Source organism: Bos indicus x Bos taurus, chromosome 10 (assembly GCF_003369695.1).
Source record: "Bos indicus x Bos taurus breed Angus x Brahman F1 hybrid chromosome 10, Bos_hybrid_MaternalHap_v2.0, whole genome shotgun sequence".
Taxonomy (NCBI): domain Eukaryota; kingdom Metazoa; phylum Chordata; class Mammalia; order Artiodactyla; family Bovidae; genus Bos; species Bos indicus x Bos taurus.
Window position 1 is genome coordinate 99,721,728 of NC_040085.1, and position 249,752 is coordinate 99,971,479.

The 249,752-nt window shown below is 47.4% G+C and overlaps 1 protein-coding gene across 1 annotated transcript; it reads right to left on the reverse strand.

Moving 5' to 3' along the window:
• Nucleotides 1-86,178: 86,178 nt before the first annotated feature.
• On the reverse strand, nt 86,179-243,586 carry KCNK10 (potassium two pore domain channel subfamily K member 10). The gene is made up of 7 exons (XM_027552666.1): nt 243,061-243,586; nt 172,761-173,095; nt 142,382-142,499; nt 129,596-129,756; nt 95,180-95,366; nt 90,863-91,005; nt 86,179-88,596 (listed from the first exon to the last, which is right to left on the reverse strand). The coding sequence occupies exons 1-7, from the start codon at nt 243,110-243,112 to the stop codon at nt 87,979-87,981; spliced, it is 1,614 nt and encodes a 537-aa protein (XP_027408467.1). The 5' UTR covers nt 243,113-243,586; the 3' UTR covers nt 86,179-87,978.
• Between the last annotated feature and the right edge of the window lie 6,166 nt (nt 243,587-249,752).

The following is a 249,752-nucleotide window of genomic DNA, read 5'->3' on the forward strand; positions in this document are numbered from 1 at the left end:
ACATCCATACATGACTACTGGAAAAACCATAGTTTTGACTAATGGTTTACATGGGCCTTTGTTGGCAAAAGGTCTCTTCTTTTTAATATGCTGTCTAAGTTGGTCTTAACTTTTCTTCCAAGGAGTAACCATCTTTTAACTTCATGGCAGCAGAGATTTTGGAGCCCATTTCTGTACACCTGCAATAAAAATGGAAGAGGAGGAGGAAAGGAAAGAAAGGACAGGAGGTCCAGAACTTGCTCGCTTCCTTGGACAGGGAGCTCAGATTAGACTCTCCAGTCCAGTGCTTATTTCCACTCTTAATTCAAGTCCTAAACACCTGGAGTCCCTAAGAAGAGTTCAGAAGATAGCGGTTATGTTAAACTGTATGTAATCTATGAAATCTTGAATGGATCTACCCATTTTTTCATCATGCCAAACCTTCCTAGTCATGCCTTGTCTTCTGCTACTATTCTTAGAGAAGAGCCTGTGGTGCCTGGAGAGACAGCCAGGACTACAGTCCCCCTAATTCTTCATAACCAACTACTCTGATCATAGCAGATTAATCTAGGGTGGTCACTGATTCAAAGACGGCCATTGATGATAGTCTGGCCAATAATCAATAAAGAAGTCATAAGCATCAGTTGGACTAGATGGAGTAGTGAGACTTAGAAGATATCTTCGGTGCATGTCCAAAGCTAATTCCATGTTATTTTGATGTTCCTCTGGAAAAAGCAAGAGAGTTCCAGAAAAGCATCTATTTCTGCTTAATTGACTATGCCAAAGCCTTTGACTGTGTGGATCACAATAAACTGTGGAAAATTCTTCAAGAGATGGGAATACCAGACCACCTGATCTGCCTCTTGAGAAATCTGTATGCAGGTCAGGAAGCAACAGTTAGAACTGGACATGGACCAACAGACTGGTTCCAAATAGGAAAAGGAGTTCGTCAAGGCTGTATATTGTCACGCTGCTTATTTAACTTCTATGCAGAGTACATCATGAGAAACGCTGGACTGGAAGAAACACAAGCTGGAATCAAGATTGCCGGGAGAAATATCAATAACCTCAGATATGCAGATGACACCACCCTTATGGCAGAAAGTGAAGAGGAACTCAAAAGCCTCTTGATGAAAGTGCAAGTGGAGAGTGAAAAAGTTGGCTTCAAGCTCAACATTCAGAAAACGAAGATCATGGCATCCGGTCCTACCACTTCATGGGAAATAGATGGGGAAACAGTGGAAACAGTGTCAGACTTTATTTTTCTGGGCTCCAAAATCACTACAGATGGTGACTGCAGCCATGAAATTAAAAGACGCTTACTCCTTGGAAGGAAAGTTATGACCAACCTAGATAGCACATTCAAAAGCAGAGACATTACTTTGCCAACAAAGGTCCGTCTAGTCAATGCTATGGGTTTTCCTGTGGTCATGTATGGATGTGAGAGTTGGACTGTGAAGAAGGCTGAGCACCAAAGAAGTGATGCTTTTGAACTGTGGTGTTGGAGAAGACTCTTGAGAGTTCCTTGGACTGCAAGGAGATCCAACCAGTCCATTCTGAAGGAGATCAGCCCTGGGATTTCTTTGGAAGGAATGATGCTAAAGCTGAAACTCCAGTACTTTGGCCACCTCATGCGAAGAGTTGACTCATTGGCAAAGACTCTGATGCTGGGAGGGATTGGGGGCAGGAGGAGAAGGGGACGACAGAGGATGAGATGGCTGGATGGCATCACTGACTCGATGGACGTGAGCCTGGGTGAACTCCGGGAGTTGGTGATGGACAGGGAGGCCAGGAGTGCTGCAATTCATGGGGTGGCAAAGAGTCGGACATGACTGAGCGACTGTTCTGATCTGATCTGTCCATTGAAGAAGGAAATGGCAACCCACTCTAGTGTTCTTGCCTGGAGAATCCCAGGGACAGGGGAGCCTGGTGGGCTGCCGTCTGTGGGGTCGCACAGAGTCGGACACAACTGAAGTGACTTAGCAGTAGCAGCATAGGGAGATCAGATCAGATCAGATCAGTCACTCAGTCGTGTCCGACTCTTTGCCACCCCATGAATCGCAGCACGCCTGGCCTTCCTGTCCATCACCAACTCCCGGAGTTCACCCAGACTCACGTCCATCGAGTCAGTGATGCCATCCAGCCATCTCATCCTCTGTCGTCCCCTTCTCCTCCTGCCCCCAATCCCTCCCAGTATCAGGGTCTTTTCCAATGAAACAACCCTTCACATGAGGTGGCCAAAGTACTGGAGTTTCAGCTTTAGCATCATTCCTTCCAAAGAAATCCCAGGGCTGATCTCCTTCAGAATGGACTGGTTGGATCTCCTTGCAGTCCAAGGGACTCTCAAGAGTCTTCTCCAACACCACAGTTCAAAAGCATCACTTCTTCGGCGCTCAGCCTTCTTCACAGTCCAACTCTCACATCCATACATGACCACAGGGAAAACCATAGCATTGACTAGACGGACCTTTGTTGGCAAAGTAATGTCTCTGCTTTTGAATATGCTATCTAGGTTGGTCATAACTTTCCTTCCAAGGAGTAAGCGTCTTTTAATTTCATGGCTGCAGTCACCATCTGTAGTGATTTTGGAGCCCAGAAAAATAAAGTCTGACACTGTTTCCACTGTTTCCCCATCTATTTCCCATGAAGTGGTAGGACCGGATGCCATGATCTTCGTTTTCTGAATGTTGAGCTTGAAGCCAACTTTTTCACTCTCCACTTGCACTTTCATCAAGAGGCTTTTGAGTTCCTCTTCACTTTCTGCCATAAGGGTGGTGTCATCTGCATATCTGAGGTTATTGATATTTCTCCCGGCAATCTTGATTCCAGCTTGTGTTTCTTCCAGTCCAGCGTTTCTCATGATGTACTCTGCATAGAAGTTAAATAAGCAGCGTGACAATATACAGCCTTGACGAACTCCTTTTCCTATTTGGAACCAGTCTGTTGGTCCATGTCCAGTTCTAACTGTTGCTTCCTGACCTGCATACAGATTTCTCAAGAGGCAGATCAGGTGGTCTGGTATTCCCATCTCTTGAAGAATTTTCCACAGTTTATTGTGATCCACACAGTCAAAGGCTTTGGCATAGTCAATTAAGCAGAAATAGATGCTTTTCTGGAACTCTCTTGCTTTTTCCATGATCCAGCAGATGTTGGCAATTTGATCTCTGGTTCCTCTGCCTTTTCTAAAACCAGCTTGAACATCAGGAAATTCACGGTTCACATATTGCTGAAGCCTGGCTTGGAGAATTTTGAGCATTACTTTACTAGCGTGTGAGATGAGTGCAATTGTGTGGTAGTTTGAGCATTCTTTGTCATTGCCTTTCTTTGGGACTGGAATGAAAACTGACCTTTTCCAGTCCTGTGGCCACTGCTGAGTTTTCCAAATTTGCTGGCATATTGAGTGCAGCACTTTCACAGCATCATCTTTTAGGATTTGAAATAGCTCAACTGGAATTCCATCACCTCCACTAGCTTTGTTCATAGTGATGCTTTCTAAGGCCCACTTGACTTCACATTCCAGGATGTCTGGCTCTAGGTCAGTGATCACACCATCGTGATTATCTGGGTTGTGAAGATCTTTTTTGTACAGTTCTTCTGTGTATTCTTGCCATCTCTTCTTAATATCTTCTGCTTCTGTTAGGTCCATACCATTTCTGTCCATTATCAAGCTCATCTTTGCATGAAATGTTCCTTTGGTATCTCTGATTTTCTTGAAAAGATCCCTAGTCTTTCCCATTCTGTTGTTTTCCTCTATTTCTTTGCATTGATCGCTGAAGAAGGCTTTCTTATCTCTTCTTGCTATTCTTTGGAACTCTGCATTCAGATGTTTATATCTTTCCTTAATGATCTCTGTTCGTTTCCAAGGCAAACCATTCAATATCACAGTAATCCAAGTCTATGCCCCAACCAGTAACGCTGAAGAAGCTGAATGGTTCTATGAAGACCTACAAGACCTTTTAGAACTAACACCCAAAAAAGATGTCCTTTTCATTATAGGGGACTGGAATGCAAAAGTAGGAAGTTAAGAAACACCTGGAATAACAGGCAAATTTGGCCTTGGAATACAGAATGAAGCAGGGCAAAGACTAATAGAGTTTTTCCAAGAAAATGCACTGGTCATAACAAACACCCTCTTCCAACAACACAAGAGAAGACTCTATACATGGACATCACCAGATGGTCAACACCGAAATCAGATTGATTATATTCTTTGCAGCCAAAGATGGAGAAGCTCTATACAGTCAGCAAAAACAAGACCAGGAGCTGACTGTGGCTCAGACCATGAACTCCTTATTGCCAAATTCAGATTTAAATTGAAGAAAGTAGGGAAAACCACTAGACCATTAAGTATGACCTAAATCAAATCCCTTATGATTATACAGTGGAAGTGAGAAATAGATTTAAGGGCCTAGATCTGATAGAGTGCCTGATGAACTATGGAATGAGGTTCATGACATTGTACAGGAGACAGGGATCAAGGTCATTCCCATAGAAAAGAAATGCAAAAAAAAAAGCAAAATGGCTGTCTGGGGAGACCTTACAAATAGCAGCATAGGAAAAGAAGGGGCAAACATTGAATTCTGTGTTTATGTTTTTGGCTTCGTTCATAGGATATAAAGAAAAACGGATAACAAAGAGAAAACATCAATGACAACATGCCCAAACTCCCTTGCTGGGCATGTGTCTTGCTCAAAGAAACTGACAGAGGAACTGTATGGCAGAGAGTTCTTGAAGGGTGTGGCGCAGCCTACAGCGCTCTTGGTGACCTGGGCTGGGGAGGAGGCATGGACTGGTGGGTTAGGAGGCTCTGACCATCCCGAGACAGGGACTGGTACAAAAGCTTAACCCAGCTGGTCATTCAGTCCTAGAGGATATTTTGGGGTTCCTGTCGCTTCAAGCTGAGCCCAGTTTTGACTGATACACTGTCCAGTCAGATGCGTCGTTCCATCTCCTCAGGCCCTGAGTGAGGGAAGGCGAGGTCAAGAGGCTGGGAGCAGCCCTGAGTGCTACACTGATTAATGTCCCTCTACACGGAAGCGAGCGTTAGCGGGGAGAGAAGAGTTCCCCTTCTGACAAGTTATTCACTCGGCAAACGATTACATACCTGTTGCTATAGGCCAAATCCTGCTTTAAGAGCGTCACAACTGACAGTGTATTTAATTCTTGTAACAGTCCGACAAGTAAGCAGGACTTACCCGTGGTGGGAACTGGCTGATCCCACCAATTGTTTGTATGGAGAAGACAATATTGTTGGCGGACAATAAGGCGGGCATGCTCAGTCACTTCAGTCGTGTCGGACTCTGCAACCCTATGGACGGTAGCCCACCAGGTTCCTCTGTCCACGGGATTCTCCAGGCAGGATTACTGGAGTAGGTTGCCATTTCCCTCTCTAGGGGCTGTTCCCAGTCCAGGGATCGAACCCGCGTCTCTTATTTCCTGCATTGGCAGGTAGGCTCTTTACCACTAGTGCCAGCTGGCAGAAATGTGTATACGTAGAGGGAAAAATGCAGAAGCCAAAGGCAGTAGAGGACATGCATAAGAAGATACCATGGGGCAGAAAGAAACTGAGTTGAAACCGCTGGTGGTTGAATGCGATAGGAGGGCAGAAGCAGGGCAGATACTGACAGGCAGTGATGGAATCCCCACAGTGATGGGGAAATAGTCTAGGAATGATGGATTCGACCCTGCTGAAGGGGTAAGCACAAGCCAGGGCATGTCAGGTGACCACTGAGATAGCCTTTATTTCTCCGGCCTCTCCAGCTATCCCAACATAAACATCCTTCACTTGAGGTAACACAGGAGGGTCTCTGTACTTGTTCCTTGTAGGAAACTGCCTGGTGTCGCGAGGGAATGCAGAAGAGCTAGCCTGCCTAGGGTTGCATCCATGCTCCATCACTCCTGAGCACTGTCATCTGGAGCAAGTTACCTGACCTCTCTGGGCCTCTGTTACATCATCTGTGGAGGAGTTTATCATGGGGATAGTACTACTACTTACATTGTAGGACTGTTATGAGAATTAAATAAACTGCCAGGGCCTGAGGAGATGGAATGACACATCTGATTGGAGAGTGTGTCAGGCAGAACTGGGTTCAGCCTGAAGTAACAGGAAACCCAACTATCTTCCAGGACTAAATAATAATTAAACAAGATACGGGTCATCTCTCTCCCATAAATAAAGTCTGAGGTAAGCCAGTCCAGCTCTGGCATGATGTCCCCGGGGTCCCATCCTCAGAATTCAGTTTCCATTTCTTGGTCCACATGGACACTCTTGCTGGAAGGGAAGAGGAAACCTAGTGGGAAGAATGCAGACCCTCATTCATCCTAGAATGAGGCACAAACCCGTCCTTTTACTCCCATGTCCTTGAGCAGAGTCAAATGGCCACACCTATTGCAAGAGAGCTTGGGGAATGGCATCTTTACTCTGAGGAGCCCCCAGGCCCCACTGAAAGATGGGGGCTGTATTATCGTCAGGGAAGGGAAGAAGAGCTTGAGTGGGTAACCAGCACCATAGTGAGTTTGTGTGGAGAAACCAAATGCTTCGTTCATCCCTTGTTGGGCAAAAGGCTTCTCTTCATCTAGCAGGGCTGGTGGATGTCTGTCTGACTCTAGGCTTCAGGATTAGAAAGTCGCCTTGACCACCAACAGAAACTGTGTTCTCCAGTATCACTGTTATCACCACAAAGGTGATATATTTATCTCCCCCGATGAAAAAATGGCCTTGTTTTTAGTTGTTTCTGTCCTTTATCGAGCCCATCTTTGCATCCCTTGGTATCTCTAATTTTCTTTAAGAGATCTCTAGTCTTTCCCATTCTGTTGTTTTCCTCTATTTCTTTGCATTGATCACTGAGGAAGGTTTTCTTATCTCTTCTTGCTGTTCTTTGGAACTCTGCATTCAGATGCTTATATCTTTCCTTTTCTCCTTTGCTTTTCTCTTCTCTTCTTTTCACAGCTATTTGTAAGGCCTCCCCAGACAGCCATTTTGCTTTTTTGCATTTTTTTCCACGGGGATGGTCTTGATCCGTGTCTCCTGTACATGTCACGAACCTCATTCCATAGCTCATCAGGCACTCTATCTATCAGATCTAGGCCCTTAAATCTATTTCTCACTTCCACTGTATAATCATAAGTGATTTGATTTAGGTCATAACTGAATGGTCTAGTGGTTTTCCCTACTTTCTTCAATTTAAGTCTGAATTTGGTAATAAGGAGTTCATGATCTGAGCCACAGTCAGCTCCTGGTCTTGTTTTTGTTGACTGTATAGAGCTTCTCCATCTTTGGCTGCAAAGAATATAATCAATCTGATTTCGGTGTTGACCATCTGGTGATATCCATGTGTAGAGTCTTCTCTTGTGTTGTTGGAAGAGGGTGTTTGCTATAACCAGTGCATTTTCTTGGCAAAACTCTATTAGTCTTTTCCCTGCTTCATTCCATAACAGTGTCAGACTTTATTTTTGGGGGGGCTCCAAAATCACTGCAGATGGTGACTGCAGCCATGAAATTAAAAGATGCTTACTCCTTGGAAGGAAAGTTATGACCAACCTAGATAGCATATTCAAAAGCAGAGACGTTACTTTGCCAACAAAGGTCCATCTAGTCAAGGCTGTGGTTTTTCCAGTGGTCATGTATGGATGTGAGAGTTGGACTGTGAAGAAGACTGAGTGCCAAAGAATTGATGCTTTTGAACTGTGGTGTTGGAGAAGACTCTTGAGAGTCCCTTGGACTGCAAGGAGATCCAACCAGTGCATTCTGAAGGAGATCAGCCCTGGGATTTCTTTGGAAGGACTGATGCTGAAGCTGACACTCCAATACTTTGGCCACCTCATGTGAAGAGTTGACTCATTGGAAAAGACTCTGATGCTGGGAAAGACTGAAGGCAGGAGGAGAAGGGGATGACAGAGGATGAGATGGCTGGATGGCATCACTGACTCGATGGACGTGAGTCTGAGTGAACTCCGGGAGTTGGTGATGGACAGGGAGGCCTGGCGTGCTGTGATTCATGGGGTCGCAAAAGGTCGGACATGACTGAGCGACTGAACTGAACTGAACTGAGTTGTTTCAGAACCCTGGTGCGGAAGAAGCGAGATTGTTTAACAGACTCTTCCAGTTTCCAGGATAGCTCAATGAGGGAAAAGACCTGCACAAACTTTGTCATCACACACAGAAGTCATATGTTGTGGACTCATGGCATAGAGAGAAACCAGGGTGCATTTCTGGCTATGTTTCAACTGCACTCCTCCTAGATCCAAAATGTGCTTGGTGACTAAATATGTCTGGATGCAGTCTAAAAAAAAAAAACCTCCAGTCAAAGCAATGCCATTATACATATTCCTTTCTGGGGAGATTTTCTGTTGAGTGGTATCCAGGGCTTTTGTGTTAATCCTTTAGCAGAGTTGGGGTTTTTTTTTTTATCTAAACTGACTATTCTCTACCATGTACTCTTTTAACATTTAGAAAGTGTCCATTTTTAGCAAAAGCACAGCTGTGTGAATGCAGCATATTGGTGTGGAGGAGGGTTATATTTCACTTTTCTGTATTAGAGAAGTAAGAAAATCACTGATTTTTAGATTTGGAAGGAAACTTAGGGATCTTCAAGCCAATCCTTCCTATTACAGATGAGAAAACTGAAGCCCAGAAAAGGAAAGAAAAGCTGATCACTCAAGCTAATAAATTATAGATTTAGACAAGGGCCCAATAACTACCACTTCCATATACCTACAGGATACCTACCACCTGAGGCAAAACTCCCCTCCACTCTTCCATGCAACACCTTCCCTACAATCAATACAATTAAGAGATGAGATGGGTTATTTAACCTAAGTCTCCATGCCTCGTTTTCCCACCTGTAGAATGAGAATCATGATGACTGTCTCACAGGGCTATCCATAAAGGTTAAGTCAGATAACTATGCTAATACGTGTGTGCGTGCTAAGTCACTTTGGTTGTGTCTGACTCTGCGACCTCATGGATTGTACCCCGCCAGGCTCCTCTGTCCATGGGATTCTCCAGGCAAGAATAGTGGAGTGGGTTGCTTTGCCTTCCTCCAGAAGCTCTTCCCAACCCAGGAACCAAACCAACGTCTCTTATGTCTCCTGCATTTGCAAGCGGGTTCTTTACCGTCAGTACCACCTGGGAAGCCCAACTAGGCTAATACTCTTACACAAACAAAGTAAATGTACCTCAAACAGAATACGGGCTCACAAGGAGTTTTTATTAAAAGAGAACACCATGTAAAAGGTTAAAAGCTCTAAGCGGGTACTGAGGTCATATCACTTCTGTCACTTGTTCATTCATTCATTCAATCAAGAGTAAATACATAGTTATTTATCTGCTCTGTGGCAAGCATTGAGCTGAATTCTGAGGATATAAAGGTGAATCTGAGCATGCTCGTGGTGTAGAAGAGGAAATAAGTGATTACATAATATATTAAAACCAAAAAATGGAATGGGTAAATACAGGTATGAGGTATAAAGAGTGTCCAATGAAGTCTCTTGATTAAGGCTGGGAGCAGAGAGAGTAACAGAAAATATTTCCTGAAAGAAGTGACTCCTGAGTTTGATTTTCAAAGAAATAGCAGGTGCAAAGGCACTGAGGCATGAGACACTATGTTACTCATGGAAAAATAACAGAGTTCAGTGTTGGAGAATAAGGTGCAAAGAGGACAGAAATAGGAGCTGAGGTGGATAGGAACCAGATCATGAAGACTGTTCAGTCCATGTTGAGAACTAAGAGTTTATGTCCAGGCAGTCAAGAGGTTGGTGCATGCTTTTTGAGCAGAAAGAGATGTGGCCAGATTGCTTCTGGTATGAGTTGAGTAAAAGGAGCAATTTGGGAGGCAGGAAGCAGGAAAGCAAGTTAGGCGACGAGGTCAAGACTGTAAGCTGTTCACCAATATCCATCCAATATCCATTCTCTCTTCTTACATAGGGGTTGAATTTTTACCTGGACATAGGCTGCCCAGAATGAAGACTACATTTCCTAGTTAACTCCTTGCAATGAAGTGGAGCCATGTAACTAATCCTGCTCAGTGGGATGGGATTCTAAATTACATGGGAAACTCTAGGTTCCTACTTAAAGGAAAGGTTAAAAATACCCTCTCATTTCTCATATCCCCCTTCTTTCTTCCTGGAATTCAGGGATGGCGGCAAGCCATCTTGGACCATGTAGATGAGAGCACCACCAGAAGGAGGAGGAATTCCCTAGCAGAAGGAATCTGAGCTTCTGAAGAAGAAGAGGCTGCAGACCAGCCTGGATTGTTACGTGACAGAGAAAAACCCTCCTGTCTTGTGTTTTAAGCCACTGGTACTTAGGTCTTTAGCCAACAAAGGTCCATCTAGTCAAAGCTATGGTTTTTCCAGTAGTCATGTATGGATGTGAGAGGTGGACTATAAAAAAAGCTGAGCACCAAAGAATTGATGCTTTTGAACTGTGGTGTTGGAGAAGACTCTTGAGAGTCCCTTGGACTGCAAGAAGGTCCAACCAGTCCATCCTAAAGGAGATCAGTCCTGGGTGTTCACTGGAAGGACTGATGCTGAAGCTGAAACTCCAATACTTTGGCCACCTCATGCGAAAAGTTGACTCATTGGAAAAGACCCTGATGCTGGGAGAGACTGAAGGCAGGAGGAGAAGGGGATGACAGAGGATGAGATGGTTGGATGGCATCACCGACTCAATAGACATGAGTTTGAGTAAACTCCAGGAGTTGGTGATGGACAGGGAGGCCTAGTGTGCTGCAGTCCATGGGGTCGCAAAGAGTCGGACACGACTGTGTGATTGAATTGAACTGAACTGAACTTTAGGTCTGGGTCACATGCAGTCAAACCAGTTTTGTCACAATTCCATGAGATGGTGAAGCGTAGATGAAGGGAGACCATCTAAGCTGAGGCAGAGGGAATGGAGCAGAGATAACATTTGAGAGAAGCTGTAGGACTTACTCACAGAAGACACGAGAGAAGAGGTGTCAACTGCAGCTCCCGAGTGCCTTTGCTTGAAGACTAAGTGTGTGATGACATCATCAAGGAAGAAAGACAGGAGAAATTAAATGGCTTCCAAACATTTTAAAGACTTGGAAGTTTTCTGGACAAGATCTCAGTTTTCAGTTCATTTATTCATCCATTCAGAAATCCTTTACTGAACTTGCACAAAATATAAGTAACACATAATTTTTTCAAGTTATACATTAGCAACAGTCAGTTAAAAAAAAAAAGGTGATCTCTAATGTAACAGCAATAAAGTACAGAAATTTCTAGACTGTGCAAAGATGTGTGAAATCCTCCATGACCTGAGCTATCAACAGAAAGGCATCTCTTAATGAGTGTGGTGTTGCTCCAGATTTGTACAGGCAGTGAGCCTGGAAAAGGGAAGTGTGAGAGGCACACTCTGAGCTGAAAGACTTCATTAAACCCTACTTGTTTGGAATCGAGGTGCTGTGAGAAAGAGAAAATCCTTTAATAGAGGAAGATTCCAGGTAACCAACTCACTGAGTTATGCCATAATCCCAACTATCCTTAGGGCATCCATTTTCAACTAAATTGTTGGCACAAAATAAAATAAGAGTATGTACATGCCTTATATCTTGAAACATAGCCCTGTTTAGATAATCTGTGCACATTTTCACAGCAGACTTTTTGAAGTGTTTATCCTCCTACACAAGCAGTTTAAATAATCACCCCCATGTGATATTCTGGACTTCCTCAGTAGAAAAGCTTTTCTCATATTGATTAAAAATTCAAAGGATATCTATAAATCAGGAAACTCATTTTACATTTGTGTTACCATCTAAAAATATTAGGCTGCCTCCAACATATCCTAAAATAGGTTTCTTAAATATAAAATACACAGGAAGGAAGATAAACAAGCTGATTTATCCTGTCGTAATGGACTGTTGAGATCCTCTCGTCTCTGTTGCCCTCAGAATCCTCTGTCAACTGTTAAATGAAGGTATTTCTCAACTAAGTCAGACGAAGGGAAAGTGTTGGTTTAATTAACTGGCATTCAGTGCAGTTCTCCAGGTTATTTCTAGAACACCTGCCAGAACCTGCCCTAAGCCTGTAGGATTATGTAAATTATGTATGTTATGCAGAATTATGTAAAATTGTTGCTCTGTTACAGATGCAAGCAGAGAGCCCTGGGATCTAGAGGCAAGGATGAATTCCTTATAATTAGAATCAAAACACTTCCTAAAGATTCCTACATTTGAGCTGAGCTTCAGGAAGGAAGGGCTGGACCTGTCAAGGAGGCAGGTCTGACATTCCAGACAGAGGGAATTAGTTTCTATGAGAGTTGGATGATCAGTACAGAGCCTGGTGGGAATGGGCTGTCAGCTGTGCAGGAGGTATGTTTATGGGCTGACTTGTGTCTCTCAAAATTCCTGTGTTGAGGTCCTAACCCGTAGTTCCTCAGACCATGACTGTATTTGGAGACAGAGTCTTTGAAGAGGTAATTAAGGCAAAATGAGGTTGTTAGTGGACCTCCCCGGAGAAGGCGATGGCACCCCACTCCAGTACTCTTGCCTGGAAAATCCCATGGGTGGAGGAGCCTGGTGGGCTGCAGTCCATGGGGTCTCGAAGAGTCGGACACGACTGAGTGACTTCACTTTCATTTTTCACTTTCATGCATTGGAGAAGGAAATGGCACCCCACTCCAGTTTTCTTACCTGGAGAATCCCGGGGGAGTCTGGTGGGCTTCCGTCTATGGGGTCGCACAGAGTCGGGCACGACTGGAGCGACTTAGCAGCAGCAGCAGCAGTGGACCTCCCAGGCGGCACCAGTGGTTAAAAAAAGAAAAATCTGCCTGCCAGTGCAGAAGGCAGAAGAGACTTGGCTTCAATCTCTGGGTCGGGAAGATCCCCTGGAGTAGGAAATGGCAGCCCACTCCAGTATCTTTGCCTGGAGAATCCCATGGACAGAGGAGCCTGGCGGGCTACAGTCCTTGGGGTCACAAAGAATCAGATGTGACTGAGCACATGTGCACACACAGGGCAGACCTAATCCAATAAATGACTGGTGTCCTTAGCAGAGGAAGTTGGGACACAGACACTCACAGAAAGAAGACCACGTGATGACACAGGGAAGCCAAGGAAACAGGCCTCGGGAGAGGCCAACTCTGCCAGCACCTTGATCACAAGCTTCTAGCCTCCAGGACTGTGAGGAGATAAATTTCTGTTATTTAAGCCACTCAGTCTGTGATACTTTGTGATGGAAGCTCTAGCAAATTAATATGAGGGTGACTTGTCAAAATTTGTAAAAGACCTTCAAGTGCATGACGGTTAGTCCTCACATCATCCTTGCCAGGTACACATTGTTGTGCACATTTAAGGAAACAGGCTCACAGAGGATAATCAACTTTCCCAACGTCACACCTCTACAAGTAGCAGGAAAAAAAAAAAAAATAGGTAGAGAACTGGAATCACACTGCACATATTATTTGCTCATTTTTACTTATTGGTATTATCCTAGACACTCTCCATGCTCAGTTGCTTCAGTCACATTCCACTCTTTGTAACCCCAGACAATAGCCCACCAGGCTCCTGTGTCCATGGGATTTCCCAGGCAAGAATACTGGAGTGGGTTGCCATGGCTTTCTCCAGGGCTCTTCCAACCCAGGGATTGAACCCACATCTCTCAAGTCTTCTGCTTTGGGGGATGCTCTTCAACACTAGTACCACCTGGGGACACTCCCCATATCAGTAAAAATCCAAGCCTGTCGATGTGGGTTTGCCTATCTCAACTTTGGATAAGCTGCCAAGGGATTCTATGTAAGACAAAAACAACCCTGAAAACTACACTGGGAAAAGCAGAAATGAATCATAATCTGTTAAAACTGGTAAGGAATTTCGTGATCACTCAGGAAAGTCAAACGTGTAATAGATGAGAAGAGGGCCATGGCACATCATGGAGCTGGAAAGGCAGTCCTGGAGTATGTGAATGCTCTGGGGAGGACTTTCTCATCTTCCTGGAGCTCAAGACCCATGAAAAGCTGAACAAGTGGCTGATTCCTCCCTCAGTCAGTCAGTCAGTCAGTTCAGTCACTCAGTCGTGTCTGACTCTTTGTCACCCCATGGACTGCAGCACACAAGGCTTCCCGGTCCATCACCAGCCTCCGGAGTTTGCTCAAACTCATGTCCATTGAGTCGGCGATGCCATCCAACCATGTCATCCTCTGTCATCCCCTTCTCCTCCCATCTTCAATCCTTCCCAGCATCAGGGTCTTTTGCATTGAGTTAGTTCTTCGCATCTGGTGGCCACTTCAGCATCAGTCCTTCCAATGAATATTCAGGGCTGATTTCCTTTAGAATTCCTCCCTAACCCTGGATCTGATAAAACAAAACTGATGGTGGTGTTAGTGCTCACCTCACAGTTTACAGAAGGAAAGAATGGTCCACAGAAACACTCAGGAAACATAAATTATGAACTCTACGATTTGCAAGATAAAAATCAAGAGTACTGTTCTTGCCTTTTGTCTCGAGATTATCCAATTCATTCTTTATAACCATCTTTCAGACTGATGGGGTGATTGTTGCAAGACCATGTCTATCTTCAGTGAAATCCATTGAAGAACTGGGATCACTTAAGGAGAAAGAAAACATTCATCACCTCGTGAATTTTACTATCCGGTTGAAGATAACATGACAAAATCTTTTAAAATTAGAAAGAAATAAGACAGGAATATGCTTAAAGCGGCCTTCAAATTATTTTCTCAATAACCTACGGAGAATCTATGTGGTAGCTCCATTTTTGGTTTTTGAGGAACCTCCACACTGTTCACCAAAGCAGCTGTGCCAGTCTACATTCCCACCAGCAGTGCAGGGAGCTCCCTTGTCACCAGCGCCTCTTCAGCATTTATTGTTTGTAGGTGCTGTGGTGATTGCCATTCTGACTGGTGTGAGGCCGAAGCTCACTGTTGTTTTGATTTGCATTTCTCTCACAATTAGAGAAGTGCACAGCTCCTGCATGGGCTATAAAGCATGGGATAATTGAAAGAAATCATGAACATTCATCTAGCATTATAGGCTTTGGGTGTCCATTTTAATCCTAGCAGCCAGGCCCCACAACTCCTGTGAATCACTGGATTCACTATAGTTTTTTTTTTTTTTTGGCTTGCCTTCAACAACCCCAAATAGGACATTTTATTACTTATTCATTCTTTTAACTCTAAGTGAACTAAGTTATGCTTGTAAATGATTGGGCCATGGCAATCAAGTTACCTGACAATTTCCATGGAAGTCACAGTGCTAACCTAATGCAATGTGACAGCACTTTCCTGTTCCACATTCTCAAAATTTGATTATTCAGAATAAAAAAAAAAATTCATCAGGAGCCTCACTCAGATTTCACAAGGCCTGTTCAATATCCGAATGCAGAGGTTAGGCTGCAGGAGTGACAGCCTAGAGCAGCGGCCTGCCTGTCAGTCATCTTTCTTGGGCTCCAAATGGAGCAGAATTTATGTGTACTGGTTCTGTTACCTTTTTCAGGATTCGGGGCTTCGCTAGTCCATGAATAATGAAATCCACCACTAGTCATAAATTGGAAGAGATAGTCTGTATTTTGACTCCACAAAAGCGATTTAAAAGGATTTCCCATAGTTATATACAGATGTGAAAGTTAGACTACGAAGGTTGAACACTGAAGAATCGATGCTTTCAAACTGTGGTGCCAGAGAAGACTCTTGAGAGTCCCTTGGACTACAAGGAAATTAAACCAGTCCATCCTAAAAGAAATCAATCCTGAACATTCATTGAAAGGACTGATGCTGAAGCTGAAGCTCCAATACTTTGGCCACCTGATTCGAAGAACTGACTTTGGAAAAGATCCTGATGCTGGGAAAGATTGAAGGCGGGAGGAGAAGGGGAAAACAGAGGATAAAATTGTTGGATGGTATTATCAACTCAATGGAGATGAGTTTGAGCCAATTCTGGAAGACAGTGAAGGACAGTGAAGTCTGGTGTGGTACAGTCCACCAAGTCTCAAAGAGTCAGACATGACTTAACAACTGAGCAACAACAAAGCCTCTGGCACATTCCTAGACCTGGCACATTAGAGCATCCAGAGTAGCTTCCACCCAGGTTCTTCATTCCACTGGTATTTGTTGCATATTTCCTCAGGTGTCTAATTAGTAAATGACATAAAAGTGTAGGCGTTTGCATTACCCTGGTTCAGTTCTGGACTGGAAAATGCAGCTTCTCTTTTCTCTATTTTCACTTGGTGCTTCTCATTCTAAGTGTCTACCACCCCTCCAAGGCCCCCAGCCACCAGCAGGGCACAGTGAACATTTAGTGCCATAAAGACTAAGCATGGGATTTTCACCAGACTGAAAGGGCAGCAATCCCAATGAGGTAGGAGGGTGAGGTAACCTCAGAGCCACCTACGACGTCATTCCAAGAAACCACTGACAGGGCAGGACGCTACTTCTCCCCAACTCTCCCTTCACCAGTGAAGAACTCTCAGGATGTCTGAAATTAACACAGGTTGTCCCATGTCTTGGCTGTTGTGAATACTTTTGCTATGAACATAGGGGTGCATGTGTCTCTCTAAATGATAGTTTTGACCATATATATATGTTCAGAAGTGGGACTGCTGGATCATAATGGCAACTCTAGCTTTTTGAGGAACCTTAATGCTGTTTTACATACTGGCTGCACCAATGTATGTTCCAACAGTATGCTGCTATTGCTGCTTAGTCGATAATACGTGTAGGACTGACCCCATGGACTGTAGCCCGCCAGATTGCACTGTCCATGGGATATGCCAGGCAAGAATACTGGAGTGGGTTGCCATTTCCTTCTCTGGGGATCTTCCTGACCCAGGGATCAAACCTGAATCTCCTGCTTGGCAGGTGGATTCTTTACCAATGAGCTGCCTGGGACGTAGAGACGGCTAAGAGGAATGTGAAAAGATGCTCAACATCGCTAATTATTAGAGAAATGCAAATCAAGACTACAATGAGCTATCTCCTCACACCAATCAGAATAGCCATTATTTAAAAATTCACAAATAACAACTGTCCAACAGTGTAGGAGGGTTCATTTTTCTCCACACTCTCTTTAGCATTTATTTGTGAACTTTTTGATGATGGCTATTCTCTCTGGTGTGAGGTAATACCTAATTGTAGTCTTGGTTTGCATTTCTCTAATAACTATCAACATTGAGCATCTTTTCATGTGTCTCTTGACTATCTCTACATCTTCCTTGGAGAAATATCTGTTTGGGTCTCCTGCCCATTTTCGACTGAGTCGTTTGTCTTTTTGTTAGAGTTAAATGCACTGGTTGCATATTTTGGAAATTAAGCCCTGTTGGTTGCATCATTTGCAAATATTTTCTCCTAGTCCTTATGTTGTCTCTTTGTTTTATGGTTTCCTTTGCTGTGCAAAAGCTTGTAATTTTGATTAAGTCCCATTTGTTTACTTTTGCTTTTATTTCTATTGTCTTGCTATTATTTCTATTGTCTAAGAAAATATTGGCACAATGTATGCTGAAGAATGTTTTGCTGGTGTTCTAGTTTTTTATTATATATATAAAATTTTGTTTCTATTTACTTGGCTGTGCTGGGCCTCTGTTGCTGTACAGGGTCTTCTCTAATTGCAGTGAGTGGGGGTGCTCTCTAACTGCTATGCAGGGCCTTTGTTGCTGTACAGGGTCTTCTCTAATTGCAGTGAGTGGGGGCTGCTCTCTAACTGCTGTGCACAGGTTTCTCATTGCAGTGGCTTCTCTTGTCATGGAGCACAGGCCCTAGGGAACCTGGCTTCAGGGTTTGTGGCACATAGTTCAGTAATTCTTGCTTGTGGGCTCTAGAGCACAAGCCCAATACTTGTGGTGCACAGGCTTATTAGTTGCTCTGAACCACATGGGATCTTCCCGGACCAAGGATCCATGTCTCCTGCTTTGGCAGGCAGATTCTTCACCAATGAGCCACCAGGGAAGCCCCTCGTATAGGAGTTCTATGGTGTCATCTTATATTTAAGCCTTTAAGCCATTTTGAGTTTATTGCATATAGTGTGAGGGTGTGCTCTGACTTTGCATGCAACTGTCCAACTTTCCCAACACCACTTGAAGAAACTGTCTTTTATCCCTTGTATATTCTTGCTTCCTGTGTCAAAGATTGACTGTAGGTGTGTGGGTTTATTTCTGGGCTTCCTAGTCTGTGCCATTGATCTATATGTCTGTTTCTGTGCTGATACCCTGTTGTTTTGATTACTGTAGCTTTGTAGTATCAACAATGAACCTTTTTGAAAAAAGAAATATGTATCTTATACACTGAATCTTTACTATAAACTACAAAAGTATATCATGTTTTACAAGTAATAATAAAGTGTGCAATATTTATAGAGCATTATATAGCTCTGTGAATACACTAAAACATCACTGGTTGCCTAGCTCTTAGGTAAAGTGAATGGGGAATGAGAATAACTACTAATATGTATGGAATTTCTTTTGGCAGCATTGAAAATGTTCTAAAATCATATCATGGTGATGACTGAACTGTGTGAACAAATCTAGAAACACCACTAAATGGAAAAGCTTTATACTTTCTGTCTCTATGAATTTGCCTATGCTCAACATTTCACAGAAATGGAATATAACAGTATATGTTTTTGTGACTACTTTTTTTTATCATGAATTCCACACAGCAGTTGATTCCCACAGAATGTTCTCCTTGAGTTTGACTGACCTCTTGTCTCCTTAGATAACCAATATTACGAATTATCAAATGTAGTTCCAACATGGAATAATATTTTCATTATATTCAAGAGTAAAGTGTGAAAGAATGAAGACATATCAGAATGCCAGTCATTCATCAAGGAAAAGCCATAAGCACAACACACTTTTAAGTTTAATCTTGATTATTAACATTTTTCTCCATCACTTTTAAAGTCTAGACTAAGGATCAGCAAACTTTTTCTTAACAGGACACATAGCACATACTTCAGGCTTGTGGGTCATAAAGTTTCTGTTGCAACTACTCAACATTCCCACTGTAGTATGAAAGCAGGCATAAGCAATATGCAAATAAGTGGATGTATTCTAGGAAGATCTAGTTTACAAAAACAGATCGCAGACCCACAGGCCATACAACAGAATAAACAATCAACAGAATTTATTTATAGTGTTTATCAATGTCTGATATGTAAATACTTCCACCACTCCCACCAGGATTTCAAGCTACCAGTATGACATCTCTGAATGCAAAGTCATGAACAGATGCATAGTAGGGGGTGGCATGGTGTTCTACTAATAAAAGGAGGTAGAATAATAGAGTGTCAAAAGCACAGTATGCAAAATATGAGATCCACTGACTGTGTGCAGTCTCTCAGTAGTGCCGGACTCTTTTCAAACCCATGGACTGTAGCCTGTCAGGCTTCTCTATCCATGGGGATTCTCCAGGCAAGAATACTGGACTGGGTTGCCACGCCCTCCTCCAGGGGATTTTCCCAACCAAGAGAATGAAACGAGGTCTGCCATACTGCAGGCACATTCTTTACTATCTGAGCCACCAGGGAAGCCATAAGGCATCTTCATGTTCTATTTTCTGTCATGATTACTAATGGTCTTTGGCCATTTTCTCAAAAGATAAGTTATAAGGAAAAAGAAAGCTTCATGTATTTTTCATCAAGCTCATAAGCAGTATTCTTCGTTGATAGAAAACCAATTAATACTGTAAGTGGCTGAAGATATTCTATTTTCTTATGAAGTAATAAACAGAATAGTCTACATAGATTTTAAAGATATAAGAAAGTAAGTTTCTAATAAACACATCAACAAACCTTACTCCAGCAATGGATTTTTTTTTTTTTTTTTTTTGTGACTTAAAAGGAACAACAAAGAAACATATGTATTTATGAGGTTATATTGGATTTCAATGACAACTGATATTCACTGTCTTCAATAATTCAACAATATAGTTTATTTTTAAATTGTAATAAAAACTCTAAAATAAGATGTTGATGACATGAATATAACATTACTTGACTTGAATTCTGTTGGGAAGCGCAGTGCAAAATAGCCTGGAAGGAGAAGGTCCTTGGGAAAATGGCAAAGGGCCAGAAGTACCCCAGCTTTACATACTGCAGGCTGAAAAACATCTCTTGCCTTTAGCTATGCTCGGTGCCAAGATTTAATAATAAATATTAAGGATGTTGCTTGGGAAAACGGGTCATGGGATAAACACCTGGGTCATTTAGAACGCACTGTCCTTGAAATATTTTTTACTGATTATGTCTTAACCCCGTACACGCTCTGCTGGCCATATACTCTAAGCTCTTTGTTCCTGCTTCTATAAAAAGGCTCGACTGCAGAAATAAATTTGTCAGTCCTTGCAAGAGACTGTCCAAGTGTTGTTCTTTCAGGTTCGTCGTTTCCTAGTCCCGGGGAGAGAATCCCCACAAATTCCTTATGTATTAACAAGAATTTGATGAGTGCCTACAAGATGATCAGTCTACTCTGCTAGGTAATATGAAGGATGAAGAGATGAATAAGACACTCCATTTCCATTTCTAACACTCTGACCCAGGTTCTTGTCACTCATGTCAGGATGACTGCAGTTGTCTTCCAACTCATATATCCAACTCATATATACTTCCTACTTTCTTTAATTCACCTTACACATTACCATGTCAAAATTTCTAAAATACTACTTTAGTAATACCACTTTCATGTTGAAAGCTTTTAGTCTCCTCGGGGCTTCCCAGGTGGCTCAGTGGTGAAGAATCTGCCTGCCAGTGCAGGAGACTCAAGAGACAGGGGTTCGATGCCTGAGTCAGAAAAATCCCCTGGAGGAGGAAAGGGCAACCCACTCAGTATTCTCACCCAGGAAATCCCATGGACAGAAGAGCCTGGCGGGCTATCGTCCAAAGGGTCACAAAGAATCAGACATGACTTAATGACTAAGCAACAATAATAGTTACAGTAAAGCACAAACTTCTTAGCTTGGTATTCAAAGTCCTCAACAGTGAAGTTCCTCTTCAACCCTATCTCCTCTTATACTCTCTCGTCTCCAACTACTCTTTGTCTCTCAACTATATCTTTGGAATCGGGACCATTGCCTTTTTACACATTCTATTATCCTGGCTTGGAATATTATGCAGCAAAAGGCTCCTCCCCATCCATCTAAGTCAAAGTTTTAGTCAATCGTCTCATCTTACCTGCCCTTTCCCTAAGGATCTCTCTAACTCCTGACTTCCTGTCACTTGATTCTGCCTGTCATCTGTACCACATATGGAACAATTACAGTTGTATGGACTATTGACTGTGTCAACTGTATTAGTCAGGACTCCTAGAAATCCAGCAAGATGTATTGAAAGAATACTGGGGTAACTTACATTATTAAGGGATTGAACAATCCAATGGCAAGGTCAGAGGTTCAGCTGGAATGCAAGAGCGATTGAAAATGAGCAATTCCTGGACTCTGGGTCTTGCCTTTGCTTCTCACAGTCTATTTCCTTCCAAGGTAGATGATTTCTTCTATATGACAGAAAATAGGACATCCAACAGTTCCTAAATATTTCATTTCATCATGCCTCCTTCCCCCATAAAAGAAAGCCTTTTTTTTCCTACTAAAGTCCAGTCAGAAAGATACTAGGGAAGGATTCAGGTTGATGTGACATTGATCAGGCACCCAATTCCTGACTTAGTCAGTTACAGCCAAAGGCACAGCATTATTTAGTATTTGTGTGGCTATTGAGAAATCAACTGCAAAATATCAAGGGCTGTTCCTAGAGTAAAAAGAATATTCACGAATAAGACACTAACTCTGAAAAATGTCTCACACATTCCCCATCTTGACTTCCCAACATTAAGTGCATGAGCACCCATGTGTGGGGGCATGTTCAACCCACATACACACACACACATCCTGTTTTCAGGGGACCTGAGTGTCATAGCCATAAATGAAGACAGAGTTCTCACTGAAGTTGTTCAGTTGCCCAGTCGTGTCCACTCTTTGCAACCCCATGGACTGCAGCATACCAGGCCTCCCTGTCCTTCACCATCTCCCAGAGTTTGCCCAAGTTCATGTCCATTGCATTGGTGCTGCCATCCAGCCATCTCATCCTCTGTTGCCCTCTTCTTCTGCCTTCAGTATTCCCCAGCATCAGGGTCTTTTCCAATGAGTCAGCATTTCGCATCAGGTAACCAAAGTATTGGAGCTTCAGCTTCAGCATCAGTCCTTTCAATGAGTATTCAGGGCTGATTTTCTTTAGGATGGACTGGTTTGATCTCCTTGCAGTCCAAGGGACTCTCAAGAGTCTTCTCCAATATTACAGTTCAAAAGTTTCAATTCTTCAGTACCCTGCCTTCTTTATGGTCCAGCTCTCACAACTGTATGTGACTACTAGAAAGACCATAGCCTTGACTCTATGGACCTTTGTTGGCAAAATGATGTCTTTGCTTTTTAACACGCTGTCTAGGTTTGTATAGCTTTCCTTCCAAGAACCAACTGTCTTCTAATTTCAAGGCTGCAGTCACCATCCACAGTGATTTTAGAGCCAAGGGAGAGGAAAACTGTCAGTGCTTCCACCTTTTCCCCTATTCGCCATGAAGTGATGGGCCGGAGGCCGTAATCTTCGCTTTTTTTTTTTTTTTTTTAATATTTAGTTAAAGCCAGCTTTTTCACTTTCTTCTTTCACCCTCATCAAGAGATTCTTTAGTTCCTCTTTGCTTTCTGCCATTAGAATGGTATCATCTAGGTTGTTGATGCTTCTCCCAGCAGTCTTGATTCCAGCTTGTCACTCATCCTGCCTGGCATTTCTCATGATGTGTTCTGCATACAAGTTAAATAAGCAGCATGACAATAAACAGTCTTGTCATACTCCTTTCTCAATCCTAAACCAGTTTTTCCATACAGGCTTCTAACTGTTGCTTCTTAACCAGTATACAGGTTTCTCAGGAGACAAAGAAGATGGTTTGGTATTTCCATCTCTTTAAGAGTTTTCCACAGTTTGTTATAATCCACACAGTCAAAGGCTTTAGTGTACTCAATGAAACAGATGTAGATGTTTTTCTGGAATTCTCTTGCTTTCTCTGTGATCCAGCAAATCTTGGCAATTTGATCTCTGGTTCAAATTTGATCTCTGGTTTTCTAAACTCTTCAGCTTCAGTGGTTGGGGCGTAAACTTGAATGACTGTGATGCTGAATGGTTTGCTTTGAAAATGAACCAAGATCATTCTCATTTTTAAGGTTGCACCCAAGTACTGCAATTCAGGGTCTTTTGTTGACTATGAGAGCTACTCCATTTCTTCTATGAGATTCTTGCCCACGGTAGTAGATATAATGGTCATCTGAATTAAATTCGCCCATTCCTGTCCATTTTAGTTCACTGATTCCTAAGATGTCAATGTTTACTCTTGCCATCTCTTGCTTGATCACATCCAATTTATCTTGATTCATGGACCTAACATTCCAGGTTTCTATGCAATATTGTTCTTTACGGCATCAGATTTTACTTTCATCACTAGACACATCCACAGCTAAAGCGTCACTTCCTCTTTGGCCCAGCCACTTCATTCTTTCTGGAGCTATTAGTAGTTCTCCTCCACTTCTCCCCAGTAGTATACTAGACACCTTCTAACTTAGGGCTCATCTTTCAGTGTCACATCGCCTTGCCTTTTTATACAGTTCATGGGGTTCTCACGGCAAATATACTGGAGTGGTTTGCCATTCACTCCTCCAGTGGATCACTTTTTGTCAGAACTCTCCACTATGACCTTGGGTGTCCCCACACAGCATGGCTCATGGCTTCACTGAGTTATGCAAGCCCCTTCACCAAGGGGCAGTGACCCATGAAGGGGCTCACTGAAGTGCCTGTAGATACATCCACTGGATCTGAGATGGTTATCACCATGTCCCTGAGTGCCCAAGAGCCATGACTTGTGAAGCCATTTGTCAGTTTCCTCAGCCTTTCTGCACTGGGGTAAGGTTTGTAGACCCCTAAGCACAGCTGCTACTGCAGCCCTGTTCTCTCAGTCTCTGAACCCCTACTCCTACAGGGCTCTAGGATCTTGTCCAGTAAGTCAAACGAGGGCCTGTCTCTAGTCCCACACTATTCAAGGCTACCGAAAACCTCCATTTGACCCCACGGACTGTAGCCCGCCAGGCTTCTCTGTCCATGGAATTTTCCAGGCAAGAATACTGGAGTGGGTGTCATTTCCTCCTCCAGGGGATCTTCTTGATCCAGCAATCAAACCCGCATCTCCTGCATCTCTTGCACTGGAGGCAGATTTTTTTAAATCACCGCACCACCTGGGAAGCCAAGGACAATACAGCTTTTGGCAATTCAGCTCAAGACAGCAGGGGAATAAAGATTCTCTGAGCATAATTCATTGCAATTATGAGGTTTGTGCTGGCAATATCAAAGGGCTGCTTGCCTCTGGGTTCTACCCAAAGGATCTGAAGTGATCACCCCTTGTTCCCCATGCATTCACCACCAACACTTCATTTTCTTACAGAAAAGAATCAGGGGTAACTGGATGACTATCCAGAAGTCGTGCTTAGAAGAATCCTGGAATCCTGATGCAGGATCCTAGGACCAGAAACTAAATGGAAGTTATTGGGAGGGGACATACAGTCTAAAACGCAGAAAGTCTAAGACAATATACAGCATGAGGACTGAACCTGGGAGACTTCCCACTAGACCCAGGATGTAGGAGTTGGTACCATAGAGAATCCTGGGAAGAGCTAGATAGAACAGGGACCACTCACAAATCCTCCATCCCATCATGAAGCAATGGATTCAAGAGGGAGAGCCAAACCTGAAGCAAAGACCTCTTGAAAATTCTTCTGAAATCTGGATATGTGTAACCTGCCAGGAGCTTAAGTTGCTTAATGTGGGGCTTCATTCTTCCCTTCGACCATGAAGAACCTAGTCCTCCTCCATTACATTGTTGAGTCCAGGGTCAGCAGAGTCATTTCCCACTGCTGGAGTCAGTCATCTAGACAGGCTGCCTCTCCATGATTCTCCCAGGAGTCACCTGGATCACCTAAATAGATGACAGGTAGGTAGGTAGATACATAAGTAGATAAAGGATTTTTAAACTAATCTCTTTGAATTGGGTTTTATTTCAAATGAACACTACCATAGTCAGCACAGACACACCTCTTTTTTGTGTTTCACTTTATTGAGCTTCATGGATACTGCATTTTTTTGCAAATTGAAGGTTTGTGACAACCCTGTCTCAAGCAAGTCTTTTGGTACTATTTTTCAACAGCATTTGTTCACTGCATGTCTCTGTCACATTTTGGTAATGCTTGCAATATTTCAAACTTTTTCAGTAATATATTTGTTACAGTGATCTCTGATCAGTGATCTTCGATGTTACTATTGTAATTGTTTGAAGGGCACCATGAACTGCACCCATGTAAGGCAAAGAACTTAATCAACAAATGTTGGATGTGTTCTGACTGTTCTACCAACCTGCCATTCCCCCATCTCACTCCCTCTCCTCTGATCTATTTCCTGAGAAACAACAATATTTAACTGTGTTAGTAAGCCTCACCTAGAGTCAGACTGCCTGGAATGTGAAGTCAAGTGGGCCTTAGGAAGCATCATGAAGAATTACGAAGAACAAAGCTAGTGGAGGTGATGGAATTCCAGTTGAGCTATTTCAAATCCTGAAAGACGATGCTGTGAAGTGCTGCACTCAATATGCCAGCAAATTTGGAAAACTCAGCAGTGGCCACAGGACTGGAAAAGGTTAGTTTTCATTCCAATCCCATTCCAATCCCTTTGGCGATGCCAAAGCATGTTCAAACTACCACACAATTGCACTCATCTCACATACTAGCAAAGTAATGCTCAAAATTCTCCAAGTCAAGCTTCAATAGTACATGAATTATGATCTTCCAGATGTTCAAGCTGGATTTAGAAAAGGCAGAGGAACCAGAGATCAAATTGCCAACATCTGTTGGATCATAGAAAAATCAAGAGAATTCCAGAAAAACATCTACTTCTGCTTTATTGACTATGCCAAAGCCTTTGACTGTGGGGATCACCAAAAACTGTGTAAAGTTCTGAAGGAGATGGGAATACCAGACCACCTGACTGGCCTCCTGAGAAATCTGTATGCAGGTCAGGAAGCAACAGTTAGAACCAGACATGGAACAACAGACTGGTTCCAAATCAGGAACAGAGTACATCAAGGCTGTATATTGTCACCCTGCTTACTTAACTTATAAGCAGAGCACATCATGAAAAATGCTGGGCTGGTTGAAGCACAAGCTGAAATCAAGATTGCCATGAGAAATATATCAATAACCTCAGATATGCATATGACACCACCCTTATGGCATAAAGCAAAGAGGAACTAAACAGACTCTTGATCAAAGTGAAAGAGGAGAGTGAAAAAGTTGGCTTACAACTCAACATTCAAAAAACAAAGAGCATAGCATTACTTCATGGCAAATAGATGGGGAAACAATGGAAACAGTGAGAAACTATTTTCCCGGGCTCCAAAATCACTGCAGATGGTGTCTGCAGCCATGAGGTTAAAAGATGCTTGCTCCTTGGAATAAAAGTTATGACCAACCTAGACAACTTATCAAAAAGCAGAAACATTACTTTGCTGACAAGGTCCATCTAGTCAAAGCTATGGTTTTTCCAGTAGTCATGTATGGATGTGAGAGCTGGACTATAAAGAAAGCTGAGCACCCAAGAATTGATGCTTTTGAACTGTGGTGCTGAAAAAGACTCTTGAGAGTCCCTTGGACTGCAAGGAGATCAAACCAGTCAATCCTAAAGGAAATCAATCCTGAATATTCATTGGAAGGACTGATGTTGAAGCTGAAGCTCCAATACTTTGGCCACCTGATGCCAAGAACTGACTCACTGGAAAAGGCCCTGATGCTGGGCGAGATTGAAGGCAGGAGGAGAAGGGGATGACAGAGGATGAGATGGCTGGACGGCATCACCGACTCGATGGACATGAGTTTGAGTAAACTCTGTGATGGACAGGGAAGCCTGGCGTCCTGCAGTCCATGGGGTCACAAAGAGTTGGACATAACTGAACTGAATCCAGAGCAAGGCCTTTAACTCTCTTCATTTGTCTTGAAGGATAGAAATGAGGAAGCTGCAGAAGGAGAACTTGAAGCTAGCAGAGGTTTAAGGAAAGACACTATTTCCATTAACATTAAAAAAAAAAAAAAAAGGTTTAGCAGTTTAGTGCTGATGTAGAAGCTGCAGCAACTTATCCAGAAGATTTAGCTAAGATAATGAAGTGTTCGTTGTTCAATCGTGTGCAACTCTTTGTGAACCCATGGACTACAGCCTGCCAGTCTCCTCTGTCCATGGAATTCTCCAGACAACAATTTTGGAGTGGGTTGTCATTTCCTTCTCAAGGGGATCTTCCCAACTCAGGGATTGAACCCAGGTCCTCTGCATGACAGGCAGATTCTTTACCATCTGAGTCACCAGGAAGATAATGAAGGTGGCTACACTAAGCAACAGATTTTCAGTGTAGATGAAACAGATTTGTAATGGAAGAAGATATCATCCAGCTGGAGAGGAGAATTCAACATCTAACTTCAAAGCTTGAAAGAACAGGCTGACACTGTTAGAGGCTAATGCAGCTGGCAATTTTCAGTTGAAGGTTGTATTTATTTACCATTCTGAAAATCCTATAGTCCTTAAAAATTGTGCTAAGTCCTCTCTACCTGTGTTCTATGAATGGAATGACAAAGCCCAGATGACAGCTCATCAGTTTACAACATGGTTTACTGAATAATTTAAGCCCATCGTTGAAACCAAATGCTCAGAAACAAATTTTTCATAATACTGCTACTCATTGACAATGCACCTGATCACCCAAGGGCTGTAATGAAGATGTATGAGATTAATGTTTTCGTGCCTACTAACACAATATCCATTCTGCAACTCAAAGAGATCTGCAACTTTCAAGTCTTATTTAGAAATACATTTTGTACAATTATAGCTGCCATGGAGAGTGATTCCTCTGATGGATCTGGGAAAAATAAATTGAAAACTTTCTAGAAAGGAGTCACCATTCAAGATAACATTAAAAACATTTGCAATTCACGGGAAGAGGTCAAAATATCAACATCAGTAGGAATTTGGAAGAAGTTGATTCCAACCCTCGTGAATGACTTTGCAGAGGAAGCAACTTCAGATACCGAGCAAATAGCAAGAATAGAAGTGGAACCTGAAGATGTGACTGAATTGCAGCAATCTCATGATAAATCTCCAGTGGATGAGGGCTTGCTTTACAGATGAGGAGAAAGCAGTTTCTTGAGACGGACTCTTTCCCTGGTAAAGATGGTGTGAAGATTGTTGAACAACAATCTTCTTTGTTGAGCAGCAATCTTTGTTGTAAAACAACAAAGCATTTAGAATATTACATAGATTTTGTTGACAAAGCAGCAGCAGAGTTTGAAAGGATTGACTCCAATTTTGAAAGAAGTTCTACTGTGGGTAAAACACTATCAAAGAGCATTGCACACCGCAGAGAAATCGTCTGAAAACAAGAGTCAATCAAGGTAGCAAACTTCATTAAGAAACTGCCACAGCCCACCCACCTTCAGCAACCACAACCCTGATCAGCCAGCAGTCAACATGGAGGCAAAACCCATCACCAGCAAAAGAACTGGGACTTGCTGAAGGCTCAGAGAGCGTTTTTTAGCGATATTTTTAAATTAAGGTTATGCACATTGTTTTCTTTAGACACAGTGCTATTGTATCCTTTATAGACTACTGCACAGTGTAAACATAACTTTTATATGCACTGGGAGACCAAAAGCTCCAGCTGACTCGCTTTATTGCAATATTTACTTTATTGCGGTGGTCTGGAGCCAAACCTGCAATATCTCTGAAGTATGCATGTATAAGCCAGTGTGACTGAAGCACACACAGTGGCCACACTTTTTGCTGTAAGGACTACTTTTCCAGAGGGAGGAAAATCAAAAGTCAACAAGAGCTGCAGGTGTAGCCCTGTCCTGGAAGCTAGGAGGGCACAGACTCCTTGTCTATTGTTGCCATGACAAATGACCACCCATTTAGTGACATGAAGCAACAAAAAGTTCATTCAGTCACAGTTCTGTCGGTACGGTGGGCTCACCTGGTTTCTCCGCTCCTCCTGGGTCTCAGGGCCAAAACCAAAGTGTTGGCCAGCCACAGCAATTCTGTGGAGATTCTGGAAAGAATGTGCTTCTGGGCCCATTCAGGTTGTCGGTAGAATTCAGTTCCTTTTCCTTGTAGTGCGACTGAGGTCCCTGCATCCTCCGGGGCTCTCAGCCAGAGGTTGTCTCAGCTTCGACAAACTTAATCAGCTCTCTTCGTTTTTAGAGTCACCAACGGGGAGTGAAATGCTTCCGGTGCTTAAAACCCCCCCGCCTTCTCCTCCTGCCGCCTTCCTCGGTCTCCAGCGAGAGAAAAGTCACTGCTTTTAAAGGCTTGTGTGATTAGATCTGGCCCACCTGGACAATCCAGGATACCCTCGCTCTCTCAAGGTCCGTTACCTTAATTACATCTGCAAAATGGCCTTTACCGTGTAATGTAACATATTCACAGATTCCAGGGATCGGGGCATAGACATCTTGGAGGACCATTCTGCCGACTGCCGGAGACACGGCCAAGTGCAGAGAAGAGGGCGTTTCTGGCCAGGACAGATGCCACTGTCACGTGGGATTTGTTCTTGAGTTATCTTGTTTCATTCAATACAAAGGAAAATGATACAAAAATAAATTTGTTGATTTCAATATATTTTTTCTGATTGCATATAAATATATGATATACATTTAGAATATATGTATATGTACATATGTAGTCAAAGGGCTTCCCAGGTGACCCTAGCGGTAAAGAACCCACCTGCCAACGCAGGAGACCTAAGAGACCAGGTTCAATTCCTGGGCCGGGAAGATCCCCAGGAGGAGGGCATGGCAATGCACTCCAGTATTCTTGTCTGGAGAATCCCATGGACAGAGGAGCCTGGCGGGCTACTGGACACGCCTGAAGCAACTCAGCATGCACGCATATAGTCAAAGCCTTGGAGCTTTATATTTAGCTAATTCAATTTATGAAAAATATCTAGCACATAACCTACTTAGCAGAGCTAGTCTTACCATCAGGAAAAAAAAAGACCTCTGACCTTTACCCAAAGTAATGAATTATAAAATCCACAAATCCACTGAAAAAAAAAGATACAAATAACAATGGTAAGTTTACAAGACTGTAAAATAAACTGTAAAATGTTGTCAATATTAAAATGACACAGATCTATTATCATAAAACTATAAATTTTTCTAAGTTACAAAATCAACCATAAATCTTTTTGTTGTATTCAACTAGTTAAGGTATACTGTTGTATTCAGCTAGTTAATGTATGGTTAAAATTGCACAGTTTTTGGAAAAGCAGGCTTAGGATGAAAGGCAGGGTGCCATTCAGTCAGCTGGGCGCAGGCGTGTGCGCACTAATGCCAGTGTTTAGCTTTGGGGGTGTGGAGGAGACAATTACCTTGATCCAATGGTAACTTCCACCTACGCTCTCAGGTAAGCTCTCTCAGAGGTCATAGAACACAAAGGTTCACCAACCAAATCAAAATATATGAATTACACAGGTTATCTAATCAATTTAAAGCACAGCAAGAAGCCAGGGAAAGAGAAGAAGTAGGCTTAACACATGTAGGATAGGACACAAGCAGATGGAACCAGCACAATTTTCCACCAGGAATTGTAGACTCAGTACCTAGGGTCCATGGCGCTTTTACAAGTCCACAAAACTGTTTAAACTTCTTTTACCAGAAAGAAAAAAACTGTCATCCAGCCTGGATTGTATTCATCTTTATACCAATGTAGAAGTACATGCAGTTTTTAATACTTCTCAATGGAAGAAAGGGTCCCAGAAGAAAAACCCAAATGCTCAGGGTACAGGGCAAGTATCTTACAGTACACAATGGGATGACCACACCACCCATGTTTCCCGCATCAACATTCTTCACTGACGACTGAGGTTTGAACACAGGGCTTTATTGACAAAGCGCCTGGAGCCAACACAAACACTAGCTTTATCCAAGAGACTCGGACCAAGGAAGCCTGGGCAAACAGCTTGGCAACTAGCCTGCTCCACAGCCCTGGGTCTTCACGAGCCTCTTAGACAGTGGGCATGTGGGCCCGAAATAGCACCACAGCAGGAGCCTCAATGGATGGCCGATATAAGGATGCTCAGAGGTGGCATCAGCCTACTTTAGGATGGCTTTTCCATGTCTTTGAACCTATAAGTAACCCTCTTATTTGTTTCATCACACATTTCATCTATCCCATCTTCAACCTGTCTCACAGGTTACTTACTATCTATATTCAACACATGTATTCTGCCTGTGTCTCATAGGCTACTGTTTGGCCATTGTTTATCCCAAGCACGTGCTGTCAATTTTGCCTACATTTCGTAAGTTACTAGCTTTCTTACTATGCTTACCACTTCTTATGAGTTTTATTTATCCCATTTGTTGTCTTGCTTTTTATAAAAGAACTGAATGTTCTCAAATAATATTGAAAACATGTTACAGGAAAAGTTTAATAAGAATCATGTAGAAGGGTAAGAAATAGCACCAATTATTTCATGAGAGGACTTTCCTTAGACTTTGTGATCAAACATGTTTTATGCAGATAAAGTTACAAATCGCAAAAGACTATGTGGGGTTCTAAATGTCCATTGAAAATCTCTAAATGGATAAAGAAGCTGTGGTACAAATATACAATGGAATACTACTCAGCCGTAAGGAAGAATGAAATAATGCCATTGGCAGCAACATGGAGGGGCCTAGAGATTATCATACGAAGTACAGTAAGTCAGAGAAAAGAAATACCACACATCACTTGTATGTGGAATCTAAAAAAGATGATACGAATGAACTTAGTTACAAAACAGAAACAGACTCACAAACATAGAAAACAAACTTACGGTTACCAAAGAGGAAGGGGCGGAGGAGTTATAAACTCCTAAATTAGGAGTTCAGGATTAATAGATTCACCCTACTACATACAAAGCAGATGAACAACAAGGACCTACTGTATAGCACACAGAACTATATTCGGGATCTTGTAACCTATAATAGAAAATAATATAAAAGTGTGTATATATATATATATACACACACAGCTGAATCGCTTTGCTGTACACCTGAAAGTAACACAGCGTTTGTAAATTAAATATGTGCTCTGCTTAGTCACTCATGTCCCACTCTTTGGACTGTAGCCCGCCAGGCTCCTCTGTCCATGGGATTCTCCAGGCAAGAATACTGGAGGGGGTTGCCGTGTTCTCCTCCAGGGAATGTTTCCCACCCAGGGATCGGACCCAGGTCTCCCACGTTGCAGGTGGATTCTTCTACCATCTGAACCACCAGGGAAGCCCAAGAAGACTGCAGTGGGTAGCCTATCCCTTTTCCAGGGGATCTTTAAGACCCAGGAATAGAACCGAGGGTCTCCTGCATCACAGGTTGATTCTTCACTAGCTGAGGTACCACAGAAGCCCTAAATCAACTATACTTCAATTTTTAAAAATGTTTTAATAAAACAATTTTAAACACTGTGGTTTATAAACTTTTCATCATGCTTTCATCATGATGTTGCTATTTTATATTAGGAAGTAGATAAAATTAAAACATAAGGTGAAGTAAGATGAAAATTTTCTGTAGTTTAAGTGTCTATTTACCATTATGATTATAATGTAGATTTACACTATACAGAATCACACAAAATTTTTTTCAAGGTAACTTGAAACTTCGACAGCTCCTGAAAATGATCCAGTTACACTTTTCATATTAACCATCTTTGTTTAACCTATCTACAGAGTTGGACACGACCTGGTGACTGAACAAAAACCTATTCTACTTGTGCACTTCACAGGTGTGTTTCTTTTTAGGTAAAGATGTCACAGGGACAAGCATTAGCAACAGGTAAAAAGGATCTGCTACTGCCGCTGCTAAGTCGCTTCAGTCGTGTCCGACTCTGTGCGACCCCAGAGACGGCAGCCCACCAGGCTCCACCATCCCTGGGATTCTCCAGGCAAGAACACTGGAGTGGGTTGCCATTTCCTTCTCCAATGCATGAAAGTGAAAAGGGAAAGTGAAGTCGCTCAGTCATGCCCGACTCCCAGCGACCCCAAGGACTGCAGCCCACCAGGCTCCTCCATCCATGGGATTTTCCAGGCAAGAGTACTGGAGTGGGGTGCCATTGCCTTCTCCAGTAAAAAGGATCACTTATGTGAAATATGCCGATGGTGAGGGTTCCAAGGGGGAGGCCCATTTTTAGTTTTCCTTATTTCTTATCAATACTTGTCTTAATTTCATCAAACTTGCAAGAGCTATGCATTTCTCAATAATAGTCAGGGATTGTCAGGGAACATTTAACAGGATTCCTGCATGCTGTTTTCTATTTCTCAAGGATTCTCTGTTCCTTATCAGTTCCTATTCCGAGAACGAGTAGAGCTGCACACAGCTCTCAGGACTGAGATCATAGGATGAGACATGCAGTGACTCTTTTCAGCATCAGCGTCCTTGTATGTATTAGACTATCCATGTTGTGGCTATTGATAAAATTTCATCCTGTGTAATAGCTGAGTAATCATCTTACTAAAGATATATAAGCCTGTATTTCTGCTAATAAAAGCACCCTTGCTGCATCAGAGCTTGGGTCCCCATGTCTTTCTGTCTTTCTTTCTGTCTCTCTCTCTCTCTCTGTCTCTTTCTATCCCTTTCTTATCATCGACTCCAGACCGCCAGGTTCTGGTCCATTAAAGGACCGCAACAAGGGATGAAAGAGAAGGTCATGAAATAAAAACTAGACCCATGGTCTACTGTCAGTGTATTTTAGGACAACCAGCAAGAGCCAAAATACTTTCCTTTCCAGTGCCATGCTTCATCTTCAACACAAATATATACAAGATAGGAAAGGAAAGAAAGATCGGGGTTGGGGGAGGTTCTTGACATCTCCAACTAAAAGACTCTTCCCTCAAGTCAGTATTTCAAATCGATTGTGCCCTGCAGCGAGGAGAGGGTGTTTAGAAGCCAGAGCCAAGGACCACAGTAAGAACTGGAAAATGTCAAGTGTATGCCTTTCTTAGACAAAGCAAGAGATGGGCTATAAAAGGGGGGAAATGGGAAAGGACAACTCTCTTGATGACAGGGAAGAGGACCCCAGGGCTCTGATAGCCCGGTTAGAAAGGTATTTATCTGTAATTCACAATTCAGCTGATAATTGTTTACTGACATTATCATCATAAAGTGTTAAGAGTTGAGGACCATCATTAAGAGTTGAGGACCATTTCTTCTACTCTATCCCCCATGGTTCTGCATATATAATAAGGAACCAGTAATAACTATTTCCTTGGAAGAAAAGCTATGACCAACCTAGACAGCATATTAAAAAGCAGAGGCATTACTTTGCTGACAAAGGTCCATATAGTCAAAGCTATGGTTTTTCCAGTAGTCATGTATGGATGTGAGAGTTGGACCATAAAGAAAACTGAGCACCAAAGAATTGATGCTTTTGAACTGTGGCATTGGAGAAGACTCTTGAGAGTCCCTTGGACTGCAAGGAGATCAAACCAGTCAATCCTAAAGGAAATAAATCCTGAATCTATCAATCCTGAAGTTCTAATACTTTGGCTACTTGATGCAAACAACTGATCATTGGAAATAACACTGAGGCTGGGAAAGATTGAAGGCAGGAGAAGAAGGGGACGATAGAGGATGAGATGGTTGGATGTCATCACAGACTCAATGGACATGAGTTTGAGCAAGCTTTGGTGCCAGGAGCTGGCATATTGCATATTGAATGCATATTGCATATTGCATATTGAGTGCAGCACTTTCCACAGCATCATCTTTCAGGATCTGGAATAGCTCAACTGGAATTCTATCACTGCTGGGAGCCAGCGTGAGGAACTCCGCCCATGGCAAAGGTCATGAGGAAGGAGGCTTGGCATACGCAAAGGCGGGATCAAGCCTCAGGAGTCCCCCTGGAAATTCTCAAGCATTTACACCCAAAACCAGAGTCTGCCTACTTTCTGCTTTGTGCTCTCACCTACACCTCTGACTTTACGGGGGGGGGCTGTCCCCCACTACCTCTCTCTGAAAAAAGAGTTAGCTTACAGCTCCAGTTAATAATTCCTGGGTGTGACAGTGTTTCAACCTACAAACTCCTTTGGAAATCCTCTAGCCTGCCTGAATAGGTTTTTCCGGCCACATGTGATTGCTCAGAGCCTCCCAACTGTGAGAGGCATGAGATGTTCTAAAGTGTCTGAATACAGATTCCTTTGAGCAGTTAAAAGATTGATTAGAAATTGTATTGGTGAAGGGTTTTTCACTTGTTGGGCCAATGTTTGCTGCTAAGTTTCCATATCCCTTACCTGCTGTGTCCCTGGCAGTGTACTGATTAATATAATTGGTGTAAGTAGTAGTATTAATGTTTGTAACCTGGGACCCTTGAGTTAATTCTTTTTCTTGTTATAGCCCACCACACCTTTGCCCTGTAGGAATGCAACTTTATCTAATGCTTTTGGAGGGTGGCGCTTGACTAATCACCTTTAGAGAAAAATAAGTTTTCTGAAGAAAGGGTCTTAAAATGTTAACAGGCCTCCGGGCCAGAAGATGATGCAAATCACCTAAACTTTTGCATATGATAAGTTTGCAGGAAGAAAGCCTGGCTTGCTGCATGACTCTACCTCTTCCCCCATTATCCTCTATGCATAACTTAAGGTATAAAGACTACTTCGGAAAATAAAGTGCGGGCCTTGTTCATCGAAGCTTGGTCTCCCCATGTCGTTCTTTCTCTCACCTTCTGGCTGAATTATTCAGCCTCTTTTCTCCACTGAATTTCCTCACTGAGCTATCCTTATTCTATTACTCTTTATATCCTTAATTAACGTTTAATTAAGCAGTTGTTTCCTGATCCTCGCTGATGCCGTCCCCGCTTCAAATTCCCTGGATCCACCGGGGCTGGACCCCGGCACTTTGGGAAGCAGTTGTTTCCTGATCCTCGCCGATGCCGTCCCCGCTTCCAATTCCCTGGATCCACCGGGGCTGGACCCCGGCACTTTGGGAGTTGGTGATGGACAGGGAAGCCTGGCATGCTGCAGTCCATGGGGTTGCAAAGAACTGGACTCGACTGACTGACTGAACTGAATAACTACTTGTTGTTCACCCCGTTATTTATTCATGCACACATTTGCCAAGAACCTGTTGCTGTATACCAGATGCTATATGACAATTAAGCCAATGAGCATTTACTGTCACTGACTCTGTGACAGGCACTGCACTAGACACTGGAGGGAAGTCGTGAACAAAACTGTGTCTTGGAGAAATTAATTGATTAGCACTTGGCTCTATACATTTATAGACTAAGTTCCTGGGTCCCTTTTATTTACGGTCTCTCTGATTCTGGCCTTACTGCCACTGTTTTTGCTTCATGTATGTATGAATTGAGGAGAGGTCAATATGAAACTATTCTCACCTTGCAGACCACACACCAGAAGAAGTGATGGGCCAGATTTTACCCATGCACCATAATATGTTCACCCAACTTAATAAGAGTAGAAAGAGAAAGAAAACCAGGGAGTGAGATTTCTACAGCAACAATTATTCATATGTGCTGAGACACCATGACTGGTTTTACATCATTGTCCAGAGAGCAAGCAAAGAATGATAGTTGTGATTTGGGGTTTATTTGAGAAGAAATGATTGAGAGGGACATCATTTTTTTGAGCCAGCTGCAAAGATCAGAGATTGTAGGAAGCAAAAAGGACAATGGAGATAAATAGGGTCATGAGTCATTTGATTGTCAGGACATTTTAAGGCCTCCACCACAACCAGGCTCATTTCTCTTAATAGCTTGGCTAAAGAACACCCACCATCAAGGCAACTATTACAAGAAATTCACCACTGAAACTGGTTGGGCTTAAAATTGTCAGAAATGGTTGTTTTGAGCTGAGTCTTTCAGTAGGAAAATGTGCATATCTATGAATAATGTGCTGTTATTATTATTTTTTTTTTTTTTTTTGCTTTGCTTTTAGGCAATGTATTGGCTTCCTAATACGATAACGAAGTCTCCTCCTCCCTTCCCCTTCCCCCACCAACACCTATACATTCTCCATCCCCATCTCCTCCTGCTCAACACGGTTACCACCCTGCTTATAAAAGTATGAGTCTATATGCTATTGATAAGTAAGACACGCAGCAAACTCAACTTGTTTTTTCTCTTTTCTGAAACCCATCTTGCTTTTTCCTGGAGCCAATTATTGCCTTCCTTCCACCCCTTTGTTTCCATGTTCGTATCAGTAACTCAACTTCAGATTTTCTAGCAGGACCTTATGGCATGTATCCACCACACTGGGTATTCCATCAGTTTCGTCTCACTGGGGGAGTCCTCCCAGAACCTTCAGACCTGTCCTGTCTAGACTGGAGACCGAGACACTCCATGGTCCACTCCATTCATCCTGGGGGTTTTGCATGCTTTGCTGTCATATTGCATCTCCTAGTTTTTATACTACGTTTTGTTACAGTAAGAATGCTTCTCACCGTCAGTCGTAGCCATGTGTCTTATGCTTGGTCTCCACTAAGTAGGCCATCCATAACAAGGGCCTCCAAAGTTGCCTATGAAGAAGAGACAGCTGGAGGATTGTTAAGGGCCAGGCCTGGAAATGGTTTACATTACCTCTACCCACCTCCCATTGGCCAGAACTCAAGTTATAAGACCTCAACCTATGGGGGATTGGGATACATAGTCTTCCGTGTGTCAGAAAAAGTGGTATATGGAACATCTAGCATTATGTCTGCCAAATATTATGTCTGCCAAATCTACCCAACTTATCACCAAGGCATTTTATTTTTCTTCCAATGTGTGTACTAAAGACAGTCTAAACCAATCAATAATCTCCATCGGTTCCAACCCCCTTGGTTTATTAATGAACTAAAATCAAAACTCATCAGTTATATAAACACAAACTAGAAATTTAGCTTACAGACAAAAAGTACTTCTAGCAAAAGTGTTGAATAGCAGACCTCAGATTGTCACCGCCCCGTACCAATTCTGAAATCCATTCCTACACTGCTGCTGCTGCTGCTAAGTCGCCTTAGTCGTGTCCAACTCTGTGCGACCCCATAGACGGCAGCCCACCAGGCTCCCCCATCCCTGGGATTCTCCAGGCAAGAACACTGGAGTGGGCCACCATTTCCTTCTCCAATACATGAAAGTGAAAAGTGAAAATGAAGTCGCTCAGTCGTGTCTGACTCTTAGTGACCCCATGGACTGCAGCCCACCAGGCTCCCCCATCCACGGGATTCTCCAGGCAAGAGTACTGGAGTGGGGTGCCAATGCCCTCTCCATTTCCTACACTGGGAGGGCCCAACCCTGGGGACAGGGAAGTTCCTGGCTGGAGCCCTGTGACTCCGCCTCTGGAAGGAACTCCTTTAGCAGTTATTCTCTGTGGCCCTTTTCTCTGCTCTTTGGGAGACTCTTGATTTTTAGTCTCCTTGGTCGTATCTGATGAGAGTGTTGTCAAGTGTGTCCCTTTGGGAGCCCTTGAATCCTTTTTTCTGGTTGTGAAGTTTGTGCTGCAGGGGTTTAGTTCACAAACTGAGGTGTTTTTTTTTTTTAGGGTTATTTTAGTTCACAAACTGAGGTTTTTTTTAAAAAAAAAACAAGTGAAAGTGAAAAGCGTTAGTGCTCAGTTGTGTCCAACTCTGTGACCCCATGGGCTGTAGCCCGCCAGTCTCCTCTGTCCATGGGATTCCCCAGGCAAGAAGACTGGAGTGGAATCAAACCCAGGTCTCCTGCATTGCAGGCAGATTCTTTACCGTCGGAGCCACCAACTCACTGCCAATATAATTCCTTCCGTCAAAAGCCAAAATTTTTAATGTACTTGTTTTTTGACCAAATTCATAGACACAAACCATATACAAAATTCTTTTCTAAGCATAGCCCTGCCTTCTAGATACAGACTTATTTCATTGCCTCCTCCTCCCCTCCACATCTTTCTCCCCATTTAATGACAACCACATGGCACCTATTAAGCTTGAATGGTACCATCACACCCACTTTCAACTTTGAACTTCTTTTCAAGCAGTTCTCCTTGGGCTGCTGGATTCCACATTACAGCAAGTGATACTTTTTCAAATGTTTGCCACTGCGTAACTTGGGTGCCCACCTTCTCAGTTTCTGTTAATCCCTTTGCTGCCCACCATGGGGCACTGAGCCGCTGAGCGAATGCCACACAGTTTGTGTTACATTAGCATTCACTTTCTCTGAGAGTGAGAAAGCTATACTAGTTGCTACAATAGACAAAATCCAAATCTCAATAGCTCAGCACAATTTTTTCTCACTCATGTCTGTCCAGTGCAGATCAAGTGGCTCTCCATCCCATAAAAACCCACCCAGAACTCAAAGTTTCAAAGTAATAACCACTGAAAGGAAAGAGACCAGAAGACCATTCTGGACATTCCCATACCCAGAGGGGTGACATCCCTTCTTCCCACCTTCCACTGTCTGGGATTCATTCACATGGCTCCAATACAACCTCAAGGGATGCTGGGATATGTAATCTTCCTGTGTGTTGGGAAGAAGAAATGGTACAGTGAGCACATAGCATTGACTGACACACCATGTCTTCTGATTAATTTTTTTTAATGGAACCCATTCTCCAATCAATTCTTGAGAAGCATTATAGAGAGGCAAGATTTGGGGGGAGCTCCAATGTCTGAAAATTGCTTTCTTATAGCCTCACATTAATAGCATATTTGGGTATAAAATTTTTGATCGAAAATTTTTGTTTCCTCCAGAATTTCATAGCCTTTGCTCTAGTATCTTACAATTTCCTATATTTGTGTGTCTTTGAGAAGAGTCTCATCATTCTGATTCTTTTGTATGGGACTGAAGACTGAAAAATCTTCTTTTTCACTATTAAGTTTTTATTTCCAGAAGCTCTTTTATAGTCTTAGTATATTAATTTATGGGAGACTGTTCTTCAGCCATGGATAGTACTATATCTTTTCTTTAAAAAATTTCCTCAAGAATGTTCTTTGCTTGAAGTTTTCATGCACAATTGGTTTCTTTTCCAGAAGGCTTCTTTTTGCTTTTACTATTGCAAGTCTTTTCCAGCATCTGCTAATTGTTGCTTGTCTGCTCCCATGCAGAGCTAAATGGCTACCTAGAAGGTTTGCCCCCATGAAGGAATCTATTGACTATGAAGACTCAATCATATTTTTCACACAAAATACTCTTTTTTTTTTTTTTGGCCTGGATTCCAGTATTCCTAAGCAGAATGGGGGTAGACACCCGGAGGTGGGACAGGGATCTACATCCCATAGACATATTTTGAATTTTTCAGTTTGGCATCCTGCCTTCAATGATGCCTGACTGTTCCTGGTCCACAGACCTACTTTTTTGCCGTTCTAGTTAAGAAGGGCGGTCTATTTCCTGAGTGATAGAAGGGTAGTTATCTCAGAAGTATGGAACAGAAGAAAGAATACAGGGGTCTCACCAGCGCTTAGACAACTCCTCTTTCTTATAGGAAATCATCACCTCTGGAAGTCCCTGAATCTTTCAATTTCAAACCTTTCGGGGGATTTCATAGTTAAACCAGGTTGATTCCTCCTTTTCCCTGCTGTTGGTTACAGAGTGAGCCTTCCTGTGTCTGCTAAATCTGTAGATGCTTATTCATCTTGTTTTCCAGTTTCAGAAATTTTGTTACTCTGGGCTCTTCTCTGCTTCATCCCCATCAGTACCGCCTCAGATCTGGGCAAGAGGGAGACCGACTCTGAGCATCTCCCAACCCAAAGAGGGAAGAGCAAGCAGTATGCTCACTCGGGGCCTTTACCATCCCCTTTGGGGTCACATTCTGGGTATACAAGACCCCCAGATTCCCTTTCCAAGTAGCCCCAGAACATGTCTAGGACCTGCCTGGGTTCCTTTCTGGGTCAGTCCAGCAGGTTGCACTGCTAATGTGTTCACCCTAGACATGAGGGATGCCAAGAAAAGGCTCTTTGCAAAGGCTGAGTATAGAGCCAAATGTGTTCACACGTGTGCACTACTGCCTCGTCTCAAAGCAAGCCACGGCTCTGACAAAAGTGAAATGAATTTTGACACTGCGCTTCGAGGCTATTTGGCATGAATATACAAATACATTTCAATTTTGTCACTATGAGGGTGTATTTGTCAAGGCAGAAGGATAAACTATAATAGTTAGCTTGATTTATAAACTTTTCAATATTTAAACATGTGACATGGCCCTCCACACTCTCGCTCTGGGGCTCCACAGACATCACAGGCGTTTCAGGAGGGAGCAAAGTCAGGCGTGTCTGTCCAATCCGCCAACTTGAGCCACAAGTGTGCTCCTGCCTCCTTCCCTACTTGAGGTGCTCCTGGGATACCTGATATTCTCACAACCACTGTGGCTCTTCCCTTCCTTTTGGATATTTCATTGACAGTCTCAGCGTCAAGTATAACCAGAGGAGTTTCATAAGGAATATTTATTCTTATGCTTTTATCCAAGAATTCTGCTGCAGTTTCCCCTCATATATATATATACATATATATATATATATGTATATATATATATACACATATATCCTTCTCAGGTTAATTCAGTTTTTGTTTTGTTTTGTTTTTTTTTATAGATAAAGCACACTAATCTTTTTTTAAGTTTTTGACGTCATTTCCTTTCACTGTATCTCATCATCCTGCTTCATTCATCCTTAAGTCTCACACAATGTTTAGCCTAATTCCCTGCTTGTAGTAGAAATTCAATAACTATTTCTTCAACTGCCCGCACTGAATTGTAAAATCTTAAAAATCTATGCCGACGGATGTTATCTTGAGCTGTCGCCGAATCTCCCCCTCCTCTTCGCTGACAGAAAACAAGTGACACTGTCCCTGGACTCCTTAAGGCAGGATTGTGTTTGTGTGCTTCCTGCTAAAAGAGTGCCTAATTGTACTGACCGGTTGCTTCAGAACTGTGTGAGACAGCCTCAAAGGCACATAATCAAAAGAGCCGAAATGCTGCTTTTGTGCGGACTTGTGATTCCTAGTGCTAAGGACCATCTGATAGAAAAGTTTCTGAGCTCTCAAAAATTACTGTTCACAAAATACTTCCATCTGGACATGTCCCCTGGCAGAGACCCCTAAAACAAGAGAAGAGGAGCCTCAGCCACCAGCCAAGCTACAGCCAGTAGAAGGGCACAATATGAATCCAGCAAAGTCATCAACCAGCACCAAATCCTCACGGCTGTCAGACCTGTTGTGAAGACGTTCCCAGAGAGCAGGACGATTGAAGTTCAGAGAGCCAGCAGAGCAGTGAATCTGCGTAGGGTATTGTTTGAAGTGGACCACTCTAGTGATCATTTAAAGACATGCCAAGCAGTCTGTACCCTCCTGGAAGAATAAAAGTATCTAAGAAAAGTTGTCCTCTGGCCAAGCAACTTTTAGGGTTGGGCAAGATTCTGATCCTGGTAAGGCGACCGAGGGAGCTTAAGCATGAATCCAGCTTGACGGCTGTCTCCAGGGACCTTTGCCCTGACTTTGTGGCCATTTGAGACATCTCTGTTCAAAAGACCTCACCACAGCCTTGCGTTTTGACTTCCCCTTCATTGTCAATTGCTTAAAATGGAAGTGATGCACCGAGGAAACCAGAATTGAAAGAGACACGTGTACCCCAATGTTCATCGCAGCACTGTTTATAATAGCCAGGACATGGAAGCAACCTAGATGCCCATCAGCAGATGAATGGATAAGAAAGCTGTGGTATATATACACAATGGAGTATTACTCAGCCATTAAAAAGAATACATTTGAATCAGTTCTAATGAGGTGGATGAAACTGGAGCTGATTATACAGAGTGAAGCCAGAAAGAAAAACACCAATACAGTATACTAATGCACATATGTGGAATTTAGAAAGATGGTAATGATAACCCTGTATGCGAGACAGCAAAAGAGACACAGATGTATAGAACAGTCTTTTGGACTCTGTGGGAGAGGGAGGAGGCGGGATGATTTGGGAGAATTGCATTGAAACATGTATATCATATAAGAAATGAATCGCCAGTCCAAGTTCCATGCCAGATACAGGAAGCTTGGGGTTGGTACACTGGGATGACCCAGAGGGATGGTATGTGGAGGGAGGTGGGAGAGGGGTCAGGATTGGGAACACGTGTATACCCGTGGCAGATTCATGTTGATGTATGGCAAAACCAATACAATATTGTAATTAGCCTCTAATTAAAATAAATAAATTTAAATTTTTAAAAAATGGAAGTAATGGTCCTGACTCCCTGCATTTAAAAGTAACGGTGATTTATTAATTTGGGGCAGTTGCTATGGAAATTTTGGGTATGAACTAGGTCAAAGCTAGGTATAAGTTTGGTTAACCTAGCCTCTTAGAACCATGTCTGAGTTTTCTCCAGGATGAGAGAAAAACAGAACTGAATCCTCAGTAGGAAATTCCAGTTACAAAAAAATAAAAAGCTTTTACAAGTTTTGTGCTACAGCTCCTACAAAACCAGGGACTTCCAAGATGCCCACTGGGTCTCCTCCACTGTCTTTACTGGACACACTGCTGTGCTCCCTCCACTTGCCACCTTTCTTACTCTTGGGAGCCCAGAGCATGTCTCCCATGCTTTTCTCATACCATCAAAACAGACCCCCAAAAAAGTTCAGTTCAGTCTAAAAGCAATTTAAAATATGAGATTAGTAATGAGACATCTGTCTCGCTATAGAGGAAAAAACAGTAAAATTAACAAAAGCCACATTTTAATGTTTGAGTTTGAAATTAAGGAAAAGGTCTTATGGACTAGAATTTGGATCTTAAGCCCTGTCTCCTTCTGAAACAAAAGGCAACATAAACATAGCTTCCAGAAAGGCTCTAATACCCTCCACGTAACAGGTCTCTCTGTTTAGGTTTTAAATTACCTAATAATAAATTCAGCTTTGAGCCTTCCAACTTTTGTTGGAAGTCCATGGCAGCATTGGAAAGAGAACCCAAGATCCCTGCTTCTGAAACCCTATTCACCTGTTTCTCCTGCCTCTGCCTCTGCAATGAGGAAGTATGACTCAAGCAATGCTTTGTCATCTACAAAGACAAGAATAAAGAAGAACAGCCCCACAAACAGTCCTTGAGGACCTTAGCAATGCCTTACTATTCTTTGGAAAACATTCCCTTGAGTCTTTAATATGGAGCTGCCAGCACACACCAAAGAGAATGGTCTTCAGGTTGGGATATGGTCAAGGAGAGCAGTATACAGAAGAGAAGTCAACCAGGACCATTAACATAAATGATTGATCTTTCACAGAGGAAGCTTCCATAATGTTGAGGTTTCCATATTTCTTGTTTGCATGTGCTTAAGTATGAGGTTCCTGAAGTGAACTCAGAGAAGAACATGCTCTTGGCGCTGATGAGAAAACACCTCACCTGCTTCTGATTCTTAATATGAATACAGATAATGAAATAGAGTTTCTGGATTCTTCTTGGGGGATTTTAAGTGGAAGGTGTCAGAAAAGTTCCCAAAGGCATCAATGGCTCTTGTCTGTCATAGGAGCTCAGTTTGATCCTTTTGACCCTTCAAAGTGAGTCCTTCCTGTAGAGAAAACAGACTTGGCAAGCACTGAATTTTTCATCCTAATGCCAGTGAGGGGGCCGGGGCAGGGGGATGGAGGGGAGGGAGGGAGGTGCCGCAAGTGAGTCCGTGGAGAAGGGCTGAAAATTACCTTGGAAAAAGTTCAGTCAATCCCAGAAAGCGTCTTCTCCTGGCTCTCGAGAGGGTAGTGTGGTCTGGAATGGGTCTTCCCTGTGATACTCTTGCCTTGGAAAGCACTGTGGTCTGTTCCCCTCGGGCAAATTCTTGCCTGCCCTTAAATACCAGGTGGAGAGAGACATTTCCCACCTGAAACTAACCATTCTCTTGGTAGGTCTTCAAAATAAAGCCAGTGTAGCTAACAGTAAGCTAATATAGCAAGCTCCATCTGTACATCTGGAATACAGGGATTTTTTGGTTTTTTGTTTTTGTTCTTTTTTTATACAGGGTTTAACTGGGTATATGATACAATCAAGAAATTGTTTTTTCCCCTACCAATGCCTGGGTCAGATTCCATCACTTTCAAGTCAGTTTCAGCCATTAAAATCTGATTCCATATTCAGAAATTTTAAACTCTAATCCAGACCATTCTAAGTCAAGGCTTTAAACTTGAGTTCAATTAAAACTTCTCCACTCAGCTCAGGCTTGAGTTCAGGCTCGGGGATCAGCCCCTGTGGAGAGGTCATTGCCTGGCCTTCTCTCACAACAATACCTCCTGCCCCAGCAGCTCAACACGCCCGGTGCCTGCTCTTTGGTTCTCCAGGTACAAAAGAGATGAGAAGGAAAAGATTAAAGGAATTTTACTTAATTGGTGCTGTTTCAGTGCCTTGATGTGCTTCCGTCACCTAAGCGCTGACTTTATTTTGCAGACAGCAAGCAGGTCGGGGTGTACTGAAGACCACAGCTAGGGCTCCTCCTTGGAGCAAGCTGTTCTCCCCCTGGCTGAGCCCCTAGAACCCCAGACCCATTAAGTCCTGCCCTGGCAGTATATCTCTGGGGTCTGCTTGCCCAGGAAAATAGGCTTCTTGGACAGGATCCCTTCAAGACAACTGGAGCCCAGATCTGCTTCCACGTCTGCCTGATGCCTTGGGAATACGTTCTTGCCCCTCAAAGCAATCAGTGCAAGTACAGCTTGCTCAGCCACTGAACTTACTCCTGTAAGCCACCCCCAGCCAGCCTCCTACCTCTAGACTCCTCCAGCGGACACCTGTCAATCTTTCTAGAGAGTTCTGTGCTCAGACAAGTAAGATAACAAGTTTCTGAACCCCAACCGACGTTCCGCAAGGAAATGTGACATGGTCACCCTTCCAGCAGGTAACACTGAAGTCTAGCAGAAGTTCTGGTGGTTTTATTGAGTCTTCTTCATTTGGCTCATGAATGAGAGCAAAAAAAAGTGACACTTTCTCCTCTTTTCCCTTCCCTGAGGAGAAGACTCAAAGCTGGCTTTACTCCTACAAATATCCCTTCAAAATAATTCACAATAAATGCCAATCTTCCAATAAGATGGATGGACCTGGTTTATGGGTGCAGGTGTTCAAAGATGAGTCCTCTTTGGTAAATTCTGAATGAATGTGAAGTTATTTATTTAGCCCACTGCCCTCAACTTTAAGGCTTTAGCTGAGATTCCAGTGCAGAGAGAGAAGTCTCTTTTCATAGGTCATTTCACAGATTCTGCCTCTTCATGAATGAGGTTGACTTCTACTAGGACAAAAATAAACACGAGGTGACAGTGAAGTGTTCACTTCAATTGTCTCCCCATCTCCCTGCCTCCACTGGACGTCTCTTTGGCTATGCCAAAGAGTCTTCAGCACTGACCCTCTGCTCAAAGTCACATGCTCAGCCCCAGTGTTATGAACTTGGACCCCTGTTCAGGAGGTTAGTTTTCCTTCCCCGCAAAGGCTCACTAACCAACTTTCAAGGAGCCTTCAGACACCTGGATGTGTCTTCAGCCTTTACTTCCCGCTAAGGCACTGAAGCGTCTTATTGGGAGAACTGGCTACTTACACGTGAAAAATTGAAAAGCCTTAACCAGCAGCATATGATAGCTCATTAAACATGAAGTGTTTCTTTTAACAAAGGATACCATCAGAAGTTGCCAACCCAAGGCACACCCAAAGATAAGTGATAACACGGAACTTTGCAATTAGCGTCCCCTTTCAGCTCCCCATTTGCAGTTGATGGACGGGAAAATGCTCATCTTAACCAAGCTCAACTTAAGCACTGTTCACCTTCCTCTTGTGTTGCTGTGACATCACAAAACAAAACATAGCAGAATATCACTCCCCCGAAGGCAAGGAGACAGTTCATTTTGCTCAGGGGGGGAAAAACCACATAGAACATCCTAAAGTCAAACGCAGATTGTTTATAGAAATTCTCTTAACATTGCCTGCAAGTGATGCAGTGAATGTGATAGGAAAAAGCAAAACATGCACAGGCTTGGATTTTTTTACACATCAAAGCGGATGGCAAGGAGAGTGAAAGACGTGAGGTATCACGGGTCCAACGCAGGTTCGCCCTTTCATCCTTCTGAGTTCCCAGCACTGACAAAGCAAAGTGCACAAAGTCATTTCCACTGGGGTCCACCCTGAACGCTCAGAGTAATGGGGGCCATGCAGAGGAGGTGATGAGCAGGAGGGGCGGGGCCGGGCCTCTCAGCCAGAGCACAGCCCTAGGACGCAGTCCAGTCTGGGCCAGCTCCCCAGTATTGGCGCTAGAAAGGAGTGGGGCGGGGTGGGGCGGGGGCGGGAGGGCAGCTGAGAGGGCTGGGCACTCGGGCCGCATCTGCCGCCCCACAGGGCCTCCAGGGCAGCTGGCCCCACGGGATCGCGGCAAGCCACTCACGCTCCAGCTCTGCTCCCTGTGTCCCCTCCAGCACCCTCCTAGCTTCACCGTCCCCGTGAACTCCAGAACCCTGGCCTCACCTCCCTATCCAGCCTAACAGTGTTCCCTACGTCTCACAGGTCAACGTGTCAGTGTGTCTTCCACCTTTGGACGCTTCCAGAAAGGCGCTTAAAGGTTCAACTCTCCTGACGCCTGCTTGGGGCAGTCCGGTCAATTCCCCCCTCACCATCCTATCCGCCTCCCACTGAGGGCTGTCACAACTGGGACTGTTCCCATCTGAGAGTGTCACCTCTGACCCATTCACATCCTTTAAACTGCTCTTCCTTCCTTTCCCAGTTCCCTTCTGAGCTGGGCCGAGCTGATGTTCAAAATATTTAACAACCGGTAGGGTACGGGCTCCAGGCAATCAGAACGGATTCCAACAGTAAACGATCATCCCAGGAGGGCTGGTGGGCACCTCTCGCAGGAGCCTGAAGCCGGGATGGAGAAACACGTAGGCCCGCATTGAAGGCCCATGGCTGTTCTTCCATCGTCAGTCCTTGTGTCCTTGGAGAGCCTCAACCCCGTCTACAGCTGGACCAACCCCTCCTCACTCACGGCGGGGAAAACCTGCCTGTGTGGGAGCAAGCGGGGTCGTGCCTATGTTGCGGGGCGGGGGGCGCTGTATGCAGCGCTGGGGGGCCGTTGAGGTTCTCTTTTACGCTTGGACAATGTCCTCCCCTCCCTCCTCGATAAATAAACATCTCCGCGCATAAATTTCAACATGTGTACCTTTCTGAAATCACGCCCCTTCCAAAGGAAAAGCCCTCCCCGTGTTGCCACGTGAACTACTAGGAAATCCCAGGGCAACCCGGCCCTCTAAAGGAGGGCTGCTTCCGCATCCAGCGGCCAGGAAGAAGTAAGCCGGCTCTCACGGACTGTCCTCGGCCGCCGCCCCGACGGGGCTGGGCCAGCTGTCCTCTTCCTTTCCAAATAAAGTAGACCCATCGGCATCTGAGAGAGAAGCCACCGATGAAGACGCCCAAATATCAATTCTATTTTCGTGGGCAAAGTCAGGCGTCATGATTAAGACACCAACCATTTCCTGGAAATAAAAGCCCACCCGGAGGTGTTCAGTAGCTGAAAGTACCATCAACAGAAGCTGGCAGTCATCTCAGGAAACAAACAGCTCCTCTCCTGTCTCTGTTACAGGCTAAATATACTCCAGATACATTTTAAATATAGATGTGCTATCTATTTCTGGCATTCCCTGGGGCTGCCAGCAAAAGACAAGGATCATCCCAACAGTCCAGGCCTCACAGGGTACTCACTGGGGAGATGCACACATCTGCACAATGGGGCTGGATTGAACATATTTAAGAAACGCTAACTTCTCTTCCCCGCAAAAAATATTTTTCATGAATCTCTTGAATTATCTTTTACTACTGAATTGGTACAGCACAATGTGTTTAAATCAGGGCAGTGGAATCAGTTGCAAACCTGCAGTTATAAACCTCTGCTTTCGCCATGGGTTTTTTAGGCTGAAATATATATATATACACATACACACATAAATATTCAGTCAAAGTAGTTGAATAACCCTAAAGGCCCATGACTGCCAAAGGAGAGAAATTTAATACTTGTACTACTGGATGAATGGCCTTATCAGAGAGTGAGGGCATTTCTCATGTAATTTAGCATTTCTGTGGGCTTTTCTGGGGTACCATAAGAGGAAAGCTGTTGCATCAAAGCATAAGGGTGAAAAGCAACCACGTGACAAGAGTATTGGACACAGTTTCCAATTTACTCAGAAAACCCTGAAGTCCGTAATCTGAGGCTAGCAGAGATGTGGCCCTGCAGGGCGGTAGACAAGAAAGAGGCCACTGGAGTCTCAGAGCACGAAGACAAATGCCAGCTCAGACCAGTTTCACTTGCCCCAGTGAGCCAGATTTTATGGAGACTTCAAGAACCTGATACCCTCTAACCCCTCTTTGTGCTTCTGCACATAGAAAACATATCCATGGTTTCATACGAACGTGCTCTGATCCCAAGCTGTAACTCTCACCTCGAGACACGGTTATCATCCTTAAACTCTGTTCCTCCTAAGTTCCTCACGGAGGCCAGCTACACAAGACTGTGCTCTGAACACGTTCACATGTTCCTCTGGCAGAGATTTAACGTTGGCTTTGAAACATGCCACTGATGAAGCTAGAGCCAAGAGCACAGTTGGATCGGAGACAGACTGGGTCAAGCTACGGTCCGTCCAGGACCAAGCGCCTTGTAGGGACAGGAATACAGAGGCAGATCAAAGGGCAGCCAGGGTGGGAAACTAAAATGCTTTGCATCAAGACTCTGGATCAGCTCCCAGGCTGCAAGGCGCACAAGGCACAGGCAGAAACATCCTCCCTGCATGGGCTGGGTTGGATTGAATCAAGATAGAGGGGCCAACGATCGTGGACCCAAAGTCTGTCAGCTCCCATCACCTCCTAGGCGCTGTGCTGAGCAGCCGGGTCACAGACAGCCTGGCGTCAGAAGGATGGAGGGTCCAGCCCGGTCCAGGTTGTGATCGGCTAACTCCCCTAACAAGTCAACTCTATCACCAGCCACCACAGGGCTAAGCGTCTGTCTGCAGGGGACGGTTTTCATACCATGCGACTCTCAACCCAGATGGCGCCCAGCTCTGCGCAGCATCCAGCTCTGCGCAGCATCGGCGTGGCGGGCCTCTGAGGCCCCCTGCACGCCCAGCCCCGCTCCCCTGTACCCCCGCCGCAGCTGGCCCCTGTGCACGCTGTTACCTCACCTTGGTCTGGGTCCAAGCCAAGCCAGGTGCCAGGAAGAAAATGGTGGAGTCGCTTCAGTTCTCCTCCCTCCCGACGCCCCTCCGACCCCTGCCCCGGCCTTGCCCTTCCTACCCCGCTGCCTATCTGGCCAGGCCTAGCTTCAGGGTCCCCTGCCTGCAGACTGACAGGGGAGGGGTGCCCACACTCGATGGCTAGGTCGCTGGGCCACACAGCTCCGTGCCTGGACCCACCCAGGCGGTTGTCTTGACCTCGAAGCCCCAGGACTGATCCCCAGGCTCCCACACATCCCCGAGGGCAGGTCACTCCCCACCCCCACCCCCCACCTGGTGACCACACAGTCAAGGCTTCGCATCCCACACAGAGCTCCCAAAGCGATTCCCTTGGGCCCCAGGTCACAGAGCCGGGCGTCTGCCTTGTATCCCGGGTGCTCAGGTCCTGCGTTGGATGCTCCAACCTGGTCCTCCAGGTCTGCTATCCCAATTTTCCAGATCGAAGCCCCCAGCCCTAATCACAACCAAGTCAGGCTTCTCCAGCCCAGTGGTGGGCACCCTCTGCTGGAAAGGTGACCTCCACTCAGGTTTTCCAGCCCTCGCTTGGGCAGGATCCAGACCGAAAGCAGAACCCCCCTTCTCTGGATGCCTGTCCCGACCCCCACCAGCCCAGCAGGGTGAAGGGCCTCACCCTGCGGTTTCAGAGCCCCTCCCCTGTCGCTTCTCTCCAGGATCCTGCTTTTGTGTTCTTTTGTAATTCCACTCCAACTTGACTGCCTGGTCTAGGAGCCATGACCTTAAAGGCAGAGATGAGGTTTTTACCATTTCCGTATAACCGGGGATGCCACATTAAAATGCAAATATGTTGCCTGACACAGAGAGAAAACAAAAGGTGTGCTAGTGAAAAGAATTTTGGATGGATGAATGAGGAAATGAGTTTTCTTGTGGACAGCAGCCAGCCCAGCTGACTTTCTCTGCACCCCCACGAATTTTCACAACCTGGGTCCAGCTTCGTGATGAGAGTTCGCTGGACCACCCAGGAGACTAAGCAGCCCTGCCCACCTGGACAGTCTCAGATGTGGGGGGCCGTGGCTGGGCTCAGCGCCCCAGAGGCCAACTCAGCCCAGCCATGATGTTGGGGGCAGCATGTCTAGAACCGCCCCCCAGCCCTCCTTACTTTGGTCATGTCCCACAGAAAGCCAATGGTCTGTCCACACTAAAATTCTGTAGCTCAGCACCCTTTTAAGTGGTGTCTGAAACTGTTACCATTTTTAGAACAGCATTAACTCCTGTCTATTCTTAAAGAATATTCCTGCAAGAAGCCAGCTAATGTTTCAGAAACCACAAAGTTCACAGGCTATGGAAGAGAAGAGAGGAAGAGCAAGGAGGGGCCATTTTTATAATTTACCAAAAGAACAACCTCTTGAAATTCACTGAATATCAACACGGAGAGAACCTGCATTCAACCACGACTGCTGGCAAGCTTCGGAATCTCGTGTGTTGTTTGTCCCAGCGCCTCATGAGAGTACACAGATAAATACTCAGGAGACTCAGGTCAAAAAGAGCCCATTCTACTGGGGGGATGAGATTTGGAGGGCCCCCGGGACCAAGGTGTGGGACCCTCCCCCCACCATGCTGGACTTTCCAGAACAGTCCTGATTTCAAATACACAGTCCTGTTGTACAGACGCTGCATGTTCTGGGCACTCGGTGTGTAGCCCTTTCACTGGATAGATCAGAAAGGAGCTTCTTAAGCCTCTGTGAGAATCGTCAAGAGAGTCTGCAGACCATGCCCACCCTCTGGCAAGGGTGGGGAGGGTATTAAAAACCAGAATATTCTAGAAAGCACCCCCACACACCTGCAGAAGGTGGGCAGAGGATTCTCTCCTGGGACAAGGCTTGTCCAATGAGGCAGGAAACCGGGAGAGACCCCAGGCATTGAGAACTGCAGTCCCTGACAACTCCTGTGGTGCTGCCTCCTGGGGCTGCTAAAAGCCTCTTTCAGATCAGTTGGGATCAAGTTCATCGCAAGTGTGAACCACTAGACTCTACAACAGAATGTACCCACAGAGTTTCCGAATTGGATCCCCCAGGCAGTCGGGAGGTCTAATAGTGCTTTGGAGAAGCCTGGGACCCCTCCTGTCTCTTCCTTTGTGGACTGCCTATCAAAGTCCTTATCAAAGTCCACAGTCCTTTGGCATTGTCTGTGTTATCACAGTGCATCTTTTCTAGTCATCAGTCTGACACTTTTCACATTTGCATATAAACCTCTAACTTTGCAGGCGCTCCCCTCAGCTGTGTCATCTTCCCCCCACATGTGCAGCTGCCTCACAGCTGGGAAGAGGCGATCCACCTTCCATCCATTTTGTCAGAGTGAGTTTGCTGCTAAGTTGGCACCAGCCACTGCCATTCACAGAGTCTCCAGTCTGCACTCACCACACAGCTAGCACATCCCCAAGCCTAGCATCCAATAGGTGGTAGAGTATTGGAGCAGCTATTAAAGACATGTATCCTTCTTTCTGTCTCAACTATCCATTGTCTTCCAGCCACAGTGCAGTGGAGAGATGAATGTAATCTGGGGAAAAAATAGAATCTTGCCACATGTCCTATGGAAAACAGTCTTCCCATGAAGGAGAGGCTCACAAAGCTCACTGTATCCCTCCAGCCAGAAAATCCCCTTTTGGCATAACTTCAGGTCACATCCCAATAGTCCCATCTTTACTTTGGTGCCTGGCCAATGCCTTACAGGATTCCTATACACTCTCTGGTGTGCAAAAAGAAGAACAGACAAAAACAGTGGTTTTTAAATCAGGGTCTGGGGTCAGAGGGAGAAGGGGGCTGGGGGCTGTTGCCAAGGGTCCATAAACACACTGGAATTATGTGTAATGTTTGTCTTTCTGCAAATATGACTTTTGTCAGCTCCCAGAGAAATCCATGACCCAAGTGACGTCAAGCTCCACTGCTCTAAGATATGTTCCAGGCAAGTAAGAGTCGCCATCTGGTACAAAATGGAAAACACGCCATTTTCCTGTGCCAAACCTAGAAAACCACTGGCAGGAACCATTTGACTTTTGACTTTTGAACCAGAGCCATAACCCCATTGCCTTCCTGTTCTGTCAACCTCTTTCCCCAGGCCTGTACCCCAAGTCTCCCTGGTTTCAACCATGACTGACCCCCCAAGTCTCTGCTCACAGCCCACACATTGAGGTGACTCAGTCTGGGGTCCCAGAGTTCATCACTAAGGAAGCACCTGTCGCCATGGGTACCATGGTGTGCCCTTGTGGAAGGGCACAAACCAGAAGAACAATTTCTGGGTGTTCCCTTTCCCCACCTTCAGCACACCATTCCATCAGGGGGTCCTGGAGACTGTCGTCATCTAGCAGTAGAAAGGGCATCCAAAGGTTTGGGATGGGGGGGTCTGCCTTGTCCCTGAACGCTTAAATGCAACCAAGCACACCTCTGCTCTCCTCTGTTGAGTACAGGTAGGTCATTACAAGCAAGGGTACCCCACGAGTGGTTCTCCCAGAACCACTGCTCTATCCTGCCAGGAACTACCTGACTATGCATTTCCCACTACTTCCTGTGGCTCTTGATTTCAGGAGAGACCGGGTTCAGTCAACTTCGTTGGCTCAATGACTTGTTCAGCTCTTGCTTTTTACCTGATGCCTTGGTTCTGGCCCTCGTCAAGAAAGAACACACTAACCCTTTGGCCATGGAGAGCTTCTCCTTCCCAGTCTGGCTACACTCCCTCACTTTCCACTTCTCATCTCCTCAGATCTGCCTATGGAGGTTCCCCAAAGAGTTTCTCATATTTACTAGTTTTTCAGAGCCTTGGAGGAAAGAAGGGCATTTCAACCACGGCTCCAGGCAGTCAATTTGTCCATGTTTTGTTCTTTGAAATTTCTAAAAGCGAAGAAACTGAGTACTGTGCTGAAGCATCATTTTTCCCTCTTCTCTGATAGAAGGTGGAGCCCTGGTCCTCACTGGGAAGATGTTCAGATGCTCCCTTGCCATCACAAATGAAGCCACAACAAGGAGAAAGCCTTCGTCTCCCCTGCATTCTCCACTGCCCAGCTGGCCGGACCTCACCGTAAAGGTTATTACTTACTTGCCAGGTGGGCTTGTTGGTTCAGGGGAGCTGGGAGGAAGTTTCTTGTGCAGCATTTTGTGGCCCTGCAGTGTGACCCCGTGCGACGTTGCCTGCCACATTCTGGGAAGCCAGGAGGGCGAGTGCCGCGGCTCCCGTGGCGCTGTCCATGGTCCTGACCTGCACACTCCCTGAAGGCAATCTCACAGTCTTTCCTTCCTGAGAATCATCCAAAAACAGATCCATCTGGACTCAAGCTCCTAGATAAACTACAGAGTATTGTTGGTATTTGGGTAGGGAAATGGGTCTTTTCGGCTGGGCACCCTCTGACCCTCCGTGGTAGGGTCTGCCCACCCCATGGAGTGATGAGATTGGCCCCAACGGCCCCATCTCCCCGGGAATCTGAGCAGAGGAGGGCAGCCCAACCCCGTGGGGCTCCTTCCAGCCCGGCTGCCCCTCTCCTGGACACCACTGCCCCTTGCCTCCTTCCCTCCTGCCCCTTGGGCTCAACCCTTCTCATTTCCTTCCCCCTCCCCTCCCCTTCAGACAACGTCCAAGGGCAGATCCATCCAGAGAAGTCTGGGCCGTTAAGGGGTGATGCACTGGGTAAGGGGAGGGAGAGGACGAGAGCAGAGCACCCTCTTTACTTTGTTGCTGGAAACGCTGGCCCTCTGCGATTTTACAGAATGAAGGCAGCAAAGATCTATGCCTCATAGATCGAGATTGCAGAGCTGATTATGTCTTCTTCACCTTTTGACCATGAGGACACTGCCCACCTTTCCCTCAGCAGGAAGAGTCATGCACAATCTGCTTTGCCCTCTGGTCAGAAAGGCAGAAGCGGGGCAAGGAGCCAGCACCCAGAGTCCCAGGACCCGAGGCTGGGGTCAGCCTGTGCAAGCCTGTTCACAGAACCTCGGGGCCTCAGTTACAACTTGTGCAAAATGAAGACAGATGGGCAGTGCCCTCTGGACCTTTCACATCCCCCGTGGGCACCCAAGTGTGTCAAAGCATGGATTCTGAAAATGTCATCTAAATCCAAAAGTACACAGATTTGAACAGACGCAGCTGTAGTCCATGCCTTAAGTGTTCCAGCATTTTCTGGGTGGGAAAGCTGGGCCACCAAAAAGCCAAGAGTCCCCTCAAAGGTGACAGAGCCCTTCTTCACCCAGAAATCATGAGAAGTCATAACGTCTTTCTGCCAATCCCTGATATGCAACGATTTTTCCTTGTATTTATTTCTCGAGGAAAGAAATATGATACAGTACAATGAACTAATACTAACAGCATGCGTGGTAATAGGCATAAAGACTGGAGGGAAGTTCTCTAACTTAATCCTTAATCTACTGATTTTTTTTTTTTAAGCCATTTGTACCACAGATGGAATTGGTTGGACTAAAATTCTGTCCCCTCTCAGAGACTCTGTTAAATTATGCATCACGAAAGGACAATCGCCCTCGACCTGAGCCCTTCCAGTCCAGCCACACTACACGGTCGTTTCCAGCAGGGAGTGATTGGCTCTCAAAACTGGACATCTTAATAGACTGGATTCTGCTTGGGTAGCTGGTGGGGAGCGTGGGTGGGGATGCAGGACCACCTGGCTTCCATTAAGGAGTTATGAATAGTGAGGGGAAAGCAAGGCCACAAAGAAGAAAAGCAAAACCCAAACTTGGAAGCAGCCCTGCATTCTGTCCTTTTGGCTCTCAGGAAGAGACTGCCCTGACGCCTCCTTCGCCCAGTGCACACTACGTGTCAGAGGCAGAGAGGTGGCCGGTCTGACTGTGCGTCCGAGGGCGAGGGCAACCCCCTGCAAACAGGGCAGTCATTATAAAGGGAAGGCTGCCATGCTTCTGTTTGTCCTGTTTGTCTAGGACTCGCCCAAGGTCACTGAGGGTTGGCGCTGAGATCTTGGATCACTAACTCCACTCAGCCACCCAAGTTTTCTCTTCAGTGAGGAGCACACCACCGCCAAGCCACTGGCCTCTCCCAGGACCAAGGTAAGGAGTAAATCCAGCAGCAAACCTGATGCAAGCCATTCACAGGCTCCTCTGCTGTCGGCAGAGCTGAGAGCAGGGTGTGCAGGTGTCTCCAGCCTCTATAACACCTTGACTCTGTCCTACATGCTCTCAACACTGGAGGAAGGGAAAAGGCTTGTGTTGAAAACACCCAGGAGTTACAACTTCTGCCTGCTAGGAAATGGCATGATCCACCTCCTTGCTGAGGTGGGTCGTCTTTCTGTTGAGATGACTGGGGAGTGAGGCCGCTGAGCTCCATTAAGTGTGTCCAGCCTGAGCCTGAGAGACCTAAATTGCTTTGCTTTAATAAAGCACCCAGAGAGTCTTGGAGCCCTCAGGTGCAGATACCACTAATGAGAGGCCTGGTGACTTGGAAGAAATGGAGACTAAGTAGGGTACTTAGCAGCGATTGCCGGGAAGGGGCGAATGATAGAGGAAGAGGAGTAGGGGGAGAGGGACCGGCAGGAAGGCCCCCAGAGCTGGGGAGAGCTAGTGAACGTTGTCTCCTCTACTAGGCAGTGCTAAAATCCCCACTAACCCCAGCCTTCAGATACACAAAGAAAAGGGGCTACGTTTCATTCCTCCTAAGGCAGAAAGAGCAGAGTTCCAAGGGGCTGGGAAGAGTGAAGGAGGGGAGTCAGTAGGCGCAGGAAAATGGAAAAAGGAAAGAACCCAAGAAACTCAAGACTCAGAGAGCGCCCTTGGATGTATCTGGGAGAACAGCAGACCCCTCAGAGCGCGGACTCTGACCTGGCGGCTATGCTGTGCTTAATGCCTCAGTCGTGTCCAACTCTGCGACCCCATGGACCGTAGCCCATGAGGCTCCTCTGTCCAGGGGGGCTAGCCAGGCCAGAATACCAGAGCGGGAGGCCGTGCCCTCCCCTCCAGTGATCGAACCCAGGTCTCCCGCGTTGCAGGGGGTGTCTTTACCGTCTGAGCCACCATGGAAGCCCCTGATCTGGCAGTGTGTGGTTACTAAACGAGAGCCCAGATCTGGGGAGACAGGAAGGACACAGGGCCTGCGTCCCCAGAAAAGAGGGGAGCTGCACTGTGGCTCTCTCACTGCCCGTCTCAGGCCAGACCCTCCCGGCCACCCTCCAGTCCCGTCAGAAGCCAGTCAGCCTCCAGCCCAGCCAGAAGCTGGCTCTGTTTATTGAGTTTTCCGGATGTGGTCTCTGTCACCGTCTCTAGCGCTCGCCCCGCTTCGCATGTCCAGAGGCCCTTGCTTCTGTGGAGTATCCACCTTAGGAGTCTGTGCTCGATGCTGTGGCTACCCTGGAGAAAACGCCCTCTTCTTCTCTTCATTCCCTCACTCTCCTCTCCTAACAAACTCACTGGAAACAGCGCAGAGAAGCTGACCTCTCCCAACGCCCTTTTACAGCTGCCCTGTTCAATGCAGTTCAGTCAGAAAGACTTTCATTGGCATGGACGTTGTATCTTCTCCCGGATCTGTTAAGTGGTGAAAGCACAGAAGATGATTCCTTATAAGATGTCCAATGCAGACTTTCTTTTAGAGTTTGTACAGGGGCGTGCCTGACACAGTCATCCATCTTTGTCCTTCTAAAGCTCTGTCCCTTAGACATTCAACAGTCAGGCAAGCCTAGTGCCTGCAGACTGGCTGATGCCGTGGGTCACCAACTCACCCTAACTTGTACTACTTTTTAATGCAAAGGATATACTACCTTTTATTTTCAAAGTCTTGTTGCATATATCTTACCAGCCGACCCCAGCTGTACCCTGAATTAGTTCCTAAGGCTGTCACCTCTAAATATTCTGATCCATCTATGCAGGACAGACCCCACAGGAGTCAGGCCAGAAAAACATGGTTAAATGTCAGGAAAAACTGGAAAGCCCCATATAGCCCTGCCTAAAGTCTGCTCTTGCAAAATGCCCATTTGCTTCCCTCAGCCCCACAACCCGGCATGCCATTTTTACCTCCCTAGTCAGGACACAGAAGCAGCGTAAGAGTGTGCAGAGCCCCCTCTGCTTTCTGGTGCCAGCTAGGCTGGAGCTCTGCCACTCACTAGTCGTGTTTACCTTGGGCAAGTCCATCTATTTTCTCTGAGCATCAGTTTCTGCATCTGTAAAGTGGAAATAATTACTCTACCTGGCAAAGTTCTTAGGAAAATTAAATTATGTCACGTAGGTCAAGTACTGAGCTGAGTATCAAGCAAAGAGTGGATCCTTCATGAAGGTGACTGCCTTTCCCTTCACCTCCCTCCCTCTCCTCAGCTGACCAGGTTGCACCCTTTATCCTTTGACATAAGGACCATCTCCTAATGTGGGCGAGAGAGTGACTGGGAATCAGCTTTGCCTTTTTCTCTTTGCCTTTTTTCTTGGCCATTTTCATCTCCAAAATGTCACATTCAACTCCATCCTTGGATACACAGGTAAGGAGAGGTCATTATACCTTCAAATGCCCACCAGTCAACATGTGAGCTTATCTTCTAGCATACGGAAGCTTATCCTCTACTGGCAACACTTCCTGGAGTGCCACCCGTGTTTCCAATGAGCTTCTAATATGTCATCTGAGCTGTCTGGCTTCAAGCCACCATGATGCTTTGTCTGTATCAGCTGAGGTGGGCCATTACCCCCTCCTGGAAAAGGAGCAGCTTAACCAAAACAACAAGTCCTTTTCAGGTAGGCAGAATGCAAATACAAGTTTAGACCTCTTTGGAGCCCTAGGAAATTTAAGCAGTCCACGAAAATTGGGAGAGTCAAGCTGTTCATAGAATCAATCATAATGAGGAATCCTGGACTAGGTTTTTCTTAAGCAAACATGTCACAAGTTAACATCAACCCAGCTGAAAGGAAATGCACCGTGCAGGGGAATCATGAGGGTCAGTTCAACAAGTGTTTATCAATCACCTGTTTTTCTTGGACCCTGGGGTGAGGGGCAGCAAGGGAAATGTGGGACACAAGCATGAATTAAACAAGTGGTCTCTATCCTCATGAAGTTCTACGCTCTTAAGGAAAACAAACATGTCCACAAATAAGGATAGCAACAGGACTAAATATTTCAAGTAGCAGAAAAAAAAACAAAGTTCAGAAAGGTTTCCCCAGAAGCAGAAACATTCACTCATATGAAAGGAAAAGGCAGGTTCTCTATGGGCTGAGAGTTGGGCAGGTCGTTTTAGGCAAAAAAAAAAAAAAAAGAAAGGAAAGCAAATGCAAGTTCCTAGCAGGTGAAACAGCAGGATTCATTTGGAAAGGGCAAGAACTTTGATAGGACTGGAGCCCGGGAGCCCTGGGGAGCAGCAGAAGCAGGGAAGGCTGCAGCCCCCGGGCACGGGGTAGATGATGGAGAGCCAGAGGGGAGAAGGGGTTGGCACCACTGCGGACTGCTTTAGCAGCGGCATGGGGGGCGAGCTGAGGGTCGCACGACTGGGTAAGCACTGCCCCATCCCATCCGTGAGGTTCACACTTCAGACAGGGAAAGACCGTGAAACAAACGAATGCCCAGAGCCGCTCTGCTGTGTAAAACCTATATGGGCATCCTCAGAAAGCAAGGGTAGGGGCAGGGTGGGGCGGGGGGTGAGGGGCATCTATTCCGTTGAACTGGAAGCGTTTTGAGACAAGACAGCGTAGGTATATGTAGATATGCCACATAAAGCTTTGCCTGGAGAGCATTCCAAATAACGTGGCAAAACTAACGGCTGTCTGGATAACTCAGGTGATGCCTGTATTGCCAAGGTAACACGCCACCCACCGGCCTGTGCTTTCAGCTCAGTATGAGTCCACAGGAATCTGCAGACAAGACTCCTTCCTCCGTGTGTTCCCGCCCAGGGCGGGGGGCAGCAGGGGCGGGGAATGCGGCGAGGAGGGGCCTGGCCGGACCTCTGGGGTGTGAGCCTCCAGGCAGTCACCAAACAAAACTGAGACCAGGCCAGGGGATCAGAGAAACAGGAAGCTCTTCTTCTCCGAGCTTATTCTCTTATCTACATCTGCGGAGGAGGGCGGACAGTGGAGCTGGGGAGTGACTTCGGGTTCACAGAAATAGTTCTTATTGGCTAGTACTTGCTGCTCAGAAATGGGTTTGCTGCGGGGGCCACTGGAGAGAGAGAGAAACCAAGTCCTCTGCTGGGGAGGGTGGGGGTTGAGGGCGGGCGGCCTGGAGGGGCCCGGGTAAGGAGGCAGACAGCATCTCAAATAGAGACATCAGTTTATTTGCACACACAGCCAGCGCTACCACAAGGCTGAGCTCAACAAGGTTGTCAAGGGGGCTTGGCCCTATGTTCCTGCTCCTATGACAGAGCCTTTGCCAGCAAGGGTCTCCCAATGACTGTCCCCTGTGCCCACCTTATTAAAGAAGGCAGAAACTCCATATGGAAACGTGTGATCGTACATAGGTTTGTGTCTGGCAGGCACATACATAGGCTCCCCTTGTGGCTCAGCTGGTAAAGAATCCACCTGCAATGTGAGAGACCTGGGTTCAATCCCTAGGTTGGGAAGATCCCCCAGAAGAGGGAAAGGCAACCCACTCCAGTATTCTGGCCTGGAGAATTCCATGCACTTTCCACACATAGGTATACATAATTACTATGCCTATACCACTGGAAGCATACTGGAAAAAGAGACACTCATGTAATATTGGTTCCTGATGCCTCAAAGGCATTGGGCAGCTTCCATGCAAAAGGACTTAGTCCCAGCCACTACTGGGGATAATCGGAAATAAACAGCAGGGTCCTATTTAGTAGGGTCTCACAATTTAGCTCTACAGATGGTCCCCAGGTTGTGAAACAGCCATGGGCAAATTTCCCCTTACACAAATGGTTCCTGAAGACACTGACTACAATTTAAGAGATGGGTAAAATTATGCCTTTCAAATAGAGTAGTCTTGAGCATAGAAGAAAACCAAGGAGAGAGAGGGAGGAGGGGAGGGCTTTCAGCCTCATGTTTCTGAATCATCTGGACTCTTCATCAGCTTATGTTACTTCTGAGGTTTGTGTGCTATTCTCTCCCCATCAATCCCTGTGCATCCTGTTATTGCATTTTCATTATGATTGGAGATTACAGTTCAAAGGAAGGTACAAGTCATTTTGAAGACATAAGAAAACAGAGATCCTAATTTTGTGGCCAGTCATGGCCGATTCAAAAGACTTAAAATCCATTCCCATCTGTGATTTGTGAGGTTTGGGTGTGGCTTTCTATAAAATGAAAGCAAAAGAAATACATCTTTTTTGTCAACTGATGGCAAATCTGATTTGTACATGGAAAAGGGTTATCGGTTTAAGCGGGGATGCGTTCACACACATAGGTGTATAACCATAGGTGTATGAGCTCATAGGTGTATGAGCACATAAACACGTTATCAAGTGACTGAAATGTATGAGAAACATCAACTGGGAGAAGCCCATCTGTGTCAGTAAGCGTCTTGAGCGAGGAAGCCCAGAGGGCTGCAACTCCACACAGAACTGAGACTTGAGTAAGGGTAGGGTGGGATTTCCAAGGGGAAGAAAACTCCAGGAGGCTGCTGTCGGAGAAGGAAGCATGTCACGCATTTCTACAGAGGCAGAGGAGCTAGTCTCTGGATGTGAACAGACCCGTTTGCATGTCAGATAAATACAGGCAAGCACCACGAATTTAAGAGTTGAGTGGCAGGGTGGGGCCATGACATGCCAGGCCAAGGATTTTGAAATTTCTCCAATGAGAAGCTGGTAGGAGTCACTCTGCAGGGGCAGATTCACAATAGCAGCTATGCTTCTGGAAGGTTCTTAAGGCAGATCCTAACAGCTATACAGTTCCAAACTTTCATCATCACCTACAGACCCTTTTCCAAAATGAATGCAGACAGGAGAAGGGCTGGTACATTTTTACCGAGAAGGAAGAACTACTTCTGTTTTCCTTGGTTAGCTTCTCTCCCTAACTCCATATTAGCTTATTTATCGAGGCTCTGGTCTGCACTCATAAAGTATTTCCAGAGGCAGATGGAGAGACATCTGAGGCTCTTGGAACAAGAAAACATCTGGGGCCCCAAATCATTTAAAAAATGAGAGCTTGAGTCAAGTGTGTGCAAGTCATAGAACACACAAAAATGAAATCAAATTGCCATTCAGTCACACAGTTCCCCCATGGAGATGGAATTCAACTTCAGTGCTCCTGGAACTAAGGCTTTTCTGTTATTGTTATTGTTCTTGTCCCCTATTTGATTAGACCAGTAACTACAGTTATGCCCATTTCTTAGAGGAGCTAAACCACACAGGATGCAGCCACTAAAAAAATCACATAGAAAAAGAGTATTAATGAGAGAAAATGTAATGCACTGTATTACATGTGACTTCCCTTTCACTTTTCACTTTCATGCATTGGAGAAGGAAATGGCAACCCACTCCAGTGTTCTTGCGTGGAGAATCCCAGGGACGGGGGAGTCTGGTGGGCTGCCGTCTATGGGGTTGCATAGAGTCGGACACGACTGAAGCAACTTAGCAGCAGCAGCAGCAGCATGTATTTTTAAGCTAATAAGAAACTGTGGGGTTTTTTTAATTGCATAGAAATTTGGGTTAAAACGAAGGATTACAGTTTCAATTAGAGGAGATTCCTGAGTCCTTTGCCTTTCTCTTTCTAAGCCATCTCATCATAGCAAGGGTCAAAAGAAGCCCATGGTTGATTTAAAGTGCTTACCAGTCCTCCACTACTTGCCAATGTAGGCAACTTTTTAGGGTGTCTCTCTGAGAGAGAAAGAATCCAGGCATTTCCACAAGTGATTCAACTCATCTAGCTCGAGTGGGATGGAAAGTGATGGATGCCCACATAAAATGACAAAAGATAAATGGTTCCAAAACATTTGATCCAAGCTTTGTGTGTGTTCTCACAGGCTTCCCCAACACTGAGTCACCTACAAGAACTATCTACGTTTATGGCTGCCAAAGAGATGTATATTTCATTTAGATGGTGAATCCCTATTTCCTCATCTTCCAAATCATATAAGCAGTTGCAACAAATGCATCTCACCACACTGCTATGCAGTGCAGAAGAGAAGAGCTTCCTGGTGAAAGGCAGCCCCTGTTTCTACACCAGGCATCACTTACCCAGGCCCTCAGCAGGAGACCACAGACAGGCAGTGCCCTGCCAGCAGCCAGAATGCCACAAAACAGTGATTTCTCTTAAAGGTTCCCCTTCCACTACTGTTCACAATGAAGCTGCCAAAACTTACAGGACTTACAAAACCACAGTAGGTAATGACCCAGTGGTAATGACCATTATCAGGCTTCATTTTGCCTCCAAGTCTTAGAACAGAAGATGGCTGTCATATTTTTTTCTTTTCTACCTACCACGTGGTTTTCTTGTCTTGGAATACAGTGCCGTCCTAAGCTCACAAGAGATTGGCAGCAGCATAACAGACTGGTGTGCCAAGCAGAGGGGACAAATTTCCATAATGTTAGTACCTCCAACAGGTATAAAACTTCCAGCATCCCTTGGGCCTTCAACAGACTCCTAAAGGGTCTCCATTTGTCTCCCTCTCTGGTAAAGAATCCTCCTGCAATGCGAGAGACCCAGGTTCAACCCCTGGGTCCAGAAGATTCCCTGGCGAGCGGAATGGCAACCCACTCCAGTACTCTTGCCTGAGGAATCCCATCAGAGGAGTCTGGCGGGCTACAGTTCATGGGGGTCGCAGAGTCAGACACAACTGAGCAACTAATACTTTCATTTTCTGAATGAAAAAACCTAAAAAACCAAGCAGCCTCTGAGATAGTCTAACCTTCAGAGTGAAAGGTAAAACAGCACTTGAGCCAGTCGGCTTCTCTTAACATGCCACCTCAACAAGTGCTTTGCAATCTTTACTGGTGTCTGAATCACCTGGAGATCTTGGTAAAGCACAGATCCTTAGGTCTGGTCTTGGGACCTAGAATTTCTAACAAGTTCTCACATGATGCTCATGATATGACTGGCTCACCACAGTCCATATTTTGGGACCCAGGCCTTTCCAATCCTGGCACCTTCTGCATTCCCCTGGCTGAGATAATTCACTGAAACCAACCTAGCCTGATGACCCAAGATAAGCAAAACTTCATCTGGAGTAAACGGCTTACCCCTGACCAGGGAATATCATGAAGGAAGTCCAGTGTCTGTGTGCTCTGAACATTCAGCCAAATGTGGGAGGCGGGCATGAGGGAGACAGGAAGCGGCACAGAGCACATACCCACGGTCCCTCCAGGAGCTAACGGGGCTTGAGAGAGGGGCACGGCACATTCTTTACTGACCCAAAAAGAAAAGAAGGCACCAAACCAGCTCCAGAAATGGAACCAGAACAGATCTGAAACAGAGCTACTGATTTTCTTAACTACCTCCTCTTGGAATCCAAAATGGGAAGGATTTTCAGCAAGAAAAGGGAGCCATGTTGCTGTTGCCTCTGTTAGTGGTTGATGCTTGTTGACAGCTTTTGGAAACCAGTGATGAGGCTCTTTCTTCATTCAACACTAGAAATGCAATTGGACAAACAAATGAACTACAAGACCGACTAACTGTATATGTTACAGTAAGGAGGCTCATTCAGTCCTAATTTCCAGTGTTTTGTGACATACAGGAAGTATACGAATTAAGTACTCTGGGAAGGATACACTGACTTCCTTCCTAACAAAGCATTTGCACCTGCTCTTTCTCTGAGTCTATCAAAGATGCCTATTCCTGCACCATTACCATTTACATAATAAAATGGATAAGAGTGTACAGGTGTCCTCAGATGTCCCCATACCCACAGTGCACCAAGGGCAGAAGAGACCCAGACATCCAAATCCACAGATGACCCTGAGGCTCGCAGTGACTTGTCCAAGTCCAACTTCAGTTGAAGGAATATTCTACCAGATGTGGAAAGGGGAAGTCACTCTTGGAGGAATCAGAGAAGCTCCATACAGTTTGGAGTGTGTGGATTCCGTTCGGCCCAAATTCAGAATTCATTTATAGTTCCTTGGCATTTCCAATTTGCAAGCTTTAAGAAAAGAGCAAAAGGCCGAAGAGGGAAATGTTCACAAGAATGTTATCCCACCTCCGCTGTGACTGCTCATGGTCATAGACAACAGAAGATTCCTGAAAGAGGTGCAGAAGCTGAAGATCCAGCTATGAACCACAGTCCTGGGGACGGGAGGTGGGGGGCAAGCAACAGGTCCCCATGGTGGGTGAGGGGCGGACCTCTGGCTCCCTGATTCTACTTGCCCAACCCTTTCCATTGCCCCAGTTACCATCATCAAAAGCAAAAACTTGGACCTGCCCAGTTGGGCAAGAAGCCAAGATTTAAGGTAGAGGGGAGTATTGTCAGATATGTAAGGTCCCTAAAACTCCTTGTAATTGTTAGGGCAATCTTTAAAAAAAAAAAAAAAAATTTACTCAATGTTGTAAAAGGAAGAGAAGAAAGACAAAGGGACTCAGAACCCTAAAAGTTAGGGGAAGAATGCGTGTCTGACTGTTCCACATGCCCCTTACCTCCACTGTCAAAAGGGCTCTGGGGGAGCTGATACCAGCTCTTCAGCCTCAAGGATAGGGCGGCTCCCTGCCTCCGCCTTCTCTCCCTGCCTCCTCCCAGCCAGTCCCTCTTCATAGCTTCTCTTCCTGTTCTGGAAGAACCCACCGTGAAGACGCACAGGGAAAAGCCTCTCCCGTCCCCTTCGGATGCCTCGAGTCCTTGCCCCTCAATCCCACCTTGCCCTATTCCCAACCTTGGATCGGTCCAAACATTCTCCCCCGCCACTGGGGCGCCTCCTACCTCTGTGCTGCTGAGCACTGCTTGACAGAGTCACACCCAGGCCCTGCCCCACCCTCTGCCGCAGCTGTTCCCAGCCTTCACCACTCCTCACCAAGGTCCTCTCTCACCCCCAACTCCCTGCGCTCCACAGATGGGCGCACCTCCTACTTCCCCTAGGAAAACAAAACCCTCCCAAAGAACCAGGCAAGCTCCTTGCTGCCTGTGAATGTATCTAAGTCTACAAACCCCCACACACCACCCATTCCCTCTCCTTCAGAGAACCTTCTCTGTTCTTCCATCAGGGGCCATCCCACCATCAATGACCTGCACGCACATCCCCACTCCCCTCCCAGACCCTCCCCTGGGCTTCCCCGCTCCCCTGCCTTCTCAACCTCTGTCGTAGGGTTCCTTGGGTACCGCTCTGTGCCCCCAGCCCACCAGAAGCAGCAAAAGTCCCCACTGGTCTTTTCTCTTGCAGCTGGTTGTCTTCCCTGCCAAGCTCATCAAATAAATCCACCATGCTTTCCCTTCATGCTTGTTCTCCTCTAGCTCTGCGGTCGCGCTTCCCACCGCTGCACCGTTGGAAAGGATCTGGCCGAAGTCTCAGGCTCCTTGTTAATACACAACGAGGCTCAGTGGACACCGTACAGGCCTTGTGATGTGTGAACGCCCGACTGCTTTCTCTCTTGCCCTGCCCCAGTCCAGGCCCTGGCTTCTGTGATCCCCACACCTCTTCTGCTTCTGTCCCCTGACCCCGGCTTGACCCCCGGGCTGTTGGTTTCCCTTCCTCCTTCAGCAAGCCCCAAGGCTTTTCACTCCACGAACTTAGTACTGAGAGGGCTCTTACCCGTCCTCATGGCCTTATCCCCTGCCTGGACAAGTGGACCCAGAGTCACCAAGTCCTTTCCTCACTGCCTCCTGGTCCCAGTTTTCCAAAGAACCCACAGGTACCTCATTTCCTGACTGAGTTTTCCTTTCCCATAACTTCCAAGTACAAAGAGAGACCCACTAAATCTGGGTGCCTCCATAAAAGAAAGGGTCTCACACAGTGAGAAAATTTGGAGATGCAAAAGACAGGAGGAAGGTCTCCACAAAATCAGGAAAGAAGGTGATTGTTGAGGGTACCAGTAGAGAGCTTAGCTTTAGAAATAGCACTTCTTCCTTTGAGGAGAACTCAGTATTATTGAGCGCCACCTGTAGGTGCCAACAAGGACCAAGCATTTGGCTCAGTTCATACTCATAATAATCTTATGAGATTAGGAATATCATTCCAGTTTTATTAGAAGAAGAATTAAATGCAAAACAAGGTTCATCAATTTGCCCAAGGTCACAAAGCTAGTAAGTGCCAAAGTCAAGACTTATATTCAAACCAGGTGTCTCTGAAGTCATTGTCCCTCAAGCATGAGAGAAATAAGGATCCCAGAGAGAAAGAAAATTGCAAAGTTTGACAAGTTTCTGAATATGAATAGAAAGAAAAAGATGTCACAAAATTGAATAAACTCAAAAACCTAGTAGACTACTTCCCTATGTTTTCCCATCACCTAATCTCCCTTTCTCCATAAAATGCTATAGTCATCAGGCTCAACAGATTTCCCTTCCAGCTGATGTTTTTTTAAATGTGTTAAATCTGATTTGTGGTCTACTTATATTGAGTCTTGAGTGGAAAACAGAGGAAACAGACGCTTTGTGCCTTATCTGCTGACTTCTAACTGTCTTTCCTCCTCCAATTTCATCTTTTCTCCCCCATCACCTATTGTGATGAGGAATTCTGTAGACTTGTTTGCTTTAGGTCTTGGCACCCTAGGCATTCAAACACTCACAACAGATATTCCCTGGGAGCTTGGATATATTTTCCTGAGGCTTAGTTGCTGCCTTTCACCCTCAATGACTTTTTAAAAATATTAACCATTTCTATAATTTGATTGGGCTCTTGTGGGAAGGTGGAAGGGGAAGATGGATAAGAAATCCATGTGTCTCCTTGGATTTTTTTTCTAACTTTATTAGGATTTCCTATCAGCCAAGACAATGATCCCTCCCTTCTTCTTAGCTTTGGAAACATTGTGTGCATCAGCAAGAACTACACTGGATGGCTGGTGGGGGCATGTGACGTGCATGCATGCATATTTGTATACTGAAGGTGGGCTGAAGGCATGACCACTGAATGAAAACCACCTGTCTTGCAAGGTTATCATCCCCCCAGGGAATTTTAAAAGCCAGCACTCTCTTTATCAGAGTGAGACAGGGGAAATGATCTTGATCAATGGTATCAAAATCCCAACATTAGTCCAAGTACTTAAGTTTGACTTCTAAATTTCGCTTCAGTTAGCTAGTTAATAAACATCTCTGCAGTGCAAGAGCCTTCCAAATGTTACTTAACTAAAGGGCACCGTGCTGATGTCCTAGTTTGTCTGATAGATGCGTCCAACTAGACTCAGAACCTGGGTGATCCACAGAGCAAGAACCATAGTCCTAGCACTACCTCTCCAGGCCCTACTCGACCAGAAATTGCCTAGAGAATTCATCCCCATTTGTGCCACCTCTTCAAAAAAAGCTTTCCTCTCAAGCTTGTATTATAGAGCAGGCTACCTGTTCCCCTGGAAAATCTTTGGCCCCCAAGTCATCGTGAAAATCATACTGAAGAATGGAGCAGACCCCATTAAAAACCATGTGGAGGAGAAAAACTGGTGGAAGTTGAAGAAACTGGATCTTAACCTTGAGACTCAAGGTGCAGTCAGACGACCACAGAGAGAAGACTGTGCTGGGTCTCTGCAGAGATCCAAGTGTGGGCAGGAGCAGCCCCCAGGGCAGTTTAACTGAACGGAACCTTGGTGAAGGTTCCGCAGCAGCCCTCCAGTCTCGGAGAGGGCCTTTGCAGGAGAGGGTTCAGGCTGTGCCTGCTCTTACACTCCAAGTGAGCTCATAACTCTTGCTCCTCTCCCACCTGACTATAAGCCACTCAATTTATCTCAGAGCCCCAGCCCAAACCTGGGACATACTGAGACGCCAATGACTATGGAAGAATGGAAGGAAAGAGAGGAAGGGGGGGAGGTGGGAGAGAAGGTAAGACAGCTGAGAAGCCTACATACAGACCCAAGTGAAACAAGAACTGAAAATGAGCAGCGGGACCAGGCTCAAGTGAACAGCTGAAAGACCCAGAAAATTTGGTGGAATCTCTGAAAAATTCAGTGTGCTCAGCTCAGTGAAGAAGAGGTCCAAATCTGCTCCAGTGGCCAAGACAGGAAAGCCTGAGGCTGAGGAAGGGGTACAGAGACAGGGGCCCCTACTCTTTGTTCCCCTGAGGGTCAGGCCCAGAAGTGAGCACAGAGCCTAGGAAACAGGTGTTACCTAAAAACTATGTTGAATAAATGTGAAGCTCATTTACAAGGCCCTTTCCAGCTCTGACATTCTGGGACCCTGCTTTTTCAGACCTCTCATTTCAGGCAGGTCCCTCTGACACCCCCATGGCTGGGCCTAGCGAAATAAGAGAAGGATAAAACTGCATTTTGAAGGACAGAAAGAGGCAGAAGCGAAAGTCTGACCTTGGGACATCACCTCACTTGACCCTGGGAAGTAACCTCAAGTTCCAGCTTGAGGAACTCCCCGGACTACTGACTGAACTATTTTTTTTTCCTGTTTTCTCCAAGGAGGAACACTGTGCCCACGGACGGCAGCAGATACTGTCTCGTGGGAAGAGTCAAGGTACAGAAACTGCCTCCTGATGACCCATTTGATTGATGGGCTTTGCTACAGAACTCCGTTCCACCTTCTCCCTGCCCTGGAGCCCTCCACACCCTATAACTTAGAGAAGGACTAGCTCCTGGCGTCAGGCGTATTCCCATTCTTCATTCCACTCCCTTTTATTCTTACTGACGAAGGAGCTGAGCCTGGCTGGCGCTTCCTAAGGCTGAATGATTTAGGGAAATTCTTCTGTGCCTTAACCTGCAGGCCACAGGAGGGAAGACTTCATGTGAGTTTTTGCCTGCATTCCTGAAGAGCAGTCAATCAGTATAGAAGGAAAGAGGGAAGCACAGAGGACAAGGGAGGAAGGAAGGAAGAAAGGTGGGAAGAACAGAGGGAAGGAAGGGCGAAATACAGATGCAGATGAAACAAAAACAAATTCGAAGCATCCCTGTCTTGAGTTCACAGCTAAAAATCTCAGATATTTTTGCTGAATTCGCTTCTGAGAAGGAAGCCAGTGGATCACATTTCTAAATGACGGGATTCAGGTTTCAGTGCTGCTGCTTTCTAGCTGGGTGAAGAAGTCCCTTTAGCCAGACTGTCCGATGTGTGAGCTCTCGCTTTTCCTGACCTCAGAGGGCTGGGAGCTTCCTGTCACTGCACAGAACTGCTCCTTCCCGTGGTTCTGGGTTTGTGTTCCTAGACCACACTTCCACTGGACCCTTCTCTCAGGCCTGGCTCTTGCTCACACACCCTCAGTGCTCCCCCCAAAGCCTGGAGGATAAAGTCCAAGTTCCTCAACATGGTATTTGAGGTCTTTCTGGGTCTGGCCCCCTCCCGCCCTCATGCAGTCTTTCCATTCTAGGACAGTGCGCATCATCCTTGAACCCCCCACCCACCGCATGACCTGCCCATCTCTGTGCTTTGGCTCATGGTTCTCCTCTGCCCTGAACACTCACCTGTCCCCACCCTCAAACCAACCACTACGCGGGCCTCTTCCTGAACGCTGCTGTGACCACACTGCCAGGTGGTGGCGAGTGGGACCCCTTCTTCTGGGTATGACTCTTTCATGGCACTGGCCACTTTCTATGACGTTTACTGGCCTCGTGGGTTTCACCCACCCTAGATGCTGAGGTCCTTTGTACAGAAACACTGTCTCCCCTCTGTCACTGGATCTCCACCTTAGAGCCCCAGGCCAGGCACACAGTAGGCATTCAATGTTTGTTGGGTGAAGGGGTGAATGAATGAATGATCACCTTCTCCCTGCACTTGAGACCCAGATGTCCTTGAGGAGATTGAAAAACTAAGTCTGAAACCACTCTGCTTGTCAGGCCCTCCCACTGTCCTCCCAGCAGGCGCATTATTTTTGCCCATTTTCTCCTCGTACCGTCTCTCGTTTCTCCCTTACTCCCCTTTGTCACTTTAATGGCATGCCAGCTCCCAGACGCCAAGCAGCACCCACGGCTGGAAGTCTGGCAGCAGTGACACAGCCAGAAAGCCACCCCAGAGGTGGCCCGGGTCAGCGAGAGGTGCTGGCAGGCAGAGACCTTCCTGAAATCTATTCCCAGAGACCCAAAGTGCATGGCCAGGAGACGGCGCTTTCTTCTTTTGAATGAACCTTTCTATTCTGAGTGAAGGCAAGCCTGTACTCATCCCGACTCGTGCTGGAAGTGGGCAAATAGCAGCCACAAGGGCCATCTGTCAGGGTGACCGCAGAAGGGACATGGGCTCTGCACAGTTGGAATACGTGACCTCAACATTCCCTGTACTGGCAGATCTCAATCTTTGAGTGCAGTTTGGGGAAACTGGAATTGGGGCATGATTCAGACCTGCTGTCTCACCCCCCCTACCACTTCCTCCCTCAGTAAGGGGACCAAGGGTGGCAGGTGGGGAGGGGTGTCTCCAAAGCCTGCATGGCCCTTGTCCTGGCCCCGTCCAAGAGAAGTCTGGTTCTTCTCCTCCCCAGGATTCTTTCAAGGTCTAACTTATGAAAAGGAAAGTGAAAGAGTCACAGAGAAAGACGGTTACCAAAATGCCACTGTTCCCTGGTTAGTCGGGGCAGTGTTGGCAGCATCGGGCTCCATGTTTCAATGCCTTTGGCCCAAGCACCTCCCTGGGCCTTGATTTGGATGTATGTGGTTCAGCACTAGCTCTAGAACCTTCTGGAACTTCCCAGAACTGACCTGCCAGTCTGAATATTGGCAGAAGCCCAGATCCCTCAGGTGAAGAGGACAAGGATGAGTACTGCGTGAGAGAGTCACTCTCAGGGACCATGAGAGGGATTTGAGAGCAACTTGAGGGACTGGAGCCCCACAGGGCAGTGGTGGGGAGTGGTCAGCGCCAGAGGGATGTTGTTTTGTGGCCACTGCTGCTAGTCTAACCCCCAGCAAAGTGGGTAGTCTCCCACAGTCTTGTTGCATTCAGAACTACTGGACTAAGATGACTCCTGAGGAGACATTTGGGAGTGAACAGAAATGATGACTCCAAGCCCAGAAGGCAGTCTGCATCGTGCTGTGGCAGCAGAAGCCTGCCTGGGGCTGGGCGAGGGGCGAGAAACCCACCGCCTGACAGCGGTGAAGGACAGAGGACAACGTCCATAGGGGCAAGAGAAGGCAAAGCTGCCTCTTCTCATAATTATCCAGAGACTGTCAGGACAGGTTTTCCAGACCCACATGGGTCCGGGTCCAGGATATGGGGCCTCTGAGCACTGTGCCAGGCCTGGGCGGGGGGGGATGGGGGGGGCATGGGGGGGTGGGCAGGAGAGTGGGGGGCAGATTCTGTGCATGGTAGGGCAACAGGATGCCACTGCTCTACACAGCCCTGCTGGGGTCTGCATCCTCTTCCATACTGCACCCATCTCTGCCCCAACATCACCAGCCAGCCTCCTAGACCTCACCTGGCTCATGGGACAAACCTTTTCATAAAGAAACAAAACAAAACTGGAACTGTCTGAGAGAGAGACTGAGCTCTACACCAACTCTGTTAACAGCCCCAAGCTCCCTCCCCTTCCCCACACCAGCCTTCCAGGCCTATGAAGCCTGGAGGGAAGAGGGTTCATCCAAGGTAAAATGAACTCTAAAGGCCAAGAGGTGTTTTTGATTACCTATTGGAGTTCACAGAAAAACAGAGGAAATGGAAAGATAGATACCGTGGTACCGCCAACAAGGAAGGAGAACCAGGCCACTCAGGCCAGGGAGGGGCAACAGAACTCAGGGCAACAGGAGAGGGAGACAGAAAAAGAGGAAGGTGAAGACACCCCCTGGTCTTTTCCATTCTGTACGTGTACCTATGCTGGACGGCCTGACACACTCTCTGACAACCAGAGAATTTTCTGACATTCCCCTGATGGGGTCACAGGTGGCCCCTCCCCCAAGCTCTCCCTCTGCTCCCTCCCCTAAGACAGAGGGGGCTGCCAATTCAGTGCTTTAGCTGAGACACAGAGAAATAAATGGGGGTGTGGGGAGGGGGGACCCTGGGGAGGAGGTCTTCATGGCAGACGGCAGCCCTGTGGTTTGTTGCTCAATCTTCCAACCCAGGGGTCTCAGTCCCCAAAGCCCCAGGGCCTTGCCTTAGGAAACTCACCCAGGTGACTGTGGGAAGAGATGAGGCGCCCGGGTCCATCCGATGCCTTTGACAAAGAAGTGGCATCTCCCAGGGCTCCAAGGCCTCTACTATGGTGTGGCTCTCAAGTTTGGATGAAAAGCTTCCCGCAGGGAGGAGCCAAGGAGGAACTGGGATCTGGAGCTAAGCTCTTCCTGATTTTATATGCCACCTGTCACCTGCCTGCCAGGGGTAGCTGTCACCTTGGGCAAGTCCACCCCGAGGCCAACAGGAACCACGTTTCTGTTACTACAGACCAGGGAGACTTGGGCTTGACTCGAAGGGCTTGACAAGCCAGCAACTACTGAAAGGCGCTCCAGTTTCTCTTAGGTCTAAAATGTAAATAAAAAGACAAAGACAAGTTGAAAAGGGAAAACAGACTCCTGAAAAAAAAAGACTGGCCAAGACCCAAACGCTGGTTCAGATGTTTTTTCCGCCAGATCGATAAGATTCTTTTGGACACAGTAGCCCTGGGAGGTTTAACTCAGAAAATTCTAACCTAATTTTTTTCTTTCCTAAATCTTTGTAAGAGGCCACCTCTGGCTTTGCTCTAAACGCATTTGGGACAACTTCTCGGTCTCTCATCAGATCCCCATGGCCAAGAGCACAGAACGCTGTTTTCGTTTAGAAGGGATCACGTGTGCACTTCTCTGCTCTGTGTGTCTGCTGGTTCTCCACTGTAAACCAGCCCCTGGCAAGGCACCACAGGGCACAAGACCTGCGTAGTAAAGTCCCCTGGTGCTTCCATATATGTGTTTACCTCTTCTGTAACCATGAACAAATCTGTTCGCCTCCCCTGTGACAGATGGAGCTGTTTGTGCAAAGGCACAAACCTGAACTCACGGTCTGGGCTTGATGTGCAAGTCAGTGCCCAACAACCCCCGAGTCCTCGCACCGACCTGAGACGAAGCCAAGCATTCTCAGTGTCTGGCCTCAGATCTCCTCCAAAGATCCCCTGGTCGCAGGCAGGTGCATTTGGCACATGTTTTCAGATGATGGTGGATGAATTGTTTTGTTTTAAACACATTGTCCAGGCCCCTAGAAACAGCCAGTCCCATGAAACCTCCTCAACTGTTGAGGAGGGATCACAGTACCGGGGCAGGGGCCGAGTTCCTGGGAGAAAACCGTCTCCAGGGCCAGGCCCCCCTGCCCAACTCGATCTCGAAGGCCCTCCCTCATCCCTTCTGCTCAGTTCCCTTTGGGTCCTTTTTTTATGGTCTCGGGTCACCTCTTCTGGCTCTAGATCTTTTCTGGGATTATTTTTCCAAAACTTGTCACCCGCTCAGTGTCTGGTCCCCTTCCAGCCCGAGGCTACCTTTAGCTTGTTGACCTGCCTCTGTGCTTCGGACAGGGTGGGGGTCCCCTCAGCCCCAGGAGGTTTGGTTCTCCCCTGTCACTCCGTCCCTAGACGCCCTGGAATATGACCCCCACGCCCCTACCGGGAAGCAGACCCTTGGTCCCACTGCGCAGATACACTTTTCAGGCAACCCCCTCCCGCTCTTGCCACGTCCCTCTCTGCTTTTTTCCTTCTTCTTTCCTCGGGTCAGAGGAGCCTTCCCCGCCCCCCCGCCCCCCCAGAATGAATAAAATTATTCTGTTTCCGGAAGACGTTTTTGACTGTATCCCCATATCTTTTCATCCTTAACAGTGTTCATTATTCTATTGGTCATCCCCTCCAAGGATTCAGAATTTTGAGAATATTAAAAAGTCGGGGGGAACGCAAGGTTCTTTCTGCTTCCGTCTCTGCCGAATCCTCCTCTTGCTCCAACTGGGGCGGTGGAGGAGGGGGGCGGTGCACAGGGGCCAGACTGAGGAGAGGAAAGAGGAAAATTTAAGAAGAGAGAAAAATGTTTATACTGAAGAAAAATCATGCAGCTTCGGTCATAACAGGCAGTCAGTTTGGGGCGATAAAGTTCTTCTAGGAGCTCCCTCTAAAGGTCTGGGAAGGGGGTGTGGGAGGGAGTGGGGGGGCATGGCCCCTTCCTCTCCTTGACATACACACACGCCCATTTTCTGGGGTAAGTCACACCTCAAGGTGGCTGGAAAATCGGCCCTGGATCCCGGATCCCACAGTGCTAAGTGACGGAGACACAGACAGCCCAGGGCCACTGTATTGACTGTCTGGGTGCGGGGGTCGTGTGTGGGCCTGGGGAGGTCTGGAGTTGAGTTCCGTGTCCTGGTTTGGCCACGGAGCTGTCTGGCTCCCGCTCTCCTCACAGGGGGACCCTCAATTCTGTCCCTGTCCCCCCTGGCCTCCTCTTTCCCTGAAGGAGGAGACAAACTCTGCTCAGCCCCACCCGGCCACCCACCGGGGCAGGCAGGGAGCGGAAAACCCGAGCTCGGCCGAGGACATTCCCCACCTCTCCTCAGAGGGAGCCACCCGCTTCGCCCCATCCAGCAAAGAGAGACGGTCCAGCCCGAGGCGCTGGCGCACGTACACACGCACGCACGAAGCGTTTCCAGCATCGGGGTCCCGCACAAACCCGCCGTCCTCGCCTGAGACGCCCTTCGCTCCCAGCAGCCCTTGCGGCAAAATGGCGGCGCGGCGCTGCAGGAAGAGGCAGCCTGTGGCGGGCGCGGCGCCCTCAGAGCCCAACCGAGGGCGTCTCAAAGACGGGTGCCCCGGGGCTGAGGCCTGAGTCACACACCAAGCAGGACCGAGGTCACCCTCCTGGCCGCGAAGAAACAGGATGTTCTCGGTGAGAAGGGCCGGTGGGGGCCTGTGGCTGCGAGCCGTGTGCGTGGTTCCGAAGAGACCTGGCTTCTCCGAGGGCAGTACAGAACGCTGTGCCGAGAAGAAGGCCAAAAGGGGTCTGTGCGCCCAGCCTGAGGGTCTGCGTTCCCTCCTGGAAGGCCTTGCTGTGCTGCGGGTCACCATGGAGAGCGGGGCCGGAGGCTGCAAGCTCGCCATGTCTGGGAGGACTCTGAGGACAGAGGGCTAAAGCCACCGTGAAGTCTGTGGATGGCCTGACGGTCCGTAGTGGGGGCCCCTCACTTCCTGTATTGACAGCGCCGGGCACCCCGCGCCCCTCAGACAGGGTGTGCTGGGCATGGAGGGAAGGGTCACGCCGGCCTTAGGGCCCGGCTGGTAAAACTGGCCCAGACAGCCCGTGCCCGGTCACAGGAGCACAGTGGAACCCAAAGGTGACTGGAAGCCACCATCACCCTCATCTTGGAACCAGAGGGGTGGGAAGGCAGAGAGCCGCCTGCCACACCCCAGCCGGGTACCCACACTAGCATAGGGTCTCCTTGGCCGCCGGATCTGGAGTCTGCATATTGCCTTATGAAGACCTTCAATAAAATCTTTTTAACAAGTCAAAAAGAGAGAGAGATGATGATGGTTCAAACTAAGAAGTTTCATTTAGAAGAAGGGGGGAAAAATGTGTACGTGTGCAAGAAAGAAAGACGCCTTTTATTTTCTCTAAAAATCAGTCACATTTCAGTTTCAAGATCCATCCTACCAGGAATGTGGAAAATGTCTCCTTGGGTTGCTGGTCTGGGCTAGGATCCTGGGCACCGCCCCCCACCACCCAAACCCCGCACCTGCGTGGCGCACCCCCGGCCCTTCTGGCAGGGCTGCCCCAGGGTGCCTCCGCTGAAGCCTGTCTCATCCCCTCTATGCGACTCCAAACTGTTCGGTCCCCAACCTAAGAAAATGTCTTTTGACTCGGGAAAACCTCATTCCCAAGCCTGCGCTGAATTAAAGTCCTCCCATGGGTGTGACTTTTGAAACAAAGAAGCCAGGAATCCTGTGGCCATTGTATTCCTCGGCTTGAGAAAAGGAGGCTAGAACCTGGGAGCCCCAGGAGATGAGACAGAGCGGGGGGAGACAGGGGAGAAGGCAGAGAAGCTGCTTTATCTACCGTGTGTTCCTCAGACACACTTGCTTTCAGAAGGAGTTACAATTCCTGTTGCAATTGGTGGTGACCTGTAGCGCTTACCTTCTGCTCATCTTTAACTTTATCTTCGAGTTTGTGGTTTATTTCAGAAAATGTAATAAAGCAGTCCCAAGTGAAGACTCATTTGTGGTGTCCTCAGGAGAAACGGATTCATATGCTTGGGAGTCATTCCTGTTCTCCTGTTCCCTAACCAGTCTACTAAGCCTTCTTAAAGATGCCACTTCTTACAGGAAGCCTGTTTTGACTGTCACCGTGTGTGTGCCAGTCCTCACACTGTCTGAATTCCTAGCACTTTGGGGGTAATTTCTTGTACTTTTGAACAGAGTCACAAAAGTCCTACTATGGTTCTCCCTCCAACCAGATGGCAGGATTTTGCCACCCCACAGCACAGTGGGCACAGGGCTACTAACTGCGATCTGAGATCGCTGAGGGCAGGGACCAAGGCTCCGCCACACCCTGCAGCTCTCCCAGCACCTCACACAGAGGTGGGCTCCAAAAATATTTATTAAATGGATGGGTGGGTGGAACAGATTGGTGGATTGCACAGTCTTAACCAGTTACTGTCACCATTGAAAAAGTGAAATCGCTCAGTCGTGGCCGACTTTGCAACCCAATGGACTGTAGCCTACCAGGCTCCTCCACCCATGGGATTTTCTAGGCAAGAATGCTGGAGTGGGTTGCCATTTCCTTCTCCAGGGGATCTTCCGACCCAGGGATCAAACCCAGGTCTCCCGCATTGCAGGCAGATGACTTTACTGTCTGAGCCACCATTAGCTATTCTTCGTCACCCCCTGCCCCCCGCACCAATTCAGTGGAAAAATTGTAATTGTTTCAAATTTGCATTCACTCATGGAAAGAAACAGCCCATTACTTCTCTTCTTTCTATGGAATCAGGCAACCACAGAATGTTCTTTAAGGCATAGATTACTGTTCTACTTAAAATGTTGAAACTGAGAGCCATAGATTATGCTTGCATCATGTGTATTTCTGTTTCATACATTTGCAACACATGCTTTTGATTCCCTAATGTTGGAGTCCTCCCAGTTTCTTTATTTTAAAACAAATTTCTGTCTCACTGAGGCCTTGCACTTGTTCTTTGCCTCAGGTGTCTGCAGATTCCCAAGAGTTGTTGATACAGGCAGCTTGTAGATAACAGATTACAATATTGGAAAACATTTTAAAGTTACTACTTTCCAACTGAGGGGAAAAAAAATCTTTTCTTATCCTGAATGATTCCAAGTGATGAGTCTCTAAACGACCTTTAAGATGCATTTAATAAACATAACTCTCTCAAATGGGTTGTGTGAGACATTAAAAAAAATTTTTTTTTTTTAGTTTTAGAGTCTTGCAATATATTTTTAAATGTATTCCTTAGAACAAGTCATCCATAAAGATACAACGTGTGTGTGTTGACCTGTGTGCTCTCTCAAATTCACACCGCCACGTATGCACTAGCATTTTAACTGAATAGTTTTGCACTGAGGGTGTGTGCCCCACTCTGGTTCCTGCCCATGATGTAAATTCACAGCAGTGACGAGGTAGAAGTCGCCACTGGGGTCAGTACTGTCTCTGGACATCTTCGTTTGCCTCGCCCACCGCCCTTTGCCCTGGCTCGCCGCACACGCTGCATCCTTCCAACTCCCCTCCAGCTCACCCCAGATTTGGGCTCTCTTGCTTTGCCCCTACTCTCTGCAGAGGCCCTTACTCAACTCCACATTCTTGGATTTGATATTTATTCAGCAAACATCTTTCCATCTTTTACCGTGCTCCAGGCTTGTGACAGGCCCATGAAAACAAGAAGGTAAGGAGATCTCCGTCGAGGGGCTCCCGGTATGGGGAAGAGAGACAGTTACCCAAACAGAGAGGCTGCTGCTACCAAGGGATCAACGGACAGCCGTGTCATCCATCCCCAGAGAGGCAAGGAGCTTTCGGTTAATAGAGAAGTGATCCCTGCAGCACAGTGGCCAAGAAATTGAGCACCCATGAGACTTCTGGGATTTGCAGGGCTAACTGGAAGGAATTTGAGGAGCTGGAGCCCACCGGGCAGCAAGGCCAGCCCACAGGGATATTGTTGTACGGATGTTGCCATGATCCATTCCTGTGAGGCCAGGCAGAAAGCCCTTTTCAATAAAATCACAGCTAGCTACTTGGGGTTCTCTAAGAAATGCAAGCTCATTTGCTAGCATTTTGAAAAATTCTTAGTCTTCAATGAAGGTTACTTGCTACCCTGCTGCCCCTGTTCTCTAAGTGACTGCATGCGGACAAGCATGCTAAGTTGATCCAGCTGTGTCCATCTCTTTGCGACGCTATGAACTATAGCCTACCAGGCTCCTCTGTGGATTTCTCCAGACAAGAACACCGGAGTGGATTGCCATGCCCTCCTCCAGGGGATCTTCCCCATCCAGGGATTGAACATCTCTCGTGTCTCCTCCATTGGCAGGCAGATTCTTTACCCCTAGCTCTACCTGGGAAACCCCTCTCTAAGTGACTAAGGCTACTCAATTCTAAGTGCTATGCACTCATGAGAGAATGTGGGCAAATGATGTTTTAGTATTATTCTGGGAAATAGTTCTAACCTTGTGGATACCATGAGAGAATCTCAGGGATGTAAGAAGGTCATTGGCGAATACTTTGAGAACTATGGGCCTTGAGTACAGTCTTACAGTGAATTCTGAGAATGTACCTGGATCAATAGGGAAGGTATTCTATGACTGATGACAATATCTGCCTTGGGCACAGGTGTAAGGAGTGTGGCCCATTTGTCATATGTTTGACATCCCCACAAAATATAATATTTCCTAGGTCATATACATTCAAACTATCAGTAGTATTAAGAATGGTTTTAAAATAAATATTCCATTATCTGTACCTCTAAATGAGAGCTTTCCATCAAAGTTGTCATCTTTAGAGTCTAGTTATTTTAACTATCACTGTGATCAAAATTTCGGAGCTCTCTGTAAACACGAAACACAGATCAAATTCTTTATTATTAGTACAAGGCAAACTTGATTTTAACCAAGAGGATACTCAGGAATTGGATAGCCTTGGGTTCCAAATGACTTTGAATTCACAAAAAGTTAAATCTCCCTTGAAGGATACAAATGTGCTGTCAAGAAGGGCACTAAAATCATTCCACCAGTAAGGTATCTATATTGTCTATCAGGTACAGTGCTCAGTCCTGAGAAGAGAAACGAGAGGCTGAGTTGCTGCACTGAGGAGCTTATGTCCTGCATCAGACAGACAAGGCAACCAGCCACTAAACCATATAGCCGTATAGCAGGCGTATAGCAGGCACTCGAGTTGAGGGAAGCCCGCTGTGTAGAAGGCAGCTAACTCACAGTCAGGGGAGGGGATGAGGGAGGGAAGGGTCCCCATAGGCCACTCTTCAGCTCAATACTGAGCTGAAGAGGGGCCAGGTGGTTGTGGGACGGGGGAGGTGGCTCCTAAGGCGGGGGAGGCCTCCCAAAAGGGACAGCACGTGCAGAGACCTGGAGATAGCAGAATAAAGCATGGACCACCGGTAGAGCCGGGGAGAAATCCAAAGTGGTGGCGGCCGAGGTTGGCGTGCGATGAGGCAGAAATCCACACGGGGCCTGACCAAGACTAGGGCTTTGGGGTTTTTATCCCAAAGGCCAGGGAGATCCAGAGGCCAATTTGCATTTTGGAAAAGTCGCTTTGAATTCCTGCCATGTGCCATGCACTCTGTCCCCGTGCATGCAAGTAAAACCAATAAAAATAGGAACCAGACCTGTCCCTGGCCAGCCCACGACCAGTAGTCGCACTGGGTTAGCCTGGGCGCGTTCTTGGCTTCAGCTAAGAATGGAAGTCACTTGGCCTTGCTCAGTCCTGCAGCCAGAAACTCACCCTTGACCTCACAGCACACCTCTCTGACAAACAGGGTGGGCGAGACAGTGCAGACAAGTCAGAACCAGATCACCTTTACTAGATGAGTGCTCAAAGCACACGCCCCATGCAGCTGTGTGATCTGGTGAAAGAGACTCGGGCTTGGAGCTGATTGACTTGGGTTGGAAGTTTCTCATCATCTCTGAGCCTCAAAGTCTTCATGGACAAAATGAAGAAACCCAACTTTAGAAGACCCAGTGGTATGTTTGCAAACTGCCTAGCAGAGTGCATGGTACGTAACCAGGTACCTTCCCTCATAGCTCAGTCAGTAAACAGTCTGCTTGCAATGCAGGAGACCTGGGTTCGATTCCTAGATCGGGAAGACCCCCTGGAGAAGGAAACGGCAACCCACTCCAATGTTCTTGCCTGGAGAATCCCATGGACAAGGTGGCTACGATCTGTGGGGTCGCAAAAGTAGGACACGACTTAGCAACTAAACTACTGCTACTACTAAGCTGGTGCTCAAAAGTGGTGGGCATTTTATCTCTACCCATTTTGACAAGCCCATGGTTGGTGAACACAAAGTGCAAAACCAAATGCAGCTTGAAATCTGGATACCCAAGCAGTTGTCCATTTCATATGGGCAGACATGGCACAATGCCCAAATTCAGTGTCTTACCTGGAAATGGTGACATGCTGTCCAATCCCCAGCAATGTGCAATCAGGATGAGATAAAAATAAGAAAGTGAAAGCAAATACGAAGTAACCATACTTGGTCAAGTTTCCTCCTCTTGGGTTGCTGTGGGCTCCCCCACCTGCCAGACAGTTAAGTTTGCATTGGCTATTTCCTGATGAATGCCAGCCAGGCCAGAAGCCTATCTCTGGATGACCTGTGGTCCTTAGCATACCTTCCAGCCCAGCCTCGATGAACCATGTTTGGCCCCACAAATAAAGGAAAACAGGAGAGACTTTGTATTAGATCTTCCAGAAGGTCTTTGTTGCAATTTTCTCCATCGTTGGAAAACAAAAAACAAAAAAACTTACATCACCAAAGACAGTAGCAGCACAGCTTATTGAAATGTTACAAGCAAAGTTGCTTTTGTACTTTTCCTAATAAGAACATTACAAAATTCCCTCCTCCCCCCACCCTGCTTCTTTTCTGTAAAACGCCTTTTTTTTTTTTTTTTTAAGCACCATGAAATCTTAGAGAGAAATAGGTGAAACACCTCCACACATGGGTTTATCATTGTCACGGGGTCCCCTGCCTATGACACTGGGGTGGGTAAGAAGCCAGAGGCTGACATGACGGTGGCTTTTTGCATAACACTTCTAGGCACCGCTGCGTGTTTCACTTCAAGCTCGGGGCCCTGATAGCAGAGGGAACACTTCGCCGTTGTCCCGGACAGCCGTGCAGATGGGGTGGAAGTGCTCGCAAGGAGTTTTGTCACTTTTTTTTTTTTTTTGGTTTTTCTGTAGTGCATACGGAACTATTTGAGATTTTTCACTTAAGAACCGAGAAGAGAAAGTTTCCAGATCTCCTAGGCACGTGTGACAAAAATCGCTTTTGGTAAAATCAGAGACACCCCTTATTTCTCCTCCTCGCCACGGCACTGACATCACGTGACGGGGACCGCCGGGTTTGCGGGGTGGGGGAGGCGGGGCGGGTGGACTGCGGTTTCCATGCACTGCGGGCGGGGGTTCGTCGCCCAACGACGGAGGACGGGACTTTATTTACAGCCCTGGAGTGAGCATGCTACTCCAGAGTTTCCATACGCAGCATTCACAGCATCCACAAAGCCCAATCAAAAAATCACCTTTGTTTCCGAGAGTTGCCATTTTTAAGGCCAGTTTACTAGCTACCTCTTACACTCCGCCGCCGAGAGCTCCCTTTGCTCCTGCAGTCCCTCTGCTCCTGCGGTTACTGCCTTTGCACACAACTGCATGGGAACCGCGAGGGACCACCCCCGTCCCTTTAAAACCTAAGGGGGATGTAGGAAGCACAGACATGAGATGCAGTACTGGCTTTAAAAAAAAATTTTTTTAAGAGAGTCTCTGCAGGTTGGTTTGCTTTCAAGGTTTGGACACCATGGTACTCATTGGAATGATCTACATTCTTACCCAATACAGTGGGCGAAAACCTGCCCTACCCAAATTCCGGCCACATTCTCACTAACCCCCGAAACTAAGCGTCCAAATATAGGAGCAGCATCGACTCAGCCAAGAAGCACCATCTCAGAGGGAGGGAAGGGGTGGTTTGCTAACATCTAGTCCAACTAGGACTTTCAACATGGAACCATCCCCACAGAACCCAAAGCAGCCATTGCCTCTGTATGTGTTCTGTGTGTGGGTGTAGGGATCTGAGTAAGAAATAACCTGTTTATAGTGTAAGAATTCATAACGTAATCAAATGAAACCTTTACTGCAATTGACTGCAGATAGTAATAGCTTAAAATTCTTTAGTCTAAACACCATGTAAAAAAGTGCCCATATGGGATGAGCCACCCCCAACGCAGGTGACAGTGTGAGGTTAGGTGATAGTGGGCCTACACGGGGCACGACCCGCATTTGGACACCAGGCTCCCAAATCTATCTGGTGTCCACCCATCACCCAGGAGACAAATCCCAAGAGGCAAGAGACTAAGCTCTCATCTTGCCTAAAGGAAGCAGGGCCCATCCATCAGTATTTACAAATCCAGCTAGTGAAGTTCTTAGCAGACTTAACTCATGGACCGCTGAGCATTTGGTCAGAGCACTGCAGAACCAAAAGGGACCTTCAAGATTGACTCTCCGGGCTCCACTCCCTTGATGTGCTGATGAGGTAACAGAAATGTAGGCACAGGGTCTGAGGGGCCCAAGATCACGGGCCGGGTCAGGGAAGCAGAGACAGTCCCAATCACCTTAGCTGTAGGTCAGGAACAGCCCTACCTACACACACATAAGGGCCTTGCCCCAAAGCAATGAAGTCCTAGGGTCGCTATTGGGTTCGAACTGGGCATTGAGCTGAAGTCTCTCCAAATTGTCCCTCGGTTCTCACCAGTAAAAACTTCCAGATCCTCTGTGGAGGAAACATTCAACACCCAGTTACCAGGAGAAACAATGGACACTGCCCACCGAAGTCACTGTCCCTGTGGTCTGTCCATGTGCAAAATCAAAACGTTTTCTCCGGGTTTATGGTGGGGTGGGAAGTGCAGGCAGGGCAGGGCTGTTCTGATGTGTGTGTAGGATTTGTAGCAAGTTTGCCTTATCCATGTGAATTCCCATGTTACTGGACCCCATTTTAAAAAGGTAGCTTTCAAACAACTCCAAAACAACTGGCCTCCTCTTCCCAAATCTCAGCTTGTACACATGAAGTGGAGCCCAACCCCTGGATGCCCTCCCAGCCTCTCCTCTGGAGAGTAGGTTGCATGCGTGCGTACATGCTAAGTCGATTCAGTCACCTCTTGACTCTTTGCGATTCTAGGGACTGTAGCCCATGGAATTCTCCAGGCAAGAATCCTGGAGTGGGTGGCCATGCCCTCCTCCAGGGGATCTTCCCAACCCAGGGATGGAACCTGCATCTCTTGTGTCTCCTGCACTGGCAGGCGGACTCTTTACCACTAGTGCCGCCTGGGAAGCCCGGAGAGTAGGCTACAGCTTGTCGGACTCTGTGCCCACATGTCTAATGGATCAATCTCCACGAAGAGAGGGCTATTCTTTGATTGTATTCGTCAGGGCCTCAGTCCCATCTGTACTCGGGAAACTCCCAGGCAAGGGCTATTCTCGCTCCCTCTGTGTGACTGGACCTGCCTTGTCTGGCCGAGGGTCTGGGCTTACCAGGGGGCTCAGTGGTAAAGAATCAGCACAACTGAGTGTCTACACACACATATACCAACATCTGGTGTGTGGTAGAGTGTGGTTCCATTTGGTAGAGTGTGCAGCTTAGAGTTTTGAACTGTTTTATTCCACCTGTATGCTGAGTTCCTGCAGGACAAGCAAGTAAAGTGCAAAAGGGTGTCTTCAAAGGGCATTTTTAACAGTACAGAAAGGGTGCCAGGAGGCGCATTCCCAAAACCAAAACCAAAATAATGTACAATGATCATCTGTAAGGACAACGTGTTAGGCCGTGTTCACAAAGACCTCATCCCATCGTGGCAATAAAGAGCTTTCTCCTACCTCTGTATGCCATGTCCAGGAAACTAGAAAGACACACGTGCACGCGCACACACAGACACACACTCACAAGGTGCGTGGCGTGGACACTGCCGCAAAGTCAAAAGCAGACTTTGGTCAAATAGACTGATGACTAGCTCTGCCGCCTTCTTGCTGTGTGCTCTTAGGTAAGTTACTCACTTGGCTTCCCTGAGCCTCTGTGTCATCACGTGTATAATGGGTTTGCAAACACTTCCCACAGAGCGTTGCTGGGGCGGTTCAGTGAGCCCACGCCCCTAAAGTGCCTCATCTAGTGCCTGGCCTATGGGCGTCACTGGATAAATAACAGGGAAGCCTCTTGGCCAGCTCTGCCTGTAGAGTCTAGAATTTTAACCCACTACTATAAAGAAGGTATCAAGTAACAGGGTAGAAACCCAAATGAATGAGATCCCTGGACAGTTTAATCAGGAAGCTTTCAACTTGTCAGAAGAATGAAGTCCCAGTTCCCCGTGCTGTGCTGTGCTTTACTTGGACTCTCTGCAACGCCATGGACTGTAGCCCACCAGGCTCCTCTGTCCGTGGGATTCTCTTGGCAAGAATAATAGAGTGGGTTGCCACGCCCTCCTCCAGGGGATCTTCCCAACCCAGGGATCGAATCCAGGTCTCCTGCAGTGCAAGTAGATTCTTTACTGTCTGAGCCACCAGGGAAGCCCAGTTACCTACTAATTCCTTAGCACACACTTTGTCAGGCTGGAATGACTCCCATAGTAAGAACCAAGGCCCACCCCTGCATATACATCGTTGCCCAAGAGTCTGTCTGTTACTCTGTGGACACAGGATGTCACCAGTGAGCCACAGCCCTGTGGCAGCATTAATCCAAACATACCTTGGATGGGGCAGGGGGGGCACTAATCAGACTTGATTCTTATTTGGTTCCTTCCCAAAAGTGATGCCAGTGCTTTAATCAGAGCTTACAATGAGGTGGGGGGGGGGGGTGCGGTGAGGCACACGGGGGCTGCGTGTGCTCTAGACAAAGGAGAGCTGTGCATTTGGGGGAAATAGCAGCAAGAGGTCTGCCTTGGCTGAAGCAGTCGAGGATGCGGTGGCTATCATTTTTCCCTGGAAGTCAGAAAAGCATTAGATGGTTTCTGGAAGTCTCTGCCAGTCCTGTGACGTTTTGACAAATCCACCCTGCGTGTTAGCTATGTGATATCCCCAAACAGTGGTACTGAGCCCAGGAGACCCATAAGCAGCAACTTCCGGGTGTTGCCAGGTCCAAACACTGAAGTGTGTGGCACAAATGGCTAGGTTTGAACCAGGATGACAGCCAGCCAACTCTGAAAAAGGCTGAGGCACACGTGGGATACTTGGCGTAGTACGTACTCTTTCCTTGCTGCTAAAAATCCACTTAGAGTCTTCCTCCTCAAACCTATGACCCGTCAGACCCCCACTTTCCTTCACCGGGTGTTCTAACCTCGTGAAAAAAAAAATCATAATTATCACCACGTGTTGGTTACTGTTCTCCTAGAAACAATCAATCACAGTAGCATTGTAACTTTAGTGGCTAGCAGGTACAAGTGAAGAAATGATCAAGGAAAAGCAGTGATACTTTCAGAATAAAGGAACACCCAAACATAAACGTGAAGTCTTTCAAATACTTCTTTTAAGTATTATTTTTTAAAAAATGGCAGTAATGGCACTTAAGCTGCAAGCAATGAAAACAATTCAATCTTCTCGTACAAGGGTTGGTTTGAGGGATTCCTTTTCCTTTTGTTTGCAAATAGCAGGATAGGACCTGGTGTCACTCTGTCTACCCTAAGACACCCAAAGGGACGAGAAGCCCTGAGAAGGAACGATGCCATGGTCCTCCTTGGTATGTCTTAGACATGCAGGATGTCTATGTTTACAAACATTTAGGATTAGCTAGACAGGACAGTAAGCCACTGGCATCATGCAAGGCAATAGTTTTGGTATTTTTCCCCTTTTTATCAAAACCAATTGTAACAAGTTCCACTAGAAAAGTGAACATGAACATTTCAAAACCAGTTTGTTTTCACCGTTGCACCCTTTTGGTGCCTTTTCAGCGCACCGTGCACTGAGGTTTGGTTTTTGCCTGTCACCACGCAGCGGCTGAGGTTGAGTGTTCACCAATGCTTGCGAGTCCGATTGGACTACCTGTGAGAAAGACAAAATTCAGCAGGCTTCTGTCATTGGTTAAGGTGATATCCACAGTGTGATGTGACTTTTTTCTCTTGTAATGAGGAAAGCAATTGCACCTTTTGATACGTGTGCTCTCATCTGCTTCCAACAAATTCTAGGTGCTCTCGGGTCCCAGGGACGTTCATCTGGAGCTTAGAAAAGACTAGGGATGCACTGAACGCTTTTGTCTCAAAATCGGAGCTCAGAGCAACATTCCAACATGTCCGCTCCGACCCCAAGTGACAAGGACCAGTCCACCTCCCAGTCCAGGCCCCTTGTGCGTGCGTGCACACATTCCTGACAGTGGGTTCAGGAGACGACTTCCTTTAAAAGACACACCTGTTCCTTTCAGACGGCTGGTCTACGAATAGCTGCCCTTTCGCGCCCTCCGGAGCGCGGCGGCGCTGCCCGGGGCCACCGCATCCATCGCCGGCACGTGCCCTGGACCTCGGCGGCCGTGACCTCCCGCGCCCACGAAGGCGCCCTGGGTGTCCTGCGGCTGTAATCAAAAGCCGAGTCCTTGTTCTTTTGATTCCCTTTTGGCAGAGCGAGCTTTTTCGGTCGTTTATGGCACAGTGAAATATCTTCTTCGATGCTATGTAATTTCGGACTAACGAGAAGTCTTGTTTTAAGGCACGTGTCTCAGGGTGAATATATTTAAAAACAAACAAACAAAAGACAAGGCTGGGTCACGTCCAGTGCGTCCTTCCCGCTTAGTTTCTGGCTTCTAGCAGCGCGCTGCTGTCGCGCTCCGCGTCTTTGGCGTCGGCGGGGCCCACGCCGTCCCCCGCGCCGGCCGGCGGCTGGGCGCAGTCGGTGAGCACGGCGGTGCTGGAGTGGTCCGAGTTGCACCCCTTCTCCGTGTCCTCCTTCTTCTCCTCGTCCAGGGAGTAGTGGCGGAGGGTCCTGTAGATCCTGTGCACGTCCTCGGGCAGGGCCTTGCGGAGGTCCCGGTTCTTCCTCTTGGTGAGCCTGGAAGCTGAGCCCAGCTTGTTGACGATGTTATCCTCGGAGGCGCCCTGCCCGCGCTTCTGCAGCGGCTCCGACGCCTGCAGCCGCAGGTTGTTGGGCCGGTGGTCGATGCTCTCCTGGGACGAGGCCTTGCAGCGGCCCGCGTCGAGCGCGGCGAACACCGAGCGCTTCTCCGGCGAGAGCATGTCGAGCGAGTGCGCCCGCTGGTCCAGGCCCAGGCGCCGGCGCTCCATGCTGCGGATGGTGGCGGCGCGCTGCAGCTTGTCGTGGATCTCCACGCTCAGCCGCCGCCGCGTCTCCCGGAACTCGGCCGTCACGTTGGCCTTCCACTCGGCCGCGTGCGCCTTGATCTCGCCCACCTGGCGGAGAGACGGGGCGACCACAGGGCGCTGAGACATCGCCCCCCGCCCCCACGCCCCGCGCCCAGGCGCCCGCCACTGCCCCCCCCATCGCCGCCACCCCCATCGCCCCCAGCGCCCGGGCACCTGCCTCCGCCCTCCATCGCACCCACCCCCCATCGCACCCACCGCTTCATCGCACGCACCCCTTCATTGCCCCCACCCCCCAGCGCCCCCACCCCCCATCGCACCCAGCCCCCCATCGCCACGACCCTCCATTGCCACTAGCCCCCCATTGCCACCACCCTCCCGTGCCCGCAGCCCTCGGGGGTCCTCGTGGGAATGAGGCCCGGAGGCGGTGGCTTTGCGTCCGCCCCACCAAGGGCAGGAAAGGCTACTTCCACCCTCGCCCTTCCCGCTCGGGACTAAGGTGCCTCCGAGAGGCGCACGTGCTGGGCAACCCTAACGCCGCCAGACACCTGGATTCGGGGGACAGAAGGGGAGGCGGACGGACCTGACTTAGCGTCTGTTGGGTTCACCCTTCCGTGGTCCGGCTTCATTCCTGCTGCATAACTCGGAGGCAGTTGTGTCTAGCTCAGAGCTTTTCCTGTTATGTGAGGTAGCCGGGCACCTAGCTCGGCCCTGGGCACAAAGCACGTATCCAGAGGGTCCTCTGCCCTGCCCTGTTCCTCCAAGATGTCTGTCTGGGTTAGAGTGCTCCACCCGTCCCCATTAGCCTGGAAATGACCTAGTTCTAAAAAGGAAAGTCCTGTGTCACCCCATATCTAGACAATGCTGTCTATGACCTTGTGCTATCCGGCTTGCGCTGGTTTAAGACCACCCCCCCCCCCCCGACCCCCACGCAAGGTACCTGATAACCAAGCTTCTCTGCTCAGGGTGCAGGAAGGGGGCATCTTCTGCCAAAGCCCACAGAACATGTGCTTTCTCAGAGCAAAGTCTTGCATGAGGGTCAAGACCAACTCTCTGGGCTTTATTTCAGCAGGACTATTAGTACAGGACTCATGCTGTCCTATGCAAAGGAGTAACTCGGATTTTTGCATTGAGAAATGTCAATATTTATGTTGTTGAGTGTTCTCTTTTGTTACGGCTGATTTTCAGCAGGTCAGTTAGCTCTCTGGGGAATCAGACTAGAGAGTGCATTGACACTGCTTCTGCAAGCCAGGAAAATTAAACCTCTGCTCCCAGGAATGGTGTGGGAGATGGTGCCATCTAAGGAGGCTCTCCCAGGACCCTCCGCTCAGAATGCCTGCACCCTGGGCAGGGAACAGTCGCCCTTAAACAGGCTGTCCCTCTGTTTCTTTAGGTTTTATCTCCTTTCCTTTCTTTACTGCTTTGCTTCTCTTTACCCTTCTTCTTTCTTATCTCTTTTCCTCTCTTTCCAAAAGAACTACATGGACACTTTTTTTTTAATCACAAAATCTACCTTTGCTCTGTAGCCATTCCTTTTCTTGCCTGTGTGTAGGCTTCCATGCACATTTATTTGAGGAAGGAAGGGCTGTTGTGTGTGTGCCCCTGGCCACAGACATATATTTGTTTCTACAGATCTGACAACCCAGAGGGGACATGAGTGAAAGGGACCTCATGAGTTCACCCTCCACGGCCGGCCACAGTTCAACAACTTCAGTCTCATATGGAATTGAGAAAAATGCACACATCTGCTGATTGGGGGCAATTGTACACCTCCCCCAACTGCGTCTACCTATGCTGACTATGTCTGGATATGTTTTTTTTCACTTCCTTTTTTAAAAATAAGTTGCCGTTTACTAGTTTTTCCAGGAGCTGTGGGCTGGTAAGTGAGTCACCAGATTTTTCTCACCTGCTAAAAAAGAATCCAGAAATAACTGCTATCCCATTTAACGTGGCATTTAAAATCATTCAAGGATTCAAAACAAGGACATCTAGGAGGCCTCCACTTAGTAGGAGATGGTCTAGCCCATAGAATGCTGCTGCTGCTGCTGCTGCTGCTAAGTCGCTTCAGTCGTGTCCGACTCTGTGCGACCCCATAGACGGCAGCCCACCAGGCTCCCCCGTCCCTGGGATTCTCCAGGCAAGAACACTGGAGTGGGTTGCCATTTCCTTCTCCAATGAATGCATGAAAGTGAAAAGTGAAAGTGAATTTGCTCAGTCGTGCCCAACTCTTAGCGACCCCATGGACTGCAGCCCACCAGGCTCCTCCATCCACGGGATTTTCCAGGCAAGAGTACTGGAGTGGGGTGCCAATGTTTCTGACCTCAGGAACATTCAGAGAATCTGGACGGAATCCTACCTCTTCTTTTGTCTTTTTGGATAAAACGCGTAGCCAATCTCCGATCATGCTGAGGACAGCGGCAAAGTAGGCAAGGCCAACGAGGATCCAAAACCACACCAGGGGCTTATACCACTCCCGGTAATTGATGCCAGCGTTTCCCCCTGCAAACAACCAAGCGTTACTTTAAGGAGGGTCTCGCAAACGGTCGTCGCAGAGCAAACGCATCCCAGTCCGTGTAGCAGAGCTGCGGTCGTATCACCATCCAACGCTCAGCTGCTCGGCCTGCTGTATACACGATGTGACAGGGTGGGAGGGCAAGGAAAAGTCGTGTCTCTTCCCCAAAGGAGCCTGGCCTGTGGCTTCACTTATTTTGAATCTTGACCAATAATCTCCATACATCATGTGCTGTGATTAGTTGCTCAATCTTGTTCGACTCTTTGCAACCCCGTGGACTGTAGCCCGCCAGGCTCCTCTGTCCATGGAGTGGGTAGCCTATCCCTTCTCCAGAGGATTTTCCCAACCCAGGAATTGAACTGGGGTCTCCTGCCTTGCAGGCCGATTCTTTACTAGCTGAGCTACCAGGAAAGCCCTTAATGCACAATATATAATAACAAAAAATATGTTAGTGACCAGCCTGATCCATCCAGTTTAAACTTGAGCTTGACAATGAATGGCTTGAATTAGAGGACAACAGAGCAGGCCCAGTTTCAAGTTTTGTGTTTTTGTTTTTGTTTTTTTCTTATTGGGGTATAGTTGACTTTGTCAAGTTTTTCTTAAACTGCCTTAAATTTAATAAAAACAAAATACCATTAAATAATCCCAAATGGTTTGGAACTCTTGACACCATTTTCTCCTTAAGCACATACGCATTTACCAAGAGAGAAGTATGTGTGTGGAAGTAAAATTAGACTTGATGGTATCCCTGAGACTTGGACCCAGCCAATAGTGATTTAAGGCTGACCAGAGGATGGTGTTTACATAATGCTGATCCATAGGGTCAATTAGACCGAGTCAATTAGAATCTCTGTGTGAGAACAAAAAGGGACCTTCAAGGCCAGCTAGTTCAATCCCTTTATTTTACAAATAGGGATTATAGTAAAAAATCCATCAAACCAAGTTGACTAGCTGCCTGACTGCATTGACTGGCTGTTCCATTGAAAAGATCAGTCGTTTATTCCAAGTAAATAGCCTATTTATTCCAGACCTTCTACAGGCCTGCCCAAGGTAACCAAGCAACAGAGATTCTAAGCCCAGCCCCTTCTCATAAAGAAGTGAAGACACTTCATGAAATACCTGTCTGTGAGATGTCATTTTCCAATGAAGCTGGCTCGTGGCCATTTCTAAGAAAATCGACATTAGCCATGGATTGGTAATTACTGTACCCTGGACTTTCCCACTGGGTTGTGGTTGTAACCTCATGTAGCACCTCTGAATCTGCACTGAGCTTTTACGGTATCAGTAATACCTCCCAAAGGTGGCTGGGCAGGTTCTGTGGCTTGTGGTACTTCTCAGTTTGCAACGGAGCCCACAAGGTCTCCACAGCTACCGCCACTTCTGAAAATGAGAATTCCAAACTCTGCTGGAGGGCTCTGTGGTAAACCCTGCTTGGTTTGGTGTAACTGCCTTGCTTTTCGCTTTCAGGCAATTCTTCCCCTCTCCCTAGCTTTCTCGAGGGTACTGGGGGACTTTCTGCAGCCTGAAGTGAGTTCTGAGGTTCATTTCATCTCCACACTAAGCGGAACTCTGCCACTCTTTCCTGGGAGCTCTCTGAAAATAAATGTTTACCAACCAGTCACCATCCTCCACAAAAGACTGTCACTAGGGTGCGCTAGCAAACAAGGCAGGAAACACCCTTCTGCCCGTTAGTTTACCAGCTGCTGGCCTGGAATTCAGGTGCTGCCAGTCAGGGTTGCAAAATGCTTGGTGGGTTGTTAGACTGTCCTAAAGTGTGTCACCTACAAAATAAACCACCACTTAATCCTGCATGGTGATTGATGTTCTGATTCTGTTTCCAAGCTGATGCCTTGTCAAATCACAGCAACCATCAGCTCTTGTTAATGTATCTTTTTAAAAGATGGACAGCCTTCCCTTTTGCTCTCAGAGCATTGCCAAAAAGGCTTTGACACACTTCCAGGGTTCCAAGGCAGCCGTGCTTCAGATTGGTCTCTGTAAGCTATGGAAACGGCAGCTTAGAAGGGCCTGGTCCAATTGCAGTCAGCGCCATGAATTATAACAGACCCAAGTCTGCAGAGACGATGGGGCAAAGGAAATATGGTTCTGTAATCAGCGGTAGGTAAGGGAATTAAAACAGTGCTCTGCAGCTCAATATTCTGTAATAACCTGAATGGGAAAAGAACAGACACATATATGTGTATGACTGAATCGCTTTGTTGTACACGGGACACTAACACAACATTGTAAATCAACTCTATTCCAATAGAAATGTTTAAAAAGAAAGGTACTCTGCAGGAGGCATATTTACATGTGCAGCGGTTACTGTTATCAGAACCCATGGGAAAGCATGTCCATTTTCTCTGACCCAGTTACAACCAAAATAGACTTTAAAACTTTCTAACAGTTCTTTGTATTTATCTATACACTTGGCCATTAGATTCATTAAAATCTTCCGTCGCTAAAGATCACTAAAAAACAAAAGAACAAAGCCATGCTATGTCTGTGACTGTGGAGGTCACGGCCTTTCCAGGTAAGTAAACATCAGGCCAAGTGCCGGTGTGTGCTAAGCGCTCACGGTCCATCGTAGCTCATCAGGATAAATAATAAACTTAAATCATAAGCAGTTTTTTTAATCTCCTGTTCCCCGGGCTGTGCTATTTGTGACCCAGATTAACAGATTGAACGGAGCAACCGGTTAGAGAGCAGGGTTTGCCCAACGTGTCCTCCAGAAGACAGTCCTCCAGACAGGCCAGAGTTAGCACAGAGCAGTACAGCAGAGTGCAGATGATGCTTTGGGGAACTTAAAGATGTTGATGAAATAGCTCTAAACAGCAGCTGGGATTGGAACCTCAATGAGTTTCCCCGCAGAGCAGCTACGGACAATGCTAAGGAGTTGACCGGACAGTCGCTCTTGGTACTGTCCTCCTGCCTCTGTGCGCTGTCTGTCCAGAGCTTCAGGCTTCTCATCAAGTGGCACCAAGCGACCTCCTGCCCAAGCTGGGGAGCTGCTCAGTAGCTGAGCATCGAGGATAAGCCAAGGCGGGCGGGGCCCCAGGCCTCGGGCTCTGTGTAAGCAATTCTCAGTCACTCTGACTTGGCAAGTTCTTAGTCCTTAAGATAGTCAAAAGGAAGAAAGCATTAAAACTGCTGTTTCTACAAAGGCAACTTCGGTCTTCACCTTCCTAGCTGGAATAGCTGCAAAACTACTCTTCGGGTTGTCTGTTTCCTTAGAATTACCATGGAGACAGCCAACCTTCAACATCCTTTCCAGAATTTACCCTTTTTCCAGATTCCAGAAGAGGGGATCCCTGGCCTCTTTAAATATATTGAGTTGCGACAGAGTTACTGGGTCAAGTGTTCACTTCTGGGAGTAGAAACTGAGCATTTGTCTGACCACCTAGAACTAATCCATCCAGAAAGAGATCGGTGGCCTCCTCCTCCTATCCCTACCTTCCCACCACCCTGGGAGAGCAATACCCATAAAACGTCAGGTTTCATTTCAGTTTTTAAGCTCCCTGTCCCTAGAAGAATTTGATGGTGATTTCTTTTTCTTCCTTAAGCATGGTTCATTGGCATTTATTTTTACAATGAAGGCTATTGTGTCTATCTAGATTCATGCAGGATCCATTATAATATTAAATTCTCTTGGGGCAGTTTTCAACTCCAGGTGGTTACCTGGGTCTTTAGTCCTGCATCCGGACATGCCTGGAGCAACTTTTCCAGGGATGGTGACTCTGCCCTCAGCATCAGGAAGCTTCATCTGCAGGTCCCTGCAGACTAAACTCGACGCTCATCTCTCCAGAGCTTCATTTTTGCCACTTGCTAATATAGCCTTTATCAGTTGATGCAAGGAGCCTTAATACAATTCAGAAGCCCGAAATCCAATGAGGAATTCATTTCAGTCATAATTCATATGATGATGAAGATAGCCTGCCTCCTGAGTGGGGGAGGCGAGAGGCTGGCTTCCTCCCAAGGCAGCAGCCGGCTGCTGTTTCCCTCACAGAGGACTGCAGGTTTGGAACAAGCCTGTGCCCAACAGTGGTGATGCTGAGCCTTTTCCATTTGTTCCTCCATCTTTTCTCGTGGTTTGGAAAAGCACTGACCACAGTAAATGTTTTCCCCACCAGGGCCCCGGTGGCTGGGATATTCCAGAGTGCTTACCTGCCACAAAATCACCAAAGCCCACCGTGGTGAGAGTGACCACCACAAAGTAAATGGACTCCAGGGCCGTCCACCCCTCAATGTATTTGAAGATGACGGCAGGGATTGTCACAAACACGACACAGCCGGCCAAGATGAACAGGATGGTTGAGATGACCCGGATCTTGGTCTGACTCACTTGCTTTTTCTAAAGAAGAGCAAAGGAGAAAGAAAGACAGGGAAGTCAGCTCCATCACCCTGGATTCGGAAGACAAGAGGTAGAAAAAAAAAAAAAATGTCAGTGGCTTTGGACATTTCTTTGTCCGTGAGCAGCTTGGGGAGCATCTGATGAAAGCTGTGGACCCTCTCCTAGAAAAACGTAAGGACCGAAGTTTTCAGCTGGTCTCGGTGGTCCTTGGGCAAGAGACTCCTTGAATGTCCTTTGCACGGTTCCCTGACTGCAGCCCAAATGCTGATTTTCTAACCCCCTCACTGGTGTAAAGGAGACTGCTTCCCAAGAAAGGACATTTTTGCCGCCGTTTCTCACGTGGCTTCACTGACCCTCTGTAGGAGGCACAGGTTTGGGGGTTCCTTCCACAGTGGTGGTGATGGATTTGCACCCGGCTTCCCTCGAGTCAAAGGGCACATGCTGGAAAAATGGCTCCTGAGACAGACCAGAAGGTTAGGATGAAAAGAAAAACACAGCTGACCTGACCCCACCCTCGTTTGGGACAAAACTCCAACCATCTGCCTGGGTGCTTCTTCGCCTTCCTGTCCCCCAGCCAAGGCGGTACATTTATATCACATTCTTCTTTTAAAATGCGTGTGTTTAAGTCAGTGCTGTGCTCGTCATGTTTGCTGGCTGTATAACCATCAAGGGACAGGGCAGGAGTCCATGTTGAATGGCAGGCTCCATGTCTACAACAACTAATAGAAGCTCCACCTCAAGTCAGCTTCTGAAGGATTCAGTAGGTAAGAGGTGAAGATGCACCTAGATCGGGAACGACCCTGATATTGGGGTGAAAGAATCACACCTACGGGGTACCAGAGGCAGACTGGAGGTGCTGGTGTCCCCGTGAATGACACTCAAGACAACGCTGGCATCGCCTCCAAACTGAACAGCCTGCTAAGGTCTTCTCACAGCTCCCAGTTTGCCATTGGAGACTGTCATCAGGGGACCCTGACACTATTACTTGACCAAAAACTCAGCGTCTCATAAATGTCTGTTTAACACCAGAGTGCCCGGACCTGTGTACACTGCCTGGATTGAAGCCCTGCAAAAGCACACATTCAAGGAATCGATATGGAAATCTCTACCATGGCATCTATTAATATTTTCTAGTCATCGCCTTCCAGTGAATTAAAGGGCAGAGCAGGTCCAGAGTACAAAGTGCATTTGGCATTCAGACACTGCATTTTATGGATGCAAAAGGAGCTTGCATAAGATGCTGCTAATCAGGCAGAGCTGAGAGGAGAATGCAGCTGTGATTAGCTCTCAGTCCAGCGCACAGGGATGGAAACCGCTTTTCAAGTTACTCAACAGTTCACCAGTTCAGAGTCGCCAGAGCTCTCCTGTAAGGAAAGAAACCGGGCTAACCTCCATGAAGAACAGGCCACCCTGTTTCCCCTTCGAGGAAGGAAGGCTGAGAATAAAACCTCGTCACTGGGCGATCCTGTCACCGTCCTGGAAATCCTAACCTTTCCTCACGGCAGGGACACCCCAGCCAGGTTTTCCAGGCCAAGAGATTCTCTTACGACCGACCACACAGCTCAGACAGGAAATGACCGTGTTCTCCAAGACAGGAAGGTTGGTTATGACCCTCTTTCTCTTCCTCCCACTCCTCTCTTCCTTCCTGACTTACGGAGATAAACCTCAGAACCACCTCTTCTTCTCTGGGAAACGCCAAGGGACACGAGAGCTGGGAAAGGGTGGTGGGAGGCTGCCATCCTCTGCAATCAAGCCTCACAAGCACCAGTCCCACCTGCCTAGGGCCCTGAGTCCCAGATGTGTTCAGTATGGTGGAACTGTGGGCAGGTAAATGCAAAGAAGAGCTATAGTGGAGAATATTTATCTGCACAAATCTCAATCCACAGTGAGATCAGTATAAGCGAAATGAAAGTGTTAGTCACCAAGTTGTGTCTGACTCTTTGTGACCACGTGGACTGTAGCCCCCCAGGCTCCTCTGTCCATGGGATTCTCCAGGCAAGAATCCTGCCGTGGGTTGCCATGCTCTCCTCCAGGGGATCTTCTTGACTTAGGGATCAAATGTGGGTCTCCCACATTGTAGGCAGATTCTTTAACCATCTGAGCCATCAGGAAAGCTAGTCCCTAAATATTCATAGGAAAAGCTAAAGAAATACAATCCTTCATAAAAAGGAGTCAAGTTCTCTGACTTCTAAGAGAGTACTCAGGATACAAAGTGGGAACAGGAAAAAATAAATTGATCCATGCTGTTATATAGTTCCCATCTCCTCAGAAAAGCCATCAAAAAAAAAGATAATTTATTGATATTTTTGCATACACATTTTTTCCCACAAATGAAAGTACTATGACAAGACAAATGACCTGAGAACCACAAAGAATGTTTTACCCATTTCATACATTTCCATATTAGATCTTGTAGAACTTGGAGGGGGCAGTTAAGACCCCTCTGAGAATCCAGGAACTTCGTTATTATTATTATTATTATTAGCCTACTTTTGTTTGTAAACACGGACAAAAGCCAAAGCCCAAAAGGAGATTTTTATCATAGATCATTAAGTTAATCTAATTGCTGGCAACGGAACATCATTTTCCCCCTCAATAAATCGTCCTCTTCAAATGCATAATGAAATTAAAGTGAATTAAATGTTTGCGAGACACTTGTTAAGTCAGAAATTAGGATGTGAACGCAAGTGCAATCCAAATGAGGCTGAGGCTGGCAGAGGAGAGCTGCAAGTACGTGGGAAGCTGGAGCCATTCCCAGGCTCCAGGAGGTGGGCAAAAGAGATGATGGCACTGGGCAGCATTTGTTTGGTAGCAAAGGGAGGTGTGCAACAGAGGCTAGAGCGTGGCGTCTTAATGGCATTATCTGTCAGAGAGTTTATCTGCAAGTTAGCATTTCACCACTGCTCACTGCCCAAGCCAACCAACGTGTCCCTGGACCACTTCCTCCAGACATCCTAGGGTGATGCTCAGCAAATCCCCGGAGGCTTAAATCATCAGGGTATTTTAGGGACTTACAAAATCAAGTGTCTTGCGTGTGTGTGTAGGCATATGAAATTGCGTGTACCCGTACTTCACTATAAAAGGAAGGGGTATGGGCATAAGGTTTTGATAGTATCTGTTATTCTGGAGACCCACATTTATGCTGTCCTCTAGACACTTAAGAAGAGTTGCCCTAACTGAACATTTTCAACTGCAGCTTCCACGATGGAACCACAAACGCGTCATCCAGTGATCTGTGGGTTTCTCATCCCCACTAGCTCTGCACCCATTCACCACTATTGTGCTTAAGAAGTTGGAGTCTCGGGGCAGCCTGCCAGACACACACTCCATCCCCACTGCTAAGTGACTGAGTGACCAAGTTTCTCAACTTCTCTGGGCATCAGTTTCTTCCTCTAAAAATGGAGATAAGAGAGTCCGCCTCACAGGAGTGTTTGGAAGATGAAATAAGCGTGTGAAAGCTCAGCTCAGTGCCCGCTAAATGCTTGGTGACTGTTACCAATCATGTCTGATGGAAAAGTTCGAGTCTTTCCTTAGATGTGGGCAGTCCCACATTGAACGCTGCCCTCTGCTATGGAGGAACGTTCCCTCACATCTGGTTTTAAGATAATCTCTGTCTAGCTTCCGGTGGTCACTGCTGGGTTTCCCTTCCTGGATACATTGTCTCATATGATGACCTCCTTTTTCAATAAGAAATAAGTCCTCATTTTCTCTTGGTTCTTCTGTGCTGGCCCAGGACTGAGCCCTCAGACAGTCTCAGCTCACAATCTTGGAAGCTTTTCTGTTTGCCTTTCAGTTAGTTTCCCCTCCCCAGCTTTTTTCATCATCCTGAAACTGACAAGAATTGCAGATAATGTTTGGGGTGTCAGGAACCAGCTGCAGAGAGTCCCTAAAAGGCACCGCCCTTGTGTTCCTTGCCCCTCCCAACTCCCCTGCCACTTAGCGAGTCAAGCTGTGTTTCCATGGCGGGGTTGCTAGGCAAAAATCCCATTGCTTATTTACCAGTAAGCAGAGCAGTTACCATAAAGCTTTGTGAGAGCCCAGATCTGACTGAGTTAATGTGTTCTTAGGCTAACAAAACTGTTATTTGGGAAGAGATGGTTTGATACAATATTTGGGCAGAAGTGATAGAATACTTGTATGTATCTGTCCAAATCTTGTTTTCTCACTGTGTGGATTAGATGCTGTGGTCCTTCTTTCTCCATATGCAAATGACACGAAGCACAACCACTTCCCACATCCCGCTGGCTGGCGCTAAGTGTAGGAATTTCTGAGGAACTCAAACCCCACCTCCTATAGAGTTCTTTTAGTTGTCAAAATTATGTGCAATTATTCCAAAAAGCAAAATAAGCTTCATACACAGGAGACTGGGGAGCCAGTTCTAAGAGCACTCCTTCAAGAGAGGATGTACATACTAGCAATTCTGACAGCGTTTACCTGTTTCAGACCTCAGACGGCGAAGCCACACACCCAATTCCCATTAAGTACGATGCCCTACCACGCTTGTTTATTTCCACAATCTTATTTTGGAGAACAAGTATATTTCCATTCATCTGTGGGCTATTCTTTTTTTATTTTTTTACCCTCTTCTAACATCTACTCTTCTTTTTGCTTTTATGCGATTTCTTACAATTCTGAGATTAGTGAGCCAGATTGTTGTATCTGACTGAGAAACTTTATTTGCTGTGATTTTTAGCCAGGGATGTTGGAGATGTCATTGAATAATAAAGATACTGCAATAAAAATCCTAGGACAGGAGCTAGACATGCAGAGCTCTAGTTTATGGTTCAGCTTTGTTTTGTTGAAATGCAAACACATCACCATGGTAATACACTTGAGCTGAAAATGACTTCTCGAAATGGAAAGATAATAGGAGCTGCCTCACAAAAGAGCCGACTTTATTTTCTGATATTATGTTTTCCACAAAGACTCCTTTTCTAAAAGTCCAGTTCTAGCTAATGGTTTCAACATCACAACAAATCACCATGTAGTACCAGCAATTGTATAAACTATGAGGAGAGCTTTTAAACACCATTTGCCTATAATCTCCATGGCAGAGAGACTATAAACACACATTAGTGAGAATCGCGCAGTAAAATCTCCATGGAGCCACCTGAAAATGTCCCACGCGAAAGCAGGAGAGTATCTACACCAAAAAAAAGCGGATACAGATTACACAAATGGATAGTATCTAACCCCCCAAAAAAGCTGTATCTAGCACCTGCCTCCGAGCCACACTGCAGCATACAACAGGTTTTTGGTCAGTTCAGTGCTTTGCTGGTATCCCCAGGCAAAGGTTTAGAAAAGCTTTGGGTATACGCAGTTAAATTGTTTTCATCACTGGATTTATCACTGGATTTTGTCACTGTTTTTTATCACATCCAGGTGCACCTGGGATGGAGACAAAATCTAGAAATAATAAAAAGAATTCTCAGCAGCTCCACTCCAGGATCACTTTTTTCAAAAATTCTGTGGCTTTTCACATTTGAAGAAAATACTCTATTGGAACACAAGATTTTGCACTCAAAACTCAACCAGGTAATTCATTCAGCACATAATTATTAACAACCTTCTACATATCAAAGGTTGTTCTAATTGCAAGGGATATAGCAGTTAAAAAGAGAGAGAGAAAGAAGTTCCCTTCCCCATGCACACAAAGTCTAGTTGGCTGGGGCAGGCTGGGAACAGCTGAGTCTTTGGCTGAAGTCTTTATGGCGCTGTCCGTGGTACCCAGCCCTGGTCTCACCATTGAAGGAAAGTTTTTACCTAATGACATCCCAGTGATTAAAAACATCACCTTGTAGAGAAGAAATGACTATTCTTGTAGCTATTATAAGTGAAATAAAAATAATTATGGCTGATTTGCATTGTTGTACGACAAAACCAAACACAGCATTGTAAAAATTTAAATAAAAAATAAATAACAACAAAAGACTTATTTAAAAGAACTATATCAGCAATCACTTCAAGCCAGATTTAATTTGAACCCACTAAGCTATAGGTCGTAGTGGTAAGAGTCAGAAAAGGCAATGGCAACCCACTCCAGTACTCTTGCTTGGAAAATCCCATGGATGGAGGAGCCTGGAAGGCTGTGGTCCATGGGGTCACTGAGGGTCGGACAGGACTGAGCAACTTCACTTTCACTTTTCGCTTTCATGCATTGGAGAAGGAAATGGCAACCCACTCCAGTGTTCTTGCCTGGAGAATCCCAGGGATGGGGGAGCCTGGTGGGCTGCCATCTGTGGGGTTGCATAGAGTCGGACACGACTGAGGTGACTTAGCAACAAGCTATAGGTCAAACTCTAGCATATTTACTCTAGCAGAGCATGTCGTCCCCTTCTCGGCAGGAGGGGAAGGGGATGACAGAGGATGAGATGGTTGGATGGCATCACCAACTCAAAGGACGTGAGTTTGAGCAAACTCAGGAAGATAGTGAAGGACAGGGAAGACTGGCCTGCTGCAGTCCATGGGGTCACAAAGAGTCAGACACGACTGAGCGACTGAACAACTCAACAACAACAATAGGAACTTTGATACCAAATCAAAAGCAAAACTTTGTACAAGTTGTGATTTGTCTTAAGTTCAAGGGAAATCAGTAAGGTTCATCTAAGGTTGGGGAAGAAAATCACAGATATGCTGCAGGTTGACTGTTGCTTGCAAATGATTCAGTGTCTATAAAACCTTACACATTGTCTAAATAATAAATCCTAGAATTAAAAAAAACAAACTGTACCTATAATAGAAGATATATGGATCTTTGTTAGCTAAGCCCTCAGAAGCTATGTTCTAGAAATCAGAACAACAAGTAAGTGACCACACCAGTGCAGATGTAACCCTGGCTGAAGAGCGGTCCTTCTCTTTAGCTGAGGTATGAAAGGCAGGCCCATGGAAAGGAGAGGACAGGGACACTTCCTGATGAGCCTCATCAACAGCATAATTCCTGGCAATCCCGACAGATGCCACACCCAGCTGCTCACCTAGCCAACTTCTGCATTTGCTTTACCCAGATATCAGCAGCAAAACAATGTTCCCACCCCAAAATGCCCTCTCCACCATCACATGCACAAGCATACAATAATAGTACTACAGTAACAACGCTACAGACAGCTGAAAGGCGGACTCGCTCTTCTCTTGCTAACACGGGTTCACGGTCACAGTGCATTGGCCAAGCAGTCCACAGCAGTCACGACAGAAGAGCGCCCGAACAGAATAAATGTTCCTTCCCATCCCTGATGCTTTTGCCCTTGTTCACGGGGCTCCACGTGCTCTAACACACGTGACCCCGCTCTAGCCCCTCACTCTGACACAGGACCTGAGAACTCAGCGTCTCCCTCTCTTCTTCCTTTTGGGAAACAGCTGCCCTCAAGGCACACCCACTTGTGATCTCCTAATTCTCAGATTGTATGAAGAAGCCCATTTTTCCTCAGACATAAACGAAATTCTCCAGTACTGAGGGGACGTAACAACACTGGGTTTCAATCTGTCATCTGGTTCGTCTTATTTCTCAGTTGGCTCATACCTTGGGTGGAAAAGAGGGGATGCCATTTACTTCTTTCAAAGGCCCCAATCATCTCAAGTCTCCCTGCTCCAGTCCCCCTGGTACGACGTGTTTGTTTGTTTTAATTTTGGTGATAGCTCAATAATGATGCCACTGTGAGGCAGAGAAAGAGGTCAGACCATGTAGTATGCAGCAAATTCTTTTCAATGGAAGGTGGAGTCCCTACTTTAGACTGTGGCCCCTCACCAGGAAGGAACACATGTAACAAAAAAGGAAAAGAAGGAGATTACTGTGAGCCTCTTGCTAAGAATGCTTTTCTGAAAGGAGATAAGGAATTGGGAAAGACCAGTCCTGGCTGGAGCTGTCAAGAAGAGACAAGAACCTTGCCCAGGGACTGGGGTGGGGGGCGGGTTTGGTGAGGGGGTAGCTGGGATCAGTGGCCAGAAGGCAGCCACTTAGCACAGGTCAGTCCAGTGGTCCTGTGCCCCACTGTGGCTCATGAAGGAGGTCTTCAGTCTTTCTCGTCTTTTCTGGCATTTCTCAGTCATGTCACTGTTGCCTGGAACCAGCATCCAAGGGCATCTAAAGGGGATGGGAGGGAAGAAAGCCATCAAATGCCCCCACCTTGGGTGTGTGTAGCCCAGGGAGAAGGCATTTGTGGGCTTCCTGAAATAACTGTCTACATGTCCAGGAATCAAGATAAGCAACAAACAAGCATGTGTTTTCTGTGGCCTCGTTTATCTTACCTGTTGGAAGATTTGAAGAAAGCCCCCAAGATTAACCAGATTTAGGCTAACACCTTAAAAAGCACCTGAGTATTACTGCGTCAATAACTGTAAAAATTCCTGGGTTTTATCGGGCAAGTAGTGAACAACCGCCTTCTCAATAGTTACACTCTTTCTTTCCTTCTTTCTTTTTAGACACTTTAATGAAAGCTCGTAGGAATGCCCACCCATATGCATCTACAAAAATAATGAAACAAGCATTAAAAAATCATATAAGAGGAAGATGTGTGAACTAGAAAGGAGGCAATGAGAAGCAAGAAAAATTAAGAAAGTCTTTGAGAAGGATGAGCATAGCTGAGAAAATGACTTAGGGGTTTTGAAAGCAAGACAGAATAATGGTTTTAGGGGTCTAGAATCTTCTTGGAGGTATAAGAAGGCTTTCAGCTGGGTTTGTACCTCTCTGTTTGAGAGACAGAAAGAAAACAGAGGAGAGAGAGATGCTTGATCTTTCTAGTTAGACTCGGAACAGAGAAGTTTAAATAAGAATGGAACAGAGCGTCATAGAAAGTCACACAGAAATAAATCTTAAACTGGGAAGCCCTGCACTGAGGGAATTTGACAGAAGCATCCAGAGCTGAGAATTTTTCTTTAGTAGAATATTTCTCAAGCTGTGAATGAAGTTGAATCCTATAACTTTTCTATTCTCTCATTCAATAAATATTTATCAGGCACTACTCTTCCATCTGTTATAGAGATAAATCCACGGGTGGGCACCAGCCTCACAGACCTAGTGGAGCCAAGACAGACGTTAAACAATCACACAAGCAAACAGATCATCGCAGCCTGAGAGAAGTGAACAGCACTCACCAAACGAGAGAGTGTAGAGACCAGGTGATGCTATATGCCTATCCCGTTCTTCCATATATACAGCCCAAGATCACCCAAGAGGGAAGTATGAGCGGAAGGGATAGTTAGGGAGCTTGGGATCGACATGCACACACTGGTTTATTTAAAATGGATAACAATTTTGCAAGTTTTGATAAAGTTTACCAAAAAACAGTTTATTTACCACAATCATGGTATAGAATATTTCCGTCACTTTTCCCCTTCCCAAATTTCCCACATCCCTGTATGGTCAATCACTCTTCTCTACCTCTTATTCTTGGTAACTACTGACCTATATTCTTTCCCCGTTTCAATTTTTAGCAGTGTCACATACCTGAATTGATACCATATGTAGCCTTTGAATCTGGTTTCTTTACTTAGCATGATGCCTTTGAGATGATCTGTTTTGCATGTATCAGTAATCTGTTCCTTTTTAATAACTATAAGCTTGTTTACAGCTGAGGGACATTGGTTGTTTTGGATAATTACAAATAAACCACTAAACATTCACATATAAAAAAAAATAAAATAAAATGGATAACAGTAGTAAGGACCTACTGTATAGCACAGGGAACTCTGCTCAATGTTATATGGCAACCTAGATGGGAGGGGAGATTGGGGGAGAATGGTTACATGCATATATATGGCTGAGTCTCTGCTGTCTACCGGAAACTATCACACTGTTAATTGTGTGTACTTCAATATAAAATGAAAAGTTTAAAAAAAAAGATCTACCCAAGAGAAAAAAATATTATATATTAACACCTATGTGTGGAACCTAGAATAGTGGTACAGATGAACCTATTTCCAGGGCAGGAATAGAAACACAGACATAGAGAGCAAATCTGTAGACATGGAGGGGGCGGTGATGAACTGGAGATCGGGACTGACGCACAGCTATGTATAAAAATGGATCACTGACTACTATCAGTTACGTGTACAGCACAGGGAACCCTAGTCAGCGATCCGTGGTGACCTAATGAGAAGGAAATCCAAGAAAGAGGGGATGGATGTATATGTATGGGTGATGCGCTTTGCTCTACGGCAGAAGCTAACACAGCATTGTAAAGCATCTATGCTTGGTGGTTTGGTCACTAAGTCGTGTCCAACTCTTGCGACCCCATGGACTATAGCCTGCCAGGCTCCTCTGTCCATGGGATTCTCCAGGCAAGAACACTGGAGTAGGTTGCCATTTCCTTCTATACTCTGATAAAAATTTAAAAAAACTATTCACCCATGGGAGTAATGGGGCTTCCCTTGTGACTTAGTCAGTAAAGAATCTGCCTGCAATGCAGGAGACTCGGGTTTGATCCTGGGTCAGGAAGTTCCCCTGGAAAAGGAAATGGCAACCCACTCCAGTATTCTTGCCTGGAGAATCCCATGGACAGAGGAGCCTGGCAGGCTCCTTGGGGAGGAGTCCATGGGGTTGCAAAGAATCGGACACGACTGAGTGACTAAAACCACCATGGTAGTAAAGGGGGTTATTGCAAATGATTCAAGGCGGCAGACTGGTGCTGGAGAGAAGCATCCCTGAAGGAGGCCAAGGAGGTGCTAATGAACTCGACTTGACATACTTTGGTTGGTTCCCGCTCCTAATGAAGTTTTCATTGATAACCTCATGCCAATCATCCAAGGTGGGTATCCTGACTCCCTGATAGATTTGTCCTCTTTGTATCAAAATTTACACAAATGCCTCAAGGACCTCCCAAGTGTGCATGCATTGTGGGCAAATAAATTCATGACTCATCTCTACTTACGCATAACCATTCTTCCACAATTATTAAAAAGTAGTATTGTTCTTTAATTTGATTAGAATGGATTCCATTAGAATGTGGATTGGATTAGACATGACCAGTCAGAATCCTATTTGTATTATAAATGAACACACACAATAAGTGTCCCTGTTGTTAGTTCATTCGCATAGCTTTTCCTTGTAAGAGAATTAAGTTATATACAAACCCTTTAATGGAGCTTACTGTAATGACAAAAGTATATTAATTCCTTCATCTTTCATGAAACGAGGCTGTTTAGCCATGCAGATGATAGCAGGAGTGAACATCACATGCTCCGTAAGAAAAAGTAATGCATGGTGGCCCACGCTTAGGCAGGGGCTGCGTCTCTGCAGACGACAATTTCTGTAGAAACGTATTCTCCTTCTCATACAGTTTTAGATGGCTTCAATCCTGCCAAGTGTTGAACAGAGATGTGCATGCTCTCACGTGAATAATTCTCCAGAGAGAACCAGAAATGGAGACCCCCAAAGACAATGTTAAAAAAAGGCCTGGATGTCTATCCAGGCCTTCTGATGTTCTCCTCATGTTGAGAAAAGACTAGAAAATGGAAGTGGACCCACCCTTGTGACACCCCGCTGGGAGTGTACTGTTCAAGACCATCGTGACACTGTTGAAGGCCGACTAACCACACTACTCTCACGTCGTGATGGAATCAGATCCTAGGGCATGACCACGTTAGAGGGTACCGGTCATTCCTTTTTGTCTGCCCACCATCTGAGCCCCCTTCTCTGGTCTAGTGAAAGACAGAGACCTCTTCCCAGCACAGAAGCTGAAGAATGCCAGTGACTCACTTCCCTGGTCTCCCTACTGCAAGGACAGAAGCACGTAACCCCAGCTCATCCAGCCAGAGAGACGGAAGCCAGACCCTGAACGAGGCAGTAGAGAGCAGGTGTGGCAGAGCGGGTCCTGAAGTGTTCATCTGAAGGTTGTTTCCTGTGCCCCCCTTTCTCTCTCTGGAATCCCAAAGGCCATTCTTAAATGAGGGGTGAAGATTCTCAGAGGCATGTAACCATTTCTTCATCTCCCAGAGACTGGATAAGACTTAGCTAGGGATGGACCCAGAGAGAGGGTGGAATGCCCACTCGGCCTGGAGAGGAAGGAAGCTGAGAGGGACTGAGTCTCCCTAGGTTCTGCCAGGCAGAACCCTCAGAGTGCAGAACCAGAGGCAGGGAGGCAGGGGTCTGATGCAGAGCCCTCCCCTGGGGCGGGACCACCTGCTTCACCACCTGTGCACAGCCCACCTCCCAAAAGTCCTGGATCCTCCTGAGTCTCTTCAAAGAAGACACTGAGCGGAATAGAGATAAGGAGCGAGAACCTTGCCACAGATCAAGGTGGAGTTGAATAGGACCAGACGGGCACTTCCACGGGGGCGAGGGGCAGGAGGGCAGCAGTCAGCACACCACTGGTGTTACAGAAAGAGGCATGGACCATTCGGACTCCGTCTGGGACTGGTGGCCCCAATGGTGGTATTATATCCCATTTCCAGGGATGGTCACAAAGGCAGTTGTAGCAGCATCGGGGGCCCAGAATCAGGGGGCAGCAGGGCTTGGTGCTGTCTGCCTGGCAGACACAGTCGTGGCATCTTACAGGTTTAATTCTATGGCATGACTGGGTCATGGCTCTTGCCTGGGTACCTCCCAAGTCGAGGTCTCCGTCCATCTTAAGAATTCGGAAGCTACACAATAGCTTTAAATTTGTTTTTATTTTTATTGTTTGTTTAAAGTAGCCATTTTTGGTGTCTCTTGATTCAGCTAAACTGCCACTCCTGGATGTCAGGGTAAACCGGCTTCAGCTGCTTGGAGGCAGGTCAGGGACGTGGCCTGGAATGGGTTCCCTGCTGGAATCCTAGACTCTTAAGATCAGGCAGAACTACAATCAGATGTGATTTAACTGCTTTAGGTAATATCCCTCTGACATTCCTAAATCTTCAAAAAAAAAAAAGAGTCTTGTTAAAAATTCCAGCTAGTTTCAACTGTGGTGTAGAAGAGGCTCTATCCTCTCCTGGGATGGATAGTTATAGGAAGTGTGGTGCCAGCCTCCAGGCCAGTGGGAAAGGAGCAAGTACCAACCAAGGCAGAGGGGTCTGCCACCTGCAGGAGGGGCCAGCAGCATTGCCAAGAGAGGTCCAGGGCGAGAGGAAAGACTGGTAGTCCAGAGGGGTTGACAGGGAGGATCAGGCTGTGGCCAGGACAGACACGGGCACGAGTGTGCTCAGTTGCTTCAGTCGTGTCTGATTCTTTGTGACCCTATCCACTGCAGCCCGCCAGGCTCCTTGGTCCATGGAATTCACCAGGCAAGAAGACTGGAGAGGGCTGCCATGCCCTCCTCCAGGGGACCTTCCCAACTCGGGGATGGAGGCTATGTCTCTTACCTCTGTCTGCACTGGCAGGCCGGTTCTTTACCACTAGCACCGCCTGGGAAACCCGACAGCGGCACACAAGGGTGAAGACGCCTGCGAGGACCAGAAGAGAGCTGGGGAGGGGCCTGCTGGGGCGCCAGGCTCGAGGCCACACAGAAATGCAGAGAGAAAAGACCGTCATCCGCGTGTGATGGTCTCTTTGGACAACAGATTTTCACGTGGTTTCTCCCTCCTTAGTACGCTTCTGTGTTTCCAACGTCTCTCCGGTGACCGTCTAATCTTTTGTAATCTTTGCAGTGAAAAGAAAGGAGGAGAGGTGGAGAGGAGGAGGAGGACAGGGAGAGGAGGAGCAAAGGGAGAGACAGGAAGTGACGACCGTGCTACCGACGACTGTGCTCTAGTCGTTCCCCAGAGACACAGCACGAAGCCCCTGGAAACCGTGCGCTGTGTCTTCCTCTCTTGCGGGAAGCGGATGAGGACCATGCCTTTCCGGGAACACCAGAAGGAGCAGGGACAGTAGCTTCGGCCCCAGGGAAAGTAAGAGAGACGGGCCATTCTCAGACGGCCTTCCGAATCCCGGGACCGCTGGCGGAGGCGGCGGCGGAACCTGCGAGGACGCGGCCCTGTTCCCGTTCAGTAACTGCATCCCGCAGCACCGCCTGCTCGTCCCGGATGCGGCAAGCCCTTCCTGAGCACAGCTGCTGGGGAGCCCCGCTCCTGGCACACACACGCCGCCCCCTGAGCGGGTCTACACTCGGCATCTCTGAGGCACACGCCGCCCCCTGAGCGGGTCTACACTCCCCGTCTCTCTGAGCACACGCAGCCCCCTCAGTCGGGTCTACACTCCCCGTCTCTCTGAGGCACACGCAGCCCCCTGAGCGGGTCTACACTCCGCATCTTCCTGTATCTTACCCTCCAAGGGGCTGATCATGTATCGGTGCCCAAACCCTGCACCTCCCCACTTCCTGTGTCTTTTTCCAGGCTGTCCCAGCCGCTGGGATCTTCTTCCCCTTTCACGCTGGGCAGAACTCTGTTTTACCCCTCTGAACGCCGTCCCGATATGACCTGTAGGCCACCTCCGCCCTCTCCGTTACCGAGCCCTGCTTCCTGCCATCCGTGTTCCTTGCACGTTCCCCAGTCTCCCCGAACTGCCGTCCTGCACGTTGTCCCCCTAACCCTGAATCCAGGGGGCCCTGCATGGTGTGTTTTTCTACACTCGCTCCCTCTTTCTTAGCACCTGGAGAAAAGGCAAAAGCAACTCTTTATATTCCTGAAAGTTATACAGGCGCTTCCTGAAATTTTTTTTATAACCCCATTTGGTTTATAATACCCTAGGAGGTGACTCGGAGAAGGCAATGGCACCCCACTCCAGTACTCTTGCCTGGAAAATCCCATGGATGGAGGAGCCTGGTAGGCTGTAGTCCATGGGGTCGCTAAGAGTCGGACACTACTGAGCGACTTCTTCCACTTTTCACTTTCCTGCATTGGAGAAGGCGATTGCAACCCACTCCAGTGTTCTTGCCTGGAGAATCCCAGGAACAGTGGAGCCTGGTGGGCTGCCATCTATAGGGTCGCACAGAGTCGGACACGACTGAAGTGACTTAGCAGCAGCAGTGGCAGCAGAAAGTGACTGGTAAATCTGTGAGGATGTTTGTGGTTGTCACCACTGGATGGGGCCCTCCTAGCACATAATGGGTGGGGAGTTAGTGTCATAAGTCAAAGGATTATCTCAAATTTAACATGAATAACCCACTGAGGAATATTCATGAGCTGAGAACATAACTCCCTTCTAGATAAACACACACACACACACAGTTCTTTTTGCACAGTTTTGATACAGGCTGAATTTCCTAAGACTATAACTCCAGTGTAAAATTCAGCAAGAAGGCTGAATTTTGACAAGTTTGGAACCTTGCCAACAACTGCTCTCTATCTTGGAAAACCACAGCCCTGGCAAGAAAGTCCCCGCGGCAGCTTAGTCACTGATGTAACACACCTGGCCCGGCCTCTGCATCTGACATGTATTAATAGATGCAAGGTCTAACCATGTCCATGTGTCTCCCAGGGATTCATGACCAAGCACCTATTACAAAAATACGATTCCTTTATTATAAATTACCTTGCTTTTATTTTTCCTTCATCTTGCAGTTAGAAAATGGTGTGTAGGTTAAGTTGTACTACCTATGAAATTCGTTTGCATGTAGTAAAGGAATAGTAATAAATCTTTGTTCTAAAAGGGGGTGTTGGGCAATTTCAGGTGAAACAAAGCAGTAAGAATATTGCCTAGCACTGTGAAGAAGGAGAGGTCTGATTCAGGACTGGGTTTACTGAACTGTGTAGGTTTCCCAGGTGACTCAGTGGTAAAGAATCCACCTGCCAATGCTGGAGACACAGGAGACGGGGTTCAACCCCTGGGTCGGGAAGATCCCTAGAGTAGGAAATGGCAACCCACTCCAGTATTCTTGCCTGGAAAATTCCTTGGACAGAGGAGCCTGGCGGGCTACAGTCTGTGGGGTCGCAGAGAGCCTGACGCCACTGAGCGACTGAGCGACTGAGCGCGCGCACAAACATGCAGAAATCTGGAGATGAAAGAGGGCTGCCCTTTGGGCCAAATACACAGGCCTTTAGAATTTCCCCTGCGGACGCAGAGATTTCTCCCCAAACAGTATCATCAAGGATCTTACTTTTAATTGTGAAAAGCTAATTTTTTTAATGAATTTTTGAAGCTAGTCGACCTACAACACTTAGATTAGTTCCGGGCGCACAGTCCAGCGGTTCGATATCTCTTATATTACAAAGGGATCACCGCGCCACATCTAGCTACCATCTGTCACCACATGGAGACGTGCCAGTATTCCTGACTGTATTCCCCCCGCTGTACACTTCATCTCCACGACTCTTAGTTTGGAACCAGAATTTCGTTCCTTAATCTCCCACACCTCTTCCACTCATTGTTTAAAACAATTTGACCAAGAGGAACTTTCCTCACAGTCTGGTTGGTGAGTTCTTTTCCTGTTGCTGTTTCCCTAATAATGGGAGAGAACCTGAATTCAAGATATTTCTCAAAATATTATTAAAGCTAAAGACATGATCACTTTTTTAAAACACTAGAAAAGAGACAGAAAGCAGCATGCCCATTTTTCAGGCAGAGAGCGGTCTCATCTAACCCTCCAACTACCCCCCGGAGAGGCTCCTAGAAGCAGGTGTCACATGTTTATCCGGCCATCTGGACAGGTCTTCTTCCCCTTCTTCCCTGGAGGAAAAGTTGACAGGCCTCCAAAGGGAAGGCAGGAGAGAAAGACACCCACCGGACATACAGAATCAAAGGGCTAAGGACAATTGAGACTTTTTTTAAAGAGCAACAGAGGCAAGAAGCAGACAGCGATGTCAGGAAAAGGATGAAAGCCAAAAAGAAAATGGTGCTAACATGGCCAGCACGCCATATGGCACTTAGATGGCATGCGTTTTGTTTCAAATGTTGATGTTTGCTTTCTTGTTAGTTTTGGTGCCAACTCTGTTACCGTCCTTGATAAAATTCATTTTGAAAAAAAAAAAAAAATCACACAGAAGCTTCTGTGCTATCCTGTGCTACCCTTAAAAATCACACATAAATTCCTTTGCTTTTTTTTCTTAACTTCAAGCTCTAGATTCCTGTTTCTACACGTTCAAACTAAAGTGTAAAGCGTTGATCGAATTGCAAGGGAAGACCCCGGTAACTGATACGAGATGCGGATCACGTTCATCTGTATTTAACCGTGAGACAGAAGAGAGGTGGGTGCGGAATGTGGATGTGGAGACAGCCAAATATGAATCATAACAATCTAACACAAGCCCTTCAACTATTCCCCAGGCGCAGGTAGAAATGGTGTTGATGTTGTTTACAGTAAAATTCACTTCTGCCAAGGACTGGAAAAAAACTAACCCAAGGGACATTGCTCAGTCTAAGTGGAGCCCTGGTGGCAAGAACGCAGTCTCTGAACAGCAGCATAGCAAAATCCATTTTCCAGGGGGGGTCCCAAGCTGACATTTGAGGAGCCAGGTATCTTTGGGGAGGAAAGTCTTGGAACTCCTTGCTGCTTTATAAAAATATGTACGGCCCTGTGTGTCTAGGTCTAGTAAGAGCACATGCAAGTGAAGAGGCAGCCAACGTGTAGCTAACATAGATTCATTTTCCTCCTTTGACTTTCTTTTCACCCTCGTGTCTCCGTGTTCTGTGGTGGAACACCACGGACACATCTGCCTGAGCAGCTGCAACTAATGAATGGCACAGCCTCCCCCCTCGCTCAGACGAACAGCGGGAGCTCACTCAGACCTTCCGGATTCTCCCTTTGCTGATTCATGCCCAGTGCATCTTTTCCTCCAAAGGTAATAACTGATGCTGGAGCTCCGTCCCAGGCCCAACTCCTCCTGTCCATCAGAGTCCCTTTGTCTGTTACTGCTCGTCTGCTTCATCTCCCCAGCCCCACCCACCTCCACGTCCATCCCTCAAAGGGTAGTGCCAAAGGCTGCCTTAGTAAGCATCCCTTCTTCAGTCAGGTTCACTGGGACCACTGCATAGCCTGCATATATTGGGTGTGTGGAAAGGAATCTGTTTGTTTCTCTTTCCAATTCACCATCAATATGTACTTATTGAATGCCTTGGAAGCACTTCCCAGGTGGCTCAGTGGTAAAGAATCCGCCTGCCAATGCAGAAGATGCAAGAGATGAAGGTTTGATCCCTGGCTTTGGAAAGATACCCTGGAGAAAGAAATGGCAACCCACTCCGAATCCACCTGCAATGCAGGAGACCCGGGCACAATCCCTGGGTCAGGAAGATGCCCTGGAGAAAGAAATAGCTACCTTCTTGTCTGGAGAATCCCATGGACAGAGGAGTCTGGCGGGCCATGGTCCACGGGCTCACAAAGAGCTGGAAACGACTGAGTGACTATGCGGGCAAAGCACTTGGTACTCAGCAGGTCCCAGAGGCAGACAGAGAAAGGAAGGCAGAGGAGAATTCTCTGGCAGTCCAGCAGTTAGAAATTTGCACTTCCACTGCAGGGCACCTGGGTTCAATCCCTGGTTAGGAAGCAAAGATCTCACAGAAAAAGAAGAAAAGTAAAAGAAAGGCAGAGTATCCCTTAGCTTCAAAGCCTTTATGTTTTAATTAAAGAGAATAATCCATTAGCTACATAAGACAGGTGCATCACTGAAGACGTGTGACATCAAATACACAAGCTGGAATTCACAAGGCCCCACCCTGAGCTCCCGAAGCTAAACAGTAAGTGACATCTACTAGGTGCTACGCGGGTGCCAGGCATTGCTCTCATGCATCAACCAAGTGCCCAAAGCAGTAGCTCCTGTTTTTAATCTCCATTTTTCAAACAAGGAACCTGAGGCACTGCCCGGGGTCACATGGCTGGGAAGTGACAGCTCAAGGCTTATGCCCTGAGGCTGAATGACTTCCAAGGCCATCTGCCCGGCCCTGGCCTCATGATGGACACTGGTCTTCATCACGCCTGTTTCCTCCTTGGGAGAAGGGACTGTCCGTCTTTACTGTCATATACCCCCACCATGCGGAGAACACAGGAGGCCTTATTTGATTACTGATTAGGCAGCTGACCTGGGGAGAGGTATGAAGGAGCGGGCACTGTGAGCAGCTGGAGACTGAATCCCTATGAGGCGAAGGCAAGGCTTTCAGAGCGGCAGGGCCAGGCGGAAACCAGGCGTCAGCGGCCCACAGAGGCCCAGGCAGGCAGCCAGGGCCAGGGGCGCAGGGTGGGGACACGCCCGGGGATGGAGACTTGGCCGGAGGGGAGGGTCGGGGGCAGGTGGAAAGGAGGTGGGCGGGGCCCAGCCTGTCCACTCTGTCCCCCACGACTGAAGGGGACAGCCAGCACGTCAGTCTCTGTGGCCTATAAAAGTTAAAGAAAAAGGAAAGAACAAGGGCTGGTGAAGACGTGCAGCAGCTGGAAGCCTTCGCTGGTGGGAAGGGGAAAGAATGCAGCTCCTCGAAAAATGAAACAGAATCCCCACATGGTCTGTCATCCCATCCCTGGCTGTACACCCAAAGGAATTAAAGACAGGGCCTCGAACAGACACTTGCGTATCCACGGTCAAAGTGGCATTATACCCAATTGCTGAAAGGCCGAGCAACCCGAGTCCACCGACAGACGGATGACTGGATAAGCAGTACGTGGTCCATATCTACCCGGGAACACATTCCGCCTTAAAAAGGAAGGTAAGGATGACAGCCGCCACAACATGCGCGAATCCTTACAGACATCGTGTTAAGGGAAATACACCGGTCAGGAAAGGACAGGTACTGTGCGAGTCCCTTGGGAGTTTCTAGAGCAGCCAAATTCATAGAGAAAGAAAGTGCAGTAGAGACTGCTGGGGGTTGGGGAGAAGGAGGAGCTACTGTTCAGTGGGCAGAGTTTCAGTTAAAGTGGAGACAGATGGTGACGACGACTGCACAACAGAGCCAGTGCACTTAATGCCACTGCAGTGTCCGTTAAAAATGGTTGAAATGGGAGACTTCCGCTGCGGCCCAGCAGTTAAGACTCTGAGCTTCCCCAGCACGGGGCACAGGTTCAATCCCTGGTCAGGGAACTAAGATCCCCCTAATGTCGTGTGGTGTGGCCAATAAATTTTTTTTAATTAATTTTAAAAAATGGTTAAAATGGCAAATTTTATGTTATGTATATTTTTACCACACTAGAACAAAACAGGCATAAAGAAAAAGTTAAAGGAGGCTCTAAAGAATCCAACATACTCTTGGGGTCACCTTAAATGAAAAAAAGACCTTCTCTGAAACAGTGACTATGGCCAGGACAAAACTGTTAATTCTACGGAAATATGCTGATCTGAAAAGACAGGCTTGCTCTCTACTTTTATAGTCAGCTTTTCTGATGATGGAAATCCCTTGCAAACATTAAAAAAAAAAAAATCCTCAATTCCCACACATGAATAGGACATTAGGTACCATTGATGAGATGGCTGGATGGCATCACCAACTCAATGGACATGAGTTTGGGTGAACTCCGGGAGTTGGTGATGGACAGGGAGGCCTGGCGTGCTGTGATTCATGGGGTCGCAAAGAGTCGGACAAGAATGAGTGACTGAACTGAACTGAACTGAGGTGCCACTGATTATGAAAACATATAAAGAAAAAAAGGAACTATGAATCCAGGAATCATATTTTTAAATGAACTTGAGTGGATTACTGATGATTACCCGATTTCCTGGTGATGGTAAAGAATCTGCCTGCTAAGCAGGAGACCAGGGCTCAGTCCTTGGGTCGGGAAGATCCCCTGGAGAAGGGATAGGCTACCCATTCCAGTATTCTTGGGCTTCCCGGGTGGCTCAGCTGGTAAAGAATCCGCCTGTAATGCCGGAGACCTGGGTTCGATCCCTGGCTTGGGAAGATCCCCTGGAGAAGGGCATGGCAAGCCACTCCAGCATTCTTGCCTGGAGAGTCTCCATGGACAGAGGAGCCTGGTGGGCTACAGCCCATGGATTCTCAAAGAGTTGGACACGACTGAGCTACTGAGCACAGCAGTATTCTGTCTACCAACAATGCTTGATGCAAGGAAAGATTCAGGGAACCGCATCCACAGGGTGAGAACCACAGCTCTGTTTTAACAAGAGACTAAACTCAGCAGCAAACTTTCAAGATACAGCACAAAATCATTAAGTTAAAATGCTACGATGCATAAACGCAGCTCTTCTCAGAAAATATCAATAAAATTCAAAGTATTTTCTCTCCCGAAATAAAGTGTACTTCCTCCAACAAGAATATACATTTCCTGGGCTCCATCAATTCAGGAGCCCTTTCTTACTCAAAGCCATCAGAGCCTGCTCAGTAGGGCGACCATACCATAGCTAGCATGCTGTCACCCCCAAGGGAGCAGCCTCTCTGGGGTTAAGGTTCAGAGCACCAGCACACCTGTCAATAATGACGTATCCTAAACACTCTCCCTCTCCTAAAACAAGAAGTTCAGAAGTGGCTTAGAATTTATCAACGACCACTGACATACCAGTCACAGACCACACACCCCGCTCTGCACTGCGCAGACTCAGGTCAACCATGGCATCCCTCAGTTTTTAGGAGCCTAATTTGTCAGAGACCCTGATGCTGTGAAAGATTGAAGGCAGAAGGAGAAGAGGGCAACAGAGGATGAGATGGTTGGATGGCATCACCGATTCAATGGACATGAACTTGGGCAAACTCCGGGAGGTAGCGAGGGACAGAGAAGCCTGGCGTGCTGCAGTCCACGGGGTTGCGAAGAGTCAGACGTGACTTGGTGATGGAACAGCAACTTGTCAGAAGCTACTCCAGAGTGCTTTATTACTTGCTTGGTTCCCAGAACTAGCATGAGGCTAAGTGTAAAAGAAAAAAAGGTGTCCTTTTTTTTAATATTGATAAATGTAATATCAAAAAAGAGGAGAATTCTATAAAAGGGTAAAGGGTTATTATTCTATTATATGAGTGTCCTCCAAAGACCCAAACCACCCTGTGAAAATTGGTGATGAAGGGTGAACATGGGAAATCATCCACCTCTTAGGCTGGTTTTATGATACTAATAAAACTATGAGTACTAATAAAATTCTTGGACTAAATTCATAACTCAGAAGTGCCTGGAAGTTTTAAAAACCAGTTACCATACACACTAAGGCATTACTGGATTGTCAGTACTTTCAAAATGCAAAGATATAAAATGTTTTTGTGGGACTTTCCTGGTGGCCCAGAGGTTAAGACTCCATGGGTCCGATGTGGGGGGGCCCAGGTTCGATGCCTGGTCAGGGAACTAGGATCCCACGTGCTGCGTGACTTGGCCAAGAAAACAAACAAATAATAAAATGTTTTCTTCCCCAAATCCCTGGGATTCTAGGAAGCAACCATCTCTTTCATGGGCATGACCCAGCGGGTAAGGAATATCCATACAAACATTCCAGAGACTTTCCTCGACTGGAGGGTGGTTTAGGAAGAGCTTCTCCCACCACTTTCTTGGAGTTTGTCCTTGGTATTTAGTCACTAAGTCATGTCTGACTCTTTAGCAACCGCATGGACGGTAGCCCACCAGGCTCCTCTGTCCATGGGATTCTCCAGGCAAGAATACTGGAGTGGGCTGCCATTTCCCTCTCCAGGGAGCTTTCCCAAACCAGGGATCGAATCCATGTCTCCTGCATCTCCTGCATTTGCAGGCAGATTCTTTACCACTGAGCCATCAGGGAAGCCCTTCCACGAGTTTAAGACTAGTTAAATCCTCAGTGGGAATTAAAATCTTGACATTAATGCCCTCAAAGCCCAGCTTCTCAAAACCACTGAGGCAATCTGATGAATCCAGAAAAAGGAGAGTTGCCTTAGGAAGACAAGACCATGTGCCAAGAAGCTGGGCTTAGAGCTGTGTGTTCCTCTTACTGTCAATATCGAGTGGGCTGCACACAGGACAGAAATGAATGGAAGAGTGGAGAACGCAGTCTGCCTGGCAACTCCACTTGCAGAGGTGGGCCCAGACCAGTCAGCCGCCAGGACAGTACAAGGCCCTCTTCTACAAGTTCACCTTCACATTAATCACACAGCAGACATGAGCAAGGGGGCTTCAGCCCTAGATTAATCTGCAGAAGAGAACATCAAGCAAGAGATGTCTGACAACAAAAAGCCAGATTCGGGAGCTAGAGCCAGTGCAGAGAGAAGAATCTGAGGCAACAGGCCAGTTCAAAGTGTCCACAGATGAGATAAAGCTGGAAAACCAAAACCCTTTGGTTGCAAATAAAGACAGGGCCAATATTAGGTTTTTTTCTCAACTAGCCATCTTTGTCTGTCCCCAGGTCTTACTAAAGCTTTCATGAGAGACTCTTCTGAACCATCGGACACTATCCCTGCCTTACAAGAGCAAGAGGGAAGGAAGGATGGTGGGAAAGCAAAGTCTACGTGTGCTCACTGGGATGGGAGATTTGGTTTGGAATCTCTGCTGTCACTTATGGACTGAGTGATCTTGGAGAGCTCACAGAACCAGTTCAAGCTTTCCAATCTCACAATTAAGAAGGTAAGAATTATCCCTTGAAAGCTTCAGTTCAGTTCAGTCACTCACTCATGTCTGACTCTTTGCAACCCCATGGACTGCAGCACGCCAGAATTCCCTGTCCATCATCAACTCCTGGAGCCTGCTCAAACTCATGTCCATCACGTCAGTGATGCCACTCAACCACCTCATCCTCTGTCGTCCCCTTCTCCTCCTGCGTTCAACCTTTCCCAGCATCAGGGTCTTTTCCAGTGAGTCAGTTCTTTGCATCAGGTGGCCAAAGTATTGGCGCTTCAGCGTCTATCCTTCCAATGAATATTGTGGACTGATTTCCTTTAGGATTGACTAGTTTGATATCCTTGGAGTCCAAGGGACTCTGAAGAGTCTTCTCCAACACCACAGTTCAAAAGCATCAATTCTTCAGCGCTCAGCTTTCCTTATGGTCCAACTCTCACATCCATACATGACCACTGGAGAAACCGAAGAGCTTACTTTGAGACCTTGAGAGCATACTCTAGGTAAAGCCCACAACCCAGTGTCCAGCACACAGTAAATCCTCAAAACACATGCGCACCTTATCTCCAGACTTCCATACTGAGTCCCACAATACTCAGCCTGCCTCAACCAAATCCCACTGGACAAATGACAAGTCTCCCTATAAAGATCCCTGCATACAGAAGTTTGTAAATGAATGCCCATCCCAAAGTAGCAGTCAGATTCCCAGAAGCTTCCTGTGATCAAAGTTTGCCAGAAAGACGAAAAGAGACTCTGTTAAAGCTACCTTAAAAATGTTTAAAAGGTAAACATTATCCAGGCAGTATTTTAAGTAGTTATATTTTAGGCAATTTGATAGTCTTGCTGTTTTAGGAAACTGTGAAGATGCATTTTAAGGGCCATTAAAATATTCATCTCAGATGGCAACAGGAGACACCTAAGGGACATTGGCCAGTTATAAAAGATTGACAAGAAAGAGGAAAAATCATACATTAGATTAATCCCCAATGGGCTAGCTAGAGATAGTGCTGAGATGGTTTGCCTGCTGAAGAATAGTGGAACCAACTATCTTTGGGTATATCATCAGAATCAAGACTCCAGGCATGTTCCCTTAATAGCTAGAATGATCTTATTCCTGGGCTTCCCAGGTGGCGCCAGTGGTAAAGAACCCACCTGCCAAGCAGGAGACCTGGGTTCCATCCCTGGGTCGAGAAGATCCCCTGGAGGAGGGCATGGCAGCCCACTCCAGTATTCTTGCCTGGAAAACTTGGGGTCTCGAAGAGTCAGACATGACTCGGCACACAGACAGCAGTCTCATTTCCGGAGTATAAGGTTTCTAAAGCCCTCTTTACGGACCCATCTGAGAGAAGAGAACTCTGAGCGGGAACAGCACTGGCCCTAAAGAGCTTGTGAGGAAGATTCATCCAGGGGGCCAGGATGCGCCCCTTGCGACCTGTGGCACAACTGATCCCTTAAATCCCAGCAGAGTCAAGTTTCTTAGCTGGGACAGTTTTCCCCTCGAGAAGACATGTAAAAATGTCTGGATATGTTATTGGCTCTCATACGGGAGACACTGATGATACTGGCATCTAGTGAGGCCAGGGGAGCTGCTAAACATCCCACAACGCACAGGACAGGTCTCAAGACAATCTCCAGCCCAAAACGTCCGCAGAGCCAAAGCCGGGCAAGACTGCGTCAGAGGAAGGGAGAAAAGAAGGACCATCCGATCATCATGGACAAGGGCTTCCCTGGTAGCTCAGCCGGTAGAGTATCCGCCTGCAATGCAGGAGACCTGGGTTCAATCCCTGGATTGGGAAGATCCCCTGGAGAAGGGAACGGCTACCCACTCCAGCATTCTGGCCTGGAGAAGTCCATAGGCTGTACAGTCCATGGGGTTGCAAAGAGTCGGACCCAACTGAGCAACTTTCACTTTCTTTCATCATGGACAGACTGGGTCACGGCTGGCATTAAGAGATGCTGTGTAGTCTGTTTGGTGGGCGTCACTTATATAGTTTGTGCCAAATGAACATTAGGGACAATATTCTTCAATGATTTCAGCTGTTCTGAACCTAATCAAGAAAGCTTTAAAAATATATGCCTTCTCTGCATTTAAAATCAGTTACCAGCGTTTCCCCAGGCTCAGTGGTAAAGAGTCCACCTGTCAATGCAGGAGACATTGGTTTGATCCCAAGCCCAGAAAGATCCTACATGCCGCAGAACAGCTAAGCCCGTGAGCCACACATGCTCTGGAGCCCCTGCTCTGCAGCAGGAGAAGCCACCGCAATGATGTCTGGGCACCGCAGCTGAGAGCAGCCCCGCCCGCCACAGCTAGAGAAAGGCAGCAACGGAGACCTAGGGCAGCCATAAATAAACAAATCTCAGAAACATTTACCTCCCATCCCCTTCCAGCCCCTTAGGAAAAGTAAGAAAGCAAACTGCTCACATTAAAACCAGGGTCTTCTCTCTGATCAAAATCCACGGAACAGGTGGCTCAGACGGTAAAGAATCTGCCTGCAATGTGGGAGACCTGGGTTCAATCCCTAAGTTGGGAAGATCTCCTGGAGGAGGGCATGGCAACCCGCTCCAGTACTCTGGCCTGGAGACTCCCATGGACAGAGGAGCCTGGTGGGCTGCAGTCCATGGGGTCGCAGAGTCGGACACGACTGAGCGACTCAGCACAGCACATCGTGGCATCCATGTAACGTTAGTCCCCCTGGGTTATTTCTCAGGACTGCACTGTGCACACGCTATGCACTAGTACAGGCATGTCACAGGCAGACACGCGTTCACACACACAAACACCACACACCGCCAGGCACTCTCAGCCACCACCTGGCCCTCCCCCGCTCCCCTGACTACTCAGGCAAGACGCTGGTGTGCATGACTAGTACCCCAGTGACCTTCACCAGTAATGCTAAGAGCTGGAAATCACAGTTGAAGCCACAGAGCTGAGAATAACATACAGTTCCCCAAACAAGAGCTTTTATCTTCTTGAAATAATAATTATTTTGCTCACCCCACTGCTGTGGGAACTAGCTCAAAGACACCCTGTGAGAAACAGAAGCCCCCCTGCCAAAGGTGCTCTTCAAAACCCTGCCTTGATTCATGCCAGGCACACGCAGAGGTCTCTGGAGCCCTTGGCTTTCACCACCAGCCCCTTTCTCCAACCCAAAGTGACTAATTCCCCCACGAATTGAACATCATTGCCAGATTGAGACTGTCATCACCCTGTCTTAAGCATTTGGCGGGTTCTAAAGTCCCCAAGTTATCACCGCATTGATAAGCCTAGGGTAACATGTTATTTGTCAGCTACAGCCAAGCTCCTTTGGTTCCAAAGGCAAATAAACATTTCTGCTGTTTCCTTGGGAGGGAAAGGCCAAAGAACAAAAGTGTCCCTTGGTTTTAGAGGCTCTATCGGAAAGCCTGTGGATCCGCCAGATGAAAAGAGGCTGCTGCTCTTTACCAGAGGCCAAAGTCCAACTCAGAGCAGGAAAATGAGATCCAGTCCAAAATCTGACCAAGTTTCCTACAGCGTCCAATCAAGCGACAGTCAGCCCAGCCCAGCAAGAGCCCGCCCACAGCTGGGAAGGGAGAGGCCGCCCACTTCCAAAAGCTCCTTTGGAACCAAGGTCAGCCCTGCTCAATCCCAAGCAATTATCCTTCCTTGCTAACTGCTCAGATTTCCTGCTGGACACCTGGGAAGAATTACTTTTGCTCTATATGATGTTGTTTAGTTGCTAAGTCGTGGCTGACTCTTGCAACTCCATGGACTGTAGCCCACCAGGCTCCTCTGTCTGTGGGATTCTCCAGGCTAGAATACTAGAGTGGGTTGCCATTTCCTTCTCCAAGGGATCTTTCCAACCCAGGGATGGAACCCATGTCTCCTGCATTGGCAGGCGGATTCTTTACCGCTGATCTGCCAGGCTTTCCTTATGTTATATAAATATTTACAAATTGTCCCAAGCCCAGGCTCATTCACTCCACTCTTTGTGGTTTTAGGCAAGTCACCTAACAAATCATGGGCTCCATCTTTGTTGGATGCAATACGAGCATCACTAGAGATGTGGTCCCCAAAGAGCAAGGCCGCCTGCATGTAAATCCCAGGGATGCCTGTCATCCTACGGAGCCAACAGGCAGTCTGAGGGCATCTGCACACGGCATGGCTCATCGACTTACCCACCCCCTCGCTGTCCTGGGGATCAAACAGTGCGTCCCAGGCCCTCTTCCAGGTGGGTGGGGCAGGGTGACTTGTTAGAGCCAGTGGGTTGTGACTGGAGGCCAAAGCTCTGAAGAGCAATGTCATGTCTGTTCCCCTTAAAAAACCCTCATGTCTGGAGAAATGCCCAGGCAGCCGCAGCCTTGGAGAGGGTAAGAATACACTACTGGTGTTGGTGACCATCGTATGTAAACTAACCTCCTCTGACAGAGTCAAGGGGCTTCCAAGATGGCTCAGTGGTAAAAAATCTGCCTGCTATGCAGGAGACATGCGTTCGATTCAGGACATGATTCGAGTCAGGAAGATTCCCTGGAGAGGGAAATGACAACCCACTCCAGTATTCTTGCCTGGAAAACCCCCTGGACAGAGGAGCCTGGCAGGCTACAGTCCACGGGGTCGCAAGAGTCAGACACAACTTAGCGACAAACGACAACAACAATACCGACTGTACCTCAAAAAATAAAATTTTTAATGTGATTGAGTAGAAACATGCTATCGGGTCCTGAGGCAGCCATCTTGCAAACCACGTGGTAGTAAGTCTGTGGATGGAAAGCCGATGTGCCAAGGAAACTAGAGCAGGAGGAGAGCAAGCCTGGGTACACGCGCGTGACATTGTGACTCAGAATAAGAAAGATGGGTACACGCGCGTGACAGTGTGACTCAGAATAAGAAAGATGTGTTTGGTCATGGTCTTACGGACTTCCCTGGTGGCTCAGATGGTAAGAGCATCTGCCTACAATGCGGGAGGCCCAGGTTCGATCCCTGGGTCGGGAAGATCCCCCTGGAGAAGGAAATGGCAACCCGCTCCAGTACTCTTGCCTGGAAAATCCCATGGACAGATGGAGAAGCCCAGTAGGCCACAGTCTATGGGGTCACAAAGAGTCGGACACAACTGAACGACTTCACTTTCACTTTCCTGGCACAGGGCTCCTAACACCCCTGGAATTTCCCGAGACCCATAAAGCTTCTTTTGTTATGTTATAGAAGTGGCTTTGGGGTCATCTAAGGATGGGAGTTGGTTACCAGGGAAACCAGAAAAAAACCAGGAACAGAGGGCCGAACTTTCAGCCACACCCTCACTGCACCCGCAACCCCTAATTTCCAGTGGGGCTGGGAGAGGGGCTGGAAATTGAATCAATCGCCAATGGCCAACGACTCAATGAGTCACACCAATGGGATGAAACCGCCATAAAAATTCAAAATGGAGGAGACACAGAAGGTTCCAGGCTGGTAAACCAGAACGCTCCACGTGCCCCCAGGCCAGGCCCCGGAGCCCTGGGGAGGCACCACTGGTTTGGGACCTTGTACCATGTAGCTCTGTGTCTCACTTTTGATCCACACCCTGAAATGCTCCTGGTGATACAGCAGTAGTCTAGTCAGTAAGCTGGCCTCCTGAGTTCTCTGAGCCACTGTAACAAACCTACTGAACCCAGGAAGGAAGGAGTCGGGGAGAACCTCTGATTCATGAACCTCCACTCATCAGAAGCGCAGAAACAAGCTGGACTTGCTCCATCGAACGCAGAGAGCAGGCCTGTGGGACGGAGCCCCTAGCCTGTGGGACCTGATGCCAATTCCAGGCAGACAGTGCCAGACTTGAGTTGAATTGTAAGACACCGAGCTGGTGTCAGAGAATTCCATGTGGGGAAAAAAATCCACACTCTGAAACTCGCACCAGAATCCTTTGCGTGTTGCTGGGAAAAGGATGCCTGACGCCTGAAGCAACCTCGCTCCAGGATTCTCCCTATGTAAGCTGTGTCGAATTCTTAACCCTCTGTAAATCAGCAGAGGGGCAAGGCCCATTTTCCTGGCCTCACATTCCTCATAGAAGAACACCAGCCAGAGTAACACTCCTGCGCCTCCCCACGCCAAGCACAGCTGGGCAGGAGCTCACCCAGTGGACTCTGCAGGGGGCACCAGGTCCCCTCGCCCTGCTGGCTTGGCAGAAGGGACCGAGTCCCCTCACCGGGCGGGCTTGTCAAGAAGCACCAGGTCCCCTCACCGGGCAGGCTCGGCAGGAGGCACCGGGTCCCTTCACCGGGCGGGCTCGGCAGAGGGCACCGGGTCCCCTCACTGGCAGGCTCGGTGGGCTCGGCAGGTGGGACTGAGTTCCCTCGCCCAGCGGACTCAGCAGAAGGGACTGAGTTCCCTTGGCTTGGCTCGGCCCCTTTTCTCTCTTGTTTGAAACCTTCTTCAAAGGTTTCTTTTGTTTGAAGACTTTCTTCAAGGGAACTGCACTCTGTTTCACTCTCTCTGGTGTAGCAAGTAGAGCAGACCCTGTCCTCACCAAGGAGGCCTGTGCTACCGAAGACCAAGATGGTGTCGGGGGGCAGGGTCTCTAAAATGGCCAAAGATACAGCACCCTGACCCCCAGAACTTGGACCACGATGAGCGACCACTCCCATGACTCTTACCTTACACGGCACAGTTGATCTTAAGAGATAAGGTGAGATATCTCATCTCTCATCTAACTGTGGGTTTCTCTGGTGGCTCAGATGGTAAAGAATCTGCCTGCAGTGCAGAAGAACCGGGGTTTGATCCCTGGGTTGAAAAGAGTCCCTGGAAAAGGGAATGGCAACCCACTCCAGTATTCTTGCCTGAAGAATTCCATGGACAGAGAAGCCTGGCAAGCCTGGCAGGTGCGTGGGGTTATAAAGAGGAGGACATAACTGAGCAACTAACACACACACACAAACATATAATCACATGAGCTCTTAATCCACAGTGCTTTCTCCAGCTGACAGGAGAGTGCAAAGGGGAAGTCATTGAGATAGAAGAGGGATCCCATGCTGTCTTCGAAGATGAGGGGCCCTGTGCCAAGGAATGTATGCCACCTCAGAGGTGAGAATGGCCCCCACCCTATGACCAGCAAGGAAACTGGAGTCTCAGTCCTACAACCACAGTGAACTTATTCTTTGCCAAGATTTGAATGAGTGTGTAAGCAAACTCTTCCCCAGATCCAGAACCCAGCCTGGTCGACACTCTGACTTTTTAGCCTTTGATATCCTGATCACGAACCTTTGCCAGGCCCTCCCGGATGTCTTACCTACACAACAATGATGTAATAAACCAATCCTGCCTTAAATGTCTGCAGCTGCTGCTGCTAAGTCGCCTCAGTCGTGTCCAACTCTGTGCAACCCCAGAGACGGCAGCCCACCAGGATCCCCCGTCCCTGGGATTCTCCAGGCAAGAACACTGGAGTGGGGTGCCATTGCCTTCTCCAATGCATGAAAGTGAAAAGTGAAAGTGAAGTCGCTCAGTCGTGTCCGACCCTCAGCGACCCCATGGACTACAGCCTTCCAGGCTCCTCCATCCACGGGATTTTCCAGGCAAGAGTACTGGAGTGGGGTGCCATTGCCTTCTCTGGCCTTAAGTGTCTACGTTTGCCCTAATCTGTTACACAGCAGTATAAAACTAACAGAGCATGGAAATCCTCCTAAATCAGGGTGAAAATGGTTAGTAAGTCCTTCTGGCATCAAAGCTAAAACTACATTCTCTGATGAGCTTATTAGCACGAAAGCTGGCCTTTTAATCTCCATCTGACTTCTGTATCTATTTCTCAATTAGTTCATAACTCCAGAGGGGGAAAAAAAGAGTTTTCATTTATTCACCCCATAAAACCCCCAACAGTCGGATATTTAAGAATACTTTTGGCATTTCTACATAATATTAATACAATAACTCTCAACAGTTCTTTAAAAGGAGGCTCAGACCTGGAATGGGATAGAAGAATCCAACTATGTCACCTCAGAATCTCGGCACCTAGATTCTGTATCTTACATTGACTCCACTGTTCCCACATACCAGGGCAAGGAGAAGACTGCGTCACTGAGAAGTGAAAATCACCCTCGTGGGAACCACAAATTCACACCCCCAAGCTTTGTTGCTTTATACAATTTCTAGTTCTCAAAATAAGGCTTCCCTGGTAGCTCAGATGGCAAAGAATCCACGTGCAGTGCAGGAGACCCAGGTTCAATCCCTGGGTAGGGAAGATCCCCTGGAGAAACAAATGGCTACCCACTCCAGTAGTACTGCCTGGGAAATCCCATGGACCGAGGAGCCTGGCGGTCTGCAATCCATGGGGTCGCAAAGAGTCAGACACGACTGAGCAACCAGCACTTCCACTTCTCGAGAGTAAATGGCCTTTTAGATGTAGTTCAAATGAATAGCCAGCTTTGAGACTTTCTACCAAAACTGCACACGGCAAGCGAACTGAGGCAGAATCACTTGTTTGTAGACTAAGTGTGCTCGTAATCCTCCTGGCACTCTGACACGCATCCACAGCACCTTCCAACGTTTTGCAAAGCACACCTCGTGTGCTGCCAATCCAGTGATACCTGCTGGCGCCTTCCTGAAAGGCTCGCGATCCTTGATGGCACCGCAAGGAAGTGAGCAGGCCATCATCGTAAAGTGAAATGTGAAATTCTGAAGGCCCTGTCCCAGAGTCCTGGTAATGATCCATTTGAGATGCAGCTTTAAGGGGAAGGAAAACCATCCTCTCTACTTGCAGTAAGAAATTCATTAGGGGAACTAAGTCCCCAAATTCAGGAGCAGATGCCGTCAAAATGATTGCAGCCTCTTCCTTCATTTAGAATACAGTTTCCAAATTTTATTTTTTGCTAAGGGGGAATTTCGAAAGCTTGTAGTCTGATCTTTCCTTTCCACAAATAAACTCAGATCTAGAGAAGCGATATAAAAATAAAAACACCAGATCAGACATTTCTCCACTTGAATTCTGTTCTTCTGAGTGTTCAAGCCACCAGATTCATTTTTCTCTAACTCAGAAACCATGAGGCCATGGCTAACAGGCTACCTCTGAGAAGTTCAAAACAGCCCTTGGAAACAAGGTTGCCATGTCTGGTGTAGGGAGACCGGAGCATCTGATGGTTTCCATGGTGACCACGGTGCCCAGGTGCACATTCTAATGAGGCTGGCGGGCCAGCCAGCAATTCAGACCAAAGGTTGTGGAAACTTCCAGGAAGACCCCCATGTCACCAAGCCACTCATGAAATTCTAATGATGGCCTACTTGCCAACAAGTGCCCCCTTCGGGAGACAGACACTCAGCGGCACTGAACTCTGTGTCCGGCCCTGTGCCGAGCTCTTTTCCGTACATTATTCCGTTTCACCATCACCAAGACCTTACAAAGTAAATTCGAATTCCACCCCATTTTGCAGATGAGTAAACTGAGGCAGGGGCTTCCGCGGTGGCTCAGTGGTAAAGAATCCGCCTGCAGTGCAGGAGACATGAGTTTGATCCCTGGGTCAGGAAGATCCCCTGGAGGAGGACATGGCAATCCACTCCAGTATTCTTGCCTGGAGAATCCACATGGACAGAGGAGCCTGGCGGGCTGCAGTCCATGGGGTGGCAAAGAGTCAGACACGACTGAAGTGAGTTAGCAAGCACACATGCAAACTGAAGCAGCTCATACAAAGTCCCCGAGCTTGCAGAAGACATCTCCAAACCAGCTCTAGAGCCTCATTCCTCCACTCAACTCAATAAGAACTTATGAAACTGCTCAAGGGGCGCACTCCCTTACAGTCTTCTAAAGAGAAGTTTATGTCATGATTTCCTGTCTCAGAGCGGAAAACAAGCGCAGCCTTAGAACTGATCACTGACCTATTTCTGCCCATCATTTCCAGATTCTGATAAAGAGCTCAAATTGTCATTTTTAAATACGGAGCCATCATAAGAAATAATTCCCTGAAGGAAGTTTGATAAATTTGAGAATTAGGTAAAGAGATGAGAAAGAGAGCAGAAATGATCTTACTCCTAAACAAAACAAGTGTTCTGTTAAATTTTATGATCAGGTATGAGCTAAACGGCATTGGAAATCCCAGTCCAATCACTCCACATGCCTGTCACTGATACCAGGAATGCCACCTCTAGTAAACAAATCCCTTGCACTCAGATTTTTGTCCCTTGTTTCAAGGTGAGTATTCTCAAAAAGAAAAACTCCCTAAGGCAATAGCAATCATCAACACCTTAGTATGAGTCAGTACGTGAGCGAACTACTGCTGAGGGAGCGCTCAGCTGTGGGAGGAGAGAGAGGAAGGGGCCATGAGGAGACAGATACAAAGCACAAAGCAACGTCTGGGACCTGCAGGCGTCTGGAAGAGGTCTTAGAAGCCAGGATCAGCCTAAGACGCTGGGCTTGGAAATAAAACAGAGAGAAGGAGCTCCAACAACAAAATGGAGGGTTTATAATTCTCTACTTTATTGCCAGGCTTCCCCGGTGGCGCAGCGGTGAAGAATCTGCCTGCCAATGCAAGAGGCGCAAGAGACACGGGTTTGACCCCTGGTTCAGGAAGATCCCCTGGAGGAGGAAATGGCAACCCACTCCAGTATTCTTGCCTGGAGAATCCCATGGACAGAGGAGCCTGGCGGGCTACAGTCCATGGGGTCGCAAAGAGTCAGACACAACTGAGCGCCTGAGCACCACTTTATTGCCAGTACACTAAAAAATGCATCTTCCTTCTTTAATAAGAAGCTGCGTATGCCACATGCCTCCAAAATATGTGTTGGAAAATCCACACTTAACCCTCTTGTGTTGTGATTCCAGGGAGACTGACAAGAGACAGGAATTAGGAACCGTACCTGTGAATACCATGGGTCGAAATAAAAAAATCTGACCACAACATTGAACTACCCGATTGAAAGTGAGGATGACAGCATGAGACCCTGGTAATTTCTTCTGGATCCTGTCAGGCTAAAGCCAACTGGATCACAGAGGTTAGGGTTTAAACAGACGCAGTACTCACTCGAAAGACCTTCTCCACTCTTGCAATGCTTTTCCCAAAGATGGTTCCAAGTTGGTCTCCAATTCCAGCCAATAAGAAACCAAAGAGTGGAATTCCAAAGATGGCATATAAAATACAAAAGATTTTGCCTCCTTCAGTGCTTGGAGCAATATTCCCATACCCTGGTGAGAAATATTAAAAAGAGAGAGGGAGAGTGGTGAAGCGGCAGAGAAATTAGAGCACGGAACCAAAGAACCTGACTTCCTAGAGGGCTTCTTCATCCCCACCCTGAACCTCAGGAGTTTTAGGAGCGCTCCATTCTAAAGGCCCTACAAAATTGAGAACATCGTTTCATTGCGTCTCTTCTTTCTCTCCCTGTATACAGTTTCAAGAGGGTCCAGGTTTCCAGGATCTGATAAGATGACATGTATTTCACTAGATGACATTTTAGGAGATCTGTGGTCATCTAGAATTGCGTTTCTGGTAGAAAATGGTACCACCCATTTCAGAAACATCAGACATCTTCGGCGTGTCTGGTTTAGGGACACTGGGCACCTGAGGAGGGTTGACCACTACTTTTTTAGATTTGGGAAGAGCTTCTCCTATCCAGCCTCGTCCTGTGGCCATCCCCTCTATGGGTCGGACTGTGGCTGTCTCCTGCATTTGCCTTCTTAGGGTGACGGGTGTTCCACATTCAGGAGGATGGGTGGTCTAGGACGAATTCAGAAAGGACCCCTGGATCATACAGCCCTGCCCTGAGAAGCCTGAAAAGAGTCAGGAGTGGAGGAGGAGAGGCCGAGCGCTCCTTCTCACGTGGGCCAGGATGCTGAGCTCTGCCTGGGTCTCTCTTTCTCTTTCCTGGGAACTCCACGCCACCTGAGTAGTGCCCACCCCGACCCGCCCACTTCTTGCACCAAGAATCCAGGGATCCTTGGATGCAGGTGTGAACTGAAGGTTTGGTGGTGGAATGGATGTGTAAACACAAAACAATTGTCCAACAGCCAGATCTATCGCTTGCTTCAAACAGCGCTTCGAAAACACCCACATCCACGTTCTCGAGAGTTCTGCAGCTAGGTACCTAACTAGTGGATATTTGGCTTACTCTCTCTGACAGGACTGAAGACGGTGGTGCTGGAAGAAAAAGGCATACAGCATTAACACACGTTTTACAGAGATGAGACTCTAAATCACTCGGTGGTCACGCCAGTGAGTGCTGCAATATTACACTAACCAGTGTCTAGCTAGTCACCTAGCTTAACATTCTCTCACAGCAGCTGACAGGGAGCCTGCCTCTAACCCACGCAGTAAGTGAGTTATTGGGCTCATGGCTATTAGCACGCTGGGGATTTGACACAGGAACGATAATGCTGACAGCCCGTCTGTCATTCAGCCTCCTGTGGGCCTGGAGGACTCACTCTTGCTTCCTGCCTCTGGGTGCTGAGTCACCCGGTTATTTTCCTGTTCAGTTTTCCAAATCAGAATCATTCAAACCTCTTATCACAAATCATCTAAATTATATAGCTTCTATTTTTTAAATGACTGTTCAGGCAAGCCTTCTAATCTTGCTTTTTTTTTTGACTCACCATGATTTTTATTTAATTGTGGAAAAAAAAAAAAGGCTCTCAGAACTTTTTTCAGGTGTTTTCAGGAACTTGGACAAAATCATTCTGTCAGCATTTCCCTCTAGAATAATCGATTTACATTAACACAGCCCTGTTAAAAAGGGATAAAGGTGCCTATACAGCTCCAATTCCTGCAGGATTATGGTGAAACCTGGAAATATTCTGGTAATTCATGGAAACATTTATGGCTCTGGCCATAAGTTTACTGTCTCCCAATTGCCTGATTACTGTCAAGGAAGCCGACTATCTTTTAGTTTGAATATCTCAGAAAGAAGCACATTGCAGGCACAGGGAGACACACTGAGGCCTTGAATCTGCAGAGCTAGCATCTTATAAGCTTTAACAAGTGCTGCACGCCTTCCACCAGCTTTTAGAGAGGATCTGCTCCACCGCTTGGGTCAGGACTGTGCTCAGGGGACATTCCCATCATCTAAAGAGCCTGAGAACAAAGCAGGAAGAGGAGGCTCCAATCCAATACCACCACCTTCACCTGGTTATCCTCAGACTCACTTAACATCACCATGCCTGGCTCTGGAGGGGTTCAAGGAAAATGTGGGGGAAATCAGTCGGCCCTATGCTTCTAATGCAAAGTGTAAGCAGTAGCCTGGATCTTATTACAGTGGGCTCCTTATTCTGGGTTTCGAAGGCTAGGACACTAAAATTAGAGCAAAGTTCTCAGGCACTCAAGAAGTAATATTCAAATGAGCCTTGAATAGAGGATACTTTGGCCACCTGATGCGAAGAACTGACTCATTGGAAAAGACCCTGATGCTGGAAAAGATTGAAGGCAGGAGGAGAAGGGATGAGATGGTTGGATGGCATCACCAACTCAGTGGACATGAATTTGAGTAAACTCCGGGAGTTAGTGGTGGACAGGGAGGTCTGGCGTGCTGCAGTCCATGGGGTCGCAAAGAGTCAGACACGACTGAGTGAACTGACTGAGGGACTTCCCTGATAGCTCAGTTGGTAAAGAATCTGCCTGCAATGCAGGAGACCCCAGTCTGATTCCTGGGTCGGGAAGACCTCCTAGAGAAGGGATAGGCTACCCACTTCAGTATTCTTTGGCTTCCCTGGTGGCTCAGCTGGTAAAGAATCCGCCTGCAATGAGGGACACCTGGATTCGATTCCCAGGTTGGGAAGATCTCCTTGAGAAGGGAACAGCTACCCACTCCAGTATTCTGACCTGGAGAGTTCCATGGACTTACATAGTCCATGGGGTTGCAAAGAGTCAGACACGACTGAGCGACTTTCACTTTCAAGCCTCGAATAAGCCTGTTTAAGACCATCACTTCACTTTGGATGTAAAGTAATTGCCATTTTTGAGTTATGCTGTATCTTGTGCGTGTCTGTCTGTCTGTCTGTCTGTGTTCCCTGCCTCTGATGAACTATATGGAGAGGCTGTTCTCCAGTTTGACACTCAACCCTGTTACTCTTAAGAAAATTGCATAAGGTACTTTTTGGAATTTTGCTCTGAGGCAACAGGAAGGACACATTCCTGGATTTTTGCCTCTGTTTGTACTGGGCCCTCGAGACTTCCCTGCCCGTTCTTCCTGAAGGCTTGATAGAACTTTGAAGTAAGGTGTCACGAGGCCTGAGAACTCAGGGAGTTAAACTTCTATTCTGATCCTTCCACTTGCTAACTCTCAGATCTTGGGCAATCTACCTTTCTGGTTCACTTTCCTTGTCTGAATGAGGGGGCTATTAATAGCACCTACCTTACAGCTTCAAGAGCTACATGTGAAGCCTGAGGACCCTTTGGAGATTAAATCCACAGTGAAACAGGAGGCCCAGAGTAAGCATTCAGTAAGGATCCGCAATTGTCACCTTGCCTGGGTTTTCTGCAGGAAGGAATCACTTTGTGTCTCCAGCAAAACTAAGTCCCAGGAGAAAAGAGATAGCTGCTTCTATTTTCTCCCCAGAAACCACCGTTCTCCCACAGCACCGAGGCAACTAACACAATGCCTGTGCCCCAGGCTGGACCGGCTGGATGGCACAGGGTTCCCACGACGGGACTTGGGGTGTAGGTCCTTGGGGCAGCGAAGGCTGGGGGGTGAGAAGCTGCAGGCCAGGCAGACGGAGCCCAGAGCATTACAAGTGGACTTCCTAAAGAGGAAGCCTCCGAGGATCTTCCACCAGCTGGGTTCCGGTGACGTTTGGCAGGAGGAGACCAGCCCAGCGAGAACACTCTGTTGTGAATGAGAAAGCCCACGGCAGCGCTCGGCGCCAGTCACCCCCAGGCTAGAAAAGAGCCCGAGCCCTTTCTGAAGACAAAGCTGGTGTTTACACAGGACACGGGCCTGAGCAGCACACACGGAACCCTCCCGTTTGCTATTTATGTGCCGAAGTCAAATCTTGGCCAAACCGTGTGCTGTTCAGCTCTGGGGTTTGGGTTAGAGCAAACTTTCTCAAGCCAGGCTGTGCGTTCATGGGTGTGTGGCAGTCATGCAGCGTTCCCCACTTAAAAGGGCCTCGCTCTTGGTTTAATGCTCTGCTGTTGTCATTTTGAGGCTTTTAATCATTTTTTTGTTTTTTTAACAAGAGACTGCATTTTCACTTGACACTGGGCTTTGTGCCTTATGCAGCTGGTCCTGGTGGATAAAGTGGGGCTCTGTGGCTTACTAACCTTGAGATATTGGACAAGCCATCTAACGTCTCTGGGTCTCACTCCTCTCGTTAGTAAAATGAGGCAAATGAGAGTTAATGTGAAACTACGTGAGATGATGTTTGTGGAGCACAGTTCCTGGCACCTACTGCTGCTGTTCAGTCACCAGGCTACGTCCGATTCCTTGCGACCCCATGGACCGCAGCACGCCAGGCCTCCCTGTCCATCACCAACTCCCGGACTTTAACCAAACTCATGTCCATTGAGTCTGTGATGCCATCCAACCATCTCAGCCTCTGTCATCCCCTTCTCCTCCTGCCTTCAATCTTTCCCAGCATCAGGGTCTTTTCAAATGAGTCAGTTCTTCCCATCAGGTGGCCAAAGTATTGCAGTTTCAGCTTCAGAATCAGTCCTTCCAATGAATATTCAGGACTGATCTCCTTTAGGATGGCCTTGTTGGATCTCCTTGCAGTCCAAGGGACTCTCAAGAGTCTTCTCCAACACCACAGTTCAAAAGCATCAGTTCTTCAGCACTCAGCTTTCTTTATAGTCCAACTCTCACATCCATACATGACCACTGGAAAAACCATAGCCTTGACTAGACGGACCTTTGTTGGCAAAGTAATGTCTCTGCTTTTTAATATGCTCTCTGGGTTGGTCATAACTTTTCTTCCAAGGAACAAGCGTCTTTTAATTTCATGGCTGCCGTCACACTGGCAGCTGGATTCTTATCCACTGTACCACTAGGGAAGTCCGATAACTCTTAACTGAGTTCCAGGAGAGGGACACGGTTACTGGTTACCATCTGGGACCTGAGGAGGGGCTCTCTAGGATGCGGGTAGAGTCAAGTGACCTAATCCAAAAATGCCTCAAATGGGGAATTTCCTGGTGGTCCAGTGGTTAGGACTGTGTGCTTTCCCTGCAAGGGGTATGGATTCCATCTACCGTCAAGGAAATAAGATTCCAAATGCTGAGTGGCAAGGACAAAAAAAAGCTTCAAAGAGGAAATCTAACTGGATTCTAGAGCTGTTGGTGAGAACTCAAATCATTGTCTGCCCTTCCACAAATGATGTTTTGTGGGAAGAATCTGCAGATAGCTTCCTCCAGCTGAGGAAAAGTATACTTCCTGGAGACCCACTCGCACAGTCAACAAATGAGAATTAGTTACTGAGAAAGCGGACAGGGTGCAGGGTGACCTCAAATAGGACAGCAGTCTAGTCTTCTCCTGGCATGACTCCTGGTTTGGAGAAATGCTTGAACGTGTTCCCCTTGTGCCGCACATTTGTAGATCTTCCTGTATAGCTGAGCACAAGAAAATCTTGTCAAAAAAAAAAAAAGTGCTTTGATATCTTCAGATAAAAGGGACCTCTGTTACTGAGTAGTATCACTGCTTTTCAGGAAAAGACTATTATTCCTAAGATCTCTGTATATGCATTCTCCATAATGAGCACATTTTTTGTGTCTGAATAGCACATAACCTCACGTGGCTCAGGAGAGTCTCTGGAGAGCGATTTGGCAAGCCTTTCAAAGGTTCAGGCCCTTTGACACAGCATCCCCTGGGGGATCTTGCCAAGAAAACAAGCAGAGATGAAGATCGCCCTTAGAGAACAAGGATTTTCATTGTGATATCACACTGTCACAGAAGTGAAAACCACTGAAGCCTGCAACATCATGTGATTACAGAATTGGTAGCAGATCCAAAAGACCCATCAAAGATGATGCTTTTCCAAAAAGCCTTAGTAATATGGGGCAGTGTTTACAGAATTACGCAGCACATTATGTGAACTCAAGCAAGCACGCTAATATGTGCGTATTTCACAAGTAATAAAAGAGCTCCTCGGCTCCAACTGCCCTACTGCCTGAGTTCTAAATGATGGAAAATGTCTCAGAAAGAAGAAGAAAAATTAGCAGGCTCTTAGTGTTTTATAAGCCTTGCTACCACTTGTAATGAAAGAATTTGCCACTAAATAATTATGAGAAATCATCATCTCCTCACCTTACTATTCTTTCTAACACCGTACTCCTGTTTTCTTTAGAAATTTCTAATGGTGTGACTTTCTAAAACTTTCCACCCGCAGTCAAAATTTAGCCAGCTAAATGGTGTTCAACTCACAACACATTATTTTTCAATTAAGACAGAGTGAAAGGGGAAAAAAAGGCATTTTTTCCATCCACTAGAAAAGAACGCAATCGCTGTGTGACCACGGAGCCATGCCCCTGACCTGGGGTTCGGGCTGCCCCTGACCTGGGGTTCGGGCTGCCCCTGACCTGGGGTTCGGGCTGCTCTTGTTTTGTTCATTTCTGTCCCCTGCCTGTTGTGCAGCAGTTTCCTGTTCGGGCTCCATCTTCCCTCAGACTTTGGGAAAGGTCCCTATCCTTTGCCCAGGTGTGACACAGCACCCGTCCTCCCACTATAGAGGCAACAGCATCCCAGGTTGCCAGGACACCAGCACGTGGAAACCTAGGGGCTTATCCACTAGGAAGCTCCATCTAAGCCTTGAAACCAAAAGCAAGGAGCCCACAGGAGGAGGCGGCGGCGGCCGCAGTGGCCAGCAGGGTCCAGCCCGGGCTCTGAGGGCAGAGGACACTTAGCAGCCCTCTGTGATCTCTGAGCCGTGAGTGTGCATTTGTTAGGGTTTTTCATTAGGTGAGAGAGAACCCAAAGCACGATGGAGCCGAGTGCAGGGTGTTTAACACGTGTTAACTCTCTACGGGCGGCTTCACCCCAGCTCAAAGGCGACAAGCGGGACCTCACTTACGGCTCCCCTCCTGTTACTCGGCTTCTTCACTATCAGCTGAACTCTAGGCAGAAAAACCCCTCGAGGGAAGGAAATGGACAGCAGGGTCCTCCTGGCTTACCTTTTTCCCGATTTACCTCCAGTAAGAAAAAGAAGTCATTTCCTCCAAAACTCACACAAAAGCCCCTGCAGGAATCCACTCGCTTACTGGCCTAATCCAGGAATCCTGTCTGTCTCTGAACTCAGGACTGTGACCATGCACATGCACATTACTGAATTTCTTTATTTTTTTATGCTTCTAATTTAATTTTAATTTTTAAATTTAAGTATAGTTAGTTACGAGTCTCCCCTGGTGGCTCAGACAGTAAAAATGTCTGCCTACAATGTGGGAGACCTGGGTTCCATTCCTGGGTTGGGGAGATCCCCTGGAGAAGCAAATGGCACCCCACTCCAGTACTCTTGCCTGGAGAATCCCATGGACGGAGGAGCCTGGTGGGCTGCAGTCCATGGGGTCACCAAGAGTCAGACATGACTGAGCAACTTCACTTTGCTTTGCTTGTGCTATAGTCACTTATAAGGTGCTAATTTCTGCTGTACAGCCAAGTGATTCAGTTATACACACATATATACACACATTTTTAAATATTCTTTTCCATTATGGTTTACCAGAGGATATTAAATAGAGCTCCCTGTGCTACACAGGACCTTGTTGCTCACCCATTCTGTATATAATAGCTTGAATCTACCAACCCCAAACTCCCCCCCATCCCCTCCCTCTTGGCAACCACAAGCCTTTCTCTACCTGAGTCTGTTTCTGTTTTGTAGGTTCATTTCCACCATATATTTGATTCTACGTGTAAGTGACATCATACGGTGTTTGTCTTTCTCCTTCTGACTTACTTCACCGTAAATCCCCCAGCGACACACGACCCCTTTCCCCATCTAATATCCAGACCGCTGCGCACAGTTGAACCTGACATTGGTCTTCTCTGGTCTGCTGCAGCGATGTCCTCAGGGGCTGCTGAGCTGGATGGCACTTTTTGCCCTTACATCAAATGGTGCCATGTCATCCTGCATCCTTTGTTGGATACTATGGGATTGAGGACAAGCATGATCTGATCCGGTCTGGAGTGTCTGAAAGGCTTCTAGGCCCCAGACTTCCTGGCATAATTTATGCCTCTACTACTTGGGATAGTTGATCTTAATACACTTGCAGATTTGTAAGCGCAAACCTAGTGTGCCAGAAATTATGTTACGAGACTTTCTAAAAGGAATGACAATTCTCGCTCACTCCAAGTTTCCTTACTGCACATAACTTTCTTGAATGCAACAAGGTAAAAGTCATACAGGTTCTGAAGATGAGGCCTATAACCATAGACAAAAACCCGTGCCTCTACAACAACCCAGAGCTTCTGAAACTGGCACCAATAGGAAGACAATCACCAAAGATGCATTCCCCCCAAAAGGCATACCCTCCAACACCCACCCAATGTGTGGCTATGAAAAGTAGGGGAAGGAAAAACCTCACAGAAGGCCTCAGAGAGTTATGGGATTTGAGAGATTTGAACTAGGAGAGAGATTTCCTCCCACAGAATATAAACAAATGTTAATGCAAGAATCTTCCCACTGAGTGCAGAAGAATCTCCCTCTGTTTGGCCATCGCTGCTATGAACTGGTGATAGCTGTGTGTCTCCCATTCTTCTGAATGAGAATTTTTATCGCAATGTGACTTCACTACTAAACAAGGGCCAATAACTCTCAAACTCTTTTTCAGCAGAGCTGGGAAAGGGATGCAACCTACAGATTCCACCATATAGGTCAGGGTTACCCAAAGAAGCTGAGATTGCAGAGGCAACATGGGAAAAAATATAGAGAAGTACAGAGAATGATTAAAGGGCCCATTGATGGCAAATCTCAGAAAATGACAGTAAAAATCCAATTATGAAAGTGAGGGTCTCACCTTGAACTTCAAAAGATACATCGCTGTTTGCACCAAGTGTGAAATACAGTGTGAACAGGAAGAGCCGCAGAAGCCTTCCTGAGCTTGACCTGGTCCAGAAAAACAGAAGAGGCAGAGCTATGCAGAGAGGAACACAGACAGGCCGGGTCTGCAGGAGGCGCTCCGCCTCACTGGCAGCAGGAAAGAGGGGCGTCTTGGCACGTGCGGCCAGAAAGGTTACTGACTTCTCCCTGCTCCCCTCTTCAAGCCCCCAGGAAAGTTCAGCAGAGAGCTAGTCCAGGGATATCCAGTGTGTTTGGCATCAAAAGAAATGCTCGGCGTGAAGATAAAGCTTCCATTAAAAAAAAAAAAAGTGAAAGAGCAGCAAAACTTACCAGTGAATGAAAGACACTCGGCAGAAAGATGCTGCCCCAACCAGACAAAACCGTAAACAAGCATGAAGTAATTGCCTCTCAGAATCATCAGAGAGAAACCACAAAGATGCAGGAAATCAGGGAGAAGATGATGAGGTAACAAGTGTAGATGAGATGCGAGCTAAGCTAATGGAATCCAGGGAAAAAATAGCAAAGAAAAAAGTCCCCTAATGATCACAGTAATGAAAATAAAATTGGAAGACGCGCATGGAGAAGGTAAGACTGTGAAAACACACACGCACACAAAGAAGAGAGGACGGAATCAAGCGAGTGACACGACCCAGCTCCCAGAGTAACGGAAATAAAAGTGAACAAAGGGGGCCTAATTAAACTTAAAAACTTTTGCACGATGAAGGACACCATAAGCAAGGTGAAAAGGCAGCCTTCAGAACGGGAGAAAAGAGTCGCAAATGAAACAACTGACAAAAATTAGTCTCCAAAATATACATGCAGCTCATGCAGCTCAATTCCAAGAAAAATAAACGACCCAATCAAAAAGTGGGCCAAAGAACTTAATGGACATTTCTCCAAAGAAGACATACAGATGGCTATCAAACACATGAAAAGATGCTCAACATCACTCATTGTCAGAGGAATACTAATCAAAACCGCTATGAGGTACCATCTCACCCCAGTCAGAATGGCTGTGATCCAAAAGTCTAGAAACAATAAATGCTGGAGAGGGTGTGCAGAACAGGGAACCCTCTTACACTGTTGGTGGGAATGCAAACTGGTACAGCCACTATGGAGAACAGTGTGGAGATTCCTTAAAAAACTGGAACTAGAACTGCCATACAACCCAGCAATCCCACTGCTGGGCACACACACTGAGGAAACCAGAATTGAAAGAGACATGTGTACCCCAATGTTCATCGCAGCACTGTTTACAATAGCCAGGAAGCAACCTAGATGTCCATCAACAGACGAATGGATAAGAAAGCTATGGTACATATTCACAATGGAGTATTACTCAGCCATTAAAAAGAATGCATTTGAGTCAATTCTAATGAGGTGGATGAAACTGGAGCCTATTATACAGAGTGAAGTAAGTCAGAAAAACGATATACTATATTGTATAATATACAGTACAGTATATTAACACATATATGTGGAATTTAGAAAGACAATAACCCTATATGCAGGACAGCGAAGGAGACACATGTATAGAACAGTCTATTGGACTCTGTGGGAGAAGGCGAGGGTGGGATGATTGGAGAGAATAGCATTGAAACTTGTATATTATCATATGTGAAATAGATGACCAGTGCAAGTTCAATGCATGAAGCTGGCCACTCAAAGCAGGTGCACTGGGATGACCCTGAGGGGCTCGTCCTGAGGGGGTGGGGACGGGGGTGGGAGGGGGGTTCAGGATGGGGGACACATGTGCACCCATGGCTGATTCATGTCGATAAATGGCAAAAACCATCACAATATTGTAATTAGCCTCCAATTAAAATAAATAATTTAAAATTTTAAAACAATTGAAAGCCAATTTTAAGGGTTAAAAAGGAGTTCAGGGAAGATACTAGTATAGAGGACATGGAAAGAAGTAATGACAGATGTACAATCGGAATCCCTAAAGAACAGAGCCCAGACCACACAGCGGAGAGAATGCTTCAAAAGGACAATCGAGACAGCTTTCCGGAAATAAAAGGGACAAAACCTCATAGCTTTATCAGACGAATGATAAAGAAATAATCTTTTGAGTAGCTGAGCAGAAAGATCAAGTCAGTTATACTGATAAAAGGAGGGAAATTGCCTGCCATTAGGTTTCTCCACCACTGCATAAGCAGAGGGGGAAACAGAGTAACCAACAAGATCCTTGAAAAACAATGTGAGTCACTGATTTCATTTCTAGCCAAACTGCCCTTCAAGTGTAAGGCTGCTGCTGCTAAATCGCTTCAGTCGTGTCCGACTCTGTGCGACCCCATAGATGGCAGCCCACCATGCTCCTCCATCCCTGGGATTCTCCAGGCAAGAACACTGGAGTGGGGTGCCATTTCCTTCTCCAATGCATGAAAGTGAAAAGTGAAAGTGAAGTTGCTCAGTCGTGTCCGACTCTTAGCGACCCCATGGACTGCCGCCTACCAGGCTCCTCCATCCATGGGATTTTCCAGGCAAGTGTAAGGCTACCATCCGACAATACAAACACCCAGGGAATATTGCTCCCAGGAGCCATTCTTAAGGTTCAGCCAAGCAAGTGAAGATTGACAAAAGCAATGGCAAAACCACGGTGTAAACCGTGGCTAGAGAGGAACACGGACAATATTCAACCGCAGAACTATGACTAACACAGTGGGAGTACCCAGGCAGCAGAACAGAATGTGAAATATACACCCTGATGTCACAGAATGATACAGAGAGTAATAATCGATAGCGGAAGAGGAAAAGGAGTTGAGATGCTGAGTCAGTTCCCTCACTGCATTATATATGACCGCTGAGAGCCAAGAGTTATTATTTAAAGTGGGCAAGTCGTCTGACAGAAGCTTAAGCATATTTAATGATGTAAAAGTAAACACTGATAAGATGGCCTCAACTGAAACTGTGTGGTGGAGAAAGAGATGTCACCACCCATAACAGAGGGCTAATAAATACTGCTTAAAGATTTGAACCCTAAGGTTATTATATGCGATTATAATTATGAAGTTAACCCCTATGACAAACCAATTAACACCTAGGACAAAAATACAAGACTCCCCGAGGATCAGATAAAAGACACACAGAAATACAATGAGAACAAAAATTGGTGCAGGAAGTTAGTAATCAGAGCTCACCTTATGATCAGCTGTGAAGAGCATTTACCCAGCAAAGTAATGCAAACATTCACTTTTGATCTAATTAAACCACAGGGAAGGAAGGAGGACGGAAAGAGAGCCCTTCTACGGTGGGCAGGGATGAGGAAAGGGAACTAATTCCTCATTTTCCTCAATGGGAAGTCAAGAAATCATCACTAAAATAAAATTCGGGAAGTGCAGCGCAAATGTGATATTTAAAGACATGGAGATGAATATCAAAATAATCAAGCAAAAGGGATGAAAGCAATGTATCCAGGGGAGGTTAAAAAAAGAGAGACGGGCAGAGACTGCTGTTTTTCATAACAAACTTTGTAGAACAGTTTGGTACCTTCATGAATAACTTTAATAAGTACACTTTTAAAAAAGGAATTTCAACTCAGCTGAGCAATCTGAGTTCAACTGACCAATTCAGAGATTGATTTTTTTCACTTTAACCTTCCCATGAGGTCCATTTAAACTAAAGGTCCCCTAGACTTTCATTTTGAAAACTGAAACAGTTCATTCTACTTTGGCTTTTACTGAAAGCCACCACACAAGTACTGTGATAACTTGACAGTGTTTGGGAAGCCTCCTCCGAACCCCCGGCAGTCGTGGATTCTATGCGGACGAACTGTTGATTTTAGTGCCATTCTTCAGGAGGGCCTGCCGGGAAAAGATACTTGCAAACACATGGATACCTATGGTGGTGATGACAGTTCCAGCAAAGAAAAAGGCACTTCCCAGGTCCCAGTGACTGCTGTTGTTGGAAGAGTTTCCTATTGGGCTTACTCCTGCGTTGTCCGCGTCAAGAGCGTGCTGCAAGGAAAGTGAGAAAGCATGAGACTCAGTTAAGAAGTTTATCAAGATTCCCTTGCTCAAGAACCTGCAGTGATCTCTAGACGAAAGGTTATGCGGACAAAAGTACAGTCACAAAGTGAAATACTGCAGTTAGAGAGGAAAGCGCAGCCCGAACCCCACCGCCTGTGCCGGACCTCACAGCACCAAACCCGCGCTGAACACCTGACTCCACTGCAGCTTCAACCTGCTCCAGAAATGTGATCTTTTTCATACTTGTTCTCTTTCGGTGAAGTGTCGTTGAGTCACAATACTATGTTAGTTTCAGGTGTACAGCAAGGTGATTCAGTCTCTTTTTTTTTATTGTATTCCATTATAGGTCCTTACAAGAATACAGCTCCATGTGCTAAATCCCTCTGCTCATCTATTTTATGCAAAGTAGTCTGCATCCGTTAACCTCATACTCCTCATGTGGCCCTTCGGTAACCACAGCTTTGCTTTCTGTGTCTGTGACTCTATTTCCGCCTTATATATAGACTCCTATGTATTATCTTTAGATGCCATATATATATGATATCGGGCTTTCCAGGTGGTGCTAGTGGTAAAGAACCCGCCTGCCAATGCAGGAGACACAGGAGACGCAAATTCAATTCCTGGTCGGGAAGACCTCCTGAAGAAAGAAAGAGCAACCCACTTCAGTCTTCTTGCCTGGAGAATCCCACGGACAGAGGAGCCTGCCAGGCTACAGTCCACAGGGTCACAAAGAGTCGGACATGACTGAAGCTACTTAGCACACACACATAAATGACATGTGCTATTTATCTTTCTCTGTCTGAGTTATTTCACTAAATATGACATTTTTTTCATAATAGTTCTCTGTCCTATAAAAACCATCCATTTTGTACAGACCCTGGGAGCATGCCTCCAGATGCTAGATGAGATCTGCCCAATTCATAAATCATTGAGTAAAGCCAATTAGATCTTCAAATCTACTTAGTATAATTTTTTATAACACTATACACTCACTTATTAAAAGTAAAAAATTAGTTTTAAATGGGAGGGGAACCTGATATATACTATATTGTCATTTATGTAAAATGTGCAGGTGTAGAATTTCCAGGAGGCTCAGTGGTAAAGAACCCATCTGCCAATGCAGGAGACGTGAGAGACACGGGTTCAGTCCCTAGTCGGGAAGATCCCCCGGAGAAGGGCGTGGCAACCCACTCCAGCATTCTCGCCTGGAGCATCCCACAGACAGAGGAGCCCGGTGGGCTGCAAAGGACACGAGTGAAGCGACTGAGCACGCACGCAGGGTTTACCCAGTCCTGGCACAGGTTACGCAGAACGCACAGGTCTTGAGTATCCACGGAGAGCGGTCTGTGAGGACTGGCCCCCAAAGCGGTCGCTCTTGGAAGACAGGATTTCAGTTCCTTTCCTCTCTCGCCTGTTTTGTTGGACTGGTTTCCCCTGAGATGGTTCCGGGAGTTGGGAGCTAGGACCTCAGAGCCTCGGGCACGTTATGTTCACCCCTCTCAGCCTAGATTTCCTCATCTGCAAACTGGAGGTGATAATTCCTCCCCCCACAGAGTTACTGTGAGGATGAAGTTAGATGATTGATGTAACCGGGTGCCCAGCACTGGAGCAAGGCTTAACAAAGAGCTGCCAACTGTGTGACTGTCATTTCACTGTCCCCCCAACACACACACACACGCACACACACATACCTCCTTTTTAAAATAAATGACAGTGACTCCTCACTGGCTACTGGATTTGGAATTTCATACACCTTAAAATTCCCAATGACTTGGCCACACTGACGCTCCAACCCCAGCTCACATGACTGGAAAAGCCTCCAGCCCTGGGCAGGACCCTCTAGGAGACATCCCCTCGTACACCTGAACCTCTGCTTTGCTCTCCCACAAAGGTGCCCCTCCTTCAGGGTCTAATCTGGGCCCCAATTCTTCCAGGAGGTTGTTTGTTCAGGTTCCGCCCCCATGGACGGCCTAGGCCCAGGACTTATACCTCTTCATCACATACACGTCACGGGTCTTTGATCACACATCCGCTGCTGAAGATCCTTCCAGAGTCTCAGCGTGCACAGAACAAGGTGGACAATCCCTCTGCAGCTCTTCCCGAGTAGGCCCTGCCAACCTCTTTCAAGCCAGGGGAGAGGGTAGGAGGAGATTTCAAGCAGGTGAGCGTGGTGGAGAAGGGACAGCTGGGGGCTTCACAGGGAGGTGACAGAAACATGAGCTACTTCTAGAAAGGAAGAGAGACTCCACTCTCTGCTAAAAACTGTAATAACCCCACGTGGATACTGCCAGACACAATTAACATTGAGATGTGATTATATTCATCCTAAATAATGGACATTAAGCTTTGTTAACGGAGAAGGCAGTGGCACCCCACTCCAGTCCTCTTGCCTGGAAAGTCCCATGGATGGAGGAGCCTGGTAGGCTGCAGTCCGTGGGGTCGCTAAGAGTTGGACACGACTGAGGGACTTCACTTTTCTTTTCTTCACTGAGCTTTTCACTTTCATGCGTTGGAGAAGGAAATGGCAACCCACTCCAGTGTTCTTGCCTGGAGAATCCCAGGGACGGAGGAGCCTGGTGGGCTGCCATCTATGGGGTCGCATAGCGTCGGACACGACTGAAGTGACTTAGCAGCAGCAAGCTTTGTTAAAACGAGCAGACAGTGGTTGCCACAAATTAGATGACAACTGAAAAAGTCAACCATTGTTAGTTACGTTTTGCCTTCATTGATCTGAGATATTTCCAACTCTTTAGACCAGGGATCAAACCCGTTTCCAGAAAAAGCCAGACAGTAAATATTTTAGGTTTTGCGGGCCACATATGGTTTTCGCTGTGTAGTTTTCCTTTCTTTTTATAGCCCTTTAAATATGCAAAACCATTCTTAGCTCACAGTTGTTCATAAACAGACTACTGACTGCATTTGGCAAATTGTTCGATCCCTGGGTTGGGAAGATCCCCACTCCAGTATTCTGGCCTGGAGAATCCCATGGACTATTCCATGGGATCACAAAGAGTCGGACACGACTGAGTGACTTTCACTTCACACTTCACTAGACAATTGACAAAAGGAAAAAACCTCTTTTGTTCAAGTCTTTACTCTTTCCTGCCTCTAAGAACATGAAATATTACACTAGCCACTGTTTCTAACATAAACCTGGCAGCCCAGAACTTAAAATCCAGCTGCATGGAACGTGTCTTTGCCCGTGGTTTAAATCAGCCTGATCTACAAAGGTCACTTCTTCACTGGTGGCTCTGCAATCCTCTGCTTCAGACAGAAGACAGAGGGTGAGTTCTTTCTGCTGGTAAAATACCCATTTTCACTCTCCTGTGAGTGCCATCAGACCAACCACAGGCCTTCAGCTTTGTTTATCTCTTCATCATTGATTCGGCTCTGATGGGCCCACCTCAGGGACAGCTCTAGAGCCCAGTCACTTGAGTGGCCTCAGATCACAGCATCAATACCTAATATTTACAACTTCTATGAAGCAGTGAAAAGAGTTTGGGTTCAATCCATCCTCCCTGTGCTAAGGACAGCACACTGACATCCAAAGCAGACCCAGTGCTGCATATAGACAGATGTGCAGCAAAGACAAGCAGGGGTAATTACTGGCTTCATCAAAAAAAAATCCAACATAAGATTCCTTTTCAAGTTTCTTTTCTCTGAATTATGCAATTGATAAATATTTAATGTTTACATATGTAACCCTCAAGGAGAGTATCTATCACTTGAAAGGAAAGGAAATTAACACTGGTTGAGTGTCTGCATTGAGGCAGGTGCTCTAGAAGCGTTCCTCCCTTTAATCCCTTCCACAACCTGTGTGTTATTCTATTCTATTCTTTCTACACTTGTGAGCACGTCATACTACCTCTCTCTTTCAAGATACGGAAACAGGCTCAGGAATGTCAAGTACCCCGTCTGCGGTCACACAGCCAGGAAGAGGAGGGTTCAGAATTCAAGCTCACACGGATCCAAAGCCCTGGTTTTGCCCTTTCTTCTGCATATGGTACCCCGAACACAGTCACACTCACCAACCCTGTCCTCACCTCCAGACACAGAGGAGGGAGAAGGCTTGTCACTGTCCAAGAATTTAGACAGAAGAGACCTCCCAAGTGGTCATTTCTTCTTTTTTGGCTACACTGCGTGGCTTGTGGGATCTTGGTTTACCGACCAAGGATAGAACCCACGACTCCCTGCGAGGAGTCCTAACCACTGGACCACCAACGAAGGCCCAAGCAGTCATTTCTAACTAGACTGCTTCCTTGAACATGTCGATAGAGCATCAGACTTCACTGGACTGCTGCAGCGGATGACAGCTCCACGGCTCAGCACTAAAAATTTAAAGAATACATAAAAACTGGGAAAAGTGGATTTTAGAGCCTGAGGGAGGGAAGAGAGAAAAGAGAGGGAAAGCACTGGGGGAATAAAAAAGGAAAAGAGGAGAGCAAAACAGACAAGTGTCAGCTGAGCTCAGTTACTGCAATGCCCAAGACTTCTAACAAGCAGGTCCAGGCTTTCCTGGCAGCTCAGTGGTAGAGCATCCGCCTGGCAACACAGGAGACACAGTTCAATCCCTGATCTGAAAGGGCCCCACATGCCAGCAAGAAGCTAAGCCTGTGCGCCACAGATACTGAGCCACAGGCTGCGACTGCTGAAGCCCCATTCGCCAAGAGCTTCTGTGCAATAAGAGAAGCCACCGCGGTGAGAAGCCCACGAACCGTAACAGAGTAGCCCTTGCTCTGCTAGAGAAAGCCCTCGCAGCAACAAGGACCCGGCACAGCCAGAAACAGGCAAATAATTGTTTAAATAAAGCAGGTCCATCTGGTACCCAAGTTTAACTTGCTTCAGATCTTGGATGTAAATCCCTCTCTTGTGCCCCCAAGTCTTCAATAAAGTGGGCTCTACAAGCAGATGTTTGGGGAAGTGAGTTTAAATATAAGGGCACAGGGGGCTGGAATATGATTTACAAGCAGAAACAAGCAGGAAAAAAGAAGGCCTCTCCCAAGTCACCAAGCTCTTGGTAAGACTAGAGGATCCCCCCAGCCCAGGAATGAGGTGTGATACTGTCTAGATCTTTTAGATCAGAAAGACTCCAGCAAACAACCAGGATTAAAAGGAATCCACAATCTGTAGGTTATATACCTACAGGGAAAACCAGTATAAATGGGCTGCTATCACTTGAATCAACGGCATCATTTTAAACTCCATATTACTGATTGAATTCATAATTCTAACTTTATTAAATTTCTAAAGTATTTTCTAATAATCTTAGTTGTTTGAACTCAAGTAAAGGCTATTAAAATGAAAAGCAGTTGCTTTTAAGTTTTTTTCCCTCTCCATGCAGGCTGCAAAAGCGAAGATAAGCCAGCTCATTAGAAATGGCCAAGCACGTTGCTAACGAAATGACGAAACTGAGCCACAGTCTGGCTTCAAAGACCAGTTATAGGTTCAAGGTTCAACTCCCATCAGCATCATCTAAAGCCACAATCTCAGGCTCAAGGAGCGTCATGTGTTCACAAGTTCACCCACAACCAAGTTCAGAAAGGTCTTCTGAAAATCACAAGGAGATAATTATACTAGATGGGATGTGAGAGTTTCAAGGAAAGCATACTACAAATTAGAAGGCATCACTTTAAAATTTAATTCTACCCCTTTTTGAATTTCCTTTATAGCCTGTAAGTTAGAATTTCCAATACCCACCCAGCAAGGGATTCATAAATGAATGCTTCAGTCAATAGGAAATGAGTGAACAAACTATAGTAATAAATGTAGGCACATGGTATTCCCAGCAGTGCGAAGGGAAAGCAACTTATTTCTTTGTAATACAAACATAAGAGAGCAACCCAGCACCAAGAAATATAAGGATTGTTCTATGTTTAAAAAGCAGGTGAATGAAAGGTGATGACAGCGGTTGGTGTGCTGACGTCAAAGAGGCCAAAACGGTGCAGCTGGTAAGGGATCCGTCTGCCAATCCGGAGATGCAAGAGACGCGGGTTCAGTCCCTGGGTCGGGAAGATCCCCTGGAGAAGGAAGTGGCAACCCACTCCAGTGTTCTTGCCTGGAGAATCCCGTGGACAGAGGAGCCTGGTGGGCAACAGTCCATGGGGTCACAAAGAGTCAGACCCGACTGAATGTGAACACGTACGAATCTAAAATAATCTGTTTCTAACTTATTTACAAAACAGAAACATACAGATTTGGGAATCAAACTTAAGGTTACCAAAGGGGAAACCTGGGGAGAGGTGATAAATTAGGAGCTTGGGATTAACATATACACACTACTGTATATATAAAATAATCAACAAGGACCTAGTGGACAGCACAGGATGCTACTCAATATTCTGTAATAACCTATATGGGGAAAGAATCTGAAAAAGAATGGAGATTCTTGATTCACAACAAAGTGAATCAGATATATGTATAGCATTGCGTGCAGACATGAGTGCTCAGTCATGCCCAACTCATGACTTCCCTGGTGGCTCAGATGGTAAAGCGTCTGCCAACGGTGCGGGAGACCCGGGTTCAATCCCTGAGTCTGAAAGATCCTCTGGAGAAGGAAATGGCAACCACTCCAGTACTCTTGCCTGGAAAATCCCATGGACGGAGGAGTGTAGCAGGCTACGGTCCATGGGGTCTCAAAGAGTCAGACACGACTGAGCCACTTCACTTCACTTCAAGCCCAACAGTCTCCTTTGTCCATGAGATTTTTCAGGCAAGAATACTGGAGTGGGTTGCCTTTCCTTCTCCAGGGGATCTTTCCGACAGGGATCGAACCCACCTCTCCTGGATCTCCTGCATCAACAGGCAGATTCTTTACCACTGAGCTACCTGGAGAGTCCATACACACACACACACTCACACACACACACACACACACCTCCATATCTCCATTCTTCTTCAGATTCTTTTCCCATAGAAGTTATTACAGAATATTCATATGTATAGTAGTGTATATATACACTACATAGTGTATATTACATAATAGTGTGTAATGGATTACACACATAATACAGTGTATTACACACATACATATAGTGTGTAACGGAGACGTTAGCTAATGCCATAGTCATCATTTTGCAATAAATTCGTGTATCAAATAAATACATGGTAAACCTTCAACTTCCACCAGGTTAAAATGTCAATTTAATCTCAGTGAAACTGGAAAACAAGTGAGTAAAGGACTCTCTTCCTTTCCTGCCCTCTCCACCCCCAACCTCTCCTGCATCAGGACCCCCAGAAAGGGGGAACAGGGAGACTACAGCCTCTCACAGACAAGGCAGGTCTGAGGCTGACGGGAAGGAAGGGGCGTGAGGAGCCCCCGGAGGTGCGCCACCAGGCTCCCCGCGCCAGCGTCCCTCGGGGCAAGGCCGGGCTGCGTAAATCAGAGTTTCAGGCAGTTCGCGATACCATCTTGAGCTTTAGTGCTGCTCCGGGATGAACCACGGCCCTCGGGGGACCACTAACTGTCTGTGGCTTTTCTCCTGTGATCTGTGCACCCCGTGAGATCATCTGTTTCTCTGTTTCCTCACGCGGCACCGGGAGGAAGACAGACAGAGGTGGAGCATTCATTACTCGGCTTGTCTGAGACCGAGGAAGGCGGCCGACCAGAGGCATCCGCACCAACGCCAACGACCGCGGGGACGGTTTGATCTAGCGTCCGCACTCGCAGGGCAGAGCGGCTCGGGTCGTGAGTCAGCCGGACTGCAGGACACGTGGTCTTCTTCCTGAGGCTTACAGCGCGGGGACAAAGGAAAGGACCTCGTCCGAGGGCACAGGGTGGCTCCAGGCCTTCCGCGTTCTTCATGTCAGGAGGGCACAGTCAGCAGAGGGATTTAGGAAGGAGATGTTCAGCCAGGGGTCGAGGCAAGGTGGGGGGAAGGGGAAGTGGTTTCATAAATGTCCTCAGAGCAGGCGCGCTTTCAGCCATTAGTGGAGAGAAGGAAAGCCACAGGCCCTGGGAGACCGAGAAAGGCGGTGGGTACCCGCAGTCATCACAGCTGAGAAGTGCCCCTAATGACTCCAAGCCCCACAACAGGGTACAGGTCACCTCGCACATCTGCGGCGGAGGGGCCCCAGGTGAGAAAGGGAAGTACGAAATTAATCTGTTTGCCACGGTGGCTTTTTATTTCTCCTGCTTCAGAAGCATTTCACATATCAATATTTCAGCAGCAGAAGTGAATGGAAAGGCTGCTTCACATCCCAGGGCAGAACCACACCATACACGTCCTTCAGACAACAGCGGGGAGCCACCTCCCAGCGAGGCACCTCTTGATTCCAAGAAGTCCTCAGCGCAGAAAAAGAGTATCAGCACTTCATATATTCCTCTTGCCACGGGGAAAGTTTACGGGGAAAGTGCACGCTCTAGCCTGTGCAAGGTATTCGGCTTCCCCGAGCCTCGGTTTTCTGGTCTTTAAAATGAAGGAGGGGCTTCCCTGGTGGGCCAGTGGCTAGGACTCTGTGCTCCCAGTGCTGGGGGGCCTGGGTTCAATTCCTGGTCAGGGAGCTAGCCCACAACCAAGACTTTGCATGTTGCAACAAAAGAGCCCGCATGCTGCGACTAAGACCCAGCGCGGCCACATACATCTATTAAAGGTTTTTAAATAAGGGACCCTGCCTCCAGGGCTGCTGTCAGAACTCTTTGATGGATATATGACTTCAGACAGCCTGCCCTGTCATCCCGTACCCAATGATATTAATAATAACAGGAATCTAAGTACTTGCCAGTGCATAGATTAATTCAGTGAACCCTCATAGTGACTTGTGACATAGGCATCCCCCAGGGACACAAGAGACAGAGGAACGAGGACCTTGCCCATGATCACACATCTCCTGCCTGGCCAAGCCAGCAAGCGGATGCTCGGCCTTGGCACCCGGAGGATTATCACCCTAAATGCCAGGAAGGCAGCTTCCCTCCATCCTCTGTGGGCCTCTTTCTCCCTATCGCAGATCCTCTTAGCCCAGTTCCCTGCCTCTAGAGAGCAGGCTGCCCCCGCCCTCCAGGAGGAGACACCCCAAAGGTCTACAAGAGGTCATGGGAGAGGGAGACTGAGGGACACGGTCCCCACCTCCCACCCGGGCAGACGGCCAGTGCAGCAGACGGACCTGTGCTGGCCGAGCAGACCAGCCATCCTAATAGACTCACCGCCTCAGAGTCTCCCATCAACAAACCTTCCCCAAGACCTGCATGTGCTGCACGCTCTGTCACTCAGTTGTGTCCGACTCTGTGCAACCCCACGGACTGAAGCCCACCAGGTTCCTCTGTCCATGGGATTCTCCAGGCAAGAATGCTGGAGTGGGTAGCCATGCCTCCTCCTGGGGATCTTCCCACCCAGGAACCAGGCATAAAAAGGCAGCACGAGCACCTTCAGTGCCATGGGGGATACGAGGGTGCTGTTTACTTTCCTGCTGCCCTGAGTATCCAGCTGTGTGCAAATATTAGCCTTTCCTCGAGTCCCCAGGGGATCCAGGCAGCAGGCTTTCATCAGAGCTTTACTTACAGCCTGGTGAAAAATGTACAGAGAGGGCTACCTGCAGACTGGACAGCAGGAGCAGAGAATCTGTTTGAAGAGCAAGAGAGAGAGACCCAACGTGAGCTGAACAGCCCATCCAGAGCTACGGTCTGAGCACGCAAGCTTTCCTCGCTACCAGTACTGGTCATTTCTCTTCGGGGGGGAAGTTCTATAACTCGGTTCCTTAGCACCTGGGAATATATTAATGACTGACCTAGTCAAACAGTCATGTGGGACCAAGATACATTGGGAGGAGCCCTTCTACCTTTCAAATTGTGCCTTACCACACAGAATTAGTTTTCTCTCTCTGACTACATGCAAGGACGAAATAAGAGAAATCTGAAAGCATCCAGTACTCTAAGGAGGCAGAGATACATGTGTCTGCTCTGAAAAGATCAATACACTTTCAGACGAACTAACTGTCACTCTTTCATCTCAGTTTGGACTCAGACTCTCCAGACTGAGAAACAAATTTGCCAAGTGATGTTGAAAAATCACTCTGGTCCTAAGGAGAATGTCTGAAGCATGCCCCACTCTCTCTGCATTTGAGATTATTCCTATCAAAGATGAGTCTACCCAATTTCTGGGGGAAAATATATATATATTTTTTTCCACTGGGCTAAAAAAGCAGCTCCCGGAATTCTGATTCAATGCTGTGTGAGCAAAATCCAAGAGGATTACTCCTTCCATCCGCACTGCACTGGAGAGAGCTTGAGATTTAACAGATGATTAATCACGTCACGAAAAAGGGATGTTTCTGCTATCTTGCACTCATTGTAGCTTTGTGAATGAATGTAGCGCTTCCTGCCATGTCAATGAACAAGGATGTCACAGTCATCCTCGATTCCAGCCCTCCACAGGTGACTTTCTGAACCCAGGGAGAACCATGGTTGCTATCAGGTAGCCATCGAGCTGCCACAAGCTGCCACCACTCCCTAAGATGAGTAAGGAACTAAAGGTGTGAACAATCAGATCCCAGGATGCTGGCCCCAGAGAGCTGAGATGCACATGAAAGGAATGATTTCAGGACCCCCAGACTCTTGTATCTTCCTATACATAGAAAAGCGCTAAATTCCTCAACTTGAGATATCTTGTTTTTGTTCAGTCACTCAGTCATGCCCAACTCTTTGTGACCCTGTGGACTGCAGCACACCAGGCCTCCTTGTCCATCACCAACTCCTGGAGTTTACTCAAACTCAAGTCCATTGAGTCCGTGATGCCATCCAACCATCTCATCCTCTGTCGTCCCCTTCTCCTCCCGCCTTCAATCTCGCCCAGCATCAGAGTCTTTCCCAGTGAATCAGCTCTTCACATCAGGTGGCCAAAGTATTGGAGCTTTAGCATCAAACCTTCCAATGAACATTCAGGGTTCATTTTCTTTAGGATGGACTGGTTGGATCTCCTTAAAGTCCAAGGGACTCTCAAGAGTCTTCTCCAACACCACAGTTCAAAAGCATCGATTCTTCAGCGCTCAGTCTTCTCTGTGAGATACCTGGTTTTCCTAAATTAGCAATAATCTTTCAGTGTTCAGACTACCTGCCCTTTGCTGCAAACTTCTATGTAACCTGACTCCTCTCCCACCTCTTTGGAACAGTTCTCTCGGAGTTACTTGAGACGCCGTCTCCTGGGCTTGAAGTCCTTAAAATTCCCACCAAATAAAACATAACTGTCAACTTCCAGGCTGTGACTACTTTTTAAGTTGACAGTTTTCTGCCTGGACTCTTTCTTACTCTTGAGTGCTCCATATTAATCCCCAATTAATATTTCATTTCCTGTGCCCCTTAGAAAATGAATCAGCGCTTACTGGCACCTGTCTCGGATGAGTGGCTTGATGTGTGGGCAGACCGGGAACAGAAACAGCCCCAGAGCCTCTGAAGAAAGCTCAAGAACGTTCATGAAAACATTCATAGGAGCCAGGATCTACAATATGCGTCCTTAGCTTGTTCAACCCGAACAAAAACCCTGTAATAACAAATCCTATTATCATTCCCATTGTTTATAAGTGAAGCGATGGAAATAAAGAAACGTGCCCACTCTGTAGTAGTTAGCAGGCAACAGAGCTGGGCCTGGTTGCAAGTCCGCCTTTGACTCTGGCCTTCTCCTGTCTCCCACAGACAACTCTCTGCCCACCTCTCAAAGCTCTTTGCTAAAGCTTATCTGAGACATCACCTTCTTCCACCTGAAAAAGGGCAGCATGGAGAAGTACAGAGAATTTGTACCTCTGATCCTCCTTTTTCACAAGACAAAAGGCTAAACCCTGCCTTCCTCAGTAAGGCTAGAGCTCATCAACCAGCTTTGCATCTCTTCTGCTCATTTCTACCGAGAAGGGAGGGAAAAGGCATGTTCTCCTTGAAGATGGATAAGCAACCCTCAACTTCAGACTTAAATGATACATTGTGTACTGTGGTTCTTAAATAGAATCTGTTGACTCAGCCCAACATCCTTATGTGTAAATGCAAGGCCATGCCCCTTGAGAGCATGACCAACAGATAATCATTCCTTTCCGTGGTCTTCTCACAGGAGAATGAGGTCCTTCTGGGGCTTCCGCAGGCTGAGTTGGAGACTCCTGCTCTGTGAATAGGGGCCTGAGCACTTCCTTACCTTCCAGCACCAATTACACTGGACTCTTAACGACCGGCCTCAAGCCACCGCAGTTTCCCCAACAGGGGCAGACCATCCTGGTGAAGAGGCAGGGGGTTTGGAGTCAGACTGCCTGTGTCCAGAGCCCAGTTCTACCTACCTCTTAAGCTTGGGCAAATTATCTAACTTGTCTGCTCCTCAGTTGCTTACCCCTACCTCAAACGATGACTGTAAAGACTAAATGACAAGAAAACTTTAGAGCAGTATGTGGGCACAGTGATACCGTATAAGCGAGCTAGTGAGACAATGAAGTCTGGGCTAGAAGCTTCTGAAGGACAGGGAGCAGGCATCTTGCATCATCTTTATTTTATTTTTCTAATCATCAGAGTCTAACACAGGACCTACAAATTCATGTCCTCTGAGTCAGTGATACCATCTAACCATGTGATCCTCTGACACCCTCTTCTCCTGCCTTCAGTCTTTCCCAGCATCAGGGTCTTTTCCAATGAGTCAGCTCTTCGCATCAGGTGGCCAAAGTATTGGAGTTTCAGCTTCAGCATCAGTCCTTCCAGTGAATATTCAGGACTGATTTCCTTTAGGATGGACTGGCTGGATCTCCTTGCAGTCCAAGGGACTCTCAAGAGTCTTCTTCAACACCACAGTTCAAAAGCATCAATTCTTCAGCGCTCATTGTCCTTAGGGTCCAACTCTCACATCCATTTCACACACTACTGGGAAAACCATAGCTTTGACTGTATGGATCTTTGCTGCAAAGATCTATGCCAGCAAAGTAATGTCTCTGCTTTCTAATATGTTGTCTAGGTTGGTCAGAGCTTTCCTTCCAAGAAGCAAGTGTCTTTGAACGTCATGGCTGCAGTCACTGCCTAAAGTGGTTCTGGAGCCCCAGAAAATAAAACCTGTCCCTGCCTCTGCTTTTCCCCTGTCTATCTGCCATGAAGTGATGGGACTGGAGGCCATGATTTGGGTTTTTTGAATGTTGAGTTTTAAGCCCGCTTTTCCACCCTCCTCTTTCTCCCTCATCAGGAAGCTCTTTCGTTCCTCCTCGCTTTCTGCCATTAGAGCGGAGTCACTGTGTGTATCACTTACACACTTACACTTACACACTTACACTTACGATGATGCATACAGCGCATCACTTATGCACCACTTCTCTGTTTAGCTGAGGTTGTTGATATTTCTCCCGGCAATCTTGATTCCAGCTCATGGTTCATCCAGCCCAGCATTTCGCATGATGTACTCTGCATAGAAGTTAAACAAGCAGGGTGACAATATACAGTCTTGTCGTGCTCCTTTCCCAAATTTGAACCTGTCAGTCATTCTGTGTAAGGTTCTAACCATTCCTCTTGACCTGCGTACAGGTTTCTTGGGAGACGAGTAAAGTGGTCTGGTATTCCCATCTCTTTCAGAATTTCCCACAGTTTGTTCTGATCCACACAGTCAAAGGCTTTAGCCTAGTCAGTGAAGCAGAAGTAGATGTTAAGTGTGAAGTCAGGTGGCCTTAGGAAGCATCACTACAAACAAAGCTAGTAGAGGTGATGGAATTCCAGCTGAGCTCTTTCAAATCCTAAAAGATGATGCGGTTAAAGTGCCACACTCAATATGCCAGCATATTTGGAAAACTCATCAGTGGCCACAGGACTAGAAAAGGTCAGTTTTCATTCCAATCCCAAAGGAGAACAATGCCAAAAAATGTTCAAACTACCGTAAAATTGCACTTATTTCACATGCTAGCAAAGTAATGCTCAAAATCCTTCAAGCCAAGCTTCAGCTGTACGTGAACCAAGAACTTCCAGATGTACAAGCTAGTTTAGAAAAGGCAGAGGAACTTAACTATATGCCACTAAAATTGTTTTAAATTACAAATTTTTTTAATCTTGTTAAGTGAGATTTTTGCTTCACTTTAAACAAGGAACAAACACATGCACATCTGTAGATAAATGTGGATACTACAGCAATCGTTTCTGGGTTTTGTTTTATTTTTATGAGAGTGTTTTTAGAACACTGACTTCACATTTGCAAATTCCTAGCGTCATGCCAATTGCCATTAGCTCTTTAATTTCTGGCTTAAAAGCTTTAGGTCTTCTTCACTAAACCGTGACAGAACCAACAACCCCAGGGATATAAACAATAATAGTAATAAAGTGGGAGCCTGCAGAGACAGGCCAGAGGCTGCAGGCCCTTCTTCCACACGGTGAACAATCTTCCGCACGGCCGCCTGGCTGGAGAAGGGGCAGTGCCTTCTGACTTCAGGGCAATGGCCGAGAGTGGCTTCAGCTCACCCGAGCTGCATCTTTGGGCACAAAGAACCGATCCTGCACTCACCAGAGGTCACCTGCTGCCTTGCCTGTGGTCCAGACTTCCTGCACAAAAGGCTGCTTGGGTAATGACCCGGAGGGGTGGGATGGTGTGGGAAGGAGGCTCAACAGGGAGGAGATGCACGGATGCACACAGCTGATTCACCCTGCTGGACAGCAGAAACAAACACAACACCGTAAAGTAATTACCCTCCAATTAAAAAAAAAAAAAATGGCCACTTGGAAGAAGGGAGGGCCCAGGTCACAGAAGGAAAAGGCTGATCCTGCTGTGAACTCGGCTCACAGCAAGGATTTCCACAGGCTGCTGAGTGCCTGTCTTAGGAGTCATTCTTTCTCTAAAATCGTCATGTTCCTAAGTATGTAAAACTCTGGGGCTTTCAACACCAAAGAGTCTGCTCATGCATAAAGAACACAGACATGTACTCTGGACGACCTGACTGGAAGGAAAGGTCTCCGAGCACACAGAAAGAAATTGGTTTTCCAATTCACTTCTGGGAAGGTCCTAAACGAAGGGCTCTTGGTCTCCAAAACAGATACATAAGCACCACTCATTCAACTGCGAGCATCTGCCACGGACCAGCCACTGTGCCAGGCATAAGGGATATATTGATAAAAGACATAGCCCCAGCCTCAAAAAGCTCACAAACCTGGAAAAGAGACTGGTGGGAAAATGATGAAGAGCCAATAGAGTCTATAAGTGTTGGTCACTCAGTTGTGTCCGACTCTTCATGATCCCAGGGACTCTAGCCTGCCAGGCTCTTCTGTCCGTGGGATTCTCCAGGCAAGGATACTGAAGTGGGTAGCCAGCCCCTTCTGCAGGATTTCTTCCTGACTCAGGGATTGAACCCAGGTCTCCTGCACTGCAGACAGATTCTTTACTGTCTGAGCCACCAGGGAAGACCCATAGTCTAGCACAGAGGCGAATGTGAGTATCTGATGCTTCCAGGCCAAGCAGGGGACTACCACCATGGACAGGGGCTGGGGGTTCGTGAAGGGTTCTTCCTGGACCTAAGTTTTGTCACCTCTGAGGATACAACAGTTCAGAAATCCAGAGCAGAACACTTAGCAAAGTGCCATAGGTGGCACTCCGTAAATGTTTAGCTGAGGAATGGATGACTGGATGACTAAAATCCAGCTCATTACTATGGCCGCTATGCTCCAGTTTTATGTGAGGGGCCAAAATGGCAGTGGGCTGATTGATTGGGTCGTGTCACCTGCTGCCTGAAACAGTCAGGGCTCTCACGATAAAATCCAACATCAGGCCCTGGTGGGGTTTCGCCGCTACCTGTCTCCAATGTCCGTCTCCCGTTGCCAACAGAACTCTGGCCACAACACTCCCCTCCTCCCGAGTTCCCAGACATCCTGGCCTCCTTCCACCACGGGGCCCAACCTTCAGCTCCCGCTTCCCGTCTGCTGAGTCAGTTCTGCTCACATGCCTCCCAGCTCCAGCTACTTTGCTTTTGCAGCCTACATCTGGTTTTTGTTGCTGTTGTTCAGTCACTCCATCCTGTCCGACTCTTTGCAACCTGATGGACTGCAGCACACCAGGCTTCCCGGTCCTCCACCATCTCTTGGAGTTTGCTCAAACTCTTGTCCATTGAGTCGGTGATGCCATCCAGCCATCTCATCCTCTGTCGTCCCCCTTCTCCTCCTGCCTTCAATCTTTCCCAGCATCAGGGTCTTTTCCAATGAGTCGGATCTTCACATCAGGTGGACAAAGTATTGGAGTTTTAGCTTCAGCATCAGTCCTTCCAGTGAATATTCAGAGTCGATTTCTATCTGTCTTTATTTATACCTATCTATGTGACGATTGGCATAAGGTTGGCCTCTCCCATTACCAATCAGCAGGGTGACCATGTAATTTATCTTTGAAACAGAGAAACTTTTGAAAGGAAAAGGGGTGCTATTCACAATTATTCCAGGGCTACAAAAGCTGAGATGTTTGACCATCCTAGTTATAAGCTCCAAGACGTTGGGGATCATGTCTGCCCTTTATTCACTATCATGTCCCCAGGACTTAGCATCGAGTCTGGCATACAGCAAGCAATCAAAAGATTTGTTGAATTAATGAATGAATGAGTGAGTGAGTGATTTGGGGCAGAAGAGAATGATAAATGTCACAGCCTTGGGGAGTGTTCATGGGTCATGCAGATTAACCAACAGCTCCTGCTTGTGGGGAGAAAGTTTGACAGCTCAAGATCTCTGGCCTTTTGTCTGCAGAATAGTAGCTTCGGTCACCATGACAACGTCAAAGGTCCATGCCCAGGACCACAGCATCCTGCCCAGTCTCTCCTGCAGCTGCTCACACCACAGATTAACTCCTCCTCGACTAGAGAAATGAGTCTCTAGACCAGAGCCCACAACCTAGCCCCTGGCCCTGGCACAGACGCTCTCTGTATGTTGGGAGGGAGCTCTGGGTCGGAAGGCAAGCCCTGACTCTCAGGAAGGAGCTCTCCGATCCTGTGGTTTAAGTGGGTTTTCCTTTAGTCAGGAGGAATTTCTCCTGATACAATTACACATTCTTCAACACCATTGTGTCAAGTCAAGGATAGAGCATGGGCTCACCTATGGGGACCTTATCTTTGACAAAGGAGGCAAGAATATACAGTGGAGAAAAGAGAGCCTCTCCAATCAGTGGTGCTGGGAAAACTAGACAGCTACATGTACTAGAATGAAATTAGAACCCTTCCTAACACCATACACAAAAAGGAACTCAAAATGTATTAAAGACCTAAATGTAAGAGCAGAAACTATAACACTCTTAGAGGAAAACACAGGCAGCTCACTCTTTGACATAAATTGCAGCTAGATTTTCTCTGGTCCACCTCCTAGATTAATGGAAATAAAAACAAAAATATACAAATGGGACCTAATAAAACTTAAAAGTTTTCAAACACCAAAGGAAGCCATAAAAAAGATAAAAAGACAACCCCTAGAACGGGAGAAAATAATTGCAAATGAAGCGACTGGCAAAGGGTTAATCTATATAATATATAAGCAGCTCCCATACTTCAATATCAGAAAAACAAACAACCCAGTCAAAAAATGGGCACTTCTTCAAAGAAGACATATAGATGGCCAATAAACCCATGCAAACATGCTCAACATCACTCACCATTAGAAAAGTGCAGATCAGAACCACAGTGAGGCATCACCTCACACTAGTCAGAATGGCCATCTTCAAAGAGTCAACAAACAATAAATGCTGGAGAGGACATGGAGAAAAGGGAACCTCCTGCACCGCCGGTAGGGATGTAAACTGGTACGGCCACTACGGAGAACAGCATGGAGATGACTTAAAAAAACTAGGAGTAAATCAACCATATGACCCAGCAATTCCATTACTGGGTATATAATGTAAGAAAACCACAGTTCTAAAAGATACGTGTACCCCAAGCATGAGCGGGAATCAAGATTGCCAGGAGAAACACCAATAACCTCAGATATACAGATGACACCACCTTTAGGGCAGAAAGCGAAGAAGAACTAAAGAGCCTCTTGATGAAAGAGAAAGAGGAGAGTTTAAAAGCTGGCTTAAAACTCAACATTCAGAAAACTAAGATCATGGTCCCATCACTTCATGGCAAATAGATGGGGAAACAGTGGAAACAGTAAGAGACTTTATTTTCTTGGGCTCCAAAATCACTGCAGATGGTGACTGCAGCCATGAAATTAAAAGACGCTTACTCCTTGGAAGAAAAGCTATGACCAACACAGACAGCATATTAAAAAGCAGAGACATTATTTTGCCAACAAAGGTCTGTCTAGTAAAAAAAAGCTACGGTTTTTCAGGTAGTCATGTATGGATGTGAGAGTTGCACTATAAAGAAAGCTGAGCACTGAAGAATTGATGCTTTTGAACTGTGGTGTTGGAGAAGACTCTTGAGAGTCCCTTGGACTGCAAGGATATCCAACCAGTCAATCCTAAAGGAAATCAGTCTTGGGTGTTCTTTGGAAGGACTGATGCTGAAGCTGAAACTCCAATACTTTGGCCACCTAATGCAAAGAACTGACTCACTGGAAAAGACCCTGATGCTGGGAAAGATTGAAGGCAGCAGGAGAAGGGGAAAACAGAGGATGAGATGGTTGGATGGCATCACCAACTCGATGGACATGAGTTTGAGTAAACTCCAGGAGTTGGTGATGGACAGGGAGGCCTGGCATGCTGCATGCAGTCCATGGGGTCGCAAAGAGTTGGACACAACTGAGCGACTGAACTGAACTGAATGTTCACTGCAACAATATTTACAACAGCCAGGATATGGCAGCTACCTAGATGTCCATCAACAGATGAATGGATAAAGAGGTTGTAGTGCATTTATACAAATGGAATATTATTACTCAGCCATTAAAAGGAACAAATTTGAGTCAGTTGTAGGGAGGTGGATGAACCTAGAGCCTCTTATACAGAGTGAAGTGAGTCAGTAAGAGAAAAACAAGCACCATATATTAGCACATGTATATGGAACCTAGAAAAATGGTGCTGATGAACCTAGCAGAGAATGGATCTGGAGACACAGTTGTTGGGGAAGGTGAGGGTGGGAGAAACTGAGAAATTAGCATCGACATCTGTACACTACCATGTATAAACCAGTTAGTGGGGGGTTGCTAAATAAGCCAGGGAGCCCAGCCTGGTGCTCAGCGACAACCCGGAGGGGCGGGATGGTGGGAGGCTCGGGAGGGAAGAGAGATGTGTGTGTATATAGTGATGACTGATTCTCATTGTTGTACAGCAGAAACCAAAACAACATTGTAAAGCAAGTTTCCGCCAATTAAAAAAATAAATAAAATTAGAGAGAGAAAGCGTAGGCTCTGGAGTCAGGAAATCTGGATTCCATACCCACTTTTGCCACCAGCTAGTTGAGAGGACTTACCCAGGGCCCGTAGCATCAGCAAATGTGGGCGGTAACAGTAGCTACCCCTCGGGATAATGAGGAATGAAAATACGAGGTTAGGAACAGCCTGGCCCCGAGCCTGTGCACAGTCAGGGCCCCACCAATGGTGTCAAACAATAGCCACCAAATCGAGCCTGAGGCCTCAGCACTGAGGAAACGAGCCAAGGCTCTAGGCATTTATTACCAAAGAATAAAAAACCCTCCGCAACCACAAAGTGAAACCCAGTGGCAAGGATCCTGCTCACCAACAGAAAAAGGCACTGAACCAGTCCAGGAGGGGGACCCCCAGCAGGACGAGGAGGGACCCCACCCCCAAGGTTCCCACCTCCCGGGAATTCCAGAGCCAGCCCACGGCAGGCCGTGGGAAGCTGCAGTCTTTCTCCAGAAAGAACCAGCATGCAGAGAAGGCCCTGAGGGTTCTGAGGGTGAAGCAACTCGACAAGACGGGGACTGAAGTGTGCCGGGGACAGAAGTCAACCCTCTGGACAGCGAGGTAACCTGCCCACTGGGGGTGGGATTCACACAAGTTGCCGTGAAGACACTCTCCAGAGAGAGAGGGATCTTTCTTGCTTGTGCCACGACCGGGAAAGTCCTAGGTCCTCCCTGTGAGCACCTCAGTTAGCCCCTCAGTCATGTCTGACTCTTTGTGACCCATAGACTGTAGCCCGCCAGGCTCCTCTGTCCATGGGATTCTCCAGGCAAGAATTCTGGAATGGGTTGTCATTTCCTTCTCCAGGAGATCTTCCCGACCCAGGGATCGAACCCATGTCTCTTGCACTGCAGGCAGATTCTTTACTGTCTTAGTTATCCAACGCTAAATCCACTCCCGTGAAACACCACTCCCTTCAGCAGGGCCATTTCCAGGAGAAACCACAGCCCCGTGACCATACCAGACACACTGAAGACACTCAAAGTCTTTAAATGTATTCATGGCCTGAAAAGTGACCACTGCAGACCCTCACCCATGCAGACCGGAGCTCCCTCCCCTGCCAGTCAGGGAAGTCGCCCCATGATTCTGTGTCTTGATGGCTCCAGAGGATGGATGTTCCACTGCTTCCTTCCCGACAAGTCACGAGGGGAAGCTTCCAAAACAACTCTGCCGGAGGCAGAGAAGTAAGCACTGGTGGTGTGTGAGAGCCCAGAGGGTAAGATGCTCCTGCAGTGAAGTGACTCTCCAACAGAGCTGGTGGGAACGATGACTTCAAAGACCTGCTCAGTGTGTCTTATTCACCTGCCAAAGCAAGGCAAGCCGTCCAGGTGCGCTTATCATCCACAGTTCCGTTCCCTGCACTTGGCCTTGGAGACGAAAGCTGGAACAGGGGGTAGGAAATACTGTTTCCTAAACACCAACTCTGTGCTGGGAGTTCTGCCGAGCACCTATGTGGGTTATCTCACCCCCTCCTCCCAATACTCCAAATGAGGAGGGGCGGCCCCAGCCCTGCAATAGGAAAAGTAGTTCTAGGTTTAATGGGGTAAGGGGCTCATGGTCTTTTCCTTCCTTGATACCTCCTTCTTTGAACACACAACAGGCCACATGTGGAGTGCTACAGTCCTGTGACTGACTGGTTCGAACTTGAGAAAGGTGTAGGAGAAGGCTGTATATTACCCTCCTTATTTAACTTCTATACAGAGCACATCATTCGAACTGCTGGGTTGGATGAAGCACAAGCTGGAATCAAGATTGCCAGGAGAAATATCAGCAACCTCAAACATACAGATGATACCACTCTAATGGCAGAAGAGGAATGAAGAGTCTCTTGATGAGGGTGAAAGAGGAGAGTGAAAAAGCTGGCCTGAAACTCAACATTCAAAAAACTAAGATCATGGCAACTGGTCCCATCACCTCATGGCAAATAAAAGGGCAAAAGTGGAAGCCAGTGACAGATATTCTTTTCTTGGGCTCCAGAGCCACTGTAGACAGTGACCACAGTCATGAAATTAAAAAATGCTTGCTGCTTGAAAGGAAAGTCAGGACAAACCCAGACAGTGTTTTAAAAAGCAAAGACGTCATTTTGCCAACAAAGGCCCATACAGTCAAAGCTATAGTTTTTCCAATAGTCGTGTACAGAGGTGAGAGTTGGACCATAAAGAAGGCTGAGTGCTGAAAAACTGAGGCTTCTGAACTGTGGTGTTGGAGAAGACTCTTGAGAGTCCCTTGGACTTGCAAGGAGATCCAACCAGTCCCTCCTAAAGGAAATCAGTCCTGGGTGTTCATTGGAAGGACTGATGCTGATGCTGAAGCTCCAATACTTTGGCCACCTGATGGGAAGAGCTGACTCATTGGAAAAGACCCTGATGCTGGGAAAGATTGAGGGCAGGAGGAGAAAGGGACGATGGAGGATGAGACGGTTGGATGGCATCACCGACTCGATAGACAAGAATAGAGCAAACTCTGGGAGGCAGCGCAGGACAGTGCTGCGGTTCATGGGGCTGCAAAGAGTCAACATGACTCAGAAACTGGACCACAGTACCACATCAGCTAAAAACGTCTCCTTCTCCCTCCAGTCTTTTCCTTGGAGCAAAAGGTTTAAGAAAAAGCACAGACACTGTATGGAGGATGCAGACCGTTGACACAAGTGAGCAGTCTAGCACAGTGGTTAGATGTCTGGTCTCTGGAGTCTGGCATTCCAAGGCTCAAATCCCAGTTTAACCACTTATTTGCTGGGTGGCCTCGGGCAAGTTGCTTAACTTCTCAGAATTTTGTTGCTCATCCAGGAAACTGAATGATGATGATAGATCCTACCTGAAGGTCTGTTGCAAGGGTTTAAGGATTAAAGTACTTAGAACAAGCCTAGAGGAAGGGAAACCACCAATAAACAGAGGCTATTTTTTATGGTGACCACAGCTCCACAGGAAACTTCCCAATGCTGTCGTCTGCAGAGTCTCTCACCGGGTCTCAGGGACAAGAGTCCACAGATAGACGGGTCTTGTGTGTGCTCTGCAGACTGAGCTGCTGAGGCCCAGCTTGGGTTAACGGCCTTGCCCCGGGGAACAAACGAGAAGGTGGACGTTTCTCCCTGAGGGATGAACAGCCGTCAGGCCCGGAGGACCGCAGCTCTCACTCAGGACCAGTGACTTTGTGGTCACCAGTCAGCCCACTGTCCCGGTGACCCGCTCCCCGGGGCTGCCTCCATCTCTGGTCCCTGAGGTTCTCCCACGCGTGTCCTGGGCCCTACAGGGGAACAGTCAAGGGGAATCAAGGCCACAAAGCCAGCTTGGTGTCTACTGAATCACCTGAGGCCAAGCGACCCCACCAAAGTTGCTGGTAAAAGTGATGATCTTGGGGGCGGGGTAAGTCCCTGAGAGGACACACAAAGCTGCCAGGCGGCTTCCCTGGGCTCCGGCCACAGCGACTCAGCAAATGGACTCAGCAGCCCAGCTCAGCGCTCGGGAGAGTCGTCTCTGCGACACAGACTTGACACGTGAACAGGCGAAGCAAATCGACATTGGTCAGTTAGGAAATTTAGGATCTGAAGCCCCACTGGGCGTTTCAAGAGCTTGCTTCTCTTTTCCTTGAACAGAAAACCCCCAGATGCACATGGTTGAGGGGCTTTCTAAACTTCTTTTTTTCCTGTCTTCCCTAAGAAACAAATAGTAGCAGTCACCGTAGCTCAGAGTGGCTGAGCTTTTCTGTTTAATCCTCAGAGCTCCCTAAAAGGCGGACTCTGTCTTCACCATCTTCATTCTACAGAAAGAAAAGCTGGGGCTGCGGTGATGCCACCTCTCACCCAGGTCACACAGCCCGTGAGCGGAAAGAGAGCCTTAGCACGGGACAGCGACTCGAGCGCGGGTGCCGCCGGCCGCGCCGCGCGACCCGCCTGGCCTCCGCTTGGAGGAGGGGTGCGGGCCCAGGGCAGGCCCTCTAGACCCTTGCTGGATGAGAAGTGAGTCGTTTTCAAGTCAGCCTTGTCAGACTCCCTTAAATGCAGCCTCATCCACTGTCATCTCGGCACGGCCCACCTGCGAGGGCCCAGTATTGTTCCAAACGACTCCTCCTTCCTCCAGCTTCTCCTTCCTCCAACCCGACATCATGGCTGCCTCTCCAACAGAAAACGTCCGTCATGTCACAACTTTCTTGAATCTTTCAGCGAGTCCCCACTGCCTGTAGCAGGAAGCCCAAACTCCTTGGCTAGCCTCTCCGACCACCTCTCACGTCCAGCCCCATCCCCCATCAGCTCTCCCACACCTCCCCACTCCGGGCACATGGACCACCTGCAGCCCCCTCCAGGGACCCCCAGGCTGGCGGGATGCCCTTGGAGCAAGTTCTGAACGGATCCTTCCCACATTCCAGGTCTCTGCTCCAACACACTGGGTATAAGGGAAGGGCACGCAGGTCAGACTGCCAGGAGTAAAGCCGGATCCTCCAGCTCACCTGAGCGTGCAGCTGCACCTCAGGCTGCCTCAGCGTTCTCCTCTGGAAGTGGCACGACAGACAATCCTCACACGATCGCCACAGGGACGCAAAGAGACAAATACCACCAAGTCCTTCCTGACCTCTGCTGGCCTCCGCGGGCTCCCACTGTGCACACGCTTCACGGAACGCCACGCCAGCCATCATCCAAAGCATAAGGGATGACAATGCCGGCAGGAATGTGGAGAAGAGGGATCTCGGGCACCGGTCACGGGCTCGGAAACTGGCACAGCCGCCACAGAAAGCAGTACGAGCTTCCTCAGAAATCAAAAATAGAATTACCATATGATCCAGCAATTCCACTTCTGGGAATACATCCAAAGGAAACATAAACAAGAACCAGAAGAGCCGTCTGCACCCCACGCTCCTAGCATCGCTTACAAGCGACGAGACGTGGAAGCAATCTAAGTGGCCGCTGACAGGTGAATGGACGCAGAAGTCCACACAGACAGAGGCAGGTATCATGGAATATTATTCAGCCATCAAAAGACGAGGAAATCCTGCCGTTTGCACAAACACAGATGGCCCTTAAGGACATTATGCTAAGTTAAATACATCAGATGGAGAAAGACAAATGTTTGCGTGATTTCACTTATGTGTGAAATGTTTTTTTTTTTAAAAAAAAACTCATAGAGAAAAATATTAGAGATGGGAGTGGGGGAAGGGGAGTTGGGGGAAGGTGCTGGAAAGCTGCAGACTTCCAGTTTTAAGTCCTCAGAAGGGAAGGTACAGTTTGATGGCTACAGTGAACACTGCAATTTGGTATAGATGAGAACTGTAAGATAGGAAATCTAAGAGGTCTCGCCACAAGGAATAAAGTTTCTCTCTGTGGACCTATATGAGATGATGGAGGCCTGCTCAACTTTTTACAGTAGTCGCTTCGCAATAAATACTCAAACCATTATGCTGCACACCTTAAAGTTATACAGGGATATACGTTAACTATATCTCAATAAAACTGGGGGGAAATGCCTCTACTCCAGTGAGCTCCAGTTACTGGCTGACACGCCTCTTCCTCCATGGTTGCCCAGTCTCCTGCCATGTGAGACTGGATGATTCCTTGTGATGAGTGGGCTGGGTCTTTAGCAGCATCCCTGGCCTCTCCCCACTAACCTCCCACACCATCTCTCCAGCGGTGACATAGAAAATGTCTCCAGACATTGAGAGATGCACCTCCCCGCCAGAGGCAACCTACTCCCCATTAGGAACCACTGCTTAAAATTCTGAGCTCCTTGAATAACACTATAAACAGCAGCAGCAGCAATATCTACCTTTTTTTTTTTTTTTTTTGAATACTCACCACATGCCAAGCACAGTTCAAAGCCCTTCTCATGAATCACAGAATTTAATCCTCTCAAGCCCTAAGGGTGAGGGGTTTGGGGCACACTTTATTGATAATGAAACAGAATCATGGAGAGGTTTGTAACTTGCTCGTGGCACATTTTATTCTCCTGTTTCCTATCCCCAGCATCTAGCCTGTGACCTGATATAACAGAAGTTCAGTAGCAATGTAAAGAATGCACAGATGAATCTATTAATCAGATAGTCTCCTCCATAACAGCATCGAGGTCAGGGATGGTGACCCATCTGTCTCCTCTGCAGTCCGCAGGTACCCCAAAAAAAACCCTCCCCAGCTATAGGTCTTTTAAGCTATCCAGGCATCTCATGGGGGTTAGGCTATTCCAGTGGCTCAGACAGTAAAGAATCTGCCTGAAATGCAGGAGACCTGGGTACGATCCCTGGGTTGGGAAGATCCCAATGACTGGCATCTTCACTCCAGGATTCTTGCCTGGAGAATCCCATGGAGACAGGGGCCTGAAGGGCTGCAGTCCATGGGGGAACATAGAGTCAGACAGGACGGAGCGACTACCACTCAAACTGTTCAGACTGCTCTGTGTTTGTTATTATTAATAATATGAATTACACCTTCCAAATTCGGAGAAGGCAGTGGCACCCCACTCCAGCACTCCTGCCTGGAAAATCCCATGGACAGCGGAGCCTGGTGAGCCGCAGTCCATGGGATCACTAAGAGTCAGACAAGACTCAGCGACTTCACTTTCACTTTTCACTTTCATGCATTGGAGAAGGAAATGGCAACCCACTCCAGTGTTCTTGCCTGGAGAATCCCAGGGACGGGGGAGCCTAGTGGGCTGCGGTCTATGGGGTCACACAGAGTCAGACACGACTGAAGCGACTTAGCAGCAGCAGCAGCAGCAGCAGCACACCTTCCAAATTAGCTCTATGAGTGGTTCACTCAATTCAGCCGAGAGTCCTGACACCATCAGATAAATACCATCAATCTGACCTTTTCCCTATTAGACAAAAGTATCACTGAGATACAATAATACTATTTCCCAGCATCCTGAAAGCCCTCCTAAACAGCGTGCTTCTTATGCGCACTCCAGAGAGCGCTGCCCAGAGGATGCTCGAAAGTCAGAGGATGCTCCCTGGTCCTAAGGTGTTGCCACCTGCAGCCTATGAAGGAAGCAATGAACTGAGGACAGCGCATAATAATTTGATTCTTTATTGTTATTATTATTGGCTGTGCTGGGTCTCCATTGCTGTGCGGGCTTTTCTCTAGGTGCGGCGGGCCAGGGCTCCTAACTGGGCTGCAGGGGCTTCTGATTACAGTGGCTTCTCTTGCAGCGGAGCACGGGCTTCAGCAGTTGTCTTGCAAGGGCTCAGGAATCGTGGTCCCGGGTTCCCGAGCACCAGCTCAACAGCTGTGGGACATGGGCTTAGTTGCTCCACAGTATGTGGGATCTTCCCGGACCAGGGACTGAACCCGTGTCCCCTGCAGTGGCAGGCAGATTCTTTACCACGGAGCTACCAGGGAAGCCCCAACAATGTGATTCTTAATTGACATAGGTTCAGTATTTTAACTACTTAGCTTTCAAAAACTGTAGATCAACACAGGTATAAACACTTACACCACAGCAGATGGAGATCTTAAAGCATCCCATATCCAGGACTGACAGTCTATGCATATAAAGGGGGGTGGAAAAAGAAATGTTTTCTGTTAGAGAGCAAGGAAATCCAATGCTTTTTGACTCTGCTAAAATTCTGGAAAGCATTAAACATGAAGCAAATATTTAAGAGAGAATTAAGCTAACGATGCTGAGGCTGAAACTCCAGTACTTTGGCCACCTCATGCAAAGAGTTGACTCATTGGAAAAGACTCTGATGCTGGGAGGGATTGGGGGCAGGAGGAGAAGGGGACGACAGAGGATGAGATGGCTGGATGGCATCACTGACTCAATGGACGTGAGTCTGGGTGAACTCCGAGAGTTGGTGATGGACAGGGAGGCCTGGCGTGCTGCGATTCATGGGGTCACAAACAGTCGGACACTACTGAGCAACTGAACTGAAGCTAATGATCAAGCAAGAACTACTTAAAGGGCTAAATACTCATCGGGTGAGGCAAGGAAGAGTCAGGTAAACCTCACTTTGAATCTCAGCTCTGCCACATTGATGGTTGGAAAGGTATTCAACCTCTTTTAGCATCAGTTTCTTTACCTGTGAAATGCGTAGAGTAGTACCAACTTAGAATGTTATTGGAGAGATTAAATGAATTGATGGATAGAAGGTGCCTAACTCACAATGGATACCTAACAAAGGGTAGATTTTTAAGTTGTTATAAAAATGATCTCATGGGCACACACACACACACCCCTCATTTCACAGAGGAACTTTTGAAGTCAAAGGATGGGTCTTAACGGCAACACCAGAACTACCTCTGTCATCCTGTCCTTCATTCTAGCCTCTGAATTCTTTCATAAAGGAAAAAACCAAAGAGTGGACAATAGGGAACTACTGAGTTAATAAAGGAACGCATGAATAAGCTCAGATACCTCGTGGCGTCACCACTGTTAGAGATTTCCTTTGATATCTCATTCCAAAAGCATCTCTCTCTTGGGTAATAATTAGATGCAAAGCCACGCAGAGGCTACATGTGGATGCAAAGATAATAAGACATGATCCCTTTCCCCAATGTCTCACTGTCTAAGGAAGGAAAATTCAGGCATGAGTCCAGATTCAATCCAGGCCTCCTATTAGATTATTACATGTACGGCAACTAAATAAAAAGGGTCCCATTACACATCAATGCAAAATGTATAATCCCTTACTTAAAATTACTCCAGAATTATGTCCTCCATTCTTTACAGCAATTTGAGCCTTAAACCTGTGCTAAACAGATTAGCACAACACTCTCACCATCACAAAACTGTTTGTATGTTCCCATGAAAGGAGAAAAAAAAGACAAGTCCATCTAAGAAAGAGTGGTAGGAAACACTGCCCTTATCTTTTTAAATTGTAAGGTTTTATTTTTTTTAATAAAAATTGTGGGACATAGTATGAAGTCATATGCAGTCCCAGAAGGAAAATGTATATTTCTATTAAACTTAAGAGTCAAGTCTGAGGTGGCTCAGTGGTAAAGAATCAGCCTACCAATATAGGAGATGTGGATTAGCAAGAGTCAGACACAACTTAGGGACTAAACCACCACCACCAAGTCAGATTAGAGAAACATTTAAAAGATTATATACTAACAAAGAAAAGAATATAATGACAATAAAGGGGTCAGATCATAAGTGGCCCCAGAATTCCCCTCCCTGTCAGTGGAGCTGAAAATAGATAAAGAAAGAAGCCGGCCCAGACTTGTGACTCCTATAACAAGCTGATGTGTAGTAACCATTAGAATGTGTTATTGGATTATACTTGCTTTACAATGCTGTGTCAGTTTCTGTTATACGCATATATACGCCCAACTGCCCCCCACCCCACCCCTCTAGGGCATCACAGAGCCCCGAGTTGAGCTCCCTGTGTTATAGAGCAGCTTCCCACATCGATTTTACACATAGTAGTACATGCATGTCAATCCTAACCTCCCACTCTGTCCCCCTCTCCTCTTCCTCCCCCACCGCCAGCCCCCCACTGCTGTGTCTGCATCTCTATTCATAACCTGGAACTAGCTTCATCTGTACCATTTTTGTATTAATAGATTCTACATACATGCATTAAAATGCTGCTCATGCTCAGTCGCTAAGTTGTATCCGACTCTTCGTGACCCCATGGACTGTAGCCAGCCAGACTCCTCTGTCCATGGGATTTCCCAGGCAAGAATACTGGCGTGGGTTGCCATTCCCTCCTCTGGGAGATCCTCCCAACCCAGGGATCAAACCTATGTCTCTTGCAACTCCTGCATTGGCAAGTGGATTCTTTATCACTGAGCTGCCTGGGAAGCCCACGTGCACTGATATATGATTTCGTTTTTCTCTTGGGGTTCACAAGTAGCTCAGTTGGTAAAGAATCCGTCTTCAATGCAGGAGACCCCAGTTCGATTCCTGGGTTGGGAAGATCTGCTAGAGAAGGGATAGGCTACACACTCCAGCATTCTCCTACCATTAGAACTTAATGTGGGTCACACCAGGGCCGAAAGGAACCGTGAAAGCTGTCTCCTCCACCCCTCTGCCTTCCAAACTTGAGAACCTCCAGAAAAATGGGGCTCTCCCTTGCTTCTGTGTCACCACCCTCCACCAGTACGCCTCATGGTTCAGGAGGGTGTGCAGGTTAGAAGCCAAACCCCAGCCACCACGCCTCATGGTTCAGGAGGATGTGCAGGTTGGAAACCAAACCGCAGCTCAGAAGCTTCACCCTCTGTCACCTCTGCGGTGAAGCCCTCCAACTGGGCTCTCAGCGGCCCCCTTGTCCTCTTCCTGGGACTCGGTCCTCTCCGCCTGAGGTGCTTCTCAAGCCTCCTGTTTCTCTCCCCCCGCCCCCCCACCATACCGCCTTAGATGACTCTTTGTTCCCCACACTCCCTTCCAGCCTCACTTCGCCCCTGCCAACGCCACCCCACCTCTGCATCCTCTGCCTGGCAGGCAGGAGGCCAAAGTTCTCCACCTCCGTTTCTTTTTTGAATATTTTTTTTCCTTCCTATCCAAAGTACAGGGAGGCCCCAGCACGGTGCCTTACACACAGTGGATTTGCGAAACAGCGTCTTGCTCATCGCTGTCATAGACGTCCTTACTTCTTCATCCTCACAAGCCACCAAAGCCTCTCCAAGTCTCTCGCGGCCTCCCCACCCCACTTCTGGTGGCCTTTTCTCTGCTCCATTCTCACTCACCTGGGACAGGTTAAGACACTCCTACTTGCTTAAAATTCTTTCTCTGACTTCCAGGCCACCCTCTTACCCAGCACCTCACACAGATGTAACGGTTAATCAGCCTACATAAGTGGCCTTGAACTTGGCAATCCAAAGCCCTCAGCCTGCTCTGGCCGCTGAGCACCGCATCCCAGAGCAGGTGATGCAGAACGCAGCCTGCTGCTGTGTGGTCTGGGGAACCCCTCTCCCGCACCCTGTCACAGGTCTCCACTCAAACATCACCTCCCAGAGAGGTCCCCCCTCACCTCCAGAAGCATCTCGACCAAAGGCAAGGCTCAGTGAGCCAGAAAGACAGACGTCCAGGCCGCCCTTTCCCCCCGCGGGCGAGGCGATGGCGGACTCCCTCCCTGCTCACCTGGATCAGCGTCTCCAGCTCCTGGGGGCTCACACAGATATGATCCCGCAGGAATTCCGCCTTCTCCAAGGCGATAGTGTTCTTTTGGCTGCTCTCAAAGGGCTGCTCCAACGCCCGGAAGACGAGACCACCCGTGACGAGGTAGACCACCACGACCACGAAGATGGCAACCACCGTCTTCCACTTCATGACGGTCTGCAGGCCCCCCTGGGCCGCGCCTTCCATCCTGGCTACGACCGCGGCTCGGGAGGACACGGCGAGGCGAGGCGCCGGCGGAGCCCCGTTAGCGGCGGCCTTGGGCGGGCACGCCGGGGGCGCTGCTGCAGGAACGGCCACTGGGAAACGGGGCGGGCGAGAGGGAGAAGAGAGTTCGTTTATAAACACACACCCCACACCATGTCACCGCGCAGACATCTTTCAAGCCGGCTGTCAAATGGGAGGGCTCAACATGGGTTCCCCAAGCCCCCAGTGAGGGAATTCAACCAGTTGCTAGGTGTCTGCTTGAATGATAAAAGCTGAGCACCAGGGGTTCCAGTTTTCAATAATAATAATAACTGAGTCTGAAATGTGTATATTTCTCTACAAGGGTCCAAATCTGAAAGCCATGTCTCTGTTATTTATCATTCAGCTCCTGCCTCAGTTTTCTTGTTAAGCAATGTGTGAGATAGACTAGGGCTTCCCTGATAGCTCAGTTGATAAAGAATCTGCCTGCAATACAGGAGACCCTAGTTCGATTCCTGTTTGAGGAAGATCTGCTGGAGATGGATAGGCTACCCTCTCCAGTGTTCTTGGGCTTCCCTTGTGGCTCAGCTGGTAAAGAATCCACCTGCAATGCGCGCGATCTGGGTGTGATCCCTGAATTGGGAAGATCCCCTGGTGAAGGAAACAGCTACCCACTCCAGTATTCTTGCCTGGAGAATTCTACGGACTGTATAGTCCATGGGGTTGCCAAGAGTCGGACACGACTAAGCGACTTTCACTTTCAAGATAGACAACAAACCACCATATTTTAAAAGAAGTGTACTGTTCAATCTGGACAGGAAATAAGTAGGAAAAGGATACCCAGCAGATTCGTCCAAGCACTGAGGGCTAGGTGATACCAAGTGTACAGAAGATATGAGCATCTAGCAAGTTTAAAAGTTCTTTCCTTGAGGTCTATGGTCACAACAGAAGGGTGAGCTTCCTATACGGGAGAAGGTCCAACTCAAACACAGCGCCTCTCAGATCAAGATGGAGGAATAGGAGGAGGACATGGAGCTCACTCCCCTATGAGCTGTGCCCCTGGGAGGGGGCTCAGAGGAGAACGGAGATTAAACGGGGAGAAGACTCTCCCTGGGAAGTGAGTGGTTCAAACCCCATAGCGGGGGCTCTACCCCTGGAGTTCTACAAAAAAAAAAAAAAAATGAGCTCCCCTGGAGGGCTGGCGGGACTAACAGGAAGCCGTGGGAAGCTGGGACTGCACACAAGAGGAGCGCACTGCTGCTGGCTCCTTCCCAAAGCAGGGCGGAGAGGGGCCAGCTGGCCAACTGGCCTACCACAGCTACTTCAGTGTGTGTGCCAGCCTGAGCCGGGGGAACATTCCAGCCCCCCGTCTCACGTCACAGCTCCACGGTGGGATGGGAGCTGCTATGAGGAGGACCTCAGCTGTGAGACACCGAGGCGGCTCAAACATGAAGCAGCACCTGAGCAGGGCAGAGGCAGCCATTGCTCTCACTGACGCAGGTCACATCCAGACCCCTGACGGCAGCCGGACCCCCACAGGCTGTACCCCAGCCCTCACCAAGTGCCTGGGACAGCCCCTCTCGCTGCCCTGGAGTGAGGGTGCCAGTGCGAGGAGGGAGAGAGCGCACACTTGAAGCGAGCCGAGCCGAGCTGGCTTGGAAGCTCAGCCCTCAGAGATTCCGCTTTAAGAACCTGGAGGCTGACCCTGCCCCCCGCCCACCATAGAGTGATGATGGCACTCGGCACAGGAGCCCCAGGGCACACCTGTTCTGGCCCAGCCCCTCCGTCTCCACTCCCAGCTACTGCCTTGGTAGGAGGCACAACCCGAGGAAAGATGTCACTTGTGTTCTCATCACATCCAGCTCTTCCACCCAAGCCACGGGGCAGACACAGATCAAACAGGAATGCTGCAACACAAGGGGCAACAGAGAACTACCTTCCCTAATTTCATAAAGATAGAGAGAGATAAGGAAAGTGAGAGGGGGAGCTTGTCTCCGCTGGAAGAGCACGAGAAAAACCCCTGAAAAAATAATTACTGAAACCAAAATAAATGATTTACCAAATGAAAAGTTCAAAGATAAGTAATAAGAATACTAACTGAATTAGAGGAAAGAATAGATGAGCGCAGTGAGAATTTTAACAGGGAACGACAAAATGTGAAAAGGAACCATTCAGAACCAAAGAAAACAATAACTGAAATAAAAACACGCAAGAAGGACTTAGCAGAAGAATGGGTGGCACAGAGAAACGCATGAGGGATCTGGAAGACAGAAGAGCGGGAGTCACCCGGAACCGCTGGAAGGAAAGCGCACTCTAACGAGAGCAGAGTGAGAGATCCCTAGGATAACCAACGTTCACATCATAAAGGGCCCAGGAGGGGAAGAGACAGGGAGAAGGGGGCTGAAAAGACATTGTGAGAAATTCTGACTGAGAACTTTCCAAATCTAAAGAAGGAAACATACATCCAACTGCAGGAAGAACAGAGGGTCTCCAACAAGATGAGCCCAAACAGACAGACACCAAGATATAATTAAAATAACAAAACTGAGAGAATTCTAAAGACAGCAAGAAAAAAAAAAGCAGTCATACACAAGGGATCCCCCAGAAGGCTATCAGCTGATTTTTCTGCAGAAACTTTGTAGGAAAGAAGGGAGTGTTGTGGCATATTCAAAGTGCAGGAAGGGAAAAGCCTGCAACCTAGAACACTCTGCCCAGCAAGATTATCAATTAGAATTGAAGGAGAGACAAAGAACTTCTCGGTTAAGCAAAAACTGAAAGAGTTCATCAATACTAAATCAACCCTAAAAGGAAGGTTAAAGGGTCTTCTCTAAGCAGAAAAGAAAAGACTACAACAAGAAGTATCTATAGATAAAGGGAAAAAAAAATCTCATTAGTAAAGAAAAGTACATAATAAAGTGTGAGGATCAACCACTTAAGTAAGCGAGTATGAAGATTAAAGGACAAAAAACGCTGGAAAATCAAGTATAGCTACAATAATCAGCAGAGGGATAAACATGAAAATGCAAAATATTACATCAAAAACAAAAAAAATGTGTGAAAGAGAAGTGAACATGTAGATTTTTTTGGATGTGTTTGAACTTAAAGGACTACCTGTTTAAAACTAATAGACACAGTTGCAGGTCAACATATAAGAATCCCATGGTAACCACAAGGCAAAACTTACAATACACAAAAACAAGAGAGAAAAGAACACAAGCATGCCAGGAAAGAAAATCATCAAACAAGCAAGGGAGCTAAAAGAACAAGAAAGAACTATCAAAACAACCAGAAAGAAAGCAATAAAATGGCAGTGAGTACATACACATCGTCACTGTAAATGTCCGAGAACTAAATGCTCCAATTGAAAGATATAGGGTGACTGACTGGATAAGAAAACAAGACCTATTTATAAGCTGCTTACAAGAGACTTACTGCAGAACTAAAGACAGACAGAGACTGAAAGTGAGGGAATGAAAGAAAAACATGTCATGCTAATGGTAACAACAAGAACGTAGAGGTAACAATACCCGTATCAGACAAAATAGACTTTAAAACAAAGTCATAGGAAAAGGCAAGGAAGGGCATTACATGATGGTAAACGAATCAACACAAGAAGAGGATATTACACTCATGAACGTACATGTACCCACTACAAGAGCATCTAAATATATAAAGCAAATATTAATGCACATAACAAGAGAAACTGACAATACTCTAATAGTAGGGTACTCTAACCTACATTGATATACAGATCATATAGATAGAAAATCAATAAGGCGACACTGGTCTTAAATGAGGGGCTTCTCAGGTGGCCCAGCGGTAAAGAATCCACCTGCCAAGGCAGGAGATGCGAGAGATGCTGCTTTGATCCCTGGGTCAGGAAGATCCCCTGGCATAGGAAATGGCAACCCACTCCAGTATTCTTGCCTAGGAAATCCCTTGGACAGAGGGGCCTGGTGGGCTGCAGTCCATGGGGTCGCAAAGAGTGCGACATGACCGAAGCAAATTAGCACACAGGCAACCTTCCCTAAAGACATTACACTCAGATTTGCACCTGCCCTTGTTGCCACAGAGACGCCTAGCCTTGTCCGGGGCCGCTTTCTTTCCTTTTCGCCCTCATCTCCCATTCACTCGTCCCCCTCACTGTATCTCAGTGCCTGGCACCTCTCACCATCCCATTCACTCACCCCCTCACTGTATCTCAGTGCCTGGCACCTCTCACCATCCCATTCACTCGCCCCCCTCACTGTATCTCAGTGCCTGGCACCTCTCACCATCGCCGTGGCTGTGGCGCCTGGCACCTCTCACCATCGCCGTGGCTGTGGCGCCCGGCACCTCTCACCATCGCCGTGGCTGTGGCGCCCGGCACCTCTCACCATCGCCGTGGCCACAGCCTCACCCAGGCCACTGCCACACCCTGCTTGGCCCAGTCCAAAGGCCTCACCAGTGACCTCCTTGCTTCCACTTTCACCCACCTCCTGACCCGTAAGTCTGGTGTTCCATATTGTTGCAGTGAAAAGGAAGAAAGAGGAATGAGCTTTGCTTTCAGAAATAAGATTTTCTTTCTTTTCTTTCCCTTTATTGAAGACAAAGAATATAAACAGAATAGGCCTCATCACTCCTAGATTTTACTTTGTTCCTAATCTGTAGTCTATAACTAAGTTGGCTCTCCTCAAAGCTAACCTAACTCTGCGTTGAGCTACATCCTGCACCTACCACCATTTAACTCCATGCTGATTACATCCTGTGCCTTCACTGTGCTCCCTTCGCAGACCACTCTTTGTAGTTTTTTGTGTTTCAGAAAGAAGGCCGCAGGACAATAAACCAGAGACAAACGAACCCAATTAGCTGACGCCAGCTATGATTTTTTAAACAAAGCAAGGAGAAGAAGAAGGGGCTTCCCTGGTGGCTCAGCAGTAAATAATCTGCCTGCAATTCGGGAGCCACAAGAGATGTGAGTTTGATCCCTTGGTTGGGAAGATCCCCTGGAGGAGGGCAGGGCAACCCACTCCATTGTTCTTGCCTGTAGAATCGTGGGCAGAGGAGCCTGGTGGGCTACAGTCCATGGGGCTGCAAGAGTCAGACGTGACTAGAGCAACTTGGCACACACACAAGAAGAAGGTAAGACCTTCATTACTTTGAGGCTTGTCATTTTCCCTGAAACCATGACCCAGACTACATACAGTGTCTCAGTTCCCCCAGGACGGGGTCACAGTTCCTGAGGCACTAGCCTGATGTGTTTCCCCCTCTGCCAGCTGAGGACTAAAGTCATCTTTCTATTTCTTCCAAATTCTGTATCAGTAATTTTTATTCAGCACTGATGGGCAGAGAAAGCCAACATTTGGGTGGTAACAATATCACTTCTTGAAGCACCTCCTCTATTTCTCCCCTGCTTGTTGTGTGGTCAGTAAAATAATAGCCCCCAAAGATGCCCCTGTTCTAATCCCTGGGAGCAATGAATACATTACTTTACGTAGCAAAAGGAACTTTGCAGATATGATTAAGCTAAAGATCTTGAGTTGGAAAGACTGTTGCTGTTGTTCAGTCACTCAGTCGTGTCCAACTCTGCGTGTCCAACCCATGAATTGCAGCACACCATACTTTCCTGTCCACCACCATCTCCCAGAATTTGTTCAAACTCATGTCCATCGAGTTGGTGATGCCATCCAACCATCTCATCCTCTGTCGTCCTCTTCCTTCTGCCCCCAATCCCTCCCAGCATCAGGGTCTTTTCCAATGAGTCAGCTCTTCACATCAGGTGGTCAAAGTATTGAAGTTTCAGCTTCAGCATCAGTCCTTCCAGTGAATATTCAGGACTGATCTCCTTTAGGATGGACTGGTTGGATCTCCTTGCAGTCCAAGGGACTCTCAAGAGTCTTCTCCAACACCACAGTTCAAAAGCTTCAATTCTTCGGTGCTCAGCCTTCTTTATGGTCCAGCTCTCACATCCACACACGACCACTGGAAACACCAGAGCCTTGACTATGGACTACATATGTGTGCGTGCTAAGTCACTTCAGCCGTGTCTGACTCTTTGTGACCCCGTGCACTGTAGCCCACCAGGCTCCTCTGTCCTTGGGATTCTCCAGGAAAGAGTAGTGGAGTGGGTTGCCATGCCCTCCTCCAGGGGATCTTCCCAACCCAGGGCTCAAACCCGCATCTCATGTCTGCAGCGCTGGCAGGTGGGTTCTTTCCCACTAGTGCCACCTGGGAAGCCCCGGACTATATATATAAACACACCCACAAAGGATGTTGTGATTAACCCATCTGTTCTGCTCAGAAACCACAGCTGTTCTCGCTCTAAGTTGCCTTGTGAGCTGGCCACCAAAGAAGCAGAGCTGGCCAGATGTGGGTGATGGCGGCGGTGGTGGCACAGGTGATAGGAGCCCCTGCCCCTTCCTGCACGCTTGCTCTGTGCCCGTCGCGCCAATGAACACTCTGTTTACATTGTCCCATTTGGTCCTCAACACATGGTACTCTCACCCTTCATGAACCCAGGTCCTCCCAGAAGCAGATGCCAAGTGGGGATTAAACGGATGTGGATTTTATTAAGGGAAACACAGTCAGGAGGCGAAGAGAGCCAGCAGACACACTGTGAGTCTGATCCCGCTGAGGCAGAGTGGGAAGGAGGGTGGGCGAGGGAGTTCTGGACCACCTGAGGCCTAAGGAAGGCTCAGCACGGCTGACAAGGAGCTCTTGAGCCCAAGTCAGCCATGCTCAGGGTCCTGCATCCTGAGAAGAGATCTCCATTAGGGTCCCTGCTGCCTTGACCCCTGGCTGGAAGCGGTCCATGGGAGGCGGGCCCACAGCCTGTGTCAGAGAGCATCCCGGCCCTTGCTCAGTAATATGCCCTCCAGCTGGAGGCCTGCATGGGGTCTCACGGTCATCAGGCATGCCCATTTCACAGACAAAGGAACGGAGACCCAGACAGCTTAAAGAGCAGAGTCCAGGTCAGGTGGCTAGACAGTGGCAGAGCCAGGGTTAAAATTAGAATAACCTGACCTCAAAGTCAGTTCTCCTCTGGAGTGTATGTACAGAAAGCTAGGAAAAAAGGAAATTCCAGGGAAAACGTAAAAAAGAAAAAAAAAAAACTTCAGAGACTTCACTTTGAAACATGTAAACAGTTTACACAATTCTAAAACAAAATTAATATTAAAAAATGAGTTGCTGCCCTCTATTGCACACAAAAGAGTAAATCCTAAAAGTTCTCATCATATGGAAAAAAAAAAACACCTTTTTTTTTTTTCATTTCTTTAATGCTGTATCTACATGAGATGATGGATGTTCACTAAACTTATTGTGGTAATCACTTCATAATGTATGTAAGTCACATCATTTTGCTGTGTACCTTAAACCCACACCGTTCTGTATGTCAATTATAGCTCAATAAAATTGGAAGGTTAAAAAAAATTAAAAGAAATTCCAGTTGGAAAAAGCACTTTCATCTAAAATGTGTCAGTAATGGACGCCTCCCTGGTGGCTCGGTGGTAAAGCTTCCACTTGCAGGAGACCCGGGTTCGATCCCTGGGTCGGGAAGATGCCCTGGAGAAGGAACTGGCAACCCACTCCAGTATTCTGGCCTGGAGAATCCCAAGGACAGAGGAGCCTGGTGGGCTACAGTCCACGGGGCCACAAAGAGTCAGACACAACTGAGCCACTAACACTTAACATATAAAGTAATCGCCAATCATACGTCACCACCTCAACAGAAAGGGATGTGGCAACAAAAGTTCCATCAAGACTTGATGAGACAGAAAATGCTGGAAGACAATGTCCCTTCAGTTAATCTTCATATTAAAATGTTTCCTCACAAATGGTAGCTCATTCCGTCTTTTTAACCTAACTGTGGGAGGATGCGGGGGCACATGTGGGAATCTCCTCGTTTGAACAAGTTCTTAGTAATTTTGTCTTATTCAGGCTTCCCCTTGCCCCATACACTTTACTGCATAATTCATTCACAGGTCGTCGACAAACACGTGAGTCTGCTGGGCCCCACGCTCGGCACTGGGGATGGATAAATGAATAAGACACCTCCTTGCTTTCAGATTTAATGGGAGAGCAGACAGAGAACTCATGCCCGCGTGAACTGAGTGCACCTTCACAAAACCTGTGCGGGGCAGGGTCACGATCTATCCCCCACGGACAGCTGAGGAACTGAGGCCAGGAGAGGTGATGCTGACTAGCTGTCACAAGCTGGTGAGCAGGGGTCCAGCTGCAGACCCCTGAGCCCAGGGCAGCCTTCCACAGCACCTGGGCCAAGGGGTACCCCCGGGGTTAAAGAAACGCAGCCGCCGGGGAGGCACCCCCGTCACGCGGCCGCAGGTTAAAGAACGCAGCCGCCGGGGAGGCACCCCGTCACGCGGCCGCAGCACTGTGCCTGGCGACCCACGCAAAGTGCAGCTGTGACCGCAGCACGCGCAGGCAGGCAGGGGACACCCGCTTCCCCTCTGCAACCACGACCCCCGCCAGGTCTGGCTCTGCTTCAGGGCCACCAGCACAGGCAGCTCAGAGCTTCCAAAGAGCCCCCGGGGAAAGCTGAGCTTCGAGTCCCCAAAAGGCTTCCCTGGCTGCACCCGAGGGGAGATACGGGCAGAGGCGAGGAGAGAGGAGGAGAAGCCGTCACAGCAGCCGGTGACCTGCCTCTGAGAAGAGCCAACAGGATGCGTGTGCTGCCCTAATCTCAGGTACCCTGGCAGCCAAACCTGGCTTTTCCTGTTCCCACGTGGCAGCTCCACCTTAAACATGATCCAGCTGGCCCTGATGAGAACGCAGCGGTGATCACTCTAACAGTCTTGATTTTAAAGTCTAGTTACGAGAGAAATGCAGATCAAAACGACAGTGAGGTGTAACCTCCCCCAGTCACAATGGCCATCATCAAAAAAATCAAAGAGCAAATACTCCTACACTGCTGTGGGGGTGTACGTTGGTACAGCCACTGTGGAGAACAGTGCGGAGAGTCCTTAAAAAAACTAAGCATAGAACTACCATACGACCCAGCAATTCCCCTGCTGGACATGTATGTGGAGAAAACCATCATGTGAAAAGATCCATGCATCCCAATGTTCATTGCAGTGCTATTTACAATAGTCAACACACGGACGCAACCTACATATTCATCAGCAGAGGAATGGAGATAAGATAAGAAGATACACATACAGGCAATGGAATGTTACTCAGTCATAAGGAAAGGATGAAATAATGCCATTTGCAGCACCATCGATGGATCTAGAGATTGTGGTACTGAGTGAAGTCAATCAGACAGAGAAAGACAAATACCATGTGATATCACCTATATGTGGAGTCTTTAAAAAGGGTGCAAACGAACTTATCTGCAAACAGAAATAGAGGTACAGATGTAGAAAACACACTTATAATTACCAGGGGTAAGAACGGGGACGAGAGAAACTGGGAGACGGGGCCTGACGCACAGACGCTGCTACATATAAAAGAGATAACTAAGAAGAACCTACTCTAGAGCACAGGGAACTGCTCAATGCTCCATAATGACCCATATGGAGAAAAAAGCTGAAAGAAAAAGTTGATACATGTATATGTAAAGCTGATTCACTTTGCTGTGCGGCAGAAATGAACACAATGCTGTAAGTCAACTATACTCCAATAAAAATTAAAAAAAAAAAAAAAGAAGGCAGTGATGCTCAGCCTAGACACACTAAAGAACCAAGCCATGTCTCCAAAACCCTGCCCCAGACAAGGGTCTCGCTTCAGGTCTAATCACTGCCCTCTCCTTCTAGTCCTCTTGAAAACTCCAGGCTGTGTTATCAGATGGAAGGGACCAAGGTGTTGTGACATTTCTGGGATCCTTTAGAGACAGGAGCCAAGACAAGGGGAAGAAGGTCTAAAAGGGGAGGCAGAAGGAGGGAAGAATCCGCTGCCACCGTGACTCAGCTCCGTCCCTGCCTCCTCTCACCTGAATCCCAGTGGCAGCCTCCGGTCCTCCAGGGGGCGCTCTCCGGGTTGGGGCTCTAATCACGCCCACCGCACACCCAAGCTCCTCTCCAGGCACCACGTAGCTTCAGAAGAATATGCAGGCCCTGTGGCTTGCAGGAAGACTCCCTTCCGTGACCTGGGGCTTGCCTCTCTCCCTGGACTCTGGCTACCACACCTACACACAACCTTTCCCCCAGTCAAATCCAGCAGCACCCAGGCCCCTGCACGCCAAGCCCAGAGGAACAGGTCTTGCTTCTCGATCCCTTTCTCTCCCCGACTCTTTATCTGTCCAAAGGCTCCTCACACTGCAAAACTCACTTCATGCATCACCACCTCCAAGAAGTCCTCCCTGACTGCCCAGCCCCCAATACAAACAGATGCCCTTCCTCTTGAGACTTTCTCTATATCTCAATGTGGAGTTTAGCACCGTGCCTACAGCTGGAAGGCTCCACGTTACAGTTTGCTCATTCTTGAATTCATTCATCCATTCATCCATAAATCTGCCTTACACCAGCATTTATGACATCAAGTTCACACACGTGCCCAAAAGAAAGTTTAACCGTGGAGTGCGTTGAATTTGGTACAACTGGTGGTGGTGCTGGTTGTATTCCCACAGACACACATTCTGAGTCAAGTTTTTCAAGTTCTCAGAAAGCAAGTAGTCCAAGGAGAGCTCTTCACGGTTTGTTCAATTGCCACGGGAGGACTATAAGGGAGACAGAGAAGGAATTCACTTCACGGTGCTCCAAATGCTCAGTTCTGAGCTTTCTTGTTCACTAAGGGCTAGAAGGTTCTCTTCTACTCATGCATGCAAAATGTTTTGGGGGTTAAAAAAAACAAATCCTGTTGAATGCCATGAATCACCCTTGGTGAGTCACCTCTCTGGTACCAAGCAGGCAGAATTTCTCTCCAGTCAGCCTTCCTGGGGCTCCTCTGACTAGGATCAAACAGCATACATTCGGGTTTCAGGACTCAAAGACTGACCCCTGCCCCCGTAGTGCACTCCCAGCCTGAGAAGAAAACAAAGGTTGCCGAACTCATTTGGGGCTCAAAGACCACTGACTTTCTTCTCAGGGCTAGTAAGCAAATGCTTTCTCCCCAGTCAGTTCAGTTCAGTTGAGTCGCTCAGTCGTATCCAACTCTTTGCGACCCCAGGGACTGCAGCACACCAGGCTTCCCTGACCATCACCAACTCCCTGAGCTTGCTCAAACTCATGTCCCTTGAGTTCGTGATGCCATCCAACCCTCTCATCCTCTGTCGTCCCCTTCTCCTCCCGTCTTCAATCTCGCCCAGCATCAGGGTCTTTTTCAATGAGGTGGCCAAAGTACTGGAGTTTCAATTTCAGCATCAGTCCTTCCAATGAATATTCAGGACTGATTTCCTTTAGGATGGACTGGTTGGATCTCCTTGCAGTCCCAGGGACTCTCAAGAGTCTTCTCCAACACCACAGTTCAAAAGCATCAATTCTTCAGCATTTAGCTTTCTTTATGGTCCAACTCTCACATGCATACATGACTACTGGAAAGCCATAGCTTTGACTGGATGGACCTTTGTCAGCAAAGTGATGTCTCTGCTTTTTAATATGCTGTCTAGGTTGTTCATAGTCTTTCTTTCAAGAAGCAAGCATCTTTGTAGCATTTTCATGGCTGCAGTTACCATCTGCAGTGATTTTGGAGCTCAAAAAAATAAAGTCTGCCACTGTTTCCATTGTTTCCCCATCTATTTGTCATGAAGTGATGGGACCAGATGCCTTGATCTTCGTTTTCTGAATGTTGAGCTTTAAGCCAACTTGTTCACTCTCCTCTTTACTTTCATCAAGAGGCTCTTTAGTTTCTCTTCACTTTCTGCCATAAGAGTGGTGCCATCTGCATGTCTGAGGTTATTGATATTTCTCCCAGCAATCTTGATTCCAGCTCGTGCTTCATCCAGCCCAGCATTTCTCATTATGTACTCTGCATATAAGTTAAATAAACAGGGTGAAAATATACAGACTTGACGTACTCCTTTCCCGATTTGGAACCAGTCTGTTTTTCCATGTCCAGTTCTAACTGTTGCTTCTTGACCTGCATACAGATTTTTCAGGAGGCAGGTAAAGTGGTCTGGTATTCCCATCTCTTTCAGAATTTTCCACAGTTTCTTGTGATCCACATAGTCAAAGGCTTTGGCATAGTCAATAAAGCAGAAGTAGATGCTTTTCTGGAACTCTCTTGCTTTTTCGATGATCCAGTGGATGTTGGCAATTTTATCTCTGGTTCCACTGCCTTTTCTAAATCCACCTTGAACATCTGGAAGTTCACGGTTCACGTATTGCTGAAGCCTGGCTTGGAGAATTTTGAGCATTTCTTTACTAGTGTGCTGCTGCTGCTAAGTTGCTTCAGTCGTGTCCGACCCTGTGTGACCCCATAGACGGCAGCCCACCAGGCTCCCCCGTCCCTGGGATTCTCCAGGCAAGAAACACTGGAGTGGGTTGCCATTTCCTTCTCCAATGTATGAAAATGAAAAGTGAAAAAAGTGAAGTCACTCACTTGTGTCCGAGTCTTAGCGACCTCATGGACTGCAGCCCACCAGGCTCCTCCATCCATGGGATTTTCCAGGCAAGAGTACTGGAGTGGGGTGCCATTGCCTTCTCTGACTAGTGTGTGAGATGAGTGCAATTGTGTGATAGTTAGAGCATTCTTTGGCATTGCCTTTCTTTGGGATTGGAATGAAAACTGACCTTTTCCAGTCCTGTGGCCACTGCTGAGTTTTCCAAATTTGCTGGCATATATAGTGTATCACTTTCACAGCATCATCTTTTAGGATTTGAAAGAGCTCAACTGGAATTCCATCACCTCTACTAGCTTTGTTCATAGTGATGTTTCCTAAGGCCCACTTGACTTCACATTCCAGGATGTCTGGCTCTAGGTGAGTGATCACACCATCGTGATTATCTTGGTCGTGAAGATCTTTTTTGTACATTTCTTCTGTGTATTCTTGCCACCTCTTCTTACTATCTTCTGCTTCTGTTAGGTCCATACCATTTCTGTCCTTTATTGGACCCATCTTTGCATGAAATGTTCCCTTGGTATCTCTAATTTTCTTGAAGAGATCTCTAGTCTTTCTCATTCTATTGCTTTCTCCTGATCTTCTCCAAATCTCTGGTTGTATTTATAAGCCCAGGGAGTAGCACAAAGTCAGGGAACTTCACCAGCAGACAGGCCTGAAAAATGAGGCTTTTAGCATTGAGGCCTCAACTCAGGCAGGAGCAGAAGGGATGGAAGGCAGGGCTCAGAGATAAGGAAGTAAAATCTATGGGTCCTAGTGATTGACAGAGATTGTGGAGATGCAGGGTTGAGGATAATACCCAGGCACCTGGTTTTAAGAGTGTGGTGTTGTCCGGCACAGAAAAGTCAGAAGCCTCGGTCTGCAGCTTCTGTGGCATATCCAGGTTACCATATCCAGTAGACATTAGGCTAAAGAGACTGGAACTCAGGTGCAAAATCTAGCTGGAAGCCTAGGTTTGAGAGTGATGAGAAGAGAGGTGGGATTGAAGCCACAGACCTGGATGCAATGGTCCAGAGGGAGACACAGAATGAGAAGAGAACCAAAGATGGTGCTCGAGGGAGCGACATGTCAGACACAGCAGAGGAAGAAGATCAAAACCCCAAAGAAAATCCAAAACCACTGCAGATGGTGACTGCAGCCAGGAAATTAAAAGACGTTGCTCCTTGAAAGAAAAGCTATGACCAACCTAGACAGCATACTAAAACGCAGAGACATCACTTTGCTGACAAAGGTTCAAACAGTCAAAGCTATAGTTTCTCCAGTCGTCATGTACGGATGTGAGAGTTGGACCATAAAGAAGGCTGAGAGCCAAACGATTGATGCTTTTGAACTGTGGTGCTGGAGAAGACTCTTGAGAGTCCCTCGGACAGCAAGGAGATCAAACCAGTCAATCCTAAAAGAAGTCAACCCTGAAGACTCATTGGAAGGACTGATGCTAAAGCTGTAGGTGCAATACTTTGGCCACCTGATGGGAAGACCCAACTCATTGGAAAAGACCCTGATGCTGGGAAAGATTGAAGGCAGGAGGAGAAGGGGACGACAGAGGATGAGATGGTTGCATGGCATCACCGAGTCAATGGACATGAGTTTGAGCAAGCTCTGGGAGATCGTGATGGACAGGGAAGCCTGGCGTGCTGCAGTCCATGGGGTCACAAAGAAACGGACACGACTGAGGGGCTGAACAACAAGAGAAAGAACTAGAAAGAATCAGAGAGGAAAGGAGGAGCACCAAGGCACGGCTTCCTGATATGAACAATGGTCACTGTTATTCCATTCCCCTCCCAGCGCCATTGCCGAAGCCTGGCCTGCAAGATGTCTCGGCCAGCATGTGTTCGATGAGCTGATTACTGTCACATACATTATCCTGCTGCTCATTAATGGTCTTCTCATAGACCATTCTTCTCTCCCTGGCTTCCAGGAAGCTCTTTTCAACAAAGCCTCTGTTCCAGAATTCCTGGGCATCATAGGTTACTTCTGGTAGCAGGCAGGGTGCCTTTATTTCTGCAGGGAAATGAACTCTCACTCAGCCTCACAGCACGAAGAGCCGAGAACCAGAGCTATTTCCTGCACACGCTGAGCTGACCAGCCTGGGCATCTCCCACAAGTCTGCTCATCATTTGAGAGCCAGGGCTGCCTACCTGCTGGTTCTCCCAACAGACCCCAGGCTCCGCCGTGTTGGCAAGATGGACTCAGGTCTCTTGACTCCACGGTCAAGGCTGCAAGGTGCACAGCCCTGCCTGGGGTTCTTTGGTTCCAAAATGCTTCTTGAGTACACGCGTTACTCGTTTCCTGCCCTAAGTTTTTCCCACACAATTTAAATTAGCTACAGCACTTGTTTTTTTTTAACTGGAGGATAATGGCTTTCCAAGGCTAGTTCCTGCCATACAACATGCATCAGTCATAAGTGTGCACGACCCCCCTGCCCCCCACGCCACCCCCCGGGTCACCCCAGGGCACCGAGCCCCCTGTGCTGGGCAGCAGCGCCCCTTGAGCGCTCTGCTTCGCGCACGGCGGGTACACAGGTCAGTGCTACTCTCTCCATTCGTCCCGCCCTCCCCTTCCCCTGCAGTGTTCACAAGCCCCTTCTCTACATCTGCGTCTCTCTTCCTGCCCTGCAAAGAGGTTCATCAGGACCATTTCCCTAGATTCTATATATATGTGTTAATACACCATGTTTGTTTTTCTCTGGCTTCACTCCGCATGGCAGCCTCTAGGTTCATCCGCCTCACTACAACTGACTCACAGCACTTTTTAAAGGGAAGATGTTTTTCCCCTCCCTTTAGGATTAAAAATAATATAAGCAGCTGCAGTTCCCAAAATATCGCCTTTATCCTGGGCCAAGTGCTTTACATCCTATTGTCTGGACCCACTCCTTCAGAGCGGTTTGCCTCTCCCAGGTGTCACGTCAAAAGCAGTTACCTCTCCTGCAGCTTTCTGCAGGGGACCCCTCCCCACCAGGCTGGAGCCGGATGATCCTTCTAAAATTCCAATCTAGCTCCTTTTTGGTTGCGTGCGTGCTAAGTTGCCTCAGTCACGTCTGACTCTTTGCAACCCTATGGACTGTAGGCCGCCAGGCTCCTCTGTCCAAAGGATTCTCTAGGCAAGAGTACTGGAGTAGGTTGCCATTTCCTACTCCAGGGGATATATCCTGAGCCAGGGATCGAACCCATGTCTCTTATGTCTCCTGCACTGGTAGTGGGTTTCTTACCATGGGGCCATCTGGGAAGCCCCAGCTCCTTCTTAAATCCCTGCAATTTCTAACAAAATCTCCTGACTCTTCACATAGCCTCAGGGTCCCTGCTACTTCACCAGCCCTACACGCCCCACACAAGCAGTCCTCCAACCTCAGTAACCCCCGTTAGCATCAGCAGTCACAAACACACAGGTCCTGAGCAGCTGTATTCACCTAACCGAGTCTTTTTACAGATTCACAGTAGAAAGGAGAACCAAAAAAATTGTGTTGATCCATCAGAGAGAAAGATTCTGTGACTGAAGTCCATAGCCCATGCTATTCCTAATTCTCTCACCATAGGAGTTCATTGCATCCCACCCCATGACGGTGACAGAGGCAGCGAGAGGCACCTCACTAATTTTCATATTCATCAGAGCATAAGATCCATTGAAGTAGTACGTGTGCTAATGTTTCACAGTGACGAAAAAGGAAGAGGTATTTAGAACCTTGGTGTGTCCTTCACTCACTTTTTCAGCCAGCGCATGCCAACTCTGTGCCAGGAACAGTACAAACTCCACACTCTGTGGCCAAGCTGCCAAGCCATCATCCCCCAGGAAGTTGAAGGGATCAGCTTTTTTGAGACGCGCAAAGCCGGCGAAGCCTCCCTGTAGCTTTGTTCTTCCGCCGAGTAGCTTTGATCTCTCTTCTGCTCTCGTTTCCTCTGCTCTGATCCAACCTTCCCTTCCTCTCCCATTCCAAACCTGTCCACAGATATTGCAAGACCGGCTGCTACAAAACTGAAGACCTTCCCTGCTTCCTCCACGTTCTTCCCTGACACGTGGGCCTCCCCTGAGGACAGTGCACTCGAAGAGTGGCCTTCAGGTGGAGGTGGCTCAGTCCCCGCCGCCCACAGTCTCGGGGCCAGGCTGTCCCCGAAAACCAACACGGCACCACTCCTGCCAACGCCCTGGTTCCTCTGAGACCCACGCGCCTCTGGCCCCTCTTCGTGCCCGCCAGTCGCAGACCTGACTTCCCTCCTTGCTTTCTGAAGCCTTCCACCATCCAGGTCCTACTTTCCTCCTGAATGGTTTCATATTTTTCTTTTTTTTTCAATGTTTAAAATCTTTATTGAATTTGTTACAACACTGCTTCTGCCTTTATGTTTTGGATTTGGGGCTGCGAGTCACGTGGGATCTTACCTCCCCAACCGGGGATCAAACCCTGCATCCCTCGCATTGGAAGGTGAAGTCTTAACCACTGGACCGCCAGAAACGTCCCTCCTGAATGATTTTCAGGGCCCCACAGAGAACCTACCCAATACGCACACCTCCCGTTTCCCTGATTTCAGCAGCACTTACCATCTGCCGTCGACCTCAACCACTGACTTAAGTCAGGTTCCCCAGAAGCAGACTCAGAGATACAGATTGACTTGTCAGCAATTTATTTAAGCGGTGCTTCTAGAAGAGCCTCCAGGGGAGTGGGGAAAGAGGAAAAATGAGGGAAAGAAGCCCAGCCCGTGTGCAATTGCAGATGAACCCCCACCCCACCCCTGCCTGAGCCCTGGGGAGGGAGTCTGCAGCATAAATTACGGTCCTCCACCCCCAGATCCATTGCCCCCTGGGGCAAGGAGGCTGGGAGTTCATGCCTACGACCGGTCACGAGCTACAGACACCCTAGGCTGGGCAGACGTCCCCGAACCTCCCGAGAAGAAGCACGGGGAAACCAAGGGAAATCGTCTGAACCGGCCGTGGGTCCGCGCTGCGAGGGAAGAAGCACCCGGGCTCTGGAGGATGGGTGCGCAAAGCCAGAAGAACCTTCCGGGGGCTCACGGAGCATCGACAGGACCCACGGCTCCTGCCTCCTCCCGGGCCACGTCCCGAGCCTCGGCATCCCGAGGAAGGTCCCCGCCTCAGAAGTCCTCAAGCAAGGAACCCACTGATGACTTGAGCGTCCGAGTCTCTGGCCCTCTTCCTCAATTCCTCCCGTCACCCGCCTATCCTCTCCCGCCCACTCCTGGGCCTCCCCAGTTCTCCTCCGCCCTGCCCTGCTCAGTGTAGAGGCCAGGTTCAAAGCTACCCACCTCCGCTCACAGACTCCGCTCCCTTTCCCCCCGTCCTTTCCTGGAGCTACCTGGACACACCGCCTTCCGCCTCATTGCTGTCCTTTGCCTGGGGTCCGCATCCCGGCTGCTGAACCCTGCCAGGGAAGCAGACCCGGCCCGCGGAGGCCTGCCCGTCTACACCTGGCGTTTCCTCCCTCACTCAGCTCTCGATGCTGCTCGCAAGTCGCCTGCCTCCTTGTTCAGAGACGGCAGTCAGGGTAAAGGTCATGAAGATAGTCAGGTACATCTTATATATCTGACTATAGACAAACCTGGAGCTGTACATGAGAATGCCTCTGCAAGGTAGATGTTGACTTTCCAAAACGATTTTCTGCAAAGAGCAAGTTCTGCGTGCCTCCAAAATGGGCTTCAGTGTACGGTCACCCCTTTTTACAAACAGCTGACGTAGAATGAGGTGTGCTCTCCCTCAGCCCATCTCCCGGGGTCAGTGAGACGAAGTCTCGATGCCCCCAGGACATTCTGCTTTGCAAGCTGCCTGGGCCGTCTTCCCTGACCAAGCAGCTTGTTTCACACTAAAACCTCCTACAAATAACCTAGGCGGGGGAAAAAAAATTTTTTTTTTAGTTGGGGCTTCCTTCACTCTGCCTACTAAGTCGCAAAAATGAATGAGATCTGTCAAAGGGAGAAAATGGTCTCTCCAGAACACCCGACAAGATGGCTCTGCGTTTCAGCATCCTCTTGTGGATGACTTCCTCTAAAGCGGCTCCTCTAAGGCCAGATTGGTGCTGCTGACGTCAGCAACATTTCGGGGATTTACTGCAAAAGCAGCCAGCAGGGACTGGGAGGGAGGGAGGGAGAGAGGAAGAGAGAAACTGAAAGGGAAAAGAATTAGTCCTTCAGGGGCTGGGAGACAGCCACGCGGAAAACGTGCCAATCCAGTGCTCTGAAGAAGTGATTTGAAATATTCTTAAGAGCTTCTCATTAGTGAAGACTTACTGAAAAACTGGGAGATCTTTAAAAAGTAGGGAAGGGAATCTTCAATAAACCCAGCAACACGTAGGTTTGGGAGGACAAAATGGGTCTGAAGAAGGCAAGAAATGGTGCTGGCAGGGAAATCCTGGGGCTAAACCAGCCTCCAGGGGAATCTTCCATTCCAGGGAGCTGCTAACCTCCCTAGCAAGTAGGTTGGACCTTCTTGCTAGACCAACACCTCAACATCCCCAGAGGGTAAATGCCTCCAGACGACCCTCGAATGAACAGGGACCCTTCCATCTCTGAATCGTCCACAGTCCCAATCCCAGTACACAGCACACAAGGAGCGTTCAACTCACGTACACGAAGCAGATTCGTTTCTCAAACGTTTCTCAAAGCCTGTTGTGCTTTAGGCACGAGAGGGCACAGGGTGATGGAGAAGAATTCTGCTGTCTAGGAGCTAAGCAAGGCAAAGACTCGGGTGAATGGGGGCTGTGGGAGTGAGGGTTATTTCACTTCCATTTCCACGTCATTCAGAAAAGGCTCAGCACTCAAGAATCTAGAGGTGTTCAAAACCTCAGAGAGAAAAGGACCCTTGTATGGGTCACACAGAGATCTGCCAATCTGCCATGCTGGTTCATAAGCTGCTCCCCAAGAAACAGGTCATAAAACAAGGGTGGAGGCTTTCCTGCTGATCCAGTGGCTAAGACTCCAGCTCCCAGAGCAGGGGGCCCAGGTTCAATACCTGATCAGAGAACTAGGTTCCGCATGCCACAGCTAAGACCTGGCACAGCCAGATAAATAAATATTAAAAAAACAAAAACCAAAGGTGTGCAAAGTTTGCTTTGATGTAATTTTCAAGGGTTAAGTCACTCTTCCACACTACCATCCTCTTATGGACCCTCAGACCCAAATCTGTTACACAGGCAAACTCTCTTTGCGATGAATCAGCCACAACTAAGCAGCCACCATAAACACGCTTCTTTTAAAGGAGGGCGAGAGTGAGAGTGAGCCGCTCAGTCCTGTCCGATTCTCTGTAACCCTGTGGACTGCAGCCCGCCAGGCACCTCTGTCCATGGGATTCTCCAGGCCAGAATACTGGAGTGAGTAGCCATATCCTTCTCCAGGGGATCTTCCTGACCCAGAGATTGAACCCAGGTCTCCTTTGCAAGTGGACTTTTTACCATCTGAGCCACCAAGGAAAGTGAAAGTGAAGTCGCTCCGTCGTGTCCAACTCTTTTCGACCCCATGGACTGTAGCCTGCCAGGCGCCTCTGTCCATGGGATTCTCCAGTCAAGAATACTGGAGTGGGTTACCATTCCTTCTCCAGGGGATCTTCCTGACCCAGAGATCGAACCTGGGTCTCCCACAATGGAGGCAGACGCTTTAACCTCTGAGCCACTAGGGAAGCCCAGAAGCCCCTCCTTTAAAGAAACTGCCCAGCTATAAGAACCATGAGACATTATTAAAAACCCTATGACCAAACATAAATTAGATATTGAATATTGGCACACAGTCAAGCTTGATAAATCAATGTAGAAGATAAGTACTGTCTTCAGCTTGCCATGTAAAGGAATGTTAATTGTGCATGTGAGAACCTCGTAAATGGCAAAGCTTGGGGAAAACCACAGAGAAAGAAAAAAGAATTTCATAGAGAGTTAAATCCAGGCTTTGGGTTCTCCGATTTTAAACCAGGAATAGGATCTTCACAGAAAATGCAGCTGATATTTAATCCATCATACGCTTTGGGTTCAGCCTGTACTTAAATGCTTAGAAACTGCCTCTGAAGAGGTCATTTGAAATACAGTCTTGTGGTTATGACTTCTCCTCCTCCCAGGGGAAAAAAAGGAAGGAGAAAAAGTGGTCTGATCAATTAAAATAGCAAATGGCTCGACCCGGCTATCTTGGAATTTGTGGGCATTTCCAAGAGTTCCCTGCCATTTAATGCCCCCTCAGGAGCCGAGTGTATTTAAGCTATTCTAATTTCAAGATGCCGACCTCAGCAAAGCTATAAGCGCCACAGCCTCGGGGCTAAAGTGGGTTATGTTGTGAAGTCCTTGGTTCCTCAGGTACAGCCAGGAATGGCACGCCATTTAATTCACGGAGAACTTCCACGGGAAGCCCACTCCGTGACGTTCTCTAAGGAGCATCACAAGTACAGGGGTAAGCTTCTTTCCATTCAAACATCACTGCACATAACGCAGCTTCTCTCACACCAGCATTTGACGAGGGCCCACCAAGCGCAGTATGCAACCTGCACAGCTGTGCACGGCAGCCCCAGCCCTCAAGGCACACCTCAGCTCTGTCCAGCTTTCCATCTCCCTACAATGTGGACATGAGCCAGAAATATTCTTGTGCCAGAAATTTCAGATTTCCTTTTATCCAAGTGAACGCTTGCTGCATGCAGCTCTCACACGTTGCCGTCTGTTAAAGAAGAAAGAGGATGATCATCACATCTTAAGGTTATTTTTAAAATCACTTTCCATCAAGAAAACCCAATATGAAAAAAGTAAATTGAAAACAAAGATCACAATATGATCTCTTTCTGGGACATATTTACATACTACATCAGTCAAGACCATCTAACAGACAGATGATCTAAATCAGACTGAATTTTTTAAAAATGGAATAAACTCTCCCTTTTCTATGCCTTTTGGTTCTATGAGTTTGTGCTTGCATGGGCACTTTAAAGGTTATTTTCTTCAGCAGATGGGAATGCAGATTTCGCCAGCAGAAGAGATTTTAACTAGTGACTGAGCTCTTGAGCCTGAAGTTAGAATAATGACAGCAATACCACTTAGAGACCAAATTATTAAACTAAAAATATCCAAGAGCAAGCAGTGGGGAGTAGATTAGAAGTGCTCAAACTTTTGGAACAAAACTCTTCCTTCAAGGAGTCTCCAGAGCTCTTTGGGAACCAGAAGATTCATGGAACATGATTGGAAACCACAAATCTGGAGGAAAGAATCTGGAGAAAGACCACCAACAAGAATATCCAGAGCTTGGGTTCTACTCCCAGCTTTGCACCAACCAGCCTTGCCACCTTCAGCATCTACTATGGGACCAGAAGACCTGGGTACTTAGTGACTGAACAACAAACCTTCTTCACTGGTGTGTGTGTGTGTTCAGTCGCTCAGTTGTGTCCAGCTCTGTGTGACCCCATGGACTGTAGCCCACCAGGCTCCTCTGTCCATGGGATTCTCCAGGCAAGAATACAGGAGTGGGCTGCCATGCCCTCCTCCAGGGGATCTTCCCAACCCAGGAAACGAACCTCTGTACCTTTCGCATCTCCTACTTTGGCAGGCCAGAGAAGGCAATGGCACCCCACTCCAGTACACTTGCCTGGAAAATCCTATGGATGGAGGAGCCTGGTTGGCTGTAGTCCATGGGGTCGCACAGAGTCGGACACAACTGAAGTGACTTAGCAGCAGCAGCAGCAGCAGCTTTGGCAGACGGCTTCCTTACCATCAGGGCTGCCCGGGATCCAATTAAATGGCCATAGGAAATACTTCATAATTGCAGGTTATAATAATAGTTAATTAACAAATAAGGTCTGCAGAATGAGAAACGTGGTCCCGACACTGAATGCAATGCTGACTACGTTTGCATTAAACTCATTTTGTGTCTTGTTCTGACTAGTTTCATTGTAACTATCATTAGGGATTGTCACTTCTCCCCCTCCAGAGAATACTTCATTGAAAACCAAAAGCTTTCATCTTCACCTTTTAGCTTGTCGGCTTCCTGTGGTCTCGGGTTGTCCCCACAGCGATTAGCACAGGGTCCTGTGCAAAGTCAGTCTCCCGTCAGCGTTTCTTAACTGAAGAGAGCTCCTGAGTCGTAACGAGTCAACCCTTGAACTCCAGCACAACTTCGGTCGAGAGCAGTCAAGTCCTTTAATAAATACAGAAGACCCTGATTCCAGAGCGTGTCCAAACTTAATGTATTGGATCCTCTAAGCCAGTCAGCCTCATCACGGGCCTCCTGGTTAAGCCTCAAGTCAGACCATATTTTTTTCAAAATGGGCCACATCTCCCATCCTGAAAATTCTCACTTTGTGACTTTGATATTCCTCCCTTGTGAACGTGGAATCTATGTTCCTTTTCCTGGAATCTAGACAGGCTTGCGACTAAGGCAGAAGGGACACCATGGGACCTCCAACGCTGCCTTAAAGGATTGCGCCACCTTTTCCCGGCCTTCCTGGACCGGCCTTCCTGGACCCAGCCTTCCTGGACCCGGCCTTCCTGGACCGGCCTTCCTGGACCGGCCTTCCTGGACCAGGCTTCCTGGACCGGCCTTCCTGGAGCACTCACTGCAGGGACCCAGCTACCATGCTGTTGTTTGTTGTTCAGTCGCTCATTTCATAGAGAGTTAAATCCAGGCTTTGGGTTCTCAGATTTTAAACAAGGAATAGGATCTTCACAGAAAATGCTAGCTGATATTTAATCCATCATACGCTTTGGGTTCAGCCTGTACTTAACGCTTAGAAACTGCCTCTGAAGAGGTCATTTGAAATACAGTCGTGTCCGACTCTTTGCAACCCAATGGACCGCAGCACGCCAGGCCTCCCTGTCCATCACCAACTCCCAGAGTTTGTTCAAACTCATGTCCATCGAGTCGGTGATGCCATCCAACCATTTCATCCTCTGTTGCCCCCTTCTCCTCCTGCCTTCAATCTTTCCCAGCATCAGGGTCTTTTCCAATGAGTCTGCTCTTTGCATCAGGTGGCCGAAGTATTGGAGCTTCAGCATCAAGCCCCAACTAGGCCATGTGGAGAGAGACTGCAGAGTGGTCCTGTGGAAGTGCTCCAGCCAAGAGCCGAGCTAAGATCTCATCTGAGACTCAGCATCTACTCCAGTCACGAGAGCAAAGATGCTTCCGGCTGGTTCCAGCCCCCACCACGGCCCTCCTTGTCATTGACACCCACAGCCTTTGAGTCTCCCCAGGTGAGGTTCCATCGTGGAGTAGAGACAAGTCATCCTTATGAAGTCCTGCCTGATTTTGCAAACTATGAACATAATAAAATGTTTGTTTCATGCCAGTAAGTTGATGTGGTTATACAGCCATAGCAACAGAAAGTGGCTTTGATCCATACTAGAGAAGAGGACGAGCTCATAAAACTGAACCATGGCAAAAACCAGCAACAGAAGCCGAGCATCTTATACACTATACACTGACTAACAGACGAGTTGAAGCAAGATTTTAAAATGATACTCTTAGTATATATAACACACCTTACCTGACTCTTCTATCTGTTGAATGTAGCACAGCAAACAGCAACATTAAAATCACTACCATTCATTGCGTGTTTATTAGGTACCATTTGTTGTATGCTTATTATTATTAGGGATTCCCAAGTGGCGCTAGTGGTAAAGAACCCGCCTGCTTATACAGGAGAAGTAAGAGACATGGGTTCAATCCCTGGGTCAGGAAGATTCCCTGAAGAAGAAAATGGCAACCCACTCCAGTATTCTTGCCTGGAGAATCCCATGGACAGAGGAGCCTGGTGGGCTACAGTCCGTGGGGTTGCAAAAAGTCTGACATGACTGAGCACACACAGTATGTACCAAGCACCACTCCAGACACTTCACACACATTCAGTTCAGTTCAGTTCAGTCACTCAGTTGTGTCCGACTCTTGCGACCCCATGGACTGCAGCATGCCAGGCCTCCCTGTCCATCACCAGCTCCCGGAGTTCACTCAAACTCATGTGCATTGAGTCGGTGATGCCATCCGACCATCTCATCTTCTGTTGTCTCCTTCTCCTCCCGCCTTCAATCTTTCCCAGCATCAGGGTCTTTTCCAATGAGTCAACTCTTCGCATCAGGTGGCCAAAGTACTGGAGTTTCAGCTTCAGCATCAGTCCTTCCAATGAACACCCAGGACTGATCTCCTTTAGGATGGACTGGTTGGATCTCCTTGCAGTCCAAGGGACTCTCAAGAGTCTTCTCCAACAACACAGTTCAAAAGCATCAATTCTTCGGCGCTCAGCTTTCTTTATAGTCCAACTCACATCACACATATTAACTCATTTAAAATTCCTCTATGAAGTAAGCACTAGTCTTAGCCCATCTTACAGATGAGTTAACAAAGCACAGAAGGACTAGTGAGAGGCAGAGCTGAGATTCAAATCTAGCAATGTGGTTCCAGAGTGGGTAATCTTATCAGTGCACTTAGGGGTGTTTCTTGAGCCTTCTGTCCCGGACAAACACCGTGTGTGAGGCGTCGGCACCGCGCTCGTCATGTAGTCAGCACTCAGTGAACACTGCTTCCTTCCTTCCCCACCAGCGACGCAATTTAGCTGCCACATTTTCTACAGCAAAAACGACGCCCTTCTTAAGCCAAATGGACACCTCTCACATTTTGTTTCACTCCTTGCTCATGTAACTGATGATTTCTGTGTCTTCATCCCCAGTCCTGACCTTACCCAGAATTTGCGGATTTAGCCATCTATTCAGTCTGGCCAACTCCTTCCAAGAATATCCCGATTTTCACTGCATCTCCCCACCCTCACCCCACTGCCTGGTCCAAGGTGCAGACAGCATCCTAACCAGATGGCCTCGTCCTGCTGACCCTGCTCCCGCCCATTCCCCACACCCAGGAGACTTCTTTCTAAAATGCAAATTCAACCCCACCTCCCCCAGCTTAGAACCCTCCTGAGGATTCCCGAGCAGCCACCTCACTCCCCACCTCTTTCTCTCCAACCTTACTTCCGACCCCAAACCCTCCAGCCTCCAATTTTTTCCAAGTTAGCTCCCACCTCTGGGGTTTCCCAGCTGCTGAGCCCTGTGGCTAGAACACGCTCATGGGGAAGCTTCTCCTCAACGCCCTGCACTCTGCTGGATGCCTCTGCCCCACTGCAGAAAGACGCCTCTGCAAGCAAAGGACCACTCACCCTCCGGCCCACTTCCTGACCTCTTGTCTTCACAGATGAAACTGCAGTCTGTACGTATTGGCTTGGCTACCACATATCACCCCCACTACAGTAAACCTCCCTTCAACAGTATTAGATCTGATCTGGTTTGTTCCTTGCTGCATCCCAGCACCTAGATTAGTGTTCAGATGTTGAACATCCCGGATGTTCAATATCTGTTGGATAAAATGAATGAATCCATTTGAGGAACCATAAATCGCTGGCAGTCAGGGAATAGTAGTAACTGCTCATCTTTGTGTCCCAAGTTCTAAACCCAATGTCTTTCCCACAGTAGGTAGTGAAAGAAAGACAGCGGGGAGGGAGAGGAGGGAGAAAAGGAGGCAGGAAACCACACTGTGCCCTTGAACGTTTCTGATCTGTGATTGTATCTGTGTGAAGCTTGACAAATATCCAAAAATTAAGTCCCACACTACATGCATTTAATCAGTCACCATTATTGAAAAATACTTTCTCAAAATCAAGACTGTGGGGACCTCCCTGCTGACCCAGCGGTTGGGATTTCGCCTTCTAATGTGGATTCAATCTCTGGTCAGGGAGCTGGGATCCCGCAGACCTCCTGACCAAAAAACCAACATAAAAAGAAGCAACACTGTAACAAATTCAATAAAGACTTTTTTAAATGTTTAGGGGGGAAAATCAAGGCTGTCTTAAAAAGTCAGCATGTATGGATGCCCTAAATCTCTCTGTTTTAATTTAAAAAGCATTTTTTTTCTATTAGCCAATCTGTGAAAGTGTCTAAAATGATGTTAGATCTCCTAAGCTCAAGGGTGTAGTCAAACGGGTGGAGAGACAGTTGTCCCAGGAGGAAAATGAGAAGGGTAAAAACCCAACCCCACCCGACCCCACACAGCCTGCCCATTCGCAGGAAAGAATCCAGGGACCTGCCTGCATGGTGTCATCTCAGCCCGGGGTGGGGGTGCAGGGGGCGTGGGCAGACAGTACTTTCTTCTCTCCTGTCCTCAGCCCATCCCAGACTCTGCATACACCCTCCTAACCTTCTCCCTCCTCTAACCTGCCCTGAGGGAGCTCACGCTGGTCAACCCAGCAGCTGGCTTGGACATTATGAAGTGGAGTATTAGTCGTTCAGTCATGTCCGACTCCGTGCGACCCCATGGACTGTAGCCCACCAGGCTCCTCTGTCCCTGGGATTCTCCAGGCAAGAATACTGGAGTGGGTTACCATTCCCTTCTCTGGGGGATCTTCCCAACCCAGGGATGGAACCCAGGTTTCCTGCATAGCAGGTTGATTCTTTACCATCTGAGTCACCAGGGAAGCCCATTATAACCCCACTCATTCTGGAGGTCAATCTTCACCTCTGCCCTTCACATAAATTTTCCATTTCCACTGAAGGAAATTCTGCAGGAGATTGCGAAGAATGTGCCTTTAGTATTCAAATGTTCCCCTTCAGATGAGCCCAAATGCACCTTCTCTCTGCCCTACAGAACCCCCCGGCGGTCTCTGCATGAGTCACTAGAGAGAAAGTCACTGGGCTCTTCTTTTTCTAGTCTCTGACCTCTTCGAGTTTGTCACACACGACCTCAGGTTGAAGCAGGACCCAGTGAGCAGTGTTAGATGATCCCGGGCAGGAGCCAGTTCAGTGGACTGATTAACATATGCTATTAGATTCTCTGGAAGACAAGGCAACATTTGCCCAAAGGTCAGGGCCATGAACTTGCAGCTTCGGGCCATAGCAGAATTGGGAGAGATATAGTGTCTTCCTCCCCTGGGAGCTCTGCCTGCTGCCCACTTAGATGATCTGCTCTGCTGCAGCTGGTTCAACCTTTATTTACATACAGACTAAGACGGGAGGGGTTGGGGGCATGAGGAAAAGGGGAAGACAGAGGATGAGATGGCTGGATGGCATCACCGACTCAATGGACGTGAGTCTGAGTGAACTCCAGGAGTTGTGATGGACAGGGAGGCCTGGCGTGCCGCAGTTCATGGGGTCGAAAAAAGTTGGACACGACTGAGTAACTGAACTGAACTGAAGAAGGGAGCCAGAGGTGTACCCAAGCATCCTTCCAGGGGCATGTGAGTGTGCATGCTCAGCTGTGTCCGACTCTTTGTGACCCCATAGACTGTAGCCTGCCAGGTTCCTCTGTCCATGGGATTCTCCAGGCAAGGATTCTGGAGTGGGTTGCTGTGCCCTCCTCCAGGGGATCTTCCCAACCCAGGGATGGAACCCGCGTCTCCATCTCCTGCATTGGCAGGTGGGTTCTTTACCATTGAGCCACCTGGGAAGCCCTCCAGGGGCAGATACAGCACAGGAATTAATTGCATGAGCTTAAAGTCAGAGGGAACAGAGCTGGTGTCATCAGCTCTTGGACGATTAACTAACAGTGATTAGCTATTAGTGGCTTTAGAAAAAGCACTTAAACTCTCTAAAGCGTCTTATTCTTAAAATGAGAATAACACCTTTCCCTTAATGTGATGATGAGACATCAGCAAGTTAATTCACTTGAAGTGTCTCCCAAAATACCTAGCATGTAGTAAATACTCAATAAATGTCAATTAGTGCGGTTATCTCTAACACCATCATCATCATTATCATATATCTATTTTGGTATAAACATTGTATCTTATTGTTTTTTTGTGTCCAGCCCTAAGCAGAGGATCTGGCACACTGTAGATACTTCAGTTCAGTTCAGTCGCGTCTGACTCTTTGCGACCGCATGGACTGCAGCCTGCCAGGCTCCCTGTCCATCTCCCAGAGTTCACTCAAACTCATGTCCATTGAGTCGGTGACGCCATCCAACCATCTCATCCTCTGTCATCCCCTTCTCCTCCCGCCTTCAATCTTTCCCAGCATCAGGGTCTTTCCCAATGAGTCAGTTCTTCACATCAGGTGGCCAAAGTAATGGAGTTTCAGCCTCAGCATCAGTCCTTCCAATGAATATTCAGGACTGCCAATTTTAAAAATAATCAGTATGAAGACTTCCCTGGTGGTCCAGTGGTTAAAAATCCTCCTGCCAATGCAGAGGACATGGGTTCGATCCCTGGTTTGGGAAGATCCCACATGCCGAGGGACAACTAAACCCAAAGGCAACCACTACTTAGCCTGGGCTCCAGAGCCCATGCTCCCCAACTGGAGAAGCCGCCACGATGAGAAGCCTGAGCACCGCAACTAGAGAGAGTCCCCACAGAGCAGGGAAGACCCAGGGCTGCCAAAAGTAAAATAATTAAATTAAAAATAACAATAATCAGTATATGGAAAGTAGAAAATACCCCCTAAAGATGTCCATGTCCTGGTCTCTGGAACCTTACATAGTAGAAAGATTTTGCAGATGTGATTAAGATAAGGATATTGACATGAGGAGACTGGGCATCCAAAGTGGTTCAGTGGTAAAGAATCCACCTGCCAATGCAGGAGACATGGGTTCATTCCCTGGGTCGGGAAGATGCCCTGGAGTTGAGGAAATGGCAACCCACTCCAGTCTTCTTGCAGGGATAACCCATGGACAGAGGAGCCTGGCAGGCTACAGTCCACGGGGTCACAAAGAGTCAAATATGACTGAGCGACTAAGCACAGCTCAGCATGGGGAGATCACCCTGGATTATCTGCATGGACCCACTGTAATCACAATGTCATCACAAGGTCCTTACAAGGTGGGACCAGAGATGGAGGAAGTCATGTGAGAGCGAGAGCGAAGGTCGGAGTGATGTCGCCCTGAGCCAAGAAGTGCAGGCAGCCTTTGGAGGCCATAAAGGACACGGGAAGGATTCTCCCTTGGAGCGTCCAGAAGGAGCAGGGCCTGCGGACACCTTGACATTGACCCCATGCGGAATGATATGGTCACAGATCTGTGCTGTCCTAAACCATCCAGTCTGTGACCATTTGTTACAGTAACAACAAGTACATGCGTCTAAGTTGTCTCAATTGTGTCCGGCTCTTTGAGACCCTATGGACTGTAGCCCTCCAGGCTCCTCTGTCTGTGGGATTCTCCAGGCAAGAATACTGGAGTGGGTTGCCATGCCCTCCACCAGGGGATCTTCCCAACCCAGGGGTCAAACCCACGTCTCTTAAGTCTCCTGCATTGGCAGGTGGGTTCTTTACCACCAGCACCACCTGGGGAGCCCAGGAACAAGCACAATCGGTGACCCGTTCTGGGTCCGTGATCCGGGCCAGCTGCTGGGTGTACGTCTTGTATGCTTTCATTAAAGCTCAATGCTGTCCAGGATGGAGGCTCCACTCTTCTATGAGTGAAGGACAAAGCCTTTACAGAAAAAAAAAAAAAAAAAAAACCTTACTGGAAAATTCTAGCTGACTTTCGTACAAGGGAACAAAGCCCTAAGCTACATGGACACAAGAAAATGGCAAAATCAATTCTGCAAGGGGGGAAGTTGCTACTTTCAGAGCCGGAGGCAAATCTTTTCATTCACAGAAAGGGCACCCACCAAGCCACTTTATGCGGAAGCCTCTAGGTCAGTGTCAGACCAGAGGTGGGTGTTGGCCTGGAGGAACGGTGCCCTCTGTCGAAGCCTGAGAGGTGGTCCTTTGCAGCCCAAACGGGCAGCACCAAGGTGCCCTTCATCCCCACACCACACACACAAGCTGTGCTTTTCACCAGAAAGTCCTGAGCAGGACGAACATTTCAGAGCTGTTAGGAGCGGGGAACGCACCCCGAGGGGAACACAGAGGGCGACTGTCCACACACACTGGTTTCAGCCTGCACAGCAGCCAAACTGAGCTCCCCCTCTGCCCAACCGCCCACCACTGCACCAGCTCTGTCTGCTTTATGCAGCGGATGGCCCTGCAAGGTTTTACTTGAAGAAACGGTTTCTCTGCAATAAGGCAATGTTAAGTGGGGCCTTTCTTGCTTTCTTGGGATTTATACTGAGGCTCCAAGCCCTTAACCTAGGCAGAAACTGCTCAGATGAGGTAAAGCTAGTTCAGAAACCCCCTGCCACCTCTGACCCATAGAAGAAAGCTCTCATTGGAGGAAAGGCATCTCCCAGAAGAAATCCCATGGTGGGGGAGCACTGCGCAGACAGGCAGCAAGAGAACCGCTCGGGCAGGTCAGGCGGTTGGCAGGAGAGCCCCTCCCTTCTCTTTACAGATTCACCTGTCCATCAATTGCAACTTCCACTCCTACCCTCGAAATTCCAGGCTCCCATCTCCAACTCTCTAGTTAAAATTTCCACTCAGTTATCTGACAGGCTTTTCAAATGCCACGGAGCCGAAATAGCACAGCTGATTAAAAATTAATAATAACAAAATAAAAGGAAAACCCTCAAGTCTTCCGATCTTTTTTTTAAAAAAGGATACCACTGCTCTTCCAAGCTGCTCTGTCCACAAACCTGGCTGTCATGTTTAATTCTTTTTCTTATAACTCTCAACACAACCATCAGCAAATCCTGTGGATCCCATCTCCAGAGCATGAATCACACCTGCCCACCCCTCTCCATCTCACCTGCTGCCTTTTATCCAAGCCTCCAGGATCCCTTGCCTGGACTTCAATATCCTACCCACTTAACGTCCCAGCTTCCAGTCTCATCTGCCCTCTCCCTACGGCAGCCACAACCCACATGTTGTAGCAAAATCACCCTGATTTTTTTTTTTTTTTTTTGGCTGTGCTGCCCAGTTTGAGGGTTCTTAGGACCCCAATCAGGGATCGAACCTGCGCCCTCAGCAGTGAAAGTCTGGGAGTCCTAACCACTAGACCACCAGGGGATTTCCCCACCTTGATTTTAGGACAACCACTCCAGCCTAATTCTCAGCCCTTATGCTAGACTTCCCTAGGCTTCACGCAGAGCCTCTGGGACTGAAGCACGTGACAAAGGGCCAGGCCAATCAGCACATTTAATCCCCGCCCTGCCCCACCATGATTGGTTAAAAGATGAGCATCTGGCCCTACACAGGCCAATCAGAACCAAGAGAATTTAGACGTGAGACTTCTGTTCCAGCCTTAGAGAATTTTATTTTTTCCTGAAGAACATGAATCTGGAAGCATGAAGCCTGGGAGCCAGTGGCAGCCATCTGATTACCACCAAGAAGGAACCCGCCCAAGAACGAGCAACGCAAAGGAGACAAATCAAGAAATGAAGGAACGCTCAGTCCTGGATGCATTTAGTCCTGAGCCCTACACTGAGCTCTGCCTTCACTGTTCAGTTATAAGACTCACTAGTCCACTTTTGGAGAAGGCGATGGCACCCCACTCCAGTACTCTTGCCTGGAAAATCCCATGGACGGAGGAGCGTGGTAGGCTGCAGTCCATGGGGTCGTTAAGAGTGGGACACGACTGAGCAACTTCATTTTCACTTTTCACCTTCATGCATTGGAGAAGGAAATGGCAGCCCCCTCCAGTGTTCTTGCCTGGAGAATCCCAGGGACTGGAAGCCTGGTGGGCTGCCGTCTATGCGGTCGCACAGAGTCAGACACGACTGAAGTGACTTAGGAGGAGGAGAAGTCCACTTTGGGGCTGGATTCCATTGGGACCAGGCTCTCGGTCATCTGCAATAGACAATGATCCTAACAGATACATCGGATTATCCAGCAGCTGTGTTTATGCCCATGAAGCTTAGGACTCAGTCAATCCCGACATGGAAACGGCCTCATACCCACTACACAGACAAAGCCCATAGCAGAGTTTGACTGGTCTCCACCACATCAGTTCCAGCCCCAGCATTGCCGTTAGCACCAAATCCTGACCTAGGAATTTGCTGATCTTTTCCTTCTCCACCTAAACTTAAGAAGCAACTTCAAGGATACTGTCCCAGCTTTCTCTTCTTCAGTTCAGTTCAGTCACCCAGTCGTGTCCGACTCTTTGCAACCCCATGGACTGCAGCAAGTCTGGCCTCCCTGTCCATCACCAACTCCCAGAGTTTACTCAAACTCATGTCCGTTGAGTCGGTGATGCCATTCAGCCATCTCATCCTCTGTCATCCCCTTCTCTAGCCTTCAATCTTTCCCAGCATCTGGGTCTTTTCCAATGAGTCAGTTCTTCGCATCAGGTGGCCAAAGTATTGGAGTTTCAGCTTCAACATCAGTCCTTCCAATGAATATTCAGGACTGATTTTCTTTAGGATGGACTGGTTGGATCTCCTTGCAGTCCAAGGGACGCTCAAGAGTCTTCTCCAACACCATAGTTCAAAAGCATCTATTCTTCGGCACTCAGCTTTCTTTATAGTCCAACTCTCACACCCATACATGACTACTGGAAAAATCATAACTTTGACTAGACCGACTTTTGTTGGCAAAGTAACGTCTCTGCTTTTTAATATGCTGTCTACTTGGTCATAGCTTTTCTTCCAAGGAGCAAGCATCTTTTAATTTCATGGCTGCAGTCACCATCTGCAGTGATTTTGGAGCCCCCCAAAATAAAGTCTCTCACTGTTTCCATTATTTCATTAGAAAGACGACTTTCTGACCATTCAGGGGTGATATTTCCTCTATATTAATAACGAGCTACTATGTTCTGTCATACTTATAAGAGAAAATTAAAAATACACTTCAGTGAACACCTTTGAATTCTTCCCAGTTCCCAGATTTGAATAGCTACCCTTGGCTTTTGAAAGACCGGACTCTTTCTGATTATATGTAAAATTCCTCTCGGCTATTCAATACCTCTCAGCAAAATAACACAATGATTTTAAATAATGAATCAAAACATCTAAATTTCCTTGAGATCTATCTACATGGGATCTACAAAGGAATCCAATGATGGCAAAATATCTCCACAGATAGTAGAAACATAATTAAAATTATTAATTACGCCCCCAACGATGGACTATGAGCTGATTCCTAGAGCCAGCTTCCCTTGGGATCATGGGCTTTATTAAAATATCCATCACTGAGTTCTGGCATCTTAGCTACAACAGCACTTTCGCTCTTTGGGGGTTTGATTAGAATAAAGCAACAAATACTTGAACCTCAGCACTTCACTCCTCCGGCTTCCAGGTTCTTCTGGGCCTGCCAGGCATCTGGCCCCTCCCAGTCCGGGCCAGGTCATGCACCCGGGCTACAGCACACGGGGAAGTTCCCACGACACTGGGAGAGCCCTGCTCAGTGGCCCTAATCTCGGATTCTGACGCTATTACCCGTCACTGTTCATGTTCTGCTCTGACCCTGGTTGGCTTCCGGGACCTCTCGTGACCAGACATAAATTCACTGCATGTTCTGAGACGTTGGATGCCACGAAGCATGTGGAAGTGGAGGAGACTCTAATGCTCCATAGATCAAAGCCTGTATCTCAGCTCTACCCCTACTCACTGTATAATGCTGGGCAAGTCCCTTACCCTCTCTGAGCCTCTCCGTTTCCTACAGGAAACAAGGATAACAGTGATGCTCAGTGGATACCTATCTCGCAGGACTGTTGGTTTGTAAGGAGCGTGTTTGATTCAAAACCACGATGAAATAGCAGCTCACACTGTTAGGATATCTATCATTGAAAAGACAAGAGATAACAGATGCAGGTGAGGATATGAAGAAAAGGGAATCTTTCTGCACTGTTGCTGGGGACGTAAGTGGTTGCAGCCACTACAGAAATCAGCATGGAAGCGCCTCAAAAAATTAAAAATAGAGCTTCCATAGGATCCAGCAATCCCAGTTTTGGTATATATCCAAAGGAAATGAAATCATTATCTTGAAGAGATATCTCTACACCCACGTTCACTGCAGCTTGGTTCACAATAGCCAAGGTATGGGAACAACTTAAGTGTCCATCAACTGATAAATGTATAAAGAAAATGTGATGTACAGATATATACAGATATAGATATACTATTAGCCTTGAAAAGAATATCCTGCCATTTGCAACAACTTGTATGAACCTAGAAGGCATTATGTTAGGTGAAATAAGGCAGGCATGGCAAGATACTGCATGGTATTACTTAGAGATGAAGCAAAATTTTTAAAAGTAAAACTCCAAACTGAGTAGAGTGGTGGTTGCCAGGGGGTGGGGGAAAAACTAAGAGGCCATCCAAAGGGCACAAGGATATAAGATAAGATGTGATGATACTGTACTGTATAATTGAAACTAAGAAAGTAGTACTTAAGCATTTTCACACGCAAAAAAGGTAAGTATGTGAGCAGATGGATGTCTTAATTAACTCAATGGTGGGAATCCTTTCACAGTATATACATATATCAAATCATCACTTTGTACACGTTAAACATATTACTGTTTTATTTGTCAATTATACCGCAATAAAATTTTTAAAAGCATATTTTAAAATTAATTTTTATTGGAGCATAGTTTCTTTACAATGTCAGGTTCGTTTCTGCTGTACGGCAAAGTGAATCAGCCGTACATACACTCGAGTGTCCCCTCCCTTTCGGACTTCCTTCCCATTCCAGTCACCACCGTGCATTAAGTAGAGAACCCTGAGCGATACAGTACGTTCCCATCGGTTACCTACTTTATACATAGCGTCAGCAGCGTATCTACGTCACTCCCAACCTCCCAGTCCCTCCCCCCCCACTCTCCTTTCCCCTATGGTATCCGCATGTTTGTTCTCCATATCTGTGTCCCTATTTGCTTCCCCGATGAGATTGCCCATACCATTTTTCTAGATTCCACAGACATGGACTATTAAACGGCTACTAACAGGACCCTTGATGAAAGGAGGGTCCCCATACGCGCTGCTGCCGTCCTGTTCCTCCCCTGTTCACGTCACCGTCGCCAGGCACACGCCGACCCGGGCCTCTCTCAGCTCGAGCTGCCGTCTCCCGCGCTGCGGTCCTGAATGCTGCTCCCCACTTCCCCGGCTCTGCTCTGTCTGGCAGTGCCTCCTGCACTGGATTTATGCAGCAGAGCAGAGATGGGGGCGGAAGGTGCAGAGACACAGGATGCTGCGGAATTTCTCTCCATCCTGCTGTTACTGCCTCCGCAACTTGAACCCTTGACCCTCCATAAACCTTCCGACTCTTCTCTCTTAGATGTGGACATCTGGACAGCTGAGTTCTGGCATCCCTGAACCAGCTTCAGTGTCTAAAACTAGAGGCTTAGCAATAGTACAGAACCCCAGATGGGTCCCTATGTGCCTAGTCACCCAATCATGTCTGGGACTCCGTGGACTGTAGCTCAACAGACTCCTCTGTCCATGGGATTCTCCAGGCAAGAATACTGGAGTGCATAGCCATTTCCTTCTCCCAGGGATTTTCCCAACCCAGGATCACACCCGGGTCTCCTGCATTGGAAGGGGATTCTTTACCATCTGAGCCACCAGGGAAGCCCCAAATGAGGCCATAATCTTGGTCAAAGCATGGTATGAATAACAGTGTTGTGTAAATATCTCCTATCAAATCTAATATACCATCAATAACAAAACACATCCTTATTTATGTACTTCTGAAAAATTAAAATTGCCAGTGCTGCAGCTGCTGCTGCTGCTGTTAAGTCACTTCAGTCGTGTCCGACTCTGTGCAACCCCATAGAGCGCACCCTATCAGGCTCCCCGGTCCCTGGGATTCTCCAGGCAAGAACGCTGGAGTGGGTTGCCATTTCCTTCTCCAATGCATGAAAGTGAAAAGTGAAAGTGAAGTCACTCAGTCATGTCTGACTCTTAGCGACCCCATGGACTGCAGCCCACCAGGCTCCTCCATCCACGGGATTTTCCAGGCAAGAGTACTGGAGTGGGGTGCCATTGTAAAGGATTGCATATCTTTGGTAGTAAGACAGACTCTGATTTCAGATTAATAAAACAGATATGTATAACATATCTATATGTATAACAAATCAGATATGTATAACAAACTGATTTCAGATATGTTACATTAAAAAAATAATGCTTTGTTGGGAAGATTCCCTGGAGAAGGAAATGGCAACCCACTCCAGTACTCTTGCCTTGAAAATCCTGTGGACAGAGGAACTTGGGGCAGGCTACTATCCATGGGGTCGCAAAGAGTCGGGCACAACTGAGCGACCTCACTTTTTCACAGAGCATTTCTCTTGGAGAAACATTAAAAAGTACAAAACACAGTTTTTGTGCGTACTTCCAAGAGTCCTGGGCACAGAGCCTTGCAGATAGTAAATAAACGTTTGTTGAATGAATAAATACATATGTGAAAGAATGCATTTTCTAACAGCTACATTATAACAAATAAATGCCCTTCCTAATAGCTGCATGATGATGAGGTTCTAGCATTTATTTATTTTTTATTATTATTATTATTTTAATTTTATTTTATTTTTAAACTTTACATAATTGTATTAGTTTTGCCAAATATCAAAATGAATCCATCACAGGTATACATGTGCTCCCCATCCTGAACCCTCCTCCCTCCTCCCTCCCCATACCATCCCTCTGGGTCGTCCCAGTGCACTAGCCCCAAGCATCCAGTATCGTGCATTGAACCTGGACTGGCATCTCGTTTCATACATGATATTTTACATGTTTCAATGCCATTCTCAGGTTCTAGCATTTAAAAAGAGAATTTGATGCAATAGGAAATAGTGCTCAAAATTAAATACATCATGTCACCAAACCTTCCACTTAAATTCACTGAAACAAGTAAGCAAACCTCGCTCTGAACTGTTTGTTGCCTCTTCAGCAAAATGGAGACCTAAATACAGTGATAGATTCTAAAGTTTAGCGTCTAGCTAATTGCCAGCTTTTAAGGGAGATGCTATTTTTAAGTGTGCTGTATCAGGACCATAAAACTTAAGACCTATTTAGAAACACCTGGCATCATCCTCAGGGCACACTCTGGGTTTCTGGCAGCCCGGAGAAGGCACTGGCGTCTTTGATACCTGGGAATACAGACCCACTTAAGAGGGCCTTTTCCTTTCCTCTGTATCACTAAACTGGCTCTAGACTCTTTGGAACTCAACCAGTCCCTGCAGAGTGATGGGGATAAGGGCAAGTGAGGCAGGTTCCCTACACAGTTCCCATTAGGAGAATCCAGCCTCTGCTTCCTGTCCAAAGCAGCTCCCAAGAGTCACTTTGTCCTATCTGCTGTAATTAAAATTGGTGCATTTCATTCTGGGCACCACAGGGACTGGCATTATACAAAATAGAGAGATGAACAGCAACTGTAGGGACAAAGGTTGAATGAAATGGATGGATTTTGGAGACTCATACATTTAAAAGGTTCTCTGGGGAAATTTCCCCGTGACCATCACCTCTAGCATCAGCCGGTCACCCTTCTGCTCTGCACATGATGACCAATTCCAGACTCCGCTCTTGTTAATCCTTCATCCGCGGTTTGCCTCACAGTATTCACATTAGACTTCTCTCCAAGCAGACGCAGACCTGCACCCACAGTCACTGGCTATCAGATCCTTTTCAGGTGGAAAATAAGGAGTTGGAAGAGAAAAATCCTGTCGTGTAAGTGTCTCTAAATATATGTAGATTGCAAGGGAAATGACTACCATATGGATAAAAACGAGCCACTCAAATGATTTTCCGAGTTTCCAAGGACATTTCACCCACGTCCAAGCCAAGAGCAGCAACGTCCTTTTCCAGGGTTGACCGAAATGCTTCCAAAATTCTTAGCTACATTATACAGCTACTTCTCCTTGTGTATAAAGACAAAATGGAAGGAGGACAGAGCCTACACTGCCTCTGCTGATTCACAGCAGAGCATTTTCTGCAGGACACGTCCTTCCCTCCCCCGTGCCTACCAGGATCGCAATCACTGCCTTCTTTCTCCCACATTCAGTCAATATTCCCCAATATTCTGTACCTCGTGGGGGACACTGCTCTCCTTGTAAGTAGGAAGAATCACTGACTCCCGTATGCCGACGGCCAGCGGATCCCCAGACCTCTGCATGGACCCTCAGCCTAGACCTTTATTCCTCTCTTCCCCACTGGGTCCTGACCTCTGTCCATCCCACGTGGCTGGGATTGGATTCATCAGGCCTATATCTCCCCCTCTTTGTGATATGCCATTCACGCCCTGCTTCCTCCAAATCCATTAAGAGCAAAAACTGTATGTAATTCATATGTTCATCTCCTTCAGCCAGCAGTTTGTACAAGGTAAGTGTTGAATAAGTGTAGACTAATCTCCATTTATTCAATTCCATCATGCCACAACTAGAAAGCTGCAAGGCCCTGAGTGTTCCCAAAAGCACAGCACACGAGCCACTGGTGGAAAACAAGATGACCATGACACTTTAGTGTCACTTTAAGTGACCTCTCTTCTTTTTTTTTTTTTTTAATTTTATTTTATTTTTAATCTTTACATAATTGTATTAATTTTGCCAAATATCAAAATGAATCCACCACAGGTATACATGTGTTCCCCATCCTGAACCCTCCTCCCTCCTCCCTCCCCATACCATCCCTCTGGGTCGTCCCAGTGCACTAGCCCCAAGCATCCAGTATCATGCATCGAACCTGGACTGGCATCTCATTTCATACATGATATTTTACATGTTTCAATGCCATTCTCCCAAATCTTCCCACCCTCTCCCTCTCCCACAGAGTCCGTAAGACTGATCTATACATCAGTGTCTCTTTTGCTGTCTCGTACACCAGGTTATTGTTACCATCTTTCTAAATTCCATATATATGCGTTAGTATGCTGTATTGGTGTTTTTCTTTCTGGCTTACTTCACTCTGTATAATAGGTTCCAGTTTCATCCACCTCATTAGAACTGATTCAAATGTATTCTTTTTAATGGCTGAGTAATACTCCATTGTGTATATGTACCATAGCTTTCTTATCCATTCATCTGCTGATGGGCATCTAGGTTGCTTCCATGTCCTGGCTATTATAAACAGTGCTGCAATGAACATTGGGGTACACGTGTCTCTTTCCCTTCTGGTTTCCTCAGTGTGTATGCCCAGCAGTGGGATTGCTGGATCATAAGGCAGTTCTATTTCCAGTTTTTTAAGGAATCTCCACACTGTTCTCCATAGTAGCTGTACTAGTTTGCATTCCCACCAACAGTGTAAGAGAGTTCCCTTTTCTCCACACCCTCTCCAGCATTTATTATTTGTAGACTTTTGGATCGCAGCCATTCTGACTGGTGTGAAATGGTACCTCATAGTGATTTTGATTTGCATTTCTCTGATAATGAGTGATGTTGAGCATCTTTTCATGTGTTTGTTAGTCATCTGTATGTCTTCTTTGGAGAAATGTCTATTTAGTTCTTTGGCCCATTTTTTGATTGGGTCATTTATTTTTCTGGAGTTGAGCTGTAGGAGTTGCTTGTATATTTTTGAGATTAGTTGTTTGTCAGTTGCTTCATTTGCTATTATTTTCTCCCATTCTGAAGGCTGTCTTTTCACCTTGCTAATAGTTTCCTTTGATGTGCAGAAGCTTTTAAGGTTAATTAGGTCCCATTTGTTTATTTTTGCTTTTATTTCCAATATTCTGGGAGGTGGATCATAGAGGATCCTGCTGTGATGTATGTCAGAGAGTGTTTTGCCTATGTTCTCCTCTAGGAGTTTTATAGTTTCTGGTCTTACGTTTAGATCTTTAATCCATTTTGAGTTTATTTTTGTGTATGGTGTTAGAAAGTGTTCTAGTTTCATTCTTTTACAAGTGGTTGACCAGATTTCCCAGCACCACTTGTTAAAGAGATTGTCTTTAATCCATTGTATATTCTTGCCTCCTTTGTCAAAGATAAGGTGTCCATATGTGCGTGGATTTATCTCTGGGCTTTCTATTTTGTTCCATTGATCTATATTTCTGTCTTTGTGCCAGTACCATACTGTCTTGATAACTGTGGCTTTGTAGTAGAGCCTGAAGTCAGGTAGGTTGATTCCTCCAGTTCCATTCTTCTTTCTCAGGATCACTTTGGCTATTCAAGGTTTTTTGTCTTTCCATACAAATTGTGAAATTATTTGTTCTAGCTCTGTGAAGAATACTGTTGGTAGCTTGATGGGGATTGCATTGAATCTATAAATTGCTTTGGGTAGTATACTCATTTTCACTATATTGATTCTTCCAATCCATGAACGTGGTATATTTCTCCATCTATTAGTGTCCTCTTTGATTTCTTTCACCAGTGTTTTATAGTTTTCTATATATAGGTCTTTAGTTTCTTTAGGTAGATATATTCCTAAGTATTTTATTCTTTCCGTTGCAATGGTGAATGGAATTGTTTCCTTAATTTCTCTTTCTGTTTTCTCATTATTAATGTATAGGAATGCAAGGGATTTCTGTGTGTTGATTGACCTCTCTTCTGACCTTAAGAAGAAACCTTCTTAATGGCCGTAGGTTTACTATAGTGTGCACTAGGAAAAATATATAACTAATCACAATATCTATGATGTTGTAGGTACTATTGCTGGGGGAAGGGCTACATTTATTTAATTTTTTAAATGAAGGTCTCAAAGAAAAATATTAACAGTGATAGATACTACCATGGAAGGCAAAGTTAAATTTAGGTTTTTAAAAGTGAAATCTACTTACAGAAAAATAAACAGTGGTACAGATGATATCTAAATGAAGCAGAAAAATTAAAAAGCAAAGGCAGAATAGGAAAGACTGAAATTAAGAGCCCTTGGCCTCACCAGTACTCCCAGTTGGGGTCTGGTCTGCTCCCAAATGCCCCACACCCACTGCAAGATTGACCCCGATAGACATGCCTTCATGTCACGTCGGGTCGCAGAACCCCCAGGAGCTCCCGACACCCAGTCACATCCTGTCTCCTATCGACAGTTCTCAGTTCTCTGGTCCTCTCTTCCCAACCCACTCTGATCCTTGCGGGTGGAGACTGCACGCGTCCCGCCCCTTGGGAAAATCCTGCAAACGCACACCATCTTGCTGAGATTAGTGCATTCTTTCCCCCACCCTTTCCTCCCCACGAGCCACATGCCTCCCTTCCCCCAAAGGGAAGGTTCAAAGCCATTTGCCTTTTTCCATCTCTTATTGCAATTCACCTTGTACTGCACACCCTTCATCCATCCCAGTAAGGTGCTCGCTCGTGACCTTGCCTTCATCCGCATGGACATTTCGTTGCCCTGATGAAGCTGCGAAGTCGGCCAGGGCCGACAGTGTGTCCACAATGTTGTGTAAAGGCTCAGTCCACCCACAAGAGTGTTGAGCAAAGCACAAGAACTAAGCATAGGTCCTGTAATAAAATAAACCAAAAACTGACACATCCAGAGAGCACGGAACTCTGGATACTCCACCAGTTTGTCAAACATGAACTTGGTTTAGAATGTGCTGACCCACAGCATCATCCAACTGGGATTCTCACTGCACTTGTCCCAAAGACCGAGTATTAAAAATTTTGCGCATGAAGAACCTGGCTTAACATTAGAACTCATCCCTGGGGTGTTTTAATAGCGAAGTCACTCTTTAGGGAAAGGGAACCTTTGTACACTGTTGGTGGCTATGTAAATTGTAACCACCGTGTAACAGTACGGAGGTTTGTCCAAAAAACAAAAAATAGAACTACCGCACGATCCGGCAAACTCCACTTCTGGTTATATGTTAAAAAAAAAACCCAAAATACAAATTCAAAAGGATATATATGCTCCCAATGTTTATAGCAGCATATTTACAACTGCCAGATATGGGAGCAACCAAAAGCTGGCTTGAAAGTCAACATTCAAAAAACTAAGATCATGACATCCAGTCCCATCACTTCACGGCAAAGAGATGGGGGGAAAAGTGGAAGCAGTGTCAGGGTTTCTTTTCTTGGACTCCAAAATCACTGCGGACGGTGACTGAAACTCTGAAATTAAAAGACGCTTGCTTCTTGGGAGAAAAGCTATGACCAACCTAGACAGTGTATTAAAAAGCAGAGACATCACTTTGCTGGCAAAAGGTCTGTCTAGTCAAAGCTATGCTTTCTCCAGTCAGGTATGGATGTGAGAGTTAGACCATAAAGAAGGCCAAGCACTGATGCTTTCAGATTGTGGTGCTGGAGAAGACTCTTGAGAGTCCCTTGACAGCAAGAAGACCAACCCAGAATATTCATTGGAAGGACTGATGCTGAAGCTCCAATACTGTGGCCACCTGATGTGAAGAACTGACTCATAGAAAAGACCCTGATGCAGGGAAAGATTGAAGGCAGGAGGAGAAGGGGACGACAGAGGATGAGATGGTTGGATGGCATCACCGACTCGATGGACATGAGTTTGAGCAAGCTCTGGGAGATGGTGAAGGACAGGGAAGCCTGGCACGCTGCAGTCCATGGGGTCGAAAAGAGTTGGGCATGACTTAGTGACAGAAAAACAACAGACTGTCCATTAACAGATGAATACATGAAGAAGATGAGGGATACACATACAATGGAATACCACTCAGCCTTAAAAAAGAATGAGATCTTGCCGTTTGCAACAGCATGGATGGACTTGGGGGGCATTCTGCTAAGTGAAATCACAGGGACTTCCCTGGTGGCTCAGATGGTAGTGTCTGCCCACAGTGCGGAGACCCAGGTTCAGTTCCTGGGTCGGGAAGATCCCCTGGAGAAGGAAATGGCAACCCACTCCAGTATTCTTGCCTAGAAAATTCCAAGGACGGAGGAGCCTGGTGGGCTACAGTCCATGGGGTCCCAAAGAGTCAGACGGGACTAAGCGACTTCACTTTCACTTTCACTTTTGCATAAGTCAGAGAAAGACAAATACTGTATAATATCGGTTATATGTGGAATCTAAAATAAAACCAACTTGTGAATATAACAGAAAAGAATCAGACTCACAGATGCAAACTAGGGGTTACCAGTGGGGACAGGGAAGCGGGGAGCACCGACACAGGGGTAGGGGATTAAGAGGCAGGAACTGTTATGAGTGGAGTCTGGTTTCAGTTAGACCTGGGTTAGACTCTCAGCTTTACCATGTGGAGCCCCAAAACCTCAGGGCAATTCACTCACAGAGCAAATATGCACTGAAAGCTACCATGTGTCAGGCACAGCAACTGGCCTCCGTAAGTGGACACTCTCATTAAAATAGGAATGATAACGTTCCCTGAAGTAGAAAGACTGTCAGGACACTGTATGCAAAAGCCTGGCCCTCTGCCAGGCTCATAGTGAAAACACACGGGCATTGCTACCATCACGGTCACTACCTTCTCTTCAGTCTTTGTAAAACATCTAAGGTGACTCGGCATGCTCTCCTTAAAACTCTCTCCCCTTGGCTTCACGGAGATACCATCTTAGAGGTCTTCGTTTAGGCTTTTTTTTTTTTTAGTTTTTACTTATTAAATTCATAAGCAGAGAGAAAAACTTTTAGTGGCTGATAGGCAGGACGCGGGGAATTAGAGACAGAGGGCGACCTGCACAAGCGGGTGTTAGAAAAGCATCTCCGGGAAGGGGGCACTGGGGCTGAGATTGCGGATGGGAGCAGGAGCCCGCCACGTGAAAATCCCGGGGAAGCGGACGTCAGGAGGAGAAGGCGGGCTGACAATAACCCCCGGTGAGGAAGCGCCTGGTTTATTCAAGGAACGAAGATGAGGCTTCAGAGGACTGTTCGAAGGGCAGGAACAGAGACACGGACTTGTTGACACAGCGGGGAAGGGGAGGGCGGGGCGAGTTGGGAGGGTGGCACCGACTTACACACACCGCGGTGTAAATCAGAGAGCTCGAGGGCGCTGCTGTGTAACTGGGGCTCAGCTCGGTGCTCTGATGACCGCAGGCGCGGGGTGGGGCGCTGGTCGGGGGTGGAGGGGGGCTCATTTGGGAGGGGACGAATGTATACGTGCAGCCGGTTCCCTGTGTCGTACAGTGGAAACTGACACAACATTGCAAAGAAAGTTGAAATGGATTATCGACAGCAGGAGTACGTAGGCAAACCGGTGAGAAGACTGTCAGCCATCCAGCTGAGGCTGCTAGAACCAGAGAGATGGGGGCAGAAGCAGAAACAAACAGATTCTGGATGGATTTTGGAGGTCACCATTGACTGGACTCGCTGATAAACAGAGTGTGAAATGCCAGACGTAGAAAGAAAGGACTCGCTCATCGTGCCTAGATTTTTCTTTTGGCAACTGTATACACGGTGGAGCCACGCGTGGAGGGGAGGACACGGCATGGAGGCACAGAGGTTTGGGGTGGGAAGTCCACAGTCCTCTTTCAGTCTCCGGAGCTGAAGACAGACACGTGAGTGGAAACGTGGAGGAGGCAGGTGGATGTGGAATCTGGAGAGGCCCCCCTGGGATGCATGAAGGGCGACTGATACTACCCGGGGAGAACCAGAGACCAGGGCCCTCCAGTCCAAGTGCCTGGGCAGCCGGTCGTTTGGAGGGAGAGCATCGGAGAAGCTGAGGAGTGACCCCAGCGGTGAAAGCAAGCCCAGAGGAAAGATGCCCCCAAAGCAAGCAGTGGAAGTGACATGCTTCTAGAAGGAGGGAGTGGTCGATTGTGAAATCGGCCATGAGGTGTCAAGGAAGGGGTGGCAGCTCCTCCCCCTCCAATGCCAACAGACCCAATATTACTTAAATGTTGGCTCACTGGCAACACATTCAAAAAAGGTGGGCCCCTGACACAGGGGATAAATCTTAATCGCTTCAAGCCAATAGTAATAATATCATTTCCCTTTGGCAGGTTTAGGGATTAATGTAAGAAGAAATAGATTGTGGGGTCCCTAAAGGGAAAAGATCCTCCGTGATAAAAAAAAAAAAAAAAAAAAAGAGAGAGAGAGAGCTAGAAGGAAGAAGACCTCTCCAGTTCCTACACTGTTTAGACAACATAAGGTCTGCTGGAGCATCTGCAGCCCTCTTACCACCATTAGGCAGCTTTTGCCAACATGATGAAGGGAGGCAGGGCAGGAAGCTGGACAAGCCTGGGTTCTCAGAGGCATTACAAAGCAACCTAGGAGCCCACCTAGGCTCCTAGGAGCCCCCTTGAGATGAGAACTCTTTTAACAGTAAACGTCCATACTGTTTAAGCCTCTTTTCATGGGACATTCTGCAACACGTAGCTGAAAGCAACCTCACTGACACTTCAGATAAAAGAACAGAAAGAGGATGCGACAGCCACTGGCAAGCCCGGGAAGGGCAGCCCCTGTGACGCGGTGATGGTTAGAAAGAAGAAGAGCTGAGGAAGCGAGCCCCTGACTGCACACACTTCTTCCCAGCAGTTTTGCTGTGAAGGGTGTAAAGGAAATTAGGTGCTGGCTGGAAGGGATGTGGGGTCAAGGGGATGATGGGGACACTGAAGTATGTCTATATGTTAGTGGGAATGTTCAAGCAGACAGGGAGAAAGACAGGGTTCAGGAGAAGGAAGGAGAACCAAAAGGGCGCAAGTTGGGGGGGGCCCAGGATAAATGGAGGGGTTGGCCAGAGACAGGAGACATGCTTCATGCATGGAAGGATAAACGCAAGGGGGCAGGTACAAGTGCAGGTGGGGGAAATGATGACCAACTGCTTCTCCTTTTTTTCAGTGATGTAGCAAATGCCCCAAAAGTGAAACGCCTCTTTAGACCCATCAAAGGAGGCCCGGCCTCCCCTGTGAAGTCCATCCTGTCCTGTATTCTCAAACCCACCCCTTCAAACTCCCGTGAAACTGTCTCTGTCTCTGTCTCTTCTGGAGTATGTACCCTGTCTGGTGTCACAGTTTGAATCCCCTGTGCCACCAGAATGGAGACTCCTGGAGGGCAGGAAGCATCTCTTCACATCTCAGAACCTACCACAGAGCCTGACACACATGTCTAATAAATATGCGGAATAGGAGAGTCTTAATGCCCTGGGGAAAAAAGAAAGTCAACCTTATTAGTCACAGGTTCCACACAGGCAAATCCTCCTACTTGCTAAAACATATTTATAACTCCCCAATCAATACTCATGGCACTTCCACAGTCATTCACAGACAGGTGCGGAGCAGGAAAAACAAAACTGAGTCTTGCAACACACATGTTCCCCACTGAAGTCAAACAAGGCAATGCTCTGCCTTCTCTGCGTCAGTTCTCACTCTGCAAGCAAGTGTCCTTTTTGTGGTCTATTTAGTGCCACGTTTTTCACATTTTTGTGCTTTCCGTTGGCCATTTCACTGTTTAAAATTGCACTCAAGCATGCTGCTAAGTGTGTCTAGTGCTCCTAAGTGCAAGGCTGGCATTGCCCTTGCAGAGAAAATATGTGTACTAGGTAAGCTTCCGTCAGCCGTGAGTTACAGCGCCATGGGGTGAGAGCTCAGAGTGAATGAGTCAACAACATATACTAAGTGAGAGGTCTTTAAACGGAAACACACTTAAAACAAGGTCATGCATAGATCAGTGGACGGGAACGTGGTGACCAGAGGCTTGCGGGAACCTAACCCTAGATTTCCCCTAGAAGCAATGGCTCCGTGTTCACTAATTCGGTGCTTGCAGAGGTTGTACAGAGTACAAGTACTGCAAGCGAGAACCAACTGTATTTCATTCTGCCATCTTCTGAGAAAGGGAGTGATGGAGACAAAACGGTCTGATGAGGCTGAGATGAGGCTCATCAAGCCTTAGCTCTCTTTTCATGCTTTCTGGATTACTCACCAGCACCAGGATTTGCCGCTAAAGAGAAAGCTGCTGATTAGCTGTAGACGGCGTCCTCTGAGAGCCATTAGCTTGCCTGAGAAGCATCTTGCGGCCTTCCCCTACCTTCTCACTCAAAGCCAGCTGGCTGGGGAACCAGGTAGCAAGGGAAAGGTAAAACCCTACCATACGTCTTCCTGTGGGTTCCCCCAAAGCTGATCCTAAGATAAAAGACGTGAGCACAGTGGTTGTCGGGAGGTGAAGAAAGCACCAGTTGGGAAATGGAAAACAAGAGAGACAGAGATGAGAAGGCAGCCAAGAAAACCAATAGAAAGTACAGCACCAAGCCAGCTGTCACTACAGAAAAATGGGTTTTTTTCCACTGCAGAACATAGTCCTTTTTTTTAGAACTTATTTATTCAGCTGCTCCAGGCCTCAGTTGAGGCACCCGAGATCCATCTTCACTGCGGAATGCAGGAGCTCTGGCTGCAGCATGCAAACCCTTAGTTGCTGTACGTGGGATCCAGTTCCCTGACCAGGGATCGAACCTGGGCCCCCTTGCATTGGGAGCAAGGGGTCTTAGCTGCTGCACCACCAAGGAAGGCCCATGCAGAATACACTCCTGACTTATCCCACCCAGGCCCGAGGGAACTGGGGTATTTACCTAACATCTCCCATCCGTCACTGGTCAAGGGCTGCTCTGGGGCGCTATAATTCTCCTGTACTTTCTGCCTTCCACGGGAGCAGTAAAGTAGGCTCGTAAAGCTGTTGTTGTTGTTGTTGTTCAGTCACTCAGTCGTGTCCAGCTCTTCGAAGCCCCAGGGACTGCAGCACGCCAGACTCCCCATCCTTCACAAGGTCCCAGGGTTTGCTCAAATCCGTGTCCACTGAGTCGGGTAAGGGAAAAGGCCGAAAGCATGAGGACTGGCAGTCGAGTCATCCAGTTTGCACTGAAAGGGTGAGGGTGGGCACTGACGTGTCTGCTACATCACCCAAGGCTCAGAGTCTCACCCTGAACTGGCATGGGGCCGCTTCCATGAGAAATCTACCAAACAAGCACCCCAAGAGTCCTGGGGTCTTGGGCACGTTCCGCAAATTTCTAAATAGAAGACCGTATCCTACTAAGTCGACATGAGGTTTCATGGTGTATCTAAAGGAACCAGGCGGTAATAGATAAGGTCCTTTTCCTTCTTCTTTGGAGTGAGCAAGATGGAAAACTCGATTGCACTTTCAGGGACCACGCAGGGCCTTTCCCTAGACTAGGATGGGAGAGGACAGTGAGACAAGCTGCTGCTGCTAAGTCGCTTCAGTTGTGTCCGACTCTGTGCGACCCCACAGACAGCAGCCCACCAGGCTCCCCCGTCCCTGGGATTCTCCAGGCAAGAACACTGGAGTGGGGTGCCATTTCCTTCTCCAATGCAGGAAAGTGAAAAGTGAAAGTGAAGTTGCTCAGTTGTGTCTGACTCTTAGCAACCCCATGGACTGCAGCCTACCAGGCTCCTCCACCCATGGGATTTTCCAGGCGAGAGTACTGGAGTGGGATGCCATTGCCTTCTCAGCGAGATAGGAGCAGTTTGGGGAAACATGGGGGTCCCGCACGTCACAGGGTGTGCTGTCTCCCCACCACAGACTCGGTGGGCCCCCACGGAACACGGGGCAGAGACCCCTGTGCCTGCCCAGAGCCGGCTGGCACGAGGCCTCACCCTTCCATGAACAGCTCTACCCCCTACCCTAGTGTTGCCAAGCATCTCACGGCTCAGGAACAGCCTGCGGTGGGGAAGGGAGAGGTTTGATGGCTCTCCTCTACGACTGAAGGAGGCAAGAAAGACGACCTCCCTTCCTCCCATCAGGTGACTGGGTTGCTGAGCTCTGAATCCAGAAAATACATTTCTCCCTTCGTTTTCACATCAATAACTTTCCCAGGTCAAGTCACAACGCTTGAGAAATGGACCAAAGAATGAGATTGGCCAACACAAGTCAAAGAAGCCACCCAGTGGGTGTTCAGCCATGAAATCATGTCCTCCTCCATCAGGTGGGTGAAGAATATCTGAGTCCTCAGCAGAGGGACTCCCACAGCCACAGCAAGGAGCAGGGGCCAGGGCCTCCATTCTTGGCGGGACACACGCCTCTCCCTGGAGATGGTGTTCAGCATGATGCAGATGCTCAATCAAAGGACAGCACGTGGACAAGCAGAGAATGGCCTTGGATGCAGCACAGACCTGGGTGCAAACTCCAGCTCAAGCACTGTCTACTTGGGTGGCCGTGAGCAGCTTTGGTTTCTGCATCTTTAAAATGGACCTAATACTACATGTCTCAGATGATCAACATTCATTCAGAAGTAGACATGGATGCCATGAATGAATCTTGAAAAAATTACATTGTGAAAGAAGCCGATCACAAAAAGCCATATGTCATGTGATCTGATTCATACAAAATCCAAGGAGACAGAAAGAAGGTTAGTGATCACCTTGGACTGGGAGAGAGTGAGGGAAATTAGGGAGGGACAGCTGATGGGATGAGGTTTCTTTCTCGAGGGATTTAGAAAACTGAAAATCATATAGAGGTAACCATTGCACAACAGAATAAAAACCACTGAATTGTATTTAGATGTCATTTTTATAGTATGTAAATTGTATCTTAATAAAGCTGGTTTTGGGGGCTTCCCTGGTGGCTCAGTGGTTAAGAATCTATCTGCCAATGCAGGAGCTACAGGAGACTCAGATTCTATCCCTGGGTCAGGCAGATCCCCTGGAGAAGGAAATGGCAACCCACTCTAGTGTTCTTGTCTAGGAAATCCCACGAACAGTGAAGACTACAGTCCATGGGGTCGAAAAGAGTCAGACACAACCGAGAGACTAAGCCCACACACACACACAAGGGTGTTAACTAGAAAAACAGGCAAAATGACCCAGGCTGCAGCAAAGGATATCCTACACACCAAGGCACTGCCCTTGATGCAGACCCTCAATAGACGGGTGCTGCCGGTCACAGCATCACCACCATCGATTTGGTGCCTCTTGTGCGTCTGGCACTGGGCTCCACCCTTTCTGCACATCACCTCATTTAAGTCTCCCAAGACTGAGGGGATGGGTGCTGAAATCCTCCTGGATCTCAGGTGGACAAGCAGGCACAGAGCTGGGGCCAGGGCAAGTCTGAGCTCTCGTACACGTTCTCATCACGCACCCTTCACCTCCAGCAGCAGCATGTTACCATCACCAGACATCACCAGGCAGGGCTCCCTCGATCACGAGAACTGGTTTAAAACAGAGCAGAAAGCTCCATTAGCGGCTGCAGGGCTTAGCCTGATGACCCAGGCTAGCATCCTTGACTCTCAGTCCGCCCTGCATCCCAGGTGTAGCAAAGAGCCCGCCGGACTCACAACCAACCAACCAGAGCCCTAATTTCCCCCATTCAGAAGACACAGGCTTCCCTGGAGGCTCAGACAGTAAAGAATCTGCCTGGATGCAGGAGATCTGGGTTCAGTCCCTGGGTCAGGAAGATCCCCTGAAGAAGGAAGTGGCAACCCACTCCAGCACTCTTGCCTGGAGAATTCCATGAACAGAGGACCCTGGAGGTCACAAAGAGTCAGCCACAACTGAGTGACTAATTTCACTCTTTTTTTCAGAAGACATGTAAATGTACATACTTTGGAAATTATGTGTAGCAAAAAGTTCCCAGAGGACCCTGGAGGTCACAAAGAGTTGGCCACAACTGAGTGACTAATTTTCACTCTTTTTTTCAGAAGACATGTAAATGTACATACTTTGGAAATTATGTGTAGCAAAAAGTTCCCATCTGCCAGAGAGAAAGAGAGATTATTTAAGAATCTAACATTTCAATCTCTTGCAGTTCCTCTGAGATTAATTTACATGTTGTCATCACCGGGGAAACTCAAACTCAGGTCGGGTTCCAGTGATCCACACACAAGCCACAGAGCTCCAATTAACAAAGGTGTTCTTAATAAAATTTCCATACAAACTAGGCAGTTCTAAGGCTCTCTTTGAAATCACTGCATGTTCTAACAAAATGTTGCTGACTTCTACAGGATCAACACTCATTCCCTAGGAAATTAACAAGCTAAATACTTTTTTCAAAGAGTAATGTTACATCAGAATGATTTTATTTTCAACCTACTGCATAGCACAGGGGTGAAAAAAGAAGGCACAGTCTGTTTTCAGGACATATATTAAGTTAACCATAAAAATCCATTCCAATATACAGTTCAGTTTAGTTCAGTTCAGTCGCTCAGTCGTGTCCGACTCTTTGCGACCCCATGAATCGCAGCACACCAGGCCTCCCTGTCCATCACCATCTCCCAGAGTTCACTCAAACTCATGTCCATCGAGTCAGTGATGCCATCCAGCCATCTCATCCTCTGTCGTCCCCTTCTCCTCCTGCCCCCAATCCCTCCCAGCATCAGAGTCTTTTCCAATAAATCAACTCTTCGCATGAGGTGGCCAAAGTACTGGAGTTTCAGCTTTAGCATCATTCCTTCCAAAGAACACCCAGGGCTGATCTCCTTTAGAATGGACTGGTTGGATCTCCTTGCAGTCCAAGGGACTCTCAAGAGTCTTCTCCAACACCACAGTTCAAAAGCATCAATTCTTCAGCACTCAGCTTTCTTCACAGTCCAACTCTCACATCCATACATGACCACTGGAAAAACCATAGCCCTGACTAAACGAACCTTTGTTGGCAAAGTAATGTCTCTGCTTTTCAATATGCTATCTAGGTTGGTCATAACTTTTCTTCCAAGGAGTGTCTTTTAATTTCATGGCTGCAATCACCATCTGCAGTGATTTTGGAGCCCAAAAAGATAAAGTCTGACACTGTTTCCACTGTTTCCCCACCTATTTGCCATGAAGTGATGGGACCAGATGCCATGATCTTAGTTTTCTGAATGTTGAGCTTTAAGCCAACTTTTTCACTCTCCACTTTCACTTTCATCAAGAGGTTTTTAGTTCCTCTTCACTTTCTGCCATAAGGGTGGTGTCATCTGCATATCTGAGGTTATTGATATTTCTCCCGGCAATCTTGATTCCAGTTTGTGCTTCTTCCAGCCCAGCGTTTCTCATGATGTACTCTGCATAGAAGTTAAATAAGCAGGGTGACAATATATAGCCTTAACGTACTCCTTTTCCTATTTGGAACCAGTCTGTTGTTCCATGTCCAGTTCTAACTGTTGCTTCCTGACCTGCATACAGGTTTCTCAAGAGGCAGGTCAGGTGGTGTGGTATTCCCAATATACAGTAGGTATAGACAAAAAAAATGCTTGATTCCACTTATAAGCGGTACCTAGACTAGTTGACGGAGACGGCAATGGCACCCCACTCCAGTACTCTTGCCTGGAAAATCCCATGGATGGAGGAGCCTGGTGGGCTGCAGTCCACGGTGGTCTCGAAGAGTCAGACACGACTGAGCGACTTCACTTTCACTTTTCACTTTCATGCATTGGAGAAGGAAATGGCAACCCACTCCAGCGTTCTTGCCTGGAGAATCCCAAGGACGGAGGAGCCTGGTGGGCTGCCATCTACGGGGTTGCACAGAGTCGGACACGAATGAATCGACTTAGCAGCAGCAGCAGCAGCAGACTAGTCAAATTCGCAGTCAGAAAGAAGATTGGTAGCTGCCAGGGGCCAGGGAGCAGGGGGAGGGGAATGGCGACAGTTTCAGTTTCAGAAAGTGAAAAACTCAGATGATGACGGTGGGAACTGCACAAGGTGAATGCACCTGCTCTCTCTGAGCTGTACAATTAAATGTGGTTAAAACAGCATGTTTTATATTACATGAGTTTTACCACAATTAAAAAGATAAAAAATAAAAGCAACGGCCTCATTTTCACCCTTAGCATAAAGTTTTAAGCCCTTCTGACTTGTTAAATGTGTGCCTGAGAGAGATTTCTGAAATGTGCAGGACTGACCTGAGAGTCTGTAAGAAAGGTTGGGCACTCTGGCCAGGTGGTGAGTTTCAGGAGGGCAGGAAATCTATGTTGTTCATCTCTTACCTCCAGGCCTGGAATAGTGCCAGGCACAAGGAAGGCGCCCAGTAAATATTACTGAATAAATGAAGGATGGATGTCTTCTCCAAGAGGCTGAATACACACCCACGTCCATACTTGTTATAGATTACAGAGGATTTAGCTTGAAATCTCAGAACCAGTATGCTCCAAGCTCTGGAAGAGCTACGTTGCTATTGTTGAGTCACTCAGTCTTGTCCAACTCTACTGTCCTGTGGACAGTAGCCCCCGGGCCTCTATCTGTGGAATTCTCCAGGCAGGAACACTGGAGTGGGTTGCCATTGCCTTCTCTAGGGGATCTTCCCGACCCAGGTCTTCCACACTGCAGGTAGGTTCTTTACCATCTGAGCCACCAGGGAAGCCCTTGCTGTTCAGTCGTTCAGCCCCGTCCCTATAGCTCTTCACTAATTATTCTTCCCAAAAGGAGAGAAACAGTAGCCCCTCCCCTGGTGCTGCACAACGAAGGTTAAGATAAGGGTGCAAACACCTGCTTTGTTTCCTCTTTGCTGTCTGAGAAAATCACCTGACCTCTCTGGACTCCTGTCTTTTCCTCTGAGAAGCTGCAGAGAGTTTGTTGCTGATGTTTGGTCATTAAGTGGTGTCCAACTCATTTGTGACCCCATGGACTGTAGCCCGCCAGGTTCCTCTGTCCATGGGATTCTCCAGGCAAGAATACTGGAGTGGGTCACCATGCCCTCTTCCAGGGGGTCTTCCCGACCTAGGGATTGAACTCGTGTCTCTTATGTCTCCTGCATTGCAGGTGGATTCTGTAGGCGGTCTGCTGGTCACGTAGAGCAGTGCTGGGGCTCAGCTGTAGACAGGGACTCGGGGGCTCCCCAAATCCCACCCCCCATGGCTGTTGGCTTCACTTCTCTTTAGAACTGAGTCTGAATGCAGAGATTATTGCCAGAGAAGCAGGCATTCACGCCCTGCAGAAGCTGCGTTCTCACCCTGCCTGTTCATAGCCTCTCATTAATTTAGGCTTTGGGGAGGCCTTCCAAGCTGAGGCCACAAGGACTTGCCAAGCAGGGGTCCCATTATAGTCAAAGGAGAAATACCCCAATGTCACGATGCCCCCCACGCTCTGGGAACAAAGTGGCGGCGGGTGAGGAGGACATGCTGGCAATTTTTATTAGGCCCATTATGCTAAACTGATGTCTGAAAGCTTCCAAACGGTGTTTGAAATGCAAACTACTGGATGTGCCGCGAGTTCCTGGTGTATTGATCCACTGACTCAGATATGCACATGATCACAGAATCCAAAGCCATGTAACCCAGCCCAGGAGAAGATTACATTCACAGATTGAAAATGCAGCTGCCATTGCTTTAAGATAGAATACATCCTCCACCCAAAAAAAAAAGAAAAAGTTACCCTTCTCATTTGCAAGCAGAAGTTAGGAATAAACCAACGAGGCCAAGAAAAGCTTTTCTCCTGTCTACATGTTTTTCAAAAATTCCCATGATACCTGTAAGAAGACAGAGTCCGCTGTGTAAGTTCTCCACCCTACGTGCCCGGCACATAGCAAGGATCCTCTACAAACATTTGCTGAATCAATCATTCTATTACAAATGATACTCATTTATAAGTGATTTAAATAATCTTTAAAAATACAAATCTGGGGACTTCCCTGGTGGTCCAGCGGTTAAGACTTCGCCTTCCAGCGCAGGGGGTGTGGGTTCAATCTCTGGGGAGATAAAATCCACAGGCCGCATGGTCAAAACACCAGAACATAAACATCAGAAGCAACACTGTAACAAATTCAGTGAAGACTTCAAAATGGTCCACATCAAAAAAAAAAAAAAACCTTGAAAAAAAAAAGTTTAAAAAAATACAAATCTGATCGTGTCATCCCTCCTACTTCAAACTATTCCATGCCTTCCCATTATTCTCAGGAAGAAAAAGTCCTTCCCAGGACCTACCATCCCCTGCATAACCTGGCCACCACCTCCCTACCCATCCTCACGCCCCCACTCGCCACACCTCACACTCTAGCCAGGATCACAATCCAAGTTTCCTGGCCAGAGACTAGTGGTCCTTCTACTGTGCCTCGCTGGCTTTCTCTGTTCTTTTGCAGCACATCCTCCCAAACCTAAGATCTAAACCAGAAGGTGAGCGTTATTCAAAACACTGAGTGTCATGAGCCACCATCGTTGCTCACGACTGCAATGAAATCTATATAACTACATCCCTACATAACTCTGCCTAATTTTTCAAAGTAAAAGTGGAAAGGTGGGGGAAATGATGTTGGTGTGGCCTGGTCTGGGTCATAACGAATCAGCTGTAGGTCCAGAAATTGAAGATGGGGACTGAGGAACTGAAGGGTCCATCGGAAGCTAAAATCACCCGTGTAGAATCACCCTGAACGTCAGTCCCTGATCAGAGGCGAGCCTGCGGGGCTCGAGGCAGAGGGTGGGGGCAGTTCCTGGATGAAGGAAAGGAGCGCAAGTCCACAGAGCCAGGAGCGGGACTACTGCACGTCTGCGTCCTGAGAGCGCTCCAGCCCTCGGTTGCTATGGTTACAGACGCCCTGAGAGTCGGCTCCGGAATGCGACAGGCCCCTCAGGCAGCCTCATTCAATCCACTCCCACCCCGTCCAGGGCCCCTCCTGGCCCTATTGTGGAAGCAGTGACGGACTCAACAAAGCCTAGGGAGGCACTCAAAAGACACCGCGCTCACCCGCCTCTGCCCGGACACAGAACTGTCCCCAGAATACAAAGTTGCCTCGGGAATAACCCGGGTGTTTGGCAACGTGGGAATCTCAAAGCCATTAGACGCATCCTGCTTCCTGAAATCAATTTCCCTTCAAGAATATGCAGAAAAAACAAGGTGGTTAAAAAAAATTAAAAAGTATGTTTACTCCAAACAAGTCTGAGAATGACTTCTCCCTGCGTGCCGGGTCCACCCCGCAAGCACCCCCAGTCCCTGGCGCCTTGGCTACGTTCTGACTTGTGCTTCCCTCACACACACAGAAACACACCAGACACCCATTCCCTGAGACTTCCACTGCCCAGCCTGAAGGATGTCCTGTCTTGGCCTTATCCAAAGTGAAAGTGTTGGTTGCCCAGTCGTGTGACCCCTGGACTGTAGCCTACCAGGATCCTCTGTCCATGGGATTCTCCAGGCAAGAACACTGGAGTGGGTAACAGTTCCCTTCTACAGGGGATCTTCCAGATGCAGGGACTGAACCCAGGTCTTCTGCATTGCAGGGAGATTCTTTACTGTCTGAGCCACCGGGGAAGCCAGGCTTTGAACATGTAAAGAAGGCTGTCCAAGAAGGATGATCTGCAAAAGAAGTGGGTCCCGAGCTGCCTCCCTCAACCTCTGGTTTCACAGTGAGAACGACTAGGGTGCATCACACGGTTACTTTTTGGTGGAAACTTACTAGAGCTACATGGAGCATGGTGCCCACACAAGACAGCCTCCGGAGATGCTTTTTGTATCCGAAAAATCTGTATCTGTATCTGCGTGGACTGGGTGGTATGCTGCAACCTACTGTAAGACCATATATTCGTATCTTATACAAATCATCATCAGGCTCGCTCTTTCTCAAATACCCTTTTGAGCAGTGGGTGATGAGAGGGGTAAATGGGAATTGCAGGGTAAGTGGGAAACGCAGGGTTAAATACAATCAACACAGTTTCCACCCTGCAGGCTTCTCCTGGAAGGCGGAGGAGGTGGACCTAAGAACTCCAGAGCTAACAGACCCCCAGCATTCAGCCCAGAGCTATGAGGTAACTTAGGGCAAGTTGCTTAAGCTCTGCAGGCCTCAGCCTCCTCATTCAGAAGGCAGGATAATCATCTCATGTGTTTCTTTGGACAAGAAACAGGACTACATGAGATGATGTCTCTCAAGCGCTTTGCACAATGCCCGGCGCTCAGTATGTATTCAGTAAGCTGAGCAGGAAATGCTTACAGTGATTTTTAAATATTTCCTCAAATTCTTTGACACTCTCTCCTTCCAAAGTGCATTTAATCACCCCTCCTCCCAAACGTGGTGGCTCACATCTCATGAAAAGAAGGAGGCAGCAAATCCATTTGCGGCCACACAGATGGACCTTGAGAACATTATGCTAAGGGAAATAAGTCAGAGAAAGACAGATACTGGGTGATCCAACTTACATGTGGAATCTAAAAAAACAAGACTCAGAGAAACAGAGAAGAGTCTGGTGGCTACCAAAGGCAGTGGGGTGGGGAGTAGGCGAACTGAGAAAAGGTGATCAGAAGGTACAAACTTCCAGCTGTAAGATAAATAAGTCCCAGGGATGTAATAGATAGCATGGTCATTGCAGTTAACAATACTCTGATATATATTTGAAAGTTGCTCAGAGAATAGACCCTAAAAGTTTTCTCATCATAAAAAATTGTTAACAAATGTGAAGTGATGGATATTGACTAAACTTATTGTGGGAATCATTTGACAATAGATAAAGAAATCAAATCATTATGTTTTACACCTAAAACAAATGCCTGTTTTATGTCAATTATATCTCAATAAAACTAGAAGAAAAAACAAAGACTATGGTAATAATAACAATGTATGATTTATTTTTTTAATTTTACATGACTTTATATTTAGAACCATTTTATGCTTTATTAAAAAAAAAAAAAAAAAAACTCACTCTGCTTTTAATATTCCTAAAAGCATGTTAACCAAAATCTTGATTTAGGAAGACTTAGGACATTGTGCATCATTTTAAATACTTTCATTCTTTCAATAAGTATTAAAATGAGTTTACCATTAGGGTTCCAGAGGTCCTAATCATATCTACTCTGTTCTCATTTAATACTTTATCAATTCCATTGTGTGCACACAGATTTCTGAGGTTAGGGCATGAAAGGCCCAACTGTGCTCCCTCTTGAAGGGCTTACTCTGGAGGAAGTTGGCCATGTTGTGAGGATACTCAAGCAGCCTGTGGAAAGGTTCACAGCAGCAGGGAGTGAGGTCTGTCCCAAAGACAGCAGCAATCTGCAAGTCACATGAGCAAGTCACCTCAGAGGCAGATCTCCCAACCCTAGTCAAGCTCTCAGATGACCGCCAGCCGCAGCCAACATCTGCCTACAACCAACAAGTGTCCCCCAGCCAGACAACCCAGCTACGTGGATCCTGAATTCCTGATAGAGATCATAAACACTGATCACTGGCTTAAGTCACTAAACGCTGGGGCCATTTGTCACACAGCAGTACTAACTCTCCAGGAGGAAATGAGAACAAGCCACTCTGCAATCTCACATGGCCAAGAAAACATTTTCTTTTCCACACAACCTCTGGAAAGATCACTTGTGTCTCATCGAACACACTTTGAGAAATGTTGGTTGACAACTTAGTTTATAAATCTTGTTCACATTTATCATCTCATTTGATCATCTCAGCAAATGTGAAACGAATGTTACTATGCTCTCTCTTGTTTTTTTTTACCCAGGAGAAAACTAAGTCTCCAAAAGCGTAAGTGACTTGTCCAGGTTCACATAGCTACTAAAATTGGTAGAACAATAACTCAGACTGAGTATTATGATTCCAAGCCATATTTTTTCTTTATTATTTTCTCTGGTTCAGTGAGAACAGCCTAGGTGTTTTAAACTCGGCATAAGAATATGAGAGCCTTGGGACTTCCCTGATGGCCCCGTGGTTAAGACTTCACAGTCCAATCCAGGGGGCCCCAGTTCGATCCTTGGTCAGGTAACTAGATCCCACGTGCCACAATTAACACACAGCACAGCCAAGAGAGTTCCAGAAAAACATCTATTTCTGCTTTATTGACTATGCCAAAGCCTTTGACTATGTGGATCACAAGAAACTGTGGAAAATTCTTCAAGAGATGGAAATACCAGACCACCTGACCTGCCTCTTGAGAAACCTATATGCAAGTCAGGAAGCAACAGTTAGAACTGGACATGGAACAACAGACTGGTTCCAAATAGGAAAAGGAGTACATCAAGGCTGTATATTGTCACCCTGCTTATTTAACCTACATGCAGAGTACATCATGAGAAACGCTGGACTGGAAGAAGCACAAGCTGGAATCAAGATTGCCGGAAGAAATATCAATAACCTCAGATATGCAGATGACACCACCCTTATGGCAGAAAGTGAAGAGGAACTCAAAAGCCTCTTGATGAAAGTGAAAGTGGAGAGTGAAAAAGTTGGCTTAAAGCTCAACATTCAGAAAATGAAGATCATGGCATCTGGTCCCATCACTTCATGGGAAATAGATGGGGAAACAGTGGAAACAGTGTCAGACTTTATTTTGGGGGGCTCCAAAATCACTACAGATGATGACTGCAGCCATGAAATTAAAAGACATTTACTCCTTGGAAGGAAAGTTATGACCAACCTAGATAGCATATTGAAAAGCAGAGACACTACTTTGCCAACAAAGGTCCATCTAGTCAAGGCTATGGTTTTTCCAGTGGTCATGTATGGATGTGAGAGTTGGACTGTGAAGAAAGCTGAGCACCAAAGAATTGATGCTTTTGAACTGTGGTGTTGGAGAAGACTCTTGAGAGTCCCTTGGACTGCAAGGAGATCCAACCAGTCCATTCTAAAGGAGATCAGCCCTGGGTGTTCTTTGGAAGGAAGGATGCTAAAGCTGAAACTCCAGTACTTTGGCCACCTCATGCAAAGAGTTGATTTATTGGAAAAGACTCTGATGCTGGGAGGGATTGGGGGCAGGAGGAGAAGGGGACAACAGAAGATGAGATGGCTGGATGGCATCACTGACTCGATGGACGTGAGTTTGGGTGAATTCCGGGAGTTGGTGATGGACAGGGAGGCCTGGCATGCTGCAGTTCATGGGGTTGCAAAGAGTCGGACACGACTGAACTGAACTGAACTGACAGCCAAATTAAAAAAAAAAAAAAAATTAAAGAATACAGGGAGCCTAAAGAGTCCCCAAAAGGAGGGGCCTCTGGAATAAGAGACCCTCTCAAATGGTCTAGAGGGTGAACCAGATGCTTCTGAAGGGCGTGAGTCTTTCCTGACTTCTGCAGAACAGGGACCCCTGCAACCGTGATAACAATGGGACTCAGTACCAGGCAGGGGGGCTTATTACCCTCCAGCACTCTTCTAAGAGCTCTGTGAATATCACTTCATTTAATCTACACGACAAATCAAGGAAGTGTAGGCTGTCATCATCTCCACCTTACAGATGAGGAGACCGAATCACAGAGAAACGAAGCAACTTGCCCGAATCAGCCACTGGTCAGTGATGGAGCTCAGACTGGACTCTCAGACTACCAGGGCATGAAGGCGTCTCATCAGTCCATGCCCCAACTCTCTCCTTTTCCACAAGAGTGGAAGAGCTGAGACTAGCACCCACAGCCTCCCACCCTAAGCTCCTGTGATGCGCTCTAGCCCAGAGGCTAGGTGAAATGAACAGAAGATACATTTATGCCTGTCCAGTTATTTTAAGGAGGCATATGCTGAACCATACTACTAAACTTCTTCCCATATGGCCTCAAATCCCACCATGAGGCATGAATGCCTTTGGCCGAAAGCAACATTCTCAGCTGGTGAAGTGAAGGTTCAAACTGCCCAACATCATGTGACACTGAGCATCTCCATTCTGCCTGTCAGGCTCCTATCACCTTAAATTTGCTAAGTTACACTGTTTTTATCCTGCTGACATATTTGATGTGTTATCTGGGGACCCACAGGGCTGCTTACGCATTAGAAACTCATTTCTCGATAGTAAAATTGTTGCTAGCCAGTACGACAGAATTACAAATATCTGCATTTTAGCCCATTCTGCAAAGGTCACCGTGACTTTCAGACTCTCCATCACTTGAGCAAATCTGCATTGACTCGTCAAGCATTTCTTTTTAAACCGCTAACATTACTGTTGCGCCTACATCAGGAACTGGATGAATAAAAACTAGAACCCTTTGCATAAGAGATAGCAGTTGAGATCAGAGCTCTGCAGAAAACAGGGCAAGGTGGGGGTGTGGAGCAGGGAGAATGAATGAAGGAAGAACAGAAAGGGAGGCGGAAGGGGGAGCTCCCGTGATCACACGTTCACGGCAACAAGGACTCTACAAATTCTACACTTCGCCACCATTCCACTTTGCTTCAAAGTTCCCCCCCCATGGAAAAAAGAAAGTAAAGTCATTGGTAGAACGGAAACGAGTTCCCTGAAATCCTGCCCACCTACCCCTCCACACCGCCTCTTATGCCCACCCCCGACTGCCTCCCTGGCTCTGGGAATGAAAGAAAAGGAATGCGTCATTTCCCTGGGACCACCCCTCCCTGTGCCAATGGTTCTGGCCCTCAACCCCCACGACAACCCTACATGGAAGACGAGGACACCAGCTTTCAATTTTCAATTCACACTACTCAGTCCCAGACACTTAGAGGGGAAAAAAGAAAAATTTCACTGTGTCTGCAAACCACAAATAGACGTTTTAGGCATAAACATGAGGATTTTGTTTCTCCATCCAGTAATGACCCTGACACAGTCAGGAGTCCACGGAGAGGACCTTTAGGAACAGAGCCCCAGGGCGGCCGGTCCGTTTGACCTCTGTGGGAAAGCTGCCAGGACGGGGAGACCAACGTGTTCCTGGTGCCACGTTGGGGCAGATTCCATAACCAAGCCAGGCAGAGCCGAGCCCCTAACCAAGTCTAACCCCAGCTGGCTCACCCAGAAAGTGCCCTTTATAACAGAACCTGAGCAGAGCAAAGACGGTCACCTTTACCCACCTTCCAGCTTCAGCCAAGGGAGATGTCCAAACTAAGACTTCCTAATTGGCTTTCAGTAAAATGGTTTCATTCACTTTCATCATTAAACTCTCTAATTCCCCATGGACTAAAAGGAAATGATTCCACTACCTCAAAAAAGGTACATTTGAGACTCACTGGTGGTCCAGTGGTTAAGACTCTGTACTTCCACCGCAGGGGGCACGGGTCTGGTCAGGGAACTAAGATCCCTGCATGCCATGCGGCATGGCCAAAAATAAATAATTTTTTTAAAGTGTTAACAGACTTCGAGAATGAACTTACAGTTATAGGGGGAAGGGCTAGTTAGGGAGTTTGAGGTCAACATGTATACACTGCTATATTTTAAATGGATAACCAGCAAGCACCTACTGTGTAGCACAGGGACCTCTGCTCGATTCTGCTCTGTGGCAGCCTGGATGGGAAGGGAGTTTGAGGAAGAATGGATACAGGCCTAAGTGTACACTCTGCTGTGCACCTGAAGCTACCCCAACACTGTTAGCAGTTACACGCTGATAGAAAATAAAAGTTTGTCTTTTAAAAAAAGATAGACAAAGGTAAAAAACAAAAATAAGAATTAAAAACAAGTGTTTTGTTTTGTTTTGTTTTGTTAAAAAAGGTACAATTTACCTTTTTTAGCCAACAGTGGGTCCCTAGCACTGTGCCAACATTAAAAACCATTATCTCGGCTGTGGTGAAATTTTCCAGTTTGGGGCAAGATGTAGTTTGTATGTTTTAAATGCATCTGATTTAAGATGATGCTCATGAAGAGCCCACTATGGAATGAATTGCATCCCCTCCCCGCCCCAAGAAAAAAAATTCATATGTTGAAACCTAAATCCCAAATGCCACTGAACTAGTAGTAGGGCCTTTAGGAGGTAATTAACATCAAGTGAGGTCTTAAGGGTGGGGCTCCCATTTGATAGGGCTGGTGCCCTTTTAGAAGAAGAAGAGGCCCCCGGGCACGCTAAGTCACAGGAAGGCATGGCAAGGAGGAGGCCACTTGCAGCCCTGGAAGGGAGCTCTCACCAGACACCAACCAGCTAGTGCCTTGATCTCAGATTTCCAGTCTTCAAAACTGTGAGAAAATAAATTTCTGTTGTTTCAGCCACTCAGTCTAGGATATTTTCCTGTGACGGCCTGAGCAGAGTCACACGGAGCCAAAGTGCAGATGTTTCAGAAGCAGGGTGGAATAGCAAAGTTAACCTACCCCGTTTTCATTCCACCCAGTGATCAATGGAATCCGCAAAAGACTGGAGCTCCCCCGGAAGAGAACCTGAGCCAAACCTGGGCCCGGATTGGCTTTGGAACATCTTCCTTCTTTACTTTCTAGGATAATTGTGCTGATTCTGGCATATTACTAATCCCATTTGGAAAGCTGATCTCCTGAAAGTTGGATATTAATTCAACATAGATTATTTTCTTTCCAGAAAATCTAAGCAATACAAATGTGTGTTTGGAAACACATTAATAAAGATTGCACTCCATCCGTCTTACTGGTTGAGCGTGGCTCATATTCGCAAGGGACCAAAATCTCTTTTGAACCAAGAGCGCAGAAGTGAGACCCAAGGCTCTTCCTTTGAACTCATGGGACAAAGGGTCTTCAACAGAACTCAGCTAGTGGAAGTACAACCTGCAGAAAACCACCATCAACCCTAAGGGCTCACTCGTCAGCCAAAAGACTTCTTCCTCTAAATCTCTCCGAGAAATCTGTGAATACACTTTCGGATCAGAAAGAATGATAGATTGTGGAATGGACAAAAATCCTGGAAGAGAAGAACGCGTGAGGGAAGCTGCCCTGCACATAAGCATGAGGAGGCCTGGGCTGGCACTGCCCGTTTGCAGCCTTGGGCCCCCAGGGAAGCCATTGACTTGTTCTATTCCCATCAGTAGTAAATCTAAGACTCCAATATTGACAAAAATAGGGCTGTTTAAAGAACAAATGAGATCATTTGTAAAAAGCGTTCTGTAAACTGAAAGGCAATACACACATACGATACAGGCCTCTCTGGAATTTTGCGTTAAACTATTCACTAAAAATGCAGCTTAAAAAAAAATCCAGCTCTGGCCCTAAGGCCTTGCTTCTCTCTCTGTTGTTACTGTTGTTATTTAGTGGCTAAATTGTGTCCGACTCTTTTGCCACCATCATGGACGGTAGCCTGCCAGCTTCCTCTGTCCATGGGATTCTCCAGGCAAGAATACTGGAGTGGGTTGCCGTTTCCCTCTCCAGGGGAACTTCCCGACCCAGGGATCAAACCCAAGCATCCTGCATTGGCAGGTGGGTTCTTTACCACTGAGCCACCAGGAAAGCTCTGCTTCTTTCTCAAATAGATTTAAATACCCAAAGAGAGCGGCATGCCAATGGCCAATATGTGCTAGATTATTCCTGGGACACCAACCGAATCTGTGCCAGGCCACATCTGCCCACCCACCTGCCCCCTCCACCCCCACTCCTGGTGAAAAGGCGAACAGACAGAAAGCAGCTTGCTGGAGGCTCTGGAGAGCTGGGCGCTCGCCAGGAGGTGGGAATGCCAGTCCTTCCTGATGCCTCCTCAGTTAGGGTGTTGCCATCCTACTGACACTTGTCCTCTGCCACCTGTAGCTTAAAAGAGTGCTGGATGATCTCCCATGGCATCCATGGGCCACATCTTCTATTCCACTCCTCGGATGATGGACATTCAGATTGCTTCCACGTTCTGGCTGTTGTAGATGGTGGAATATTACTCAGTCGTGAAAAGGAAGAAAACTGTGCCATTTGCAGAGATGTGCATGGACCTAAAGACTCTCACACAGAGTAATCGGAAAGAGAAAAACGAGTGTCGAATAGTAACACATATATGCGGAATCCAGAAAAATGGTACGGATGAACCTATCTACAAAGCAGAAATGGAGACACAGATGGACAGAACAAACATGCAGACACCAAGAGTGGATGAGGGCATGAGCAGGGAGATGGAATTGGCATGCATGCACGATTATGTATAAAAGAGATGACCAATGAGAACCTCCTGTGTAGCACAGGGAACTCTGCTCAGTGCTCTAAAAGGGAAGGAAATGCAAAAACGAGTAGCTGTGTGTCTATGCGTAGATGATTCACTTTGCTGTACAGCAGAAACTAACACAACATTGTAAAGCAACTACACTGCAATTAAAAAGAAAAAGAGCACTGAAAGTTTCATCACGCTGCAAGTCTTAGAGACCCTCTTTGATCCATCCCTGTATCCCTACATATATTCAGCAAAAGATTACTGAGCATCCACTAAGTGCTGGACACCGCCCCCCCCAGAGCCTGGGGTGAAGACAGCGAACAGGGCAGGGAACATTCCTACCTGTGGAGCCCACCCACTAGCCAGGGAGGCTGGCATCAAAGGTGACACGTGAGCAAGTAAGTTGGTTTCAGCTCACGACAGGTACCAGGAAGACAACTCAGCGGGGGACACGGTGGAAGTGACAGGGTCAGGGAACCAGAGGCAAGGTTTTTAGACGCAACAGGGAAATCCCTGCTAACAAGGTGACGTGTGAGCTGAGACCGAGAGGACGGAAAGAAGCCAGCTACGCCAACATTCATTTATAAGCCACGGAAAGTGCGAGAAAGGCCCTGAGACAGGGGACAGAAGGAAGCCAGGTGGCCCAGCGGTCAGACCAAGGGGATGCTGACGAGACAGGGTCAAAGAGGTCGTGTCAGTGGCCTCCTGGCACATGGACGGAAAGCGAAGTGCAGACAGGCCACGTGAGCAGCCCAACGGCACACAGCTGTTACTGCGACAGCTTCTTTTAGAAACTAATTCTTTTGCTCCACGACTCAGTGTTTCACACCATGATGATATGCTTGCCTCGAGCTGTAGAGATAGTGTTTGCGGATCTTGTTGGTTTTTAAAAGCTTTCAGCATACACAAAAGCAGCCGATCAATCCCAATATTCAGGCGAACATCATCAAGAAGAGATCCCAACAATTTTAAATGTATGCAAGTCCTACTCTGAAAGCCAAGACTTAGAGCCTACCTCCTTCTGGGTAGGTCTTCCACAGTCACTCTGCGTTAAAGGCTTAGCTTTACAAATACAGAGGAAGGCCAAAAGCTCACCAGAGCATAATTGTTTTACACTTAGGTCTTATTTCTCCACCTAAACCTCTTGACAGTGTTTTGCTTAATTCACCCAAGTGCAATCAAAACCAATCTGTTCCCAAACCACCTTCATCTTGTGCTATTAAGTTGTCAGGTAACAGGGCCGTAAGCAAAACATAATTACAACTTCCTTCCAAAATCTGTGAGCAGAGCCCCCTGAAGGTGCAAGCTTGTTCATACCCTGGTGGTGGTTTAGTTGCTAAGTCGTGTCCGACTCTTACAACCCCGAGGACTATAGCCTGCCAGGCTCCTCTGTCCGTGGCATTTCTCAGGCAAGAATACTGGAGTGGGTTGCCATTTCCTTCCCAACTCAGGGATAGAACCCAGATCTCCCGCATTGCAGGCGGTCTCTTCACTGGCTGAGCCACCAGGGAAGCTCCCTTCATACCCTGCTTCTAAGGAACTTCCCCTCCTCATACCTATTATGACACTAGATTCACCTTCATCTCCCCCTTGCTAAACACCTTTGGTCTATGTAAACCCTAGACAGCATATTCAAAAGCAGAGACATTACTTTGCCAACAAAGGTCCGTCTAGTCAAGGCTATAGTTTTTCCAGTGGTCATGTATGGATGTGAGAGTTGGACTGTGAAGAAAGCTGAGCACTGAAGAATTGATGCTTTTGAACTGTGGTGTTGGAGAAGACTCTTGAGAGTCCCTTGGACTGCAAGGAGATCCAACCAGTCCATCCTAAAGGATATCAGTCCTGAATGTTCATTGGAAGGACTGATGCTGAAGCTGAAACTCCAGCACTTTGGCCACCCAATGCAAAGAACTGACTCATTGGAAAAGACCCTGATGCTGGGAAAGATTGAAGGTGGGAGGAAAAGGGGACGACAGAGAATGAGATGGTTGGATAGCATCACCGACTCGATGGACATGAGTTTGAGTAAACTCTGGGAGTTGGTGATGGACAGGGAAGCCTGGACAGCTGCAGTCCATGGGGTCGCAAAGAGTCGGACACGACTGAGCGACTAAACTGAACTGAAACCCGAACTTCCAAAGCACAGACCCAATGCCTGTCCCGTGACCGAGGACTAACCCCTCCCCTGGAGGTGGATGGAGAGAGAACGGTTAGATGGGTTAATGGAGAAAGGGATGAGGTACCAAGACTGAGTCACTGCCTCCATGCCCTCCTCCTCCTCCCCCACGACCCCCTCACCCTCTTCTCTCTTCTTCCTTGAAAGGCGCTTCTCCAGTCCCTGAGCTCTGGGATCCTCACCAGGTAGGAGACAGAGGTCTCAGTAACATGAGGGACAGAGGGGAAGATTGTTTAAGGGCTCATATTTTGATGCGACCCACTAGCTATGTGACCTCTGATAAGTTACTCAACCTCTCTGTTTTCCATTCCCTCACCTGTAAAATTAGGATCTTCTCTTCCTTCTGTGGGCTTCCCTGGTAACCCGGTGGTAAAGAATCTGCCTGCAATGCAGGGGACTTGGGTTTGATCCCTGGGTTGGGAAGATCCCCTTAAGAAGGAAATGGCAACCGGCTCCAGTATTCTTGCCTGGGAAATCCCATGGCCAGAGAAGCCTGGTGGGCTACAGTCCTTGGGGCCACAAAAGAGACAGGACAGCAAGTAGACAACAACTTTCTTTTATGATTAAAAAAGAAGACTGAATAAATGAATCTTCTGGTTAAATAACAATAAATAATTTAATTAACAATTTGATTAACCATTAATCAATGTGCACGAGTTCTCTCCTGGTGTGAGAGAGGGCACGTCACACCCGACTCTCCCCCTGCCTTTACCCCCTGGCTAGGAAAGACTGCCACCCACACCTTCAGCAACAACTGTGCCTGAAGTCAGAATATATTGTTGGAAGGCAGCTCAGGGGCGTCCCGATGGCAATCAGGTGTCAAGTGGGGACACTAACACTGTGCATCAGATAACTACTGTGAGCGTAACTATGAAGTTCCGTGCATCAGACACCGGGCATGCAATGATTGCTCACTGACTGCTGTGACTTTTATCGCAGTCTTTTCATTTTTAGCACCATTGGTTGTGACCATAGGTGCTACTTGCTTGCTTCTTCACTGTTTCAGGCTGTAAAATACGGGATGCATCTGTGCTTATCACTGTGACATAAATACGGTAGAAGGATGATTACATAGAAATGCATTTTAAAAGCCATGACAAGCTTCACAAAATCGGCCCTCCCTATCAGAGCTCCTGGAAAATCCTGATCTGATATTTTAGACAACAGCCCACTTGACCCACCTCCTGAATGACTCGGGCACATCTCCCACTCAGCAAGACCTGGGCTGAACTCAGGCGTTTTCCCCCAAGACTGGTCCTGCCCTCGCTCTTCCCAGTCATTCCAGCCACCCCACTCCACACTTGCTTCACACAAAGCCTGTGCCCTCCCGAGCTCCCCAGTCCATCCATGGCTCCATCCCCACGGCCACCACTCCGGCCCACTCCACTACTGTGTCTGGTCCCTCACACCCACAGAGCCACACAGCATTTGCTTCAAAACTTAGTGCAGATCACGTCACTTCTCAGCTTGAAACACTTCAGTGGCTTAAGATAAAAAGTACTATCCAGCCCTGCAATCCACAATTCTCCCCTACCTGCAACACCACCAGACTTTAGGATCTGAGTCCATGGTTTCACCAGCTACGCCTCAAAACACATGCTCTCTTGGTCTCTGCTCCAGCCATGGAAACTTGCTTTCAGTTCCGCAAATACACACACTGCCTCTGCCTCAGGGCCCTTGCACTTGCTGTTTCTCCTTCTGCAAGTCGCCCTATTCATTAGCCAGTTCATCCCTACATATCCTGCAGGTCTCAATACACACGTCTGACTATCTCCCCTGACCACCCATCTCCCCTGGTTCTTGTTAGTCTCTTCCATCAGACGCTCTCTCAAACCCTTGGTGCTCTTTTTCATGAAACATACTGGAACACATGGAACAGGATATAAACTTGTAATTATGCACTTCCCTGTGCAATGATTGATTTAAGTCTCACTATAGACTCCGAAAAGACAGAGCTTTTTGTCTGTACCATTCTGACTATTTCCTGCACCTGCGACAGCATTTGGTTTGTAGTAGATATTCAACGAATATGTTTTGAAAGGATTCCTCCCCCCAAAAAAGCAAACAAACAGACCAAAAAAGGCACAATTCTGTATTTCCAGAGATGGAGAGAGAAAATAGAAGGTCTGGGTTGTATTCAAGATAGAACAGCCCTGGTGCTGAGAATAGGCAATTATCTCCTCACTCTGTCTTCAAGAAGCTGGTCAATTCCTAAGACGTGTCCTCAACAATGACTGGGTTTCCTCTCTTCCAAACAGAAAAGAAGAAACACACACGTAATAAACACACACACACACACAGATACACACACATCAGGCAAATTTCAACCCCAACTTGCACAGAGGCGTTGCGTTGTCTTGCCCAACTCAGCCTTCGGATGAGCTAAGAGAAAGGTTCGTCAAAGGCATGGCAAAAGCAAGAGCATTCTTGTCAAAACTGGACAGGAGGTTTCAACTTGCTCGGCTGGCAGAGTGATTGCTCAGGAGCAGCCTTAACATCTGTATGCTAATTAGAGACGCAGCGGCCGACCCTGGGCACACACAAATCTGTCTAAACCGCTCCCTTTTGAGTCCAGGGAACACTGCCCAGCATTTATGAGAGCCTGTACGCTACACTACTACTCGGGCTGGGGGCACACAAAGCGCCCCTCCCCGAGCCCTCAGCAGCCCCACCCTTCTGGAAAACCACCCCCTCCCTCCCGCTTCTACTTCCACCGGAGCCAAACTCGCCGCCTGGTTTGGTGATAAGACTGAGCAAAGATCGGGAAGGCCCCCAGGGGCTTCATTATTCCGCGCGCCCCAGAGAAGGGCCACCTCCAGGGGCTGCTGCTGCGAGGCGCAGCCTCACTTGCTGCCAGGAAACCTTTCCCGCTGGGGACACCCCGGGCTGGCTGGGGAGCTCCACGTCCAGGGGAAGGCACCCCACCCATCTTTGCCAGAGACAAAGATCACCAGAAACAAAGGAGACACACACACACTAACACACCAAGTCAGAAGCAAACACCGACACTTGTGCAATCTCAAGCCAAACAGCCTGCTTGGTGTGTCTTTAGATAGATGTTGAAACAGTCCAGGAGGGACAATGTTAGGGGCCAAGGGCAGGCGCGATCCGGGCCCGGCACCCACGCGGCCTCCGCCCGTCTCCCACCCCGCTGCAGCCCCCAGGCGCGGTTTCCAGCCCCCGGACACACATCGCCGGGAGCCTGGGTGCTTGCACTCCGGGATGCGCGCGCACACGCCGGGGATGGAGGCAGGGCCAGGGCGGCCAGAAGTAGGAAATACCAACCTTTAGGATCCCAGTTCACCTGTTTTCTTGGAGTCTCGATTGGAAATTTCATTGCTCCGTTGCCCGGGATGGGAGGGAAAGGAAAAGAATCGAAATAATAATAAAGTCCTGGAGCTTTACCAGCCTCGGTCCGGCAGTCCAACAAAACAATTTCCCAGGATGGGGGAGCCTCGGGCTGGCTCGTGGAGGAACCCCCGAGAAAGACTAGCGGAGCACACTCGGCTGAGGCGCAAACGGGAGGCTGCTTGGGTGTTTGCACCAGTGGCGGGGCGGCCGGCAGCCCCCAGCCCCGGGTAAAAGGAAAAGTAAGACCGGAGAGGGGTGGAGGGGCAGGGAGGCTCGGGCAGATGAGGGAGCCACGCGGCTTCGCAATCGCGGGGCCGGCAGGCGTGGGGCAGAGCCGCCAGAGGGCGGGAGCCAGGGAGAAGCCCACTGCAGTGTCACTCCGGCCCCCCGAAGGCGTGTGCTCACACACTCCCGCACGCGCGCGCACACGCACACTCGCACACACTCGGCCGGCCGCGCGCTCGGGCGGGCACGGCCGCCTCGCTCGGCCGCGCGGGGCGCACAAGCCCCACCCCGGCCGCGGCTCCGCGCCCCCCGGGCGACGCCCCCCACTCCCCGGCCGGCGAAAGCCATTGGGCAGAGGGCGGGCGCGGCGCCCGGGAGCCTCCCCGCCGCGCGCCGCGGAGGCCGCGCCACGCGGGAGGGCGCGCCGCGGGTGGAGGCGCCCGGCGCCCGGCGCCCGGGCAGGGGCAGCGGCCGGCGGCGGGAGGCGCCCGGAGGCGACGGGGAGCGGGCGGCGGGCGAGCGGCTACTTACTGGCCGGGCCGGCGCGCTCCGCAGAGTCGCCGCGGGAGCCACGCTCGGCCGCCCGGCAGGCGCTGTAGGCGGCGGAGGCAGGGCCGTAGCGGCCGCTCCGCAGACCGAGGGCTCGGCGGGGACCGCCTGTCGCCGCGTCCAGCCCGGGCGCGCCCCCAGCTGCGTTCCTCACTTCGGGTGTTCCCTCCGGCCCCCGCCCGCACCCCGAGCCCGCGTCCCCGGCGCGCTCCGCGGAGGCCGGTGCCAGCCCCGAGCCTTTTGTTCTGGGGCCGCCCGGCGTCCGCCGCGCTCTCTCCCCGCCCGGGGAAGCTCGCTCCCCAGGCGCAGCCGGGCCCGGCCCCAGCTACCTGCCGCCCGGCCGCAGCCGCGGCTTGGAGCCCCGGGAGGGGCGGGGGTGGGGCCCGGATCGAGGCGCCGGGGCCCCTGCGGAGAACCGAGGTGCCAAGACCTGGCGGCCCCGGGAGCCCGAGGGCCGGGGCAAGGGAACCCCAGGATTGTTCCCGGAAAAAAAGCCAAACTGGCGCCTTCCCCCTGCCCCCAAAAACCGCCCCCCGCTTGAAGCCGCCCCTGGGCTAGCGGTGGGACCTCAAGTCTCCAGAAGAACCTGGTGGTGCTGGGATGCTCTTGAATGAGCTACTCCAAGTACCAATATGTATAATGTTTACAAATTACTTTGGATGCCTAGCGACAGAGACTTGCACGCAGTAGATGCTCAGTAAATACTAAATGAAGGCCTGAACTGCAGGAAGTAGTGCCACAACAGGACGGAGTTCAAGTTCCTGTCCGCTCACCGTCCATTCTACCTATGTCTTGAGCCCTTCTAGGGGCCGTCACTATGCTAGGTGCTGGCGATATGACAAAGAACCAGCTTGACATGGACCCTGCCTTTACAGGGCTTACTGCTCAGTGCCATGAAGTCGGGTTAGATCATTGTGGCTTTTACTTAAAAAAGAAACGGACGTGTTCCCCAGCCTGCCTTCTGTGGCACTAACTGCCTGCTTGAGCGTTTGCTCTAGGAGTGCATGCTTCTTTGGGGGCACCTTGAGGCTCCTGGGGATTCCTGTGTCAGCAGCCTCTTGCTCATCATCCATCTTGTGCTGTCAACCTCCAGGTTTCTGAGTTCCAGGCCAAGATCCACAGAGCTCACTGTCATCCATGGGAAGAGTGGGTAAGTGCTTTGTCACTGACCCGACAGGCGCAGGGGAGCTCTCTGCAGAGCCAGTTCAGTAAAACGCGTACCAATCTGATGGCACTGCTCTGACTCAGACCTTCAGGCAGGTGCAGTTTCCTAGGTGCTTCAGAGCCACCTTCTCTGGAACTCCCTTTCCACACTTTGCCTCCCTCTGCTAGGAGGCTGAGAGGATCCATGAGATTGGGAAATAAGACAAACGAAAAATTGCCCCTTCCCCAGCTATGCCTCCAGCGTGTGCCCTGCCTAATCACTTCTGATTCTTTGCGACCCAGTGCCTCCAGAGACACCAGTATATATGTAAATTCTGCTCCGAAACCCGAAGGGAGCTGCTTCTAAGCTCCTGTGCCAGCCTCCAGGGCCTCCTCCGTCCTCGCCTCCTCCGCTGCTCGTGGGCCAAAGGGCGCCAGCCAGTCTCTGCAGTGCATCACCTGCATCCGAGTCAGAGAGGTCTCCACGGAGAAACACAGTCTGTCTCCTGAATCCGGGGGGTGGGAGGGGGAGGCACACTTCTCTCCATCTTCCCTACATCACCTCCAACTGGCCTCACCTTGCAGATGAAAAGAGCAAACCCCCAGAAATACAGGAACCCTCCCAAGGTCACAACACAGATTCAGACCCGAGGGAACTCTTCTGGTCCTTGGACCAGTGAATCTGACCCTGAAGCTGTCATTCGGGTACTTTGGGATAATGAAGACCTGAATACAATAAGTTTCTAAGACTCCAGCCCCTCCGCCTTTGCAAAATGACTTGGACAAACTTGGTGCCTTGGGATCTATCCATACTTCAGGGAATTAGTTCACCGCCCAAGGCAAATTTGCATGGCACGAAATGCAGCCTTAGGGTACCTCGTTCAGTCAATCAACAAACATTCATTGATCATCCCCTGTGTACAATACAGTTGGCAGGTTTTTATCTGAAGTTATTTTGGCCCCTGGAGAATCTTCCCCCAGAAAAGCATCAGCAGAACGATAGCAGTTTGGCGTGGACATATTGGGGTGAGGTTGCAGAATCAGGGATCTGGAGTTCCTGATGTCGATAAAGACTTCTACTAGTCTTTGGCTCTTAGGATCATCTCTCAGCTAAATCACTCCCCCCAACCCCATCTCCCTTTTCCCAACCTCTGGGGCTTCTCTCACCTCCATTTTCATTCTCCCTTCTCAGAATGTACACAAAAACAAGTTTTTGAGGGGGAAAAAATATCTACCAAAATCAATGAATTCATGAATTAATCCCAGCAACCCCTCCCCTAGGTGCCTGAAATCAAGCCCGACCCCTAAAGTGAGCACTTGGAATGGACTACGGGGCGGGAGCTGCGGAGAGGAGCGGGGCGGCGGGGGGCGGGGGGCGGGGAGCGGGGTGAGTTCCGAAACGGAGAGGCTCCAGGAAGGGAGCCCCCCTCCCAGGAAAAGCAACTTGGCGCATTAACCGTTGTGCTCCTGCAGTTCCCTTCCTTCGCCTCCAGTTCTCCCCGCTCGTCACTACAGACTCGATTACACTCACCCCAAGAAGGAGGAAAGAAGTGGTCGGTGCAGAGGAAAAGCATCCGAAAGAGGTGCTGTGCCAAGCGGTTCCCTCGCCTTCGGTTCCGCGGCAACTTCCATGGCTATTGCTGCGGGCGGGTAAAGTCTGGTGGGAAGGGGCCGCCTGCGGTCCCTGCGCTGGGAAAACAAAGCATCGTGGCGCCGGGTCTCCCCGCACCCACCGAGCCCCGCCAGCGGCCCCCGCGCCCTGGGCGCGTTCGGGGGCCAAGGGCGCTGGTCTCTGCCCGGGGACGCGTTTCCGCGGGCCACCGAATCGCTGCAGCTCAGAACCTGCGATAGTTGCGGCAGCGGTTTATTGGATGCCGTGTGGCCCGGCGTGGAAGGGAAGCTGGAAAAGCCCAGTCATTTCCCGCGAGAAAGTTTCCCGCGAGTTGGTGGCTCCTTTCCCCCTCCCCGCCGCAGCCCCGGGCGGGTTGAGGGAGGAGGGGCGCTGCCTGCCGCGGGGAGTCCGCCTCTCCAGCGCCGGGCACAGGACAGCTCCGCCAGCGAGGAGCTGGACCCGGGATGCCGGGAGTCGCAGGGACAGTCCCGGACAGCGAATCGCAGCTTGCGGGATGCCGCTCGCTGCGGATTCGGCCAGCGGAAGGGGAGGAGGACGGATGTGGTTAGAATTTACTTCGAATTCACGGGAAATAGAGCGTATTCCTTATTCTGCCTTGGATTATCTCCCTTTGGTTTCCCCATTCCTCCTTGAGGTCCTGAAGAGGTCCCCATCCTCCGTGATCTCCCCCACCCGCAAACACGTCCAAGTCCTCTTCTCAAAAGAACTGCAGAGAGATTTCCAGGTCATTTTGTGAAAGTAGTTCCCCCACCCCCACCCCGGCCCCTTACACACACACACACACACACACACACACACACACACACGCACGCACGCACACACACACACACACACACAATCCCTGCGGAGACCCACTCAGTGGTCAGACTGATAGGATTATGCACCGAAGTCAACTTAAACTGCTCCACTGTCTTCTTTCCCCAGCAAAGTTTCCACTTTGTTCTCAGCATGTAATCATTCCTACATTTATCTTCATGTCCCAACCAGCATCTGCAAAAACACACCCTTAAATATATGTTGCTCTAATCTGAGGCTGTGCTTTTGGCTTGAAAAAGTTGGAGACACACCAGCAACTAAAGGGCAAGAGGGCTTCCTGTATCATCCTGCTCAACAGTAAACTCTGTGGGTAAATCCTGGAGACTATTTAGGTGACTCAAACCTCTGACTGGGGGCTAATGAAGACAGCATACTGCGAACCCCGGGGGAAGCTGTAATTAAAGCACCAAGCCTGAGGAACAGGTTTCATAACCAGGAACTACATCTGCTTCCCTTTTCAGCTTCTCTACTTTAAAACCTTTTTTATTGAGATATAATTGACATGTAACATTATATCACTCAGGTTTACAACATAATGATTCCATATTGGTATGCATTGTGAAATGATCACACAGTAAGTCTAGTTAACTAACACCCATCACCAGACACAGTTACAAAACTGTTTTTCTTACAATGAGAATTTTTAAAATCATCTCTCTTAACAACCTTTAAATGTACAATATAGTATTATTAACTATAGTCACCATGCTGTATATTACACACCCAGGACTCTTTTAAATTTTTAGAGAATATTATTTAAGATCATGTAAGGCATTGTACCAAACATTTTACCAAAAAAAGTACAGAGCCAGAATCCTGCGTATTATAAAACAAGTTTTAACGAGATTCCCCCTCTCTGAGTTACCACTAAAGCATAATCCAAGGTAATTTTTTTAAAGAGATGAAGCTGGATTTTTTGTTTTGTTTTGTTTTCCCCTCAAGTTCTTATTTTGAAATTTTTCAGACACACAGAAAAGTTATAGTTGTTCAATAAAAACCATAATCCAATCAAAGATTTCATTTGGTTATTATTGCTATTTATTATATTTTAGTCTAGAAAATTCCCTCTATCTTATTTTATGGCATTGATTTTTTTTTTAAGAGAACAAATTCATTTGCTTTCTGGCAATGTTTAATGTCATGATGCAGCTAAAGAAAAGTTGAGTCAAGGGGAGGACAAACAATTTCCAGACCACAGCAGGTCATTAAAATAGCTCAACACCTTCTAGTTAAATTCAGTGTCTCCACCAATATCTATGGAACAGAAGGCAGTTGCATCCTCGATCACTCAAGTCTCTTTCCTAGACTTAGCCCTAGCCTAGTCAAAGAAGTTATTTTTGTTTCTTATCTCCAAATTGGCCATGTTTCAGGGATAAATGAGCATTTTCACGGATCCACACCAGTTGACAAGCACATATGGTACTTTTCTGAATTTCAAAACAAGAACTCAGCAAGGTTACACACCATAATGAATAATTTTCATGTCATTCTAGGAAGGTTTTAATGTGAACCGAAATTTGAAGGCATGCATACTCTCAATAACCTGTTTATTTATGGGCAAGTCTTTCCCAGAGACTTTAACCTGGACAAAAAGTTGCAAATCCTTCAGGAGGATCTATTGTCTCCGAATAGTGACAGGTGCTTCTACCAAGCAGCCAGTGAAAGACTTGGGACAGTCTGACCGATAGAAAAAGTTTTGCTCAGTAGAGAATGGGACATCGACTCAGGGTCCGCTGGGAATGTTTGATATATGTTCATTTCATTTTTGTTGCTTTTAAAACAAGTATCTGTTTAGTTGAAAATGATTGGAGCAAATGTAATGTTAGAATTTTCCTCTCCTACCACTAGGTCATCTAAATATTTGCTGAATCATAGAACCAGATTTGGAAGAGGTCATTGCAAGATTCTGCCTAGTTCACCTTTCCACCTCTGAATAGGATTCCAATTTATATGACCATTCAAGATTTCTATAGACCAGGTCCACATAGTCAAAGCTACGGTTTTTCCAAGTCAATGTACCGATGTGAGAAATGGACCATAAAGAAGGCTGAGTGCCAAAGAATTAATGCTTTCAAATTGTGGTATTGGAGAAGACTCCTGAGAATCCCTTGGACTGCAAGGAGATGAAACCAGTCAGTCCTACAGGAAATCGACCCTGAATATTCACTGGAAGAACTGATGCTGAAGCCGAAGCTCCAACACTTTGGCCACTCATTGGTGAGGACCCTGATGCCGGGAAAAATTGAAAGCAAAAGGAGAA

Bases quoted from the DNA above. Each gene is read 5' to 3' on its own strand.
- KCNK10 (XM_027552666.1), bottom strand. From the start codon at position 243,112: ATGAAATTTCCAATCGAGACTCCAAGAAAACAGGTGAACTGGGATCCT. The intron at 129,757-142,381 runs GTATCCATGTGT...ATTTCTCACCAG, and splicing joins AACTGTCATCACCACCATAG to GGTATGGGAATATTGCTCCA. The intron at 91,006-95,179 runs GTAAGCACTCTG...GGTTGTTTGCAG, and splicing joins CTTTGGTGATTTTGTGGCAG to GGGGAAACGCTGGCATCAAT.